This window comes from Doryrhamphus excisus, chromosome 16 (genome assembly GCF_030265055.1).
Source record: "Doryrhamphus excisus isolate RoL2022-K1 chromosome 16, RoL_Dexc_1.0, whole genome shotgun sequence".
NCBI classification, from domain to species: Eukaryota; Metazoa; Chordata; class Actinopteri; order Syngnathiformes; family Syngnathidae; genus Doryrhamphus; species Doryrhamphus excisus.
In genome coordinates, this window is record NC_080481.1 from 8,802,396 (window position 1) to 9,090,753 (window position 288,358).

General features: G+C 42.2%; 11 protein-coding genes and 5 long non-coding RNA genes across 25 annotated transcripts; 7 read left to right on the forward strand and 9 right to left on the reverse strand.

Annotated features, from left to right (window-relative positions):
- Positions 1-21,367: 21,367 nt before the first annotated feature.
- LOC131104378 (zona pellucida sperm-binding protein 3-like) lies at positions 21,368-26,919 on the forward strand. Its single transcript, XM_058051479.1, has 11 exons — positions 21,368-21,825; positions 21,894-21,996; positions 22,285-22,403; positions 23,356-23,474; positions 23,543-23,646; positions 24,290-24,467; positions 24,679-24,796; positions 25,258-25,349; positions 25,428-25,522; positions 26,558-26,680; positions 26,765-26,919. Exons 1-11 carry the CDS (start codon positions 21,454-21,456, stop codon positions 26,887-26,889), a joined length of 1,548 nt encoding a protein of 515 aa, XP_057907462.1. The 5' UTR covers positions 21,368-21,453; the 3' UTR covers positions 26,890-26,919.
- A 17,208-nt stretch (positions 26,920-44,127) lies between these two features.
- On the forward strand, positions 44,128-81,925 carry LOC131104938 (muscleblind-like protein 2a). Of its 7 annotated transcripts, none has more exons than XM_058052645.1 (10): positions 44,133-44,393; positions 51,590-52,258; positions 68,665-68,829; positions 68,938-69,138; positions 70,497-70,757; positions 73,581-73,634; positions 73,978-74,128; positions 75,599-75,634; positions 76,258-76,352; positions 76,876-81,257. In XM_058052645.1, exons 2-10 carry the CDS (start codon positions 52,085-52,087, stop codon positions 76,936-76,938), a joined length of 1,200 nt encoding a protein of 399 aa, XP_057908628.1. In that variant the 5' UTR covers positions 44,133-44,393; positions 51,590-52,084; the 3' UTR covers positions 76,939-81,257. The 7 variants fall into 7 exon arrangements, with proteins under 7 accessions (XP_057908634.1, XP_057908628.1, XP_057908627.1 ...); XM_058052644.1 differs by having other exon boundaries at positions 44,135-44,393; positions 68,935-69,138; positions 76,876-81,256; XM_058052651.1 differs by lacking the exon at positions 51,590-52,258 and having other exon boundaries at positions 44,128-44,393; positions 68,935-69,138; positions 76,876-81,262.
- A 3,252-nt stretch (positions 81,926-85,177) lies between these two features.
- LOC131104941 (ras-related protein Rap-2a-like) lies at positions 85,178-93,772 on the forward strand. Of its 2 annotated transcripts, XM_058052655.1 has the most exons (3): positions 85,178-85,913; positions 92,763-93,044; positions 93,133-93,772. In XM_058052655.1, the coding sequence occupies exons 1-2, from the start codon at positions 85,600-85,602 to the stop codon at positions 92,998-93,000; spliced, it is 552 nt and encodes a 183-aa protein (XP_057908638.1). In that variant the 5' UTR covers positions 85,178-85,599; the 3' UTR covers positions 93,001-93,044; positions 93,133-93,772. The 2 variants fall into 2 exon arrangements, with proteins under 2 accessions (XP_057908638.1, XP_057908637.1); XM_058052654.1 differs by having other exon boundaries at positions 85,181-85,913; positions 92,763-93,771.
- Positions 92,834-94,406, reverse strand: LOC131104943 (uncharacterized). Its single transcript, XR_009119851.1, has 3 exons — positions 94,332-94,406; positions 94,122-94,169; positions 92,834-94,052 (listed from the first exon to the last, which is right to left on the reverse strand). It is a non-coding gene; the product is annotated as an uncharacterized LOC131104943 (long non-coding RNA).
- On the forward strand, positions 94,389-98,818 carry mrpl39 (mitochondrial ribosomal protein L39). Its single transcript, XM_058052652.1, has 10 exons — positions 94,389-94,558; positions 95,372-95,578; positions 95,667-95,806; positions 96,000-96,099; positions 96,186-96,253; positions 96,326-96,438; positions 96,528-96,593; positions 97,289-97,442; positions 97,606-97,653; positions 98,672-98,818. The coding sequence occupies exons 1-10, from the start codon at positions 94,519-94,521 to the stop codon at positions 98,744-98,746; spliced, it is 1,011 nt and encodes a 336-aa protein (XP_057908635.1). The 5' UTR covers positions 94,389-94,518; the 3' UTR covers positions 98,747-98,818.
- LOC131104944 (uncharacterized) lies at positions 96,736-105,342 on the reverse strand. Its single transcript, XR_009119852.1, has 3 exons — positions 105,260-105,342; positions 99,917-100,015; positions 96,736-97,466 (listed from the first exon to the last, which is right to left on the reverse strand). It is a non-coding gene; the product is annotated as an uncharacterized LOC131104944 (long non-coding RNA).
- Positions 101,241-110,667, forward strand: jam2a (junctional adhesion molecule 2a). The gene is made up of 10 exons (XM_058052653.1): positions 101,241-101,694; positions 104,539-104,604; positions 104,764-104,874; positions 105,276-105,425; positions 105,494-105,681; positions 106,279-106,381; positions 106,625-106,732; positions 106,895-106,907; positions 108,394-108,427; positions 109,815-110,667. The coding sequence occupies exons 1-10, from the start codon at positions 101,646-101,648 to the stop codon at positions 109,845-109,847; spliced, it is 855 nt and encodes a 284-aa protein (XP_057908636.1). The 5' UTR covers positions 101,241-101,645; the 3' UTR covers positions 109,848-110,667.
- Positions 110,668-113,150: 2,483 nt separating this feature from the next.
- On the reverse strand, positions 113,151-114,806 carry atp5pf (ATP synthase peripheral stalk subunit F6). The gene is made up of 4 exons (XM_058051806.1): positions 114,670-114,806; positions 113,979-114,148; positions 113,649-113,773; positions 113,151-113,247 (listed from the first exon to the last, which is right to left on the reverse strand). The coding sequence occupies exons 1-4, from the start codon at positions 114,742-114,744 to the stop codon at positions 113,219-113,221; spliced, it is 399 nt and encodes a 132-aa protein (XP_057907789.1). The 5' UTR covers positions 114,745-114,806; the 3' UTR covers positions 113,151-113,218.
- A 796-nt stretch (positions 114,807-115,602) lies between these two features.
- Positions 115,603-138,847, reverse strand: appa (amyloid beta (A4) precursor protein a). Of its 2 annotated transcripts, XM_058051283.1 has the most exons (17): positions 138,636-138,847; positions 127,011-127,178; positions 125,345-125,474; positions 125,078-125,190; positions 124,794-124,987; positions 124,105-124,394; positions 123,805-123,972; positions 122,298-122,431; positions 121,586-121,660; positions 121,337-121,495; positions 120,501-120,629; positions 120,298-120,397; positions 119,182-119,394; positions 119,042-119,095; positions 118,691-118,782; positions 117,876-118,022; positions 115,603-117,789 (listed from the first exon to the last, which is right to left on the reverse strand). In XM_058051283.1, exons 1-17 carry the CDS (start codon positions 138,693-138,695, stop codon positions 117,688-117,690), a joined length of 2,328 nt encoding a protein of 775 aa, XP_057907266.1. In that variant the 5' UTR covers positions 138,696-138,847; the 3' UTR covers positions 115,603-117,687. The 2 variants fall into 2 exon arrangements, with proteins under 2 accessions (XP_057907266.1, XP_057907267.1); XM_058051284.1 differs by lacking the exon at positions 123,805-123,972 and having other exon boundaries at positions 138,636-138,845.
- Positions 138,848-139,011: 164 nt separating this feature from the next.
- cyyr1 (cysteine/tyrosine-rich 1) lies at positions 139,012-143,572 on the reverse strand. Of its 2 annotated transcripts, XM_058051286.1 has the most exons (5): positions 143,515-143,572; positions 143,225-143,411; positions 142,624-142,723; positions 141,781-141,941; positions 139,012-139,621 (listed from the first exon to the last, which is right to left on the reverse strand). In XM_058051286.1, exons 2-5 carry the CDS (start codon positions 143,301-143,303, stop codon positions 139,488-139,490), a joined length of 474 nt encoding a protein of 157 aa, XP_057907269.1. In that variant the 5' UTR covers positions 143,304-143,411; positions 143,515-143,572; the 3' UTR covers positions 139,012-139,487. The 2 variants fall into 2 exon arrangements, with proteins under 2 accessions (XP_057907269.1, XP_057907268.1); XM_058051285.1 differs by lacking the exon at positions 143,515-143,572 and having other exon boundaries at positions 143,225-143,508.
- A 2,192-nt stretch (positions 143,573-145,764) lies between these two features.
- Positions 145,765-151,254, reverse strand: adamts1 (ADAM metallopeptidase with thrombospondin type 1 motif, 1). The gene is made up of 8 exons (XM_058051173.1): positions 150,424-151,254; positions 149,225-149,565; positions 149,021-149,153; positions 148,485-148,942; positions 148,214-148,400; positions 147,958-148,136; positions 147,372-147,547; positions 145,765-147,294 (listed from the first exon to the last, which is right to left on the reverse strand). The coding sequence occupies exons 1-8, from the start codon at positions 150,968-150,970 to the stop codon at positions 146,556-146,558; spliced, it is 2,760 nt and encodes a 919-aa protein (XP_057907156.1). The 5' UTR covers positions 150,971-151,254; the 3' UTR covers positions 145,765-146,555.
- Positions 151,255-153,011: 1,757 nt separating this feature from the next.
- LOC131104196 (A disintegrin and metalloproteinase with thrombospondin motifs 5) lies at positions 153,012-164,687 on the reverse strand. Its single transcript, XM_058051128.1, has 8 exons — positions 163,024-164,687; positions 158,044-158,176; positions 157,660-157,827; positions 157,037-157,320; positions 156,757-156,940; positions 156,506-156,681; positions 156,252-156,427; positions 153,012-154,744 (listed from the first exon to the last, which is right to left on the reverse strand). The coding sequence occupies exons 1-8, from the start codon at positions 164,071-164,073 to the stop codon at positions 154,063-154,065; spliced, it is 2,853 nt and encodes a 950-aa protein (XP_057907111.1). The 5' UTR covers positions 164,074-164,687; the 3' UTR covers positions 153,012-154,062.
- LOC131104199 (uncharacterized) lies at positions 164,614-165,918 on the forward strand. The gene is made up of 3 exons (XR_009119744.1): positions 164,614-164,687; positions 165,235-165,332; positions 165,824-165,918. It is a non-coding gene; the product is annotated as an uncharacterized LOC131104199 (long non-coding RNA).
- Positions 165,919-167,299: 1,381 nt separating this feature from the next.
- LOC131104197 (sodium- and chloride-dependent GABA transporter 2-like) lies at positions 167,300-179,209 on the reverse strand. Its single transcript, XM_058051129.1, has 15 exons — positions 178,996-179,209; positions 176,729-176,908; positions 176,431-176,565; positions 175,493-175,633; positions 175,330-175,420; positions 175,122-175,254; positions 174,510-174,644; positions 174,022-174,125; positions 172,540-172,664; positions 172,215-172,327; positions 171,968-172,105; positions 171,721-171,823; positions 170,754-170,854; positions 170,240-170,410; positions 167,300-170,150 (listed from the first exon to the last, which is right to left on the reverse strand). The coding sequence occupies exons 1-15, from the start codon at positions 179,057-179,059 to the stop codon at positions 170,001-170,003; spliced, it is 1,884 nt and encodes a 627-aa protein (XP_057907112.1). The 5' UTR covers positions 179,060-179,209; the 3' UTR covers positions 167,300-170,000.
- A 24,704-nt stretch (positions 179,210-203,913) lies between these two features.
- On the reverse strand, positions 203,914-209,434 carry LOC131104470 (uncharacterized). The gene is made up of 3 exons (XR_009119780.1): positions 209,303-209,434; positions 205,557-205,677; positions 203,914-205,347 (listed from the first exon to the last, which is right to left on the reverse strand). It is a non-coding gene; the product is annotated as an uncharacterized LOC131104470 (long non-coding RNA).
- A 20,401-nt stretch (positions 209,435-229,835) lies between these two features.
- Positions 229,836-248,288, forward strand: LOC131104628 (uncharacterized). The gene is made up of 3 exons (XR_009119810.1): positions 229,836-229,924; positions 242,431-242,545; positions 247,782-248,288. It is a non-coding gene; the product is annotated as an uncharacterized LOC131104628 (long non-coding RNA).
- Positions 248,289-288,358: the final 40,070 nt, after the last annotated feature.

Here is a 288,358-nt window from a genome sequence, read left to right on the forward strand (position 1 = left end):
TTTACAGTTACAGCATAGAAAACCTGCATACCTGCTTATTAGAGCTCTCTAGACGTGAAATAACACACCTATAATGACTTTTGCACTTGTATTACCCAATATAGTGGACATAATAGGAGAAAATAAGCAGTTTTAAGACATAAATAAAACTTGCGCTTGTGTGTGTTGCTTGGCATAGATTATGGCCGCAAAGGTAGCTTGAGCCTGTTATGAGATACAAAGCCGGAGATCTTGTGTGTCCCACCGAACATTACAGTAAAATTGCTCACACATAGTGACCAGTGTAAAATATAACAATATAATAGTCATCATAAGCTCTTTGAAAGCGTCCTCTGAGTGCCTTGTTATGTGTTACTTCCTGTAGACATTTTTATTCTTGAAGATGCCTAATTTGGGTCACAAAACACATACAATTTTGCACAATTCATATTTCATATTTAAAAAAAACATGATTGCTCCAAAAGCTGCTGCTGTTCATTTTTAGTTTATATGAGGAAAAAAAGCTTCCTTGTGATCCCAACGTTTGCAGACAAAACATGAAGCAAGTTTGCGAGGAAGGAATCTGTCTGAGGGTGTCAGTTCGCACCAACACACTCGCACATATTTCCACATGCGAGTCAGAAACACATTCCCACATTCATCAGGGTGAAAGCCGCAAAGGGGCTCGTCAAGTGTCACACACTCACCTCATTAAACATTTGATTCTTCTGCTCTTCGTTACATCCAAGCATGCAGGTTACACATACATATACTGTATCACGCAGCCAATGGAAGTACTCAATACTCTTGAAATAAATCTAACAGTGTTTCTTGTGTGCTTTAACATCTACATACAGAACAAAAGTTGCTTTAATTTATGTTCATTATTCTGCGTCAATCAAAGGCTTGGCAGGAGATTTGTTTTAGAAATGGCTGTTTCCTGGAAACCATGGCAACCGGCGGCATAGCCTGACGTCTTGCCTAATCACAGCGAGGTAGGCCCGCTGCGCATTGATTCATTCGGGGCTACATTTGAAAGGAAGAAAGGTTTGGTGCAGGGAGCAGGGTTCAGAGAAAGAATTAAGTACAAGAGAGCGGCGCAGATGAGGCAGGCTACATTTCTAACACGTTTAATGGCTCTCAAATGGTCATTTTTTATCTGTCTACGGCTTATAATTGTCTGACAAATTGTTGCTGCTTTTACTCAAGAACACCTCTCTCTTTTATATTTTGTTTTTCAATGATTTTTTTTAATGGGAGGGGCCATACTGCAGGGACAGGAGGTTTTCAGTCTATGTGTAAGCAACTCTTGCCAAGTCCTCAGTGGCAAAAAGTAGCTTTTGGCTACCTCGCTTGAAAAATAACAAACAAGGCAAGATAGGAGATATGAGGAGAATAAGAAAATAGAAGAAGGGGAAATGAATAAATAAATGCGGAACAGATACATAATAAGTATGCCTGTCTCGATCCACATTTTTTGGCTTCTGATTGGACCCAATTTTTTTGCAGTCTTGCCCATCAGATGGCATTTGTAACAAACCTCTGCGAGTCAGATCTGTCATCCATTCATTCATTTTCTACTGCTTATCCTCACAAGGGTCGCGGGTGGTGCTGGAGCCTATCCCAGCTGTCTTCCAGGGAGAGGTGGGGTCCACCCTGGACTGGTCGCCAGCCAATCACAGGGCACATATAGACAAACAACCATTCACACTCACATTCATACCTATGGACAATTTGGAGTCACCAATTAATCTAGCATGTTTTTTGGAATGTGGGAGGAAACCGGAGTACCCGGAGAAAACCCACGCATGCACAGGGAGAACATGCAAACTCCACACAGAGATGGAGGGTCGAATCGAACTTGGGTCGCCTGTGCGCTATTCACTCGTCCGCAGTGCAGCCGTCCGTCCCCCAGTAAATGGTTAAAAAAAATAGGTGTGCAAAATTTTACCCAGGCACGCCCATATAACTCCTTCATTTAAGAGTCTAGTTTGGAGGGTTTTTTTCCCTCCCCTCTCCTAGTGTTGCCCCCCCCCCATCACCCAATCATCCCGTCCTGTCACCCCTTGTCTCACTGAATAGTATGTTGTATATGTATGGAGGGATGATTGCACTATTTCGCTTGTACTCCTGCTGTATAAGTGACAAGAATAAAGGGCTACATCATATAAGGGAGCCCGGCTCACTGTGATGTCACAGCAAACCGTAATTCCTGATATGGGATGTTAGAAAAAACTCACCGAAACCAAGCGTTATATTTGATTACGTGCAGGTTGGCCTTTTCAAAGGTTACGTCATCGAGGTCAAAGAGTTGAGAAAGGAGTCTTGGCATCACACTACATCAGTTTCGTCTGACCTGACTCCGACTCTCTAGTCCTGCCGCATCCATACCCACCGCTAGTCGGCCTCCCCTCTCAAGGAACGCTAGCTGAGAGCTGAGAGGGGAGAAAGACAAAGCAATTCATAAGATGATAAACACTCAATCAAATTATGCAAATGTACTAATTGCAAATGCATTGGAGATCCCATTGCGTCACTCACCCTTCTAAAAGGTCTCCATACCAGCTTAGGGTTTAGCATGAGATAAATTTGTCTCTGGTGAATAGAGGGCGAATGAGAAGAGAGTGTCTGCCACTCAAAAAAACCCAATTATCGTTCACAATCAGCAGAGAGACACAAAGAGACATATACAATGGATCTGTGGTCTAGACCGGAACAATTACCGCATAATTAGTTCATCAGAAGATTGCAGATTGATCCTACTTTGATTTGCATGCCTGAGTTCTCATACTCTCATGTTCCAGAGAGCAGCAGCTCAAGAAGCCAAAACTGATGCATTGACCATCTTTTATCAAGGTTGCTTTGTAATGTATTCGTCTTTCTACTTCCCTTTTCACCTGAAGTCCTGAAGCAGACTCACTGCAGTGTATGATTGCAAGACAGAGTGTTATCCACTTGACCAGTCCGGACCTGATTTTGTCACAGGCAGGCACACTGGCAGCGGTGACAAGAGGCCTGATCGATGACAATGAGGAGGTGGGAGGAGAGGGAAGTGGGCTCAGCTTGTGAAAGGAGAAGCATCACGCTGGGTTCCATTCAAACTTATGATTCGATCACTTTGGGAGAAATGGCATATTGCGTTTTACAGCCTGTGAATAGCTGGTGATTACTTGCTGTTCTATATCAGCGTGTGTGTGTCTGTCTGTGAATGTGTGTGTGTGTGTGTGTGTGTGTGTGTCGGGTGGGTATAGAGAAGGGGTTTCCAAAGTGTGGTACGTGTACCCCCAGGGTTACGTCAATTGCCATAGAGGGTGCAGAAAAACAGGCAAATAGTTTTCCACACCATTGTCTACTTTTTTTGTTTCACTTCTGTCATGTTAACAGTTGAGGTCAAACTATTGTCGTTGTATGAATATGGCCAGTGGTAAAATCGTATTATCCTACAGCAATCGTATTATCGTATTTGTACAATAATTCCACCTGATGTACAATGAATAACTCCAAATACAATCATTTTAGGATACAATTTTTAATCTCATTAATCATGGTTCTCAAATTAATTCATTGTGATTCCTCTGCGATTAGTATAGTGTATGTATGTATGTAACAGAACTGAATATTGAACTCTAAAACAGCAAATAAAAATTTTTCAGAAATCCCCGGCCTATCAAGTTTATTTATTCATTATTGCACAACTTTGTAGTATCACACGTGCACCTATTTCTTATCGTGACGAAATCCAAACTGAAGCCTTCCCATAGTGACAAAGAAATGAGGATGGAGTGCAGCTGGAACTTGGAAATAAAGTCTTGGCTAGCAGGTCGATGGCAAGGCTAAGTCCGGGCTTACAGCAGCCCCGTCTATGGCGGAGGATAAAAGAAGAAAAGGCTATTTCAGTACAGCTCTCCTTTGTAATTAGAGAGGAATCTATACAGTGCAGATTCTCAAGCAAGTCTCCAGTTCTTCCAAGCCATAATTTACCTAATTACTTGGAGACGCCTCTTTGATTTAGTCAATATCAAAAAGGGCTGGAAAGGAGAGAAGATAGGTTGAAAATGGGCAATTTAGTGGCTGTTTGGAACCCACTGACTGCTGCTGACGGCTTTTCTAGTAGTGAGCTGCACTTTCGGATGAGAGGGTGTCAGAAATATCTATTTGCTGTTTTTACCCACGGCCACAGAGATTTTAGTACAGGGGAACTTGGGTATATTTTATTAACTGCATGAAGCTGTCTTGATAAATCCCCGGAGTAGTGATCCAGTTTAGATGCAAAATTTCTAAATCCCAAAAATCACTTTCTGTTGTACATGAAGCAGAAGTGCCATATCACATCAGTCAGAGAACTTCACAAGTTTTCTATGAGATTCCAACTTCAGGAAGTTGATGTATGGAGCCAATAAACTGCGATAAACAAGGGATGACAGGACACACATCAGCCCTGCGGGACTGGAAAGACTTCCCTTGGGTCCAACCAAGGGCAGGATGCCACTTACCTGCCTTGCAAACTGCCAGGTCTTACTTAAAAGCCCCCCTCTCTCTCTCTGCAGGCTGGAGATTAGAGGACATTCCTCTCTGTTTCCGCTCATGTGGAGAACACGTCAGTGGTCACCGCAGCCCTGATGTAATGTGCCATCTCCAGCGTCTTTGAAGTGGCGGGATAAGCCGGCCTCAGACGTTGCCAAGTTCAAAAGGCCCAGAGAGGGATTTGGAAACAGAGGAAGGGATCCTATTCTCCCTCAGATCATTTCCAGCCTCTCTCAGCAAACACTGAGGGTGGAAAAGGAGAAAAAGTCATGGAAGCTTTCCAGCTGACAGATGAATTCAGACTCGTGGCTTGCTGCATTCTAGTGGGCCGGTGGGGTCACAATGGAGACAAATCTCTGCCCTTGAAGGTTACATGGTCCATATATTGTAGGACTTACCTTTCCACTGTGTTGGCAACTTGCTGTTTCTGTTGAAGCTATTGCACTTTTTAACAGTGTTGGGCAAGTTACTTTAAAGAAGTAATTATTTATAGTTACTAGTTATTTCTCAAAACAACTAACTGAGTTACTAACTGAGTTACTCCACTACAAAAGTAACTAGTTACCAGTAATAGTAACTATTGTCAACCCACCCCTTGGCCCCACACACTCACACACACAGCAAAGACGGGTACCATTACAGAGGTTTGTATATATTGTAGTCGACAGGTGTTTCTATGGGTTTGAGTTGCTCACACAAGACTGGGGAGAGACATAATGTACATTTTACTTTTGACCTCAACGAGGTTAAAGTTGTGTCTGTACTTCCATTTGGCAAACGCTGTTTTCTCACTAGAATCCTCCTCACTCGCCATCTCTCGATATTCTGTATCGCACCTTGGACTTGCTCTAAACACCCGCCCACTCAATTTCTCTGATTGGCTGAAGACGCAATTTTATTAAAACCTGAGCCAATCCTCATTTCTTATGTGCTCTAAACACCTGCCCACTCAAGTTCTCTGATTGGCTGAAGACGCAATTTTACTAAACCTTGGCCAATCCTCATTGCTTATGTGGTTATCTCACACACCCCCCCCCCCCCCCCCCGTCACTCTGCAACACTCTCACTGCGTTGCAGATTAGTTATGAAGTCGGTGATATATTTTTTTAGGCCTCTTCAGTAACGTGCAGTCGAAAATGGTGACGCCGTTAAGCTGACAGTAAAAGTAATTCGTTAGATTACCCGTTAGTGAAAAAAGTACTACCGCCGTTATTTTAAACACTGTTATTCCCATCATTGCTTTTAAACCACTAAAACATTCATCTTCCAGATTCAAACTAACAGAAATAGGCACAGAAGAACGATGGCCTGCGTGCAGGGTGTTGCTCCATTGCCATCTCACTGTGAACGGAGCAGGGTGGCGGCTCGGAAACATTATGATAATCACAGGTGCATTGTTGGGAAGCGTGAGCAGAATGAATAATACAGACTTGAAGCCAGAAGGAAGGCGGCGATCATATCTGTGATGAAGAATGGGGTTGCTCCAGTAGCTTAGCTGTACAAAAGTAAGGCTGCTATTATATCAAGGATTCGTCTTAGACAAAAGAGAATTGGAAAGCTGGAGCTCTTTTGTTCTCATTTATGCACAAATGATTCCCCAGGGTGATGACACAGTGCTGTGATTTTCCAACATTCAGTGACTCAAACTTGTCACATTCATGCATGTTGCTTTGTCCGTTTAAGGCAAAGTGATGCAGCTTGGTCATTGGTCAGTTGTAGAAGTGCTGGAGGTTTTTTGTGACACTAACTCACACCAGAATGTCAAACGACTGTGGAACCTCAGTTTTCCCAACTCCCAGTTTTTGTAGGATTTTGTATTTGGTGCAATTATGTCTCCGTTTATGTACACAGTCTTGGTTATCGTAGAACCAAATAGTGGACCAAACAAAACATCCATGCATTGGTGTATCAGACTCTGTAAAGAATGGTTGTTTTAGAGTTGGGACACTATAGACCAGGGGTGGGCAAACTTTTTGACTCGCGGGCCGCATTGATATAACAAAATTTCCAGGGGGGGCAGACTATATATTTTACACGTAACAGTCCACCTGGTATTATTGTATCTGTAAAATTGTCATGCAATCTGCTATTATTATTTATTATTTTATATTTATATTTTAATATTTTAAAAATAATAAAATATTATAATAATTAAAATAAAATTAAAAAAATAATTATTATATTATTATTATGTAAAATATGCAAATATAACAATATTATTATATATAATTAATATAATAATTAGCATTAATATAATAAATATAGTAATCGTAATAATATAATAATGATTATTTTAATTTGTATTATTATTATGTGCTTGTGTCTCTTTTTTCAGGAGCACTTTGTAAACAACAGACCATGTCAAACAACGAAATTGATACAACCATCAAAAGGTTGGCTCAGGCTATGATGCCAGCTTGTATGTTGACTTTAAATGAAATACTTTGGAAAGATTGGGCGGGCCGTATTCAAACACTTGGCGGGCCGGATGTGGCCCCCGGGCCGTAGTTTGCCCACCCCTGCTATAGACAGATTCCAGGCCAGTGAATCATTTCATAATCTTTGTTACATGTATGTATGTGGTTTATTCATTCATAGAATAGACACAAAATGACGAACAACTTGCATCTGTCTCCTCAGAGTTTTGATAAAGAAAATGAGAAACCGTTGAATGTAAGTAAAAACTTGGAGCAAAGTCCTAAGGTAGTTAGTTAAGTCTGGCTTAACATTGACACAACTCAGTGTGATACAACTCAGAACAAGATCTGGTCAAAATATTGTTTATATGAGCTGCACATATTTATCAAAGGAGTCAGAGAACTGAGAGGTGTAAAGCCTGAGGAAAGGGACGTCACGTTCCCGTTCAAGCTACAAATTCAAGCTCTGATCCCTCACTGTCGCTGTAACATGTCAGCATGACACACAAAGATGCACCTGCATCAGTGGAGCTGGAAAGCTATCCATTGCTTTTAAGACATCGCATCGCCTCTCTTGTGTTCATGACCAAAAAAGAAACCAAGAAAGAATATGCCTGAAAAATGCACATTGGACTGCTTGGACCACGGCAGATGTTGAATTGAATTGTCACATTTCTGATTATGGAAGCAAGGGAACATTGAGTGGAGGTGGGCTCTAATGTGAGTAGATTTATAGTGTGTCTTTCTTTATAGTTCATTCATTCATTTTCTACCGCTTTTCCTCACGAGGGTCGTGGGGGGTGCTGGAGCCTATCCCAGCTGTCTTCGGGCGAGAGGTGGGGTACACCCTTGACTGGTCGCCAGCCAATCACAGGGCAAATATAGACAAACAACCATTCACACTCACATTCATACCTATGGACAATTAACCTTGCATGTTTTTGGAATGTGGGAGGAAACCGGAGTACCCTGAGAAAACCCACGCATGCACAGGGAGAACATGCAAACTCCACACAGAGATGGCCGAGGGTGGAATTGAACCCTGGTCTCCTAGCTGTGATGTTTGCGCGCTAACCACTCATCCGCCGTGCAGCCTCCTTCTTTATAGTGTACCAGAAAAGACTGGACTACTGGACAGAGATAATGAAAGACAGAAAGAGAGGGAGACTGACAACGTGTGTGACAAAGGAATTGATGCTAAAAAAGACAACTTTAGTGTTTTTAGTTCCCAGGAGGGGGATGAAGACAGCGATCCCGTGTCAAACTGTGAGGAGTGAGGAGCAGTAGGTCTTTAGCTCCCCATAAAACCGAAAAATCTTCACATTGCTGCTTTACTTCAGTTCAGGTACACAATTCATACATCCGTAAAGACACTTTCTGCCTGCCAGTTCAAGAAAACGCGATAAACTGTACTGAGAAGCAGTCGGCGGTTACCGCTGGGCACCCAGCTAGTTGCCATACTTCTTCCTAAAGTTGTGACGTGAGAACTATTAGAACAAAGCTCAGGGATGAATGCTCCGCCTTCTTTTTGATCCTACTCTCTGCTGCTCTGTCTGGTCTATACTGTCCTCTTCAGCTCCTTTACCACCACTATGTCTGTCAGGTTTGTTGGCGTGACAGGTGTCCAGGCCACAGTGTGTGTGTGTGTGTGTGTGTGTGTGTGTGTGTGCTTGTGTGTGTCACACAACAGATCCTGCAAATCCTGTCCATCCCTGAAGACAGGCAGTGAGAGTGGGTAATTGGCCACTGACTGTGCAAGACCACTCTGGAGGCAGTGCTTATTGAACCTCTGTCACAGAGAGACACATGGTGAAAGCGGGGCGGCTGAGGTATAATCAGACAAAAACAGGAATGGACAAGAAAGACAAAATCAAAAAGAAAGACGAGGAATGAAACAGAAGAGGGACAAAGCCAGTTGAAATAAAAGAGCAGGAATTGGGCAAGGAGGATAAAGAGATGCAGGGCAGGTTCGGAAGGGGGAACAGGTGGCAGATGGGAGGAGTGAGAGTGAAGAGGAGAGAATTTTAGAGTGACCCTGAAGGCAACATTTCCTCTTCTCTCAGCTCAAATGTGACACTTTCATGATTACACTGCACCTCTTTTGGGAGAAAACAGCTTAATCGTACAAAGGATGATCTGGGTCATGGAGCAGAGGTGTGTGTGTGTGGGTGCATATGTGTGTGTGTGTGAGAGAGCGAGAGAGAGAGAGAAAGGGAGGGGAGGGTAAGGGAAGGTATGGTAATGGCATTGTCGGTTCTTACTCTCTGTGACTACCAAACACATTTCCTTGTAAAAGCTGAGGCAATTGATAAATAAAGGGAAAAAAGTATATCCCTCCAGCAAATTGGCTATTGGATTATCCCCAGTAACACCTGATGTGTCTGTGTGCGGGTCTATGTGTACAGATGTATCGCCAGCCAGACAGGGTGGGAGGGCAGAAGGCAGTGGATGAGCGATCATTGCTTCATCGGCTCCATTAAACACACCACTGGCCTGTAAATCAGGCTGTCACACAAGCATCCATTCTACAGCAACATACACATAAGGCGTATTGAAACATAAATAGCACACAAAGATACAACTGGATATTACGGGGATGTGAAAAGTGTTAGCCCGCTTCCTGATTGCATACACACATATCATCCATCCATCCATTTTCTATGCCGCTTGTCCTCATTAGTTTCACAGGGGTATGCTGGAGCCTACGACAAAAACCACTGCTGAACAAAAAGAACATTAAAATAAGATAAGATATGCCTTTATTCGTCCCTCAGTGGGGAAATATGTATTGCACAGCAGCAAGAGAACAGACTCAGTCAAGCAGTCCAGCATACACAATATGAAAATAAACAATATAAACAACCCAAGTATTAACAAATTAACAATTTTACCCAGAGTTATATACAAATACAGTTTGCAAGATAATGAAATATGAGATGAAACATATGACCAGTCTATACACTATGAGATCTTGCTAGTGAGTTAAATATGAGGCATTATAAAAATACTGCACTTAGAACTTAATATATTGCACTTAGAGCTTGATATTGCACATGGAGCTTGATCAGACATTTTTTTTCCTTCTTTATTTCGAACATCATCCAAAGCACAACAAACCAAACATAAATCAACACAAATAAAAATACCCATGTATATATAAATGTACACATGTTCGAAAAGGAATGGGAAAAAGTCAAGACTTATCTAGTCCCACCCCCCTAACCACCCAGATTCCAACCTCATCCCAACAAAACATATATTATTCCTTGTCTACAAGAATGAAAACCACACATCCAACCACCCTCACCCACCTTGAGGCACCCAACTACGTGCTAAGAGCAACCAGTTCATTACTAGTCATTGTATCGTACGTAGTCCAGTAGTCCAGTATGAAACCACTCCAACTTTACAGTCACCACACCAGTCAACACAAGCTAACATGAATATAAAAAACATCAATGTTATAGTATTGTTTCAGTGAGATTAAAAAATAAATGTGAGAGAAAAAACTAAAATATTCTTTAAAATACCTCAAATTAAATCACATTTGAGTCTTACTACTTCCCTTTTGTCACTGCATTAATGCTCATCTCAATTTTGCCAGAAAACATCTTGATGATCCCCAACACATTTGGGAAAATCCTCTGCGGTCTGACAAGAAGTTGTGTCCAATTTCTGAAAAATCACACCAGCAGTAAAATATGGTGGCGGTAGTGTGATGGTCTGGGGCTGTTTTGCTGCTTCAGGACCTGGAAGACGTGCGGTGATAAATGGAAGCATGAATTCTGCTGTCTATCAAAAAATCCTGAAGGAGAATGTCCGGCCATCTATTGGTGACCTCAAGCTGAAAAAAAGCAGCAGCACAATGAACCAAAACACACCAGCAAGTCCACCTCTAGTGGCCTAGTTAAAGTCCTGACCTGAATCCCGTTGAGATGCTGTGGCATGACCTTAAAAGGAGCTTCATGCTCCAACATGGCTGAATGAAAACAATTCTGCAAAAGCTAAAATTCCTCCATGCAAACGCTTGATTGCAGTTGTTGCTGCTAAGGGTGGCCCAACCACTTTTTCACACCACTGTACATTTGCTGACCATAGAGTCACCCACGACACACTCATTCAAAGCTTTATAAAGTTTTGAAAGTTTTACACAATACGTAATGTAAAAACATAGAGGAGGAATACATAAAACGACTGAAAGGTCATTTGAGTGGGCGGAGGATGCGCATCTTGTTCATGACAAGAGACCAATGAGTGTGAGTCAACAGCGCGTGGGTGAAGCAGTGCCAGAATTCAAGCTCATTAGCACAGCTTGACTGCAACATTTAACCTTCTATCCAGCCTTCCCACTCCCACCTTGTGTTAGACGGCATGCCACAACTTATGGGACCTGTTCATCAACTCTGCAATAACTTGAAAATGCTTCCAGGATAGGAGTCATTACTCAGATGTATTATTATTTACTTCAGAGAAGAAATCTACTTTGTTTTCGCTAGCTGCATTCCAAACTCATTCGGATGTAAACCAATTACGTGTCAAAAAGAAATGTCATTTTTCCATCCAACCTTGGAGGCACTTGAAATCGAATCTAAATAATGGATGGTAAGCAGTCATGGTGTGATGCTCCATAGTGAAGCACGGATTCAGCAGCAGCCTGCAATGAGACATTTATCTTATTTTAAAAAACAATCCCAGGCAGTTACCTCAAAGTGCTTTTTAAGTTACCCCGCGCTGACACTGGATCCGTGTCGGCTGCGGTCCGGATCCAGAGGCTGTAGAAACTGCGCTCACAAGAGCAGATGTTCACGCGATAACTCACCTTGCATACAGGAGGTTCTTGTAAACCAGGGGTCTCAAACACGCAGTCCGCGGGCCAAATGTGGCCCGCAGGACACTAGTTTGAGGCCCCCACCTTGATATGAAAGTTTAATGTTAGTGCGGCCCGCGCAAGTTTTATATGGATGCTGTATGGTATCATGTACTCAGAAAAAATTATTACGTTTGATTAATGTTCATGTTAAAGGTTAAATAACTGTTAATAGTTATCCTCCCTATCCGTGTGGAAGTGGTAAGTTTTTGGCTTTTTTAAGTTTAAAGGAAATAACTTGAAGGCTACCGTTTAGGTCGCTAGCTCTCTAGTTTTCGAGTTAGCATGTGTCTCAAGACCCTGCAGTTGTGCAATATGTTGTAAATAAAAAGAGTATAAATGTGACTATAGTCGTGTTTTGTCATGTCTACAGGGCTCTAATAATGCTTTGTTCATTTTAATGAGAAAAAAAATAATTTGTCTACCCACCAACTATATGTGGTTTCTTAAGTTTTTATTATTTGCTGTTTTATTATTATTATTATTATATTTATTTATTACTGATTACTGATCTTTATTCGTGATTTGTTTATTTATTTTTCATCTTATTTTGTGTAGAAAAATAAAAATTAAGATATTTGAGAACAGTGGAATGTTTTATCAGAGCTTTTCTGGTAGAAAATCGGAACCAAAGCAAAGTTTATTCACTTTTCTGCTTTTAATAAATGCTTTTTTTTTGGAAAACCTGATGCGGCCCAGTCTCACCCAGACCCTAGCTCCAGTGGCCCCCAAGTAAATTGAGTTTGAGACCCTTGTTGTAAACAATAGCTGGATTTGTTTTCTATTTGACTCATTCATTCATTTTCTACCGCTTCTCCTCACGAGGGTCACGGGGGGCGCTGGAGCCTATCCCAGCTGTCTTTGGGTAAGAGGCGGGGTAGACCCTGGACTGGTCGCCAGCCACTTCCTGTAACTATCGCTCAAGAACAGAGGCCTCTTGCCTCCAACACAGGTCCTGATCACCTGATTTAGTCTTGGGTGTCTCGGCATGCCAGTCTGACCTTCAATGTCTCCTTCCATCACCCCTGCTCTGGAAAAGCCAGCTTTTCAGGTTGTATTGATTTGTCATTTATCTCAAAGAACTTGCCCTGGCATTTGGCATCACACGTGCAAAAAGTCAAGCATACACTTTCTTTCCAACCACAGCTGCCATGATGGGGACACAGTACTGCTTTTAGGGGGCAAGAAAGATCCTTTGACAGGGTTAAGAGCAAAGAGTGGCCCCCTGTGGCCTGTTGCTTGTCCTCCCTCTACCGTGTCATTCAATACATAGCTCTTCTCCGCTCGCTCCTCTCTACATTCATATTCCAGGACGTTATTAGATCGTGCACTGAAATGTCAAGATCTTTACAAGGTAAATATCACGGCGATAGGTGAGCCGGGGGAAACTACTTTTCCTCCCTGCTCTGGTCTTGGCGGTAAGAACGGCAGGCAAAAATGATTACATTGCTAGGGGCTATTTCTCTGCGTCATTTGTTTCTGCCATGTTTTCAATGATCATATTGGCACCATCACATCAGATGGCTAATGACTGGCTGCAGAGGAAGGGGGTTGCTTGTTCTAACGTGAAAGGCGCCTCTGAGGGGAAAAAATATCAAAAACGAGCTGGTCCGGAAAGCCGTGTGAAATGTGTAACGGAGGTTGCCGCCGCCTGAGGACATTTTCCCTACTTGAGCGGCAGCAGCAAGACAACAATGACACAAGGCTTGCACGGTGCTCTCATGCACGCTCTCTCTCATCTCCACGGCTGGTGAATCAAGTGCAAGGCAGTCATGCCTGGAAAAATATGAATGAGATCAAAGGAGTGCGATTATTATGGTCCACAGGCAGGTAGCAAGCATTCATCGCCGGGTCAGGAGGTCTGTTAGTTCTCATTTCATGTGTGAGATGTGGGTTCTATTTTTGTGTTGCTTGTTTCCCCCCCGCGTCTGATGCTCCGACTGACAGCCCTGCCTGCCGTGATAGGCAAAGCAGAAGAAGTGTTTCGGGTGATAACAACAATGGAATCATGGGTAATGAGGATCTCATGGGAAAGTGGAACTCGGTGATGTCACGCATCAAGAAGAACACGCAGAATCAAAGACTCTCTCGCCGTGCACTTTTTCTTGCATATTCTTCTTGCTGATGATAGAGTGCTGACGGCTCCCGACTGACCTCATTCATTGTCGCCTCTTTAGGCAAGATGTCTGTTTCCCTCATCTGACAATCACCTGTCTTCACCTCACATTCACCAGCTGCTTTCTCCTCTCACTTTCCGCTACACAGCCTTCTGGGTAATTACAAGGTATGCCTTTTTTTTCTTTCCTAGCAGCACTCCACATGCTGACAGTCCATACAAGTTCTCAGTCCTCTTCCTCTCACATAAATGCATGTCTTTTATTGCAGTTGCACTCACTAGTGAGTCAAGGCAATCATTGTCATTATTGCATCAATTTGACATTGTGCTACAGCGCCAACTCTTCTGGCTCGGAACTAAAAAAAAAAAAAAAAAAAAAAGCAAAAAGCAGAAATAAGGGTTTTAAGAATCCCAGCAACACACCTCATTTTTGTAATGTTCCACTTAGGTGGCTTGATAAATGATTTGCCTCTTGCACAGCTTCCTACAGCACAGTTAACTACTGGTCAAACAGTGCCACCTACTGACGGAGCAGTCTGCAAACAGCCATTCATTATCCTGCTTATCCTGCAGGGTCAACCAAGCATGAAATCAGCCGCTCCATTTTCACAAGCCTCTTTTACCATGATCATTTAAAATAGTTCATCGAAATAGTTGAATGAAATTAATATTTCATCTGCCCCCAGCCATATATTTTTTGGAGAATATGTTCAAATGTTGGGAATTGAAGCCGGCTACAACACAGCAGAAGAGATCTGTTAAATTTTTCATCATTTCCCACTCTCCTGTAACCTTGTTGCACTGCTGGAGCCAGGATCTAGACACTGGCGAAAGGCAACAGGCATCCATCACGTCCGATTATGTCATTTAGATGTAATTGCCAAGCCTTCAGGGTTGCTCATCCCTGCACGACACACACGTGCACACACGTGCACACACCTGCAGGGGCTGTAGAGAAGGGAGGAGCGCTTGCACACAAACTGAGACACATTTTACACACAATCAAATCAGAGCCGGCGTTCAGTGCATCACTGACAAATTGATTATGAAACTAAATGGCAGCACGGCTGAGATGAATTCAGAGTTCTACAAACGTGAGCCTAGCATAAGCTGATTATTATAACGTATTATGTTATTATATATTATATAAAGGCCGCATTGGGGAAAAAAATCTGAGATTTTGAGAATAAAGCCGTAAATTTACAGGTAAAAGGTTGTAATATTACCTTTGCAAAAGGCCAAAGGTCACATAAGTCGCCCTATTTCATAGCTGTCTCAGGCTTTAATTTTACTCTTGAATATTTCCCACTCTATTCTCGTAATATTCCAACTTTTTCTCTCAAAAATTTCAGACTCACAACTTTATTCTCAAAATCTCCCATTTTTTTTTCCACTGTGACCCCGAAGTTTGGACTCCTCTGGTTTAGAGGACATGTAAACGCAAACCGAACAGAGACCCGAACCCAACAGTGCTAACCACTCTCATGCTATGGCACTAAGAAATACACGGCAAATGTTCAAGTATGGCAACTAAACTTATCTTATGATATAACTTTCACAGATGAGATCACATGACTGCAGAAAGAGTTGTCCCCTTGAGAGAAAGTTTGAAGGCCAGGATTCCGAGCAAAAGCTAAAGGTTGATTCTATTGTGACATTGTTCCTCTTCACAAGGTGGTGACACCTGTCAATCATCCACCGCTGAAGACCTTTACAACGTGACAAAGGGCGACTGCATGAGATGGTGCTTTCTCTCACTCATCCTTTCATTAGAAATGTCATGGATGATGTGATAAAAAAAGAGGTTGTGTTTGCAAAGCAATTGAATAGTATTTCAGGCTCCGCCCATGTCAAGTGTGGGAGAGTTACCTTGCCATGTCACTGTCTGCTCAGGAAGGTGATTGTTTTCATTTTATCCGGTGCCAAAACAGTGCTTGTGCTTAAACGCTGCCCAAACGGAAAAATATATATATTTTGGACAAAAACATTGTTTTTTCTGATATACAAGTTAAACAAAATAGTGACTCAAACCCTTCAATAACACAAGGAAAACTAGAAAAGCACTCCTTTGCCAAGCGCCATAGTTCCCCCCATATTGGGATTTACACCAGAGATATTAGTCCTACATTTACATTATCTACATATTTAGAGTCCTTGACCTTGAAAACATGACTCTTTAAAGACTCAAAGAATGCTAACAATGCTAATGTTAACATGCCAACACCTAGTATAAGTTTGTATAAGTAGCTACCACTGAAAATGCAAAAAGTATTAGTATAATTATGTTAGCATATTATCATGCTAACATAAACTTGGTAATACCTAGCATAATAGCGCCAAGTGTCTGCTCAATTTCATATTGATAAAAATCGCCAAAAATGCGAGCATGCGCATATTAGCATGCTAACAATGCTAACATGCTAACATTACAATGCTATGAAAATTGATAAAAATGCAAATATGCTATTGTTAGCATGATGACATTGCATGTTAGCATGGTAACAGCTAGCATGATAGTGCTAAGTATGCATTTAAGTGTTGCCCCATGAAAACAGCTAAAATGCTACTATACTAATATTAACATGCTAGCATTGTAACATGCTAACATTAGCATGCTAACACCTAACATGATTGTGAGAAGCATTTATACAGTAGGTGTGTGCCCATTAAAACACCAAAAATGCTAATATGCTAATGTTAGCATGCTAATCCGCTAAATGTCTCAAACAAGTACTCTGAATTTTTTTTTTCTTTTATATGCACAAATGCCAAAAATGCAATGTTAAAAAAATCCTTTTTAAAATTCCGGGTTCCAGACGGATCACCCCTGAAATGTAATCAGTTCTTCACAATTCCTGAAAGTTAATCCAAATCCATCCTCTTAGATGTTACAATATCACTATCAATAAACGGGTTGTAGTTGGATGAGTTTGCAGTGATTTATCTGTATTTTTTGGACTGGTCATTAATTTCAGTAGGGAAACAAGTTTTGGGGCTGCACGGCGGGAAAGTGGTTAGCGCGCAGACCTCACAGCTGGGAGACCCGAGTTCAATCCTACCCTCGGCCATCTCTGCGTGGAGTTTGCATGTTCTCCCCGTGCTCCCACATTCCAAAAACATGCTCGGTTAATTGGCAATTCAAAGTTAATTCATAGGCATGAATGTGAGTGTGAATGGTTGTTTGTCTATATGTGCCTTGTGATTTGCTGGCGACCAGTCCAGGGTGTACCCCGCCTCTCGCTCGTGGACAGCTGGGATAGGCTCCAGCACCCCCGTGAGGATAAGCGGTAGAAAATGAATGAATGAATGAAACAAGTTTTGGTACCCTTCCCCGCTGTCTGCTCATGCACAGTTCCCATTAGTATACGTACGTGTGCGTCTGTAAGCAAGGCATAGCGTGGCTTTGTGTGCGGTCGGTGGGTGACATGGTGTGATGCATGTCTTTAATAACAGTCCATTAATGTCGATGTGTGGCTTTGTGTAATGCACATTGCCTATGTGAGTGCATGTTTGAGAGTGTGTGTGTGTGTCCCTGCGAGAGTGAGGAAACAACATTTGCGACCTTGTGTGGAAACGGTTGCTGATGGGCCGTGAATCAGAGGCCGGCACGCTGTTATTCCACACGACTCCCACCGGGCCAAGCTGCCGGCTGTTATCCCTCACCCTGAGGTTCACTGACCTCGACCATATTTTTCTTCTTTCCCTCCTTTGTTTTCACGTTCTCTCCCCCCTTCCCCCACTCTCTCACAACAGTGAATTATTTCTTCTTTCAGGCTTTCTCACTTTCTCTTCTCACCATCTCGCTCTGCATACTATTTTTGCTCTGAACACATATTCCATCTTTGACTTCTGGCAGATGAGTTGCCAAAACAATCAGACGGCACCACAGTGGCTGCCAGCATCTCATGAAAAAAGGCACAGGCTCCCTCACAGATATCGTTGTGCACATCTATTCAATGCAAACACGCCCACCGCAGCAGCAGGCTACAACTAATCCTTCTCCCACTACATGCTTTTAATGAGCCTCCATAACTGTAGTCCGTATGGTGCGCAGCTTGCCAAAGCGACTTGCTTTTATGACTTTGTGGTTGCGTCTGCACAGAGCATCTGTGTCCTCAGCACGCCACTTTGCTGGAGAATCGGCTGGAACCTGTTCTTATCGTTCTTGCGTTAGGAGTATTGAGAGCGGACAGGATTGTGTGAGTGTGTGGAATCGGTGGCTCCCCCTCCAGGGACACATTAGAGGCTGCTAACCGAGTTAGTTATGTGCCTGACCAGCAGAGACGGCCTAGACTCAATCCATACATGCACACACACCTCATTTCTTTGTCTGCCACTTCCTGACATCAGCAGCCTCTCTGTTTGGGAGATTGGCGAAAGTCAACCCATATTCAGTTGGATTCTCTGGTAAAATTTATACAGTAATGCGTCGCCACTCTCTACAGTTTTTTTTTTTAAATACAGTACATTACTTAATAAATCATCGTTCATCTTTTATGGATATCTGAAATGGATGAATTCGATTTACATAATTTCCTATGGGAAAACTTGCCTTGGTTTTCATAGGTTTCTGGTATTGTCTGACCCACTGGATTAAGTTAACCCTTAGATGCACGAGTGACTGGACCCTACATTCTTCCATAAGTGGGTCAAAAATGACCCATACTAGAATCAATTTTGCCATTTTGGTTAGGAATAATCACTTGTATGATATTTAGTATTATATTTAGGACCACACAAGAATGATTTCACTTTAGAAACATCTTAATTTTTCACTTTTTTCCATCTTTGAAAAAGAAAATGACCCCGTACAACAATAGAAAATGTGAGGATCCATTGTGTGTTGCATAAAGGTAAGTTAAAAATGTGAATGGCATGATATCAATATGCTATGTATGTATGTATGTAACAAATATGTTTTTTGAGGAATACCTGGAATATGAAATGATAACTTTTTTTCATTACAAAGATTTTTTAAGAAAACAACCTAACCGGGTCATTTTTGACCCACTTATGGAAGGTTGGGGAAGTATCACAAAAACAAAACATTCTTAAAATGTATAAAAGATAAGTTAAAAATGTGAACGGCATGACATCAAAAACATGCTTTTTGAGGAATACCTGGAATATGAAATGATAACATTTCTTCATTATGAAGATATTTCAAGAAAACAACCTGACCGCGTCATTTTTGACCCCACAGGGTTCATTCATTCATTCATTCATTTTCTACCGCTTTTTCCTCACGATTAACCTAGCATGTTTTTGGAATGTGGGATGAAACCGGAGTACCCGGAGAAAACCCACGCGTGCACAGGGAGAACATGCAAACTCCACACATGCTGGCCGAGGGTGGAATTGAACCCTGGTCTCCTAGCTGTGAGGTCTGCACGACAACCACTCGACCGCCGTGCCACCGCATCTAAGGGTTAATAACACTTATTTAAATACAGTACTGAGCACTACCATGCTAGTACTAAGACTACTAATGGATTGAATCCAACCGCTGATGGATGAAGTGATTTACGCTGGAGAGGTGTGTCCCAACACTTTTGTGTCACAACTGGACAATTAATTTTACTGTGATCCAAGGAATGGCCCTGATCTATGAGAGCGACTGGGGCATATACTTAAACTAATGCACGGCATAGGCATCGTATATCTTATTTTAAATAGATGGAAAGATATTCTACGGAACATTTCAGCAGTTTGTGATTGGTGACAGGCATTGTTTTTCATTCCCAAATGTGTGCTTGCGGTGCAAGTTCAAAACATATCCTCTGCTTCCTGTCACATGTCACACAGACAAAGGCTTTTAATGGTGACATCTGTGATCCCTCGTAGAGGATGACCATGAATTTTACGAGGGACTGAAAACTGATGATGAAGAGCCAGGTTCAACCTTCCGGAAAGTGTTGATAGATTTAAGGCGAGCTCAGTGTCGTTTCTGTTGAGAAAAGTCTCTAATTATGAACCACTTGTAACAGTTTAAACTAGAAATATAGGCCGATATTGGAGTGAAAATGACAATATTGGTTCTTATGGGTTGTTTTTTCCTATCGGCACACAAGGGATGATGTACTTCACATCGCTAAAAAGCTTCTGTGGAGTTATTTCCAAGTTTTGCCTTTAGATTGGAAATATGCAGAGCCACTATGAAGCATTTAGCGCTAATTTGCAAGGTGTTAGCAAGATGAACATGCTAACTTTTCCTTTTTTTAAGTATTTTAATACTTAAGCATTAAAAGTATAGTACTAAGTATTTTAACTTCCATAGACCCCTTACTGCTATTATGCTAGGTGTCAACAGCATGCTTACAGTTATCATGTTAGCATTGGGATTTTTATAAATAAAATATGTGTTAGCATGTTAACAGTGCTAATAGTGTTAACATGTAAGCAATGCTACTGTGTTTAGTCTGTATAGTGTCATGTTTGTATACCTTACCATCAACCTGCCAGGGGGTCCACAGATGAAAATTAGCCCAAGGCTATAATCTGGCATATTTACATTTGTAAAAATGTTAATTAATATGTGCTGTTCCCTCTTTAAATCAATACATAAATTAAAAAAATAATAATAAAACAAATGCTAACATACTAACATTAGCATGTTGGTATTTTAAAATGCTCTTTAGCATTTTAGCCATTTTCAAAGGTCTAAACTTCCATAGATACTTTCTGCTATTATGCTATATGTAAACAGCATGCTAACAGTTATTGTGTTAGCGTTGCTAACATGCTAATGATAGCATGTTAGCTATTTTCTAAATAAAAACTTACATAGACACTATGTTGTTATGTAATGTGTTAGCTTTGCTAGCATGCTAATATTAGCATTGACAACACTGGGTTGTCATGAAGTGTGTTGAATGATAACAGTTAGCATGTTAACATTAACATGCTAGCATTTTAATAATTTTCATAGACTTACATTTACTATGTGGGCATGCTAATGTTAGCACATCGGTATTTCAGTCATTTTCAAAGGTATAATCTTACATTTTTCAAATTTCCTCAAGTACAAACGTATGTACATATTTAGCGTCATTGTTCTAGGTAGCAGTTCGTATTTTAGCTTTTTTCATACATATAAACTTGCATACAGACTTAGCACCTGCAGGTACAACCATACATAGATCTATTATCCTGGTCGGTGCTAGAGTTGATATCGGTATTGGTAATGGTAATGCCGGACAATATACATGAAAAGCTAATATTGAGCATCCTATGAGTTTAAACATGTAAAGGACTTGCATTTTCCCCTTTAAGAGGGAACGTGAAAAATAGCTTTTGGAGCAGCCTGTGAGATTCCAGTCCAAGTTTAGATGTGACCTTCCGAGCGCACAGCCAAGCAGCTGATTTGCAATTCTATTTCATAAAGAGGAAGATGGGACAGAAAGCCTCAAAGTGTGAGCCCTCCAGGCTGGAATCCAATCAAGTCATTAAGAATGGGTGGAGTCTGAGCCAAGACGTCATATCTTTCATTTGATCCAAGGAGAACAGCAGTGCTGCTCCTTAAAACACCCTGCTGTTGGGTGATTGTTCTAATGGGGATGCAGGGACTGGTTTTGCTCAGTTTTCTCTTGTCAGGTGGAAGTCTTTGTGTCGCTTCGCAAAGCTTTAACATCAGCACCACTCAAATTCCAAACAAAACAGTGCAAACACGCCAAGAGCCGTCCACATTGCCGCAAACAACAGATCATCATTCAAAGAGGACGGAGCAGAGCGATCCAGGAGGTTTCCCTGCCAGACAGCGGCTCTGGATCCACCAGCTACGAAGGCCTGTTGTTGAGGAGCATGTGCAAGACCCGCAGGGACCGGAGGCAACCGGGCTTCTGCAGCCAAGACTCCAAAATGATATGTTTGAGACTATAATACTAGGTCCAGATCTCAACCCGCCTGCTGAGCCTGATCCAAAGGTATTTGAAGTCCTACTGCTAGACTAGCTATCACAGTGCCGCTTCAATCACTTGGACTGTTGTTGTAGCTGCTGGTTGACTTGGAGGAGCGGGTGCCTGTGCCAGCTGACAGCGTGGCGGTGCACTGTGGCGAGGGAGAGGTCGTCGTAGAGGTCAAGCAGAACTTCTTGGGTAATGTTTTTGAGTGGAATGCGGGAGCATTTAGCATCCTCACTGGAAGAGGCTGAAATTGGAAGTGTGATGACGGGACAAACTGTGCTGATTACGGCAAATGGCACGGACATCAAGCTTGCCAATCAATAAAACCTTTCCTCCTTTTCCTCACTCTGAGAAATGGCACTGCCTTTGCACGCATTAAGAAACCTGCACTTGCTGGGAGTGTTATTGACTGGCGTAGGAGCAGAAATGGGCTCAGGTAATGGTGCCCCATTTAGGTCTTTTTGCTCTTTGTTCTTATAGGAAACAATCAGCTGATACGTCCAAGTGATCTGACCTTAGGAGGCTGCGGCCTGCTGCACGTCGCTGACCACATGCTGCGCTTCCGGGCAGAGCTGCAGGAATGTGGCAGCACCATGAAGGTGGACTTTCATTTTCAGCCACCAGGCTATTTCTCGAGGCTATTTGTAGCCTTGGACAAGATTGTGGCCTGCCAAATGACCCACGCTGCTGCAACTAAGCTACTAAGCAATCACAGTGTTTCCCACAGGACTTCAATCTATGTGTGGTGCCTCAAATTTTCTCTTTTCACCCTTCAGTGCCACTTTTAAATTGTCCTTTAGACCCCATTTAATATCAGCAGGGATCAATTTAGAAAGCTTATATATACAAACTGAAAAAATGGGACGGGTGAAACAAAGTTGATATTTATAGGTTATCACATGGTTTGTCTGGTATCAGTCCAGGTATCATGCTCCCAAGTGTCAGTATCAGCCCACTGGCACGCGGGGACATGATACTGGGCCTGATACCAGACAAACCATGTGATGATCTTATTATCTATTTAATCATGAGCTTATTATCATGTACTATTTAATCAAAAGACCATTTTGTTTCCAGAAAATGTTCAGTTTATTACATGCATTATATCTAAACAGTGTAAACGCAATAATTGCAAAAATATTTCAACAATAATATTTTATCAACAGTCTTATCTTATCAATGTCTGACAATTAAAGTTCCATTAATCAAGTTTGGGTTTTTTGGTGACTGGAGAAGCACTAGGCACTCGTGTGCTGTTCTCTGATTGGTTGTTTCACGGGCACGATACCCGAGCAGCGCGCTCTGAGTGGACAGCTACGGGAGCTGATACTGGACATGGTTAAACTCTATATTTTATCAGTATCACTGCCCTGGGCTTTGACACAGTATCATTTCGGTCTTTTCCCGTATCATTCATGGGCGGTTTCTAGGGTACAGGGCCAATTAATACTGTAGTATGTGATAATGTTTTCCCCCTTGTATCACAAAGGTGATATTTTATATTTTTCCCCATCTTAAAGCTGCACTAACCGCTTGTCCTATCCTCCAAAGATGACAGACGAAGCCCTCATCTACGCCTTCTCCCTGGTCTACTCTCCAGCACCGGTTGGCAGCACCTCCATTTTTAAGACTAACCCCGTGGAGGTGCTAATTGAATGCCACTACACAAGGTAAGTCCTGATGATTTTTCACCACCACCATCTTTACATCATATGTGACGTTGCTGTATTCATCCAAGGAGGCACTACGTGAGCAGTGACGCCGTGGTGCCTCATTGGCAGACGTTTGCCTCCAGCGTGTTAACAGAGTGGCAGCTCCACTTCTCCCTGCGGCTCATGACGGGTGAGCAAAACGAAAAAACCTGACAAGAAAAAAAACTGGTGTTGATTCACAGCAGGGGGTATGGCTAATATTCACTTGGATGAGCTGCCACTCAAAGCCACAGGAAACATTGGCGATATGAAATCTATCATGCAGGAGGTTGTACTACACCTGCACTGCATACAGTACTACTGACCGTTCTTTGTAATAGTTTTGGTTACCTTAATATCTTAATACCTTAATACCTTTATTTATTTATATATATACATATATATATATATATATATATTATATTACACACAGTACTGTAGAGCTAATTAAGGTAACCATATATATATACGAACATGCTAACTTTTCCTTTTTTTAAGCATTTTAACCATTTTTAAACATGTAAATTTCCATAGACCCTTACTGCTATTATGCTAGGTGTCAACAGCATTGTTAGTTATCATGTTAGCATTGCTAGTATGGTAATGATAGCATTCTAGGGATTTTTATAAATAAAATATGTTAGCATGGCTAATATAACAGTGTATGTGTGTATATGTGTGTGTGTGTGTGTGTGTGTGTGTATGTATGTGTGTATATATATATATTTATTTATTTTTATTTACTTCTTTTTTTTGTGACTGTTCTTAGTGTTGTGTTTGTGTATTGTGATTAGAGGACTGGCAGTCCCACAGGCCCACCAGTGTTTACTTCCTGGGTGATGTAATGCACATTGAGGCCTCAGTCCTCCAAGGCCATCATATTCCACTGAGGGTCTATGTAGACAGCTGTGTGGCTACCTTGGACCCTGACCCCAATTCTCAACCGGGGTACACCTTTATCAACAATCACGGGTGAGAAATGCCAGCACCGGTGATAATAAGTTGCTTGTTTTTAATAGTGGTGCCTCGGTTATTGTTAATTATACAAAAACTGTGGTGTCAAAACGGGGATTGAAATGTAGTTGCGTACATTTGATACTTTTGAAGAGCAAGCATCGCCTGTGAATAATTGGAGAGTATGGTGTGTTTTTGTGAATCCTGCGCCTGCTCATTGCCTTATAAGGTGTCTCGGAGACGCTAAGCTGACGGGAGCCAAGTCCTACTTCATGCAGAGAAGCCGCGAGGATAAACTCGCTTTCCAGCTGAAAGCCTTCAAGTTCCACAGAGATCACAGGAATTCTGTAAGTGCCGCTTGTGTAAAATGTGCAGATTGAAACCCGAGACCATCCGAGCCAGACTTTTAGGTCCATTTTCCATTTGGGCGATCTGAGTGGCGTGTTTTGATGGGAGCGGTTAGGCCTTTTATTATCTTTTTGTCTTTCATGAGGCCAACAATGTTTGGGTTGGAGCCCCGAATGCCCCCAAGGGAACTTCTTTAGTGCATGAATGCACTGTTGGGTAATGTTATGGGAGAATTCAATCAATATACGCAGACCAGGCACAACTTTATGAACACTAGCACAAGCTAAGAGCATGAAAATGATCAGTGTTGGACTATCCACCAATATCATGTTGACGCTTCCCACTGCATCTCTACACCACATAGTATTAGGTGACACATTCATCAATCAATCTCATTCAAACGCGGCAATTTGTCAGGCAGGAGCATCTTCATGTTCCAAGTCTCAATTTACTCCCTCAGATTTACATCACATGTCAGCTGACAGCGACCGCAATCTCTGCTCCCATCAACGCGCAGCACAAAGCCTGTTCCTTCTTAACTGAAGCTAACAGGTGAGAAACGACTCAGTAAAACAAATGACAAGCCGCTTGAGTGTAGCCCCTCTAATGTGCGTTTTTGCATGGGGACAGATGGGTGGCATCGGGTGGCGACAACGAGGTGTGTAGATGCTGTGAAAGCAGCTGCAGGCAGCAGAGGCGGAAAAGGAACCTTGCAGAAGATGCTGGTATGTTGAAAGAACCTCAACTATTAGTGCAGGGGTGTCCAAACGCCAAAAAGTGGATGTTACCCTGATTTCCCGTTCCCTAGCCCCCTCTTGTTCTACAGAGAGATAATCCCTCCAGCATATCCTAGCTCTGCCATGGGCGGGCGGGCGGGGGGGGGGCTTCTCCCGCCATCTAATGATGGCCAGGTTGTGATCTTCTCCTTTGAGTACCCATCCCTAATAATTATTCATTCATTCATTTTCTACCGCTTTTTCCTCACGAGGTTCGCGGGGGTGCTGGAGCCTATCCCAGCTGTCTTCAGGCCAGAGGCGGGGTACACCCTGGACTGGTTGCCAGCCAATCACAGGGCACATATAGACAAACAACCATTCACACTCACATTCATACCTATGGACAATTTGGAGTTGCCAATTAACCTAGCATGTTTTTGGAATGTGGGAGGAAACCAGAGTACCCGGAGAAAACCCACGCATGCACGGGGAGAACATGCAAACTCCACACAGAGATGGCCGAGGGTGGCGGCATGGCGGTCTAGTGGTTAGCGCGCAGACCTCACAGCTCTGAGACCAGGGTTCATTTCCACCCTTGGCCTTCTCTTTGTGGAGTTTGCATGTTCTCCCCGTGCATGCGTGGGTTTTCTCCGGGTACTCCGGTTTCCTCCTACATTCCAAAAACATGCTAGGTTAATTGGCGACTCCAAATTGTCCATAGGTATGAATGTGAGTGTGAATGGTTGTTTGTCTATATGTGCCCTGTGATTGGCTGGCCACCAGTCCAGGGTGTACACCGCCTCTCGCCCGAAGACAGTTGGGATAGGCTCCAGCAGCCCTCATGAGGAAAACGCGGTAGAAAATGAATGAATGAATGAAAATGCAGAAGGCAAATAAAAACAAAGACCTGAAAATGACAACAGAGACACAGTTTGGACACCAATGTACTGGGGAATCTCCAGTACCATTTTGAAATGTGGACTATTTTGGGGCAAAATGCTCTGACATGTCATGTCGCTGACTCCCTCCATTTTCCCCTGTAAGGTCTCGTTCAGTGGACTGGGAGAGCTGCTCTGGGCCCCATTTGGGTGGAACGGCCCCTCCACACACGCGTGTCACAGCCACAATCAAACCCCTCACTTCCGACACAAGAAGTGACAGAACCAGGTATGAAGGCACAGCATGGGCTAATATTGTTTACATTCTAACCTGTACTGCTCTTCATCCTCTCCCCTCCCCCCTCCCCCTCAGCCTCCTCCCCATCTTTTGTCATGCTGTGTGCCGTGGGTGCAGCCATGGCGGCGGTGCTGCTTGCTGTCATGGCTGCTGCCATTTGCAGCAGAGTGCACAAACCCACTGTGAAGTTTTGTACCTGACTGGGAAGAATAAAAGATTTATGCTCCGGCCTCGTGCTCCTTATTTTCTCGTTCCCTTAAGACGAGCTAACCATTATCTTTAGACGAGTCCACTATTTGAAACGAAGCATCTGCTAAACAAATGCAGTACACAGGTGGATGCTCGGGTGCTTTTGCACTTTGAAAAGCTTGGCAGAGTTAAAAGGGGTTAAGCTGTTGTTTCCAACCTTACAGAAAATAATTTGACCGTAAAAGGAAGTATATTGCTTCATCAATCTACATATATAGGTGCTGGGTACCTCCAGGAGGGTTCCGGACTAATGAAAGATCAGAGATAAAGTCTGCACATTGTGCTCACTTACAGTAAATCTCACACAGGGAAAAAAAAAAGCCTCACGAGCAAAATAGAATTGTAGCAATACTGGTTCCATACTGCGAGACAAAACACAAAATGTCATCTTGGTAACAACAGTCATATTTTAGCCTCTCCCTCCCTGTAACCCCCCTCCTCCAGCTTTCCGCCAGTGGATGAGTCCTCGGAAAATGGGGATCATCATGAACTGTTGCTCACGTTCCCGGGAAGACGAATAGACATAATTAAAAAGCCCATAAAGGCGAGAGCGAGGCTTTTATTACAGTAAAACGTGGAGGCCTGATTTAATGGGGTGTTTGCTCCCTTGTGCAGAGCTGATGGCTGCGTTAGTTTACTGCCACCGGCAACGCTGACCCCCTCCCATGGCCGACACACCCGAGGCTAATAAAAAGCAATATCTAATGATGCACCAGCATGGAAGCATGACAGTGACACTGACGCACATCTGTGAGCCTTCCCCTAAAAACAATCAACCGTGAGGTAGCGTTTTTATGATTAAAGAGATAATACAAGAAAACATGTTTTTTCGGTGTAATCTTCCTGGGTGTCGCCACATATGCTACATTTTAATGTTTCTTTCCCTCTCCAGCTTTATGAGGAATCAGCCCAGCATAGAAAAGCAGTAATGTCTTTGTTCTTTAGTGCTGTGGATGCGAGCTGGTGAAGTTGGGAAAGGCTACTGGATCCGCCTTTTCTCCCCGCCCCCAGACAGTCTGTATGACCCTCCAAGGCAAGAGCAAGTACATTCATACGAGGACGCTTGAGCAGGCACCAGCAACGCTAATGGAGTGTGTGAGACCAGTGGGGAGCAGGGAGTATACGTGTGGAGCTTATTGTTCCTCGAGAACATGAGCTTGAAATGAAGTGCCGACATCTTGGAGGTTTCGAACACAACCGAGTCATTTTGCAAAATTCCTGTAATTTTGTTATACGTTTTGACTACAATGTGTGTAGAATCCAAGTTAATACTGCCATGCTTTTATGTTGAAGCTTATTTTGCACTGAACAGGAAGTCAGTGTGCAAATGTCAAATCCTCGTTTAGCGTGTTTTGTGGAAAAGTTTGGACAAAATGTCACCTTGGTTTGCGGACAATTTTCATTTGTCATACTATATGGTGTCTTGTTATTAAGGGGGCCCTATTATGGTTGTTTGACTTTCCTGACATATACAATAGTGGTTTCCCACTACAATGCCAAAATACTAAAGCTACTTCCCATTGAGCGACATCTTGAAGTAACCTCTTTTCTTGAGAAACTTGGGACTGTCCAGACTCGGATTCGGGACCCAACACATATGGCTCTATGTTAAAAGCAGACATTTTATTATCAACTTCTATAAAGTTGGGTTCGCAGCTAGCGGCACAAACCAGGGCCCCGTTTCAAGAAGCAGGTTCAACCAACTCTGGAGTCTAACCCTGAACTCTGAGTTGATCTACTCTGAGACAGGAAACTCTGACTTACGGGTTTCAGAACAGGTGATTTCAATTGGTTCAATCAACACAGAGTTTGTTCACTCTGAGTTAAGCGCGTGCACCACGACTTTAAAAAGCCCTGATCAATGGAGCCCCGTTCCCTCGATTCACCATGGCAACGAGTGATAAGAAAAGATCGTCGTATTTCAGTCCTCTGGAACTGGATATATTAATGCGGTCATACGGCAAATTTGAAAGCGTTTTTAAAAAGAAAAGCAACATTGAAAGCGTTTTTAAAAAGAAAAGCAACACGGCTGCAGCAGCGAAAGAACGCGAGTCGGCGTGGGAGAAGATTAGTGCTCGAGTCAATGCGTAAGTTTAAATTTATTATATACATTTATGCAATCACAATAATATTAGGCTACAGATGCAAACAAGTAGAATGGTGTTACAGCTACAATTTATGTCACTTAGATGTAATCCCACCGGCGAAAAAAGAACGTGGAAGCAGCTGAAGATGAAATATAAAAACATTGTTCAAACAGGTAAACCCTCAGCATAACAGTCAGGGTGCCTTTTTTTAATCATGTTTACCACTAAATATCATTCAGCAGCTGTTTCAGTGTGCATTATCTCCAACATAATATTGTTTTCACACACATAAATGTCCTCGCCTGTATACAGTTAAATCAGACATATGAAAAGCAACATCTAACTTCTACTCAGCCAACAGAAAGCGGGCATCTGCCCGCAAAACTGGCGGAGGACCACCCCCACCACGTCTGACCGAGGCAGAGGAGCTGGCCATGAGTCAGACTGTCGGGAGGCCAGTCGCAGAGGGGATCCCTGGAGGAACCTCATCCTCGGACATGATTACACAGGAGCCACCAGCCTTGATAAGACGCAATAGGCCTAGGCCTCAAACTTCTTTTCGGCCTATAATTCAATGTTAATTTCCCTTTCATGTGTTTTTCTTTTGTCTCAACAGATTCTGAAGACGTACTTGATCTAGTGGATCCATGTGCCACTTTAACTGTAAGTAGCCAATAGTCCAGAGATTATGCCATATTTAAAGTATAGCATAGTGAAACACAACACTCTAAACAGGATGATGAAGATGATGGGACCACAATGTCTGCTGCCTTCTCTGTGGTGTCTGAGAGGGAGCCTGAGAGGCCTACAGAGGTAAAATCTTGATGTTACTGATTCCCTCTCCATTCACATGTGTTTACATGCTTTTGTGGATTATAGTGACTTTTAGCCTACACTGAAGTATTAACGGATTCTTATCCATTTTAGCAGAGCATGGCTGGGCAGCAGGAAGAGGGTCCCTCAACCTCCACAGCACAGATTGACACAGTGAGATACGTATTCAGTAAATTCCAGAGGTTAATTCAGTGGAATTCATGTGCAACTGTATAATGTCATCCTTATGTGTTCCCAGCCACCACTAAAAGAAATCTACAAAGTGCATTTATTAAAAACAGTACAAAAAACAGAAAAAGAAATGGTGCTGCTGGACCGCCAGATAACTAAAACGGATCTGGAAATTGAATTATTAAAACACAAGTTAGAGGTGGGTGCATGGTCATAGGTGAATTGTGTTGATGATTGTAACAATTAAAAAGTAAGAAACCATTTTTTTTTCTTATTTGTAGGAAATAAAGAAGACCAAATAATTTTTTTTTTGTCTTTCTGTTTATTTTACTGCTGTTGGTGATGGTGATTATGAAAAACGACCAAACTGGCTTTAAACACGCGCGACAATGAATGAATCACACCGGAGACAGAAAGAAACTCGAGGTTCATTGAAGAAAACCTGGTCCCGACCAGGTTATGTTCACAGAGTCTGTTGCCATAGTAACTGACACCGAGGTTAAGTTACCTCTCTCTGTGAAACAGGCTGGAGTTACTCCTCTGTCTCTGGTTTGACTTACCTCCCTTTTTGAAACGGAAAACTCAGAGTTTCCCTCATTTCAGGGTTAACATACTCCGAGTTTTCACAAAACCTGCTTTGTGAAACGGGGCCCTGAAGTCCTTCTAAGCACTCTGGAGTATGACCAACCACAGCACATTGGGCGTGCCTGAAGGCGGGCCATGGGTGGAACACATTACAACAGACTGTTTGGTGGGAAGCATGAAATCCAGCCAAATAGGTGCAGATTCTGGAAGAACTAGAAAGCTTTTCCGTATTATTCATTCATTCATTCATTTTCTACCGCTTTTCCTCACAAGGGTCGCGGGGGTGCTGGAGCCTATCCCAGTTGTCTTCGGGCGGGAGGCGGGGTACACCCTGGACTGATCGCCAGCCAATCACAGGGCACATATAGACAAACAACCATTCACACTCACATTCATACCTATGGACAATTTGGACTCGCCAATTAACTTAGCATGTTTTTGGAATGTGGGAGGAAACCAGAGTACCCGGAGAAATTCCGTAATATTAAATAATGAAAAAATAATTTTAAAAAAAGTCAAATAAAAGTGAATGAATAAAAATTAGGGCTGTGAAATTATTTTTAAAAATTAATCAGATTAATCATCTTTTAAAATTAATCATGATTAATCACCATTAACAATGTCTGAAATGTCTGTTTTTGCTGTATTTAATGAATAGGAAGACAAATGACAGGATAGGATTTTATATATATGTATATATATATATATATATAAAAGTATGTATGACTAATATGTTATCAGCCTTAATGACACCAAAAAATGTAATGTAATTAATGAAATAAAGTAGTTACCGTCTCTAACGCGTTATTTTTTTGACAGCCCTATAAAAATACTAAATAAATAAAAATGAATACAAATGATTCATACGTGCAAACATAAAAAAATACAAATAAACCAAATCAGGTGTTATGTAATGCGTCTGTACACACCTCAGAAAGTAGCTAATTAGGTAGTCTCGTCACGCGTTCCAATTTCCAACCACAGAAATAATAAAACAATATCAAACATGTCCACTCCGAGAACGGATTTCTAATGCTTTCAGGCTCCAAGATGCAGTTGTCATGCCAACATGACAGCCCCGCGTAAAGAAAGCCAAGGCTGACTATCATTGACAAATGGACTTGAGAAATGCACCCCTTTATTTGGCTCTTCTGGCAAATATCAGAAGCTGTTGAATTGAAGCCATGTAAGCATACAGAATTCTTTCATCAATTCTTTTCCAACGCTATGGCGTCCTGCTCGAATGTGGGGCACACGCTCTTAGCACACAGCCACGAGTGTGACCTCTGCTCAGGCCCATAATTAACCCTCTTAATTAAGAGAGGGGGGGAGGGAAAGTTGCTAACGAAGGAAGTGGATTTAATTAGCTCGGCCCTTGCATGGGAAGGCATGCACGACACTCAACAAGCACACCCGACACACACACACAAAACAATTAAGCCTCTTTTATGGTGGCTAATGGCTTCTGTGACTTGGAGTCTTTCTCATTAAGACTATCAATAATGTGCTGATTATATGCATCCACCAGTCTCCTTAATCAGTGTACAAAGGGACTATGGGGTGTCTCCCGGGTTCCACAGCTTTCTCACCTTATCTGCTAAAAAGATGTTTGAATTGTTTGGCCGAAGCTGCTACATGTGCCCGTCCTGGGAGGAAGTTGCACCGCAGAGGACTTTATGGGCCGTGACGATAAAATGACTGCAGTTCAGTGTCTGCCTGCGTCCCTCCGTGCTGTGCTCAGGTGTGTGTTTTAAACAGACGGGGGAAGTTCCAACAGACAGACGTCTGTCACACACAGGAAAACAATAAGTCTGTGCTTTGACCTTCAGTCTTTTCCTGTTGAAACTGACACTGGGGTCCCTCCCAGAGGAGGGGAGAGGAAAGCGGTGGCTTGACCTGCAGAGGCACACCTTAAGCACCCCTACTGCTGAGAGCATCTCCAAACATCCCTGATGTGGGCCACAATGCCCCGTCTGATCTTTAGACTCTTCCAGTTGACTCCATTGTTGGGATTTGTTTTTCATCCTGTGGATGGAGTCTGACGTGCCAGGACCAAGTCGAACATGTTACTATGGAGCAAATAAAATGCAATGCAATATGAATAAAATATCATAACATTAAAAAGAATATAAGATAAAGATTTGCATATTTATAGTAATACTTTGTAGAAATACAAAAAAGTTAATGTACACTTTACAAAAGGGACGGCAGACTGTACAACAGACAAGTGAGGTAGCGCAGAGCTGGATGGCGTCCTGATTGAAGTCCTGTAGTGTTCATTGTGGGAATGGAACTGGAGGAGTCTGCCCTCTATCTATGCCCCTCTGTCAATACATTTGGATAATATTGGGTAATAGCCCAAAGTACATGTCTTTCACAGAGGTAATGGTAATGGTTTAATTTCATTTGAACATGCATCAGATTACAATTGAGTGCATCACATAATCAGTTCACAGTTCCACATGTCCAAAAGGAGTAGGAAGAAGCAAAGCTTATTAAATCCTACCCCTCCATCTGGTACTTTTACAATCAGTAACTGTTACATTTGTTCACTTCCTGCTTTCCTATCATAGTTTAATTTTTTTTTATTAATTTTAAAATTAATTAATTTTTAAATTAATTTTAAAATTAATTTTAATTTTAATTTTAAAATTTTAAAATTTAAAATTTAAAATTTAAAATTTAAAATTTAAAATTTAAAATTTAAAATTTAAAATTTAAAATTTAAAATTTAAAATTTAAAATTTAAAATAATTTTAATTTTAATTTTTTTGTCACGTACCAAAGTACGAGGTGATATGACCATACAATGACATAATGGGTACCATAGTAAGTGTCAATATAGTGATATATGTAGCACATCATGACTGGTTCAAGACTCTTCATCCTTGTATTTCGCAAACATTAACTGCTTGTATTGTGTCTTGAATTAGCTCATCGCATTGCATTGTTTGTTACCTTCCAGAGAATGAAGAAACTCTGCGCGTATATAACCACATTCACACCGCAGGGTATGATGCACAATTTGAAATCTTTAATGTGGTCATTCACATTCCCAATGCAGACGCAAAGCGTCCAGGAAGTGCCGAGGATGCACAAAAGGCGCTCCACTGTGTTTGTGTTTGGCCATCTGTTACTTAGTTAGCGGGTTACTTCCCGGTCTACAGTATAATGACAGGCACAACGCTTCCATTGATGCAGTCTGTTATCATGGTATCTCCAAATCAGCAACTCTTTTGTTAAAATGCCACTTCATAAGCTCCTGTTTGTAGAGTTTGTCCAAGATCCAACCCTTCCCGTTCAGCATTATTCTGCAGCCAAATGCAACCGCTCCCATGTAAAAATAAAGCACATCTTTGGAGGCCTTCGCTCCCGTGGCGCCACATCAGCTGTGCCAACAGCACCATGCGGTGCCTCGCTGACCCAAACACCAAACATACGAGGGAAATAAATCACCATGCTGGGGAGCATCTGCACCGGGCAAGTTAGCAGCGATGTAATGGACTACAGAACAGATGTCACATCGACACTAAATGCTTCCCATTATGAACCAAACCACAACAAAAGGTCCCGCTTCCGTTTATTCCTGCCTTGGATGTATTTTTTCGGCAAACAATGGATGAAAATCATCCATTTGATGTGGAACGTGTTGACTGATGTTTGATCTTCGCTGCCAGGTGCACGAGTCTGTGTGAAAGAGGAAGAAGTCCACAAACAAAACTTCTCCGATATGGAGGCCGCATTTTTAACCTCCAGGTTGCAACCTTTAATCCTGACTGGCATGTTGAAAGTGGATGCGCACACCACACACAAACACGCTCCTTTATCATTCAAAGTGTGCCAGCGCTATCAGCCTGAATAAATAAATCTCCCCCTTATCTCACAACACAAAAGTGAGTAAGCGCTCCCACTGGGTCTGGATAGAGGAAGCTGTCAGCACCTCTATTTTGGTTTGCATTTGCCTCATAGAGAGACAAAATCCTGTTTTTCCCCACAATCCATCCTCTTGGTTTTCAATCCCCGGAGAGTGCATGAGACCCACATTATGTGTCCAGCCACAACATCCATACCCCTCCCCACTTCCCTGCTAATATTCCACACGGGCCCCTGATCTCGCAAATCGACAACGCTGCAGATGTGTGCCCGTCAGGAAGAAAGGAGAAGGGATTTTCACCATCATCTGCCATTAAACCTATTCATGGGATTTATTTGCCATTAGTTCTCCTGTCACCCTCGCCCAATCACATCGGTGTGCCTTTGTCAGCTGCTTTAAATCTAGTAAATATAGAACTTGGATTAGTTTGGATTTAGCGCGGAAAGCTGCAAGGGATACCATCTATCCATTTTCTATATCTCTTATCCTTAACTCGGAGATAGACAACCATTCAAACCCACGTTTGAAACCGAACATTTCCACTGAACCTGACTTATATGCAGAGCATAAGAAACATGCAAACTCCACACACATAAAATGGCGCCAACAAAGATTCAAAGACAGGACCTTGACACTGTGAGACAATGCGTTGCGTAATTGAATTGTGTTTAGAAGTGATAGAAGTGAATATAAATAATTAGAGATTAAACAATGTAACTTGTGCCTTTTATGACATTCATGAGTAAGATCCTTCATAAAGTCTCTTTTTGCTCCTCCCTGTTGTAGACGAAAAGGTAACCCCTGGACGTTCCGGCAGAGCAACGTTGCCCCCTGCAGCCAACACAAGTAACTACACCTTCAGCCGTGAACAATGCAAAACAGAGCTGATGAAGGAGACTACTTGACATTGATCTGATCCCCCACCCCCAATCAGTACATAGAGCTTGTGCAATGAGGTTTTAAGTAGAGCTACAATAAGCAAGAAGGGGGCAGTGGGACTAAAAACGGTTCTTTTTCACCAATTCAAAAGTTTAAGACCAGAGGCTATTAATGCCAAAATTCTCATTTTCTGTCAGGCATTCACACGGTCATGCCCTCCTGACGGCTAAGCATAAGCAAGGCCTCTCACACAGTGCCACTGCTGGCTTTACCATGGGAAAATGGCAAAAGAACGTGAACATAAAAATCGTTTAATGATCCCCCCCTGCATTAAACGATTTTTATGTTCACGTTCTTTTCCTTGAATAAATTAAAATTAATTAATTTTTCCTATTTGACCTATTTATTCACTAGAACTGTGCATAACATTTAATGTAACCTTCCTGTGCACATTTTGCTATACAAACTTTAACCACTAGATGACGCCATAAAACCACTATTACGTTTGACGGACTTGTTTATTTATATATTTATTTCAGATCCCAAATGGAATGTCATGATTGTCGATATATATCAATATATGAACAATATATATATGAATATATGAACACCATATACAGGGTGACCTCAACAAAGAATCTAATTAAACTACTTTATTGAAAATATTGCTTGTTGCATCACGCAGGTGTGACAGTGTCCTCAATGAGTGAGTGTGTACACTTGCCCGAAATATAATTGACTTAGGCCCCGGCACACTTGTCTGTATACACACGCATACACACACACACTGAAGTGATCTTCCACCCACACACTCCTCCACAAATACATTTCCACTGGAAATCATGCAGCAAATAAATCACCATGGTTACTGTAATGTAATAATCACAGCAGTTGGATGGGGCTTGCATGGCCACTTACAAATCCACAATGAGAGTGAAACTGTGCCATGTGAAATTTATTTACCAGCAGAGACGACATCTGACAAGGTCAATAGTGGGAACATTCGTATTCGCTTCAGCATCTCAGGTCAAATACAATCTACCCGAACTGCTTGAACAGTAAAAAGCACATAAAACAGATAAAGCACAAAAAGCATACATTCTAAATTATTCGAACTAAAGTCAGAGGCACATACATTGTTGAGGTGTCAAATTGACCAGGTGTTTTTCCCAGAAGAGACAAATTGGGGACAGCCAATCACACGTTAGGACGAAACCGACTCTCTACAGGGAAACAGGCTTCAGTTTGAGCGGCCGGTTTCCACTTGGTCCTAGTGCTAGACGTTTTCAAGATACTATAGCAAAGCATACAACACGATCCGCCGTTATGGGCCGCTGTTTTTCAGTGTGTGTGTGTGTGTGTTCGTGTTGTGAACCCCCCCCACCCCCCTGCAACGTAATGTCCCCTTCCCACACTGTACAGATTTCAAGAGAGTCGGGCAAAAAGCAGACAAGAAAGAAAAAGAAAGAGAGAGAGAAATAGAGAAAGAGAGAAAGAAAGAGAGCAAGAGAAAGCGAGAAAGAGAGAGACAGCGAAAGAAAGAGAGAGAAAGAAAGAAAGAGAGAAAGAAAGAAAGAGAGAAAGGACGAGAGAAAGAAAGAAAAAGAAAGAAAGAGAGAAGGAAAGAAAAAGAAAGAACGAAAGAAAGAAAGAACGAGAGAAAGAGAGAGAAAGAGAAAGAAAGACAGAAAGAAAGAGAGGAAGAAAAAGAAAGAAAGAAATTGAAATCTATCAGTCTGGAAAATTTTAGAGCCATTTTATAGCCATTTCTAAAGCCATGGGACTTTAGCAAACCACAGTGAGAGCCATTATCTGCACATGGCAAAAACATAAAACAGTTGTGATGTTCATAACATGACCAGCAGACTAGAGGAACAAGGCGGTACAATCTGGCACAGGTGTGTCAGGGGATGCATTTAAGTACCAATCACTGATTGGCAACAAGTGTGTGAGGAAGGTTCCTCCAGGGCTCAGTGTGCTTCAACGAGGGAGAGACAGGTGGCAGCAAAGCAGCACATACAAACACAGACATGACAGGGGAACCTTCCCAGGAGGGGCAGCCAACCAAAATGACCCCAAGAGCCCAGCGACGACTCATCCAAGAGGTCACAAAAGAACTGCAGGCCTCACTTGCCTCAGTTAAGGTCAGTGTTCATGACTCCACCATAAGAAAGACACTGGGCAAAAACAGCCTTCATGGCACAGTTCCAAGACTAAAACCACTGCTGAACAAAAAGAACATTAAGGATTGTCTCAGTTTTGCCAGAAATCTTTTATTTAGGAAAATACTCTGATGAGACAAAAGTTGAACTTTTTATAAGGTGTGTCCCACTACATCTGGTGTAAAGACAGAGGCGTCACTAGGTTCTGAGGACGGGGGGGGGGGGGGGGGGGGGGGGGGCTTAGTCCCCTGGAGATGCACAGGATATGAATGAATGTAGTAGACATTAAAAAAAATATATATATATACAGTGAAGAAAATAAGTATTTGAACACCCTGCTATTTTGCTATTTCTCCCACTTAGAAATCATGGAGGGGTCTGAAATTTTCATCGTAGGTGCATGTCCACTGTGAGAGAGATAAACTAAAAAGAAAAATCCAGAAATCACAATGCATGATTTTTTTAACAATTTATTTGTGTGATACAGCTGCTAATAAGTATTTGAACACCTGAGAAAATGAATGTTAATATTTGGTACAGTAGCCTTTGTTTGCTATTACAGAGGTCAAACGTTTCCTGTAGTTTTTCACCAGGTTTGCACACACTGCAGGAGGGATCTTGGCCCACTCCTCCACACAGATCTTCTCTAGATCAGTCAGGTTTCTGGGCTGTCGCTGAGAAACACGGAGTTTGAGCTCCCTCCAAAGATTTTCGATTGGGTTCAGGTCTGGAGACTGGCTGGGCCATGCTAGAACCTTGATATGCTTCTTACGGAGCCACTCCTTGGTTTTCCTGGCTGTGTGCTTCGGGTCGTTGTCGTGTTGGAAGACCCAGCCACGACCCATCTTCAATGCTCTGACAGAGGGAAGGAGGTTGTTCCCCAAAATCTCACAATACACGGCCCCAGTCATCCTCTCTTTAATGCAGTGCACTCGTCCTGTCCCATGTGCAGAAAAACACCCCCAAAGCATGATGCTACCACCCCCATGCTTCACAGTAGGGATGGTGTTCTTCGGATTGTACTCTTCATTCTTCTTCCTCCAAACACGCTTATTGGAATTATGACCAAAAAGTTCTATTTTGGTCTCATCTGACCATAAAACTTTCTCCCATGACTCCTCTGTATCATCCAAATGGTCATATGCAAACTTAAGACGGGCCTTGACATGTGCTGGTTTAAGCAGGGGAACCTTTCGTGCCATGCATGATTTCACATCATGACGTCTTAGTGTATTACCTACAGTAACCTTGGAAACGGTGGTCCCAGCTCTTTTCAGGTCATTGACCAAGTCCTGTCGTGTAGTTCTGGGCTGATTCCTCACCTTTCTTAGAATCATTGAGACCCCACGAGGTGATATCTTGCATGGGGCTCCACTCCGATTGAGATTGACCGTCATGTTTAGCTTCTTCCATTTTCTAATGATAGCTCCAACAGTGGACCTTTTTTCACCAAGCTGCTTGGTAATTGCTCCGTAGCCCTTTCCAGCCTTGTGGAGGTGTACAATTTTGTCTCTGGTGTCTTTGGACAGCTCTTTGGTCTTCGCCATGTTACAAGTTAAAGTCTTACTGATTGTATGGGGTGGACAGGTGTCTTTATGCAGCTAACGACCTCAAACAGGTGCATCTGATTCAGGATGATACATGGAGTGCAGGTGGACTTCTAATGGGCAGACTAACAGGTCTTTCAGGGTCAGAATTCTAGATGATACACAGGTGTTCAAATACTTATTTGCAGCTGTATCACACAAATAAATTGTTAAAAAATCATGCATTGTGATTTCTGGATTTTTCTTTTTAGTTTATCTCTCTCACAGTGGACATGCACCTACGATGAAAATTTCAGACCCCTCCATGATTTCTAAGTGGGAGAAATAGCAAAATAGCAGGGTGTTCAAATACTTATTTTCTTCACTGTATATATATATATATATATTTTAAATCCCTAAAGAAAATAAGGAACAAGAACCAGGATATAACTTTCCCACTTTTGGACAGATTTAGTAGAGATACTCAATTGTTTTAGGCCACCATTAAATTTACAAAAGTATGCACAATCTATACTGCAAAACCGCTGCTCAAGCTCTGCAACCATTCTGTCCAGTGGACAGTCATCAATTATATAATAATAATTATTATATTATTAATTAGCCTATTATTAATGCTATCATCATTACTCTTCTTCTGATTATTAAAACTACTACTAGTAGTAGTAGGCTAGTATCAGCCTGCTTATTAGCTTGCTTTTGCCTTATTATATGAAATTTGTCAGATATTTTTTTGTAAAAATAAAAATAAAAATAAAAATATATTAAAAATATCAAATTATTTAGGGGGGCTTAAGAACATTATACAAAATAGGCCTAATGGCGCCACTGTGTAAAGATAATGCTGCATTTCAGAATATAACCACAGTAAAATATGGTGGCGGTAGTGTGATGGTCTGGGTCTGTTTTGCTGCGACTTGCTGTGATAAATGGCACCATAAATTCTCCTGTCTACCAAAAAATGCCCGGCCATCTGTTAAAACCAACGTGGGTTCAGCAGGACAATGATCCAAAACACACCAGCAAGTCCACCCCTGGAGACTTTGGAGTGGCGTAGTCCTGACCTGAATGCTGTGGCATGACCTTAAAAAGCCACGCTTGATTGCAGTTGGTGCTGCTAAGGGTGGCCCAACCAGTTATTTTTTTTTTCCACACACGGCCGTGTAGGTTTGGGTTTTTTTCTCCCTTCAAAATAAAATATTTCTTTGAAAAACTGCATTCCAGTAGTTACAAGCCAAATTACGGTAGTTAATAGTTAATGAGGAACGAACCTACCTAAGCTTCACCACTACTCATTAGTTTCTAAGTAACTGCTTAAATGGATGTGCTTTAATTCCTTAGTAACTACTCCTTCGTTCATTAGTTCGTCAGTAACTACTGTATTTTTGTGTGCCTTATTGTAAAGACAGACAGTAGATTGCAATTTAAGCTGTAAGCTTCACTTTAAAAGTAATTTTCTAAAAAGAGAAAAAAATAGTTGTTACATTAAATATATATTACATAAAAACACCGTACCTCAACGTTGGTAGCATGCACGGTGAGACTGAAGTCTTCCTGCTCAGAGGTCATATAAGTTCAGATGTACAGTACATTCTTCTTCTTTCAGTTTGGAAGTGTCCTTCCAACCTGCAGCCTTGCAGCAGAGCCATCAATATTTCAAGCTGATGGGTGGCTGAGAGATAAAAACGCTTGGTAACATCTACACAAGGATAAAATGCGATGCAAAGCAAACACCAGCAAAATTACAGCTTGTCAATGTAGACAGTACTTTACTACACACTTTAAGCTTGCTGTGTTTATATTTGCAGTTGTGTGTGTGTATGAGAGAGCGCAAAGAAAAACAAATAAAACATAATGAGCTGACTTCTGAAAGATCCTGAGGTATTATTGAATATTCCTGAAGTATTTATCCTTTGGAGAAGTCAGGTTGGACTGTGTTGACGGAAGGTTAAGACATCAGGGAATCCAGGCTGAGTTGTCGGCCTTGCAACGGCCTGGAGCTCATGAATAATACACATTCCTATACTCTATTTGGAAGCACTTTGTAGTGTAGAGGGGCAGCTGATGAAGGAACATTGATTTTCTTTTTTTTGTCCGGCAATTTCAGGGAACAAGTCATTTGAAGTGTAATAAAAAAAAAGGATATTTTTAGCAAAGATTCCCGGCTGTGTGCAATCATCACTGTTTGGTTTTACTGCAACCTTGACAAGCCGAGAGACATGTTGTCATGGCGATATACTCTTTTGTCTATGTTGATTTGGGACAAGAATTACATTTTTCTTACACTGCATTGCATACTATAAATAGTCTGGGCAGTATGGAACCATAATCTTAACAAACACCACCTCTTACCCTAAGTCAGCTGGGATAGGCTTCAGCATGCTTGTGACCAGAGTGAGGATAAGCGGCATAGAAGATGGATGGACTTCATGCACAGTACATGGCTTTAGTTAGTATTCTGTCAAAAGCCAGCAAGACGTTTGATTAAGGACTCTGGGAGTGGCAAAAAGATTTACCACAGATGATTGATGAAGACAAGTCTGTTGTTGAGGATATATATGAGACTGTCCAATACGCGGCATGCACACATTGGGATCTGCTTATTCCATGCTTGCAGTAGAAGGGATTGTGTGCAGGCCGCTGCTCATCAAAGGTACTGTAAGCTCAGTTCTCAGGTGATCACCTAACAGTCCATCAAATGCATGAAAACACACACACACACACACACATACAGAGCTTTGAGGCTGCAGTAAGCTCCTTCCATTAAACATTTGCTGCAATAAGCATTTGGGTTAAAAGCTTTCATAATCAGGTATACACTCTCAATTGGTGGTCCAAGATCAATATTGTCCTTGACGTAAAAGCCCACCGTGCACATATTCATATATTTGCATGTCTGAGTGCTCATCATGGGAATACTATCCCTGCTACCTCAACAGATGACTCCGAGGTCCACTTAGCACAGTGGTACAATTCCTCTTGTGTGTCAAATATATATTTTGTTACCAGTATCTGGAATCTAACAGGTCATTAGTGTTTTTTTGGTTTTTAATTATATTGTCTTCTGAACATTTCATGCCAAATAAAAGGGAAAGGATGTCATGAAAATGAGGTTGTTATTATTCCCTATGCTGTACAGCCTGAACTGTGCAGGCGCTCTTCACTTGATGAGGCATTCACTGAAACTATAAATGTTGTTAGAATGTTGCACTCTCGTGCTTAATGATGCCAAAGTTTCAGACGATGACGTTTCCGCACATGGAATGTTTTGAGCGTGAAAGAAGTTTGGGATGACTTTGAATGTTCTGTTTCAGAGAGTTTTTTTTTTGTCAATGTGATCTTTTCTGTGCGTTCCTGATATTAGCTGCAGATTTCCAGCACTCAGTGAACACAGACTTACATATCTGGAAGTACTCGGGAGCGCTTGGAAGTGTGACCAATCACAGCAGAGCACAGCATCAATGGAAATGCTGCAGAAGGAGGTGCAGAATGTGGAAGATCTAGAGAGCTTTATGTGCAGGCTATTGTGTGTTGCTGCTCTATAGGAGTCGACAACTCAATACAAAGGGCCAAAAATGAGCATAATAGGTCCCATAACATTTTTATCCACGTACGCTGTATGACAATTTGTAGGAACTTGGGCTGTTGTGTATCAACTCATTTTCTTTGCTGCACATGGAAGTAATATTGATAGCTTTCCAGCAGGAAAAGCATAATGCAAGCCCCCAGGTTTGCTTCTGTGTGTGGGTGTGCTAGAATGCTTGAGAAGTGCAGTATACCAGGTTTTTTAATTTATTTTTTTTTCACAAATACCACCACTATGTTCAGATCAATACATTCATCCTCAGGAAATGAGCTCAACGTATGGGAGCTGCTATCTGTAATAATAATGTCTTTAATGTTGGTTGTCTCATTAAACAGTTAGGTTTGTATGAACCCTGCTTTACTTTTCATAGTTGCTTTTCATCATAGTTAGAGATGGTCGATATGCCGATATTGTCCAACGTTTTCGATGCCGATATGTGTAACATGACATATCTCCTGTGGTGGAATGAAGACATATGTGTTGTATACAGCATCTTTAAAATATCGGTTTTCATGATCGAGAAAAACTCTGATACCAACATCAATCGACATTGCATTGTTATGCTGATAATAACGATGCACCGATAATAAAAATCGCTACACAACATTTAAAATCATGTATTCATGTAATAAATTATTAATTAATATATAAGAATGAGAAAACAACAAAATACAATAATAATAAAAACATACAATAACACTGCAAACATGGCAACGTATGACCCCAGACACTTAAACAATCCAATGTTCAAATGCAAAGATAACGGCAGACCATTAGAGGAGTACATACCAAGACAAAAATATTATTCATAATACATCAATTATAATAACTATTTTAAAATCAAGAGTTAAATTTTGATCACTCTTTATAGATCAATGATGGATGTCCCTTCACTCGCTCAGGCCTCAGGCCAAATCACATGACCCATCTCTCAATGGCACACGCCCACTACAAAGCAAAACATTAATTTTTTTGTAAAAGTAACTCCTAATAATAAGTAATTTTATCAACACCTCTGATAACAGTATTATTGCAATGATGGTGAGTTTGCTGTCTATAGCAGACATTATGTTTTCCATTACATTTTTTTATTTTTACTGTATTTAATATGCAATGTTGTCATGTCATGGCAGGCTTGATAGGCAGACGGTGACTTGATCAGAAATCATCAGCCACATCTTATTCCTCAGGAAGATTCAATGTTGTTTCCTTGGCAACAAGCACCCCCTCCCTTTACTCTTGCTGCTGCTGGACTGTTCCATAATTACTCTGGGGTGGGGAGTATGTCTTTCCTAGCTTGTAAGATGCATTACTGCCCTCTAGAAACACATGTGTAAATTAGCCAAATTTAAATGACTTAATAGTCCAAGTATATAGCCATACATTTTTAACTACCTATTACTAATGTGTTATTACAGTTTTCACGCGTGTCACACCACCCCCTCTTGCACAATGCATTCACACGCGTCCATGAACTGTCAAAATCGCTTGTTGCTTCCTCCCAAGCCTTAAAAGTAGTTAGCAAGCTAGCGTGTGGAGAGTAACTGCAAGTCCGGCAGTCACTATTAAAACACTATTAGGAATTCGAAAAAAAAGTTATCTACCGTAAAGAAGTGGGATGCCGCTGATTGTTCATCTTTCCTGGATGTCTCTTGACAGGCTGCGGCTCTCGCTCCTCCGACCGACCGAGTAGCGCTGTCACGCGCAGCTGGATGTGACAGGTTCGCCATCAGGTAAGTGAGCAGCAAGTTAGCTTAGCTTTTAGCATCTTTTGCTACACTGCTCCAAATCCCTGTTACTTCACGTACTGCCAGACGTAGTATACGTATTAAACGTATGTTTTCCTCTTCCCGCTGCTATAAGGTAATGGAAACAAGTGGAAGCACAGATGTCATAAACTCGTGTGACGTCCCTCTGGACTCTTAAATCCAATTCACTTTAGTTTAAACTGTATAAACTAATCGTCAATAGCAAGCAATGGTGTTGCATGATGCAATTCATAATGAAAATGTCTTCCATGGAATGTAATGACACCTTCAAAGTGTATCGTTAACTAATATCGTTAACTTTAATTGCTGCTAAGAGCAAAAATAAATTTACAAGTGGACTAATGAGTTACAAGTGGAGGGACAGGGTTGGCTATGTAGAACTGAAACGACTTTCTGAAAATGTCTAGATGGTTCCTGTTAAACATGTAACTGTATGCACATGCAGTACATAAAGCACAGTTAAATCTAGCGAGACAAATAATGGTGGTGTTAAATTGGCCAGCACTGACAGTAATCTGCTATGTACTGTGCAGTTTTGGGAGGGATTGTTCAAAAGGAGGAGCAAGATACAGGCAGACAAGGTTAAGTTAATGCATTCACACTTGTCATTTTTGGTCCGGTTAAAACAAACAAACATTTTTTTTCATTTTTGAGTATATAGACAATAACGTAGTTGGCCTCCATCATTATTCTCATGCATCGCTTTGACTGTTGTGTGACAGAATGGCTTCCAAGCGGAAGGAAACACGACTTAATGCTGCACGATATTTGATTACGGCTAATAATAGACAAGACAGCTGCCTTTTTATTGATCTTTCTTTAGTGCCCTAATTCTGTGCTACCAATGCTTACCCATTCATTTGTGAGTTCCTCCACAAAATAACCAAGGACATTTTCAGCAACATCAATCAGCCATTGTGTCAGAATAACCCTTTTCTAATTTGGAAATGAAACCGCTGCAGGCCACAGAAATCCTAAATCAAGTAACGTGTGTGTGAGCCAGACTGGTCGGGGTCAAACAGGACAGCCGTGCTAGGCGGGGAGGGGATACTGTGAGGGAAGGAAGTGGCTCGGCTTGTTTGTCTGCGAGGCCTTTGTTTGTTTTCCTGCTGGAAAAATCTGTTTTGGAGGGACGCGGTCATAAGCTGCAATTGTTATTTGAGTAATGAGATCATTGAGTCGTGTCGTCAAATGAAATAAATTGATGCTACACAATTGACGTTGGTCCAATCAAATACAAATAGTAGCTTGCAGGTTTTTCAGTTTTTGTGGAATTTTGCCCCTCATCCATAATCTGGATGTGAAACATGACCACACGTTTTTCCCTTTTCTGCTCATTCTAAAGAAAGGAAAAACAGCTAAGAAAATAGTTAGCATGTGGGAGCTAACAGAACACACCTATTCCGAGTGTGGGAATACTGTTGGAATATTTCGGTTTTAAACAGAATTAACAAGGTGAACACATGAACACCGAAGTTTTTTCAACCCAGACAAATTAAAGATGGTGGTGCCTCGTGCAGCGGAGCATTTGGTCGGCAAGGTAAATATAAACTAAACACTGCAAAATGGTGCACGCTCACAGACAGTGTTGCTCGCTACATTGCAAAAGAAATAGAACCATTCAGTACGGTTATATGGCATGATTTTTATGCTGTATCATTGTAATGTTTCTGCACCTGTTACTGCATGGTTGCATCAAAGGATACGTTGTTGTAGTTTTTTTTAGAGGGCTTTATGATCGAAATAGATATGTCCCATGATGTGCATTGTTAGCTCCCTTGTGCTAACTGTTTATTTGTCTTTAGAACGCACAGAAAAGAAAAAGACATGTGTGCTCATACTAAACCACCATTGCTATGACCTCGGAAAGAGCATACAGCATACAGCATATTCACAATGATCTCTGAGAGTGCAAAAATCCATGTTGTTATGTCTTGGAAGGTAGTAGTCCAGAAGGTGACAGGAGCTGGAAAATCTTGCCTCTCCCTTGTGCCACATATAGCAGAGTGCCAGACAATGTCTTCTCACAAGATGACGTCAACCAGTATAGATATAGGAAGAATCTACGAAAGCATTGTGAGACGGTTAATGTTGTTTGCTTAGCACATAATTGTAAAGCATGTTTAGCCCACAGATATCAACGAAACACCCAGGCTGCCGCGTCATTCAGAGCCTTTGTTTTAGACTTTGTTTGACACTGAGACAGACAGAGCGGGAGGCACAGACGGTACAGCTGTTCGATTGAATCTGGATCTCTGACTCATCACTTCTGTGACGCCCAGCTTCACCGCTCACATGATGCCAACCAGCATGTCATCAGCTGGATGGAAGGGCAGAGGAGAGGTGATGGCAGGATTGGTTGGACAGCCCCGCCGCCACTAACAGAAATGTTCTCTATACTGTGACTGTAACCCATCAAACTGGGTAACATGATTACAATTGCGCGTGAAAGAGCTTAGAGCATGGAAGAGAGCGATGTGAATGATTGGAGTGTCTGCCTGGATGATGGAGGGAGGAGGTGCGGTGCTCTTGTTTCCTGGGGGGATGGTGTGACATATCAATAGAATGCAGACAGATAGGACGAACCGATAGGATCATCCACTTACAGTAAAGATGTGTGGAGTTTCTACATATACATCCTTGCAACATCAAGCAGCGTTACATAAAAGGTCTAAACGAAGATGAAAGTGAATGACCTAACAATTTGCCTGGGCATAACATTTGGGAAATACCTTGACAGGTTAGCATTCATAGGATGTCACTAAGTGCAGTGTTCATCCCATTGCCTGCACTGTTCCAATAGGGAAGCATAGGCTGCATTGATATATAGCTGCTGTTCTCCCATTGGCTGAAGCCATAATGGGGCAGGCCTTTATCACAGGCTGGTGGGCAGGAAGGGGTTGGCTTTATGTACGTGTGTGGGCGGGGGGATGGCTGGAAATGTTTGAGCCACATAGTTGGAGTCGGCACACTTCTGCTTCCTGCTTGCTCGTCCGGCTGCCTGCCCGCCCGCCCGCCTGCCTGCCTGCCTGCCTGTCTACCTCACTCGCTGGCTTGCTTGCTGCGTGGCTGAGAGTGAGAGAGACATCGAGAGAGGACCTGTCTCGGCGTGGACCTCTGGTTGCGGCACTGAGCAGCGTGCGAGGAATGACAACAGTTCACATGCTCATTAACTCCAGTTGCTGAGGCAGACAGCCGTGCTGTATCTGTCAGCACAGTGCCGTGCAAGGTGCCTCTTATGTTGGGGACAACGAACGTCCAAGCTCGGGGACCCGCTAAAACAAGGTGGGAAAGAAACATCATTTTTCAAATAGTTTGCTGCATTGTGCTGCATTCCAGACTGGGTGATAAGACAGGGAATGTTTTATCTGTGTGAAAGCATGAGGGTGAAAATGAGAGAATGTGGAGAACCTCCCAGTAAGGACCATTATTGCAGTTTCCAGTGCTGTAATGGTCTTGCTGCACCCACTCCCGAGAGGGAGTGAGGTATTATCACAGCAGTGGACTCACTCCCCCGACAGTGCAAATGTCAGGAGCCACATGAGTTACATATTTTTTACTTAAGCATGTCGGCCATGTCACTGCCTGTTACAGGTTCTAAAGTTTGCTTGTATGGCCAGACTTGAAAGTGTTCAGCTACATGTAAGCTTTATACAAATAAGGACATTCTGGTGGATTACGGCCGCAAATAGGCAGAGACTTTTGAAATAAAACATGCACTTTGATCATCAATCTTTCCATATTTCCATACTGACATAACTGCCAACAGGCTAGGGTGGCGTCGCACCTCTAAATCAAACAGAAGTAGGTGCTTTTTTAAAATTGAACATCAGTGTTCCCCCTATCAACAAAATAATGGGATGGTTTGAACATTTTGGTAACAGTATTGGAAGAATTCTGAGGTTGCTCTTTTTTTTTGTTGACAATATGAAAGCGAGTATGCTGAGTCATTGAACAACCATGCGCTTTGAGGGCACCGGACCTTTTTTATGTGATATTTCTCATTGTATTTGGTTCTTGTAATGACCAACATATTTAATATGTGTCAGTGTTGTCTTGCGGTAAGAAAACAGCACCTATAACGGCACTCGGTAGAGCGCACACCTTTGCTAAGGTCAGCAAATCATAATTTGGATCAGCACCAAATTGTGCACATTCATAATCTCCTGTAAATGCCTGCATTTTGTCAGTAAGATTCATTTACTGAGAAATTCTGTGAAAAAGTATATCACAATGCGACAGGGAAGACTAGGGCAGACTCTACTCTACTGTAGATGAACACGATGGAAATAGGAAAGAGTTAAGTAATCTCATCTAACAAGGAGGAGAAAGACCCGGCCTATATCATGAACAAGGCCATTCGGGTCATGAGCTAAGGCTATTATGATTTGCAGCACACCAATCTGCTGACTCTGTGAAAGGCTTCTTGTTTTGCGTCCGAACATCAGCTTAGTCCTGGTGGAGTCTCACTGACTCATCCTTATGTCTAATGGTACTTTTTATTCAACTCCAGGAACCCAGGCTTGTGTCAAATACAATTTCATAAGCACTGTATTACATCCAAGCAATAGACCTGCTCTGTTTCGCTCCAGGAGGAAGGAACATTTCTCACACGAACCAGCCACTGATGTCACCCAGAAAGCTACGTTAGGCTTGCTCGAAACAAAGGGACATTTTAGAAACCGTGTGTTACAAGGCACCTTCATTTTCCATTACACACAGGAAATGGAATATTTTCCTATTTCTCCTTGACAATGCGGTTCACTCTTCACAGCCTTGAATAACATTGAACACGTGTTCCTCTTGGCCATGCAAATGGCTCCATCATAGTGGTTTTCCAGCATAAAATGGCAATAAGTGTAAATGCAGTCTCAAGGCAAGCTGTTTTTTCACAGTAATTTGATGTAACTGTGCAGGTAACGCCAGGGCTCAGCTATAGTAAACATCACAAAGCTCACAACCAGCAAAAGCAGCTAACATAAAGTGCCTCACACATCATGGAGTGCACAGATACCAAACTTATGGGTTACGTACACGGTATTCAGAGGTCAGGCCAATGACTTTCACTTGAGACACCCCAGTCCCGCTGACTCTCATACAATTAAGCAGACTAGTAAGATAATGCCCTTGCCAGCTGGCTTTAGTAAGCATCAGTAATCCATAATGTCCAGTACTATCCAGTACTGTGGTGCTTTTCTTTACCTCCCCATCCTGTTTTACAGGTCACCCTGTCATCAATTTTGCTTATGACACAGAGGGGAGGGGGGACTCATGCTGATGCCAAGCATAAAATACTTTAGAATAGTTTGGGCTTTGAAAAGTCGTCCTATACAGGTAAAACATCATCACATCAATTTTAATGCATTCCATATTCCATATTCCATATTGAGTAATCACACCCCCCCCCCCCCCCCCCCCCCCCCCAACACAAGTATGCCTCTCATTGCATCAACATTGCATTCCCCACATGAGTGTGTTAATCTCTGAGATCAAAACAGGGTGTTGGACCATCTGTCCTTTCCTACCTTTATTGTTGCTTAGTGCCTGAAGAACGCCTGCTAAGCTCCGCATAAACTAAGACAGGCTGCACGAGTGCAAGCTAAGCTAGGCTAAGCCAAGAGACGTTCATACTGTCCAAGGCCCTGGACCAGAATTGCCAGACTAAACCAAAGCTATGTATACTGGAGCAGCAAGTAGCTCTGCCCAAGACAGTTTTGTTTGGGCAGTCATACAAAGTTTCCATCTAGAATGACATTTTTTTCCCTTTTATGATCCTCAAAGTTCTCCCTCAAACAAACAAAAAATGTGTGATGGCTGTGGTTCAAGACCACAACTCTATCATTTTAGGAATTATCACCATGAGAAAGAGGCCCTCTCATACGTTTTGACAAAGTAGGCTAGCTTGATCACAGACTTCTTATGACTTCTAAAAATAAGATGGGTTTAATTGTTAAAGGTCAGATCTGGCATGATTTTCACCTGACTGTCTCTTCCAACGTGATTGGCTCCCTCCATGGGGAAATGCTGTGAAATTAAATCCTGCTGTGGAGAGTGGAACCACTGTTCTTTACAGACTTGTTAGCCATGACAACAACTAAAGTGGGACAGGGGTTTCTTAGACAAAGATCTGGATTCAAGAAGATCCGAGCAGTGTACGGTTGACCAGAGGAAATATATACTATCATTTCTGGCGATTGAGTGATAAAATGATGCGTCTAGTTTGTGGTTTGTACGTGTGCACGCTCCCATCACGGAGAACCTTTGGAGAGGTGCATGTGATGCAGATTTCAGGTTTTAGTTCCCAGCAGGAGGACGACAAGGACAGAGATGAATGACTTTTCTGGCAGGCTACTGTTTTACTAGCCGTGCTACACGCACTGTTTGGAAAAGGTTATTTTTAAATTGAACGCATGCGACTTATATCCCGGTTCGCGTAATACCGTGGACTGTAATACAGTGCTACATATGTCTACAGTAAACTATCTATTGAAATGTTTATAAGGGGTTGGGCCAAAGCTTTAGGTTTTCTGTTAAAAGGGCCTGTGTGCTATCCCCAGCCTTTGTTTCTCTGTTCCCTCTTTAGACAGAAACATTTCAGATGTGCCAACCAAGTTTTCTTGCACAGTAGCTTAGTATTACATTACAGTACATTCGTATTACATTACAGTACATAAGCTCAACAGAAAGGTCACTTTCTTGAATTGTTGCTTCAGCAATCGTCCCTCATCTCTCCCCAGACAACCAATGATGGTCTGCTGTGCGTTATCCGACATCTAGTTTAGACTGTAGAGAATCAGTGAATATAGTAGGACACTGTCCTGTGTGGAAAGGATGTGCGACACTGGCATATGCATCTGCCTCGGTCACTCTCTGACTTCTGGACCATGGCCCAGAATAGTGCTGCGCTGTGCAGTTTTGTATTGGCCAGGCCATGGTGTCGACCATGGTTCTGCTAGGTGGGCTGGACCCCAATGGTCTTGTCTTGTCTGTGGACTCACATTTCTGAGGTTTTTACCATTCATTTTTCTATGTTGGAGAGTAATTACATTGCTTATTGACTGCATTATCTCTTTATTCTAGCCAAAATAGATAAAAACCTGAAATCAGATCACTCCATCAACACAATCATTGAATTTATATTGTTCTCTTCTCCACTCCAGATTGCTGACAGGAAGTGCCTTGTGAGACAGCATCCCTACTTTTTAAAGGAATTTCTAAATCCATCTGCAGCCGAGACAGGACGTTCAGACACTTGCTGTAGTCCTCTCTAAGCTCGTAACTTCAGAATCTTCTTCTGGCTCTCCAACAACATTTTGGGACACCACATTGGTAAAACCAACTGAACTCATCTGTGAGAATGCTTCCTCTGCTTTGTCAGAGGTTTGCACTTGATTCTTGATGAGTGATGAACAATCCACTGTTTAAGTGACAAATTGCTCGACAGCAGCTCCATGCTCTGCTCACACGCAAGACTTTGCCAGTTCATTACCTCCACTTTCCTGTCTGCAGCGACAAATCTTATCCACTGAGCAGAAAGGGGTTGTTTTCAGCGGCAACTTCAGTTTTTATCCCTGGAATCTGGCAACAGCTCCTCAGAGGCCGTGCATCCTCCCGAAACCAAGTGGCTCGACTCCAAACCAGCCAGTGACGCTGACATGGCTCTGAACATTGCTTCCATACGTGACACAAAATGGCTGACCCTGGAAGTGTGTCGGCAGTTTCAGAGGGGGACTTGCTCACGCAGTGATGAAGAGTGCAAATTTGCCCACCCACCTAAAAGCTGCCAGGTGGAAAATGGGAGAGTGATCGCCTGTTTTGACTCTTTAAAGGTAAGGACTTTTATTTTTAGTATTTAGTAATGTGATATGTAACAAACCCAAAAGAGAAAACAAATTTAGTATTCAATGTAAAGCATTACAGTTTTGAGGTTCCAAATGCTGAGGCTTGGTGTTCACTGTTGGACACTCAAATTAGCTCAATGCTGTGCAGTCAGCATATCATTCTGACCTATGAAAGTAAAGGTCACAGTGGTCTGTTGTCATGTTCACTGTCACCACAGGTATGCATGTGGGACTTTCTACGGTAAGTTGCTTCAATGTTACTGTGCCCTGTCACCATCATATGTGTTGGAGGGTGCACATTTGATCTCCTCAGGTAGTTCTAGTCCTCCTATTCTTGGATGCTTGTCAGCAGTCACACAACGCTCAAACAGCATGAACTGACATCAACCTATTTTTTAATATTTGATATTCTCAAATGCAAGGAGTGCACTTATGTACGGTATGTTATGCACAGTATGTTGTGGGTAACATGCTTGAGCCCCGACGAGGTGCAAGTAAGATGACCCTCCAGGAGAATCCCATTCATATCAAACTATATGAAGAAATAAACAAAAGAAATAGCCTTGACAGTAATAAAGATCCAAAGTGACACTTGGAGCTGCAAGTTACTGTATGTATACAGTTGTGCTATGTATTGCAAGTTCAGCCTTGTGAAGTGTTTACTGAAAAAGTCTTCATATTTTAATTGAGCAAATCCCATATTGAACATATTGAATCTGCAGAAAAATCGATACGGGAAATCACAAAAGTGAGTACACCCCTTCATATTTCAGTAACAATGTTACCTTCTCAATTTTGTCTATCTTCAAGAAACAACACTGTAGAAGTACAACTTCAATACAACTTTGCTCACACTCACCCTAACATGTCCAAATTTGCGGCCAAAGTGTCAGTATCTTGTGTGAGCACCATCTAACACTGCGTTACTCCTCTTGGACGTTGACTTTACCACAGGGTACACAGGTTGAATCCTCTTCCACTACCTACCTATACCTATACTATAGCATATACTGGAAGCAGCACTCACACAGCCCCAGATCCATCTACAGTACCTGTAGGCAAGACTTGGCAAGACTTAACTGTACATGGACCATTTTTGTCGACATATAATTTGGGAATTTCATCATTATCACTACACGGCGTGAAAAAAAAATAACTACCGTCTGTCTGATTGCACAGGAAAACGATGAAAAACAGCCATTTGTGTTGTGTCTCTGGCAGAAGTTATAAGTAAAGTGCAAGCAATGGATATTTCCGTTTTTCTTTGGTGATGTCAACAGCTGCTTATAATTACATTTCGACAGCAGTAGTAAAAGCAGGTGCTGAAATGTGAGGAATGTACTCGCTTTTGTGAGATATTGTATCAATTATGGTTGATCTCCAGTTTAACAAACATCGATGAAAACAGCTGACTTCATTCGGTATTGATTAACTTGAGCAAGGCTGGATTTATCTTCTCTTCACATGACACAAATTTGCTTTCCCTGCAGGCAGCCAGCAAAAAAAACAAAATGCCTAGAGCTCACAGACTCAGGACTCGTGCTACCTTTTCATTCAGTCACGACTCCTAACCCCACTTGAGAGCAGTGTGTCGTTTGAGTGACAGAGTACAATTGGTCTTCTGACTTCAGTCACTCAGTTGTAATGTTCTTTTTGTTACCCAGCAACCCATTGCAACTCTACACTGCTGGAGATTTTTATGTCTGAAATTCTATCTGATCAAATTGTTACAGTTTTTCTTTCATTTCCTTGGCCCCTTTTTCACAAGTGAGGTTCAGAATACAGGATTTTTAAGGCACTTTTGTGTTATCTTTCACTGTCCCACCAAATCTTTATTGATGACACCTGAGAGAATGGAAGCTTTATTATCCATTAGGAGATGTGTGTTCTAGGCAAGAGTGATTTCAGCGCCATTATGCCTGTATCATCTTCCTGGTACCACTTACTAGATGGTATAAAATGCTAGGAGTGTGTGCCCTCAGGGATGACTTTGTCACTTGACCACACACACAAGCACTGTGTGATGACTGTTTTTCATCAAAACCATCTCAGTCCTGGAGAGGGTCTGGTCTTCAGAGCCAGTTCAGTGGAGGTTCAACTGCGAACTGACTTTGAACCAATTTGACTTTCCATGGGCAGACGTGTGACAAGGAGGGACCCCTCCTCAACTTGCAGCATCCCGTCATGTAACGTGTAGAGGTTCATTTTGCCACCCGGATCTGCACCGTTTAGTACTGTCATGCAGTCCCTCCATGCTACATTTGTCATATCTTAAAATAGGACACGCTGCTTCATGTCTGTCCAACCAAAGCCTTGTTCACAATCAGCTGCGACGGGTGACCAAGTATGATTACATTTCCATTGAGACACGCCTCAAAAATGTGACACAGGGATGGCAATGGCCGCACAAGCTGTCTCTAACATGGTTGTGATACCTGTCACAGTAACACAAAGCCAACTTTACACAGAGCTCTGCATCATCTGGAGACTCATGGATAGTTTTTTCTTGCGAGCAAGACAACTTGTGGTGAACACAAGAAAAGGGGTCTGGGTTGGATGGAATATATAATTAATAGAACAAATGTTTTTGTTGATATATACTTCACTGCTTTTCCAGTCTGTCTCTGGTACTACCCCTGTTCATAGATACTGGATTATATTACTTCTGTCTGCAGTAAAAACTATTTATATCCAGGACATCTGTCTCAGTTTAAGTTTTTTGACTGCTTGTCATTGCACAATAAATACTCTGATGTTCTCACCTATACGTATGTCAGAGATACGTATGTATATGTATGTTCTAAGAGAAGCCGTGTTCAGTTCAGTGGACATGTTTGGGTTTTTTTGAGGTAGTCAAAAAGATAGTGCTGAAGTAAGAGAAACCATAGACGCCTCCTCCAGGTATGTGGAGTGCTTTTTCATTTGGAGCAAATACTCGTTACAGCTCCCTTGGGGGTGAGGTGCCCTGGTTTCCTCCAATTTGTTAGAGCATTTTAACCCTGCTCGGGCTTCGGGAGAGTGTTTTTGGGGTTGTGGGACGTCTCAAACTTGTAAATAGAGAGGTACGGGATCATGGGAAGTTACGGGTAGGGCAACCTATAAGTGAAGTGAATTATGCACAACAAGGATGTTGTGTTGTCCTCACTACTGTATTTGGTAGTGAATGGGGTAACTCCAAACTCAGGAGTATGGATCAGGAAAAATCTTGGTCCTGGAAATGTTCCTCAAATTTTAAGCTAAACGGTCATGGAGCTTAATGCTGATCCAAATCAGAATGATTCAGATTCAACGTACATTTGTGTTATAATGGCATTTTAGTTGTATTATTTTACAGTAACTAAAATGTCTGCTCTTAGCCCCTTTTTCCTATTTTGTCTAAAAAGATGGGCTGGGCTGCATTCCTCTGTGTAATCCCCTTGAACTGGGCCACACCCTGGGCAGAGCAAACATGTGGAGGGAATGTCTGTGGTGTAGGATCAGCCGATGCTCCCCCGAGGTCATTCGCGCAGACATATTGAGGCACTGGCTGGGGTGGACACGGGAAGCTTTGATGTGAGCCCCACTTCATCCTCAAACAAGGCTCATATCAATCAGACATCAGATCAAAGAAGGAGCAAAGAAGTTGTCCAACATCACCCAGACATTAGTTGTCTGGAATCAGCCCAATTACAATGTCAATGTTTTGTGGAAATTCACTTATCGTGATCGGGAAAACGAGGGGTTACTATACAGTATAGCTCATAGCCTTTTGCTATGCTGGATAGATTGTGTGGTAAAAATCTGCCCATCTGCTGTACCAGTGTCTCACCTGGTCTCAGTCCACCCACTACCTCTGAGTCATCCTCTTTTTTCCATCACTCTGCAACCCACGATGCTGACAAAATACTTGGTTTGTAAAATATTTCAATTGAAATCAGCTCTGCGGAATGCACGCCATCCTCACGTTTGCTGTTAAGCAGCTAGACAGAACTCTTCCACTGCAGTGTGCATGCACCTTTGCAGATCTCAGGAGTCACACTGTGTGTTCGACCTTTAGTAGCGCTTTGATTAATTATTGATGCATAGTTTCATCAGCAGCAGTGACATTCTCAGGTGGTGCTAATTCAATGTACTGTATGTCTCTCTATATGTCTGCTTTTCATACTCTGAATCTATTTGATGATGGCAACTTCAATATTATGCATGAAAAAAATAGCTTTCACCTTATATTTTTTGCAAACAAACACCTGGTTCGGATCAATGCACTGTATCAGTACAATTAATCTTTGCTTTGCAAATATGTTGACCTATTATGTTTTTTTCATTTTTCTTCTAATAGTTAAACATTTATAAATTTGCAAAGACAGAATTCCCACCCCCAGAGTGCACATGCACACACATTGCTAGGTTACTACAAACAATTCAACAGACAAGTAACTGTCCCCTTGGGGCTATCACTTATAATGAGACAGAAATCCTCTTAATTGGCTCTGATGAAGTAACAGAAGCAATCTTTTGGGGCCTTATACCAAAATAGTTTCCAATCCCTTTTTGGCCTAAATGTGTGTTGGTCTGGAACAGGTTGGAGTGAAACTGGCCTAGCATGGCATCCTATTCCAGTGCGCTTGTGAAAATGTGAGAATGTGTCATAATATGAACGTTACATTTTTTTATGATGCAGTTTTCATTCAAAGAAGTATGACAGAGTAAATTGTATCCGTGAGTTAAAGGATAAAACAATGGTGAGGATGCATTGCTAGCAAGATGACCTGTCCTTTATAGGGAGGGAGTGTTTTTAGAACATTGCAACGTTGGCAGCACTCATACGTCCAGAATGTTCAAAGCTTTTTCTCTCTGCCAGGTCATCTCAAGGCTAGAGACTCATAGTGCACATGAAATGCAATAGCATAAGATCAAGGATGATGTGATTAAGTTGGTGTGCAGAAAACACAACAAAACACTGAATACATTTGGACTTGTTTAGCAACCAAATACATTCATGAGATTACAAATCAGAAGCTCATAAATGATAGTCAGACACACAAGCACTTTGAATTACCTTGTTTGCGAACAATGCTTTATAAATAAACTTGCCTTGCCTTACGAATGGCCCAGGGATCAGCAACTTTTTATAAAAACCGCCACAAAAAAAATTGTCTGGGATGCAAATCATAACACAGCTTTGGAACATTTCCTATTTTTACTTGTTGCAACTGTTGCAACATACAACAACGGATACAAACTCGCAGGGTTGTGATCGGGCATTGGTTGACCCTCACTACGCCTTAAGAAAGGTGCTAGACTTAACTATCGATAGTAATCAGTTACTATTAATCTTAATTTTTTGCCACATGTCAAGCACACAGGTAAACCAGCACCGGTTTGCCAACCCCTCGTATGGGCATTTATAGGGCGACAGTTAGTGTCTTCCTCAAGAAAACTTTAACAGGGCAGTAGGGCAACGAGCCTTTGAGTGGAGAGATGACAGCACTACCATGTGATTTATATGCAGACTAATTTAAACTGCTCTAGGATTATTTAGGATTTTTTTTATACCCACCTCAAGATGGAGGTATTGCATCACACACCCGGGGTGTCCATACCATAAAGGTCAACCACAGGTCATCATTGGCTACATTTAGGCCCACACAGGGTGACTGGGGGCGACATGCAAAGTTCATGGACGAAAGTGAGACGGTCAAATTCACACCCAGCAGATGCCTATAGCAGTGACCCACGGTGACAGGTGGAGGGATACTAATTGGCTGCATGCACAGCCCCTGAATCCTGTGAACCCACAGTGGGTGAGGCAGGGTAGAAAGGAGATTGGGTTGACGGCAGGCGGGACGTGATACCAGTGGAAACCACGAATTGGCTGAATTTTAAAACACTTTTTGAGCAAACTGAATTTTTAAACAAACCTTTATTCAATGAAATCTAATATAATATTATATAAAAAATTTAATGCAAAAAATTCCATTAAGAAGCTTTGGTAACAAAGAAACAAATTAACCTTCATAGCCTTATTAACTTGACAGCCAGGCTAAGGGCTAGACTGTGACTCATATTCCATCTGTTCTATCGATCATCATCAATAATCTTTCAATAGTTTATCATTCAATTTTGGAGTGCATATTTAGCTTGTTATCTTGGTTTGTCGCGAGTGAACAATGGCAATTGTGGCGCTTCAAAGCAGCAGTATAATCCAGGCTTTATTAAGTGTCAAAAATTGACATTTTTATGGGTGTCTCTATTACTCAAGTTTATGAGTGTTAAGAGTGTAACGCCCCACCCAGAGGTAACATTAGCTAGCATATGCTGGTTTTTATCCATGGAGAGTAATTGGCCAACAATAATTTGGATTTTCCGATGGGAAAAAGACCAATACTGTTCGATGGAACGATCAATCACTCCAACCGAGTTATCACTCCATTTCATACTAAATACATTATGTGCACATATAAACACACGCTTCCAACACATGCATTGGTTGTGTTTACTATAAAGGTTTACTATAAATGTGCTCAAAGCTTTGCTTTACTTTGACAAACCAGGAAAAAGAGAAGGGTGATGACATGGCTGAAGAGTGAGATCAATATGTTTTCTTGCATGCTGTGATTTTCAAATAAAACCCAGCCTGTAGCTCAAAGGCTGTTTGAGTGAATGGTGTATTGATCGTGTCTCTTTCACTAAAGGGCACTTTAGGGCAATCTTTACATTGCATTGAAAACCTTATACCCCCCTCTTTGGGTGCAAATAATGACAATGACCAACATGTCATTTCTCAATCACCAGCTGGCTGTGGGGTCTGTTTAACTCATCGTCCAATTTGGTTTCGGTCGCCAATTGTCAGAGTAAAGTATTGTGTTGATTCTGAAAATACATTACTTCCCTTTTTGTCTGGTTTATTGTTTATTGTTAAGGACTACCACATTGTTCCATTGCTTCTAGAGGCGGTCGCAGTTGTTCCAGATCGCAAGTGTCCCAGTTGCCGGTCTCTCAACCCACGAGGGGCTCATGCGCCATCATCATAATATGTAGAATGTTACATCAAGATGGACATCAGATTCCAGGCCAGCAAGAGATAAATATGGGACAGTTTTGTGTACATGGACGAAGCTGGACAATGCCTTACTAACGTTACTTGGTAATGTTGAAAAGTCAGAAGAGCAACCTGGAAGTAACAATTTATCAGTGTCCTAACTGTGTTTATTTAGTGTAAGTAAGGGGTTGTGTAGCATTATACAGGTAGAGTGTGCATACAAGGTCTTACTTGCATGCATGCAAATTACAGGCTCATTGATGTCTCTGAGTTGCTAATAGCACCACAATTGGTAGGTCAACAAAAGTTTTTTAAAACACAGGTAGTCTCACAAAAAATGTATAATTTCCACTACCAACATTGTGCCGAGATTACGTTGTGCACACAGTAAACGCACACCTACATTACCACTTTGTGAGTTCATACATGCTAAGTCAGGGTTCTCCAGCCGTAGCGCATGAGCTAACAGTAGTCCCTAACCACTTTTCAAGTAGCTCTCCAAAGGGTGTATTCTTTCATTATCTACTCCTATACCGACAAAATTAGGCAGCGGGGTTCGGTAGTAGTCCAGAAGTCTCCAGAAACACTTGGGAGTGGGACCAATCACAGCGGAGTGGGCGTGCCTGCAGGCAACAAATAAATCAACATAATTGGTCCCCTTTAACTATGATTCTGTAGTGGTTCCACCATACAGTTTTTAAGTGTATAAAATAACCTAAACGAAAGGCACTGCAGCCTAAAAATGATCTAAGTGATAGGGTTTGCTACTGTGCTTCTGGTTTACTTTCAATATTGGATAAATTATGAAACAATACATCTTAACTTTCTTCTGTCAGCAACTGAAGCTTTAATCTTTAAAATAGGGGAGTAAGCAGCCGTGCGATGGTTTGGCCCCTATCTGCTGAGTGTGTTCGAAAGAGGCTTTGATGCACAGATCTGCTTCCTTCCATCTCATTATCTTCCTTTATCTGTCCTATGGATTTACGCAAATTCTCAACGTGCCCTGACATGCGCTCGATTGAGGCAACCAGATCTTAATGTTCTGTGTTGATTTTTTGTCCCCTTCATTTGCATTTGTAGTAGATTTTATTTTCAGAACACTCCAGAGTACTTGCTGCCTTGAATGCCAGGAGTGATTGAAACTGTTGTAAAATTAGCAGAAGGCCTGCTGTTTTCTCAAGGGATTGTGGCACAGTTCTTTCAAAGTAGGACATAAAAAGTATGTAACCCATTTCTATGAAATCTTTCACAGATATGGCTAGTTAGAGTTGCTGTTGGATGCAGGATCTCTCTTTCCCAGTATCAGGCCACCAGTGGAGACCTATAACTGGGACTGTTGTGTATTTGTGGAAGAACACTCCATGTGTTGTGTGCATATTTGACTGTGTGAATGTAGATTACAGGAGCTCGAGTGGTGGGTTTCATGTCTCAGCAGGTCACAGATGATCAGATTAGCTAAAGCAGAGCGCTATCCCCCAGATAGATTAGAGATGGGGACCAGGGCTCTGTAGGGACATTGCATTATTCCCGCCGTGGCACATTGACCAACCCTTCAAAAAAGACATTCACTCAGATCAGCATGTTATTTCCATCGTAATATTGTATTGTATTCACCCACGCTTTGATCTGGTGCTTTTGTGGAGAGAAAGGTGATAATGGGACTTTTGGATTGTTATATTGGTTTTTTTTCTGCTACACGATTATTATCCTTTGTCATATGTAGCCCACGACCGCTGTGACAGAAAGTCTTCATAACCTGAAAATTATTACTGCTCTCAAACTGGAACACCAACTGAGTATATGGCCTGTTCTGATAATCACAATGAAGATGTTCACAAACAGGATTTGGGGGGCTGATTAGTAAGTTTTACTAAACTGTTTAAATAAAGTAATTCGATCATGTGAGCAATATGGCTATTTACTGAATATTTTATACTTACGATGTACTGTATGTTATACTGTATGTTGTACTGTATGTACGGTCTGCTGAGTTCGGGTTATAGCCCTCTCTTGCCCAAAGTCAGCTGCAATAGACTCGTAAAATGTTCAGAAAGAAATTGTTTGTAAACGTGGAGGTACCTCGTTTGGTTTTGTTAGTGCAGATTTAGGACAGACGTGGAGCAGCTGAGCAATATATTAGCATCACGGTCCACTACATGTGGCTTGCTTTGGACTCTCTTTACACAGATACATCACAAAAATATCTGGATACATGCTAAGGTCTATATGGCGCAACCTAACGTGTTGCAGCGGCATCGTCCCAGTGTCTTGGTTCACTCATAAAGCTCGACACAATTGTAAATGGCTTGTGTTTTAGCAGTCTCATTCACTCTGGAAAAGCTCCAAATCATCGACACATTTCAGTTTTATTCATATAATTTGTCAATCAGCGTCCGATTCCTCATTTATGACAATTGATCGGATATGTGAATTGGACATTGTATGGAGTTTCACTGATTGCATTTATGCTAATTATTGGCTGGTCAGCACCAGATGAAACCTAATCACCACTGCAGTCGACTTTCCACTGAAATTCCACAGTCTCTCACTTATTCATTCCAAATACTGACCATCCATTCTGAATGGAACAAATTGAATCTGAAGGGGACAAAACATTCCATAAACACATATTTGGCATCTCTCAGAATGCAGTCATTTGTAGTAGAAGCGTCCAGGTCAGTGGCTACTGCCACACCAGCATGTGGCCAACTTCTCTGGAATATCACTGTGTATCTATCAGTGTCTCTTAAATAAGATGGAGTGGGGGGGGGGGGGGGGGGTGACTGCTTTCTGCACAGTTTTCATCCCCTATCCAACTTGGTTCATATCTCTTTTACATCCAAGTTCGTCCATCTGTGGGATCATATCTACAAAAGCACTTCATTACTGCTGAGCCAATACTGTATTATGACTGTGTGTGTGTTCTATCATTCAACAAAATGGGAATTATATGTGATGAAAATACATTATTTATTCATTGAGCTCCACTCTGCTAATTCATGTTCTACATGAAAATAAGACACAAGAAGTGGCGCTGTCTTTACTGCCTTGTTGTCACCCACTGATTTTTCTCAGGCATTCTCCATTACAAGCTCAAATGTAAGCGAAAAGCATTTGCCAATCATCTCATAATGGATTTTCAGTGTTTCCTGCTGCTCGACAGTCCTTGCTTCTTGAAAGCTGCAGTTTTCTTAAAAGTAAATACGATCCTTAAGACAAAGCCTTTTTATGCCAGGCTGTGAGAATCAAGGAAAGCGCTGTCCATGTGATCCAGTGTATCACTACTAAAACTTTTTTTTTAACTATTGGCATCCCAGAGTAAAATTACTTCACAGCAATGTCTGTCAGTACGATCCACAATATTTGGATAGCACCCCCAGATAGAGACACAGATAAAGGTACAGATGCTTAAAACTTGTCCAACCCTTCCTCTCCAGTCTGTGGGGGTGCAACAGGTTCTCCTGTTTTGCTGTAAAGTGCATCAGACATATCGCAAGCTTCATGTCAGAAACATCAGAGTCAGCAGTTCTCTTCTTTACCCTAATCGACAATAGGATAAATGCAGTCAACTATGTGCAATCTTTGGCATCTGTGATCCCATCCACTTCCAGGCCTGTTTGAGTCGGTTTCCTTTCACAGAACTGATTGCACACTGGGCTCACTTTTATGTGCTGAGCCATTAGCTTGTTAAGCCCCTGTGATCTTCCTTCCTGATTTCTGTTTTAACACAGCCTGTCAATACCACCAGTCACAACAACATTGATCACAGGACCGAGTGCTGCTTCAGCATCAGAGAGATGTGCAGACACTTTAATAGCCACCCCAAGGATATGGACCAAAGATTAGGACATTTGGCCATTACATGCGCTGAAACTGAAGTGGTGGAAAGTGTGCACTTTGTGGGATTTATTCGTATTTATGTAGAAGTCATTGGGCCTCGTGTTTAGCATGTTGTTCTCACAGTCAGGGGATTGTGGAGTTTGCATGTTCTCCCATTTCAAAAATATGTACGTATGTTAGGTTCATTGAAGACTCTAAATTGTCCATTGGTGTGAATGTGAGTTTGAATGATTTGTCTATACTGTATGTTTGTCTGCATGTGCTCTGTGATAGGCTGGTGACCAGTCCAGAGTGTACCCCACCTCTCGCCTGAAGACAGCTGGGTTGGGCACCAGTATACCCAGGACCCTAGTGAGTAGTATAGAAAAACAATGAATGGATGGAAGTAATTTGATTCACCTAAAAAGGTGTTGGATGCACAACTCCATCGGTCAAGCGCCAGATCAAGTACTTTCGCATACAACTCCACCATGCGGATCGAACTTGGCACAGTCATACAGCTAGAATAGACCAAATCCAGAAAAAAAGCCAGACCCTTCTCAATTCAAGATTGTGCAAGGTTTTTTGTTTCTATTTGTATGAAAAACCTACACTGCATGTGCAACAGGCAAAAAGGAAAGATGAAAATTGGTGAATCAATGAACCAAGCTCCTTCCTCAGTGCAGTTTGCTCCTCCATTAATGCCGACGAGAACCTTGATGGTGTTGTATGAAGACTAATTTCCAGTTGCCTTTACAAGGCCATTTCCAGCCTATTGCCAAGCAAGCACCCTGTGTGTCGCAGACCAGAGGATAGAGCAGCCTTTGAGGGCAAAATGCAAATGTTACAGTGGTGAAGGGAGGAGCAAACTGAAGCGCTATTCTGCAGACTTGGTAGAAGACAAGCCCTCTGTGTCTGTGCCACCCACAGATACACACCACTCTGACCATTCACGCAGACTGATGGAGGAGGTGGGGAGGGGTTTTTGCCGCTGATGAAGATGTCAGGATGAAGTCCAGACTGGGGAAGCCAACTCTGCACGGTCCATTTGGCATGCATCTCAGGAGAAACCCAAAACATGTTCTCCCCCACAATGGTTATGCCTGCTTCCAAGGGCAACGGTAGCTAGGTAGTTATTTTTTGCAGGTGAAAGGTCATGTCCTTTTTAGCATCACGCATCCATGTAATGCTTGGAGACATCTTCTCTTGTTCTCTCCTTTTATATTGTACCCAAGGTCATGTCACTAAATCAACTAAATAGACAGATGCAAGGATGATTAATAGACACCGATTACAAGAACTACAACAAGGAGAAAGTGGTGTCATCTGTTAATTAATTTACTGTTGCTACCTTTTGTCAGGGTTTGACCTCACTGGTGGTTCCCTGTCACGCAAGGATATAATTATTCATTCTGATTGAAAGCACCCCCGTATTAGAGGATCCTCACCAATACCAAAGGATCACAGCTGTTGGCACGCGCTGGGCATGGCACAGCCAACAATGAGAGGTTGCCATGTGAGCAGGCCTACCGAAATGTACAATTTTACCATGTAGCTATGGCTACACACTGGCGGCTGGTGCACGAATCACAGAGGAGCCTTGGTGATTTCAAAGATCCTTTTCATAGACGGCAGCAATGAATAGATTCTGCTCTGCTCCGAGTGGGTGGCTCAGACAGAAGTGTGTGTATGTGTGGGCATCTGTGTGTGTCCCCCACCCTCTGAAATAAATACATGTCTGCAGTCACTGTGATCCGATCCCCAATGTGTGACATTAACATTGAGCGCACACTTTTTTGTACGTGATGCAGCAATATCTTACCTCATATTATGTGCTTTGAATCTTCAAGCGTTGCAGCCTGAAAATAGAGCCCTCTGCTGCTGACCGACAGTATTAATCACACACATCCAAAAGTAAAGCTGTTGTTGTTTCCATTACCACTTCTATTACCCGTCCTTTCATTCTTGTCAAAGATGTTTTTCCACTTTGCATGCTAAATAGGCGAGATGTGGATGATGACTGTCTCCTTACAATGTACAATAGTGATTAACACCTCCCTCACTTGGATGAATGCATCATTTTGCACACGTGGGTGCATAGTATTGTTACTTGATGGCAGCTTTGACAATGTCTGCCAGAAGCGCACAATTTAAACAGACCACCTGACTTTCAATGGCAAGTGGGGTGTCTAAGTTTTTTAAGACTGTAATGTGGTACTCGGTTCCATCGTAGGTACCTGCTCCCACAAACACAAGGCTGGTTCAAAGACTAGTTACAAGTTACAATACACTAAGTGCTCAATATTGGCTGCTTGACTCGTGCAATCATCACTAAGGATGAAACTGGAAATGAAACATCTATATAGAAGTTGTCATTATGACCAGGAGTTGATTGATCTTGCAAAAATAACACAGGCTACTGTGTCATATAAGGAAGTTCAGATCACAAGAATAACTCTGTAAAACTGAGCGTGCACAGCCATCCAAAACTTGTTTCAGTGCTCACTTCCAAATGCACAAACTTCATTATCTGATGCTTGGGCATTGTCTACGATGACAATACAACATAGTAGCAACATTTAAGGGTCAGAAAAGTGGGAAAAGCATGTAGCTAAGCGTGTTTTCAAAGAGCAGCTGTTGAACAACCAACAACAATTTGTTCACTGACACTCGTAAATCATAAAACTCTTTAGCGTTACATAACTGCCAGGTCCTGATCCTCTGAAAACGATAAAGACAGTAATAATTCAAGCATTGTAGTGGTCATATTTTGGAGAAGGTGAAGGTTGCTACAGCTTTTACTTTTTATTACTTCATTGTATTTTTGTACTTAGAGTTTTATTACTGTGTTTTATATCCTTTGTGTTTTCTGTGTGCAATGTGAGTGATTTAGGAATTCATTGAGCTCAGGTCGAAGCACACTTGAGTTCTGTAGCAGGACAAAGACACACCAACAAGTCTGGCACTGAATGGCTCTTAAAAAAAACAAAAAGAAGGTTTTGGAGTGGCCTAGTCAAAGTCCAAACTTGAATCTCATTGAGGCATGACCTTAAAAAGGTCAGCTTCTTCAATGTGGCTGAATAAAAACACTTATTTTTCACGTTGGGCTATGTGGGTTTTGGATAGTTTCTTTTGGTTATTGGTACTGGCCATTTTTCATAATTTTGACAGATTTTTCAATGTACACAGAATATTGTGTTCTTGAGCTAAATAGACACGGTATATACCAAAAGAAAGCTTAGCCTCTCATCTTTCTTCATCTGTTCTTTAGTAATCAGCAGTAGAGCATAGAGCATATAGGTAAGTTACAGCAAAATCACTTCTCCACAAAAAGGGAGGAAAAAATACTTTTTGTGATCCATTTCTAGCATAACCTTCATTTTGATGCAAATTTAGCCATGTACTGTATATTTTGCCACAACATAAACAACACAAAAAATGGTTGTTTCACATGAAAATAACATTTTGTTTACAAATACCATGAACTATTTAAAATTTTCACATTTTCCACAGAACTGTGTTAATACATAATATACTTTACGCTAAACGGCAAGATGCCTTTTCACTTCAAACGTGCTCTCTTCTATTGGACAGTTGTCTCTTTGTGCCTCTCGCAGAAAAATACGTATAATTACGTCTTTGGAAGCGAGTGGTCGGGTTGAAAAAAAAGATAAAAATACATATTTGGTAATCATCACTGAAAAACTAGTTTAGTTTACTTGGATTATCTTTGTCTAAGTGTTTGAGTATGCTTAAAAAACAAGCTAAAAGTAAGAATTCAGGAATCACTGTGTAAACACAAAACCCACAAATGAATTAAGTCAAATTCATGCAAAGGTCAAGAACAATGCACACAAAAAAATCTTGAGTGCTTAAGTGAGAAAGACTCACATAGTTTGACAAGATAAAAGCAACAAAGGTCCAAGGGCGGCACTTAGCTTGACTAGGTTGTGCATTATAAAACTTTGCTCAGGGATCTTCGCCACCATTTACCTCATCATTTTCAAGCGAATGATGATGAGCGGTGAAAAGAAGCATATGCCACTCACACGCACCAGAGAAAATTATTCCACTTAAATCGACAAAATGAACACTGTGAGGAGTGTGAGTCTTCAGGTTTGAGTGTACATGTACGATTTTTATGACCTCTGTAGGTAGTGATGCTGATGCTGATGCTGCGCTACCCTTGCAGATTTCATTTTGGATGCTGTCCAGACCTTCGCATGTATACTATTGTGCATTATTGCAGCTGCCTACACATGCCTCTGGTTCCAGAAAACTCCCAAACACACACAAGTGTCTGTGGTGGCTACAATTAGTGTTGACACCTGGTTGCGAGGTCCAGCACAAACATTATTCCCCCAGGCTAGACATGGCATCGCCGTGTTTATGTGCACGTCCTCAAGCATGGCAGTGTTGGTGTGTGTGGGCGATGCTTGTTGTGATCCAGGGATTTAATATGCATATGTGTGGGCAGGTGTGAGTTGGCTCATGTGAAGCATAAAGGAGGAGATTTGAGTACCTCGCTGCAGGGCATAGAGGTCAGTCAGCCCGAGTCGGTCATCATTACGGAAACGTTGCAGCCCTCGCTTCGTGTTGCACTTGCCGTGTGGAATAACTAGTCTTAACATGCAAAGAAAAACATTCATTTTCTTCGTCTTTTCTCTTATTCGTGGTGACCTCCAAATCAGTCGGAATAACAACCATGCCAATTGAGAGTTTGATGTTCTACGGAATATTTTTAATATTAGACATGAATAGGCCGGTTTTATTGGTTTAATCATTAAGGAAGATTATTTGTTATTTACACTGGCAGCCATAAGATTAGAACTGGAGTCCTGTTTGTTTTAAATTATACTGTTCAGCCGCCCACCAAGCAGCATAGCTGAAAGCATGTATGTAAACAGGCTGAGGCTGGAAAACAATCCGTCAGGCATTCATTATTATGGATCCCTTGGGATGTGTGCTTTTTACTTCACTGACAGTTTCACCACATTAGGTTTTTCTTGTTCCATTAATTTAGCCATTTAAAAATTATTATTGTTATTTTTTAGCCACACTGCATCGCTCAACTTATTATTCATAACAAGATTTTTGTATGAATCATTTTCAAGAACCACGCAGTGATGAGTTTTACTTGGGATTTTCCTGCAATGACAGGGAATAAAGCAGGAGCATTGTCTTAGCAACCACAGTCTGTGTTGTTTATAATTCTAATCACACTTCTCTTGGCTCCACCCTCGGCACAATGTGCCATGTCATGGTCAGCATGTTACGATTTTGCTTCTCTGCTCTGTTGTGTCCGTCTGCCGTCCTCTCTGCTCCCTTTCACTTTCCATTTACTCCCTCCTCTCTGCCCACAGTTAACTGCCATTAAGCTTGGGGCTCCAGTTAAATTTCCTTAATCCAACAAGGTCCCTGTCATCATGACCACACCCATGCTGTATTTGCATCTTCTAGATGGAACGTGATCAACCAGTTCATAAAAACGCTGAAGTCCACTTTTCCAAGCAATAGTATGTCACCTCCTTTGTCTGTTTGCCATCCCGCTCAGGGCCGCTGCACACGGGAGAACTGCAAGTACCTACACCCGCCCGCCCACCTGAAGACCCAACTCGAGATCAACGGGCGTAATAACCTGATCCAACAGAAGACCGCAGCCGCCATGTTGGCTCACCAGATGCAGTTTATGATTCCTGGCACCACCATGCAACCTGTGGTCAGTGCTGCTTGTATGAAATTTATACCAAGAATGACGTTGTAACTCATTACAGTGTCTATAAGGACGTGTAAATACTGTAGTTAAAGTGTTTTTCCTCTGCAGCAGACCTTTCCAGTTAGTCAAGGCCTGGGCTCTACCACAGGTTTGAGCTACACACCATACCTGACCCCCATGTCGCACAGCATGGGCCTGGTGCCCACAGACATCTTGCCCAGCACCCCAGTGATCGTCCCAGGCAGTCCTCCTGTGTCGGTATCTGCAGGTTCCTCCACCAACCAGAAACTACTGCGAACAGACAAGCTGGAGGTGACCCATCCCGACATTCCTTTTCTCTCAAAGCATGATCACATTTGAGATTGTACATTTATGTGAATGTGGCTTCTAGCAAGATAGAGGTTTTACAGGATGATGAACAATGGCAATGCAGTCACACTGCATTACGACCGAGGTGGGAACAATAACATACATCATACATACTGTATTCTAGTCATACTGTACGTAGTCTGCATGGTACTTCCCTTCTGTACGTGTTCATCTTTGTTTTATCAACTTGCATAACATTATGACTAATATGGAAGAAAGGTAGCAAAGGCCGCACATGAAACACATGAGTGTAGGTACAGAATTGGAACAGGGCCCGAATAAACCTGATATTTATCTATACTACCCCTTACTATCTTTCTAAAGGATAAATGTTTGATGGAGCATTTGTAAATGATATCATTAGATTAGCAGGTTTGAATATTGTGACTGATGGCATATGGGGATTTTTGCGCAAATATTGGTAATAATCCAGTCTCTGTATATTTGATTTAATATCAACGGTGAATTAAAAAAGTGGAAAATGAAGTTGAAATTTAAACACAGTCAGCCAGTAGAAACGCCACGCCCGTCAGGCAAATGTTAAAGACCCCCAGTTTGTTGTCTTTCTTCTATAATTATTTGATCTTATCTAAAATATAACGCATCTAGTAGTAGTATCTAAAATATAATGCATTCAAAAAAAGGTGAGGCCTATGAGATCACACCAGCCCCCCCTGGCATACATACAACACTGAATGAGAGGACCTTGACGAAGGAGAGTGTTTACACCCCCCCCCCCCCCACACACACACACACACACCCACACCCCCAACAAACACACACACATCTATAAAGATGAACAATTGTTATCTCCATAATACTGTAGCTGGAGGTGATGCGTAGGTGTGTGCCTCAACGTGTTTGTCTTCACGAGTGCTATCACTTAGCAACTGAATGAAGCTCACTAATGAAACAGCATCCCTCAGAGACATGTATGCCCTCCCACACAAAGCGTGTGTGAACATGCTGCACGTGGACCTGTGCAAATGGCCTGCATGTACAGCATGTGTATAAGAGTTTGCGTGTAGCGGACCCTAAAGTCCGCATGAAAAGCATATCCCCTGCGATTACAGTCAGGCAGCCATCAACACTGGCTGCTTTCGTGCTTTCGGGATTCTTTGGGTTTGATACAGTGTGTTGTCGTTTTGTTACGACTACGAGAAAATTGTTAATTCCAGAGGCCAGCAATCATACATTGTGTGTATTATATGTTCTCATCTTTGCATTTCAAATCATGTCAAGTACATTTAAATTGCATAATGATGGATCCCCGGTCAGTTCTCATCTGTGTGCCGTTTCAGGTTTGTCGTGAATTCCAGCGGGGCAACTGTGCCCGTGGTGAGACCGACTGCCGCTTTGCCCATCCAAGCGACAGCCCCATGATTGACACCAGTGACAACACAGTCACTGTCTGCATGGACTACATCAAGAGTCGTTGCTCTCGTGAGAAGTGCAAGTACTTCCACCCTCCGGCACACTTGCAGGCCAAGATCAAGGCCGCCCAACACCAGGCCAACCAGACAGCAGTAGCCGCACAAGCCGCCGCCACGACTGCAGCCATGGTGAGAGCACACCACTACATTGGCCTAGCCTACCATTTTTAGCACTTATAATAAAATATATGTTATCATTTGGAAGATTGAAATATATCATATACAGTACTGTGTAAAAGTCCAACGCTGTTAATGAACTTTTTCACAGCAGTCTTTTTATATAATTATATTAAATCAGAACAGAGAACATACATTTAACATTACAGTAATCCCTCGTTTATCATGTGAGAAGTGAATTTCCACAAAGTGTGATTATAAATGCAATATTTTCAGAGTTAGAGAATAGAAACCCTGCTTACAACCTTCTAATTATGTTTTTTAACATGATTAGAGCCCCCAGACATGAAGTAACACCCCTATAGTCACCATTATACTCAGATTACTCAATGTAGTAGACATAATAAGAGAAAACAAGCCATTTAAGACATACATTCTTTTTGATCCGCAAAAGTGATATTTATATTTAGAAAATATTGCAGTTGCACTTCTTTATCTGTCAAGAAATAAACAAGAAATATCTTAAGACACCAGGCGATTGAATACCTTATTGAAAACATAAGGTTGACCTTATATTGTATTGACCCAATACTGTATCTTGGAAACTATAGCCAATCTGCACTTGTGACTTACTTTCTTTATTAGTGACCTAAACCAAAAACATTTCACTACTATTGTTCCGGAAGCATTTCCTTGTCCTCATCAACGAAACAATATATTAATTTTAAAGTATGAATTTTACACAAATATAAAATAACTGAACTCTGATAACCGTAAGTGAAGCTGCAAAATTGAAAACACAAAGTGGTGAGGGATTACTGCATAACAAAATATAAAAACACAAATAATGCTCCTTATAGAATAATAATGCGGCTGACCATCTGTTTGTATTTTTATTTTACTTTTGTCAGCAAATCAGCCTCAACTGAGGACGGTATTTGTAATTAAAGTACTGCTAAACCAACAAATCAAAAACTTTTGCACAGTGTTGCATATGATAACATTCACACAAAGATGCACTACTTCAATTAAACACACACACGCATATGCTGCTTGTTATGACACCCCCACAGTAACATTAAATGTGGAGCCCTGCTTTATTATTACGGTATCAAGCAGCCCCCCCCACCTCCCCCACCCCACTTGCCGGTTCATTCCAGTTGGTTCCAGTGTGCAGTTCACTAACAATGCTCCTCCCAAAGTGCGGCCTTTTTACAATGATACTTCACGAACAATCTCTTATGATCTGAGCACGCTCATTGTGCCACGCCCTGAGTTCAGACAGACACATAGTGCTCCCGAGCCTTGCTGTCTGTGAGTGGCCAGTACAGCTCTGGACAGATCGGTGCTAATTAAATCAAGGATGGATGAGAAAGTCACATCACATCCCCCAACAGGCCAAGAGACAGGTGGAAATTCAGACAGGATGCCGGATGAACGCTCCTGTTAGCTGCTGCCTTTACCCACCTTGCACCGCACGGATGTTTTGCACAGAGCTCAGTGGCCATTACCGCTTTCTTCTCCCTGTTTGTCCTCCAAAAGTGGCAAGCGTCCTGGCCAAGCGTAACAGCTGGGACATGGCAAGGAATCCAAATATATATGAGGCCGCTTGGGGCAAGTGATGACCCCCTCGGTGCCATCTTCTGATGGTCACACTGTCCCCTAGCTCATTAACCTCCCCATTTGCCACACGTTAACTTGTCAAACAAGATTCGGTTCATCCTTCTTGTGCATTCTCCTCCCACTGCGTGGTCTTCATGCATCTCATCCTATTGACTTTATGACCTAATTTTATATTTACCAGCAGCAGTTACAAGCGCTGCCGGGGGTGAGGCGGTTAACCTTGGGAGAATGACTTGTTTAGTCAGCACCTTTAATCCAGTTTGCCCAAGCTAAAGCAGAGACCCATAAAACCATTATTGCTTTCTTGTTGTTAATATCATTTTCCATAATTCACGTTAGTAATCTAAAGCAGGGGAAGTGAACTGGAGACTGTCTGTTAGTGGTGTTACATGTTGCTTTGCCAACACAGAACGGCAAGCTCCCTTGCCGTTCTGTGAGCTCCCTCCTTAGCAGTGGTGTGCTGCCACCTTTGCTTCTCATCTCACTGCAGCGCGTCATCCCCATCTTGAACTAACCGCAGTGTTTGCTCATGTCGTACTGTTGCTCTGTCATGCAATTTCCACACACCACGCATCGGAAGTCCACATGCGTGAAGCAAGAAGCCTGCATGTCCCCCACGGGAACTTTGAGTTACTAAATCCCCTTTCAACCATGTCATCATTGCATGGACGACACTGTGTGTTACTACTTTATGGAGCTGTGAAACATGGTGATACTGCAGCCCGGATATTTATTGTATCTTGGAGAATAAACAGCGCTCCACATTGAGTTATTGAACCTGACCACACAGTCACGTACCTGCTGCAGGATGACTTGAACAAACCACCACCTCACACACAATTTTTATCGCTGTTTATCCTGATGCATTTTGTTGGTGTTAAAAGTTGTAGTTGTAGTCAGCCTTTGCTACTGCCCAGTAGTTATGACATACAAGTCACGCTTGTTTAACTTTAATGTAGATGCTTATTTTTATTACTAATTCCAAAAGTAGCAAATGTAATGTAAACAAAAGAGGTTTTTGTTTATGTGCATGCCTATTGTTTTGTATGTGGTATACTTGCATTCAGATTATTTTTGTTTTTTTCCTTCTCACCTATCCACAATGCAATGCTGTCCCCCATGATGCACCTCTGCTTGCTGTTACCTGTATGTTAATACGCTTGAATCCCATTGGCCCACTGCCATCATGTGCTCGCTGCCTGCTAATTAAAGACTCAGTCGACTGCCAAAGCAATGAAGCGACCCCTCGAGGCAACTGTAGACCTGGTACTTTGACCTTTCACCTTTTGCTTTGCATGTAGCTTCTTTAATTGTACTGTAGCCACTCACAAAGTTTAAGTTGGCTCTTTTGCTTTTGTGAAATGCTGTAATGCACTTTGAAGTTTCATAGTTTACATTGGCAACTGCCAGACTGTATTATACATTTTTGAAATGTAATTGTAGAATAATTCCAGTGTTTTGCTAGGATGTAGTTTGTCATTCTTCATTTTGGACTTTTTTGTGCTGAGCATAGTCAAATAGTAGATGTCCAAATACTGTATGGGTGTGACTTGCCCAAGTGTAAATCCACTGTGCTTCTCTTTTGTGTGCATGTGTTTTCGCTGAGCAGGCGTTTCCTCACAGCGTCCTTCAGCCGCTACCAAAGAGACCGGCATTGGAGAAGAGCAACGGTGCGAGCTCCCTGTTCAACCCCAGTGTCTTGCATTACCAGCAGGCACTGACCAGCGCTCAGCTCCAGCAGCCAGCTTTCTTTCCCACAGGTAGGAGGCACACTGCTGAAGCAACCCACCATGACCAGTTACGTTATATGGTCAAAAGTATTGGGACACGTGGCACAGAAGGTGACAAGAAAAAAACAGACATTTGGGCCACAAGATTTTGGAGTGTGTCCATCTACCAAAAAGAACATTTGTCACTGGTATTGGACAAGAGGGCCTACAGGCTCACAATGTTCTTATGGAACAGTTAGCAGCATAAATAGTCATAATAGTGTCTTGGTAACATGGTTTAAGATTGATGGGTACTGATCAATTCATGGGTTTTGCGTGTCCCGAGACTTTATTCCATATGGTGTATGTCTGTTTTCCTGTGAAAGTTAAATACAGTGGTACCTCGGCTTTCATACACTCTGCTTGTCATAGGATTCAGTTTTGACACAAATTACCGCCAATAATATGTCTCAGTTATTGTACAGTCTAACATTCCACGGACTTGAGTGCCCAAACGAATCCCACACATTGATGACGCAGCCTTGTCACGGTATTAATACACACTGCAGGAGTACAACTGTGTACCAGTGAACAATGAAATGTGTAAATGTTCAAAATGTCTGGCACACATACGTAATCTTCATGCCACTTGCATGAACTCATCATTAATGCGACACGACTTATTCACCATCGATTTTCTTTTTCACCACTTCTTGGAACAAGTCGGGGGGGATTCTTAAGTATTTTTGTTTTTTACTTTTAACTTAATAAAACTTTTCAAGAAAAAAACATTGAGGAAAGACGTCATAGCAAAACCTCATCCTTCGCTGCTCTTTGCCGTCTTTGCCTCCAACAAGAGTCTTCAATAAAGGTTAAGTGATATCCATTCCATATGGGAAACTTTTTGAAATGTTTTGTAAAATTTGGTTTTCGACTGTTTGGAACGGATTAGTATCAAAAAGCGAGGTACCACTGTATATGATAGTGTCATCATCTCAAATATTTAGAGGACCAGCCTTAACTTTAGAAGTTTGGTTGTGTCTTTCAAACACCACCCTCTTTCAGATGGGCTAAACTGTGGCTAATACATTAGCTTGTAGCCACACTCATCTGCCATCGTGTTTACCTTTAAATGCCAGATGGGTGGGGTTTGTCCCACAGGACTATATCAAGTTTCATGTCATATTTTGGTTAGGGGAAGGGCATGTCTGTAAAACACATCACTTGCCTGTTTGGATAAAAAGCATGCTTTCCTCCCAGACAGATGAGGATGAATTTAGCAACGCTACAAAAAATATATGCAAACATATTGCCTCACTAAAAATAATCCAATAAGTGATGAACGTAGCTTAGTAAAGTGCGAGGCCTAGCTAATGTTTGTCTCTAATACATCTGGTCAAGGGGGACTTCCCTGCTTGCATCCATCAATGCTGTAACTTGTCTAACCTTGTGGCTCACCCCCTCTCTCAATTAACCCATGTGCTCCCCCCTCCTTTTTCTCTTTCTGCATGAACACAACAGGGTCAGTCTTGTGCATGACGCCTTCTAGCAGTCTTGGTAGGTCCTGACCCTCCCTTTTTTGCTCTTTTGCTCTCTGACACACACATACACCATGACACGTAGAAGAACTGGTGATGATGTTTCATGAGGGTGAAAGCTCATCAAGCTCAAGACCAACCAAGATGGCACCCAACACATATTCAATGTCCTAAACACCAAAGTGTGGCCTGTGTATGAAGCTAGACGTTGTTTGCTGTGTGCTGTTGATCAGAGCAATCATTACAACCAACTTAGCTTTCTCAATGCTGGATGGGGATCATAAAAAGCCCCAGTCAAACAGTCAGTAGGTCTTACTCTTTGGGGAAGCAACAAACTGATTTTCTGTCAAAATGTCCTAACTTGTGATTGTAATCTGCTTCTCTCCTCTTTTTTTTCCTCCCGTCATCTTTTCTTCCTCCTTCCTCTTGCTTTGCGTTGTGAATGGTTGCATGCCATCCGCCGGTGTGATCCTAACGATGGCTTGCTGGCGCTCTGTAAAACCCGCCACCATCTGCAACAACACCCACAAACAACACGCGCCGACATGCACATGCCACGCCTGTTGCCATGGTTGCCATACCGCACCACCTACGTGTCCATTGCTGCCACCCCCCCTCCCCTTTCTCACCCTCCAAACCAAGTCCCAATGATGTACAGTGCTACGCCTGCTACTGTCTCTGCAGCAACAACTCCCGCCACAAGTGTCCCCTACGCAGCAACAGCACCAGCCAATCAGGTTTGCTCCTTTTAAAGCTTTCTTTCATCAGTCCCTGGAGCTCTGAAGAAGTCGCTGTAACCTGCGGCAGAGACCCCGCCCCATCCCTCCTTTCCACCTGCACGGCACTAAGGCCTGCAAATAGAGGGGCAACGGGGGTCCTTCTGGGTGGCCTATCGGGTTTCCTGAGAATTTTTGCCCCTTGGAGGCGATCTCATCCAGCACTTCTTCAGAGCTCCCCCATTTGCAACAGTATACTTGTGTTGTGTTGCGCCACTTTCTGGTTCTGTTTTGCATGTTCTGTTTTTTTCACGTTTCTACATCACCTGTGCTTGTGTTGGGCAAACAAATCCATACTTTGCAGCACATGCATGTACACTCAGAGCATCCAGGGCTTTAATTTCACTTCTTCATGTCCTTGTTGTATGTAGGAAAATGGCTATAGGCTACACTTGTGAGGGTGAGACAGACAGGAAAGATGATCACACGAGGTGTCTAAAAATGGCCTCTGATCACCGCCTCTCCTGTTGCTGTGTGTCAGCAGGAGCCAAGGCTGGATGGCGTGCATGTGTGGACCGTTTTAAACCTGGAAATTTCAGCACAATGAATGCACAGCAGCTGGCAGTCAGTCAGTGATAGCTGCCTTCAGGACACAGACATGTACTGAGCAATCTTGCGTGAAAATGCTACAAAAAGCCTGGAACTGGAAAGGCTGGGTCATAGAAAACCACGGCGTATACCCGTAGGTCGCCCTGCAGTTGCCACCACATAGAGTACACTTCTAGATCACCATTTGAGAAGGTGTTTTCTAGGGATGTTCGATATTGACTTTTTTGCTGAAAACCCATATGCCGATATTGTTCAACTCTCAATTTCAATGACATATCTCCCGTGGTGGAATGAACAGATTTTTACATACAGGTTTTTATGATCGGGAAAACAAATCTGATACTGATATCAACCGATATTGCAAAATCGACATACAGTATTTGGAAAATTAAAAAATACATTGAGCTGACTTAAACCACTTGTGACTTATTTGGTCAAGAGAGTCATGTTTGTGAAGCAAAGCCTTTGGAAGCGCCTTCCCAGGCTGTGTACTCTGAAGGGAAACTCCCCATTTGACCGTGTCACATGGCGGCCATGCGCCCGCACTTCCTGTAATTGCCATGCAGAACCCACAGCAGGAGGCGGTGTCGCTCTTTAAAGATGCATATGGGACAAGGAGAAGCGGTGACGTCAGCTCTCTGCCGTCTGCCTCCGTCTGTCCCTCTGACCACCGGCCCCTCCCTGCCAGCCAGGGATACAGTTTCCCTGGCAACATTGAATTAACAATTATTTTTAGCTATTGCTAAGATACACTAACCCGTCACAACATCCCCGCTCATGTAACGTAAACAACTTAGCCTAATTCAGTCATATGCTCCTATAATGAATATACTCTTCAATTAATACCTCTCTGTGTCCATCAAAACATCAGAAATGGTCATGGATCTTATGAGATGGTGCATATGTAGCTATGATAGCCTGCATAGCACAGTGAAGTGAAGGCAACTAATGTTGTACCTGTAGTCCCATGGTTTCGTCATTCCAAAAATAACACAACAACAGCATTCAAATACACACCTGGGCCCCGTTTCAAGAAGCAGGTTTAGTGAAAACTCGGAGTATGTTAACCCTGAAATGAGGGAAACTCTGAGTTTTCCGTTTCAAAAAGGGAGGTAAGTCAAACCAGAGACAGAGGAGTAACTCCAGCCTGTTTCACAGAGAGAGGTAACTTAACCTCGGTGTCAGTTACTATGGCAACAGACTCTGTGAACATAACCTGGTCGGGACCAGGTTTTCTTCAATGAACCTCGAGTTTCTTTCTGTCTCCGGTGTGATTCATTCATTGTCGCGCCTGTTTAAAGCCAGTTTGGTCGTTTTTCATAATCACCATCACCAACAGCAGTAAAATAAACAGAAAGACAAAAAAAATTTTATTTGGTCTTCTTTATTTCCTACAAATAAGAAAAAAAATGGTTTCTTACTTTTTAATTGTTACAATCATCAACACAATTCACCTATGACCATGCACCCACCTCTAACTTGTGTTTTAATAATTCAATTTCCAGATCCGTTTTAGTTATCTGGCGGTCCAGCAGCACCATTTCTTTTTCTGTTTTTTGTACTGTTTTTAATAAATGCACTTTGTAGATTTCTTTTAGTGGTAGCTGGGAACACATAAGGATGACATTATACAGTTGCACATGAATTCCACTGAATTAACCTCTGGAATTTACTGAATACGTATCTCACTGTGTCAGTCTGTGCTGTGGAGGTTGAGGGACCCTCTTCCTGCTGCCCAGCCATGCTCTGCTAAAATGGATAAGAATCCGTTGATACTTCAGTGTAGGCTAAAAGTCACTATAATCCACAAAAGCATGTAAACACATGTGAATGGAGAGGAAATCAGTAACATCAAGATTTTACCTCTGTAGGCCTCTCAGGCTCCCTCTCAGACACCACAGAGAAGGCAGCAGACATTGTGGTCCCATCATCTTCATCATCCTGTTTAGAGTGTTGTGTTTCACTATGCTATACTTTAAATATGGCATAATCTCTGGACTATTGGCTACTTACAGTTAAAGTGGCACATGGATCCACTAGACCAAGTACGTCTTCAGAATCTGTTGAGACAAAAGAAAAACACATGAAAGGGAAATTAACATTGAACTATAGGCCCCAAAAGAAGTTTGAGGCCTAGGCCTATTGCATCTTATCAAGGCTGGTGGCTCCTGTGTAATCATGTCCGAGGATGAGGTTCCTCCAGGGATCCTCTCTGCGACTGGCCTCCCGACAGTCTGACTCATGGCCAGCTCCTCTGCCTCGGTCAGACGTGGTGGGGGTGGTCCTCCGCCAGTTTTGCGGGCAGATGCCCGCTTTCTGTTGGCTGAGTAGAAGTTAGATGTTGCTTTTCATATGTCTGATTTAACTGTATACAGGCGATGACATTTATGTGTGTGAAAACAATATTATGTTGGAGATAATGCACACTGAAACAGCTGTTGAATGATATTTAGTGGTAAACATGATTAAAAAAAGGCACCCTGACTGTTATGCTGAGGGTTTACCTGTTTGAACAATGTTTTTATATTTCATCTTCAGCTGCTTCCACGTTCTTTTTTCGCCGGTGGGATTACATCTAAGTGACATAAATTGTAGCTGTAACACCATTCTACTTGTTTGCATCTGTAGCCTAATATTATTGTGATTGCATAAATGTATATAATAAATTTAAACTTACGCATTGACTCGAGCAGTAATCTTCTCCCACGCCGACTCGCGTTCTTTCGCTGCTGCAGCCGTGTTGCTTTTCTTTTTAAAAACTCTTTCAATGTTGCTTTTCTTTTTAAAAACGCTTTCAAATTTACCGTATGACCGCATTAATATATCCAGTTCCAGAGGACTGAAATACGACGATCTTTTCTTCTCACTCGTTGCCATGGTGAATCGAGGGAACAGGGCTCCATTGATCAGGGCTTTTTAAAGTCGTGGTGCACGCGCTTAACTCAGAGTGAACAAACTCTGTGTTGATTGAACCAATTGAAATCACCTGTTCTGAAACCCGTAAGTCAGAGTTTCCTGTCTCAGAGTAGATCAACTCAGAGTTCAGGGTTAGACTCCAGAGTTGGTTGAACCTGCTTCTTGAAACGGGGCCCTGACAGCTACCTGTTGCCACCTGGCTTAGATACTTAGGTCTGCAGCGCCATCTACTGCACAAACAGGACATTCAAACACACATAAAGGCCCATGGTTATGGACACATGTGTGATATGGGATAGAGCACAAAGCCATATCTCAACCTCAAGCATTGTGTCACCATGCTGCCCCCCCCAGCTTGAATGGTGCTGGATGGGTCACAAATTAAGATGCAGCACCCTCGTCTGTCAGGATGTGGTATTACATGGAAACAAACATTTTTCTAGTTAGAGCAACCTCCTAAATGTGTTTTCACAACATTATTAGAGTCCGGTAGACATGAAATAACACCCCTATAGTCACCTTTACATGTGTAGATAATTCATATGGTAGACAAAATAAGCGGATACAAGACTTAGAGTACATAAAATGTTGTTTTTTATTTAAATGTTTTGCCTTCATGAGGCATTCCCAAGCATACAAATGGCTAAATTAACTAAAATACAAACACAAGGCTTTCAAAAGACACACGTGATGTACGCTGTGTAGTATTCCACACTTGCCACTCGGTGTCACTGATGTTACTGTAATGTTCGGTGAGACACATAAGCACCAGACTTGATCAGCGGAACAACAGGCTTTTATTGCAGGTTTGAATGATCTCATGACAGGCAAAATAATCTCTAATTATTTATGTCTGATATGGCTTATTGTATGTACTCTATTGGGTAATATAATTGTAAAGGTGATTATAGGGGTGTTATAGAGGGCTCTAATAATGTTAAAACTTGTACTTAGAGGTTCCTGAACTGTTTTTTTATGGTCTTAAATACAAAAACATTTCATTCATAAATAAGGAATGCTACTTCAATGAAAATTCCCCGTGTAGAACCAAGTAACCGCAATGTACATTGGTGTGTATAATAAAAACGTTGGGCACACAAAGAAAAAACTGTAAATGAGACTGGAAATAGTCCACTCATCAGAAAAAGGCCTGGATGAAACTAGAAGTGATGGGCGGATGCAGGCCAGGCAGACCTCACCTCAGCATCTCACCCCTGTGGTCACCTTGTGTCATGTGACCTCATGCGGCTGGCTTTTGTCCACTAATAAGCATCATGCACCCCCACCTTACCCCCCATCCTGCGGCTGCACTCTTTCTATCCACATTTTCGCAGGGGAAAAAAAACCCATCAGAGATGACGGAATGGAGGATGCCGGGTGTTATCGCTTCCTCACTCTTTTTGTGTGTCTCCCCTGCAGATCATCCTGAAGTAAGCTACCCGAAGGGACGGGTGTGTGAAGGAGCTGCAAGTACTCTACCATGTAAATACTACCTTACCTCTCCATTAGAGGTCCAGCAACCTGCATGCTAAGATTGTAACACAGCTTATCTCACACACACACACACATATACATATACATATACACATACAGTATAGCATATGTATTTCTAGGAAAAAGTCCAAAGTATTGCTATTGTGTAGTTGTTCACACAACAGAAACACCACAGTGGTCGTTGAAACCCTTTTTCATATTTATTTGACACATTTCTGCACACTTTTGGTCCTCAGTTTGTATCAAATGGACGTTTGATTGCACTACACGATGCGTACAGTGCATTCTACCAAGTGGAGAACAAAGACGTCACGCACACACACACGCTCTCTCTCTCTCTCGATGGCCTCGAGTGCTTTTGTCTCATGGACATGAGCATGGAAGATGCCTGAAACGGAGCAGAACGGACCTCCGAGCATTTTGCCAAAGTGGCCACCTGGAGAAGATATGGAGATTGTTCTTGCCGTTTCCCAAAGCTGCTTGGAAGAACACAACACAGCGTCCGCTTCTCCGCTGAGGACCAGCTATCACATAGACATTGGAGGCTGGGGTCAGTGCCAAGGGCTTAGGGGGGGGGGGGGGGGGGGGGGGGGGTTAGTCCCAGACATACCAAGCCATGTGTGTGTGTGTGTGTGTGTGTGTGTGCATGTGTGTATCTGAGGACCGTCTGCCGGCAGACAAGGACGCGAGTGGTTGCTAGGTCGGCGATGATGAAGCTTTCAAGTGCTAAAGAAAAACATTTGGTGCATTTGGCAACGCCCGACGACTTGAACTCGGACTCGGAGGGCTACCTGCGTCTGACACCTGCCTGTTTCATCCTAGAAACCCGTAGAAGTGCCTAAACATGCTCACCTACCAACAGCATCCCGCACACATGCAGGCCGTAATGCCAACCACTGACGGAAAAAAAACAACAACAAAAAAAATGTTTTTTTTCTCTACCAACTGTCCATGGACATCACAAGTGTCTTTCTGGAAGGAGCTTTGTAGAATGTCTGCTGACTTTCACCACCGACCGTCATTTCTTATCAGTACTTTACAGGAGAAATAGGAATGGGAAAAAAATATGTATTGTAAAGCGTGTAATGGATGGAAGTGTCTCTTTCTTTTCAGACCTCTGGTTAGAGACTCGTGCTGTTTTGGTTTGTTTTTTATGTATGTTTGAAACTCCTCCCATAAATCATAACTTTTTTTTAAGCCCCAAATATTTTAAATATTGTTAAAAAATACTTGTATTTTTTAAATATATTTTAAATATTTAAAAAATATTTAAAATATATAAAATATTCAACAAATGTACTATTTTTGATTGCCTTTGTCATGTATATTTTCTATGTTTTTCCCCTCGAAAGATATGTAATTTCATTTTTTAATTCTTTTTCAATCCCCCAAAATATTTAAAATATTCTAAAAGAAAATACTTGTATTTTTATATATATTTTAAATATTTAAAAATATTTAAAATATATAAAAACATTACTCATTACACTCATCATACTCATTACATTACATTAAACATTACTTATTCTAGAAAAGTATGTATAAAATGTATTACTTTTAGTTCATTTTTTTAAATTTCTACATTTTCAAAACTTTGTTTTTAAATATTGTTTTAAATATTCAAAATATTGTGTATTTTTCAATATTATATATACACTATATATATATATACACACACACACTATATATAGATTTAAATAAATATTTAACACATAGACAGATACAATATTCTAGAAATGTACGTATGAAATCTATGCATTATTTTTTGTTGCATTTTTATCTATATAATTTAAATATTTTTTCCCACAAGGGATGTAATTTCATTAAAAAATCCAATTCCAAAGAAATATTTAAAATGGTCTAAAAAAATACTTGTATTTTCGTCTATATTTTAAATATTTTCAAAAACATTTAAAATACATAAAATATTCTAAAAATGTATGTATGAAATGTGTGATTTTCAGTTGTATTTTTTCTGTATATTTTAAATGTTTTCCCCCCAAGATGGAATTTCATTTTTTTTTTTATTTTAACCCCCCCCCCAAAAAAAAATATTTAAAATATTCAATAAAAATACTTGTATTTCTTTTTAAATATTTTTAACTGTTAAAAATATTTGGAAAAAATACTTGTATTTTTGAATATATTTTAAATATTAAAAAAAACATAATATATGAACTATTGTAGAAATGTATTATTTTATTTTTGTCCCACATGAGATGTAATTTCATGGTGCTTGACATTTGACCATCGACAATCCACAATCAAACCTGATGGGTTTCATTCTCTGCATTGTGATGTGTGTGTGTGTGTGTGTGTGTGTGTGTGTAATATTTGTGATCTGGGTGGGGCATTGGGGGGGGGCTTTAAAAGTTCCATTTTGTTGTAATTCATTTTGTTCCTCTTGAGGTTAACTTCTATGTTGTAAACAACTTTTGAAATGAATGTAACTTATTGTGCATGGTTGGCGGTCATGTGACAAGCTGCACATGCGCCGCCACGCTTTTCGGGGGCTTCAAAAGTCCATCCTTGAATAGAAAGCTACTGGACCTTTATGGCCTTCTCGTTGGAAAGATAGCCGTGTTGCATTGCTGGGAGATAGAAAAAAAATGTATTGTATAGATGTGATATTAGGAACACACAAAAAAAGATGTACTTTTCACTCTAGTATGCTAGTATTTCATAATAATATAAGTTGTTGCCGTGGCAACCAAATGTTGCAGTTACTAAAGTTTGGTATTTTTGTAAAAGACTTTTTTTTTGCTAGAGCACTGTACACACGTTAGATTGTTAAGAAGATATTAACATTTCTTATTCTTCACTAATATTTTCACAGCCCCTATTGTGCTGTCACATTCAATCAATATCACAGACTGTATGAATATAGAAATATATAAGAACAAAATCATTTCCAAATGTTTGTTACTTTTATTCAAGGATTGCACTTATAATTTCCTGTTATGGTTTTATGTTTGCGGAACCCTCCAGCAACCAAAGGGAGCATCATGCTTTTCTTCTAAGTCAATGTTTGTTGTGGGACACGTCTGTGCCCTCGACGTGTTTTTCAGGCGTCACCATGGACTGATGGTTAAAAAAAAAACTAAACAAAAAAAGACATTTCTGAGCAGACTCGGCGTATCCAAACACATTGCCTTAAATTTGTTAGCGGTACAAGAGACGTGTGTCTTCTTCTCCAGCTCCCTGATTTGTATTTCAAATAAGAACTTTACTTACTAAAGCCATTCGAAGTCAATGGAGGCCAAAGGGGGCAAAGATGAGGAACATTCTGTGACCCACAGACGTCAGGACTTGTAATTCGAAGCTTTCGCCAGCAGAGGGCGCCAGACGGGATACATGTGACGTACTGTGATTGTGTGTTGCTGTGAGCCTCCACAACCAAACAGGACAAACACACACACACACACATTCAACTGATAGTGTCATCATTTATGAAAAATGTATTCTTTTGAATATATTTTGTGCTATATTATGTTTATTTAGTCAATTGTTTGTTCTTTGGTTCCAGCGAGACAGTGTAAAATCTATTGAAAGAAAGAAATAAAGAAAAGTAAAGAGTTATTTTTTTGTTGGCCATCTCTTTATCGTCTCACCGCCATACAAAAGTTACCAGCCGAAAGACAAAAGATGGGGGATACTACAAATGTTGGTATCGATGTGATTTAACGCAACCAATACAAAAGTAGAAATATACAAATAGTGTGTCAAAATAAATTAAAATATTATTTAAATTAACAAAAATACCAATATGCTCAATCATTACATTTGAGCAACAATAATACCAATAGTGCTAATTAACACGTACGAGTATATGAAGAATACAGCCGATAATGTAATTATACTAGTAGGGATCCGACATTGATGCTATCTTGGCTCAGTGGCATTAATCGTCCCTCATACAGCCGGAAACGTCCGGTGGATGCACCGAATCCAGAGGCGTGGATTCCCTACACTTTTGTCCTCATAAGGACGAACCCTTAGCCCTAAAATCTGCGCTGCTCCGCGTCGAGCAGAGGGGCAAATGTCCTTTTAGCACACGAAGAAGCCGTGCAGTCTTGTGTCTGCCTACTGCATTATGGATGGAAGACGGGGGTTCCGTCCGGATAGCGTGGGAACATCTCATTAGGAGCCTGAACGCAACATCGTCTCCGCCTGCGCCGCAGTACGCGTGTCGTGGCCGTGGCGTGAGCGCACGACGGCGGGGATGTGCCGGATGTGAACGCGGGGCACGATGCGGGAGTACAAGGTGGTGGTGCTCGGCAGCGGCGGGGTGGGCAAGTCGGCCCTGACGGTGCAGTTCGTCACCGGGACGTTCATCGAGAAGTACGACCCCACCATTGAAGATTTCTACCGGAAGGAGATCGAGGTGGACTCGTCCCCGTCGGTGCTGGAGATCCTGGACACCGCCGGCACCGAACAGTTCGCCTCCATGCGGGACCTTTACATCAGGAACGGCCAGGGCTTCATCCTGGTCTACAGTCTGGTCAACCAGCAGAGCTTCCAGGACATCAAGCCCATGAGAGACCAGATCATCAGGGTCAAGAGGTGAGACACTGCCAGTATCCCACCCTATTACATGACGTCATTATACATCTATTGCACTACAGGATCCGTTCCGTTTTTACACGTATGACATGGCATGTAGCCATTGTGAGAAGCAGCACATCATATGTTCTCCACAAGAGGAACCCGCAGAACCCCTCCCGGCTGATACGCTCACAGATGACTAACTCGGGATGTGCATCTGATCACTCCAGGCCATTACTCAACAAATCCACTGAGATCATCCCACAGCTGGGGGGTGGGGGTTGATCTATTTGGGCACCTCTCTGCTGGATTGGGAGAGTAAAAAAAGTGGTTTTATGTGACGGAGGCCTGTTAGGACCTGGGAGGTTCATGTCCAGGTGTGGATGCAGGAGCAGAGCGCATCTACTCAATTGTTCACACTTTTTCTGCCTTCACAATTTTTCCTTTTGGCTATCATATCATTGCAAAATGCTTATAGAAGCTTCATGGAAGCAATGTGTTTACGCTAGTCAAAGATCCTCTATACCAGGGGTGGGCAAACTACGGCCCGGGGGCCACATGCGGCCCACCAAGCGTTTGAATCCGGCCCGCCAGTTGCTTTTTAAGTATTTCAACTTTTAACATACAAACTGGCAACATGACTTGCAAGACGGATGTCTTATTTAGTAAAAAAATATGTATAAAATAATTAAATTAAATTAAATGACATAGTTTGATGTGGTCTGATATTTAAAATATGTCATTTTACAGATGAAATTAGACAAATAATTCAAGGAAAATTATAAGCATGAAATAGTGTGTGTGTGTTAAATATATGTTCTGGCCCCCCCCCGACAATTTTGTTAACTCAATGCTGCCCACCAGTCAAAATATTTGCCCGCCCCTAAACTACGGTGTGGGTCGAGGGTCAAACAGGACATGCAGACGTTCATCACACTTCCAAAAAAATTAAAGGAAATTCCCGCTGACAGCCCTAATTATTGAATTATATAAGAATTATGTAAAAGTACCTTTACCCAAACTAATTGCTCTAGCACAGAGGGTGGGCAAACTGCAGCCCGGGGGCCAAATACGGCCCACCAAGTGTTTGAATCCGGTCCGCCAGTTGCTTTTTAAGTATTTCAACTTTTAACATACAAACTGGCAACATGACTTGCAAGTCGGATGTCTTATTTAGTAAAAATAAATAAATTAAATTAAATTAAATGACATAGTTTGATGTGGTCTGATATTTAAAATGCTCCTGAAAAAATGAGAACATACACCTAATAGTACAACACTTTTACAGATAAAATTAGACAAATAATAAAATTAGACAAATAAAATTATAAGCATAAAATAGCGTGTGTGTGCATGTGTTAAATATATGTTCTGGCCCCCCGAACAATTTTGTTAACTCAATGCGGCCCACCAGTCAAAATATTTGCCCACCCCTGCTCTATACGATAGTAACGCTGCTGCTTTTGAGGATGTACTACAAAAATGCTCACCAAAGATCCTCTATACACCAAGAGCGGTATTTTTAAAAGGACCCGCTGCAGAAACGCTAGTCAAAGAGCCACAACATCACAAGGACCTCATGCAAAAATATTGGTCAAAGATCCTCTACATGATAGTAACACTGCTGCTTTTGCGGATGTACTGCAAAAATGCTCACCATCCTCTATACACCAAGACCGGTATTTTTGAAGGACCCGCTGCAGAAACGCTAGTCAAAGATCCACAATATCACAAGGACCTCATGCAAAAATGCTGGTCAAAGATCTTCTATGATAGGAACGCTACTGCTTTTGAGAATGTACTGCAAAAATACTCATCAAAGATCCTCTATATACCAACAGCGGTATTTTTGAAGGACCCGCTGCAGAAACGCTAGTCAAAGATCCACAACATCACAAGGACCTCATGCAAAAATGCTGGCCAAAGATCCTCTATATGATAGGATCGCTGCTGCTTTTGAGGATGTATTGCAAAAATGCTCATCAAAGATCCTCTGTACACCAAGAGCGGTATTTTTGAAGGACCCGCTGCAGAAACGCTAGTCAAAGATCCACAACATCACAAGGACCTCATGCAAAAATGCTGGTCAAAGATCCTCTATATGATAAGAACGCTGCTGCTTTTGAGGATGTACTGCAAAAATGCTCATCAAAGATCCTCTATATACCAAGAGAGGTATTTTTGAAGGACCCGCCACAGATACGCTAGTCAAAGATCCACAACATCACAAGGACCTCATGCAAAAATGATGGTCAAAGATCCTCTATATGACAGGAGGACTCTGCTGGTTTTAAGGACCTACTGTAAAAATGTTGGTCAAGGATGTTTGTAGTATTGTCCGTCCAGATGTTTCATAATACCACAAAGATCGTACGTACCAAAGGGTAAAAAAGCGCGGTTCTGGGGCCACTTGTGGGCAACAGCTAATTTTTTTTAATTGGCCCTCAGCACATTTTAAAAATAACATTCAACAAGAATCCCGATCCTCTCCTCTACATGGTAAGTATTTTAAGTGTGGACGTAAGTCGGACGTCATCGCCAGGGGACGGCGCTGCAAATGAATAATAGCAAAGCGGAAGGGAGGAGATGCGGGCAGCGCATGCTGGATGTGTGGCCCATAAATACTTGATGCTTTTATTTCACACCGCTCTGCCTCTGAAGTGGCTTTTTCTTGCGTATGAGAAGCACGCTTATATAATCACAACATCTGTCTGTTTAGACACAACATGCAGGGTTTGGCTAAACATGGCTAAAGAGCTATGCGCTAGACCAAACGTGTCCAAAGTCCGGCCTGGGGGTCATTTTCCTCTCTCTATTTTTTAAATTGGTCTTTGGCAAATTCTTGACACAACATGGTTATTAATGAGATGTAAAGTCTTTTTAGATATTACACCTATTTGCTTTGTCGCCTATAAGACAAAAATGCTAGTCAAAGATCCTCTATATGACAGAAGCAATGTGCTTTTTAAAGCAGCTACTACCTAAAACAAAACATTAGTCAAAGATCCTCTACAAGACAGGACTATTCTGTCGTTTTTCAGGATGTACTGAAAAAATGCTAGTCAAAGATCTTCTAGATATTGTAGTACAGTTTTTCAGCATCAACAACAAAACAAAGATCCTCTATTAGACAGGGCTACTCCACTGTTTTTAAGAATGTACCGCAGAAACCTGAGGCAAATATCCTTTCTATAAGACAGGAACACTTCTGCAAAAGTGATCCTCTTTAAGACAGGATCGCTCTGATGTTTTTAAAAACACAATGCCAGAATGTCAAAGATCCTCTATATCAGTGGTTGTCAAATTCTGTGCTAGCAAACAAGAATATCCGCAAACCAATCACCAAAGGAGAACAAAGCTGACACGCACACAAGCCTTCCGCCTGATGCGTTTGTGGTCACTCTTTTGGACTCCAGCAAACCACAGTGAGAGCCATTATCCACAAATGGCGAAAACATGGAACAGTGGAACAGCCCAGGAGTGGCCAGCTTACAACAAAGACTCCCAAGAGTGCAGCGATGACTCATCCAAGAGGTCACAAAAGACCCCACAACAACATTGAAAGAACTGCAGGCCTCATTGCCTTAGTTAAGGTCAGTGGTCATGACTCCACTATACCAAAAGAACATCATACCAACAGTAAAATATGGTGGTGGTAGTGTGATGGTCTAGGACTGTGATAAAAGGAAGCGTGAATTCTGCTGTCTACCAAAAAAATCCATCCACCAGATGCCGTTGACTAACGGCCCACAAAAGACGTTTAACAAGCCCCCCCCCCCGCCTCCAGGTTGTCGTCAGCGTTTGAGGAGATCTTGCTCCCTGCTGAGTATTTGTGCTGAGCCGGCAGCAGCAACATGCAGCGAAGTTGCATGAAGCCACTCAGCGGAACATAATGGAACGGAGTTGGGTCGGAAGCCAAGAAGACATCAGGCGTCCATTAGGGAGCCGTGTAAAGTGGAATGGAGAGCTCTTATGTGGGAAAGAATGTGCGCTGCAAACCTCCTCCTTCTTCTTCTCCTTCCACGTTGTTGTGGTCCGTATGTGCTAGCATGCTAACACACAATCTCATCATCTCCTTGCGTGCAATGGGAGGGTGAACGCTTCTCAAGGGGAAGCGACTTCAAAGCGGCCTTTTCACGCCGCACTGATGCTGTGTCTAATAGCCGGGGGGGCGGGAACAGGGTGGAGACCAAAACTACATCTCAGGGGGCTTCAGGACCTCGGGCTTTGAAGCCAGAGCAGCATGTTAGTGGACACTTAGACGGCTAACCAGTTAACTCATACCAGTAAGTGGAATGTGGTGAGGAACATCTGCCCGAATTTGGGTGTGTTTATGATGCTCGTGTTGATTGGCTCAGCAGCACAGAGAAGCTTTGCCGAGCTTTGCCCTCGGAGACATCACACACGGCTCTGGAGCTTCTTCTATTGTGTTTTTCCTATGCGGCCCAGCAGCGAGCTCATGCTGCAGCTTCTAATTAAGAGCAGATGCAGCGTGCTGGCTGGCTGCAGGGTTGAAGGCCTTCATGTTGGATGCTGCCTCCCAACCAACCCCCCCACCCCCCCATTCCTACGTGTGCATGTGAAAACGCTTTTTAGCACAGCAGGTATCCTTAATAAGGTGGCTGTGCCTTGAGGGTACGTGGAAATTGTCCAACTTTTGTATTCTTTTGCAACTTTTAAACACTGCTTCTCTCTTCTCTGCTCCAACATCCCTCAGAAGGGGGGGGGGGGATGCAGCATTCTTGTAGCTTTTATAGTCACATAAAAAAACTAATATGAACATTGGTATGCTCTCGCTCAATTGCAATGATAAACAAATGAAGCCTTTGAAAGGAAGGCATTTCAGTGATGGCATATTGATTAGCTTAGTCACTTGGTACAAGTGGACACATTGCTGTCGTCCAAAATCCCTTTTTTATCACAGGTATAAATGATATTCCGGCACGACGGTCGAGTGGTTAGCGCTCAGACCTCACAGCTAGGAGACCGGGGTTCAATTCCACCCTCGGGCATCTCTGTGTGGAGTTTGCATGTTCTCCCTGTGCATGCGTGGGTTTTCTCCGGTTTCCTCCAGTTTCCTTCCAAAAACATGCTAGGTTAATTGGCGACTCCAAATTGTCCATAGGTATGAATGTGAGTGTGAATGGTTGTTTGTCTATATGTGCCCTGTGATTGGCTGGCGACCAGTCCAGCGTGTACCCCGCCTCTTGCCCGAAGACAGCTGGGATAGGCTCCAGCACCCCCCGCGACCCTCGTGAGGAAAAGCGGTAGAAAATGAATGAATTAATTTAGAAATGGAATATACATTCAACCTTACAGCCTTCTAAATACATTTTAGAGCCTTGTAGACATTAAATAACACCCCTATAGTCACCTTTACACTTTGTATTAGCCCGTATAGTACATTTTGGGAGTCACATGATCACCCCAATGGCTAATGTCTCATCAATGTAACCTTACTGACACCTAGTGACCAGTGTGGTCACATAACAATGTGTCTTATGTGCGACTTCTGAATGCCTTATATTTGTGTTTTGGTTAGCATGGGCATTTTTATGGTTGGAAATGCTTAGTTTAGGCCATTTTTAGACAATTTTCTTAAATGGGAATATATTTGGAATACTAACAGTTTTAGTAGTCAACACCTAGACATCGATAAGATGCTAGAGGAGCTGAGTGACAGACAGGAAGGAAGCATTGGGAGTTTAGAGTTGAGTTTAAGCTAGGCCTCAACTGATACTTGAGTTCTTCAACTTGGGAGTTGTCAACATTAGTGGGACCAACTTTAGCGAGTTCCACTGTACTTGACTTATTTTGATCCTTTTTATGACTGTTTAAATAAAAATGTTTTATATTGGACGAATTTGGACATGATTTCCGATGCTGAGAATGATACTATTCTTACTGGTACTTCTAACCATTCCTATGCATTTACAGTACTCCACTACTCTGATTTCATGTTTTACTGTGGAGCTAACTGGACGAAGGCGCCATGTACTGCCCATGAGGATCCTACGTTAGACTTTCCCAGCTCAGCCAGGCGGTGTTGTGCTTCCAGCCTCTCCAAGTCCATAGCGAGGAGAGAACATGCAAGCGGGCGCTCCCTGTGTCTTTGTAGATATATATAGTTTCTCCTGCGAGGCTGTCATATTGCATTTGCCCGTGCGGTGTTCTCTGTGTTCACACCCTCTCGAGTCTTGCTTTCCAAACACACTCAGGACACGTCAAGCAGGTCCACGCCACTCTTTCTTCTTTTGGAAGCTCACTCCCTCCTTTGTCAGGTTTCCTTCTGTTTGTCTTTTTCCGAACCCCAGCAGCGAGTGGTGGATTAACAGTGGACCCCACGGTCATTGACAACCATCTGACTGTCTTTTTACTGTTAAACATGGTTTCTTGGAATGTATTGCGTCTGCATTAGCTTTATTCAATTATTCACCAACCTCCCTCCAGCTTGATCTCCTTGTATCGACGGCCCGAGGAGGAGGAGGAGGAGGATTCACATGCTTGGAAAATGTGGTATGCACGTCGCATGACAGCGATGATTTTCAGCTACTATTGTTGGCTGTAAGACGTGCAGCCTGCATGCATGCTAAGCACAGGAAGTATTCCAAGAGGTATTCTTTGTCATGACAGTTCTCTAATGATATTAGGCTCGGTGGCCTCCAGGGAAGCTTAAGCATCGCTGCGTTTATTTCTTCCCTCTTGCTCCACTGTGAGTCGTTCTTGTGGTTTGAGCGTCTGACGATATGTAGGCCAACACATTTCGAGTTTCCCACAGCGGCATCAGGAGGTTCCTGCAGCAAAATACACCCACCGGGGGGGGGGGGGGCAACAGATTTCACATATGGCTTCCTCTTTTATTTCCAGGTACCAGCAGGTGCCGGTGGTGCTGGTGGGAAACAAGGTGGATCTGGAGGATGAGAGGGAGGTGTCCCCAAGCGAGGGCCAAGCACTGGCGGAGGACTGGGGCTGCCCCTTCATGGAGACCTCTGCCAAGAGCAAGACCATGGTGGATGAGCTGTTCACCGAGATCGTACGGCAGATGGACTTTTGCCCACTGCCGGACCGCAGAGAGGTGTGCTGTCCCGCCTGTAGCGTGCAGTAGCAGTCTATATCGGCAGAGGGCTTATGGATGGGACGACTTAAAAGGTTAGAAAATCAAGGCATGCTGGGAAATGTAGGAAAGCATCCAGCAAAGCAGACAAATAAGGGTAACGTAAAAATTCCTTCGACACAGGGTGGATTTTCTTTGGAAGTCCCCCATCCATCAAGCCCCTCCTGGTACCACAGCCAATTTCAGGGGGTTTCCACGGGCAGAACTGTGCCAAACAAAAGCCATCAACACAGAGGATAAGAGCGCTACATCAATTTGGGAAGCCAAAAAAAAAAAAAGATGGCCGTAAACGTATCGCCCAGTGTTGTCCTTTTGCACTCTTGTGACTTCTTGACAGCGCCAAGACCAAACACCAGGTTTCTACACGGATGTCAAGCAGCACCACTGTGAAGGTGTCACACCAGAAGTCGGCCCAGCAGCCGGCCTGCCTAACTATGAATGAATGCATAGATGAACGAATGTCTACAACAACAACAAAAAAAATGCGCCTTTTGGGGAGATTCATTCAGACTATCCCAAATGTGGATGATGTGTGCATGAAGTCGTACTCTCACGCCGACCTGGAGTACGATCTCACCCAAAGAGACGACGTTAGTCAATCATTGTTGAAATGTGCAGACACTTTACACTTTACAAATCGATACCAATGCCTTGTATGCTGAACATTATAGTGACAGTTGCATCAGTTAGTGGTTCAGTCTCATCAACACTTATTTTCAACAAGAAAAATAAATCGTTAAGCACCAGTGTGTCATTATTGTTTACTGTTTTTGTGGGTAATCTAAAAAAGTTATTATTTGTGAACATCAATATGTGGATGATTGTCTGTCTTTGATATGTCTACATATTTTTCGCCTTCTGAATATGATCTAGGAAACACTGACCTTCCACCCCAGGATGTCAAGTGCTTCACAGTGATGATGAAGATAGGGCTTCCATAGATGATTTATGATGTTTTGTTCCTGCAGCTGATGTCTTGGCTCTGCTTTTTCCATTAGCATTTTGGACCCGTTAAGTCCAGTATTTGATTCCAGCATTCCATTCTACTGCCATTAATGTCCATTAGAGAATGAAACTGGAGGGCACATGAGACATAAGGGCCAAGATCATACCTTTTTGGATTCAGTCCAATTTGCACCACTGCAACAGTTCATCAAGGTCTGTCAGGGAGAGATAAGGTAAGAAGCGTTTTAAATGTGAACTCGTTACGTGGCAATGTATTACGCAAAAGTTGGTTGACGCCCTGATTTGTTAAGTGAAAAGACAGTGGATGTTTTTTTTTTTACATAACAATGGGAGTCAATGCAAACAGTGACACTCACTGGGCAGAATTGGAACTGAGGCCTCCTTCCGCGGACACACGGAACTGAAGCGTCTGACTTTAGTTCCTCACCGGACCTAAAGCAGGGGTGCAGAGAAACGGGCATGGCGTCCTTCAATTTTAGTCAACTGTTATTGACACTGTGGCGTTAGCTTACCTGTATTTATGCTGTCATCGAACAATTCGTCATGATGGTGATTAGAGCTGCGTGTCAGGTTCTCCAACGCCGTAAGTAGTTAATTGTTAGCGACGACAAGCTAACAAGTTAGCATAATATGAAATGCCGTCCACATCGCTACTGCGAAATGCTAACTTGTGCCCAGTGAAATGTAAAGCAATGGTTAGCTAAACGCTAAATGCTAGTGGTCAGCATATTGGCCACACAAGTGCTCTAGAAGATGTGGGTTCGAATCTCCGTTTAGTAATATATGCGTGGAGTGAGTTGTCTCTGGGTACTCCGGTTTCTGCCCACATTCCACATGTTGGGTTAAGTAGCGAGTCTAAATTGGCCATAGGTATGAATGTGAGTGTGATATAGGTGCCCTGTGATTGGCTGGTGGCTCTTGCCCAAAGTCAGCTAGGATAGGCTCCAGAACACCTCCGTGACCTAATGAGGACAAGGGGCATATAAAGTGGATGGATAGATATGTGAAACAAAGTTGTGTAAATTATTACAGTTATGGATGTCCACAGGTCATTTAGAGTTCTACAGAGACCCAATGGCAACTACATAGAACTCAAACTACAAAAATGTTTACTCCCTTGCTTATTTACTCAGTTGAAATCTAAAAACATTCTTTGAAAGAATGGTTGTGACCTAAGCATATATATATATATATATATATATATATATATATATATATATATATATATATATATATATATATATATATATATATATATATATATATATATATATATATATATATATATATATATATATATATATATATATATATATATATATAAGTAAAGAAATGGAGGATACAATCTGTTTTTTAACCTAACATAAACAAGAAATGTTTCTTCCCATCTACCCAGGCTTGACGTCGACCGCAGCGGCTGCACGTCTGTCAACAGCAGAGGCCCTCAGCCATCGCAATGCAGTCTTCTCCAGAGAGCAGGCCAGGCAGCGAGGTCTGTACCCCCGTGTGGAGAAGATTGAGGTGTCCATGCAGGGCCAAGGGTTGGATGGTACTCTGCTCGTCATGAACCGAGGGATGTCCACGCCGCTGAGTTGCGCCAGGCGTGAGTGAGAAGAACCAGTTTTAATTCTGCTCAGCTTGTCCTGAAAACAGTTTTCTTTTGAATGCATTAAGCAAACTGCTTTCCGCAGACTTGACAGAGTATCATGTGACCAACTCCGTTTTGGCCCTGGTGGATGGAGAGCTGTGGCCTCTCCATCAGCCGCTTACTCACTCCTGCACTCTCACGCTACTCACGTTTAAAGACAGCGACCCCACTTTGGTCAACGAGGTAACTTGTGAACACAATACATACACCCAGCATGGTCTTGAGGTCTTATTACCATAATGATGTTGCATAATCATACCATCCTTAAAAAAGATGGCCATGATGAATGTATGAGATTTCTGACTACACTGATTTGTAGCATCCCAAAGGTAAATATCATTTTTTGTCGTTTGTGTACCTTTGTTGTCCTTCATAGGCTTATTGGCGGTCCTGCACTGCCCTCCTTGGTCAGGTGCTAGAAACGGCATTTAAGGACGAGTTCTCTGTGCAGTTGCTCAGCACACCAGAGGTGCCAGGTAGATGCTTCTTTCTGGTTTTAGGGTTCAGCAACGAACTTTGTCGACGTAGCAGAAGTCACTGATAAATGAATAACTCTCTCCAGTCACTTCCGGGGCTTTCCTTTGTGATGTGGTGCTGGACCCTCATCTGGACTCCTGGACTCCCTCCGAGGTTTGATGCTCAAATTAAACCATTTGCTTTCATTGGGAGCTCATATACTTGTGGCTGTCATGCATGCTCCAGGAGTCATTGCAGTCTCTGACGAAAGGGGCCCAGCAGCTCATCATGCAGGATCTGGCTTGGGAGCCTTTGGAGGTCTTTCCCTCTGTGGCACAGGAAGTCTTCTTACACAGCAGGTAGACACTGTCCATTGTCGACTATACCTCCTTCCGCATTTCACATAGGCTGTATCTCTCCAAAGTCACCTCTTCTCTCTGTGTCTCAGGTACAAACAGGAAGAGGTGCAGCAGAAGGCAGCGCAGAATCCCAAAGGGACCGTGATGCTTTATAGGTAACATTGTATGCACACCAGAGGATAAGTATCAACAGCGGTCATTGTGTTGTTCATTATTCACATAGCCAGGATTTTTTTAATTGTCCTGTGAGTAGATTAGTGTGTACCAGGCTTCAGGGGGTAAAACACACTTTTGACCTTACTTTGCAGCAGGAAACACTACAGTTTGCTTCATATGCCATATATGCCATTGACAAGTAAAAAAACATAGCATAGACAGACACTAAGATTTGTTTTCATTTCCATAGTAGATTTCAAAAGGTGAAGCAAAGCCATCAAAACAGCTGCCTTTTTTTCTACATAAGCCGCTACAAATGAATGGATAACTTTTGTTATAGATTTAGGCATCTTACCACGGAGTTATCGGAATGATAAAGAGGAAAGTTGCATCTGTGTGATCTGATCAACCCATGATTAAATCCGAGGGCTGTGAATGTTGACATAGTTGTTTGTGTAGTATTAGTTTAAGCAGACTGTTTATTATTGTGATTTCAATGATCAGACTACATTTTATCACCAATTTACACAGACATTAAAGGAATTCCAAAGGGTTCACATACTTTTTCTTCCCAGTGTATATTGGCAAATAGAAGGCTAATTATCCGTACCCAAAGAATAGCCGGGCCAGACACACTCAACCCAAAATGTCAGTCATCAGCCTAATATGTTACCTCTGTATTCCTGTTCCTTAGATGCGGGGACCATGTCGTATTGAGTGGGGGCCCCCTGGTGGCCAGAACAGGTCTGTGCTCCCAGTATGAGGTGACGGCTCTCCACAATTTGGGCTCAGGGCCTTGGGGCCTGCACCGCCGAGCACAGGGCCTCTCACTGCCAGTGCAGCTGCAGGTAAAGGAGTATGTTTCTTTCATTCTGCAAAGTAATGTAAAAAGAGGAAACAAACACTTCATTTGAAGTAGAATGGGTAGAACACCCTTGTGCTATTCAACTGTCACGTGTGTCAGAATTGCATCTCCATGTGCCTGTTAGTCACGTTGTCTCCTCCCTGCAGGCCCACCACACAGTCTGGAGGAAACTGAGGCAGCGGGCAGAGAAACTGGTGAGAACAAACATCACTGTTTCACACACTCGTCCAACAGAGAAAACATCAAAGGTAAAGCGAGTCTGCCAGCTCAGGCAATGCCGTTACTGGCGAGGCGTCGCTCGGGTCTCCATGCTGGATGCTCATCCAAATTACCGCTTGTTCTAAATCCAGCCAGCCCCTCGCCCTGGAAGCCCCCGTCACTCCAGATTTCACAAGGTAGCCAGAGGTTAGGTCTTAACGTCGTTATTTTTATGGCCTTTGGTTTTATGTATCTGGCAAAAAACTGAGCGACTCTCATCCTTCTCATGAAGGACAAACTGCTCCTTTCTGAAGTCAACATCAAACACACCAAGGATCCAAAGCACTATTTTTAAATCTCTCCAGACTCTCCACGAAGTGCATCGCGACACATTCTGACTGAAGCACCAAAGATGCATAAATTCTTGCAATTCAAACTAGGCTGAGTTAATTTTGGATGGAGCCATCTAGGCAAAATATATTCTGCTGCAGCCTTTCTGGCATTCACTGTGCATCACTGACTGTGTGAAAGGGGGGAGTGGGGGGGACCTACTCATTAATAGGCACACTTGATTTGGCAGATGATGACATACGATGCTACGTGGCCTACATTTCCTTTTCACAGTGCCACTGCTATTTGGGGAATTGAAACTGCACTTTGTTAAAGACAAACGTATGGACTGGACTTGGACGTGTGTCAAAAGTGAATGATATCTGGATCAGCTCTTGGTGGAGTTCCTACACGTGCTGGATTAGCATGCAGAGCCGCTGCTCTCCGTTTTATGGTTTCGAAGGACGTCATATTATCACCCGGTATACTGTGTGCGATCATGTCGTGTCCTTTTTGTCCCAGAGCATCACTCTCACAATCGGTAGAGGAGCCATAAACTGAAACAACCCCTCTGAAGGATGCTGATGCTGTGTGTTTAAGTGGAAACTATAAACATACCTATAAATTCAAGCTAAGATATTATATTAAATAAAATGAAATAAATCACCCTTTTTCCTGACACAGGTGGAGGTGCAGCCGCCTGAGGATCCGACCCCGCCCCCTGCTGCTGCCCCTTCTCCATCTTCACCCAACCAGTAACACCGTATCTGTAACTACACACACACAGTGACATGTATCATTTGTTCAATAAAAGTGTCAAAACAATTCTTGGTTCCTGAATCAAAACAAGTAGCTCTTTTTGTGTAGCACTTTTTTTCTGCACGTGTTTCAGTCATTTGCAACAACAAACAGTGTGTTGGCTGGAGGTCGGCCTGTTGGCAGCTGTCGTGATTGTGTGTGTGTGTCACTTGTCAGACAGGTGGCTCTGGATCAAGTGTGTTCTGAGGCCACTGCAGGACTGTGTGAGCCTGTGTTTACACCCCCCCAACCCCCGTTGACACCCAACACTCCTGCTTTCTGTCAGCTTAATACACGTTTCCACGTCAAGGACGATTATGTCAAATGCCAATACTGATGGACGATCACTCGTTAGTTTTTTGATTGGAAGATGTATAGCTATTTTTAATTTTCATCCCGCCCGACAGACTTTTTATTTTCTTCATCCAGCCACCCACTTTCTTGTAAAAGCAAAATCTCAGGCAGTTTTATTGCATCTGGCAACCGCACAGAGCCATGTAAGAAGTGATTAGATTGGTAGTCAAGGTCGCTGTGACCTCACAAAACACATTTTGGCCATAACTCAATTATTAATAAGCTGAATTTGGGGAAAAAAACATTTCAATCAAATACCCAAGAGGACAATTTATGTGCCCATTGCGATGACGTAATAATCTGCAAAAACTCTGGCTTTCATATGGCGCTATAACTGAGCAGAAGGGTACCACGGCAAATCCTTCACTGTAGTAAGCTTTGGTTACAAACTCATTAGAAAGTGAAACAGGAGTCTGTAGCGTTAATGTTTCTTCAAGTCCACCCCATGTGTGCCGGTGCAGCTGCTATCAGAGAAAATGTATTGGTTCTTGTCCAATTCCAAATGTTTCATCACTTCCCAAACCCCCTCTTGATATTTGAGCTGCATGGAAAGGAGAAAAAGTGCAGCTGTAAGTCGCAGTTCAGGTTGTCCAAACGTCTTCAACTTGTGCATCTTCCTGGGGGTCTGTTCCCAGCCTTGAAGCACAAAACCATCAGGGGAGCTTAGCCTCGGGCCAGAAAACTTGCCCGCTTTGCAGCTGTTGCCCCAACTCAACATTCAACCCCCCAAAAGTAGCAGATTCGGTTGGTACACTGTAGCTTTAACAAGATTCTTACCTTGTTCTGTTTCCTTTAGTGGTCGTTCTTTGAACGCTGGTCCAGTCAAGCCGACTCTTGTACAGTTAATTCACCGCTGCATCATTGAGTTGCTTCAATCTGTAACAGATTCACACACATCATCACCAGCGAGCTCGGGGAATATACACACACTATTGAGACTGAAAGAGAAGTGGATGAAAATACTGCAGGGAGAGATGAAGCTAATAAAAGAATTATCCTGAAATATCCAACACCTCCTTCGCTGTCAACCCACGAGTCTCGAAATATGACTGAGAAGAAAATGGAATTGAAGCTGCTGGTTGATGATACCCACACAATTTAGATCAGAAACAAAATGTCTGCCTTATACCAAAGTCAATGACTGAAGTATACAGATGGAACTTATATAGCTTATATATATATCTTATATAGCTTTTATAGCTGCACTGCATCATGCATGGAAAAGTTGCTGATATACTGACCCTCATTCATTCATTCATTTTCTACCGCTTTTCCTCACGAGGGTCACGGGGGTGCTGGAGCCTATCCCAGCTGTCTTCGGGCGAGAGGCGGGGTACACCCTGGACTGGTCGCCAGCCAATCACAGGGCACATATAGACAAACAACCACTCACACTTGGAGTCGCCAATTAACCTAGCATGTTTTGGGAATGTGGGAGGAAACCGGAGAAAACCCACGCATGCATGGGGAGAACATGCAAACTCCACACAGAGATGCCCGAGGGTGGAATTGAACCCTGGTCTCCTAGCTGTGAGGTCTGCGCTCTAACCACTCAACCGCCGTGCAGCCTACTACTATTCAGCTCAATTATAGCTAAATAAGCTAACATGAGACCAGGGGTGTCTGAACTTTTCACTGAGGGCTCCATACTGAAACACTGCAGATGAACTGAAGGATGTGAATTTAAAATATGTTTTTTTTTTCCAAGATATACCAATAAATATAAAAAAAACATGTTATTAAAATGTAAAAAAATAAGCTACCACTAAATGAGTCCCGGGGGCTACACTTTGGACACCACTGCCTTAGCCTCAGTGTGGTGCAGTGCAAACTACAAGCACAATAATAAACATATATCAAAAGTCATGAGCATTATTCATTACATTCAAATGCCTAGTGCTGTGACTGAGGGCGTTTAGCACGATGCTAATTAAACAAGATGCACACATTTGGTTTCCTATCAGTGAAAGACTTCAAGAAAGGGAGAAAAGTGCTGGCAAATAAAAATGAAATGCGCTGTCAAGTGTGAGACGAGAATGAACCATGTGTCCGTGTTCGATTGCCCTATACAGGATGAGTCCACTTGGCGTTGCAGTGCGCGTCTTGGACACGGCGCTGCGCTCTCAGCTCTGTACTCGTTGAGCAAGCACCACCCCGCCCGTCCCTCCACCTCCATCTCCATCTCCACCTCAACCAGAGAGACTAGAGAGGACATTTACCCGCGTCTTTGCTTTCTTATCCGCGGCTCGCCCTTTTTTTCCTCCCGTCCCTCCTCGAGGCTCGGACACCGGCACCGAGTCACCGGCATCCCCGCGAGGCGGGCTGCGCTCATCCCCGCCGTGTGACGCTCGGCGCCGGGTCGGTCCCGTCGCACCAAACCGGGACAAGAGTGTCGCCCCTGGAAGCTGGATGAATTATCGGAGAGTTGTGAACAAGTGCGAGAAGAAAGCTGAGGCTCCGGATCCGCCTCGTCGACAAGACTCTCAAACCGGAGTTGCGAGCGACAATGGAGGGGACGTCTCTGTGTGTTCCGATTGTTATTTTACTCATGCAATGTAAGTGTCTCCACCGAAACTATTTATTCACAACTTAACCGTTTGGATCTGTGCTTGAATGTGTATGTGTGTGTGTGCGTGTGTGTGTGTGAGACAACACACACAAACGCGTCATGATTTATTCAGATGAACTGTGTTGTGAAGTTGTTTGCAACAACAAACGTCCAGTTGGTGCCTCAGTGGAGGACGCAGACCAGGCAGGCTTCCTACAAGTTGTACTTGGCCTGACGCCACCCAAGGGTGTGGGCGGCTTGGCGGTGCATGAGTGCATATGTGCATGAGTCCAATGACTGGATCACCACCAAGGGCTTCAAGCTGATACTGGAACATATTGCAAAATGTGTGTGTGGAGGGGCGGGGGTGACAAAACATGAACACAAGAGGAGGCAGTGTGAGCGCTGGCACTGCAGGGGGAGAAGTGGCAGCTTGACATGGATGTGATGAGACAGTGCGAGTGAGTGACGCACGTTTTACTCGGGTCCTCATTTTGCCACCTGTCAGGTCAAGGGTTCGCAGGAGGTGTGTGTGTATGTGTGTGTGTATGTGTGTGTACAACCTGCCAAACATCACTCACCATCAGGCGCTGATGTTGTCCAGGGATACTGACGCAAGGTTGCATTGTTGATAAGTCCAGCAGGAAGCGTTTTAGGGTGGGTCTGTGTGTCTCACCCCCTGTGACTGACACACACATCTACACACTGGGACAGCTGTTGCTCTCTGGGATACAGAAGGGCTTTGTTCAATTGGAGACACACACTCCCCTTGCTCTGTTTGCCCTCTGACCCCATGTGCCGTTATCTCTATCACACAGCCAGACAGGATGCTTCCTGTGGGTCCACCTCCCTCCTGTTTCCCTGCTAGGTGAATGAGTGCCATAGTGATTACTGCACCATGTTTTTGACCCAGCAACACCGTTGGTCTGTTTCTAACACTCTTGTAATGAGGCTGGAGAGCTGCGTGCCAAGCAGCGAGAGTGCCATTTTTCTATTTTTTCGCTCAGGCAGGAGGGTGGTTGTCCCTGTGTGAGTCGGAGCTGTCGCAGTGCTTGGTAGATGTTAACGTCATGCATGAGATACGCATATCCGTGTTAACGCCTTCAGTGACGCAACAGGCCCGTTGGTCGGTGCTGCTGCTCTAGAGTGCGACAGAAAACTTTTCAAGAACCTAGCCTCCTGTGTAAATGTGTCAGCTGCCTTTGAAGCGCTGTGTTAGCATCACGCACCACGCGCTGCTAACTGTAGAGGCCATGTGTTGGTTGTCCGCCTCAACACCTTGGTGGCTAATTGACAGCACTGAAGCCGACAGTGTTTGTCATTGTTCAAAGTGAGGGCGACACAGAGGACTTCACACGCACAAACTCTTTGCTCATTTCTCTGCACGCGTGCAACACGACCCGGGCGTGTTGTCAGCTCGGCTGCCTTCTCTCAAAGAGACACCCTTCAAGGTGGCGGGCAGGCCGGGTCTCGTTGTGCGACAAGGGCTGCTCCCATTCACTGTCTCCCTGTCTGAGAGGATCTCCCTGGCCTTCAATCCAGCTTTTTATTCATGCTTCTCCGGATCCCTGAAACCCCCCCCTCACTTGCACCCTTAAGTCGTTTCATCTCCTCTCAGGGCCGCTCGTCTCTTCTTTGTCATTCATTCTCGTCCTGGTTTAATCTCATTGTATTGCCCTCCCTCCCTTCGGTTCATCCTTCAGCGAGACAATGCTCCTCTGAGGGCATCGGGGTGCGTGAGTCGTGGCTACAATCCTAATCCTTTTACACTTCCGCTGGTTGTACAGCGAGGGGAGGCGGTAGCGTCCAGGAGGGAGAGTGTGCAGTTTTAATTCACTTAATTGAAAGTTTGACAAGTAAGGCTGGTGCAAATTGAGCCTTGTAGCAAAGTGTTTTACACACATGCGGCGGCATTGAGCGGGGTGCTATTCCAGCTGCATGTTTGCCACGCTAATATGAAAAACAATTCTTATGTCTGTCTTCCTGTTACTTTGCATCCACACTTCCTGCCCTTTGTGCTCAGCCCTTACAGCCAAACCCAAACAATAGGCCGCTGCACAGGAAGTAGCTCAACAAACTATAGGAAACATGCAGGCCAGTTTGAAAAGAGTACGTGTGTGACGTCCTCCTGAAAAATTGACACATCCTTGGATTTTTTCAGAGGCCCCGAGAAACCTTAATGCTCAGTAGGTTCTCTTGAGGCTCATTTCATATTGATGTACTTCTAAAAAAACACTTGGCATATCCTTAATTTGCTGACCTACGGGAGACCAGCTTTCACGCGGCAGCACTTTAATGTCCTCGGGGTGCGCACGAAACTCCAATCAGTTTCTCCCTCAGGCGACCTTCACCCACATTCACCTGTGAAAGTGACCATAATCAGGCTGATAAGCCAATCGGCATGCGGGGGAGTGACCGCCTGCTTCCTTTTCCTGTTTGGACGCGAGGTATCAGTGACACACAGGCGGCAGAGGAAGCAAACACAGACATGTTGGTGGCCAAGCTCAAGCTAAAGGCCTTGCTTGGTACATCGACTTAATCTGGTCAAGCTGCTGCAGAGAGCTTTGTGAGGTGTTTGGTGCCCTTATCCTAACCTGCGCTTAAGGAGACATAAGGCTGCCTGCTCCTTAACCCAGCAGGATTAAAGTGGACGAGAAAATAATCCTACCTTCACATCTCGGTCGAGCGACAGAGACAGTGGCATTAAGTATTCTCCTCTTGCAGTTGGCGGGCAACGTGGCACACATTACCTAATTCACCTTGCCCTCTAATGGATGACGAGCAATATTGCTCCCACCTCTCCTTTTGTCTCCTTGTTAACTCTCCTTGTTGTCCTCTCCACCACCTCCAGGTTGCCCCTCCCTTTCTGTCACCGTATCGACCAACAAACCCCGAGTGGAGGTGCACGAGTTCTCAGGTGAGGCCAAAAATACAAAAAATAAACAGACCATCTTGAGTCCATTTCATGAGTTGAAGCTTCCTTGACAGAATAAAGCTATAAATAGAACCAGACGGGTTTTTTCAAGTGCAACTGACGCCATAAATATCCCATTGCTTGTTTTTTTTTTTTTTCCAGATGCAGAGCTGTCCTGCATGTTCCGCACAGAGAGGGACCAGAACCCACGCATCGAGTGGAAGAAGAAGGGGAAAGATGTTTCCTTTGTTTACTTTGATGGACACTTCCGAGGTGAGAAGGCACCCCTGGTGGCTCTTTATCGCTGGTGTTGACACACGGGACATTTGTTTTAATCAGCTTGCCGTGCCTGCTGGGAGGAGTTCAGCACTCTGGTAATGGCAGTGATGGTTCAAGCCGTGTCCGTGTGTCAGTGGTGCCAAGGTGTAAAATCTCCTACCCGGATCTATCTTCATTAAAGGTTTAAGGATGTGGATTTAATGGGTGACATAAATAATGAAGCATCGCCTTCACCTGCCCACGGTCTAATGTAGTTAACCGGAGAGTTCTGCTGCTTTTTACGCTGCCGGGCCTGCTAATTCACCGACATCAAGTTCATGCCACTGGAACGTGCTTCATTTGCTTGTGATAGTGTGTGACACATGTTCAGTGCTCTTACCTTTCCTTGCTCTCAGGTCCGTACGAGGGGCGGGCCAGCATCGAGGGAGCCACAGTCACGTTGCACAAGGTGACGCAGGAGGACGCGGGCGAGTACCGCTGTGAGATCACCGCTCCTCTCGATTCTATAAATTTGGGCGAGACCAACGTCACACTCAGAGTCTTAGGTAGGACCCGGATCACAAGGAACTGTACATCGGAATGGCTTTTACAGTGTTCATGTACTCTCCCACAGTGCCCCCTAACACGCCCACCTGTGAAATCCCGAGTGCAGCAGTGACGGGCTCTGCGGTGCTGCTGCACTGTCACGACCAGCAGAGTATCCCGCCTGCTACGTACTCCTGGTACAAGGACAACCAGCTGATGAGCCCGCCGCGCCATGCCAACGCCACCTATCTAATCAACTCTCGGACAGGAGTACTGGTGATTATCACATACTACAGTATTAATTGGCCCTGTACCCTAGAAACCGCCCATGAATGATACGGGAAAAGGCCGAAATGATACTGTGTCAAAGCCCAGGGCAGTGATACTGATAAAATGTAGAGTTTTACCATGTCCAGTATCAGCCCCTGTAGCTGTCCACTCAGAGCGCGCTGCTCTGGTATCATGCCCGTGAAACAACCAATCAGAGAACAGCACATGAGCGTGAACACACACTATAAATATTCCTAGTGCTTCTCCAGTCACCAAAAAACCCAAACTTGATTAATGGAACTTTAATTGTCAGACATTGATAAGATAAGACATTATTGTTGAAATATTTTTGCTATTATTGTGTTTACACTGTTTAGATATAATACATGTAATAAACCTGATAATAATACATGTAATACAATAATAATACATATAATAGACCTTCGGTCTAGGGCTGATACTGACACTTGGGGGCATGATACCTGGCCTGATACCAGACAAACCATGTGATAACCTATAAGTATTACCAGTCTTACACACCACACCACTAAAGTACTGGAGGACATTTATGAGTCTTAAGTCTCTTCTCTGGCTGCTCCACAGGAGTTCAAAGCGGTGGCAAAAGAGGACAGTGGTCGCTACAGCTGCCTGGCTTCCAACGGGGTGGGAAAGCCTATGATGTGCGAGGGCAAGCACATGACGATAGGTGTGTTTAAGTGTGTGCGCGTTTGCACTCACACCTTTCAGCACTGGACAAAATCAGCGGAGCAGTGGAGAGGAAAAGCCCGGCAACGTTTTCGCCCCCTGCTTCTAAAATATGAACGAGTCTTCACCTTTACCAGCTAGCGGATACCATGAAGGACTCCTTTGTGTACTTTGGTCCAAATGAAAGCGTACTCATTTGGGAACTCTTGCATGTATGCATCTAGTGATCGTGTTGTCATTCTAGAGGACATGAACGTCACAGCTGTGGTGGTGGCAGTGGTTGTGGTGTGCCTGGTGGTGGTGGTCTGCAGCTGCGGGGGGTTCCTGCTTCACCGCAATGGCTTCTTCAGCCGTGAGTTTGTCTCATTGCTTCTGCTTGTTCCACTTACTGTGTTTTTTTGTGTTTTTTTTTTTACCAGCACATTAATTAATTGCGGGACTATTACTACTGAATATAAAGTGATTCCCACTCTTGTTCTCCCTTCCATGGCTGTGTTGAATCATCTGCCAGCAGGACACAGAGGAAGGTAAGAGCTCTGTGATTGCATTAACATTGACGTGAGCAAACACGGCCTAATATCGTAAACACAGAGGATTGGAGGGAATGGGAAGGGAGGGGGTTGTTGTTGCACTTAGACGCGTGTCTGCGTGCTGAGTCAGTGACAGTGAGTGGAGTGACAGCTGTGCCTGAGCGTGTGTCTATATGTGTGTATTTATGAGCCACAGCAGTGCCGGGCTTTCTGCTGGACGATTGGCGCCGACACATGTAAATAACACTTGTGTGGTACATCTGTCCAAACTGTGTCCAAACTTCGTGCGACAGATGAGCTGACCCAGCACATAAGCAACAATCAGCATGACTTAATTGTGCAGTAATTAGCGGCTGTTAATCAGCTAGGAGATGTCAGATAATTGCAGACTATTAAACTGATTGGACGGATCACTTGAAAAGAATTATTGCGAGACGGAGGAGTTGCCATGACAACACAGAGTGGCAGGACAGCCTTCAGCCCGGATGACCGTAGAGGCATAAATGCACGTCCGATTCTGGTGTGACTGGCCTCTCTCGTCTGACTTTATTTGATTACTCGCTCGTTACCGTGCAACGTTTGAGGGAGAAGCAGGACAGAGCCTCTTCGTGAAGCTGATGGGAACGCTCTTTGTCTAAGTTAAAGTCTGATGCTTATCCCATTGAGTTAACTGGAGCTGTCAGTGTCAACTTCCTATTTATAGAACCCACTTCTTCACAAAGGCTCAAAGACAATGCGACATGATTTCCAATGCACAATTTGCAAGCACGATTTAACAGGGCACGGAAGGACATCAAGGCTGTATCTTTACTTTGCAAATAAATTAAGATGGTCAAGGCTGGCTTGGAGGGATGCTGGGTCCAGTTCTAACAACCCAGCACGCAATGAACAAAACAACCAGTGGGCCTAAACTGAAGCCTTGTGTAACACCCAATGAAAGAAGGAGACAGGAGCAGTAAAAATCAATCAATTGGATTGCTGCATGTGAATGGCTCATCACTCGATCACCTCACCAATGCATTCCCATTGGCTTTACCCCATCATGACTGGCTGCATGTGTGTACATGTGCGGCTAATAATGTCATCTCCGCAAAAAAAAGCATGGTGTGCAGTGGCAGTCTTCAATCAGGCCCTCTTTTTGAAGTCATTTAAAGCCACCGATCTGACCCTCCTCATCCACACACCCACCCAACAGGTCATTTTGGATCTCTGAGTGTCATGGTGCCGCTCACATCAGCAGCCAAAACCTGAACAGAACTGAAGACATGTGAGTGGAACACTTGAACAACATGACGGAAAGTTAGAACAATAAGTTAGACATAAGCTTTTAGCCTTTCCTTTTACACCTCAAGTGGGGGTAGAATGTGCAGGTCGGGATACGAGTTACAATATGACCGCATTATATGACATTTATATATATACATATACATATATACATATGACAATATGACATTAATGTGGTTATCATTGCTTTGTCTTTCAGGTCCAATGTCAACTATATCCCTCCACCCCAAGAAGTAAGCATTTTTCTATTCATTCATTCATCGTCCTAGCTTGACATTTCCTTCAAATCCCCTCAGATTTCAGATCAACATTTGGAATAAAAAATTGTTGTAATTACTACATTCTCTTCAGCTCCAGAATTCTCATCTTATCTCTTCAATCGTTAAGTCCGAACACAATCCTATTAAGTATTACACTTATGGTAATGGTTTTATTTCATTTGAACATGCATCAGATTACAATTGAGTGCATCACTTAATCAGTTCACAGTTCCACATGTCCAAAAGGAGTAGGAAGAAGCAAAGCTTATTAAATCCTACCCCTCCATCTGGTACTTTTACAATCAGTAACTGTTACATTTGTTCACTTCCTGCTTTCCATAATACAGTTTAAGGTTTTTTTTATTGTTTATTTGTTTTTAATAATGCACCTCGTACCGAAGTACAAGGTGATATGACCATCCAATGACATAATGGGTACCATAGTAAGTGTCAATATAGTGATATATATAGCACATCATGACTGGTTCAATACTCTTCATCCTTGTATTTAGCAAACATCAACTGCTTGTATTGTTTCTTGAATTGGCTCATCGTTGTGCATTGTTTGAGGTCCTTACTCAATCCATTCCATAGTTTGATTCCACATACTGAAATGCTATGGCTTTTTAACGTAGTCCTAGCATATAAGTGTTTCAAATTTAGTTCTTCCCTGAGATCATATTTCTCCTCTCTTGTAGAGAAGTACTGGATGACATATTTAGGTAATTGGTTATTTTTAGCCGTATGCATTATTTTAGCTGTTTGAAAATTAACTATATCAGCAAGTTTAAGTATTTGTGATTTTAGAAATAAGGAATTAGTATGTTCTCTGTAGGCGGCATTATGAATTATCCTTACTGACCTTTTTTGCAGTACATTTAGCGAGTGAAGATTGCTTTTATAGTTATTACCCCATATTTCCACACAATAAGTAAGACATGGTAGAACCATACATTTAAATATATTTAAAGTAAAGTATGAGTATTGTTGGTAAAATGTATTTTATTTTTTTGTGTTAATATTTGTGAGTCTGAAACAGATTAATTCGATTTTTGAATTAATCAAGACAACTGGGATACCACTGTACATTTAACTGAACTCTCGTTTATTTCTAAATTATTACCAACTAGGGGTGAATGAGAACAAAATGGCGGAGGGGGAAAAAAGGGTTGTGAATGCTGAATCACACCTCAAAGGAGACCATAACAGCTCATACTTGTACAGTATGTAACCAAACGAGCACAAAACGGGAAGAGCTGATGCAGATAGTGTAGTGAGGAGACTAAACAATTGTGCAGGTCACATTATTGAACAGCGAGCATATGTATGTGACATATTGTTCTGTCTGCTTCGGCCACAGGATTTCAAACACACGCAGTCATTCATGCTCTGAGAAGATGGCGTCCCTTTTGGGGAATACATCAAAAAGGTGCCAATACTGGATTTTGGATTTCTTTTCCCCGAGCAGAATCATAATGAACTTCTGATCTTCCAATTATATGCTCATTTCTATCCTTTACTGCTCTCTTTTTGTGGAGGCGACGAAGGGCCCATTGGACTTTGCAATGCTGCATACATTCTTGCTTTGTGTGTGGGTAGCCTCTGTTGACTTATGCTTATGTGGAATTAAATATAGTTTGATGTCACTCTGCTCCCCCCTGGTGGTCAACGTTGGAACAGAAGCTTCTAATAATATGGGATTTTTTTTTCCCATCCCCAAACTGGCCAATTATTTTAACTACCTAGAGTATGTTTTCTTTTACCAAAGACTTTAAGGAATTCTGTTGCATTGAAACAATCCTCTTTTCATTATACTGCATTGTTGTTTTCAATCTGTTGAACAAAAAAATGCAGTTTACCTCAGTATTGCTCCACTTGCCATTCTATACAACACTGGGGCCCCAGTGTTCCAAGGGCCTCATGTCCACTGTGTTAAAACACAAAACCCTGCCCAGGAAATACAACAATTATGAAGACCAACCCATTCCATCCTAATGTGCCTGCATGGTCTTTTTGATATACTGTATACAATATATATACCTTGTGCCTTTTTAATTTGTCTGTCATATTTATCAATGGATCGTTTTTTGTAAAGAACTTGCCTTACTTTTATCTGTCTATATATTTTTGTGCCACTGTTAATCAAAAGGTGTGTCTGTTTTTGGACAGTGTGAATGGGTTGTTCAGAGTTTTATTTGAATGGTGTACCAATAATAAAAAGGTTTTGTATTTAAAATATTTATCAGTCATGTTCTTGTTTGTACAGCAGCAGGTTCAGACTAATAAGCGCTCATAAGGTCATTATTTTCCAGGAAATAATTCATTAATAATTCAAACATTACAACACTGTTACTGTGTTTTTATGCAGTATAGTATAGCAACAATCTGGATGTCTCGTCACTCGCCATTGTTCACTACTATGGCACAGGAAGCTAAATAGCTAGTCAAGGAAAACTGGTTGCTCACTCAGGACAACACTGCCACCTAGCATTGTGGTGGATAACTGCATGTCATAGGCTCAGACAAACGCTAATCTCATGAAACATCTCTCAATGGCACAAAGCTAAATCCAAATTTTGTTACATATTTTATTGTTTTTAAAAAATAACAAAACAATTACTTTATGAGGTAATTATATTTATAGAGCAGTACTTCAGTTCCTAATTCAATTACTTTTTTGGAAAACTAACTAGTAATTACAATGGTCTGTAGTCCGGGCCAGCAAAGTCTTCTCTGCGGGCCTAAGCATACAGACCTACATTGCTACATGAAATTGCAATAATTTATTCCCCACAGTTATGTTTTGTCCAATCAGATTTCAGACTTGCTATATAATTTTTTGGTTTTGTCATGTTATTACGGTAAATATTGTTTCTAAACTGTTGAATCATGCTGTAGTGTAGAGATTTAGTGTTACTGAGGGACAACATAGTCAAAGATAAAGTCTCCATCTCCGATCCTGTAATGCTACAAATTGCTTAGTTGTATTTTTGGATATTATTGATGGTTTAATTATTATGTTGCTGAAGTCCCCACTGAAGGCCCAGGTACAAACTGCTACATTCCCGGAGAGATAGAGAAAAATGCAAAGCTAGAGTCACTGGCTGGCAGCTTGATGTGTCACAGTTCAAAGTAGCTTACATTCCACTTGAAAATTTCATCAAGCGACTCTATTTTTGTCCATTCTCTACATCTGGATCTCAATTTCGTCAGATCACAGTAAGCCATTGTTTGTTGCCTTTCCAGAGCTTGACATTAAAGCTTGACTCCACAAAAAGGTAAGGGGTCAGATGGAAACGTGCCCTGCATGACATAACTTTGGGTCTTGAAATATTTATCCTGGAGAAGATAAAACACGTCTCTGATCTTTACCCTGAAGCACCGTCACTTCAGCACAATTCAAAGTGACAGCAGAGCCTCAACTAGGTCAGTTGACATTTGGTTCACTTGCAGTTATCAGCAAATTCCAGATAAAGCACTTCCATGTATAACATCACTAGCACCTGTAGTGTAGGGGAAGCTGCACTGCTACTACAAACCATCATTTATTACATTTAAATAAAAAATCTGGCATATTCAAGTGGTTTTTCTAACAGGATTCACCTCTTACTTGGAAAGCATGCAAAAGCTTCTATGATATGTGGATTTCCATTGAAGTTATGTCTGCACTAATCCTGGATTATATGCAGAACTGTGCTAGTTTCACACCACTTTTACATTTGTTCTTCTGTCATTTTCTACATAATAACAATTAATTGAAGGGCTGCAAGTTGCAATCATTTTGTCGATTAATCTAAGCTAGGTTTTTTTTCAATTAAGTCATTTTTTAAGCCCTAAATGGGCCAAATCAATGAACCAAACACAAACAGTAGCTATGATAAAAAGTGTGTGTGTGTGTGTGTGTGTGTATATATATATATATATATATATATATATATATATATATATATATATATATATATATATATATATTCAAGAAAAAAATTATCTCAGCTTGTGATATAGGTGAAAAGCATTTTTTATACCAATTTTTGCAGTTTTCTCCAAATACTTAATCTTCCTTATTAAATAATCTTTGTAAATTTTCTTATCAGAATAATATGACTTTATTCCAGCCCGTATTACAGCTTTTTTCCAACCTATTTTTTTTTTTTAATGACAACTTGTGAGGATAAGCGGTAGAAAATGAATGAATGAACTTCATTTTGTTTTGTTTGTCATACTACAGTATTATGACTTCAATATTTCAACAGTCTGCTACTAACTAGCCCTGCACAATGTTAGTGAGGTTTAGGCCTTTTTTATTTGGTCTGTATTTTAGCAGTCTAACCAAATACTTTAACATTTTGCAAACCCTATGCAGTCACCCCTTGCAATATCACGGCCCAATTATCGGCCCCTCACTATATTGTGTTTTTTCATAAATTAATGACTGCTGTTTCATGGTAGACTATAGTCCATTAGTCACTGCATCAGGTTGTCTATGCTCTACCTACAAAAAAAATTATTTATTAAAATTGAATCCTATACCATACCATGGTTGGGTCTGGGCCCAAGTAACCACTATGATACATAATATAGCTGAAGTGATAATATTCTCTACAACAGGGCATCTCAAAAACTGGCCAATCTCATGTTCATGGAGTGACTTCTCCCATTATTCATTAAGCATTACAGACAATGACAAAGATTCAACCATCTTTAGATCTATTTTTTATTAAATATAATACACACTGATTATATGTGGAGCAAGATGAACAGCACTCACTTGGCCACTTCATCAAGCTTGGGCTCTATAGAAAAAAAAATGGAGAAATACAGTAAGCATTATGGCCTGCAACTTCAAAACAATACTGTGACATGCAGAGATAAAATGTTCCCAAAACAACTTCAAACAGAATATAAAAGTGAAAGCCTTGAATGGCGTCACCACTGCAGACTATTCTTAGACAGAGATACATCACACAGGATACTGTGTCATTAAAACAGTTGAGGGATTTTTGCTTAATCTTTATCATGGATTCGATCAGTAAGTATGTCAACATGTCATATGATCCACAATAAGACTGACCGTGTTGTTATATATTAAATTAGTGGCCGAAAAAGCACACTCGTGTAATACACATTTCTCAAAGTTCATTAAAAATGACAAAGAAAAAACAGGGGAAACGACTGCTTGAGAGTTGAATCTTACCTTGGAATTTTAATTCTGGGAATTTAGTGAGGTCTCCTCCACCGTATAGCCTCTCTAGTTTGGATATTTCCTCGGACATGTTCTTCTGATAAGAGGGGCCTGCATCCACAATGCCGCCAGAAGTCCTGGGAGAGCCAAGGCATTAAATAAATGTTGAAAGGAGATGAGCAGCGCAGTGATGGGGAGGATGGAATTCCTGCTGGCAGCCACTATTAACTTTTGCATTATCATTCCACTAATAGTGCCAACTTTTATACATACAGTATCTGGCTGCAGGGTGTTTTTATGTGCGTGTGTATTTCTGACAGGAATTGTGTATAGTTGACTGACTTGCTCTTGGTGTTGTAGTCACGGATCTTGTCCAAGAACAGTTTCTGCACTGGGTCCAGCTCCTTAGCCCGGTTGAACAGGACCGCAGACATGCCGATATTCCTGCGCAGAGTCTGGTTGACCGCAGAGCGCAGCACAGAGGGCAACTGGAGGAAGCGGTGGAGCGCCATCTGGAGGGACACACACGTAATTACTAAGATGAAATTGGCCTGTGAAACAATGGGATAATTCACATATATCAGTAGACTCAAAAAATACACACTCTCAAAATCTTATTGCAATACCTCTTTGAAGCTTTACGCACATATACAGCGTTACATAGGCGAATTAATCTACCGGTTAGCATAGCGTTAGCATGTCCATTAGGTTACATCGTTTGCTATTTGTGGGGAAAGAAGCCCAACGCGTTAGTCTTTAGATGTGTTGGGTGTTGAATTGATAAAGTTTATATTATTATACAACTACAGTGATTCGCAATCACACAACACAAGGTCGTTGGCGTACAGCTAACAGCTAGCTAGCTCCATCTACATTTATAAGCTAACAAGCTAGCTTTAGCTCGAAGGACAAATAGCAGTATTGATTTACACAAGTCAGGCATATCTAACTAGATAGACCAACGTTCGCTTGCACAAATGAGCAATTCATAATGGTAGTTGAAAATGTTCTGCCATTAATACACACAACTCACCTTGGATTTTGACACTTCGGACACAACAACCCAATGTGGAGGACCGCGATGTATTGTGGGAAATGTGTAGCTCATGGGCTGGGCACGTTGGCGAGCGTCAAAGTCTGCAGGTTTGCGCGGCGCTGCGTTTTAAATATTCATGTGGAAGCCTGCAACAAATGACCTTTTCCTTGTAAACAGTTTATTACATTGGAGCTGTTGTCAGGTATGATCTAATTAATACACTGCGACAGTATATATCCCATAAATACACCACTATATAGTTCACATATCCGGAAAATTAATACACAACCATATAGCCCATTAACCACGAATATATTAATGAATGCACGACAATATATCGTGAATAGATTAATTCATGCACTTTACTGCCTATATATCATGAAGATATATTAATACACTGTATAGCTCATATTTCACGAGGATATGAATACACTATTGTAGCCCATATTGTGAAGATATCAAATGAATACACCACTAAACAGCCCATTTATAAAGATTAAATTAATACAGCACTATATAACTCATATGTCATGAAGATATTGCACTGATTTTTAGCCTATATATATCGTGAAGATATTAACTACTGTACATAGCTTATATAACTTTAAGGTAGTAAGTACAATATATATTACCATATATATATATTGATACATTGTAGTTTCTTATATCACGAAGACATTTAATATTTTCCTATCTTGTCCATATATTATGATTATATATATACATATATATATATATATATATATTATGATTATATATATATATATATATATATATATATATTTACACTATTTCATAGCAAATGTATATTAAATACACAACATAGCCCAGTCCTGAAGTTAGTAAATTAACAAATGAATATATTCATAATTAAAATTACTACATAATTACTATATCATTATAGGGGGAAACACACAAACACACCATGTATCTATTGGTACATTCAAAACTTTATTATGGAATACAGTGTAGAAAGCGTTTCCCAGTCAATGCAAATGGTCTGCAGAATATTACACAATTGACAACAAAACCAATGCAACCAACAGAAAGAAACCCCTGATTCCATTGCTCTACTGCCACCTGCTGGGCTTCTTGTGAGCACTTCGGCAAAACCTTGCTGCCAAATGTTTGAACACTCACAGATACTGTACTGTAGATGTTTAACAGAGCGAGAGGTCACGCTGTGCTTCTTTCATTGTGATGTTGATATGCAACAATGCTTTAGAAAGAGCTGGCTACTTTACTTACAAGGTGACTGTTGCCAGTTATGGAAATCAATGTTTGATACTCGCCCTCAAGAGCTCATCCTAATGATGCATTTACAGACAGCAGTGCTCATCCTCTGAGAGGAGAATGTGCATGGGTGGCATAGAGGTGAGCAGCATGCCTGAAGAGAAACAAAAGCGATGGAGGGAGGTGAGCGGATGAGCAGGGGGGCTGGATGGATGGTTGATGGGTGGTGTAAAAGCCATTATAAATACAGACTGCCTGCCAGCCTGGCTATCCATCCAGAACTGCAAGTCATTTCCTCTCTACCACGCTCTCCGTCTTCTCCTACTCCCTCTATCAGAGCTCCACCTGTTCTATCAATGGACAGGAAAATAATTGCAGAACCAAAATTGGATACAATGTTAGCTTAAAGCTCGGGAGGGGCGGGGGGACACCAGACTGAAAATGACAAAACACACACACATTTCTAATCCATCCCTTTCTAGATTCCTGCAACCATCGCCCACACAAGATACCCTTTACACTCTGGGAAACAAAATGAGCCCCTAATCATAATCTTTAACACAATATATTTTATTAAATGAAAATGTACAAATGAAGCCAGCCCCTGCCTGCCTAAAAAGAATGGTTCTAAAAAAAGAAAATAACACACTTTAAAAAAAAAATCACAGATCTCTTTTGAAGTGTGTATTTAAAGATATCAAAGCAGAGCCCGTTCATCTAGATTTGATATATTTTTCATTCGTTGAAGTCACGTGATCACGAGAAGATATTAAATGTACAATCTTGCTAAAATGACAATCTAAGTGAGAGGGGTTTTCGAGAGAGCAGCGTTAAGATCTTTTGTTTTTTTTCTTCTTTCAAAATCCTGTGGTCATGCACTACATAGGAACGACTACGACTTCAGCATTACTTCAGTACATTACACGCAAGTTTAAAAAAAGGACTTTACATTGTTTTTTATAGTGTTTTCAATCTTTTTTGAAAAACAAAACTGGAAACCATAGAGAAACTCTAAAATAAAAACAGCTCATTCAGAATACATAATTACTAGCATCGCCATCAATGTGTTCATTATCATCTCCAGATAGCCTCGTGTGACATAATGCAGCCCAGCTGTCATAAGAATGCACAAAAAGAAAAGAGGATGGAGGAATGGAGAGCGGGATCATTATTCTCCAGTGTAGAGAGAGCAGCGGTGGTGCAAAAACAGAAGAAAACTGGGCTTCATTTCTGACAAGTGCCGCTCAACTTAAATCTCAAATGTTAAAAAAAATGCAATTAAAAATTGTGAACATGAGGCATAGGGAGCCATGCAACCACAGCCCTACTGATCAGAAACCGAGTGACGCTCCTAAAATTGTCACAAGCCAAGAAAAAAAAACACAGCGCACCGGGTCCTGGATCAGTAAAGAGAGCGCAAGCTTCTTTCATTCATGGGGGGGTTTGTTTTTTGGCACTGGGCGGGGCCATTCCAATACATCAGCAGGCCCAGACGGAGCAACATATAAAAACGCTCTCTAATCAAAAAGGTGTCTCGCTCCAATAAAGTAAACAAATGGTGCAAACTGGCTCTGCCACAGTGTCCGCCCAAGCATGAATGAAAGAAACCCCGACTGCTCTTGCTCCGTATGCTCGGTTGCTGGTTGGTTTATGCCACACTGCGCTCTGGAGATGTCAAGCCTACTCTGGGAGGGGGACGGGGGAAGGAAGGTGCTTGATGTGTGGAATGAGATGTTAGTTTGTGTTGCGTGTATGCGTGTTTGCATGTCGATGACATTCCCCTCAGTTCTGCATCTGTTCAAAGAACTTGTAGGTTGGATTCTCATAGCCGTTCTGCTGCATCTTCGACAGGTGGCGCTCTTCCGGGGTGACGGCAGCGTCCACCTGGAGTTGAGCCAGAAGAAAACAAGAGGATCACACACACACACACACGCCTGTCACCCAAAACGCACAAGTCATCTGCTTCTCACCTCAATGACTCCATGGTGGATGGACGTATACTGCTTCTTCCTAAGCATCACCAAGGTGATGACGATAACCGTCGCTATGACAACACCGCCGACCATCAAGCCAATGATGGCGCCCTTGTTGGAGCCTACATCCTCTGCAAAGAAGACCTGAGGCAGAGAAACTTTTCAGGTTATGTGCACGTATCAGCAAGGACAGCGGGTGGGATACAGCAGGAATTCCGGCAAATTCCATCCTGACACGGCAGCCCTGTCTTTTTTTTAAGTTGTTATGGGTTTCAAATTAAAAAGATGAGTGACACCCTGACACTAGACTGCTCATGGTGAATGCAAAAATGTGATATGCTATAAAATGCAGGGATTAACGGATTAAAGACCTTCGGTGAGAAGAATGGGGTATGCGGATTTACTATAGATTGGGGCATTTGTACTGGAATTACAATATCGAGAGGATTACTGGAGGCGGACTAAAAAGTGGGTTGCAGCCTCATGGTAAGTCCGCTAATGTGACTCGTCAGTGGAATATTTACCGCTACAGACGTCTGGATCTGAGGGTGGAGGATTTTAAGAGTCCACACAAGCGAGTCGCATGCATTATCACGGTTGTCTCTATGGACACCCGTCTCCATGGCGACAACCTTGGCGATTTTACAGGGGGCACAGTATGAATGTATCGCGAAGGGGGCAGAAGGTGATCTTGAATGTGTCAGTGAATGCATCTTTCATGAGCATGCCTCCGCCCGGTCCACTATATTTACCAGCTCGTTTGCATGTACAAGCACATTGGTGCATTTTACATGCTGTGTGTCTTTATTTACCAGTTTCTGGTGATGAACTTCATACTCGGTACTCTGTCTGTCTGCTTTCTCCATTCGAAGTTCAGGAATAGCCTCCATCTTCATTCCTGTCACTGACAAGGGAAGGAGAAGTAACATCTATTATGGATGGTGACACTCATGCTCCCTCATACAAATGTACGGAAGCCACTCAGGCAGGTCTAACATGAGAGCATTGAACATCTATACTGACATGGCGGTCAGGCTGTAACGTGTCATCTATTTCGAACCGTCTGTGTGACTATTTATACTTGTGTATTTAACTGTTCACGTAAATACATCCAAGTCTGAATGACAAATCTCTAAATGAACATTTGTTTCATCCAGACTTACCTGGTCGTGTGGGGACGCCTCTATCCAGACTGGGGCGGGAGTCAACTGGTTCAACTGGGGGGAAGAAAATAGCACATCAAATATTTAGCGAGCTGCCACTCATTGTCTCGATACCAATGGCAAAATGTGGCAACACTCACCTTGGTTGTCCGTGTTGGGCTGGTTGAAGCTCTCAGGATGGACAAAGCCAACTCCTCCCAGGCCCAACGTGTCCTCCTGAGTCAGCAGGTCGGTTTGGCCATCTCCAAACTCCTGGTCGGGCATGAGGGCATCATTGCCGTAGCTCACCCTCACGTCTGTCTGCAGGTTGGCCAGTTGTTGGGCCATCTCAGCCTGCTCCCTCTGCAGAAGCTCTGATTAGAGGATAAATCACAAGGAGAATGAGTACCAATATCATCCAGTATTTCATGATGTATCGTTAGATGTTCACGTTCAGAGTTCTGCGTTATCTGACACTCTGTGAGGCTGTGAATGCATCAGGCTGAGCGCTTTGTGTGTGTGCGGAGACAGCAATGTACACTGATATTCCTCCAGCTATATTTGCTGATATTCTTTTGGAGTGGTCACATATTAAAGTAAACAGAGCTCTGCTATCAGGATTGGATCAAAAAAAATGAAGATCGGTGTACCCCGATTTCAAACTACAAGGAAATAATCCAACATAACCTGTCCTACACTAATGATTTGAAGCCTCTCCAACAGTGCTCCAACATCTTCAATAGAGCAGCAGCGATTACTGCTTTTTCTCCCAGCCAGCCAAGGTAGTGTGCGTGCACGTGTGCGTGTCTCATTCGCAGTGCAGTACAAAATGTCAGTTTCAGAGACACAGATGGCTGTGTGACGCACACAACACCAATAACCCAAAAAAACTGCAGAAACCGAGCACAAGGAAGGGTGGATGGGAAGGCGTTAGAGAGGAAGATAGATGTATCTTCCCAGCAAACAGTTTAATTTGAATCTGTGCTGAAGAATTAGGTCAAATAGCTCTAATGCCCTTATCAGTCAAAGAGACAAGGGAAAAAAATGCATGGAATTTAGAGCCTTCAATCCCCCTGTTATATGCAACACAATCAGTGTCCTTTGGCACATCTGTCTCTCAAGGTTAGGAATTGGACAAGACAAACAGCTGAACGATTCCTCCCAAAGGTTACCTAAAAGATGCCATTGTAAATACTTCAGATATCACTGCCCATTCGTTTTTTAATTTTCCACATTTCCAGAGAACAGTAACCAGAAAAATGTGCTGTGAAACTCACCGACTTGGTCCTGGATATCGTCAGCCACACCGGGCACCTTGTAGAGAAGTCCCAATGACTGGTTCATGCGCTCTTCAATGACACGCAGGTGTGTCAGCACCTAATAAACATGCACACGAACACACAAAGTGCATGAGAGGTGAGTGTGGATTGAGTCCCCCCTGCCCCCAACATGAAAGAACATTTGTTCTAGTGTGGGGTACCTGAGGCCTGATTTGTGCTGCCTTCTTGGGGTCCACCATACGGACATGTTCAAAGTGTTTAAGAGTGTGTTGTCTGTCCTTTTGCTCAGCACGCACGTACTTCTTCAAAAGGCTGAAGACATGACGAGGCTGCATCACACAGAGTGAGAGAGGCGGTGAGACACAGAGACAGGACACTATGATTGGAAACAAGCCAGCTAAAATTCATGAAATGGATTCATTACAGCTTCTCAGTGTGTCACATTTTTTTAGCACTTTAGCCTTGAAATAGCTCTTCCCAGAGTTCAGACACGTTGAGAGGGAACAGCAAGAAAGGACAAAACGCATACAGTCGACAATTTGATCAAGATGCTGAGCAGGTACTCAAAATATCTCACTTATGAATACACAATACCAAAAAAGACCTAATTGAGATGGTTACAGGAAACAAAAGACGGTGGAGGTCAGCAGAAGATAAAGTGCCCAGCTAAAACTGAATCGTACAAAAAGTGCATTTTTTTTTTTTACAGGAAACAATAATCCAGTTACCTAAGGGAGGTAGGAGGGGAAGTGAGAGCCACGTGGACAGCACCTTTGTGTTTTGCTCCAACTTAAATTCTATATTGTTAGCAATGCTGGATGTACGATGTCCACATCTTTATTAATACCACAAGATTCAATGTACTAAAGGGTAAAATATAACAGTTTTGTTGGGTGCTATATTGCACAATAACGGAGGCAAAATCTGGGCAAAGATTTCATCAAAACACGTTCGAAATATTGAGGTTCCATTGTGCATTAAAACACACATTCAGTCAGTTATTCATATTAAAAACAAAAGAATGTGTGTTTTGTACCCTGGGGGGGTCTTGCTGCAGAGCTGTTAGGTAGCTCTCCAGAGCCAGGCGGCGGCGGTCATTGAGCAGAGCTTCTACTCGGGCCATGTGGGTCTCCACTAGCTGCTGTCGCTCACTGGCTGCTTCCTGTTCCAGTGTCTCTACCTTCTCTTGGAAACGCTTCATATAAAATGGCAACATTGATACGTTAAAACAGAAAAAGAAACAACCTAGTTAGCCATTTCAATGTTCATAATATGGATAGGTTACCTGGATGACCACCTTCTTATCAGCACGTGGAAGATTCTTAGCTTCCCTCTCAGCTTCTTCCCACTCTCTCATCACCTGTGCCAAAATAGAGTGGGACGTACTTTACATCAACGACACTTTTTCTACAATGTCCCCTGAAAAACTACGAGATTTACGGCTGTCGCGCCGAAATGCCACACTCCAAGCACGGAGACAGAGCAAGGATTGACAAAAAAAACAAACGGCATCTGTTGGCTTAAGCTCCCTCTTCTGTTGCATACTCTCCTCAAGCTGAGCTCAGGCCTGTAGCAGATGCACAGCCGTGTCTGGAAGAGGGGAGTCCACTGCGCAAAACGTGATGATGCAGTGCTGATCTCCAACACAACGAAATGTAATTTTAAGTTCTGCACAAGGTGTCCTCGTCTGCATCGAGCCAACAGTGGCTATGGACCATCTGGCTCTCCACTGGAGAGCCAACCACTTCATTAAGGAAAGCAATTAAAACAGAATCCGTTCAAGCGGCCCACCCGGAGAGGATTAAAAGATGCACTTATCTTCTTTTTGCTACAACTTTTCCACTCTCAATTTCCTATTTCACAAGCAAAATTGCTTGTGAAATCACAATTTATTATAATTTTAAATCACAATTTAATTATATATTTCACTTAGTATTTTCATGTAAGTACAGTCTAAAGATTGAACCACTGAAAAAACTACTCCATTACTCCAATACCTGGGACATCCTTTCACGGTGCTTGGCTTCCAGGCTCTCTTTAGCCTTCTGGAAATGGGCATGCTCGTTTTCATCAGCAGGCGTTTCCAAGTAGTGGTCCACAGCATCAGGAGAGCCGGGAGTGGCAGTGGGGACTACATCAGCCAGACAAAAGACAAAGACAAGACAAAAGTTGTGAGGAATAAAAGCAAAGCCTTTTTTTATTATGTGGTTAGTTGAAGACAAAACACAGAGCTCAGAAAAGGTCAACAGAGGCAGAACAGTACAAAAGCAAACCCCTCCGATGACCCACAAATGTCTGTATAAAGACTCAAGCTTGTCCTGTGGCCTTGAAAGTTAACTTCTTGCTAAGACACATGGCATGAACCTCAATTTAATCAGCAGAGTTGATTATCTTTAGTAGGAGCAATCAAAAAGTGTCTAGTGTTGTGTGTCTAGTGTGTCTTGTGTTGTGTGTGTGTGTGCGTGTGTGTGTGCAGGCGTGAAGGTCACACGTCACTGGAAATCAGTCTGCTGAGAGCGCATGACTGCACAGGACACCAAAAATCATGGGATGTTATTCACTTGGAAGAAGACTACTTCTCAAGTGGGCATAAGGCCATCAAAACATAGCCGCCCACCTGCACATTCACTACAAGCCACAGCGGTTTAACATGTTTAAGACATGGGCGAGCCAGAGGTGCACCCATGAGTATAGAGTGGTGTGAAAAAGTGTCCCCCTTTCTGATTACTTTTTTAGTTCCTGGACTAAAGACTAAAACCACCGCTGAATGAAAATAACATTAAGGCTTGTCTCACCTTTGCCAGGAAATAACTTAGTGATCCCCAAGACCCAAGGGGAAAAAACCTTTTCAAAGGCCCCATTACACCAGGCATACAAATAACACCGCCTTTCAGAAAAAATAACATTATACCAACAGTAAAATATGGTGGTGGCAGTGAAGAACTTGCTGTGCTAAACAATATTCTGTGTGCCTTGAAAAACCGTCCAAAATAGAAAAAAATGGATTGAATTAGTTATTAACACGTTTCATTTAAAAATGTGTTCAGTTGTGTTGTCATTGAAAAATCAAACATTTAAGTGTGGGAAGGGGCAAAGATTTTCACACCACTGTACATCCACTCTGCTAGAGCTGCATGCTCTCAGCTTGACTACATTCACATCAGAGAAGAAATGAAATGCATTAATTCATTCTATCACAATTACTAAAACATAGAGAGAGACAAATCATGCAAACACTGGAATAAGCAACTCGTTCAATTGCAACATCCTGGTAAGAGTGAGTAATGTTTTCAAATCTTCACACTGTGCAATAATGCTTCAAGTTCAACAATTACCAGGTGGGGAACTGTTAAAGGATTAGCCAAGAAAGGAGGCTATGGACGGTAAGGAAAGTCCACAAGAGACCAAGGAGAAGTTAGCATCTGACAGGAGGTTAAAGACAAACAGAAGGCATTTCAACCCAAGGGCGGCTGGTCTGGGTCCTCTGCCGGTGGCAGAACTTACTGACGCTTCTGCAGACAGACAGGCAATATTCCTTGGACTCAAAGTTATTCCTGTTGCCTCCGCATCCGCCGTAGATAAATTGAACACATCGGCCCTCCTGACGGTCAAAGTACCAGCGGGGCAGCATGGCCCGGCATGGACCAGTTTCTGCACTGGCCCAGCACACATCTTGGAGAACACATACACAAACCTGTCATCGTCAATAGCCAGTAAACATAAGGAATTGCCACAATGTTCTCCTTGTTCTCCATATACATTAGCCAGAACTGAATTCAAAATTCCTACAATGTTCCTACTCACCCCTGACTACTTCCTCAACCGACTCAGTGGTTGTGGTGGTCGTCGTTGTCATGGCAACATTGGTGGCAGGCTCATCATCGCTGTCATCGAGTGTGTCCTCGTCGTCGTCCTCCTCCTCCTCGTCCTCTTCCTCCAAGCCCTCTTCGTCCTCCTCCCCGTCTCCATCCTGGTCATTATCCAGCACGTCCTCTTCCTCATCATCTTCCTCGACTGCCACCGCCGCCTCCTCCTCTACCACAGATGGCTTGGTTTCCTCTTGCTGCTCTGCTGGCTCTGGTTCCCGCACCATACTGAGAAGGACGGGAAAACGAGGAAGGAAAAATTATAGAAAATAAAAGATAATGAAACAGAAGAAACAAATTCAGCATTGTCGTCCATCATCACAATGAATGCTGAGGCGTCTGCCATTATGTGTGTATTATGCTCATTCACATGTGGGCTATTATCTTTTATAGGCTCAACACTTGATGATACCAAAATATTTTCATTTAAAAGTAAGACAATGAACAGAAAAGCAATAGTGGGACAGTTTTATGTGATAACATCCCAGAAACATCATACAGATTGCTCTGATGATATTAATAAAGCTTTACAGAGCTCAGGTAATTTCTTTTATTGGCATTTCAGCACGGTGTTCAAACACGATTTCTGAGGGAATGTCCCTGGAATTTCATTCAATCATCACATACCTATTGTCTGAGTAGTCGGTTTCTGCTCCACCCCACCAAACATCTGAATCATCATCGCCATCCAGCTCGGCGCTGTCGGTGTCGCGCTCAGCCTCCGTTGGGCAGCAGACAAACTCAACCCCTCGGAAACGGTCGATACGACACGGCAGAAGCATCCCATAGTCATGGAGATTCATGGAGCGGTCTGTGCAGGACTATAGAATGTTTTCAAGATGAGAAAGGAGGACTATTTCTGCTACCCTGTGTGTGTGTGTGTGTGTGTGTGTGTGTGTGTACACACTCACTTCTTTTGCCACAGTATGCCAGTGCAGGTGGGTCTCACACTGGTCCATACGCTCCTGATGTAAGAACTTACACTTGTCAGGAACCAGCAAAGCGTCGCTCACAAATTCTCCCACTGCAGCACAGATAACATCACCATTTACTTATTTATTTATTGATATTATACAAGCTTTTTTTTTTTTTTTTTTTGGAACATGTTTATTTTCCTAACCATCCCCATCATTGGGGGGAAAAAGCAGGGCGTTCTGCAAGTGACATCCTGGACTCACCCAGGCAGCGGTAGGGCACTACGATGTGCGTATGACTGCGACACTGCTTGCGACCCTTCTTGCACCAGTTCTGGATGCTGACAGGCTGGTTGGCTTCCACCACATTAGTAATCTGGAGCTCTGGATACACCTGCACGCACGAGGAATTCATCTGAGCTTCTATTTCAGAAAGAGATTTTAAGGCTGTTGACCTACAACCTCCCTCTTGATCCGCTCTGGAAAGGAAGGCTAATCTTAGGCTTCCTAAATGTGGTACTTTTGGAATGTTGTAGCTTGTTAGCGCCTGCTGGCAAGATTCAGTGTTACCTCCCAAGTTATGAGCTTTCACCGTTGTTTCACCACATGGCAGTTCATAGTGCATTCACATGGTGCTTAACTATTCCGCTTAATGTTTAAAGCATGAAAAGGAGTTTCGTTATTGGCTCGTTAAAAATGTTAGCTCCAGTCTTTTACATTGGATTCACACAATCAGTATTTTGAGGGACAGTCAGAGATTTGTGAGTTTGACCACACCAATAACAATTTGATCCTGTGAGGGAACATACTGTATTTTATATACTATTTACTATAGGCTATACCAGACAAAAATGCGCAATGAAGCGGAAAAAAAAACATGTCGCACTGGACTAAAGTACAATTTTGGGGGGGAATTTATTTTATAAAATCAGAGACTTGTACGGCAAGTTATAGTAATAATAATAAAGTGGAGAACAACAGGCTAAATAGGCATCTGTTAATGTAACTAATACAGTTATTCAGATAACTATAGCCTAAAGAACATAAATAGTTCACTTCCAGCCTGCATTTGCAGGAATTGAGTTGATATTTACATTGTAAATTTTCCAGTGGTACATTACTGCTAGGAGTAGCAGATACTGGCACAGCCTAGTGCGTTCTCTTTAGTATTATTTTCTGCATGTTTTTTATTAATATTTTTGGTGTCAGGAATGGGTGACGTGGTTTTACTTTTCTTTGGGTTTCGTACGTTTTGGTTTTTGTCTGGCCTTTAGGATCAAATTAATAACAACAACAAAAGTAGTACCACCATAATTGTAATGGACTGGGTTATGTTAGCAGTGACAGCTATGGGTAAGTTATTCATGTTGCCGTTTCTAAAGTCAGCCGGTGAAGGCACTTTAGGCATGACTGGACGCGACAGTGACATAGGACGGTGGGTGAATCTGCTTGTTACAGGTTAAAAGCGTATGTTGCTGTTGAGGAAAATAACCTGTTACTGTTTGTCAGCAGTTGTAGTATAAATGCGTAGCTTGCACTCCATTAAAGATTAATTGAAATTGACATGTTTTTGTTTCATTCAATATACTGGAATGTCACATGTTTGATGCCAGATCTGTAAATTATATTTCAAAGGCATCATATTTCACCAATTGCATATTACCAATTATGAGCCCATCAAATCAACGGCAAGCCAAATATGTCTATAATGTGGATATACTGTATTATGTAGACTAAAATAATATTACCACAAATAGGAATTGGCTAAATGCAGAGATAGAGTTGAATACATCAGAGGCAGAGGAGATAAAAATGCCCTGGGAGGAAATTACTTTCATGACTGCTTCTAGATATCATTATGTGCGTTTTTTTTTTCAAGCTCTCCAATGATTCTCCACATAAATGCAAAAATACATTTACAGTCTGTTACCTCCTGGCAGTACTGCAGGATGCCCTCCTTGGTGCCGACGCACCTCTTGGTACCCGAGGGGTCTGGTTCCCACTTGCCAGTCTGCACGTTGACGTGCATGTTGAGTTTACCGCAGAACATGGCCACTTGGGGCTCAGCCAGCAGGCCCGTCGAACCATCTGTGGGCACCTATAGGTCAGAGTGACACAAACGGGCCATTTAATGAGATGCCACACTCTTAAGATATGCAAGTGAATGCATTGACATTGAGAGAGTGTTGAGGTGGGACAGAAAGGGAGAACAATATAACTGGAAATTATTTGGGCTTGCTCATCTCTGTTGCACACATTCTCAACCCACAACAGTGAATTAGTCATCCAAGACTCAAATTTTGATATTGTTAGCTCACTGAATCACTGGAGGAAATCAAGCAACAACATCAATGGCAATCCTGCACTCTCTGCGCCCTTGCAGACTTTTTTTTATGCATCAGGTTATTTATACAACCTTTCAGTTAAGTAATTTCTAGGTCGTTTCTCTCCATTTGCTCACGACACAGTGCACCACAATCAGTTGGCAGGTTAGTTAAAGGTAAGAAGAATGTTCAAGCATGCGTGACCAGTACGACGCCTGAATTTAATCTTTTTTCATTATTTCAGCTTGTGTGTGCATTTATTGCTGAAGTTCCCTTCAGAGGGGAAGTGCAGACAAACACTGTCTGCATTGTACTGCCAAATGAGCCTGAACAAAATCAGAGGGAATACTGAGGGCTGGGAGGGCGGAGGGAGGGAGGGAGAAGGACCAGTGCCATTGTGCTTTCCCTAATCTTGTTAATGGTTTTGAAGTCCCTGGCAGGCAAACAAATGCTGTTTTATGAGATGGATATAGCCTCCCATTCCCCCCCGCAGACAGATTTAGTCCAAGCAGCCTGAGGCATGAAGTCCTCTTCCAAAGGACGTCTATCTGACAGGGAAGTAAGTGTGAATCTTATTATGTGCAGGATGCAACTATAAAATTACTTCCCAGTGGTTTTCGATGTGAACAATCAAATGTGCCCTCTGCACCAACGCAGCTAGTTAATCCTGCACGGACAAAGGGTGTCAAATCACCACCTGTCCCGAGTTGGCCTCAGCTGCACCACATGGCAACTTAACACCACTAGCAGTCAAAGAGCCATCTGCACCATATACCATGTTCTTTAAGGGTCTGCAGTTTGATTCCTGTGCTGCCGACTGGGAGTGAGTCGAGCAAAAGACTTTGCATATAAGCAGCATAACCTCAGGCAAACAGAGGTGGAAGTTTTCAACTAATCTTTAAAATGTCATATGCATGTGACATAGCTTTTAAATGAATTTTCAGTTTTTACGGTGACCTTCAAAAAATGATTAAATAATTTCCTAGCTTTGAAATCAGAGTCCTAGAACAGAGACCGAGGCAGGCCTCGGAGGAGAAAGAACAATGAGCATGATGACAGCAAATCACGAGAGATTGGAGAACAGCCTGTCCACACGTTTGAGCAGAAGGCCACACACTTTGGAAAACGGAATAAATTCAAGAAAATTGTAGGTCATTTACAGATAGTGAATGTCTATTGTCCATGTACAACCCAGATGCAACAACATCACTGTGCAAACTTGCACAATGCAGACTGCCAATGCAACAATGCACGTGCTCTGCATCCCGAGTGACATTGGATATTATGTGCATTTTACAAATAAACACCGCAATCAAATAAAAGTACTCAGTGAGAGCAGGTCTTGGTGAGCTACAATCCAAATATGAGCCAAAAAACAGGCAAAGCGTTAAATGTGTATTATTGAAAGGCTGTGTTGTTCTCTGACTTTATGTTCTCAGCCCCGCCATCCTGTGGCAATGGAAGGAGGAGGTGGGGGCGGTAATCTGGGCATTGAGGATTAGGACAGCAGCCCAGTTGAGAGAAATATCTCCCGCTAGCCTCAATCTGGCATGATAGATATCACCATATCCTCAGGGAATGAGCCAGGGGAGCTGGGGCTGATGTTATATGAGCTTGACCCCGAGAAGATAGTTCCATTTAAGTCAGCAGAAACTCCAGTCACATAACTGCAAGGCGTGCAACTTCTACAGCAGAAATTATACATGATGGCACAGTAGCAGCAATTTACCAAAAATGCTTTCCAACCTATTTCTAAATTAGCTGATGAAAAACGTCAATGAGAGCCAAAGATGTCAAGTGGTGCAGTGAAGCAAGCTAGAAAACACTGAAAATATGCAATTAGGATATTTGTACCACTGGAGGAAGCTGCATTTGTTTCCTGCATTCTATTTTCAGACAAGTCTTTATGAAAAATACATTTCAGGCAGAAACTACTGAACCAAATGGAATCTTGGAATTACACTGCATCTTCAATTTTCATGTTGCTAAAGCTTGGCATGCAATGCTTTAAATAAAACGCTGTAATTAAAACATGACAAACACCATCATAATAATTTTACAATGAAATGAATTCATGAAAACAATGAAATAAAAACACAAAAAGCCACAGCTACAATCTCATCATGCAAAGCGATTAAAGTGAGATTATTGGTTGCTCCAATTTGACAAAGTGGTTTGCGGAAGAAAGAATGTTTTCCACGACAATAAACCTTTGTGTGTGACAGACTTTTTTCAGAAGATGAGAAGCAAAGCTGAAAAGACAAGCATGCAACAGAAAATTTAACTTGTTTATGGAGAAAAGATATAATCAGCAAATAGTAACGAGGGTGCATGTAAACAAGCACATACATGACGCATCTTCCCCGTCACGCACAGGTCGTGAAAGGTTTTTATGTATTTGTGGGCATGTTAAGTACACACTAAGTGAGCACTAAATCTTTGAAGTGTGCCCGCATGGGCGTCGGTCTTGTCGTGCTATTAATTGCACAGTCTTATCAGTGTGGCTCAGGCCTGCCGAAGGGAGCTGGGTGGCGGTGGTGGGGGGGCTGTTAGATCAGCTCCCATCCTAAGGGGACATCTCTTTCCAAGCGTATGCACACGCACACACACACTGTGGTATTTTTTTTAACTTATTCATACCAAATAAGATCTGCTGTAAAAGGTGGTTAAGAATGGCTGAGATGCTGCATCAGAGCATTGACAAGACCTACAGTATACTTCTATTGTAGTGTATTTGTATTATGCATTTTCACTGGTGCATGGCAACAAAGCATGCGCCCAATGCATGTGAACACGCATGCGCGCACACGCATGGACACGCACACACAATCTTGCCAAATACGCCCCAAAAACAATAGTTGACTGGGCAATAGATGTGAAAACAGTTAATTCGGAAACATCTCTCTCCAGTCCTGCTCAGATTTCATCACAGACAAACGTGTGAAATCTGATTAGAAGCGTGGAAGACAAACATTTCCAAGTGAATTTGCCTCCATATGATGGTGGTGCCCCTGGTTCCCTTAGTCATTATTGCCATGGAGACTGAGGCTGCACTCGCCCAGCCCCCAGGGGAAACTGACAGCTCGGCCCCGTCTCTGCCATCATTGCTGTGGCAACCGAGGCCAACACCTTCATTTGTGTCATCTGGGAGCAGGAATTTCATTGTCGTGTGTGATCAGGTTGATGCATGCATTACATCACCACTTTGATTGCTGTGTCTGTGTGTTTAAAATAAAAACTGCATCCTTAGGAGAGACATGAACACATGTCTGTCTTTTCTGGGGATTCTAAAGATATAAAAACAGATAAAAAGAGACACGTAATGGGACACACCTATGCTGACTGAAAAGACTGTTATTAAAACAAAATTGGATGGTTATATATACACAGTACATGTTGTAACCATGTAGTAACAGGTACATTTGTGATAACATGTAATACAGTACTGTGCCATATTTTGGTCCTTTTAAGCATTCTCAAAACTTTCTTCCTGGGTGCATTGATTTCACATAGCAACATTGATAGTTAGCCAATTTAATGCTCTGGCTAAGCTAAAAACAATTCAATAATTTTTCCGGCCTCGATAAATTGATTGTATCATCCTGGTTCACTCTGTGCCTCCGTCTCAACCCCCGGGCACGTTGGTTCTATAGTGGAATGAATGAAGTAAACTTGGGCCAATGCACTTGACTGGTGCACCATATTCAGGGCCTCCCCGCAAAAAGTTGACTTCCCAGAAAGAAACTCAATTCTACTGAATTGGATTAACTGCAAAATGGCATCAAACCCCCCCTCCTCCACAGACACACAGCTTTTCACTCGAAAGCTACATAAACACAGGAAGTGCAACTCTGTACAGGGAAACAGGAAAAAGACCCACACAGGCTGATGGGATTTGATTAATTCATTTAGAACCGAACATAAAAGTATACAAACAAAAGTATTGGTACACTTACGACATGACCATAGACTGGTATGACTAAGGATTTTCATAGTCAAATCTGACTCGTGAGATTTTGTCCATATTTCAATGTTTTTTTGTTCCTTGTGTGATGCTGTCATCACAGAAACAATCCTACGTGTCTGGCTAATTGTCCTTGCTTTATTGCCTCCATGACGATATCTATGTACTGCATATGCAGGCCTTCCATGTGTGGGCAATGTAGCTCGGTCAAACATGTTAACAATGTCCTTCACATACAAACATTCTCACAGCATTTTTCCCAAATAATGAGTTGCTTGTCAAAGTTGTCCCATCAGCTAGAGGTCCATCAATTCTTGGCCAAAATTGCAGTCATTGGCGCGAGTGTGGTAGCAGTATTAGAAAGTAAAGCAGTGGCAGCTTTTTAAACCCATAATGGCACCTTTGTTTGTCAAGAGTTTTCTAAAGTCTTCGCCCTGGCTGGAATATTCATTTTTTTATTAAAAAAAGTCAAACGAAAGAAGCACAAAGAATAATATCTGTTTTTTAAAAACCTGTAATCTTGTGGGCATAGCGTGATTGTGCCGGTCTTTCATCCATTAGGAGAAACATTTGTGAACTCAGAAGGCCATGATGTTCAAAGAATGCACCTGGCTCGCCTGGCTCACAAATCTGTTGTAGTTCAACCCAAAGGTGTTGGATAAGATTGAGGTCAGCGCTCTGAAATCTTAGCTCCTCAAACTAATCCATGCATGCCTTTATGGACCTTTACTTGGATACCACTGGTTTGTGGTGTATTTGAAGAATTGGGAAGTAATCTTGGGCAAAACAGCAACAGACCATGATGCTATCATGCCATGCTTGCCAGCTGTGAGCATTGTTAGGCTCACCTTGACTCCTCCAAACATACAGTACGTCTTGTCATTGTGACCAAATAGTTCAATCTTTTTCAAATCGGACCATAATAGTTTTATCCAGAAGGCATCTGGCTTGTCCGTGTGGGCGACTACAAATTTCAAATCAAGCTGGCCTCTAAGGGCAAGGCGGCACCATCATCTTGACATGAAATGGCAGATACACGCATGAGTGTGCACAGCCGTCGTGCAGACGCGGAGTGAAGAGGCGGGTCAGCGTGACTCGCTTCTAAACGCATTAATAAAATCCGGCACATACAGCTGCTTACTCGCCAGCTGTGAAATGAAGGGTGCGCTCTGGCAGCACCACTGCCGATATTTACAGACGGGTGTCACACCCTGACGGTGATGAATGACGCTGCTGTTTCAGAGATATGCACAGAACAAGTGGAAACTAGTGTACATTTTGGAACTAATAGCGCACATTAGCACTTATATTCCAGTGAGTCACTGGGCAGTTCCCACTCAGTGACGATGTGAATGCGAGTGGTCAATAATACCGGTCACCAGTTTCAGAGTTTAGGACTTGGAATGTTACAAAATATTGACAGATCAAAACAACGCAATATTTAACCCTATGATGAACCATCAATACACTCTCACGGTGTATCTTTTTTCATTATGATTAAAATACAGAACGGAAAGATCTACTAGCATCGTGTGGACTTACCTTGGCTTTTATAACGTGGATGAGACAACATTGACTTTGTATGATGTAGGGAGTGTCTCACGTAAATACAACATGGGGCGGCACGACAAAGTCACCTCGTTCGTCACCACACTCCAAAACAAAACTGTGCCTACTATGAGAAAACAATATTTTTTTTCTATTCAAATACTAATTGTTCTGCTTTTCGACCAAGAAACATGTGTTTCATTTACCTTAGTAAAGCTACCTACTGAAGCTGGTATTGTGTTAGTTTTGAAAAGTTAATGCTAGCTTATAAATCATGCCTCACACCTGCTCAACTTTGAGATTCCACAAGCTACCAACAAAACAGGACAGACTGAAGGATAACAACTCTCAACTGACACCCAACAACATTGTTACAGAGACTCAGCAAATTGCTTGTTTGTTCTGACCATTTGTTGTTGTTTTTTTTTAACCTCAGGATTATTTTGAACTTACCAGCTCAACAGGGAACACAAATCTTGTGCTGAAGGATACTATTGATGCTATTTCACCAGTCAGCATCCCAATGAGAGCGGACATTGTAAGTAAGTTGTGTGTGTGTGTGTGTGTTTCACTACAGCCTAGCACACAGTAACATGACTCCATGTATTGCAAATCGTAGCGTACTGTGAGGTACCCAGAGATTCCCAGCCCTATTTAATTGTCAACACTATCACACACAAAGCCATCACATTGGTAATTGCGGTGGACCGGCGGGTTAACTAATACGAGCAAAGCGTTGAATCAAAGCTGTTTGTGTTTCATGTTTGGGGACAGTCAGCACATAGCACTGTCTCGCTTCTTTTGAAATCACTAGTGGGTTACATTGTGTCCCACTCTTACCATGTCAGGCAGGTAACTGAGCCAGAGCTCGCTTAAAGTGGAAATGGAAATTGGATCAGGAGCTACCGTTCCGAGCTGCTGCAAGCTTAACTACTGTAAATGTGGTTAGGAAATTCTCATTCAGTTTGAAAAAACTAACATCCATGTCATCCCTAGTTACCGGGACAATGACAACAGAAACAACAGCATGAAAAGGTCAGGAATTCTTTAGGCCAGTACAGAGAAAGGAGGTGGATGAGGGGGAAACGGTTAGCACGATGATGAGTCAGAGCACCCATCATGTGCCCCTTTTACCATTATTACCATTTCACAAAGTTTAATACAGTATTTACCTGGTGCTGGGATTTTGAATAACCACCCAAATGAACAGAGTTAAAAAAAACACAAAACAACACTTTCTCCAGAACCAAACTGTCCCCTCCAAGTGTTCCTCTGAGCCAACAGTGTCTTTTCCAGAAGACCAGGAATTTTTGAGGGTGTGTGCGAAAAAACACTGACTGGTCCAACACACTTCACATATTTCGCCACATTCACCATATTATTTGTATATTTCATTCTGGCATGCTTGGTTTCAGTCTTTTAGGAAATAGAGCAAAAGAGGAGAAGCTGCAAGAAGTGGACAGACAACTACTTTGAGCATATTTATGGATGTAGGTGTTCACTGGGAGTTCAAAACAGCAACACAAGACGATTGAGTCGGTGGGAAAAATAGTGGACAAGCTGGCAAATCCAAATGTAGGGCACACACAGATACAAATTGTTGAAAAGTTGAAGTAAATTAAGCAAGATAATAATAAAAAGCTGAAGGACAGTCGTTATACCAACCTGCTTAGCATGGACTGTAAGCTACACTCAAAAAAGAAAAGGTAATACCTCATATTTACCTTTATCTGTATGTACACAAAAGGCCCATCTCTCAAATATGTTTCAGTAATCTGTCTAAATCAGTGTCAAGCCAAGGTCACAACCTGTCATATGTCGGTCAAACACGGCGTAGATTGGCTGCAGAAGTCAAACAAACTCTATAGGCACTTGCGTTTTTTTCCAAGTTGCAAGACTAGCACACTTTGCATGTTTTTGTGCAGAGTCCAAGTGGGCTAAATGTGTCTTTTCCTACAATTTGCTGATGTCAGGTTTGGGCAAAATGTGAATTTTTTTTTAAGTACGTCGCACTAGCTGACTCCTCTGTGTCATGTGGCGAACACGAGTTCAGATATTTTGTAGCTCTTCTGTGCATGTCGAGATCTTACTCCTTCCTGTTCCACATTCTCTACGAACAAAAAAAGAAAAAAAACACATGGCCAAAACAAAATCTGATGTCCAGTTGTGACCCAGGCTTTCGTGCCTTAGGTGGCCACAATATAAGGCTACTTAAAAATGTACAGTTTAACTGTACACTTGCAATCCTTTTACCTGGCTACATTCTTTGTATTGCAAGTTCCAGAGATTTTGGTGGAGGGCTAAGGAGAACTGGGAATTTGTGCAACTTCCTGTATGAAATCAATCCATAATCAGCAACATCACTACAGATAATGTACACTATTCTTATTCAATAACAGTAGATATTGTGTCTGCGCAATAGCCAGCTAGCAACACAGAGGCCATTCAAGTATAACAAGAATCAAGACAAGACGAGTACAAGAGAACTTGGTGCTTTCAAAGTGTGAGCAGCATAGAAGGTGCCAGCGTTAAGACGCAGTGTGTGCCAGACATAATGGTATTAGGCCTCGCTAATAGGGGGAGTGGGCTGGTCCGCCCCTAGTTCTACACTGCAGTATACAAGTAGGCAATCCGAGAGCCATTTCCCCAGGACTTTGTGACACACAAAGGATGGCATCCAACTCTCACAATCAACATGAACATGCTGTGTATTGGGTGGGCCCACCGGGAAATGCGCCTTCCTGGAGCTGTGTGTTTTTGTCAGTACACAAACAAGCCTAACAAGGTTTTTTTTTTTTAGAAAAAAACAAGAGGTTTAATCGTGATCATCTCGACCCTTGAGGTTTTCAAGGCCCAAAGGGGTAAAGATCACTGTGAGTCATTTAAAGCAAAGGATTAGGCACAAAGACACTGCTCTGCTTAAGGTGCTGCCCAAATGACTCATTCTGTGTGCACCTACAGTATTACAAGGGGGAGTGAGTGCAAGCAGGGACGTGAAAGAGGAACAGAAAAGACCAAAACAAGAAAAGCAATAGACTATGCCAATATTCTGTGCAATCACACACACGGCCCGGCCTCTCTCTTGCCTTCATAATAAATTGATGTCATAAGCCTGAAAAAAAAAAACGAAACAAGAACTGCAGCCAAGGGATAATACAGCTTTTATTATTATCATTATCTGCTTTTATTACTGTCACAAACCATGTGGAATGGGTGATGAACGTGCATGACCCCAAAACCAAAACCAGCTTTTACCCACAGTTGAGGTTGCAGTGATACCCACAGGACTGTTTTCTGTATGTGGCTATGTTGGCTTATGGGGGGTGATGTAATGACATAATAATCTCATTTGCATATTTGGTCATGATGCAAAAAGCGAGTTAAGCCCAAAATTCGCTTTCTTACAGATATCCGATAAATCGATATTGTCCTGCCAATGCAGCAGTTCTTCCATGGAATGAATGAACATTATACTTTAAAAATTGTTACAATTACTGTAGCTTTAAATTATATCTAACATCATGTAATAGAATAACTGAATACCACAGCTAAAATTAAACTCTGAGTCCCCAATGTCATTGCCTGTCCACATTTCCCGCAATATATTGATTGCAACACACACAAGCATGAGTCTTATGTCCCATTTTCTCTGATTATATCTACTACACTGGGTAACATGAGTGTAAAGGTGACTGTAGGGGTGTTATTGTATGTCAAGAGGGCTCTAGTAATTTTAAAAGCCATATGTAAAAGGTCGTAAACAGGTACTGTATTCTATGCTCCAACTCCGAAAATATTCATTTTCTATGCTACTTAATACTCACTGGCGTCACGAGGGTAATACACCCTGAACAGGTCACCAGCCAATCGCAGGGCACATATAGACAAACAACCATTCACATTCATACCTATAGACAATTCACCATACATGCACGTAAACCCGCACATGCAAACTCCACACAGACATGCCTATATTCAAACCCAGATTGTCCGAGCTCCTGATATCAGTCCGTCGATATTATCAGACGTCCATGGAAAAAACATGACAAGCAAATATATTTCCTGTTTATGAAATCAGGCAAACAGGTAGCGAAATCTATTTGTGGTGATCTGCCACATATAAATGAATGCAGGGGAATAACTGGGGTTACTACCTCTAGCTAGAGGTTACCCTTTGAGCATTTGTTTTTTTTAAGTTCCTCTTACTTAATACATAAATGTATTACAAAATTGACTCATATGCTGCGGGTGGTTAGCTATTAGGGTGTTGAACTTGATTGCCCATCCTTAGCATAGGTCCTCCACTTGTCTTTCGACTGGTGGGTCACTGCATGTGAAAGGAGAAAATACATTCCAACATCCACACCTGTATCCAGATCTGCACCAAAGTTTCATTGCTCCCTCCATGGCCAGTTTGCAAACACCTGATTACTCACTAACCGGGAATTTAATAGCTTGCTGGAGGCAAAGGGAATAAAAGGGGGAGGGTTAACCTATTTAACACTTGTTATATGATACAACATGTTATTGTGTTTCTGATGTCCGTGGTTATATGATGCTTAAACAAGGGGGCATCTTGCATGGAATTATGTACAGACATTTTGTAGGAGCATTAAACGCAACTGGACAAAAAATGGATGAGCAGTGATTTGTTTCAAGAGATTCTGCTTCGCAATAGACAGAAATTACTGTGTGTGAACTAGGCGAATGCTAACACGTATTTGGGTGTAGTTTTATAAAAGGAATGGAAGAAGGTAACAATAGAGCCCGCAGTTCCTCACTGCTTCCCAGTTTCCTCGACCCTCGTCAATGCTGCAGTGCACCGCCGCCATCTTACTTCCCTTTCCCCGTCAAACGACCGAAAACGTTTGCTTTGTCCGTCACATTGCTCTTTTTTGTCGGGTCTACACGGCTCGCTTGACTTCATGGGTTTACGTAATCTATCTGGGTCCTTAACATAAAGATACACGAATACCATGTCGCATCTTTTTTCAACCCCAAACACGCCCACTCAACTAAAATTAGCCACTGGCTCCTGGACAACCAGACAAAAAAAGATGTTTGCTTCACCAGTCGTTTCGAACATAAACGGCCCAGTGTTTATCCACGTCCATTCTGATAGAAATAATAGGGTATGTGAATTAATTTACAACACTGATAAATGTAAGTTGCCTCGAAGCTTAAAATAAAAACAGCTCACATTCATCAGACGAGCCTCAATAAATCAGCTGCCATTGGTTTGACCTGAGGATATCACCAGAAAAAACGGTATTACGTCGAGATAACTGGACTCTTCACCAACGTTTGTCTATAATGCATGGTTACATGGAATTACCACTGGCAGGTATATCACAAATCTCACATTTAAAATGGGTATGTTTCGCTTGGTCTGGGTTCTGAGACAAACCAATGCTAAACCAACACTTCCGGTTCCTTCATATTAAAAATTGAGCGAGCTCTAAATGTTATAGGTCAGCCAACAATGCTTTTCGAAATACATCCCTAGAGGTCAAATATACATAAATGTAGGTTAAACTATTTGGTATTCAATTACAGGTTGACTTTTGTATAACTTCATGTCATTAATTATGAAAAGGCATATTCGTTTAGCTTCCGGTCTTCTTCAGGCTAACGTTCGCCAGCTTCGTTCCAATGACAGCCGCATTGGAGCGGACCACAGCATTTTAACACACAAACTCAACAAAAAATAATTTCCTACCTCGGCAGCCAGAGCCGACACCACAAAAGCCAGCAGCAGTGAAGCCACTCGATCCCCCATGCTGTTTCGCGGACACAACGCTCCTGTATGTAGCGTTTTACCGAGCAGATAAACGTGTGCGAGACTGCGTGTTTTCAGCGCCTGCGACTCCCGTTGTCTGACTCCGAGCGAGAGACCGAGAGGGCTCACAGCTGCTCGGTGCCAAATCACGTGACCAAGAAGGAGTGGGATTAACGCGCTCGCCCCCGATATCGGCGCCTGCGCGCGCACCCCTTCAATGCATGTTGGCGATGAATGCCAATACTGTACACACAGCAATGTGATGTAGTGTCTTTCATTCACAACACCAGTGAAAACAGCAAGGAGACATGTCATTTATTCGTTAAAAACAGTAAAGTCTCATCCACTATTCACAGCCATCAACTCAGTTCACCTACATAGTTTCAAGTAAAATATATCCCAGCCCTGCCCTGCCACTTCCACACCATACACCATAATGAAGGAATAAAAAAACTGAACTGAAATATTCCCTCATATCCTTAAAAAGTAGCCTGCACCTTCAAAAAAGCAGCTCAGTACCTTTGAAGTGCACAGCCAGAAACTGATAAAGCGTTTTGGTTTGGTGGCTGCAGGCTCGCAGTGCCTCAATGTCCTCTCGTACATCGTGTTCAATTATTATTCATTTTCCCAACACTGTCTGTAAAGCGACTCAACTCTGCTTGATTTTGCTCAGATGACCTGCTTGCTGAATCATTATTGCACATGGCCCTGCTCCCTGAGGTTCTTTTCCGGCCTGCAAAATCAGCCTGGGAGAGCTTCATTTCAGCTGGTCAGTGGATGATACGTTGCAAATTATTTGCTCATGCACCCCGGGTAAGGAGGTGGGGGGGAATAGTTGGCCGGCTCAGACTGAGTTGGTGTGTAAGGCGGAGGGTGGAGAGGTGGAGGGTACAGCTCACAGTCGTAGGTGTATGGAGGTGGAGGACCTGTGGACAAGGAAGAAGAAGAAACATTATTATGGTTCCACCATGGAGCATCACCATTATCAACATGTCTGAAAAGAAGTAGGAAGAAGCAGTTTTATTTAATCCTGTAACAATTACTATCACTTATCTTCCTGTGTCACATCGGGATGTCTGATTGTTATCGGTACTGATAGTTATCGGCCCGATATCAGCAGAACAATGCAAGATTTCCTAGGGCGCATTGATACGCATATTTATGCTAGTTCCGTCAACAGCAACAACACTTACAATGTCCGCTCACATTGGGATGGCTGTGTCTTCCAGCTCCAGTCTTTGTAGCGAAATGGAGCGATGGGTATCCACTGAGACTAGCGATTAGCAATGCATCGTGCTAAACCGCCAGATAAAAATAGTCTTTCATGTTAGCGGCTACACTAATAATATAGCTGTCGCTTGGTTAATATACAAGTCTGTATGTTATTAATTATGTAAATGGAACACTGTTGCCGTTTTTTTGTGAGGGCTTTAGCATCAAAATAGGTAATTCCCATGCCGTTGTTGTTAGCTAGCTCATACTATCTAATTTTCTTGCGCTAGAATGCACAGAAAAGGGAAAGAAATGTGTTTATGTTTCATTGGGAAGATGGGCAAATCCCCCCTAAAAAGTGCAGTTCCCCTTTAAGACCAGAAAAATTAAACAGCAGTAAAAACCTCTGTTGGCTTTTCTACAGCTCTGAATTATTCCTGAAGCAACCCGTCACAGTTTGGTGGGGGTATTCTGTCATCTAGCGGCCAGACTGAGGTACTACATATAATTCACATGGTCACAGCAGGGGGTCGATTCATTTTTATCCACTGAAACTTCAAAGCAGCAGAGGAGACAGATACATTAACTATGTAAGTGTTGCATCAGCAAAAATATCCTGTTTGGCATTTCCCCATGAAAAAAAACACTGAAAATATGAACTACGAGTTGAGAGAAACCCAACCCAACTGAAATCTTACCAACATGCACACAAAGCAACATTATTCCCTTCATCTGCTGCTGAGGCACGGCAGGCAAAAATAATGAAAGGATTCCCAACACTCTAATGTGAATGTGTGTGAAATGTGATCGTCAGCTGCAAGGCAGAGCTAAGATGGCCAGTCCAGTCTTGCATGAAGATGAGAATATAGAGAATGAAAGGTGATAAATAAATGATGAAAGAGTTCGGGGGGTGCTACCTTTAAATGTGAAGACAACGTACCGGCAAGCGTAATGAGCAGTCTGTTTTTTTCCACTTCGACAAAACACGCGGGTAAAGCAGGGGAGCAGTAAGTATTTTTAGCATTTTAAAGATCGTCTTTGTTCTTCCTCGCGTGGAGAGAGATCACATTTAACTGGAAAAGGGTGAATCTTTTTGAAAACAGCAGCTCGAATATCAGAGCCTGAAGCCAAGGTGGATGGATCTCTTTGGTGCAGGGTGTTTAAACTTTTTCCACAAAAAAAAAAATGGTTGGATCACTGTATACATTTTGAAGATGCTAAAACCAACTCGGAGTAGGTCACAATATGCTAAGACATCTGAGCAAAACATTGACATCTTAGCTTTGTGTCATAGTGGACAACATGAATTAATAACTAATAATTAATTGGTTCCAGACTCAATTGTGGTAAGTGAATGTCTGCAAAACTCCTCATATATAGTAGACGTAACAGAACATAAGCCATTTAAGATATATATAAGACTCGTGCTCTGATGCTGAGTGGGGGCGGACAGGAAGTGACGTCACGGGGTGAAAGTTGAGTTTAGGGATTATTGTGCCAGTTGAGAGATCATTCAAATTTGCAAAAAAAGTCTGTTGTCCCTTATATTAACATTACTGACACCTAGTGACCAGTGTAGAATACTACATATCATCATGTATGAATAGGTCTTCTGAATGTCTTATATGTATGTTTTGGTTTATTTAGCAATTTGTTTGAAATGCTTAATTTAGGCCAAAATATGTAACATTTGCATTTATTTGATTAATAATCGGCAATATTCAACCACAAAAAGCATAATAGTCAGTTTTCTCCTTTGGTGGTGTTCCTTTTATCCAACAGGAGACTGAGGGCCATAAATATAGGACTATGTAGACCATGGAGTAATAATACAGCAGCATCCACGTGAAGCGGTACACAAGTGTGGTCTCACCTGGGTAGCCCTCAGTCACAGTGTTGATGTATGAGGTGTTGAACACGCCCACCCTGGCACCGTGTCCATTTTTCACACACATACAGACACACAGGAACAAGGCCGCCATCGCTCCCATCAGAAACACCACGCCGAACACGATCCCAGAGATGGCAGTGCCCCTGGAACACACAAGCAGTCACTAATGATTTAGGTTGTTGCCATGGAGACGCGGCGCAGCATCTCATGTGACTCAGCGTTGTGAGTTGTGTAGACAGCATGTCCGGCTTTATAAATGTGATCATTTCGGGGCGCAATAGCCGTAAAATATACACAGTACACACATCAATACACGTGTATCTAAACAGAGGACAACTCGGCAAAGCGATAAAGCAGCTGTGATGAACCAAGTCAAGCATCGGTCAAAGGTCAGATGCTTTTGGTAAGTTAAAGGACAGCTGGTGGGTGAGTCGCCAAGCATTGCCATCTTGGCGACGCAGCAGAAAGGAAGGGACTAACACGAGTGGTTGCAATTCACAATTAAAAAGGAGAGAAGAAGATTTTTTGTTGTTGCGGCAGTAATCCATTCCAACTCTAAACACCCGATGTCACTTCCTGTGTGCCTGCTACTCTGCTCTCCGAGCACCACGACACATTTACAGCAACACAAGCACACGTCTTATGGACTTATATCTACTTTATTGGCTAATATGAGCGTAAAGGTGAATATAGGGGTGTTATTTCATATCAAGAGGGCTCTGACAATGTCTGCAAATGCATTTGATAGAGAATAATTATAGCTACAAAACAATGATACAGTTTTATCCTGCATTAAAAGTAGATGGGAGATAGTTGATAACTCACGAAAGGACATCCCCAACATAGGCGTAGTAGGAGCAGCAGAATGGTGGCGAGCCTTCACAGCAGTACTCCAGACAGCCATGACACTGGGCCTCACTGACACCTGCAACACATGCACCCATGGTTTAGATAGAAGACTTAAACATGATGTTAATACTAGTATAGTAGTCATAGTAGAGTCACCATTTTTTCCATTTAGAGTCCATCAATTGAAATAGAAAGGAAAACAAACTTCAAGCTTGTCTGCTTTCCACATGCACCGGAGGGCAACATAATTATGCAAATTTCCCATTTTGGAAATTAAGACGTTATGGAAGGGGACACAAGCAACCTGACTTTTAAATTCAGTATACTAAAGCTGCTATCTTTCCATGTAAATACCAACAGGAGGTCCTGGATGGCTCTTCATGGGTGGTCCTTGGAAGTCCTGGCTCATGTCTCTCCACACAGACAATCCCTTTACACCCCCCACCCCTTTACACTCGCGCGCGCGCGCACCACACACACACACACACACAACTCTAATTGGAACTTTCATGAGGTTTGTTTAAAAAGGTTAGTTCCCAACAAAAAGCACACAAATTCTGACACAAAAAAACCTTACCAGAGAAAGCACAAAACAGCAACGAGCTTCTTAGCAGTTCCCATCTCACCGCCTGCGTCCCCCTCCAGAGGTTCTCCATGACCCTCCTTCCTGTGCCTCCTTATCCGTGAACACAGTCGAAAAATATCTTCGGGCCCATCACACAGTGAGACCCCGAGGCAGCATTTACCCGAGCTATACGGTCTCACTAAAATCGAGAAACATAAACAAAGTTGTCTATCTGTTCTTTCCCCAAAAAAAGTTGAAGCTCCGTTTGTCCACTCCACGTGTGAGAGTGGCTTTTAACACACCTCAAAGCGTCTGTTGAAGTTTCCATTCTCCTCCTCCCATCCGCCAATTGCACGAGAGAGACGGAGAGAGAGAGAGAGGGCGAGATCAAGTCGCCAAAGCGTCCGGAAAAATAACTTCTGGGAAACGCTTTCAAAATAAAACCAGTATATTTTTGTATGTAAGGATTTTGTGCTGAAATGTAATTTACGATTTTATTCTGAAGAAATAACTGCTATTAAGTGTTGTGCGTTTTGATTATGACTTACAAAGTATGGGTGGGCGGTGCTGCAAATGCCTGTATTACCTTATCAAGTAATACTGTGATTGTGATTTTGCCTTTGACAAAGATATTAGGCCCCCCAAAAATATATATGTATATATTTAAAAAATAAAATAAAATTATATATAAATTTATATATATATATATATATATATATATATATATATATATATATATATATATATATATATATATATATATATATATATATATATATATATATATATATATATATATATATATTTCAAGACAAGTACGTTTATTTCAAGACAAGTACGTTTAAACAGAGTCATAATGACTACTGGCTGCATCAACGGTTCTGCTTTTCGTCTACTATATTCATTTAGCAACTTTCGTTGTGGTTTACTCTCTTCCTACCTTCACTGAATGTTTCATAGACCTACATGAACTTTAGTAACATCCTGATCATATTACTTGTCTTTTAGTATTAAACCATATAACAATACTACAAGGTGACACAATACAGTCATAGCCAAAGTTGGTACTACTTTTATTGAAATATAATCAGAATATAATTGCCGATTGGCCAGGGGTGTGGTCTGGAATCATACGAATTTGGACCCCAATCAGACTCGGATCACAATTATGATGACTTTGGACTTGACTCGGACTTGAGTCTGATGATTTGAAAATACCGGAGATTTTCAGTGAGTATGTTGAGTTAAATATGACCCCATTCATTCATTCAGTATTCAACTAAACGTCATTATGTAATTTCATGAAAGACACCACATTTTCCCACAGAATCGGCCTAATTGAATGCATCAATTAACATCCAATCAAGTTTAAGAACAAACAACCAAGTGTCAGCATTAAAATTGTACCGATAAATATCGGCCGATAGTATAAAAATGCAATATCGGTTGATATCGGTATCAGATTTTTTTTTCCCCGATCATGAAAACCGATATTAGAAAAATGGTGTATACAACACATATGTGTTCATGTTGTGTATCGGCTGATATAGGTATTGTAAATTGAGAGTTAGATAATATCAGCATATTGGTTTTTTTGGCAAAAAAGCCAATAGCGGACATCCCAATCCCTAACAGAGTGAAGCCGGGAAATTCGAAGCTCAAAGGGATTATTGTACAACATAAAGTGGAAAGAAATATCTTAATGTTGCATAAGGTACAACATGTTCTGGCTATAAATCACTGAGTTATCCACTGTTCTCTGGCGTCACCGTATCTGTGTTATTGTGTGGAGATAAGGGAAAATAAGCACAAAAGCACACTTGACTCACTACTGCAAAAAAGGACATCCATTATGTTGGTTCCAAAGAGCACCCAAATCCACAAGATGCTTTTTTCTCTCCTTTTTGGACATGGTATGAATGATTAATTATCTAAGTATTAAATTGTGTGACATGTACTTGTAAATATTTTAACAAATTGAGATAAAATTCCCAAAATCCATCCATTGCAAGTTCTAACGCCTTGTTGAGTCCTTTAATTTGCAGTCACTGCCAACATATTCAAAAGTTCTGCCCTTTTCATTTGAACAGAATGACAAAGTCCATAATTCAAACAAGCAAGGAACCCAGTGAGGGGAAGGATAATTTAGCTCTGCCACCCACATGGAGCAGCAATGATTCATAATGCCTTCCAGATGTTTCTTCCAAACTGCAATGATGCTGAGGCATGAAAAAGCAAGCAGGTAAAAAAAAAGTAGACTGATATATTAGGAACAAATCTGTGGTTAGAAAATGTGCTCATTTACAGCATACGATGTGTCTTTTATGTATTGTACTCATATGTCTAATTTTCTTTTTAACCGTCCGTAATTGCGGGATAATGACCTGCTTTTTGCTGCAGAGTCAGATGACAAGGCGGGAGGTCATCTTTCAGCGCCCGCAGGGCCACTTTTGGTGGTCCTAACATTGTGTGTCAAATCCATTTAACTTCCAAAAGAGGAAAAGAGGAGACAACAGTTGCATGAGTCAATGTGATATTTTATTCATGAACCTTTGACCATAAACACTGTATAAATACTCTATATATCCTACTTCCTTCTGTGATCTCAATAACAAATAAAAAATAATATTAAAAAGGCCACATGATTATATATAACAGGCTGTACAAAAATAAATAATGTTTGGATATTCTGTACAATAGAGACAACTGCAAAAAACAAATTGCCTTCGCAGAAGGCAGGAGAGACTTACTTATGAAGTAGTAGCAGGAGACAAGTCCCTCTTTAGGTCTCCAAACACACACACACACATACACACACATACATTACACGTACACACAAAACTCTTTGGTTTTCAAAATATGGCTAAATGACAAAATACGAGGCATTCAGAGAGAAAAAAATGAGCGTTACAATGTGCCACTGGTAAAAACAAAAACAAAAAAAAAAAGTGAAGTGCTACAGGTTTGTGATAAATAAATGTGGACTGACAGTTCAGAATAAATCTTATTTTCCATACCTGATGGGAGGAGTTAGTAGAACACTATTTTTCTCCATATATATACGCCCCAATAATCTCCACACCCTTTGAATCTGTCCAGCCCAGCTTGGACAAACATGCATCAAATCTCTGCACACGCTCACACACACAAGCATGACATCGGGATGGTAAACAGCATGCTGAGATTCATTCATTTGGGAGACAAGGTGTGCCGCCGCTACGCTATGGCAGACTTTGTTGACACAGTCAGTGTGGTTCCCAACAGGAGGGGAACGACAGACGCAGTCACTGACATGTAGATTTCATGAATTTGGGAACTAGAGGTCAGATTGTCGAAGCAGTCCTTAGCAGGCGCTCTGATAGCACAGTTCCAGCAGGGGTCGTGGACGATCTTTGCTGTCGCAGCTGTCGTGCGTCAGTGTGCGGCCGTCGTGGCCAATGCAGCGAAGTTGCCGTTTGCGGAAACCCCGGCCGCAGGTCTTGGAGCAAAGAGACCACTCCCCGAGCAGCCAGGTAGGGCAAGGCTGAGAGGCACAAGAGCGGGAAGCCAAAGGACGCAGCTCCTCAGGGCAATCTTTGGACGGGCGGCCTTGGGGGTCCAGACACACCACCTCTCTTTGCTGCATGCCTCCTCCGCAGGTCTGGGAACAGGGACCCCACTCCATCAGAGTCCATTCAGCTACGCCCAGTTCTCGGATGGCGTTGATGGAATGCCGCCGACCGCCGTTGTTGTTGGGGGAAGCAGCGTTGTTGGGTCTCGGGGCAAAGTAACTGTACTTCACTCGGGGCCTCGGGGCCTCCCCCACAGACAATACCTGAATGGTTAGAGGCTCAGGGAGAGGAGAAAAGCTGCGGAGTCGCTCAAGACTGGCGGAAGAACCACTGTACCGCAACAGTGCCCCTCGCAGGGTGATGTCTGACTCCATGGTCATTAGCTTATAATCGCCATTCAACAGGTAGGTGCCATCCTGGCGGCGCACTGCCAAGTAACTGTTGTCATGGCGGCCATTTCCAGGGGAACGCTGCTTGACATCCACATGGGTAGCACCTGTGGGTATTGTCACCACGTCTTGGTACCCGGGCCTGCATCGACGACAACCAATTGAATCAAATCATGTACACATTCATGAAAAAACTGTAAAAATGGTCTGGGTTCTTACCTGGCACGTTCCAGTGACCCTGACACTTTCTTGCAGGTGGTTCCGTCGCCGCCGCACACGCCGCACTTATCATAGCGTTGGTTGGAGCCAATAACACGATCACATCCCGCCTTGACACATTGACCTTGGACGCAAACTGAAGTGGAATCAGGACTGCAGGGTGTTCCATCTGCCACCTGTGGGAAACCGAGAGACAATTGGAACTTAGTCATTCATAGGACTCAACTGTTCAGCGTGCTCCACATCACGTGGAAAGGCACGTGGAAAGGCATGTGCGCCATAATTGGTGGCGTGGCATGATGACACGGCCACACAGACACTTGAAAGTACAGACTTTAGAGTCTTTAAATGTAGTAAAACCAGATGTTCTCCATGATTTTGTCATTGTCACAGCGGAGGAAGGCAGCTGCTTTTAAAGCAAAACTAAACATGCAATGGAATAGGACACCACCTTCCCGTTGGTGGAAAAAAATCTCCCTCAGTCACAGTCATGGGTGTAGGTGAGTAAATAGTGCCATCAAGTGGCTTGCATGTAATTATGCGCCAGTATGACCCCAAACTTTCACATACAATCATGAATTCTTACCTTAGATTTGAGGACAAAGAAGTATCCCGTTCCTTTGGCCCGGCACACAAGCTTGCAACGGTCTTTGGGCGAAACTCCAGCATATTTGGGAACCCATTCAACACCCTCTCCTGATCCGAGAGACACTTGGGCTGACATGTCATTGTGCGCAAGACACTGTTCCTCCCGGAAAGACAAGCCTAAGAAAATGACACAACGGTGAGGTTTATGTTGATCGAATACAATGTGGGTTTTAGGTCCACCAGCACTGGCTTACCGTTGGTGTCAGGGCAGGTCTCGGTGTTACAGGAGCGGTACTGGATCCTCTTGCCCTCACAGTATTTGCCTCCATTTTTAGGCAAAGGATTGTCGCAAGATCGGAAGGAGTATTGCACCCCTCCACCGCAGGTTCGAGAGCAATCACCCCAGGGCCCCCACGCTCCCCAGCCACCGTTGACAGGAGTCTAGAAACACCAAATTCACAAGTTTATACCTTCAGACTTCAGGATTTGAATTGAAACTGGTTTAAATCAAGTCAGGTTTCTTACCTGATGTTTCGCAGCTTGGCTCTTTGTGAGACACTGTCCAGCCAGGCAGTAACTGTCGTGTCCACAAGGGGTCCCGTCAGCCCACGGAGAGTTCTTGGTCTGGCACACTAGCAAACCATTGGATGTTGTCACTGTGCACCACAAAGCTGCGCAGGTGGTGCTCAGGTCCGGACAATGTTGGGAGTCGTCACCGAAGGTCAGGCGACACTGATGGTCGGCGTCGTAGACTGTCCCGGGAAGAGGCTGTGGGAGCGGTTGGGGCTTGACGGGCTTATCAAGCAGACACTGACCGTGGCCGTTATCCAGGAAGGTGGTGACCATGAGCGCGGAACAAGGGGACCATGGCTGCTGCTGGTCAAGATTGGACAGAGTGGAGGCCATCATGTGGGAGCCCCAGTGGGGACCGTTAACCCCAGAGCAAAGCTGAGCATCATCATGAGGCATGTTGAAGACATGGCCTGCAGGACACATGTACAAACGTTCAGCAGTGCACACAATGTGTCCATCTCATCAGAACATCATCCTTATCTACTCACCAAGTTCATGTGCTACTGTGAAGGCAGCTTGTAGTCCATCGTCTTCGATGATTGAGCAGCTTCTGTCGGGGTCACACACTGTGCCAACGTCGGCCATTCCGAGAGTGTCACAGGAGTGAGCGCCGCACAGATCCTACAGGAGAAAAGGGAAAAGTCAATAAACAGTTTTCAGTCTTGCTTTTCTTCCGTATCTCACCAACTTACCGTCCTCGTGAAGAGCATGGCGGTGTCATAGTGCTCAGGGTGGCGGTCACTGGGAGGGTTGTGCTGCCGCTGCCACTGGCAAAAGTTGCGGAGGGTCATAGCGGCATTGGACGACACCTGGGGGCCTCGCTCTTCCTCATAGACCACCAGTAGCTTGACCACGGCCAAGCTGATGGAGTTATGGATGCTGGGGTGACGGTAGAGACGGGAGGCCACCGCCATGATGGTGAGGAGGTAGGCTTTGAGCCCGGCGCCGTGGAACTCGGCCATGGACTGGTCGGCCACCAGCATGATCTCCAGGTAGCGAGGAGTGGAAACAAAACGTCTGGTCCTGCGGTTGGCTGAAGAGACGGGGATTTGATTTAGTTATTTCGACTGAAGTCGTCCACATTTCTATGCACTTTGGACGTCCAGGACGTTAACAGATTAAAAGTCGTTGTGACGTTGCAAACACAACTTGGTATTTTCCTTGGCATAAACTTCATGTCTTTTATGTTTTGACTCTGCTTTTTGATGGGAATTGCAGACTGTCGTGACTCAACGTCACGCCACCCATGACTCCTCCTCCTCCACATTATTAAAATGACCTTTTCGGGTGGAAACTTACAAATTTGCAGGGAAGAAAATCCTCTCTAGAGGGACACATTTCTGTACCAGGAGGTGAGCTTGCACGGCTCCGTCTGGCTCTGCTTCCACCCCCACACCCGCCCCCATTCGTACTTCCCTGAATCGATACAAATATCGATTGTGTCGATATCAAGAGTCACGGGTGTATTGAGCCGATACTGGAGCAATGAGCACCATATTATAAGTTGTGTTGTTACAGTATTTTCAATTGTTCTTTCAATTTTCAACTGTATTGCTACAGTATTGATGTTATGTTTATATGTTACTATACGATTGGAATGATCTGAATGATATTTTTTTATGTTACTGACATTTTCATAAAATAAAAAAAATAACTATAATTTACTGACGTTACATTATCTTAAATATATATTAGAGAGTTTGGATTGTGTGGATTTACTTAGTATCGAATCGATACCTAACCTTGCAGTATCGCCCTGCCCATTACATCCCACCCACTTTGACCCCTCACTCCGCCTCTTCTGGCTTGGAGTGTACGGCCGTCAAAATTGGTTTTACAGTACATTTAGACTTTTAGGCAACGATATAAAATATAAATATGATTTCCTTACCTGTCTGCTCTGAGTTTCCAGACTCTTCCTGCAGATTTTTCGGCACCCTCTCCTCGTCCTCATTGACCCCACACTTGGAACTCTCCTCTCCAGCAGCTGCGCGACCCCTCCGGCGAATGACGTGCACATCCTCCCGGTTCTCCTCCTCGCTTGCATTGAGAGGTTGGATGAAGAACTCTTGGCCGTGAAAGTAAAATCCACCTCTGAGTCCCTGGCACAGGTTGAGCGCCGCGGCGGAGTGCTCGTCCGCGTTCACCGTGCCGGAATAGAAACACCCAGTCTCGTCGTCGCGGTTCGGTTCGGAGTCGGGAGTCCCCACAACGTGGAAGACAAACCCCGGGGCGAGAAACGTCTGATCGGGCTCCAGCTCTAAAGTCATCTCTTCACCGAACACGTCAAGCCTGTACACCCTCGTCTGCGTTTCGCCTGGGGTGAGGGTTCCCCCCGGTTCGGCGTCTAACCGGACTGGAACTACGGTGCTCTCTTCCCAGGCGCCGACGCACAGCGCGGCCACAAAACCGATGGAAACACAGAAGAGCCACATCATATGAATATATAATGGAATCCAACCAGCAGAAGAAAGTCAAGTGAAGTTGGTGTAACTTTAAATGCTACCAACTCAAACTAACACAAAACCCAAATTACGCACTACGTAATTTACGTTAAAAAATGTCTAAATGGGGACAACATCCAGTGAAAAATTCCATTTAAAGTTAAAAGTCAGTGAAATGAAAATAAAATCTGGATCTCAGTAGTAAATCCGACAGGTCTTCCTCTCAAGTGTCAGCAACTGTCTTTAGTCTTTAGAAAGTTTTGCTGACTCTTTCTGATGTGTTCTCTCCTTTTTTGCGCTGCAGTCACAACTCTCCCTCCTTATATACGCCCCTGGCCCCCCGGGTGCCACCCCTTTTGAGGGCCCTTTGATGTGAGAGGGGCCAAACCCTGGAGACTTGCCATAATAATCATTGTAGAGGACAGTGAGCTTTCCCCTCGACATGACGTTTTAACCCTTTCATATAGCTTTGTGAATATGCCATAAACAAACTCTCATTTTCGCCGTTATTCTTATTTATCAGTTTCTGAAGAACTGAAAGAGGCAAGCAGGTCAGGACCATACCGAGGCAGCTGTGATGAACCGAAGACCCGCAATGCAACGCAGAAATGGGCCGATGAGGTCTTAAGGTGGAACGGCACTTTTACGCAGCAGAACTCCTCCATTGAAACCAAGGCAGATACAGCCCCCGTCCTCCGGCTCCTCGCCCCACCCGCCCGGACCTATTCTCCTCTGCTCAAAAGTTTCACCTAATGATGCACGCCATTCTCCGACCAGACACTTCACATCTTTATTCTACTTTTGTATATTTTAAGTGGATTTTTAGAAATAATACTAAAAATAAACTTAATACAACGTATATATACATATATACAACGTTTGCGTCAAGTCGCAACACGACTTTAATCAAAAAAGCCACATTTGGGCCACTCAAGTCCTATTTACTGGTCCACCTTAAAAGAATCAGCGCTTTCAAAAAGGCAGCCGCGCTTTTATCTTTCCCCGCTAGATGTCAGGCTTGAGCCAAAGTCGAGTACCGCTTTGCTGCAACAAAGTCCTCAATTTAACCAGAAGATGGCGATGTTGTATCACATTGTGTTATATTAAGGCCACATTTATTTTTTTATGTCGCTTGTTGGGGACAATCGCTACTATATTGTGCTTTGTTCTAAAGACAGCTAAAAATGCATACAACTATTCCGCCTATAAAAAAAACTAAAAAAAGCCCCAACAATGCCTCCATTTACATAATCTGACCTAATATTGACCAAGCTACAGCTATATTGTTATTATTGTTGTGATTAACATTGTTACGATGAAGAACTACTTTAAATAGCGTAGTGACACCTTGCCACAGCACACGGGCTAGCAACGAGCTACTAGCTTCACCACATACTCGTCTACAGCAAGTCCCGCACGGTAATGCTACATATTGGAGTTGCAGCCGCCACTGCTGTGTTTTTAAGTGCGTAGAAGGACCAAAGTATAATGGATGCGCCTGTTGCTACATGGTTACAGCATGGTAATTAAATGATTAAACTTTGTTTTAATAGCAGGCATTCTAGGCGGAATAGGTGTGTCCCAGTCATGAACTGCCTCTTTTTATCTGTTTTTACTAGGGATGTCTGATAATCAGTATAAAAATGCAATATTGGTTGATATCGGTATCAAATTGTATGAAATTGAACACTGTCATTTTTGGGTTTGGTCATCTGCGACAGAGCAAATTAGTGTAATAAGGAATAATCCATATATCCATCCATTTTCTTCTGCTAATCCAGCCACATTTTACAGACCCACCCAAGGGTCATCAAGAGGCTCCAGGCCAGCTGCAGACATAATACCTCCAGTCTGCCATAAGTCAGCACTGGGGCCTCCTCCCAGCTGGGCATGCCTGGATCACCTCACCAGGAAGGCGTCCAGGAGGCAAGTATGGCTGTATCAAAAAAACATACCTGACTACTACTCAATTGATTTGATTTTCAGAATATTCCCAGGGGCAAATAAAGAGACAGAGACGCCAGCATATTTAAATATAGATATTTTATGTACATCATTTCAGGACTAAAAAAGAAACACTATATTCTTACACTGCGGGTTCTGCACAGTCCTAAGTTAAATAGTAATTTGATACAAAATTACTACAATAAATAAACCTCATCTCAATATTTTGTTATTCACACATAGCAGTTGTACAAACAATAAATTACAAGCTCAGTGCTGTGTCTTTGCTGTCCGGCGAGAGGGCTTTCCACATGGGAATGTGTGTTTCAGTGAGGTGTGCGGATGTGCACGCGGCTCTGTAATGATGGTGGAACAATCACACATACTTTGAAATCATTCACCGTCCCAGAATGTATACAATGACTCTGTCAATTGGAATATAATGGAGTGCACATATGGAAAAAGTTGACTCTGCCAGTGGAATGTCTTTGCATTGTCACTATGCTCAATGCATGTCAGAAAACACACACACACACACACTCACACACACAGACACTTCAAAAATGAAGCAATGCACCATGAATGGTAAGGAGGGTTGTGGTTACTTTGCCCCTCCGGCAGTTGACTGTGCGTTCCTCTCCACTGTGCAGGGGAATACTAAATGAAGTCAACACTTGTGTCATAAGGAAGAACGTTCTTCCTGAGTTGTTGCAGTGAAAAGGAACTTCCCGGGAACCTGAGCGTGTCACCATCTCGGTCGTTATCCCAAGTCGTTTCCCCGACTTTTTGTACAATATTATTGTGCTGCATGGACAAAGTGTGAAGCACCATTTCAACACCGAATGTCAGGGTTTCCCCATCCATTGTTGGTCGTCATCTGCCGCCTTCTCTTGGAACTCTGGGAAGTCAGCTGGAGGTTGAACGATGTGTGCCCCTTCCATTCAGGACACACACGCGCACACACACACACACATACATACAAAAGACATTTGGATGCTGGAACAGAGTCCTTGGCTAGAAACCAAATTGTCCCTTGATTAGCTTGAGTGTGAGACTTGGTTCAACATCCCCAGTCCTGATCAGGGTTCTCGAGAATGTCATGAATTCATTGGTCCATAGTGCCCCCCCCTCCTCCTGCCTGTTCAACATTTCTTCACAAGACAGTGTTTGAAGGCAGAGGGGCGGGAACTCAGCAAGCAGCCTTTGGACAGTTTCCCACCCTGGTCCTTGCACTGCACCGTCCTGCTCTGCCAACCAGTGTCACAAGTCCTGGAGCAGGCCATCCAACCTCCTGTCACCCACTGGGGCCCGGGTGGTAATGTGGAGAGAACAATAGCTGTTGTCGGTGTTGGAACTAGGACAGTGGGAGTGGAAGGGGACGTAGTAGTGCGAACGGTGGTGATTCTACTTGTGACGGTTGTCGTGCCCTGTAAATGGGCTACATTCAGGTTAGGTACTAGCAGGGGCGGTGGCTGCTGTGGAGTGGTCCTGCGTGGCATGAAGAAGCTGTAACGGACATCCAGGGGCTTTTTAGCGTCTGTCGCAAGGATCTGGACCACCAAGGCTTCTTGCATGGCCCCGGGGCCCATGCTGTGAAGCCACTCATCCTTTTGACTCCAGCCACTGTAGTTGAGTACGGAGCCGTTGAGTGGAATGATGGTCTCGGAGGTGGAGATCATGAACTTGCCATTGAGGAGGTAATCTCCATTGGGTCTTCGGAGGGCGAGGTAGGCGGTGTATCGGGTCTGGTCTTTGGCTTTGTGCTGACGAACCTTGATGTGGGTGGAGCCGGCAGGTATCTTCACTACATCAGTGTAGCCCTTACTGTTTGTCAGGGTGAAAGACAAGATAGAGTTAACATAAATGGGAAGTCACATGTAGCTTACAGACGAGGAAAATGACCATGCAAACAATAAAAGCCATAGTCAGGTGTACTATCGGAAGCTATTATTAGCTTTAGCATTAGCTCTTAATGTAGTGCGCAGACCTCACAGCTAGGAGACGAGGGTTCAATTACACCCTCGGCCATCTCTGTGTGGAGTTTGCATGTTCTCCCAGTGCATGCGTGGGTATTCTCCAGGTACTCCGGTGTCCTCCCAGATTCCAAAAACATGCTAGGTTAATTGGCGACTCCAAATTGTCCATAGGTATGAATGTGAGTGTGAATGGTTGTTTGTCTATATGTGCCCTGTGATTGGCTGGCCACCAGTCTAGGGTGTACCTCCCCCGCCCGAAGGCAGCTGGGATAGGCTCCAGCACCCCCGCGACCCTCGTGAGGATAAGCGGTAGAAAATGAATGAATGAATGAATTAGCTCTTAATGGACTACTGAAGCTAAGCATTCTCCTGTGGCCCACTTCAGCCTTGACCCCCACTTCTGCTCTGGACCACGTACGCCTTTTGAGATCCACTGATAACCAGAGATGACTGTGAGTGAATGTTGTGTTTATGTACTCTCGGAAGCATTCAAAGTAATAGTTTTACTTGTACATTCAAATACTGTATTTTTGACCTGCGCTATTCAGACTTCGAAGCCTTTACAGACACTTTTTGTTGAAATAATATATAGTTTGTAAATAGGTTTTTATTAAACTTGGCACACCGTCTTGGCTCACCTCTCTTTTAATTAAATTCCATTGGAGTAGAAAACCCTCCGCTTGTTATTAAAGGGTGATGGTGGGTCCTGCATCCAAACCAGTAGAGAAGCATCGTCTTAGACGACCATTGTGGACATGCACGGTTACATCAGATTCATGAATTAAAGAACAGCATCTGTCCTTTCTGATGCTTTTCTAATTAAGTATGCATGCGCATCGTGGTTTCATTGCTTTTTTTTTTTAAGTCGCTCTTTTACTAAATTGTTGCTATTCTCGTCATCTTGTCACACATAACGGGTGAGGTCCATTCATTGCTTAAAGGGGGTCCTATCCTCCTCATTTCACGGGCTTACGAAATGATATGGGGTCCCAGTGGAGTAAGTATTTTTTGATAAAATGCTCTAAAAGTACAAGTAAATATCAAGTTATCATACATGGACTTGACATGATGTGATATAAACCACGATATGGTACTTCCACATCATGTGTATCAAAAGTACAAACATATAAAGTGGAATGTCCGTTATAGTTTTTTGGAGGACTCAGTTTTCAATGGAAACTGTTACAAGTATGTCTTGGTTTTTGTACACTCAGTTATCAAATGACTAAACAGTACACCTAACAAAGTAAGCAAGTGCTCTCTCCTACCTTGGTTGAACTACAGGTTGAACTACTTCGGAACCATGCTGCCGCCGTTAACCTTAAAAACATGTTCACCAGTGTAGGTGACCTTACCTCTTCTTGGTAAAGTTGCCCACAACTCGTATGCATCCCGTGCTGTCGCCTCCACATATGCCGCACTTGTCAAACTGAAGCTTGGAGCCGATGATGCCGTCACAGCCTGTTCGAACACATTTCCCTTTCACGCACACCGAGCTGCTGTAAGGACGGCACTCGGTCCCATCTATCACCTGAAATCAAAGTTTGTTTAACCTCTCTGCGCTTTATTTTGCTCAAATGTCCCAGCAACATTTGTTCCAGTAGCTCACCCTATGTGAGAACACCACATAGTAGCCGGTTCCTTTTGCTCTGCAGGTTAGCTTGCACACATCTTTCGGGAGAACCCCAGCATATTTGGGCACCCACTCAACATAAGTCTTCACCCCTTTCGGATCTGTTTGTGGGCCGTTGCGCACCTCACATTGCTCATGCCGGAAACTCTTATCTAGAGAGTACATTTTAAAAAATTGAGTATTTCATTCTAGATGCCGCCTACACAAATACATTGTGCAGCACTCACTTGATGGTGGACATGGTGTAACATTGCAGGACCGGTAGATGGCTCTCTTCCCTGTACAGTAGCGGCCGTTGTTCCGTGGTGGCGGGTTGTTGCACAACCGCTGGGCAAATTGCACTCCACCACCGCATGTTCTGGTGCATGCACCCCAGGGACCCCAGGAGCTCCAGCTGCCATGGTTGGATGACTGCGGCACAGAGGAGAGTGGAAAGGGTTGTCACATCAAGCTTTCCACGCTCGCCTAGAAAGGAAGCAAGCGTTGAAGTCATTTTTCACCTCTTACCGAGTAGTGCCTTTTGCGCGTTTTATCCACGCACTTCCCCTGTAGGCAGATGCGTCCCTTCCCGCAGGGTGTCCCCTCCACAGCTGGTAGCTTCTTGGTCAGACACACCATCTGTCCCTGGCGAATCACTGCACACCACAGCCGAGAGCACACGTCCATCCCAGGGCACACCGTGTACTCTGGACCGAAGGCCAGGCGACACTGGCGCACGGCATCGTAGCTCTGCCCTGGGAGCTCTTCGGGGCCCAGCAGAGGCTGGTGGGGAGAGTCTAGGAGACACTCAGCTGCAGCAGGGACACAACAGTATATAATGAGTCATTTAATGCAATACAAATTGTGCGTGTATGGTTTCAATCACTTGCGAAGAATGCGATAAATGGTATTTTTGCATCCTTCTCACTATGCTTTATGGCCATTGCAAAGTAGGAAACATGATCACTGGCTGAAATACAATAACATTCCCCGCTCAGTGATAGACACTGTGGGAAACAAATCAAGCTCACATGGATGCAATTTGCCGAAAGAGTATAAATCTTTTACAGGCTCCTAAGAGCTCTCACTTTTAAAATAATTCCAGATGTTTGCTTCTGTTCGCTCAATAATATGCTTGAAAAGAAACTCACCATTGCCATCGTCAAAGAAGTCTGTGATGGTGGCCGAGGTGCAGCGGCTCCAGGGTTTGGAGGCATCAATGGAGGTGAGGATGGAGGACATGAGCCTCTTGTCGCTGTTCACGCCGAAGCGCTCCTCGCAGAATTTGGAGTCATCATGGGACAAACCAAGCAAATGGCCTGAGGCAGTGTTGGAAAGACATTGAAATGTTATGGCGACGTGGCGTCAATAAAATGATGCCACAGGTTTGCACACGCAATGAGAATGAGTAAAGAAAACACAGAGAGCACGCAAGACGCTCGTGCTCTTCAACAACCACAGAAGTGCTGACAGATGAGCAAGTCCGAACGCATCTGCGTCTCTGTTTGCGTCTTCCTGTGCGTATCCATGCTTACCTATCTCGTGTGCCACGGTGAATGCGGCGTGAAGCCCGTCATCCTCGATGACAGCACAGCTTCTCTCTGGAGAGCAGATGGTGCCAACGTCCGCCATTCCGAGGGTGTCGCAGGAGTGGTGGCCGCAGAGGTCCTGCACAGAGCCAACACAACAAAATCAAAACACTTCATGTGCACAGTGTCCTTTAACGTTTCCTCCACCATTTGTCCACCCCACAGTGGGGACATGGAATCGATTGTTTTGACTCGCACTCATCCATGCCGATGAGGCCTCAGGGCGGCCTGCCTCAGCTTGCCAAGCACCGCAATCAATCGGTTAATCTCGTTGTCACATCAGAGTGCAGACACAAACGGACGTGTGCACACAAACATCCATGCCTTGGGAAACACACACAAACATGTCCCACGGGGAAGGTGAATCGTCACGTTAAGTGGTGCTGACAGGCCTGCCGGGTCGCGGGGGAGAGGCTCTACGGGGAGGGTGTTTACTCGTTCCAGGAACAAACTGCCTTGTGTTCTGCACTCACACTTGACTAACTGGGTGGAAACACTCCACACACACACAGATATACCAATAGAGTCAACTTGCAAAAAATACATGGAGTTAAAGAAAATACACAGGATGCACATGCACAATGCAACAAGAGAGAGGCTCTCTGCCAATTAACTGATGAATACTTTCAGGGCCAGCAAGGGCCAACTCAGACCCGCTGAGTGCCCTCTCCTTTCTGATGCGCGGACAAGCACAATGTTTGTTTTTCATCTAACAGTTGGAGTGTATAGAAAGTTTCCCAGTCTTTCACCCCAACATCTTTGTATTTATTTCTTCACCAAACCCATCCAAGGCCATGCTGTAAAAGCTCATGTTTTTACAGCAGAACCTGGATAAAAAGAACAAAAAATGAGAATTATGCTCACTTTTACTCCTAACATTGTTTTGCCTCTCACAGACAACATGGGAAAGGAGACAGAAAGAGAAACAAACTCAAGGAAATGGGCCCAGGACTATAGAGGGTTGCCGGAAATTAAAGAGCAGAACAGGGAGAGCATGGAGTTCCAGGGGTATTGGCAGAAATAACACAGGAACAGGTGGCAAGATGGATGCCCAGGCCAGGTGACAATCTGGGGGGTCATGTGCCGCCTGAGAGACCGATCGGTCTTCGCCAAGATTTGAGTAAAACAAACAGCCAGCCAGACGCACGTGTTAAATGTCTGCAAGTTTCGCTTGCAGTGAATACACCTGATGTCACTGCACAAATCCATAACAACAATATCAACACTCTGCCAGGGTAATATAAGATAATAATAATTTACATCAGCAGCAAAATGCACACTTTGACATCCACATCAATTTTGCCACACGTCATTTGAGGAAAATGTTGCAAATGAGCTATATCAACTAGATAGAGACATAGAAAGTCGAGGGTGAGGTCCATGTGGTGTGCCCGCCAGCCAGGTTCGAGGCTTAGGGGCTCCAGGGACTGTCTACAGGTCGTCAACAGATGCCAGACGGAGTACAACATGTGTGAAATATCAAGAACAGCTAAAACAAATAGAGGGGCTGACTGTGATGGCGGCGAGAGCTGGGAAATGTACACTGTGATGTACACAAAAATTCACGGAGGTGCTGGTGGTTTGTCAAGTGCACAGGAAAGGGAGGAGCCGGCGCCACACACGTGCAAATTCCATGTAAGAGGTTAAATGACATAACTGTGTGGATAAAGTCAGTGTACATGTGCAAAGTGGGGGCTTTCTTTGTTGACTAAAGGATTACTATGCCTTAGGGATTGTCCCATCAGGGTTTTATGGTGCTGATTAGGGGAACCATACAATCACCTTCATTTAGACAAAAACATATCTGACTTACTTTTTCAAGAGAACAGTGAAACTAGTGAAACTTTGAGGATGAGACATTTCCTTGTGAGAATACATATGTGGCAAGCTCCAAGTGAGACAGCAAGCTGGCCATATAGTCTAGAATGCAATTATTTTTCTCTGGGTTAATTACTTCAGATTGCTGACTGTCACACATAGAGCGTTTTGGATACATTGGCTGCCGTTCCACTGATAACAACATCATGAGCCTCGAAAACTCACCACACATCAAGTATCTTCGTATGGAAACTTTTTAACATGCTACCGTAGTGAGGTATTTTCCTGGCATGTTTTCAAGGGTGCAAAATTTGTATCTCTGTCACAAACGGCAGGTAACAGACATGTTTGTTTTTGGTTTGGCACGTATGCGCAATGTGAAGGAAAGTGGGTGGGGGACTGGTGTTGACAAGCCTTTATTCGCATATGCCAAGCTCATGATTTTTCATGGAAATCGTCCAATATTGATTGGTGTCCGATTGCTCAGAGCATCCCTACTATGCACCAAGGACATCTCACCAGGCAGTCATTTAGCATTCAATGCCATGGCACGGTTCAGCCCAAATGTATCAGTTTGTTTCTGACTCCCGAGAGAACATCCCAAAAGTGACTGACTTTGACCTGTCTCTGCATCAGCAGCATTGCAAGCACATGCTGGGAATGTCCATACAAATATTTGAGTGATGTGTGAAAGAAAACAGGAGCACACACATCGTATGTCTGTCAACATCTCCACCTGGCTCCCGAATCTTTGTCTACTGTCCGACACATAAACACACACTCGTTGTGGCTTTGCAGCCTGACATTTACAGTATATGTGACACCCAGTGAGTCGAACGGGCTCTGCTACTGCACCAATCCTAACATGTAAAGGTGGACTGAATGGACTTCCCAGTCACATTTTAAATAAGGGTGCATTTCAGATGTGTTGTGTTTCAGTTTGTCAGGTAAACACCTCCTGAATATTAGAAAATCACCAACTTGAATACAGTCAAACCTCAGTTTTTGAATGCACCTGTTTTCATATGGTTTTGAAAATTGTACATTTTCGGGGAGCGATGTTTACCAACGTACATCCGCACACACACTGCATATTGAGTTATATGTAGTATTCTGGTCACTTGGCATCAGTAGTATTAGGCATTAGGTAGATTAGACTACCTTCACACCGCATGGAGTCTGCCATGGCTTGTCCAACATGACATAGTGAAAAGAAGGTCTCCCATTTTGTGTGGAAGTGGTAGGTTTTTGGCTACTTCCTCTGTCCTTCTTCCTCACTCTCAAGTTTCTTTGCGCTACTGCTCAGGATTTTATTAACATCAACATGTACCGTAGGTCACATTTCTGCAGTATAATTAATCTCTACCCATTTATACATTAAATAACACTAATCAATTTTAATCAACATGAATGCGCAGCATAAGCCTGGCCGATAATCGGTTGACCAAAAATATCAACCAAACAATATCATAAAACAGTCAGATGGAGACAATTGGGAAATAGCTCACATATCCTTGTGTTTTGTTTTTCCCCATAATGCAGCTGCACAAGACACCTGAGCCAAATGCAGTTATTTCCAGGCAGCGCTATTTCAAGGGAAACAGTAACCTTAGCCGTCACATGACTGGATTCCACACAAAAATGTGGCTTGTGCATTCCCGTTTCACTGACTGCTTCCCTGCAGTGTTTTGATGTGCATGTCTGCCCATCACATTGACTGACAGGTTAAAGTGTCGGTAATTTAAATGCTCAGTCGCAGCTGAGAATCCAAATGATAGGCTTTCAGAGACAAATAGGTCAGAGGTCATTGTTAAAGTATACCGGTGACTGCCTTTGTGAGCCTTTTAAGGCCATGACCCAAAAGTGGGGTCACAAAAGAGCAGCAATTAGGCTAATTTGCCCAAAAGACATGCAGAAAACTTTGTTTTCTGTGTTACAGGGTGACGAGTAGGTGGTTCACCTGCTTCCTCAGATTCAAATATGAAGAAATGGAAAAGTTTTCAGGAACATGTGTGCAGCATTAGGTGTGAATATACACAATATACACACACGACCTGGCCAACAAAACACCTTTTGCATGGATAATAATAAGGATAATATTTGGTCCACCCCAGTGGATGCCTTAGCTGTATCATTTTATCTTTTTCCACAGCTACTCTGCCAAAACCAGCCACCTGCAGATGCCGCTCGCCTCTGCGGGCTTGCCCGAGCAGGTGTAGTGTCAACAGGGTTCGTAGGTGGTTGGCACGCAGGGACTGGAACTCTCTGCCAACTACATCCGACACCCCAGCCAAAGAATGACGGCACGGACCTGGCACGTGCACCGTGGAGATTCAAAGTAATACCCTGGATGCTTGCTTCAAGAGCGGCTGTGGTGCAGACGAAGGCTAAAGCAAGGCTGGGTGAAAGACGGGATAAATTAGTGCGGTCTCCATACAGCTTACGTTTGTTTTTCTGACAGCCTTAGCTGACAGATGCTGTAGAAGTAACTGGGAAAAAATGTGCAGACTGGAGTGATGAGAGGGAGAGGATAATGCAAGGCGGAGGAGACCGCCTTATTATGTTGCAGTTGAGTTTGCTGGGGACCCCTGCAGCTAATTTTAAAATTCCTGGGAAGTATTTGCGTACGTATTCGCGAGCACGCGCCTCAGGTCACACAGGCTTGAACGCTGTCAGCGGACTGGAAGGGGAGGCTGGAGACAGAGGAGTCTGCCTAGAAAAACACCAGGCGCAGGAAATACAGTTTTTATGGATGTTTCACAGACGCTGAGCGGCGTTAAGCACACAAGATTCAGCAAACAGAGGAAGACAGAGAGGCATGGGGGGACATGTGGGAAGCAGGTTCGGCAGAATAACGTGAACACATCTGACAGCTCAAAGCCAAAATTAGCACTCACTTTGGTCTCCATATGTGTCCGTTACGCACTGAGTCAAGGGGAAACTAATGTGACGTGTCAGCAACTTTCATGTGCGTTTAAATGCCACCCACTGAGCCAAGAGCTCACAGCCAAGCAGCTGCCCACCATCAAAATAAAAACAAGCGATGGCGTCACTCTGTTGCCTTAGCAGCGCACCTGGCCGCAATGCAAGCGAGTGAAGATCGTTTACCTGCCTAGTGAAGAGGATGGCGGCGTCGTGGTGGTGCAGGTGGTCGTCGTCCAGTGGGTTTTGCTGGTTCTGCCACTTGCAGAAGCTCTTCAGGGTCGCCGCCGCGTTCTTGGTCACATCCAGCCCTTTATCTTTTTCGCTGACCGTCGTTACTTTCACCACGGACAGCCGAATAGGATTCTCGATGCTGGCGTGGCCGTACAGCTTGGACGCGATGGAAGCCAGCGTGAGAAGATAGTGGTTCAAGTCCTTCCCGTACTTCTTGGTCATGGTCTCATCCGCCACCAGGAGAAGCTCCACCTGTCTGGCGCGGGAGACGGACCTCTTTCGTCGCATGAGGCTGTCCGGAGGTGGGGTTCGGGCGAACTGGCTCCACCATCTCCTTCCGTTCGAAAGCCCCTCTTTCTCCCGCCACGTCCTCTCGCGACCCTTGACCCGACGTTTCCGCGCCGCGTCCCTGCGCCCCCTGCGTGTGTCGCGCGTGCCACAGCTCTCACGGCCGTCGCGCGCCGCTTCAAACGTGAAGCTCTCGCGCGTGAACGCGTGGAGTGTGCGTTCCGCGTCCCTGTCCTGTAGAGCGCGCGAGTCGTGCTCGTGTCCTCTGGCCCGGATGATCGGCGTGACAGCGTAGCGTAAATTGTGCACGGCAAAGAAGCCTTCCAGACCGCCGCCGCAGAGGTTGAAAACGGCCAGGGACTCTTGTTTGGAGTCCACAGTCCCTCTGTACATACACCCCCGCTGCAAAGACGAGCTGCCCCCCATCATGGCGAGCACATACTGGGGGGTCATCGACTCATCGCGCTCCATGTCCAGCTGGAAGCGACTCCCGTCCAGGTAGACCAAGTACCCAGCCTTCCCACCTCCGTTATAAATCCGATCAATAGTCCGTACGACCCCATCTGTCCTCCTGGCAGGTGTGACCAGCGATCCGTTCGCAGGTGGGAGATAGAAACCCTGGAAAATAGGCACCCCACCGCCGAGCTCCAACTCCAGCAGCACGCACAGCAACGAGAGCAAGCCCCTGACCGCGGCACCAAGGAGCAGCACCATTGTTCATTCACCACAGTCCAGCATCTACACGCTTATGTCCGGATCACAAAAGCCACTCTGGACGAGCTGAGAGGCAACTCACAAAAGTGCATCCTGTTATGTCCCGCATAAGAAAAACCATGGAGAGGAGCAGGAATGAAAGAAAAGAGCAGAAGCAGAGAGAAACTGTGTGCAGTCAGGGCTGAAGTTGGAGAACTAAATGAGAAAGTTTGCTCTTAATAGGACCAGGAGAGTAAAAGTCCTGCCCCCTTTGCGCTCAATCACCACTCCTCCATCCCGCTTCGCTCTAGCTCTCTTTCTCTCCTCGAAGCAGTCAAGTGCTGGAGGAGAGGATAGAAGAGGAACCTGAACAATACTTCCATGCTTTGTTATGCTCGAACAACCTCTCAGTCCTCCAACACGGCTTCAAGTCGAGAAAAAAAATAAAGCTCCTGTCTAACACCGTTTTGACTGTTTTCGTTGACCAGGAAAACATACAATGGAAGGGTTTGAATGACTTAAAAATGCTAACATTATCATGCTAACACCTAGCATGAAAATCGCAAAAAATGTTAAGATTAGCATGCAAACACCTTGCATTAGAGCAGTGTTGACAGAGGGCTGAAGCACAGCAGGTAATTTAATTGACAAGCTCCTTCCCTCAAACCAAAGGAGGTTTAATCATTAAAATCACCTGCTTTAGTCACCAGCTGGAAAGAAAACCTGTAGTGTCTCGGCCCTCCATGGCACGAGTTTGACACCCCTGCATTAGAGCGTCTATCTATGAAAAAAATGCTACTATACTATTGTTCGCAAGCTAGCATGCAAGTGTTATGTTAACACCTAGCATGATAGTGTAAATTGCTCATATGTGTTTAACCATGAAAACAACTAAAAATTCTACTATGACAATATTAGCATGCTAGCAATGCTAACATGCACATTTTAGCATGTTAGCATGATAGTGGTAAGTGCTCATATATGTGTCCACCCCATGATAATGTTAACATGTTAGCGCAATGTACCGGGGAGGCTAAATGTCCCCAACAAGTGTTAATTATCCCCTTGTTTAATTTTTCAGTTTGTACACATTGATTTAAAAAATTGACATTGTACCAATAGGGTTTAAATAATGAGTTTTTGCAAACAGGACTAGATAATTTATGATTGTTCCCTGAATAGGAAGTTACTGTTCCCGTGGGAAACGGAAATGGTGCCTATCAAGGATGGAAACCTCTGAGTGCATTCATCCCGATGCGCTTGAGCAAGTTACAAAACAGGTGTGTGTATGTGTGTGACTTGTGCAGGTGTGTGACGGCGCTTAGAAATGGCATGGATTAGGGAAATGTCCGAGGCGGCGCCAGTGGGACACCCATGCGTTTGTGTGCTGAGGGTTTCAGCTGCACACGCCTCACTGGCGCTGGCGTCTGGGAATTACAAGAACTTGAGAGTGGCTTTTCTTTAAGAGACTTAAGAGTCTCCATGCCGCCACTTGTGTGCTGAGTCACCAACAGAAGCCATTACCGCTGGAGGCCTCCCTCAGAACTTCCCAACCTGCAGTGCACATATTGTCTTACCACTCTGTTGTGTCAAGTAATGAGGGCCCATGTCAGCGCTCTAAACCGAAGCCCCTGGTGCAGGTCTGGCTGTGAGGTGGAGGGCCAAGCTGTGGGCATAAGAGCTGGGGAGGATGTGAAGAGTCCAGCCAAACGTGGAATGAAATGAAATCAATGAAAATTCTTGCCAAAATTGTACATTTTGACATTTACAGGCATGGGGCAACATGCAGATTCTCAATACACAGTTGAGTTCGGGGCTCATTAGCTTTATTGAGCTGGGGGCCACCGCAGTGGCTCCAGTATCGAGGTAAACCGCATGTCCAATTCACTGAGCTGTTATGCAATATATCCCCCACCGCCTCCTCCTCACCCCATCTTTATTTTCTGTCTGTCCTCCAGTCTGGTGTCCGGACCCCCACCGCCGGCTGCTTCGCCCTCACACCAAACTGTCAAGTGTATTCGCCGCAGTAAAAGACGCCTGTAAAGGCAGAGCAAATACGAGCTGTGTGTGTGACAGAGGATGTTTGGTCAGGTCGCTGTGATGTCAGGCAGACGTCGACTGCTTGTTTGTTTGTGTGCGTGCACTGACACACACAACACACAATGTTCTCTCCCTCCCTCTTTGAATCTCTCACACTCATTCATTGGATGATTTTTAATCCTTATCATCTGAGACCATGTATGCCAAAACAACCATATGGACATAAACCACCCACGTTATCCACACACACACACACACAATTGCATAGAAACCCGCAGGCTGCATACAGCATTGCACGACACCAGAACAACTAGCGAAGGCCTCTGCGTGCCTTGCCACGTGTGTGGAAGCAGCCCACTTCCACCCGTGGCTGGGAAAGGAGAGAATCCAATACGGCTCATTGACAAGCCAATCCGTTTACATAACCACCAAGCTCTGCCTATAAGTGATGGTGTCAGGATCCCCTCCGCTCCTCTGCACGCACACACACATACACACACACACACACACACTCCATACTGCTTTCATGCTCAGTAAAACCATTAATTCCCATCAGGATGAAAATCAGCTTTCAATGTAAGAGCTTCGAAATTGTCATGGATCCGGAGTTTGTGCATCAAGCAAACGAAACATGAATTTCTCTTGCAGATTAATAAAATATCTATCCAGGTAATTGTTAAAAAGACGAAGGCCGCATGAGTGACGGAAGGATGGAACGCAACTGAACGCAGTAATGTGGCCTCTGCATTGATCCGTTGTGGTGAAGATGGAACCCAAAGGCAAAGCTCTCAATTTACCGGTCGATCTGTGTTCCTACCACCTATGACCATGAGCTTTGGGTAGTGACCAAAAGGACAAGATGGCGGGTACAAGCGGCCAAAAACAGTTTTCTCTGTAGGGTGGCTGGGCTCTCTCTTGGAGATAAGGTGAGAACCTTAATCTCGGAGGAGAACCTCAGCATTGATAGGAACCAGAAGAGGTGGCTCGGGCATCTGGCAAGGAAGAGAATTCCTGGGGCATCCCTGCTAATGACCGAGCCACGATTCAGCATTCACGGCCCCACTTTTAGTAATGGTAGTTCCTTCAGATTTCTATCAGAAATAAGTAATTTTACAAGAATAAAATCAAAACCATATTGCCGTTAATATGTTATATAATATACTATTCTTCAATAGGGAACACAGCACAGCACACCTTCTGTCCACACTGTATATATTTATTTAAAAAGTTGATGATACAAACTGAAAAAGAGGCCCGTTATAAGATCAGAACAAAGAAAATACACCAACTAAAAGTATGTTCAGACACACACGAACATGACTCGATAGAAATCATTACAAAAAACCTCACCCTGATTTGGGTTGTAAAATGTCACCGTGTTGGTCTTAATCACAATGGCTCAAGAAAAATGACCTGTTCATCGAGATTCACATGAACCTTTCACATTCTGACATTTCAAGTCACAGAGTACTGCAATGTCAAGGCGATTTTAACATACTTGTTGAAGCAGCAATTGAGCAGTGTCAAAAGTACAAGAAAACAGCAGTATACTGCAGAAGAACAATTGAGTTGAAGAACCTTTTTTTGAAATACAGCAAAAAATGAGATGACAAAAAGTGAAAATGGAGTGTTTTTTGTTCGGGATCCACTACTTCTGCACTATTTCAGATATTGATTCAGCTATATTGATGGTTGGCTTTTGTGCTTGATATCTAAAAACAAACTTATTTGGTAACAAGGCAAACGTCTCTAACCTTTGCAGAAACTGCATATAGGAACTTGTGCATTTACAACAGTAACTAAAAAAAAGATATTGATAAATGAAGCACTTGATACATTGGCAAAAAAAACTTGCATACGCTCAATTTGTTCTGTGTAAGGCATGTAAAGCACCCTGTGTAGGAAAAAAGTTGAACTACCGCTAAATCAAATTACAAAGCACGTTGCATGGTGTCAAAGAGGACAACATAAGTTAGGTTTCTCAGAGGTAAAAATGCTGGCTGACATGCTGAGCCCAAAAGAACGGTTTGATGAAGTCATTAACTGTCCTATCTATCCTGTGTCTTCAATGAAATTACACGGAAAGGAGTGTTAGCTGCTCACAGGGTGGTTGGGCACTTAAAGCTGTAATGGAGTCCCAAATCAAGGTTTTCCCTTCTGACCTTGAGGATAATGCAGTGACCTCACAGAAGGAAGCAGTAACGGCACATTCATTTGTTGGCAGTGTAATGACATTCTTCACGCCTCAAGTTGTACAAAAAATAAGCCACATAACTAATACATTTACGCATATCTTCACATTTTCTATAAATATATAATCATATTTTATTGGTCTATTTTTTTCAATCATATAGAGGTATACATAGAGGTGATCTTACATCCCTTAATCATCAGGGACCTTTGTGCAAAGTCTTCAGCCAAGTTTCCACCAACTCACCCTGGAAAAACCTGGTCTGGTTGTGGTAAGCGGCATGGTGATTACTCCGTCTGGTTCTGTACAGCAGAACAACACAACACTAAGCGGCATGGTGATTACTCCGTCTGGTTCTGTACAGCAGAACAACACAACACACGGTACAGCAGTACGTGTTGACAATATCCTGACACACTTTAAATGGCCTCTCCATTGTAATCCCATGTATTTCTTGTAGGGATGCTCCGATCAATTGCACCAGAAGTCAATCCTCGCCTGTATGCTCGTGACAGTCAGAAGGCTAAAGAAATAATGAAAATGACTGAATGCACCAGACTTAAAGGGGACCGATTATGCTGTTTTCATTTTTATGGCCTATAAATGTAGTTAGAATGATGTATTTTCATGTTAAACGATGCCAAAGTTTCAGATAATGAGGGCATTGAGACCTGAAAGATGGCTCAAAACGCTCGTTTTCAAAAGCATGATAAAACTGCCCATTTGTGATGTCACAAAGGATTGGACCTCCTTATACGTTGCTAGCAATGGCTCATACGGGAAAGGCACATTGTGACCAACCACAGTAGAGTGGGCGGGCCTGGAGGCGGGCACTGGGTGGAAAACATTAAAAACAGACCGTTTTCACGGGAACCACAAAATCCAAAGAAATCCAGCTGAATAGGTGCAGATTCTGGAAGAACTGGAAAGCTTTCTGCGCTGGTTATCGTGTGTAGCTGCGCTATAGGAGCCCACAACAATACAAAGGGCTGAAAAATGAGCAAAATAGCCTTTTTCGGAAGTCAACACCGGTTTCCCCCAACTGCTCTCTCACTTGGAGCCCAGCTATGCGCTACCTGGAAGCCCCGTCATGAAGTGCTCCATCACAAAATGTATTCTCACATTAGAAGCCCCGTCTCATCCTTCTCCCAAAGTTTCACGAGTGATGTTTTTGTCAATATTAGAGTGATATTATGGTTGCTTTTTCCAGATCAAATATTCAACAGTGGTGGTGCAGGCAGGATTTCTGGGCCCCATGAGACAAACAAAACAAAAAATTAATAAATAAAAATAACTTATTGTTTTAATTTTATTATTTCAACAATTACCTATATTTTGGGGGGCCCTGACTTGCAATTTTCCCAACTCATATCATGTCCCATATCATGCACACGGCCAATAGCACTCATTATAAATAAATTGTAGTTAATCCAAGTGATCAGTATCGGTTATCTAACTCATGGCAACATAAAACTCTGATCGGAGCATCCCCAATTTTATGAAATGGATACTTTTGTTGTTTCCCCACATTGTATGTGGTATAATTAACAGACAGCGCATGACTGTACCATCAAGTATGTTGGTACCCTAAGTGAACGCATCATGACGATCAAACAATTGTGATTGTACAATTCCAAATGGAAGCTAACTGTACTGCTTGGTGGACGCGAGCCAACCGCCTCTTTCATCACACCTGCATGTTCATCCTGGAACGCCACTAAGCCACGATGTCCTGGGTGATGTCGCTGATTGCGTCCTTTGGCTTTTCGGTGAGCTGCATTGCAGGGCTGTAGGCGGTTGAGATGTTGGAGAAGTTGTGGAACGCCTGTGGTGAGGTCATGGTGGGGTTGCACAGATGCTGAAAGCGCTGTGGAGGTGCAAAGGACACACATACGTAAAGTTGAACATGAGATGAAAAAGTGTGAATCATCGCGGTCAAGTAGCACAATAAAGAACCTGCGCGAGTGTGCCGGGCGTCACGGCGAGAGCGTAGACGGCCCAGATGGGGAGCAGAGACACGGAGGAGAGTGTGAGGAGCCAGCCTAGCGCCGTTGCCCAACCTGGAGCAACAAGGCCGTTCGCGAAGCTCAGTGGAGACCAACAGACCAGAGAGAACAGGAAGGTCGCCTACAGGTGACAGGAAGGCCAATTTCATAAATACACATGGCAATTCCATATATTAAATACAGTCAAACCTTTTTTTATTTAGGCCATGGTTTTTGTGGGATTTGTTTCTGTCAAAAATTGTTGATAAAATTATGCCTTGCTTTTCCTATGGCCAAACAGTGCCCAAAGAAAGCATCTCAGGTTTGCTGCGTATTTCTGAGTCAAAAAAGTGTAAAAAAGTTGCAATTGCCAAATCTGGAGTTGCATTATTTCTTGTGTGTTTTGGTTTTGGAATGGACTGATGACCACGATCGAGGTTCCCTTGTACTGTATACGTATGTATAATTAATAACAGGTCACTCACAGTGCACACGGTTGGCGTCAGGTATTTCCAGCACAGCTTGAAGAGAAGCAGGGGGTTGTGGCCTGTCATGTCCTTGATGTTGGAACTGAAGCTGTCAGCACCTTTGGGCAAAAAGAAAGAAGGAGTGGTTGTGGTTAGCTAAAATGATTCAGAATATTTTTTACCACCATAATGAGAGGAAAAAGTCACACATACATAGGACATACTGTATATTTTTCTTTAACGAGTTATCATAATTTTACAAAAGCGGCCATGCTCACGCAAGCTCTGATTTACCTGACAAGTTACCTGCAAGTGTTTCTTTCCATAGGCTTAAATAGCCAATAAATATCAAAAAGTGAAGGGCAGTATTCGCTGCAGTCCCCTCTTCAAAACCCCTCCTTAGTTCGCTGATTGCTGGGACAGCCATAAAAACCGGCTCCTTTGTTTTTCAGTGGCACCACCACACACTCACACCGACCTCTTAATCATTATCACCTGGAAGGGGACTTCTCTTTTACTACTTTTCTGAGCCCAAATGACAAGATCAATGTTGTTGTACCATTTGTGTCTGAATCTATTTTTATAAAGAAAAAAAACCAGTGACCCCAGGTCGGGCAGGAATTGTGGCTCCCTGGGGCCACCAGACTGAGAGGCTAGGGCGGTCCAGGGACAGATTGAGAGCAAAGAGGAGACAGAAAAGGGCCTGGCTTTGAGCCAGTCTCCTTGCAACAGGGAGTAGCTGCAGCCGTGTTCGGTCTACTGACTCCGAGTGGAATGCACATGGAAGAAGGAAGTGGAAAGCTTGAATGTGTGACTAATTTAATCACAAAAACTATTTTTACGTCATTTTGCTCCCTATATTAGATTTTCTGTTTCATTTGCAAAGACCTGTACTTATATGTGATGCAAGGATGCTTTCTCCTATTTAAACATGAGGATGAGGTGGAAAAAAAGGGCAGGAGAGAAAGAAGCCTGGGATGCTTACCATAAACCCAGCCAATTGCAATAGACTGGAAGATGGAGAGAAGCAGCAGGCTGGCTCCACTGCAGGAGAACTGATCATATATCTGGAACACATACAGACCACCCTGCATTGCCGGGCGGACATGTGCGCACACACACACACACACACACACACACACACACACACAAAATATGGTTGACTATTCAACATGATAAACTCCAAAAGTACTGGTTAGATGATCAACAAATCTATGCAGCGTGCATCTTACCGGCGTGACCATGACCAGTCCAATCAGGAAGCAGACGATGCAGACAAACAGCAGCAGCAGCTCTCGCCGGTGTCCACGTCTGATCAGATGGGGGTACAAGTCGGTCACCGATGTCATCAACGCCTCCAGACTTACAAACTGGACCGCAGTGAGGAGACATGTCCGCACATGATTTTTGGTTACACAGGGACATGGAAAGTTACCCGGTATGTGCGTGTGTGTGTGTGTGTGTGTGTGTCAGACCCACTTGTGTGTCCAGTCCCAGCATGATGATCATGAGGAAGAAGCAGACAGCCCAGAGTTGCGGAAGAGGCATCATTGCTACAGCTCTGGGGAAGGCGATAAAGGCAAGGCCAGGACCTGTGAGGACACACAACCACAAATATCTAACATTGAAATAAATATGCATGTAAACGTGTGTGGTCATAGACAACTACAATGTATCCCAATGTTCACAAAGTTCTGCATTCAATGGTTGGAAATGGTTGTAATCACACCTGGACTGTTTTGTGTACATAACTGTATGGTCACGTACCATACAAAACCAGAGTAACTGAATAGTGTGGTTTTACCTGATTGAGCCACAGTGGCGATATCCACGCCTTGTTCTTTTGCCATGAAGCCCAGCACTGAGAAGATGGCAAACCCTGCCAGGAAACTGGTGCTACTGTTCAAGAGGCACAGAAGGAAAGAGTCCCTGCACACACACAAAGTAAAATGATTTGGGATGGCAACATAGTCCGAGTACTAAGAATATACAAACAGTAAGTGTAGCTGGAACAATATGGAATTAATTGATGGGCTTGCATTGTTGCTTTCCTTTAAAAAGAAGCCAACAGTTAAGTACTTTGCTATTTCCCGGCACAACTCATGTTGAGTGTGGGAAAACGTGGCTGCGGAGGCTTTTCTTTAAAGGTGTGGCTGTGTCAGATTGTGTTTTTTTGGGCAATTCCAATCATTCCTTCTGGAAGCCATCCGAGCAGCCACTTCTACCATTTCATAGAGGAAGGTCAGCCCCCAAAGTCTAAGTCTTACTTGAACTGAAACTTGTGTGGCTAAATGTAATTCTATATACTGTACATACGGTGGTGTGAGAAAAGTGTTTGCCCCCTCGCTGATTTTGTTTTTGCATGTTTGCCACACGCAAATGTTTCATCATCAAACAAATGTCAATATTAGTCAATGACAACACAACTGAAGACAAAATGCAGTGAAACTTTGGAAAAGGTTACCAAGTGAGAGTCATTGTCCACAAGTGGCCAAAAAGGGACAGTGGAGTGGCCAGCCAACCAAAATTAAACCAAGAGTTCAGCAACGACTCATGCAAGAGGTCACAAAAGACCCCACAGCAACATCCAAAGACCTGCAGGCCTCAGTTAAGGTCAGTGTTTATGACTCCACCATAAGAAAGACACTAGGCAAAAACGGCATGTATGGCAGATTTCCAAGATGAAAACCACCACTGAACAAAAAGAATATTAACACTTGCCTCAATTTTCCCAGAAAAATCTTGACGACCCCCATGACCTTTGGGAAAAAGCTCTGTAGTCTGATGAGAAAAACTCTGAACCTTTTACAAGGTGCGCATCCCATTACATCCGGCGTAAATGTAATGCTGCATTTCAGAAAAAGAACATCATATCCACAGTAAAATATGGTGGTGGTAGTGTGATGGTCTGGGTCTGTTTTGCTGCTTCAGCTGCTGGAAAACCCTCCATTGTGGCTGAATTATAACAATTCTGCTAAGATGAGTAGGCCAAAATTCCTCCAGAGCTTGATTGCAGTTGCTGTTGCTAAGGGTGGCCAAACCAGTTGTTAGGTTTGGGGGGCAATCACGTTTTCACACAGGGCCATTCAGGTTAGGATTTGTTTCTCCCTTAAAAATAAAAAGTTTCATTGAAAAAATGCATTTTATGTTCAGTTGTGTTGTCACTACTGACTGGCGTTTATTATTTTCATGATGTGAAACATTTAATCAGGAAGGAGCATACACTTTTTCACACCACTGTATATACCGTACACTATGTATAGGACTGTATGATAAAGTGTCTCACTTATAACAATCATTGTTGTATTTGTTGTAACTGCCAAGCGCTGTGAGACTCCCCAAACAGATTCCATAAGAGAAAAATATCTGGGTACCTGCATCCATCCATACCTAGAGAGGGACGAGAAAATAAAAGAAAAAGGTACATGTTAGCAGCTGTTAAAGAATATCCAACATGGGGAGTGTTTGCACGGCTGCACCAGCTGGCAACCATTAGACTTGCTTTGTCAGAGGTTGCGCACGACAAATGTAAATAATATAAACTGGCTGCTAGTACAAAAATTCAGAAAAACATTTAACTCAATTATTCCGTATCTAAAAAATTTACAAATCCAAACAAAGTCCCCAGAAGTGTGTCTTCCACTATACTTTGTTACTTTTGTTAGTACAACTGCCCTGCTGCGGTGATGCTTGGTGTCCATTCTGTAATATAAGACAATACCTGACTTCCACTGACTGCAAAAGTGATACAAAACATAAAGTCTGTTTTTGTACCTCTGGGTCTGCCAAGCGAGTGTGGTTGGGTTTGAGGTAGTAGATGATGCCCTGAGCTGCTCCAGGGAGGGTGGCACCCCGTACCAGAAGCACAAACAGCATCACATATGGAAAGGTGGCTGTGAGGTACACCACCTAGAAAGTAAACAGTATTCAGGGAGGCACAAAGAATGAGAAGTAAAAGCAGGATGGTGGGATCCTACAAACACAGTATTTCACATACACATCCCTTACATTTCAGCAACCAGTTTATTATATCTTCCAAAGGGGTAAAACAACAGACACAAAACTTGGATATAACTTTGAGTAGTCAGACTACAATCATATGCAATCATATACAATCAGAGTCCTCTGGAAATAATCAATAAGTGGCAACATAGATGTCCAAAGTCCAATATTTTGGGTGAGCACCATTGCTTCATAATGCAGCCCCAGACCATTACTCTACCACCACCATGCTTGACAAGAGCAAGCAAAAACTAACCTTGTTTCATACTTGTGTTGTGTCAATTCTGCTGTACACTGCTATAGAGGTCTGATACTGACTACTGTAAAGCATATGCAAGCTTTATTTCTACTCAATTTATTATTATTGGTGGTTATCTGATTCACCTTTCCTGTGGATTTGACACCCTTCCACACACAGAAGTAACAGATGAGCCAGACAACAGCGAGACACACCGCAAGCTTCCAATTAATTGGACCAAGTTGGTCTAGGTTATTGGACAGGTGGAGCACCTCTCTCCTACAACAAACACACAACTGTTACAAAAATTAAAATAAAAAATACAACCAATGACATCATCGAGGATACACTCACTCCCAAAATTCTGTCACAGGGGAAGTGGTATTCTCAGGCAGGCTGCTCACATTGCTGGTCTGGTTGCGATAGTCAAATAGGAAACAGGCCTCTGGAAGGAGAAATCCATGTTACTGCGCTTAACTCTTCTACCTAACTAATCTAAAGTTTCCTGCTGACCAACCAGTGTTCCACGAGTTGTTACAGTGCGACCAGGGCAGCTCTGCATGAAAGCTGTACGACAGGTAGAAGAGAGCCCATGCCAGAATAACAATGTAGTACACACATCCATGCAGGATCATCACCTGACTGGCATAGCCGAGACCTGCAGGCAGATAAAGATGATGGATCAGGCTGGTTTTATTGTCACATGGTGAGCAATGGCAATGCATTAGCTAGTCAGCATACACCCGGGTGCAAAAAATACCAATAAATTTGATAAAGCCCTATTTCAGTTTCCTTGACCATGAAAACACACAATGGTAGGGTTTGAATGACTTGAAAAATGCTAACATTAGAATGCTAACACCTAGCATAATAGTGTTTGTACAAATGCCTACCTCTGAAAATGCTAAAAATGTTAGTATGTTGGCATGCTAACATTTTTAAGAAACGCAGAAAATGCTAGTATGCTCATGTTAGCATGCTAGTAATGCTAATATGGGGACATATGGGGACCTATTATTTTTTGTCCACTTTTCTGACCCATGAATGTTGCTACAATGTTGTGGGCATAATTAGAGGAGGGCCGGGGGTGGAATAAATTAAACAGACTCTTATATTTCCTAGCTACATTTTGGGTATTAAGTTGCTGTGTGATGAGTTTATATTTATGTTATATTATACTGAATAATGAGCTCCTGCAATTTTCAATGGGCCCAGAAGCTCATTTTGACTCATTGTCACGTGACAGTTGTTTGTAGTCGAAGAATTGCCTTTTTATACTTGAAGGATGTTTTTGCCTTTGAAAAATGTTAGTTTGCAAATCTTTGGCCGAGAGTAAAACGTGTTTTGCGTGTTGACTGACTCCTGACTTTTCACTGTTACCGTAACAGCATTATTTACTCATTTTTTGATATTACATGACCTTTAAATATACAGTATAGTACAACACACTTGTACCTCCAAACAATGGGCACACAGCTCTCCAGGCGCTGACCCCTCCCAGGCTAGTGTACTGGCCCAATGAAGTCTCCAGGAGGAACAGGGGGATGCCACATAGCACCAGGAACAAAAGGTAAGGTACAAAGAACACACCTGGACAGAGAAACAAGGTACTTTTCAATGCCGTCTATGAATGACATACAAGGAGGATGTGATTATTAGATAACAGTGATGCACAAAGATGGGTGCAATAAAGACTCGGTACAAAGTTGATTTATGTTGCGCCACACCTGCACTGCTTTCCCTCATGCTTTACCTCCTCCGTTCTTGTAGCACAAGTAGGGGAACCTCCACACATTGCCCAGGCCAATGATCTGCCCCGCCACGGCCAGAAGAAACTCAGCCTTGCTTGCCCACTGCCCCCTGGCATGTAGGCCACCTTTGTCGATTGTCTGCTTCAGTGCACCTCCTTGTTGGACCGTGCTGTCAGTCATCACTGTTTCAGGCAGAAACGCAAACGTTCAGCCTTGAAAGAGACAAAATAATACAAGTGAAATGACCAACCTTGATGCGTGCAAAGAAACATTTTATATTATTTTGGTTTAAGTCTGTGTCTTTTCTACTCCCCTTCCTGCTTCTGTGTGACGTCTGTGTACACCAGAATGTTTGACTGCTCCTCTCATAATTTGACAAATTGCAAAATATAAAACAACAATAATGCCTTGGTCCACCTACTGCTCTGTGAGATTATACCACAGAGATAAACAAAAAGAACATTAAGGCTTGTTTCAATTTTGCCAGAATACGTCTTAAGATCCCCAAGACCGTTGGGAAAGTTCAACTTTTGTGAGATAGACAAAAGTTTAACTTTTTGAAAGGTGTGTGTGCCCCATTAAATCTGGTGTATAAGTAATGCTGGATTTCAGAAAAACAATATCATAGCAACAGTAAAATATGGCGGTGGTAGTGTGATGGTCTGGGGCTGTTGTGCGGCTTCAGGACCTGGATGAATTGCTATGATAACTGCAACCATGAATTCTGCTGTCCTGAAGGAGAATGTCCGGCCATCTGTTGGTGACCTCAAGCTGAAACCAACTTGGGTTCTGCAGTAGGACAATGATCCAAAACATACCAGAAAAACAAAACACGTTTTCACACCATTGTATTTGCAAATCTAGGTGGGAACAATATTAAGTTTTCAACACCTTGCATGCCAAAAACAACAACCCCAAATCATCATCAGTCGGCAGTACCCTCGGTCAACACTGGTTGTCAGTTGTGCAAGATATCAATGTAACCCCAAAATCCCTTAATCCAGCTACTCACATCACACTGTTAAAACCTGTGGCCTTTAACCCTTCTCACATGGAAGCCTTAAAGTTGACCCCATTCCATGCCACTAATATCTCATTAACATGAGTACAGTATAGGTATATCTGTACGAAAACCAAGGCAAAATTTTTGCAAACATTTTTGACACAAATCACAAAATCATATGAAAACTGGGGCATAACTGCATTACGTTTTGTTTGTAAAAAAAAAAAAGTATTGTCATACCTCAAGTGTACATCCAGCTTCCTTCAGCCGTCAACATTTGCTAGAATGTCATGTCAAGTCAAAACCCAACATATACAAGTCAATGATAAGAATGACTAATTCCTGACCATGACTTTGGCTACCTCATCTCCGCTTATCTATAACGTGGTCCCCCTGTGGGTGTGTGGCCTTTATCTATACTGTGCAGTGGAGCCTGCGTTGGGTAGTTTAGCCTTGAGCATCTTTTTGCAGTGTGGTCACATCATTTAGAACAGGCATACCTCAAAAAAAAAGGAAGGCACTTTGATATTTTGTTACTCAAAATACTTAGATGTGCTTAGAAGTTATATATACTGTGTGTGATATCGGTATCAGATTTTTTTCCCGATCATGAAAACCGATATTTAAATATATATTCTCATAAATTTATGATATTTATAATTAGATTAAAACTGTATTCTTGGAAATTACTGTTAATCTTTCAATTTCCTCAGTTGTTTTTCTTGATTATTTGTGTGCGCCAAGCCACACTTTGAACCTAACAGCTCTGTCCTCTGTACTACAAATGTCATAGATAACAAAACCTAAACACAGTACTATTTTGCACATCAGACAGTCCCTTCAGGGTAAACTAGGGGTTAAGCATTATACTTTAGGATGGAACATGGTTATTAAACAAGCTTAGTGTACTTTATGCTATGTAATGATTGAAATGTTCAAGCTAAAACAGCATCTACTAAAAATCTATTTTGATTTACAGTGAAATATAATATTGTGAAAATACAGTGAAATATAATATAAATATAATTCTCCGTTTGTCTATCAGAGAAGGGAACCTAAAACAGTAGACCCAAATGACAGGGGTTGTGCTACTTGCTATTAGCACTGTTGACAGCCTCAGCAGATGGAGAACTTCATTGGTGAAGCTTTTTGGCTAAATGTTGCGAGTTATCACCCCGCTCTCTCCCACCCACAAGGACATTTGATAGCATAACCCTGATATTAGCACTCACTAGCAAATAAAACCAAGCTCAAACATTGAATTACCGCCACAGCAGCCAAGATAGTCAATTATAGTCACGCTTGTTCCCATGTAACAGTCCACCATCATTGTCGAAACCAAATACACACATTAAGCCTAAATGGAGTCATGGCTAATTTAATCGGTTTTACATTAATTAATGTTTAATTATAAATTCATAGGGCAACATTACTGTGGTGCTTCGTTTGAAATAAATAAATATCCGACAATTCTACATGACTATGCCTACCTGCGTGCGTCCTGTAGCTCTGTACACAGCCTCTCCCCCCCTACTCCTAGCAACCAAATGGTTTGTTCCAGTGACGCCTGCACTCTCCCACAGAGACCTGGCTCCCAGGGGCGCGCATGTCTGTAGGTCACTTTATGATACACTATCTCCCTAAAGTCAGCACATCATCAATATTTTCAAATCAAAGTATATCATATATATACCTTAATATACCTTAATATATATATTAAGGGCAATGCTGTATTATTATGCTGTATTATTTCAGCCTGAAAGCTACTTTTAACTCCTAATAAGTCATAAAGATCTACCTTCTACTATATATATATATATTGTATTTGTAAATGATTATCTATGTACATTATACATGTATATGTATATCAGTCTCTTTGAGAAAGTACTCCTAAAATGATCCTGTTACATCACAGAAACAATCTCTTTTATTCAAAACCGTCCACCACCATAAACCTGCACAAAGCACTTGAAAAACAACACAAAGAACACATTGATTATCAATAGCAATACTAAAAAAACAATTATACAACTTCGTAATGAATATCAAGCAAAATTAACCCAACTACTGTAGAGTGGTTTGTGAGAGAATAGAGTTTCTTTGTATAGATTTAGTGTACTTTTTTTAAAAAAAGTCTCCCTCATTAGTGTCAGACATTCTCTGGAGAAATTGAAAAGATCAAGGGTCAAGAGTAATTGGACAGTCCCTAAAATATGCCTGTGCTCTGGGTACAGACGCTCCATGAGACTTCCCCGGGAGCCATATAAAAGCCCAAAGTTAGGGGCCTTTCGATACAGTCGCCATTGTTCTGTGCTGACAAACGCGTAGCTCTTGTAAATGCGGTGTCACAGCATGTGTCGCAGGCCAGGCAAAGACCGAAACACAACCTCTGCTCGCTTTATAGTCCTTGTAATTGCCGTCTGGTATCCAGGGAAAGGGGTCATTGACATACAGTGGCAGGCATTGTGAGGATAAAACTGACTCACGCACGGGGATAAACAACTACTAGAGTCAAGACACAACTCTATAAACGTCGCTTTAGTTTAGACTAAATATGTCTGTGATGAAGCCAAAAATAACACACATGGCCTTGTGTTGTTTTGCAATTCAGCTGAAAGATGTCCTGACAAAAAACACCCACTTAAAAAAGATCAGAGGTCAGAGATCAGTGGCTTAGTTGATCATCAACATATTTCTTTATAATTGCATTCAATATAACTTCTTCATGCCCAGAGCTAAACGACGCTGTGGTTCCAGCTACTTCCTCTTAAATCTATGAGAAACACATAACCGTTATTTATTGAAGAGCTTTTTAAACAGCCACACTGTATAGAAATACCCCGAGGCTTGTGGTGCACCAGGTATTTGTTGCCGACGCTCCTTCCTGTACTTTTTTAATGAGAGATTCTCTACAGGCCCTTTTGGTTTTGTTTTTAGTTCTGAACCACAGCGGGCTTCCTGTCCTGCTTTAAGCCATAAACCGAGGTGGTTTATGTTACATTTAATCTTCATAAGCGTCAAAATACAAGTTTAACAATTGAAATGGGCAATCCATTCAAAGACAACATGAATAGTATTGCACATTGGTCACTAAGTGTCCGTAATGATACTGTTATGTTTAGTGACACGTAATCACCAGATTGGATCGCCGGAGTGACGGTTTTATTGCAGGTGTGAATGATCTGAATGATCTCACAACAACAGGCACAATCATCGCTGATAAAAACACAGGTTTCTGAATCCTGGACATCACTTCCTGTCTGCCACTCACTCTGCTCCTCTCAGGAACACATTCTTAGCAACACACACACAAGCACCGGTCTTATTTATGTCTTAATTGGCTTATGTACTCTTATTGTGTCTGCTATATGGGGTATTACAAGTGTAAAGGTAAATATAGGGGTGTTAGTTCATGTTTATAGGGCTCCAATCATTTAAAACCCCATATTTAGAAAGTCTTAAACAGGTTTTCTAGGCTGTAATTATGAAAATATTACATTTATAAATAGTGAGTCCTTCTTTGATGATTCAATACATCACAGTCATGTCTGGAACCAATTAACCATGATAAACAAGGGATTACTGGAGTTATATTTTGTTAATTATAGTAGCCTCTTATCGCCATTCTCATTTTACTATTTTTTGTCAATGGTTGACTTTCACATAATACTGTGAAATACTGTCACATACTCTGAAAGAAAAGGTTCAAAGGTTACATGCAGTGCCACATTAACAGAAACAAGCAGATATTGTGCTGAGTCAATCATTTCCGCGATAAATGTTATACAATAAAGCGTCTGCCACTCGTTGTATAAAACCTACGTACCTCTGTTTGTGTGGCTGATGACTTCCACTCAGCCTTCAAGGTTGCACTTTAATGAAATGGATTAATTGATACCCAGTTTGTCTGAATCCTTTCATAAGAAAGCGACCCTGCTGGTCCCTTGGTCATTCGGCTTTTACATGTGATAAAGACAAATTATCTCTGAGGAAAAGCCAGACAAGCCCATCCCGGCTAAACATACATAAAAGATTCCTGTTGTTCAGTGATGTGAAGCTCGAGGCAACGAGTCCAATATGAAACACTTCTTTGGACGAGAACTGATGAATACGTACTGATATAAGTTTGACAAACATCCATTCAGCAGGCATTATATATCCCATATATAATACTTCTATATAGGCTATGTGAACTCTGTAGTTAAGATCAAGAAAATGGCAGACTGCAAATGAGAATGGGTGTGGATGTTGAGTCTACATGGTTTGATACTGATGAAGGCGGCTCCTATACATTTGCCCTGAGGGCTGAGCTTGCACCAAGAGGGACCGCATGCAGGGCTGAGATTATCTCAGAACACTGAATAATAAGCCACATTGTCCTACTGGGGATTTGTGAATGCCTATGTGGTCAGAGAGGAAATTGTACAACTACTTTTGTCCAACTTTATGACCATCTCGAGAAAAATATTGAGTTACACCCCAAAGATATTTTGCTATTTTAAATGTTTAGCCATTTTTGAGACTTCAAAGTTAATAGAACAAGGTCCTCAATGGGTGGCCATTCAGTCTCACAGAGAACCACTCATTCCTGTCAGGGTGAATGAAAATAAATATATACAGTGGAATCTTGTGTAGTGTCATTAATCCCATCCAGAAGGTCCAACTCTAACCTAAAAGTATTCTCCCAGAATCGCTTTTTCCTGTAAGAAATAATATAAATCCAATTAATCTGTTCCAGTGGTTATATTATAGTTATAGCTATAGAGCAGCTACACACGATAACACACAGAAAACTTTGCAGATTTTCCAGATTCTGCACATCTTTATGCAGTGTTTCTATGGACTTCCTGCTTTTGACCCAAATGGTCTGTCGGAGCTCATAATGACATCACCACCCACATCCAAATCGCGGGCGGGTTAATATTCTACCAACCATTCTTACTCACGGCGTCTTAAAGAAACTACAGACAAGACACTACCAGCAAATAATGCATAATAAGCAACAACTTTAAACATGTAATTTATTTAACAGTACAGCAAAGCACACTGTATACATGTACATATATATGTGTGTGTCATTTGTGAAATCATTTTACATAGCTTCCATGAATTCACAAACAAAGGACAGCTCGTATCTAGTTGCCACTGGCGAAAGTATGCCATTTTGACATATCAATCACAAAAAAAAAATTCATAGAGACTGTGGACATACCTGTGGAAAGTAGACACTTGTCTTTCTGAAGTTTGCTCAGCATAAAAACAAAGGATAATCTTCAAACATTCAGGATTTTCCAGGCTCTTTTCCTACTATGGCTTTGAGATGTGTCCTGAACTACATACAAAGTATAACAGCTACCCAAAGTACACCCTGGAACACAATACTCAAGTGACAAGTTAGCTGCTGTCCTGAAAGAAAGTTGAGGATGCCAATGACCTCTCAGGTGTTTGGATGAACAGGAGGAGCTAACCGTTGTCAGTCATGGGGAGTGGTTATGACAACAAAATGACTGAGAAAAAGATTTTATTGCGCCTCTTAAGTCATGTAAACATAAAACGAACTGCGATAAGTTAATTTTTGTTTTGTTCGTGACAAAACAATTTGGCTGTGAGCAATACTGACAGCAAACCTGATCTTTGTTCAGCCTTGATCTTGATTAAAAATACATGGCAATACATGCCATGCCTTTCAAAGAGGTTGTGTACCACAGATATGTACATTAGCGCTCAATAAGGTAATTAAATCTTACCTTTATGCATTCCGACATAGTATCAGCATTTGGGATTAAATATGAGGGTAAAAAAAGGGTAAAAATACAGTATAGTAGTCTATCTGTACTGTGTGGGAGAAAATTAAAAGGTGCGTTCAAGGATCATCAAACTAAGTGGGACAAAACTACGCTATTGCGGCATTTCTAAAAAAACACATTTCAATCTGTGATTGTGAGTTAATTATGGCCAAAATGTGATTAATCATGATGAAATATTTTATGGATTGACATCCATATTTATAATATATTTGTGCATGTCTATGTGATGTCAGATCATTGTATAGCAGTCCCGCAAGTTGACAATAAAGAATTTGAATTACTGCTTTAATGCACTTTTTGTAACTTGAAGGTCTGGACATTCCAGTCCACAGGAATGCAACATTTGCCATGATAATGCCAAATAGACAGAAGTGGAACAAGGCCAGAAACTAATAGTTCTAACATTAGACATTTGCCTCATTCATTGTAGAAATAAATGTAATTGAATAATGAAACCCTAAATGATAATGTCTAGTTTGTCTGAAATTGGGTCACAGATCTGTAATGTGGGAGATAGACAGTGATACAGAACCTATTTGGCACAAGACAGTGGATGAAGGGGCAGAAAGGATGGAAAGTATGCAGAGCAATTGCGTCAGACGATTAAAAAAAACATAATTCTGTGAGCAAACACCATTTTGCTGGTGTTTCATTTGTATTTGGCCAAATGTCTTGATAGGCTCAACTTGCTCATTTAGTTTGAAGCTGAAATATTCCCATGGCATTTGTCTTTGCAAGCATCTTTTTCTCTCCTGCTATTACCTTGCATTGCTCCTCACAAGGCTACACGCTTCTGCTGTGTGTATGCTCGTGGCGCCGCCTCCCCTCGTAGGCTCAATTTGTTCAAGCTGTTGTTTAATGTGCCCAGGGCTTGAAAACAAGCAAGTGAACACACTTCCTGGCAGTTTGAATGCATGCAAAGAGGAAAATCATGCAGAACACTGATGGACATGTTAGCATCTTCATTGAGTCTGCGGAAATAAGTTCCAGTTGTGTCCCTGACAAAAAAAAAACATATAAACATCTGATGTTTTACTGATGGAGGCTAACAAGGCTTGTGTTTTGATGTGTTTCTAGCTGGCTAAATAATTAACAGTCTAATCATTTGAAACAGACTCACTGCCAAATGACTTGTGATCCACCCAAATTACTGATTTACTAAAGCTGGATTTTCTACACCGACGTCTTATAATAACTGGTACAATATAATTGAAAACTGTGTGTTCTTCTCTACTTGACAGTATGTTTAACTTGTACTTGTGTACTCTTCAACAAATGAATTTCTTCAGGTCTGCTAAGGCCATGTTTACAAAAAAAAAGAAGAAAAAAAAATATATATATCATAGCTACACCCCCAAACCACAGTAAAAGCAGGCATCCAGTGGAGTCTTTTGAACCTTGGAGACCTGGAGTCAGTCCAGTCAGCAATGTAATGGTAATATGTTTACTTATGTTTTTGTTTGTGTATCGTTTTTTTTTTACCTGCCTGTTGGGTGTGTGCACTGGTGTTTAGTAAATACTTGTCCCTCCATCCATAAACCTTGCCCCCCCATATATTTTTGGCACTTATTAAACATTTCCAAATCATCTTCATCAATAAGGTACTGAAGGTTCAATAATATCTTTGAACTTAGCAATGCCAAGCAGCTCTACAAACATCTTGTTAGGTATAGGCTTCTAACTTAAAACCTTCTAACTACATTGACAAGCCAGATGCCGCATTGACAAGCAGTGTGTTTGGAAGAGTCAAGGTGAGGCTTTCAAACTGAAGGACACTGTACTGGCTGTTAAGTTATGATGGTCATGATGATCATCATGTTCTGGGACTGTTTTGAAGCTAGCGGTAATGCGGAAGTGGATGGAATCATAACATTGTCAAACTTTTTCACTTGTTTATCACAAATTAACAGCTAAATGGATGAAAGCTAGTGTGAGACAATGATCAATGATCAGAATTGGTTTTGGAATGAATAAGGCAGGCAAACAAGCTTCTGGAATGGCCTTGCGAATGTCCTGACTTCAAGCCAATACAACATTTGTGGAAAGTGCTGCAAAGCCAGATCCATATCAGGAAACCAACCAGTTTAAATGGCCTGAAAATGGTCTTGATGGCAATAAAAAGCATTTGAACCATCTGAAACCTGACATAAAGGACATTTAATATGTATATTTGTAATAGGAGAACATTTGAAATTCTACCTGCACCCAGTTTAAAAAAAAAAAAAACAATGGAAAATTCCACCCCATGATGAGTAAGGGTTCATTCCAACAATTCCAACAGTATGTAACGTTCTGAGTGCTATATATAACTGTATATGTGTGTGGCTTCTCTGCCCAAATCAAAAACCTGAATATTTTTTCATCTCCAGGTCCAGACCATGAAGTCCAAAACAGTCTGCAGCTGCACAGCAGGTAGCCGGCAGCACACATCACCTGACAAGTCATGTGAACAGTCATCCCCTATGGTAAACACTGCCAGTGCGCACACTCAGTCCGCATGCATGCACCCATCACTCGTCAGCTCTGTTATCAAAAGACGGGACGCTCAATGGGGAAGATTTGTTTAAAACCAGTGGGGAATTTGCCCTGCTTGGCTAGTCCGGGTTGTTGTGATAGATCAAAAGTGCATGTGTGTGTGCTTGACCCTTTGCCTTGGTCTGTCTTTGAGTTGACAAAATAGCGTACTGTGGGGTTTATATGATTTATAGATGGACGGAAAGTGGGTTATGACTTTATGACTTAAGCTGTCACAGATGTACTTATGTACTCTAATTGTTCAAGCCTTGGTAATAATATTTTGTATGACCTCACATGGTTCTCGTAGGGATTGATGTTTGCCTCCTGGCGACACATAGTATGTTAAAAAAACAGTTGTTTATTATTTATTAATTCATAAAATTGGGATGTGTGTCATGCAAAATTGACTTTTCGATGATGTTATAACAGTAATATATGTCCCTAGAGCCTGTTTATGAGCACAAAAATGAGAAAGACTTGCTCGCTCCACTGCAAGCATGCATTGCTGGAACGTTGAATTCAGCAATTACACATTAACACAGAATCAGCTCATGTAAACCAATTCATATTTTTTTTTATTTTGAAAGACAACAATATTTGAAGCTAGATCATAGGAAGGGCAATAGGTTAATAAATGTGCACACTAAGAGACAAAGATGAGGGCCATTTCCTTGCTTCCTTCCTGCCAGTGGGCACCAGTGGGAGTTAACACCCTCATCGCCGCAGAAGTCAAAACACTCGCCATTGATACATGCCGTGCAATGCTTGCTTTGGCCAGGCTCTTAAGAGGAAGAACCGTGACAAAGCAACACAGGGGAACAATCAGGGAAGTGCCTGTCCCTCTCCAAAAGAACGCTGGGTGGAAATCCAAAAGGGTGTGGGGGCAAAGGAAATGGAAAGTTTGGATGGGAGGTTCCTTCACCTCTTGCTGGAGCCAGACCGCTCCTCCTGCGCTCACACACATGGAAAGACACTTAAGGAGCAACTTCATTGTCCATCATACAAACACCCTTTTGAATATATTTAATCATTATAAACCCTGTTACAATAAACATGACATTTACTGGCGAATTTGAATTATGGATGTAATTATTGGATAGCAGTAAAAAATGTTTTGAATTTGCTTGCTTTGGGTAGTTTTTTCAAAAAAGAAGTGTGAATTTGTTTTTTACTTCGCTGACTGACTGCAGAACCCTTTTTGGGTACCAAACAACAGACTTCAATGGAGATAATGGTCGTGTAGAGTTGTAATTGAATGCAAGAGTGGTTGCAGTGTTTGGTCATAGAAGTAGAGGAATCCACCATGGCGTGATGAGGAACAGCTTGTGGATGAAAAGAATGTTAAAAGACTGAGGCAAAAATATTTAAGTCATATGTAGCATTCTGGTCACTGGGCATCAGTAATGACATAAATCATTGGTGAGATGAAACAACTTCTCCTCTCATTTCATGTGGAAGTGGAAAGTTTTTGACTTCTTCTTTTGTCCTTCTTCGCCCACTCAGTTTGAAACCCTTTCTTAAGAATTCTCGAGAATGAATACATCGGAGAATAACTAATTTGGTGGCTACGGTGCAAGCGTACAAACAAACCAAGCTTATGCTCGTTGCAATAGCAGCAGCACCACCTGGTGTCAATAAAACGGGGATTAGCGGGGGGTCCATGCTCTGGAGTGCCACAAAAACCACTCTCAGTTCTCACAAGCCTGATCTTCACTTCTCTCCAAGAAAAGAAATAACGATACATCCTGTCATATGTGAATGCTGTCTATCCTCTCTTTCTTTTCTTGCTCCTTTTATCCTCCCTCCACCATATCTGGTCACTTTCATCACCTCCTCCACCATCCTCCACTAGCCACATTAGAGTCACATACTGCACCACATCCGTCATGTCCAATGTAAAGCGTGCTCCAGATGATGTTCAGCTGGTGCTTCTCTCACATCTCTGGATTTGTTTCAAGGAGTCGGGTCTTGAACTGTGCTCAGTGCCTGCCATAAAACATCCTGCTCCCATTACCCACATGCTTTTGCTTTATTCCATCCATTTTTCTTCCACATGGCTGTCACTCCTGTTGTCTCATTTATACCAGCACCAAAGGAGCAAACACATGAAATGCTTCATTTATTGGCCTAAAAAGATGGTGCTAATCATTTATGATGGGGTAAACTAGGATCATATGATGTAATGACATGCTTGCAACGCTGTGACATGCTCAGCTGACTTGTTGAAATCCTGCATATTGCTTTTATAAAAATGTGAACATCGGGGCATCAAGGTCTTTGGAAAGTGATTTTTAAAAGCGCCAAAACATAAAGCCATTTTCTCACAAGGAGTTTGCCATGAGAGAGTACATGCAGATTTTAATGGGTAGCTTTGAGTTCAACGTCTGCCCCTGTGATAAGATCCGTGGGAACAATCTCCCCCGCAAGATACTGCATGTACCTCAGGCACTGGATACAATAGGGAAGTCTTCAGGCCAGGAATGACACTAGGCAGGTGTGGTGACAGATTCTGGTCAGTAAGGGAGTACATGTTGCCAATGATCTGAGCAGCCATCTTACGAGTGTCAGTGGAACCATCCTGGAAGGCTCTCTGGACAATTGGTATAAACACGGAGAAGGGAAGGAGGTCAATTGTTAAATGTACAAACTTAGTGTCCAGAAGAATTTGAGGAATTGCCCTTGGATGTCAGGTCAGAATTCACCAAGTATTGGAATGTTCACGCACTAATAGGGGACGTGAGCTGGGTTAGACATCATGAGACAGGTTAGTTTTACACTACTTACGACTATTTGTTGCATGGGACTGCATTTTTCAATGTTCCTTTTGATAATTAGTCTTCATTACTGGAAGTAGACCTGACATCATACTTGCCTTTAAGACTTAGATTAGTCGCGAGTTCCGGGACTGATCAGGAACTGAAGTCCGCATATGGGCATGCTTATGTGTTTGTGCAGGCCTTTCATGTGATGCGTGTTTCATGTGATTCAGTTCACCCCCCTTTACATTGGACCCACTTCGCTCCAGTTCAACATCTGGAGATGATCTTTAGCCTGGCATCATGGAGCTGCCTGATGCGACTGAACAAACATATAACCAAGCAGAGCAAAAAAATGACAAGTATAAATGTACAGTACATGTTGACTGGCATTAGATAGTACTTTCTGCTGTTAAAACTGATAGCAGATTCAACTCTCAGGTTGGATGGAAAGCTGTCTGAACAGGAGGGGGTCCAGACCCATCTGTGAGAGCAAATAAACAAAAGCTCATTGCTCGATCTGGTTTCAAGGATAGATGGCCTGCAGCATCAGGTCCAAATGCTGACTGAGGTGTTTTTGGTTGGAGTTGAACACTAGGACAGGGAATGAGTTTTGCTTTGGATCAGGACAATTGCTTTGAATGTGGCATCTGTTTGTGCTCTTACTCCCAAATTGCTTTCGCGTGTGGTGAAGTCGGCATCGGGTGCCAAAACAAAGTCCTCACAAACATTAGATCGGGGAAGTGTCAGCTGGATGCATGTTCTCATCTTGGATGGGACCGTGACTTCACCATACTTTGCCTCGCTTCATGTAAGAAATCTGAACTTTGCAGTTTAACTCTAAGCAGTCCTTAGAGATCTTTAAAGAGAGTTATTTAAAAAAAAAATCCAGATTCTTATTCTGTTGGAAATTTTATTCCTTTCTTACAGTGGTGCCAATGAATTGAAACACTTAATGTCTTGGTGGTCTTGCACTGCCGGATGGGTGGTTCCACTCATCCAGATGTCAAACTGACTTCAAAATATTATTCATATTTTTTCTGAACCAATAGTCCAACACATTTTTCTTTCTTTTGAAGTCTCCTGAACTGCCAAATCTGCTGAAGTTGTGGATGTAAGATGTCCCTTTCCCTGTAGCCTATCTTTGTCTCTTTGCCCTCTTTCCTCTCCTGCCCCCTGCACCAACACTGATACTGTCCAGAGGCTGCACTTTGTTTTTCCTCACCTCTCTTTAATGGCTTCTGATGCTCTGCAGCTGTCAGTATTTTGTTCTGGTAATGCCCTCCAGAAGAATTGCGGAATTAACTTTTTCTGAGTTTCACCATGAAAGCATCAGATAAAGCCTTGTGTGGACTTAGCGTATTTACTCCTTACTCCTGTCTATCAATGTGTCAACCTTTGACACCACCTGTTTATTGTGCTATAAGAGGGAGTTCCTATATGGACTCTTCAAAATGTTAGTGGACTAGCAGGTCAAAAGTTGATCCAGCTTAGAGGTTTGTCGTCTCTGGCAAAGCTCTGCCGAGGCTTTGGCTGTATTTATTTAAGCATTCTTTGCATTTTTAAAGGGCAAAAATATGAAAGGCGGCACACAGATGTGGATCCTCTGACTAAGTTGTGTGTGAAATGATGTCGTGCCAAAATGAATTGCAAGCTGTGCTTCTTGTATAGGATAGAGTGGAGCATCAGCATCTGTTGACTTCATTTAGCTGAGGAAATAAGTGCACTTCCTGTTGCTGTGTGTCTGGGTCTCATGGGCAATGACCTCAAGTCCAAAGGTTAACTTCCTGTGGGAGTGCTGTCTGGCTGAGTACAGTCGACGGCGGTTTAGCGAGTACTCTTGAAACAAGCCCTTGACCAGACAGACAGCCTCAGTGACCTCTGCAAAAACGCTCTCCGATTGTATCTGTGTTTGTCATCAAAAGATTGATGGCAGGAAGTGTTGTCCAACTGTGTCATGCACTCATCCGAAAAGAAGTGGCCTGGTGCACTCTGACACACTGACATACTGACATACAGCCGTGAAAACTCACAAAACCAAAAGTGCTGCACACTCAGACTAATCACAGAGAATTGACAGCAAACCTTTGGGGATGCAGCTCACTGCTTGAAGGCTGAAGGCCGGCCTGCCAGCATTGCAGCACAACCACCAGAAGAGCCACATTGTCGTGTTAATAATAATCATGGATTTGATTTTATAATGTTATAATGTTGAGGACGCGGCATGGCGGTCGAGTGGTTAGCGCACAGACCTCACAGCTAGGAGACCAGGGTTCAATTCCACCCTCGGCCATCTCTGTGTGGAGTTTGCATGTTCTCCCCGTGCATGCATGGGTTTCTTCTCTTCTTCCTCCCACATTCCAAAAACATGCTAAGTTAATTGTCGACTCCAAATTGTCCATAGGTATGAATGTGAGTGTGAATGGTTGTTTGTCTATATGTGCCCTGTGATTGGCTGGCGACCAGTCCGGGGTGTACCCCGCCTCTCGCCCAAAGACAGCTGGGATAGGCTCCAGCACCCCCGCGACCCTCGTGAGGAAAAGCGGAAGGAAATGAATGAATGAATAAATGAATAATGTTGAGGACGGGAAAGGGAATAGAGGTGCCACACGTACGATGCTGTTGTACTTTTCTGCTAGTTTTTTTTTTATTCAATAGTGTTTGTGAAAGTGCAGCACTTGCAACTTTGTCTGGCCCCATAAGTTATTTTCCAGTAACTGTGTTAAATAGCAAACAACTACAGAGTTAACCAGTGATGATGTCACAAAGTGGTCTTCCACCTGTTTTTTTGTATTCATTTGCCAGACTTACCTGTGTTAAAATGTAATAGGACAGCCTCTGTAGGACACACAGACCAGTTGGCGTTACGTCCCGCCTTTGCTGCCACATGGGTTCGGGTCTGTTCCAACTTGCTTGCATCATACCGTGCTTCACCGGCACCCTAACCCCCAAAGCGGCTGACCGTTTTACGCAGACAAAGTGCACCTGGAGACCTTTTCTCGATGTCACCTCCAAATCCCCTGCTGCTACCACCTTCCTTTTCCCTCCATCTACCTTGCCTTTCCTATTTCCATTCGACCTAGACTTAGCCTCTCAGATTTCCCATGCAGGAATTCTAATCAAGTGTCTATGATCAGTGACTGAAGAACTAATGGTAAATGGTTCAAGCGGTGGTATTGTTGTGGTTCACCATTGTCACCATGGTGTCACAATTGCCTATTTTCAGAGAGAGAGAGCACACCAAGAATGGGCAGGTTTTCCCATAAATAATTCAGCAAATGCTGAATTACGAGTAGGTTACTTGCATAAATGAATTTGTATGTGCAAAAACTTTCTACTTGTGTGGGTGTTTTTGTCTGCATCAGGCCCTGACAGAAATTCCTCCCCATCTGTCAGCAAAAGCCCCAATAATTCCAATGAAACACTCAAACACACTCACATATGCTGCTCTGTCAGCACCTTTGATGAGGGCCCACACTGGAAATAACTAGTAGACCAATGCAAGCAAGCATCAACTTCTTTTCTGATAGCAAATACAGGGAAGGGATGGAAAAGATGATCACCAGCTGAGCTCAGTTTTACACATTTCAGCTCCATGTTATATGTTCTGTGTCTATATGATTGGCTCAACCTAAACAAAGCACTAAGCCAGCAAGACAGAATTGTTTGTATCTGCAGAATAAGTCATTTAGAAAGCAGGCCCTGCACAATACATAATGCGTACATACTTTATACATACTTTATATACGGTGTGTTGGAAGACTAATTGAGCAGGAAAATCTCCAGGAAAATCCCTCTGTGAGTAACTTGAGCAATGTCAGGCCAATGCTGTTTCTCACTAAAGTCAGGGGAAAATGTGTGTTTTGTGTGTTTAGAAAACCTCACAGCAGACTGTCTGGTGGTGTTTAACGTCATAGGGATCTTCAGGGTGCAACATTTGTTCGAAGTAGTTCTGTTGTAGTATGTTGCTATAGTTACAGTTGCAAGAAAATATGCATTTAAAATGCATCTGACTCTAGCCTGCTAATTGTTTGGTGATAAAACAGCATGGATATCCCAATTGCAAGCATAGAAGAAGGACATTATTGTTTTAATTAGTTTTAAAACACTTTGTAAAAAGTGTTTGGTGGAGGACTTTTGGGAATTCCACTGGAGTATCTGGTTTTAGTTCCCGCTTGCTGCTCTTCTACTCAATGTTGCTTGGCCTTCCTTTGTATAAGAACTGAGGTCTCTCTATTATGAGTTCACTCAGAACAGGGGTCGGCAACCCACGGGTCCGGAGACACATGTGGCTTTACTAGTGGACAACTGTCCCAAAGGATGTTTTACTTTACTTTATACCTTTTTCAAATAAAGAAGCAATGTTTACAGAGCAGAAGTTTGCTTTAGCGCACCAGCTTGAACCCAAGTGATTAGGTTCAACATGCAGTTATGGGATTGTCTCATCCGATGCACCTCATCTGCTGACTTTAACAGCCTATTTACAGCTGGACCCCTGCTGCAGAGAGCCATTGGACTCCTGAGCGGAATTCTCCATGTAACCAGACAGCATACAGTCCAGGAATGTTTATAAAATGCTCTGAAATCCAAAGCTTGATGGTTGGAAAGCACTATTATTGCGCCTGTTAGTGAGTATATGCTATTTGAGGGCATTACATGGCCTCACACAGCGTGGCCTTTCATAAACAAGCACAAGTTGAAGGGCACTACTTGCAGTTTCCATTCCCTCACCTTGATCTTGACTAAAGGCAGTGAGGCCATAGTGCAACTTAAGAGAGCAAGGTATGCAATAAATGTGACGCTCAGCGATCTATTTTCCCATCATGTTAACCACACAGTGATCATGCACTAAATGAGGTAAAGAAAGGACTTATGGAATACCGTATATCCATTCAAGTATTATACAATATCTGATCAACCTCCATGTGCAATATTAAGGGTTCTAAATGCAATATACTAAGTTCTACGTGAGGTATTTCCATGATGCCTCATATTAACTCACTTTAAACTCATTTTAACTCAAAATCCCAGTGTATAAACTGGTCATATATCTCATCTCGTTTCATATTATCTGCATACTGTATTTGTATATAACTCTGGAAAAAACTGTTGATTTTGTTAATACTTGGGGTGTTTATATTGTTTATTTTTCTATATTGTGTATTTTGTACTGCTTAACTGATTCTGTACTCTTGCTGCTGTGCAATGCAAATTTCCCCACTGAGGGACGAATAAAGGCATATCTTAATCTTAATGGGACATGTAAAGATTTCCTTGCCATTTAGGAGACTGGTGTGTACAGTATTTGTAACTTTTGCCCACTTGCTCCCCTGGGCTCATGACTCTCTTACGCTATGTCCGCTAAGACAGGATTTCCACTGTGCACAGGAAACGACCCTCATTGACGGTTCCCTATTAACTACGAGTGGAAGTTGTCACTGAAAACTAGGCATTTAGAATGTGTGTGTGAGTTTGACACAAGCAGTTTCAGTGCAACTCTTGCACAGTTTCAAGAACTGTGTTGCAGGTTATAAAGCGTTTTGCAATACACGTACGTATGTTGCAGTCTAGTAGGTCTTTCACACATAAACCAGAGGGTGCTTCTTTGTCCTCTCACACACGGTTCAGTCCTGTCTGGAATCAATCTTACAACTGAAAGTGATACCACACTAGCTACTGACAGAAATTTTCAAGTGTGTGTCCATAAGAGCGTAATCTAATCTGGTCTAACGGGCCGCTTCCCACAGGACAAAGCCAAAACCAGCAGGTGCACAAGTTGAAAAACAGAAATGTTATCCCATTAGACCCTGATGGCTGACTGACTTGAAATGATAACAGGAAGCAATTCATGCTTGATTTTCTTGACCTCATTGTTCATGCATCTTCACGTCTAAACACTGGGAGTGTCTTAATTGTGAGACAAACAAATGTTCTTCATGCCCATCCGGCCCACCCCTTCAAACCAGCTGGTACTTGATCTTGACATTGACATTCAACCTTTGAACTTTACTGTTTGGCCTGAGTTGGCTGGAGACCACCACTTTGATTTTCAAAGCCTACGTTGACAGGATTGGCGTTTAACAACAGGAAGTCCACTTCCCATGACCACAACATTCATTGTGGTCCACATGTGTTTTTTGCATTACTTCAACCTATAGCCAAAATCCACTATATAGTGATGTGGAAAAAAAGCATGTTTTTCCTGACACCAAATAAATGTCAGTGAAATGGACTCAACTTATTTGGACTGGATTGACACGGGATTATGATGATTATGACGTACATAAATACATTACATCAGATTATATTTTTGTATATCCCACCTTGAATTGGACTCACAGATTACAGGTCACCGTGATAAGTAGAACATGTTGACAGGTTGTGTTTATAATAACATCCCTAATCTCAACAAAGTGGTTTTAGGTTTGCCCTCAGGACAAGCTTCAAAAGCAGCACAACAATTTGTGAACATGTCCATAAAACCCACGGCCCAAAACAGAACAGGATGTCAGCCATTCATGTATAATTTCCGGAACATGTTAATGGCTTCCCTAATTTGTAATTTTAGTAACTCCCCAATGGTGTACAACTCTCATCGCAAGTGATGATGTGAGTTTTACTTCTTTAAATACAAATCTGCTAATCTCCATATAGGAATATGTCCCAATTTTTTTGGTCCATACTATTTGTTTTCCAGGAAATGGTTGTTACTTTCGAGGCTCCACTGTATATTTACCAATTGTACAGTATGTATGTTTGGATCATGCCGTGTCCACTTTACCGTCATTTCACTCTTCTTTTCTCCTATCCTACTGACGTCACACAGCTCTCACCTGTGTCACTGGCCGGGCTTGTTTTATTTCAAAAGTCTGTGTCTGACACTCACAGGACATTCCCTGGCAGTGAGAAGCTGGCTCATCTGCGGGGAAATTACACCCAGCGGTTTGTTGTGTTAATAGACTGTGGAGCCAAATTTCTCAGGGTACAAACTGTGTGGTCCAGCGTTTCAGTTTCACAGTCAGGTGTCGGCCCTAACATTATTTGTTAACTCTCCCTAAAACGTTTTGAACTAAAGTTCCCCCATGAGCAACAACAGAGAGCTCACCACACTTTTACATGCATCACTGACTTAACACTACCACTGTCACTGATGAGTACTCCGTCTTTATAAAGGTCCGGTATGGTATGGTTTATATCCTTCTGCTGCAAGATGAATGTTACATCAATATTTCTGAGGTTGAGTGGACCAGCTGTGCCGCTCTGGCTGTTGGAAGATTTTCTTTTCTCATGTACCCTAAGTTAAAAAAATACAGGAACAGGAGGATGCTGGGAAAGAATGGTAAAATAGGGGTGTTTCCAGGGGAAAACAGGAGGGTTTTTCAATTTCTTGGGTTGCATAGAAGCTTGTTCCTAAACTGTGATCTAAGTCGAGTTTTGGGGTACCCTGGATCTTACACCCACATTAATGATGCACGTGGAATACAAAAACACAAAAACACTGAATACAATAATGAAATGAAATACAAAAAAATTCAAAGCCATCTCAATGATAAGACCACTACACTGCTTAGTTATTACTGTCACTTTCAGAGGATCTGAAACCCAGCAGTTTTGTGTACTGTTAAAGAGTTTTGTGATTTGGTGCAGAAAGGTGGCAACAACTTGGCATAAAAATGTACAGACTTGTACAGACCTTAAAAAGGTGTTTCCATGTACCCCTGTGGTTTGACAGCTTGTCTGTGTGAATACGGGAGGGGTCACACGGAAGTACCAGGGGGTACAATTAAGACTTTTATGAGAGGAACTGAATTTGTTGGGCATCTCATGGGAGCAGAATAATAAACAGCCAAATAAGAGAGAGAAACAATGGGTGAGAGAATGCTTTTACTCCCATGTAGCTAACCCGCAAATAGGACAAGCCCTCCCATGATTTAATACATGGTTTGGACATACAGTACATGGTGCCTTAATTATCGTCATTAACAAACATTTTGGATGTTAACCAAAAGCGTGCTAACCAGGGCGGATGTTAACTGAGGTACCATGGTACTGTTTATGTTTTTGCTCCTAAAGCATGGTATATACGTGGACTTCTTGTTGATACTCCATTATCTGATAAGGCTCACCTGAGTGCTAGTTCATAGTGAAGACAAGAATCTAGTTTCTTCATGAAATATTAAACCATGTAAAGGATCATGCGAGCCACATCCAAACACCTTATTGTTTTCTCTGAGCTCTATGACAATGTCAAACTGAGGACAGCTAATCCAAGTCAGGTCATCTGGTTTCATAGTGAGGTGGGGGTATGGGGGACATCTGCTGAGCGTACAGAAAAGCAGCAGGTCCAGAGTTCAGTGTTACAGTGGGCGAAACCTTTTCCTCATTCCTCGCCAGACGGCCTTTTTCAGCCAATTCAGGTCTTTGTTTGAACTTGTATTTTCACGATTATGATCTGAAGCTGCGTTCATAAACATACCTCCCCAAAGTGTTTTCCTACACTTTGTTTTATCTACTCCCTGCTTTTTATTCTGTCTTTCTTTCCCCAGTGCTCAGTGGATTTCTTTTGCAGAAGTACAAATACAGAGCTTTTTGGCTGATGTTTATTTGCAAGCTCTCGCTCAGAGTAAATAGCAGGATGCTTAATTTTGGTCCCTGTTGGAACCTGCTTTAGACACCGTCTTTTGCTAAAACTGCAAGATTCCAATGGCTTGTAAGCACAATCATGCAAACAAGTGGACAGTGGGTTTTACACCATAATCTAGATTCTCTAAATAAAAAGCCATACACACTATAAATGTCCTTAAGGGACTAATTTGCATCCTTTCCATGTTTTCTCTTCTCTTTTTATAGCTGAATGTAGTCAACAGAAATGGGCCAGGCTCTTCTTGTAGCATCTTGTACCACAACTTTGTGGTAAAGCGAAATGAAAACTGCATTATAAACAACCTACGACTCAACAAAAATATAAACGCAATACTTGTTTTTCATGAGCTGAACTCAAAGATGTTAAAGGTTTCCTCTGTACAAAAACTGCATATAGCTCCACAAAAGCCTTCCCAGGTACATTACGCTATTATACTCTGTGTTAACATCTAGTATGATAGAAATGCTAACATGCTAACATTAGTACAGCATTTTTTTTGTTTTTTTCAGTGATAGGTATCATTGATAGATAAACACAATAGCACTATCATGCTAGGTGTTAGCATGCTAACATTATTATAGCATGTTAGCATTGCTATCATGTCAATATTGGCATAGTAGCATTGTTAGCTGTTTTCACGAGTAAACACTTAGCAGTATCATGGTAGATGTTAGCATGCTAGTGTTAGTATGTTAGCATTGCTAGCTTGTTAACATTAGCATAATGGCATTTTAGCTGTTTTCATTTGTAGACATGCATTTGAAAACAGCACTATTATGCTAGGTGTTAGCATGCTAACATTATTATAGCATGTTAGCATTGCTATCATGTTAATATTGGCATAGTAGCATTGTTAGCTGTTTTCACGAGTAAACACTTAGCAGTATCATGGTAGATGTTAGCATGCTAGTGTTAGTATGTTAGCATTGCTAGCTTGTTAACATTAGCATAATGGCATTTTAGCTGTTTTCATTTGTAGACATGCATTTGAAAACAGCACTATTATGCTAGGTGTTAGCATGTTAACATTATTATAGCATGTTAGCATTGCTATCATGTCAATATTGGCATAGTAGCATTGTTAGCTGTTTTCACGAGTAAACACTTAGCAGTATCATGGTAGATGTTAGCATGCTAGTGTTAGTATGTTAGCATTGCTAGCTTGTTAACATTAGCATAATGGCATTTTAGCTGTTTTCATTTGTAGACATGCATTTGAAAACAGCACTATTATGCTAGGTGTTAGCATGCTAACATTATTATAGCATGTTAGCATTGCTATCATGTCAATATTGGCATAGTAGCATTTTAGCTGTTTTCATGGGTAAACGCTTATATAAACACTTAGCAGTATCATGGTAGGTGTTAGCATGCTAATGTTAGGATGTTAGCATTGCTAGCTTGTTAACATTAGCATAATGACATTTTAGCTGTTTTCATTTGTAGACATGCATTTGAAAACAGCACTATTATGCTAGGTGTGCTAGCATGAGCGCACTTGCATTTTTGCAATTTTCATAAATATAAACTTAAGCAGACACTTAGCGCAATCATGCTAGGTGTCAGCAGACCAAATACTAACCACCACTGTTTTTTTCGGACCAACCCCAATACAGTCAGACTGCACAGTTTGGAGTGGCCTTTTGTTGTGGCCAACCCAAGGCACACTTGTGAAATAATCATACTGTCAAATCATCTCTTGCCATGCTTGTGAGGTGCATGGATTATAATGTATAATGTTCATTTATACATTTACATAGATTTGTCAACAATAAATAGGCCTTTTGTGTACAAAGAAAAAAGGTTTATATATATGAATTCAGTTCATAAAAAACTCAGAAACGCAAAACGCACAACGTGTACTGGTTTGAAATTATCTGCAATTAATCTACCTACATTTTAAGAAACATTTTGCAAATGATTAAATGTAACCCAGTTTTTGCGGCGTGTGATGTTTTAATTCCTGCGGCTGTATGCTGCTGTATGCAGTGAAGTGTAAAAGTGAGCACATAACGAGAGTACAGCGAGGGGTTAGATGATGTAATTTCCTCACCACAGCAAATACTTGTCACATTCACCCCACAGCTGCATAGAAAAGGTCTATTTACAGTAAAACGCTGTGTAAAACAGACAGCGGTGACTGCCTGTGAGCTGTCTATCCTCACTTGTCTACATCCATCATTGAACATTTGGATAGTCAGACTCAACTTTCATTTGAAGCATTCACCGGATGAATAGACAAGATTAGAAGAACAATGCTTTTTGGAGGGGAAAGCCAGACCTGTAGCAGACCACCATTGCTTGTGAACTGAGGCCAAGGCCAGGTCCCAGATCTTGCCAGATGTGGGTGTGTGCATTTAAGACTGTGGCGAGCTGCACCAGATGACCCTACCACTGAATATATCAACCTTTTTTGCCTCTTTTCTGATATGTTGCAGACCAAACCATGAGCGGGACCATGTAGCGCCTAACTGATTAATCAATCGAAACAACAAGTTTCAGATTAATCAACGTTATCATTATTATCGGTCACAGGCATCATTTCTCTGCCAACACAGCACAAATGAGACATGGGGACACCCCCATGGAGACCTTCTGTATCTAACCTGCAAGTCATCACAAATAAGAACACAACTGTACCACAATTGTGGGTATCAAAATAATGCTTACGCACTAACATACATGCAAACTATAGCCGTCACGTAGAACCTGCAAGGCATACAACTACCAACTCCCCTCATACAACCAGACTGTGTTTTTGCAGCTGTGAATGGCTCTCCTCTTCATCCGTCCCTGACTCACACTTCAGGTGCTTTCCAGCCTCCTTTACCTCATCCTCCCCCAGCCCTAGTTTGCTGTAATTCCTCACGTTGTGTTTCTCAGAATGTCCACCACAGGTTTAGCTTGCATTCTTTGAATTCAGGCCAATAAAATGACTGACGTGCCCTTGCGGCCACCTTCTGACCCCCTCATTAACCCTCCACTCCCACTGCCATGACAACAGCCAGACTGAGTGGGCTCACATACTTTGTGCCTGCTAAGCCAAACAGTAATTTGAGGGTGTGTTGTCGGTTTGACCTTGATGCATGGCTGTGGGGGTGTAAGCTAACCAACCAAGATAGGCAACTGTGTCTTGTTACTCCTCTAATGTGTAACAGTTTGGCGTTCTTGGATTTTGTTGTGAACCTCTACAGTTCACAAACTTTATGATAATCTCAGTAGGTTTGAGTTGAGGGTGGGAGTCTTCCACTGGACGTGCACATTTTTCTGTCCATAGGCCCTCGACATGTCTCACATCAAGGCAGCCAAAACCCACATGATAATTATTGACTAAACCCGAAGAACTTTAAAACTATTTACAAAATTGGGCCAAGTACTGCATTGCACCACAAATGTAATCACTGTCTGGGACATGCTCCCTCGTGCTTCCCTGCCAGAGGTGAAACATCAAGACTGGTCTGGCACCAGTCCCTGGTCTATTCCAGTATGGCAGCGAAAAGACACTTACCCAAACAAACACATTCAATTAGTTTAATTTCACTATTTCCCCCTCAAGTACCTCGGGGCTGAAACGCTCTTCTTTTTTAAAATAAACACAGTAAACAAGAGATTTTTCCTTGTCATTAACAGGTCCAAGAAAAAACTCACAAATCCTCTCGGGTGGATCACTTTAGTCTGAAGGAAGAAATTGAGTTCTTAAAACATGGAACTGAATGCAAATATCTCACCCTATTATGTTCTTATTTTAGTATTCTAACGAATGACAATCTCAGGAGTCAACTCTCAAGCTGCTTTTCCACGCTTGGGTGGACCTGTTAAAGTCCTTGACCTGGGTCTGGGGCTGTGCCTGACCTCCTGGTGACCAGCATCAGTGGTGAGGAGCTCCAGGGAGGGCTAGCCCCAGGTTTACCTTCCCTGGGTGGGGGCTTGGCTTCACACTAGGGGCAGGTGGGATATTGGATTTTGCCAGAAGTCTGAAAGAAAGCAAAGTTTTAGAAACAAGCGGCTTTTAGAAATTGCGGTGAGGACAGACTGTCATCTGAACCAGTCGCTTGTGGTTTAAACATCCTTGTGTGTTAGTATAAAATGCAAATGGACGTGGGAAATCAACACTACTTGAAAAGATGGTTTTATTTAATTTGGCGGAGGGATGAAAATGGAGACTGGATGACGATTATTTTAAACAAGGTACCTTGAAGAGAGACCTCAGATTGTGTGATTTCACACATTACACAAGTTGACATAAAAGACTATGAGCATTGCACATGCAAGTGTACTAAAGTGTACTTCCTGTTTACTGGAAAGGACGTTCATGACAAGAGCGCCGCTTTTGCTAACGGGCTTTTGAACTATTTTGGAGCCTTCTTGACCCCACTTGGTGATCACAAGGCTGGAATAGCTAGCAACAATGTCATGCAAAAACCCACTACAACCACAGAAATTAAGAAATTATGAAAAATCAAGCCAACGTTCAACATTAGGCATAGACACAGTTTAATCATGGGCTTTGTAGGTGGAATGGGTGCGTCCCATTACGTGCATTAATGAGTTGCCTCTTTTTGGCTGTGGAAAATCTGTGCTGTAATTTAAAACACCAACAAGCACTCTAAGGAAGCATCCCTCGGAAGTTTCAGTTTACGAACCAATTTAAAACTGGGATATCCAGTGACAAGAAAGAAGGCTTGGCATTGCCCGATGGGGGACATATCACACCCGCGAACCTCTTTGGGTTACAGGCCATATAAAGTAGATACATAATAGATACACAATACATACAGTATACATTATATAAAACAAATCATTTCTTTTATTTATACTATTTTTTTCCATGACTGCATATTTGAAGCCAAAGCTTTGTGTTATTATTACTTTTTTCTCTCTTGGGCTGGCTCCAATTAGCAGGCAACGCCACTGACCCTCATCAACCCTATCCGAAAGAGGTATGTTGCTCTGGGTGCAACAAGTGGTCATCACACTAAATACTGACCCAGATCCTGCCAATACAGTTCAACTGCACATTTTCAAGTGGCCTTTTATTGTGGCCAGCCTAAGATACACTTGTGCCAAAAATGTGAGGTGGATGGATTAGCTAGGCAATGGAGAAGTGCTCGCTAACACAGTTATCGAAAGATTTATGAACCATAGTTGAGAGAGATAGGCCTTTTGTGTTTAGTTCCTTGGGTTCAACTCATGAAAGATGGGAGCAAAAACATTTGTGTTGCGTTTCTATTTTTGCTGAGTGTGTAAATATATAGTTATTTTACCAGATTTCCGCACCTGCATATGAGATCATCAGTGAAGCTATATGTATAGCCAAATAAAACAGACACCCAGACGAATATACTGTATTGTCCCACTGACCTAGTGTGCATGTGTGTGTGTGTGTGTGTGTGTGTTTGTGCACTCTGGAATGTGACTGTTAGGTCAAATCTGAACAGCCAGCTCCAAGCTGCGAGGCCACAATCGACAGACAAAAGCCAGACAAGCTCTGCGTGAGTCTGAGCTTAACCACAACTTTAGACAATGTGCATCACATTATGAAAATGATTCCCTTTTTCCTAGCTGTCATGATGAGGTCACGTTACAGTAAAGCCAAACTTATCTGGAGCATTTTTTAATCAAAACAAAGCAGTCCCACACAGCTTGACTTCATTGTTTAAACGCAGGTATCCGCTAAACAAAGCAGGCATGCGTTTCTCATTAGCTGAGATATATGTGCATGTGAAGGCATTTCTACTGTTTCCTTGAAGCCATCCAAATTTCACATGCACCCATCTAGCAATGCATTGTGAGAACCAGGTCAGTCTGCGAGATGGCAAATATTAGACATGGCATATTTACTTGTTTGTGCGCCGACCAAAACAAATGGGAGACAAAGGGCAAATCAGGGGTTGACAGAATGTGGTTTTCTCATTGGCCTGGTTTTGGTTTATAAACATTGCCTCACGTGTCTTTGTGGTGCCGCGCAGTATGTGTTAGGTTGGCTTGGTCAGGGAATTGTTGGTCAATGACGCAGCACAGCTTGGGTTTATGTTGGTGCCACAGATGTGAATATTAACAAAAAGGACTTTTTGTGTTGTTGGTGTCATGGACCTTGCCTTCATGCTGTGCTGCACCATCACACAGGACCTCTCCATCCATTTGAATGAACAAACTTTTCGGCTTTGCTCATATCTTTGGTATCCTTTGATATTAAATGCTTGTAGGCTGACTGTGTGGTTTTTATGAGGATCTTTTGAAGTGGTGATTTATTAGTGTTGAACTCCAAACTGTAAGCATATGCCTCTTGTCATTTTAGTCGCTCCAATTTTGCAACCTACACTGCATGGACATGTGCTGTTATAAAATCATTTTTGGCATTCAATATGCAGTATAACTACGCACAACAGCTTTCAATTCCGGTCCAGTGGAACTGTCAAGGTTTAAGGTTTGACCCCAGGATGCAGAGAACAGGACCAAATGCAGGTAAACAATATTTATTTTAGCTATAATCGCAGCAGAAGTAAAAGCAACTCAAGTAGCAGACAGACAAACAACAATGATCCCACACAGGGAGAAGCACACACCTGAACTAAATAGATGGGACAAATTAGGGACAGGTGTGGGTGGCTATGGCAACGAAGGCAGACGAGGCAAAACAAGAGCCTGTGAGAAATAGTCAGCTTTTCATTTGACAGGCGCCAATCACGTGCTATGTAAAAAGTCACTATGATCTTGTCACCCCTTTGAAATTGCAGGAGGTCATTACTCAATATAACAGTTTAACTCACGATTTCATCTTATAAAGAACATTAAACTCATCACACAGCAACTAACACTACGTCAGAAATATAGAATCATGAACCAATAAGAGTTTTATATGAAAAAAACTAAATTTTAAAATGTTGCCATCATGCATTTCATTTGAGGAGCATACGTATACTATGCAAATTTCACTGCTGTGTTATTGTGCAATGACAATAAAGGAAGTCTATCTATCTGTTTATCTTATGTCCAAACACTAAATGTTTGGTTTAGTTTACTTCAAACCTATATTGGTACATGTTTGCATATTTGTGTATACACCTTTAGTGTATTAAGTTACTGTGTGATGAATTTAATGCTGTTTTTTTGAAAGATGACGCTGTGGGTGACCTCCACTGACTTCCAAACGGTTGACAGGCTTGTTGTAAGTGCCCTAACAGCACTAAAAGCTCCTGATTGGCTAATGCCAAAAATAAAGCTATCGTTTTCACACTGACACGCAACAGTCCTTTCCTGATATTGCTTTTGGCAGATCCATCCTCCTCAAAGTAGAAGTAGAAGAACTTTTTATATTTTGTGTTGCAGGGGTTATTTCACTTCAATTTTCCCAATAATACACAGCATAGGTGTGTCCCGGCTTTTCCACACCAATAATAATGGCTAAAGTAGGTGATATGGCGTTAATAAGACAGCAATTGTCCGTATTACTAGTCAACATAATGTGGATATGGATGGGTCGGTTATATTAAAGGATTCCCCAGACAAAATCTGTCTATATTGTCCCAACTCTAAAAGAACCATTTTCCACCCTTTACAGAGATTCAGTCATCAACGTGTGGATGCTTTGTTTGGGCACTGTTTGGCTGTCCTATAACCCAGACAGTGTAAGGAAACGGACTGTAAGAACATTGAGATTAAACTGTGCAGATGTTCATCATTATATTTTGAACTTGTCCCCAACAGTTTGTCATTACAATGTACAATTTCAATGTTCTGCAGAGACAAAAGGTGACGAATTTGTGAGGAGAAATGTCCGTCATCACACTGTAGACTATTAACATTCTTTCAGTGGCCTCTCATTGTTCCACAACCAATTGCCTGCAGCGTCCTCCCAAGTCTTTCCATTGAGAAGAAATGACAGAACATGTCACTGTGGCGAGAAAACACACCCACATCTTTGTATGCAGACATCTTTAAATTTTTACATTTTTACATTTTATCTGCGCTATCAGTCCACAAAAAAGGATTTAAACTTGTTCTGAGTAATCTTACTGTTTGCTTCAGTAAGACAACTGAATCATACATTCATCACCTTTTATTGTTGATTTAAGATTTAAGTGAAGCGATGTGTTCTCTTACCAAATCTCAGGAATGTAGTCATGCTGCGGTGGCCGAATAAGTGTCTTATTATCCCACTTGTGTCCCGTCCAAGGCAGCATTGCTCGAAAACATTTAGTCACTGCACCATTTGGGAGTCAATCTGGGAAAGTAAACAGAGCAATTAAGAATGGGGGTGAGGAGTCGTGTGGGATTTTCCCCGTATGGTCGCATCAAAGCAGCTCTGGCCCTGACGCTGACCCGTGAGTAATGAGTCTGTCCAGTGTTGAAGGTGAATATGCTTGTTTTCCTGCATTGGTACATGTGGGAACAGCCACAGGTAAAGTGGTGACAAAGTGCAGACTGTCGGATATCGGCTGGGATCAAAGGAGGCTGTTTTATCACCACTCGTTGCTGTAATGTGCAGTTTACTAACAATGGTAGCATCTTATATTGCATGGTTAGCAATGTACTCTTTTAATGATGAGATTTCCTGGATAATGTACTCTTTGCTTTCAGCAGCTTGACAAGTCACTTCACAACAGCTGCAGCATTTGAAATAAATCCAACTTGGCCCTCACACTTGACAAATTGATGTCGGAGCCAAATGAAAAAAAAAAAAACATTCGGATATAGGGAATGATTTGTGGTTCCGTGTGTCTGATGAATGACTCCACACCATTATGTAGAAAAATGTTGGCACGCGTCAGCCTCTCGGCTTTCATTTTTTCTGCTTTCGCAGCAGTATTATTTCCAAGAGCGAAGGCATTCAGGCTGATTGAAGCTTGCAGCAGATTGCGCATGACTTCCCCACCATCTGCAGCAATGAGATACCTCTGCATGGCGGCGGGGGCCATTCCCATGGGGAAAGAAACCCCACTGTAAAACTTCCAACACATTCAGAAATAATAATGTCTAAACTTAGCCTCCACTGCACATCTACTTGACAATTTCAAATGTTAATGTTCACCATACAGTATGTAGCACAAGTTCATGAGTACCAGGGTGTTTTCCCAATCCACAATGGAAGGGCCCGACAATTAGGATTTGGTTTTTGCCTCCTCAGCTGTGACATTTTAACCTGATTGATGGTCCTGCTTGATGGTTTTCCAAGCAGCTGCCAGCGGAAGAGAAAGTCCCCCTTCTTCTCAGATGTCCAAACATGACATCAGGACATTCGTCAGCCATACGACACATTGACAAACACACACGCATGTCTCATCACCTTTTACAAAGCTAAAAGCTGTATTTACAGGATATATTAATGCAAAGAAATCCACATTAAGTGTATTGTTTGGATTAGTGTGAGTGGCCACATTCCAACAGATCGGGCTGCTCTTTGCGTCAATTCTGGTCACAAAGACAGCCAATATATCCAAAATATTACCTAAAAACAAAGGCACAAATTCCAAAGAAAGGCAGCATAAACACAGGAACCTGAGGTCACATGCTTGTTTGAAATATAAGCAATGTTTCGGGGAATAATGTGACTTCTAAAGCCGCAACAACTTGGCAATTTGAACCGCCATTGTACATGATGTCCCCAGTTTTATGAGACTTTTTTTTCTCTCTGTTGTTGTTGACAAGAAAGAATGCTCATAGCAGGATCTCTGCTGTTGCTACTTGAGTTTTCAACCATTTTGGCGCTCTCCTGACCCCATATCGGGACCACAGGTTCAGAACACTTTGAGTTGAACTTGGACCGGTGAGACTTACGTATTCCTTGAAATAAACAAGTTACAAGTGCAGGAAGCCGTTAGCAAGTCAAGTTAAGGGCTAAAGTTCAAAGTGGTTGCCTAGCAACAAACAACACAGACTGACAGCTGCAGGAGGAGCTTCTTGATGAAGTCAATGAAAAAAAATAGATATTTGGGTAATACAGAATGATACCGAGGTTCTTGGGTTGTTGTCTTGAATAATAATAGTATTCATCTCCAATTCTGTAATGCCAGGCCATGTTATAATGGGTTTCGGCATTTTGTATTACTGATGGTTTGTATAATTTGACATGGTAGTGGTGGTATTAAGAGGTAGTTTAAGTCCCCATTGAAGCAATCACTGCTTTACATCCAAGAAGGTCCAATTAGGAATGACTTTAATCAGGGGAGGAATTGAAGGACCTGGCTGGGAAGAGATCAAACATAGTCAAGTCAAATTTTTTCAGTCTAATAGGGCTAACAGCATCAATTAGCCTTTGCTATAACTTAGTGGCTTAAACATGTCCTGTTATTATGATGACAATTGATTCATTTTCTACTTGTAATCCACACATAAAACATGTCTGTGCTGTCTGTGGTGCTGTAAACCACAGTAGTATTGGATCGCCTTGAATATTGTTTACCTCTGGAATATTGTTATTATTCTGGGATATTTAGTGTCTGCATCAATCGCAACTGGCCTTTAGGTCACAGGAGTGAAAAAACAGAACACAAACAATCCAGAAGGGGAAACATTTTCGGCTGTCATGCAGAGTTAAAAGTCGATGATTGGCATTGAGGTTTATTGATGGCCTCCAGGGGAAGGAACGAGACGACTCATTGGTTGTATTTCTGTCAGCATGATGGAAAAGGTCCGACTACTTTCTAGAAAACATTTGGGAGATCTGCAGCTAGTGTGAAAATGAGCACTAACTCCTTATCCATATATCAGACAATTGTCAGACACATGCCTGCCAATCAAGGATCATCATCACATCAATAATCATAAAGAGTTAAATCACACTTTGGCCTACTGACCTACTTACTAGTACAAACAGACTAGCATGTATGACTCAGCATGCCTTGGTGTTGCTTACTCAAAGTTTCTTACTATTCTGCACATTTTTTTCCAGTTTATTTGAACGTCTCACACCTTTTAAATTTCACTTGAGGTGACATCACCAGTTTACAGACGCATTTCATACCACCCAGCTCAGTCAGCAGCCTCAAACATCTCATAACAGCCTCAAAAGACAGTGTGGAATAATCCAACGTTGAAGGGGACTTATTACGACTTGTGGACTATTGTAGATAGAGAGAATACAACATTTAACAACATTTATAGGTCCTCTTTAAAATCGAATGCAAACTTTTTCCAGTGGGGGGAGAGAGTGTCATATAATAAAAAATAAATACATTAAATATAATAATAATACTACTAATAATAAAAATAACAACAACAACAACAACAATGATAATAATAATAATAATAAATACAGGAGACATAAATAAAGGACACAAGGGCCACTTTGATATTTAGTAAAGCATATGCTAAGCAGTTACCTACTGTGTATGATTATATTATATTATTTATTTTATTTTATTTTATTATTTTAGTTTTTGTAAGATTATTACTTATTTGACTCCCATAATATGATAACTTTTAACCAAACTTCAAACTTCAAAGAGTACAACTTGAGCACTAAGACCCATCGGCTGTACAGAGGCCCTATTGTATTGTTTTCCGATTGTTTTCTTTGTTTCTCATAATATCATGACTAAAAAAATATATCATTAATATTTCAGTCTCATAATATGTGTTTATTCTCTATTCTACAATTTTTTTTCTTAACATTTTGTCATTATTACTTGGAAAATCTCCAAATCCCTTTTTGCACCTGTCAGAATATTATGACTTTAAAGCCATAATATTTTGACTTTTTGTTGGTCTAGCATCGCCCATCAGGTGTCGCTGCCTGTTTTTCCTCCTCAAGGAGGGCAGCAATGGGAAAGGAGGGTTGTAACTCTGCACCTGCAGCACTCTGGAGTTGTCTGGACGCCAAACTGAGACTTGCAATGTAGGGAATTTACCTGAAAATAGTTTCCTTCACACCCTCCTCTCGTTTTATCACTGTGTCTTTTTCTGCTCTGGACCGGCACGTTCGTCATGTTGGCATTTCACTTATTTGCATGTGACTCACTCGCTCAGGACTGCTGTTAAACACTTCAAAGTGACCTGGCTACCCAGAGTACCTTGCTGCTCTGACATCACTACTGCCTATTTTCACAGCTGCTGCTCTCAGTGCCAAGGCGGCCCACTCCTCACCGCTTCTCTCTTCCGCTTTGGTGTGTGTGTGTGTATGTGTGTGTATGTGTGTGTGTGTGTGGGGCTATGGGTGTTTATGTCTGAGGGTCAGGTCTTGTGAATTTGAAGGTGTGTTTGTTGGCACTATAACAGACAGACTTCACATGCCAGGGTGTTTTACATGCTCCTCATCATAAACTGCTGTTTGTGTATGTTGGGGGGGAGGGGGTCTTTTGAATTCTGAGCATGTTTTTCCCTCAAATCAAAAGTGCTTCTTCCGCTACTTCCTGGAAGGCTGACGGTTCGTAAATATGTGTGACTTGACACGGCAATGTTATTTTTTTTCTACCCTATAATGGCGAGCTAACTTTGAATGGAGGCATGTCTAATGCAGGAATCCTTGGCTGCATCATCTAAGACTTCAGAGTCATTCATGGGCTCCACATTCACTCTGAAAAAAAAAATTATTCATGACTGTCAAGTTTGAATGCCACCGACTGCATCAAACCACTCTTAATGCTGCCAAATGACAATTTTCTGATTTCCAAGCACGGAATATTCCATCTGAGGTCCAATGCCCAGTTCTCACACATGCACCACTTACGTAATTGCGGCTGGCACGTATGTGCCCCTTGAAACATGGCCATACTGACTGTAACCATCATTAAATTTTCATGTAAAAGTATCATGTGCAGCTCGCGTCATATCGCTGCATGCGTATCTGCTGGGGAAATGAACAGTGGTATGCACATTTGCCCGAATGCCACGTGCACGTCCTGAACTAGTGTAAAGTGAAGGGATGTCTCCAGATACTTAACTCAACGCGAGGAGACAAGATTTTAATATAACTTTAAAAAAGTACAAAACACTTTTGGACACATCAAATCTGAGTCAAAAAGCAATGCAGGTGCTTTTTGAAATGTTTATTGTCCAATATTGTCCAAATAAATCACTTTATGATAACATGTAGAATAATAATAACAATAATAATTTCCAGGACACTGTCTACTTGACTTGTCTATTTACCGTGCCTACTTCAGAGCTGTTCAGCTGTCCTTTGATAGTTAAAATAAAAACAAATATATACATAATAAACAAGATATTCAATTACAAATTTCGTGTTTAGAAAATTTGGACTGTCCAGTCTACTTCCGGATCGGATTCGGGATCCAAAACACATGGCTGCATGTTAAAAGCAGACATTTAAAGAAAGACACATCGCTGTTTATTATAAACTCCTATACCGTGTATCAACTCCTATACAGTTAGCAGCACAAACCAAAACTCTTTCTATGCACTACGAAATCCAAAGAAATCCATCTGAATAGGTGCAGATTCTGGAAGAACTGGAAAGCTTTCTGTGCTTGTTATCGTGTGAAGCTGTTCTATAGGAGTCCATGAGTCCCCTTTTAGAAATTTTAGCTGAAAACGTTCTCAGTATAGTCATTGAACGGTGATGGTGGGTCCCATGGTCGAACCAGTTGAAAACCACTGGTCTACAGTGTCCCAACAATTAGTAAAGTGAATATTAGAACTTTTTTCTCTGTTCAAATAAATATGGTTCTCAATAGTATTGCAATTCAGAGTGTGAAAAAACATTCTGTCCCCATGGGGGGCATAAAGGATAACCCCTGCCACAGTGCTCCGTAAAGCAGCCACCCTTGACCCGAGTCAGGTCCTCACCAACTCAGCAGAGAAAAGGTCCACTGTCTTACAGGGAATTTATAATTCACTTCATCCATTTGAGTTGTCATTGTGTCATTGAATTGTCATTGTGCTTGATTATGTCACCACTGCAACACTGGGACGCTACATCATTGTGATGGACTGTGAAATGATTACAACACACAGTTGTGTTGCACTTCCTGACAGTCCTGACAACCACACAGCACAATGGTGAGTAGTCATGTCTCCCGAGGCCACCGCAGGCACCAAACAAAGTGATACTGTATGACAACCTCTATGGGCCAGCTGTCGCCAAGCTGAGTGCTTCATGACTTCAGCTGATGCATTGTTGATTGTATTTTCATCCATCTTCCTTCTATTTTACTTGTAAATGTGCCAAATTGTTAGGAGCCACATTTGAAGGTCACTTGTGGGGAAATTCAGTTTTTCTTTTTCTTCATCATTACTCAGGATATTGTTGCTTTTATATGAGAAAATTGTGGTGCAAAATTGACTGGATTGGGTATCATATAATGTCATTAGAGTTTCATTTGTTTTGTCTCTTTTGTTTTAAGTGTCACTCTATTCAACTTTAATTCAGTTTTATTTTGAATCCTTGGAAGGTTCTCGTGGGTCTGGTGTGCAATCGGACATTCTATTAAAAGCTGTGTGCATTTAAAGTTTAAACAGTATTACATAACTTGAGTCATGTAGTGAGCTTTTTTTTTCTTGGTCGCTGGAATAGGTTCATTTTGTCTTCTTGTTGAGTACAGCCATCCCTTGCCACTTCGGGCTTCAAATTTAGTGGCTTCATTCTATCATGCATCAATTGTCTGTTATTATGACGACTAAGGTGACTATAGGGTGTTATTTCATGTTTAGAGGGCTAAAATAATGTTACAAACCATACTTGAATGATAATGCTAAATGATGGAGCCAAAGTGAGATATTCAGCTCAATCACTGAGAATGTTCAAACAGGAATTTTCATGATCTTTTCGTCCTTTAAGCTTTTCCTCAGCAGCACCCAAAAACTGTGGAAAATGCCGAAGTAAATGTGTAGCGTCCGTCTGTCATTAGGCCAGTGAGGCATCAGTCGCAGGAAGTCCAAAGTGTTGACTCACAGCTGAGATGAAACCCTCCTCCTCCGCTTACATGACTCTTTGGAGAGATCAATGACCGTTTTTTTTCCTCCTCGGTTCGCATTTCTCAATTTTCATCTTCTCTTCCCAGGAATGTCCCTATAATAACTTTACTCAGCAGTGTGAAATCTGAATTGATAAATGATGGAAAATAACACAACCCAGAGCTTTCAAAGAAGTAACCACCTTCACCGAATCGGAAAACAATAGGAGTGGATCCATGGAGAAACATGAGGAACTGGGCTGGAAATGGAATGCACTGCCAAGATAGCCTCACATGACTCGCCCAACAGGTCACACCAGGACATTGACAGACAGATGCTGCAATTAAAAAACTATTTTATTGAGTTTTGCAACACAGGAATTCCAAAGAATCATGAGGACAACAGACAGTCTCGCATGGAGGAAGGAGGAAAGACTGCAGATAAAAGAGTTCATGCAGTCTCTGGTCCTCCTTTGATGCAATGGAAGGAAGGATGATTACACAGCTAACAAAAGCCAGAGTGAGAAAGACCAGGAATTATACGGATAAAAAGAAACAGCAAAACACAGAGTGAAGGGATCTTGATTAAAAGGAATGGGAATAGGATTGGAAGCGTACATTTCTAACACTTGGAATGTGCATAATCAACACCAGAGTTTCATTTGTTAGAAACCCCAGTTGAGTGCACAGCAGCCTATTGGGTAAACGTGCTGACGCACTCAGAATCAGTGATTGACAGGTGATCATTGCAGGGTGTACCCCACCCCTCACCCATGTTACATTTTATAAGGTGCAGTGGTTTATAAACTAATATTAGTCCGATGTTATGTCAATAATTATAGGGCTATTCCTTTGCACATTTGCGCTAAAGCATTTGGCGCCATCTGCTGTGTATACTCCAAACTGTCATTACAAACCAGAAATTATATTTTATAGCTTCTGCTGCCCTCTAACGGTCAACCGCGCTACTGCAAGATGGCGGCCTGTATTAAGAGTGTAAACACAAGGGGGCACAAGTGAGCTCAGTGTTTGAAAGTAGGCCAGTTGACTTGAATTCCTCCTCCTCGCCATCATCTACTTTCACACAAATATTGACTAATCTTAGCTCACAAATGGAGTTTAAAATCCATATTGGGAAGTGTTTATGAGGAATCAACATTCATCTCAAGGGCTGTTCTGTCATATCAGCAAAAACTCCACACTCTCTTCTCAGAACTCCAGCTTTGTTGACAGAGTGCCTGGCTAATGTCCGTCACGTGAGTGGAAGCGCCAAGGATTGATGTATCAGCTTAGGTGGTTGTGGCTGTGCAGCATCTGTTTCGACTTGGCCCTCCTTCGCCTTTGAGCAAAGTTCCGCAAGATGCAGTGTGATCAGTGTGCAAATGAGCACATTTCCGTCCGTGGTGTGCAAATAAGACAACAAACGGGCTACTCTACATGCGCCATCGACATCTGACTCCAAGGTAGCTGTTTGTCCGTCTTCAAAGGGACATTTATTCACTTCTATCTCTCAGAAGTACCGCTACCTGTTTATTTCAGACTTTTTGGCAAGAAGCTGAGGTTCTCATGCCTTTTTTCTCTGAGGTGCCCCCAACGTACCTTCTCACTCATATTCGAACGAGATAAAATTTTAATAGCCCTTCTGGGAAATTCGGGCACATTTTCCCATGCATGGCGCCAAAGCACACAGAAATCCTGCTACTCTAACACAGCGACGGCAGGTGGATGTTTGAGATCAAATAAAGTGATCTGCAGCAGAGTCTAGGTGAGGCTGTAATGACTAAAGCAGGTCACCTTGGAAAACTTGACCCGGCGGGGACAACATGGAAGCAAAAGCGTCTCTAATGAAAGAAACAGGTGCAGGATTCTTTTTGTTCAAGGTAATGATTGGCTTGAGCAATACTCACTCACAGAGGCAAGATGCAAATAGACAATTGGGGGGACAGGAGATTCAGTAGTTTTTAATATTTAAATATTAATATTTTAACAGTCCTACAAAGGTCCACTTCTAATTTGTTTGGATTGATCAGAATTATTGGGAACAGGCTAGGGATGTCCGATTAGTTCAGGACGGATCATAGCAAATCATTCTTGCTAATAATGATAATGACTTCATCAAACTGCGCCATCCTCCACACATTTCCACAAAGTTCAGTATATCTAGAATTACTATTTGGATTGTAAATATGCAATTTGCAATGACGGTACAACTTACAATCATAAATGAACAATACTGCACTACTAAAACACACATCTCACTGTTATGTACAATAAGTTTCAAAATGTGCAATACGGGACTTATGAGAAATAGATTCATTCATTCAAATGAAATTCAGGTACAATATGTGCAATATTACCTTTTGTTTACTGCAATTCCACATTTTGGTTACTGCAATTCTACATTTTGTTTACTGTATAGGTTATTGTTTTTGATGTACATACGTATATTTACATTTATTCTGAACAGCACCTGCCACTTTTTACATTTATATTAATATTCCTTATTTTATTATTATTATTATTTCCTCATTTTTTTATTTTTACTTTCTACAAAATGCACCGTGCAGTTGCACTCAAATTTTGTTGTATGCAATACAATGACAATAAAGGCAATTCTGATTCTGCATTGAATATTGCTGTAGTATTTTGCACCATGAAAAGTATCATGTGTTTAATGCCTCTCATTGAATTCCTTCTTGAGTTGCACAACACTTAGATAGGACTCTGCGGACATTACTGGAAGAGGCGGACACAAAATAGATGCATTGTTGTCACTCACACTAGCTTAACTCTCACTTCTACACAAGCTTAACTTTCACTTCCACTTAGTACATAGAATTGCTATGTATACAAAAACTACTGAAAAATTAGAGAGAGCCAAATTAAGGTTTATCCTGAAAATTCAAGCTGAAGGTGAATGTCCCTAACTTTTGGTGGGTAGAGTATTTTGATACCTTGCCTTCATGTGGGCCAAACGCACACACACACACACATGCATGTGTCGGGTCACTCAAAACATGCTATCAAAGGCCTTATTGTTTCCCGGCTTATCACCTCACTCTGTTTTTTTTTTCGTTTCCTGCACTCTTACCTACGCTTATCTTTCCCTCTTTCATCTGAGAAGAGTCCTCAAAGCGTCACACAAAGAGAGCAGCTGAGAAGGAGAGGAAGAGCAGCAACAAGAGGCCATGACAGGAGACAAAGAGTAGGCCGCCTTGTTATCTGAGGTAGACGCACGCACACACTGGGGGCTTTGTGGGGAGCATTTGCCGCCAGGCCCCAGTGATCATAAGAGGTAGAGTTTGAGCCCGGCCAACGTGTGGCCTCTTCTGTTTCTTCCTCACACCACCTTTCATCTCCTCGTCAAGGGAGATCCCGTCTTCCTTGTCTTTCTGGGATTCTCTCAAACAGGAGGCTTCTACTCAACAAAACAAAAGTAGTGAGTAGTAATAGATTTTCCTCAGCGTCACACCGTCCTATAAATGTAGTTGGTGCGGTTGTATATGTGTGTTGGCAGTAGCTGATGGCGCCAGGCATCCCTCCATCCAACTCAGGTTCTTTAAGTTTGCACACATGTGGAGGAGTGAGTTATTGAGGTTTTAAATATCAAGGACATGATTATTTGGTTGGTCGTCCACTGAGAAGAACGATCACCATTTGGATGCATATGGAAACTTTGTATAAAGGAGAGGTAGTCATGGTAGTAACTAGACTGAAAAATAGAATCGAAGCCTCATTTTGTTGCTATAGTAACAAGTGCTTGAAGGCGATATATTGTCTCTCCCGAGTTACAGTCTGAGTTTTTAAGGCACACAGAATGTTGTGTTTTTGGGCTATAACAAAATATATAAACAGGTCGAGAAGATGCTTGAAACCAGCCAAATGTCATTTTGGCAAGTCAACGTTTTGTACTTCTGTATATATTTTTGCATACATAAATTGGTCTAACTCAGTAAGAAAAATGAATTATTGCACCTTGAGCTCTGGTATGAGTTTCTGCAGGTCTGCCAGTCGGACGGTATGCATGTGAGGAACACATCTGTTATTCAGATAGCCCATTTCTTGATGGCTCATTTGTGACAAACACTAATTGACACAATGTGTTTTTGTCTCAATTTGAAAATGTGCTGTCCAGCGCTTTAGTGTTTTGACATCAGGTTGCAACTGTTGCTAAGGAGACGGCAGCACCTCCCCTGCTCTACATTCCTGGCATCTATCGTGATGGACAGGAAGTGGTACGGGAGGAATGTGCGGTAGTAGAGGCTGAGGCGTCCAACAGCAGTATGGCCAATTCCATTTCCCAGCAGGCCAAGACCCCCAGGTCTACAAGCCCTTAACCTTTTGACTGCTCTCTAATGTATTAGTTCAGAGTGGTTGCTTTAATATTTCAAGGTTATCTCTTGTGTTTAATTCTGTGTATAGTCAACCATTCCATGTTGGAAGAACTGTGTTCTCCATCATCAAGCCCATTGCTCACATGCTGCTATCTGTAGCTCCTGTTTTATTGGAAGGAGGAATGTGTCAGGAATCTCGGCACACTTTGGAGAATCGACAGTGGAGTACCATTGTCCATGGAACAGGTTAGCGCTGTGTCTTTAACAAGCGACTTGGAAAGTATGTGCAATGTGAATACTGTGTGCAAAGACACACGGTCACCATGGAGACGACAGAATGTTGCAGGCTGGAGATGTAATCAAGGTGTTGGACCTATGCCCTTTGACCTAAGTACACTGGACCTATTTTTGGGTCAATGGGGCCACATTGTTAGCCCTCTAGACTCCGGGAAGTCCTGCTTGACACTCGGACCCCAGACAGTTTGTATACACAATGGCACACTGAGCGTGTGATGTCATCTCACCAGGTGAAGCTCTGTGAAATGTCAGCGTTACGTAGCAGACAGTGATAAGCTTCCTGTTCTTCACTGGGATGAGTCTGTGCATGTGTTTAAGTGTACATATATCTTTGTGTGTGTCAATGCACCAGATAATTGGACTGCAGGATTTTAAGCATGGTGCCCTGCTTCATCTGAGGTCAAACAGGAACGACTGGACTGGCTCAGCCAAGCCGGAGAGTAATGGTTTTGCTTTTTAACAAGTAAAGATATGATGGACCTTTGACACTAAGTTTATTCATTCATTTTCTACCGCTTTTCCTCACGAGGGTCGCGGGGGGTGCTGGAGCCTATCCCAGCTGTCTTCGGGCGGGGTACTGGACTGGTCGACAGCCAATCACAGGGCACATATAGACAAACAACCATTCACACTCACATTCATACCTATGGACAATTTGGAGTCGCCAATTAACCTAGCATGTTTTTGGAATGTGGGAGGAAACCGGAAAACCCTCGCATGCACGGAAAGAACATGCAAACTCCACACAGAGATGGCCGAGGGTAGAATTGAACGCTGGTCTCCTAGCTGTGAGGTCTGCGCGCTAACCACTAGACCGCTAGGTCCTGGTGAAGTTGGTACAACAACTTCCCAAAGGGGTCCCAATGTGATATTTTTCATGAAGCTCAAGGATCAATCTGGTGGCCAGTCCAGATCCACCCCTTCCCAGAATCTGCTGTGCATTGACCAGCAGGCCTGTCAACGGCTCAAACACAAGCACCCACCAGCATTAAGACTCTCTCTCGCACACACACATACACACACATACACACGCACACAACAATGTCGCTTCTTGTATTCTTTTGGAGCCATGTTGACAATTCTCGTGACAAAGTGCGAAAGTTGGCGCTGCTCAAACAGCTGCTGTCCAAGGTCAATTAGAATGTGAACGGGCCGCTGTGTTTACGTTCCACGGGACATCAAAACACGCTTGATTTTGCGGTGTTGAGACACATACTTGTGTCAGCAGAGTCTTCCACATCGGCATACGCGTGTGTACGTGAACGGGTGCACATAAGTGAGAATATCATATGTGGCTATTTGCGAAGGATGAAGCAGTTCTCTGTAACAAGCGTGACTACATGAAATCATCCTGTAACAGAAGGACCTCCCCCTTACTGACACTTTTTACTTTGGTGTTACCTGGATACCGAACCACTGTTTGTCTAACAACACCGCTGTACTCCCATCTTCCCAGCTTCACGCTGATTGGCTTGAGAGCTTTAAAGTTCACTTTCACTACCTAAACACAAAGTTCACAGCCTCTTCCTGCAAATAACAAGACTACAATATACAGTAGACGGCAACTGGGCTGGATACCATTCTAATCAGAGTGAGGATTATGAGGATGTGATTCCAAGAACTTGGTTTGAGGGTGAAGGTTGCTGACTTGAGACTCACTGCAATAACATTGGAAGTTCTATCAAGCTGGGAACAAGGCAAAAGTTTGTGTCACACATTTGGATAAAGTTGGGGCCGATTGGACAATGTATAAACCAGGGGTGCCCCAAAGTCGATCACGACTTTGGATCGACTTACGAAAGTGAAAAAATCACAGCAACAAGTGACTCAAATGAGTTCTCTGCATTGAGAGGAGCCAGATGAGTTGTCCTCCCTGGGGAAGTGTTCCGGGCACATCCAACCGGAAGGAGGCCTAGGGGAAGACCCAGGACATGTTGGAGAGTCTCTCAACTGGTGGGGGAATGCCTCAGAGTCTTCTAGCTGAATGAAGCAGGTTAAAGGTTAAAGGTAAATCTGGTCTTCTGGTCTCAGGCTGCTGCCCCTGTGATCCAACCTTGGATAAGGGGAAGCGATGGATAGATATTTAGAAATCTTTAAAAAGTTCTCTCTCGAGGCTCTTTACACATGAAGCGTGTCTGGAAGTAGTAGCAGTAATGGTCTCATAATCACAGCAATGACGGCACCCTTGCAAACATGCCAGACAAAGCTCTGTGTTTTATACAGGGAACAGCGGAAATAGAGTTTCATATTATATTACATAAACAATCACTTTTGAAGGAATACTTAAAAGGTGGGAATATGAGTAATAAAAAATGCCATCCAGTTGTGATGCCTGAACCCTGGATGTGCCATCTGGTTCCAAACCACTTCTGATCCCACATCTTGGTGCACCTGGTAGCACTATCACTATGTCTGGCACCAACCCCAGGCCACTGTGGTGTCAAACCGACCCGCCCACACAGGCTGGACCGGCTATTTTTACTCAGAGAAACGTACACACACACACACACACACAAACTTCAAACGAACTCACCTCGCCCGCCAAACATTCCACATCAACAAGCGAGCACTTTGAACGTGGCGCCACACTGCCTCTTCCAGTGCTGGGAAGTCTATATGGACATCATCACAACGCTCTCTGCCACCTGGACCACAATTCGAGGATGACCTTGTCAAATTGCTGTCAAATGGGACGGGGAAATGGCAGAAGCTGGATGACTAAAGCCGTGAGGTGTGAGCATCAGATTAGACTGCCAGTTCTCCGTTTATTGTTGTTTCCATGATTGCAAACATGCAATGTGGATTTTAGGTATGATAATCCCTCCTAAGTAATAGTCACTGTCCTCCCTCCCTAAATATTGTTTATCTTATGAAAAAATATCAAATTCTGTTGTTATTGTTCACATGTGCTTTGATTTAAAAAGAAAGAATGCAAACTTTGTATCAACAGATCAAATGACATAAAATGAATCATCATCATTTTCAACACCTTCATCTTCTCTGACTGTAACCCTCGTCCACCCGGAGGTGGTCTCTCATGGGATGTGTAATGTGTTCACTTTGGCATTAGCGGTTCGGCACCTTTAAGTGATTAGACCCGTGCGTGCCCTGGCTCACTGTTCCACCAGTGTCTTCTTCTCGCACGTAAGACGCCTGCTGTTTCAGATCATGTACATGACGCAAGCCTGTTGACGATGAGCAGAAACCTGAGTGCTGATGTGCCGTCGCTGCATGTTCTTGTGGTTCCATTATTATGGGAAACCCGGTTTGAGCCCCAAGATCCACATTGCGCCTCCAGTCACACTTTTATCAGAGTTATGGCTCCAGTCTTACTTTGCAGACTTTGTCAGCGGGCACACATGATGGCTCTGGTTGTGTTGTAAGTAGAAGAATACAGTATATGAGCTTTCTTTTGTTTCCTTAAACAATGATTGAGTCTGAGGAACTAATGATTAAGGCACATAAATTTAGAAACTAATTATTTTAAAAATTTAATATTTTCATGTGGTTGCTGTTCCGGACTGTTGTGGTGAAAAGAGACCTATGGTCATGAGCTTTGGGTCGTAACCGAAATTGCGGAAATTGCGAGATTGCGCATACAATGAGTTTCTTCCGTAGGGTAACTGGACTTACCCGAGGAGATCCAGGAGCGGCGCCACTTTTCCTTCACATCTAGAGGAGCCAGTTGAGGTGGCTCGGATATCTAGTCCGGACGCCCCCTGGTGAGATGTTCTGGGAATGCGAACCAGGACAAGGGAAAAAGACCTAGATCATGCCAGAGGGAATATGTCTCACAGCTGGCCTGGGAACGCCTTGGTGTCCTCATGGTGGAACTGAAGGAGGTGGCTGGGGACGGGAAGTCTGGACTTCCCGATCAGGTTAAGAGAAAAATGGATGGATGGAATATTTTCATACTTAGAGCCTAGAAAACGTGTTTCCGACCTTCTAAATACAGATTTTAACATTATTAGGGCCCTCTAGACATAAAATAACACCCCTGTAACCGGTAAGGGGTTCCACCGCCCATACTGCAGCCTCTCTGGGATGACACCACATGGAGCAGAGTGCTCCGATGCCGGTCATTTTAATGACTCAAAAATACAAGGAACGCCAGGACAGGATGTAAAAACAGTACGTGCTCTAGGAAAACGGGACGTTTGGTCACCATACAAAAGAAAGCACACACTGACGAGTCTACTCCCTGCTTGGAAGGGATTAAATTACTCATCCAAGACCGCAGTGGAGACACACACAGTCAAAAAGCATGACAATAAAAGCTTGATTTTCACTCACGATTACAAACTTCTTGTTTTAATTAGCCTTAGCTTTGAAAGAAAACAGCAATAAAAGTTTTCCATTGAGCACCAACTGGCTAAGTCAAGACAAGAACATGTACAGTACATCACCTACTCACACATTTGACGTCACCTCATTGTACACAAATCATCTACATGCGCATGTAAGGATGAGTAAGAAAAGAAGAAAAAGAAAAAAAACATAAAAGCTGACTTTGACCTTGTAAGTCAGCCGACCCCCACTAAATACTCCAGCTTGTGGCGAGAGGCCCATTGTTTCCCAACCCGTCTGATTCCAGCATGTGGCTGTGTACATGTGTCAGTGCGTTTTCTTTGGCATCGTAGCTGACATCCAGCTGTTGTTTAGTCTCGGATGTGCTTGTATTTCAGGCATTTTCAAGGAGGTTGCTGGATGGCTTTTGCGCAACAGCGACCGCACACTCCTGTTCTTCTTCAGGCACAGCTTGATCTTGTTCTCTGTCCTGTTTGCAGTAATCAAGTTATCACGCCCGCCCACCCCTCTTTGCACCCCGGCTCACTATACTATCCACGTCAAAGAAGTGAGAGGGAGATTATGAAATGTGGAGGCGGCTACACTGTTTGTGAATCGGAGTTTATTGATGAGAAACAGGTCAGTTACTCGTTTTTCTGACATCTAAATCAAAAAGTCCTCTCCTCTGCAGACTGTATGTATGCTCCTCATAAAACACAGGTGAGTCATTACTTATGGGCATCCAGCCAGCTAGCAGAGATGTTTGGGTTTTGATAAAGCATCCGAACATGCCCAAAAAGGACAAGCTGACTTTATGCTGGACTCTCTTGGTAAGTTTAAGGGGATGATATCGTAGAGCATCTTTCAAGAGCACCTCTAGTCCATGCTTCAGCAAATACATTGTTATCCTAAAAGTTAATTGTACAATTGGGAATTTGTGCAACATTTCTTTGGGGGAAAAAAGAGTTGTCTTGCAGGGCATTTCATTGCTGGGCCTTCAGTGGGGATTTAATAGACCCATTCCACCTCTTAATACCTTAACACAATGATACAAACCTTCAATAATACAGAAAAACAATTTAAAAATGTGTTTGGGGTGAATACCATTATTACATCTATCTATATCTATCTATATCTCTGGTGGATATTAATAAAGTATCTAGTTATCAATCCAACATGGCAAGTTAAAGAATGCTTTAAACATGGCTAGTTCAACAGAAAAGTCATTCAAACCACTCAAGTCATCTTCCTCATCATCAGAATTGAACAGCCTCATAATTCATTCATCACACACTTTGTCAGCCTCCCTTTTCATCATGCAGTAGCGCAGCCTTTCGAAACCCTTTGGTAATAGTGGAAAGTTGGCAGTCTGAGTAGTCCAAACAGGAGCTGTAGTAATTCTACACTTGATCAAACTTACTTACGATATGTCAAAGATTGTTGCATAATACAACATGTGATATTAGCTTCCACTTCACTATAGTCCACTATATTCCACGCCAAGCAGCCGAGAGATGTGACAAAAGGATAATAGTCTGTTGGGAATAAATTAATACCATTTCTTGGACCAAATACTAGACTTTAAGTTATAAATACAGGTAAACAAGTAAGTTTGTTGTGCATTTGATCATTTGATGTACATTGATCATGATAAAACAATAAAAAAAACAGTATGCATGACAAAAAGTCAACCATTTGACTGGAAAAAGAGGTTTTTAATATAGCAAACGAGAGGTCAACCTGCATCCTGGAATGGACTGCGTTCCACTATAGCACTCCAGCTTTATTCTATTTTGTTCTATTCAGCTATTTAGTTGCAGACAGAAAGATCCTGTGATGTTCATCTTCCATGAGTGTCATACTCGAATGAGAACGATGCCTTTCATTAAGTCTTTTGAGCACAGTTTAGTTTGTATTTCTTGGAGGAGATTTTGGAAAGATAACTGGAACAGACAACGTGCCTCCCCTCCAACAAACCTCTGTCTTTATCCTTTTTTAAATGGTGCACATCAGCCTTGTGGAGACACCCTTGGAGAGAGGACAGGTCAGGCTGTCACCATTCAGTGATTGTCAAGGCCCATGTGCAAAAAGAGTTTTGCAGGCTTTATTTCAAGGTTTCGGAATAGAACGTTTTCTTTCAGTGTTTTAAATGTAATCGGTAACTCGGTGTAATTCACAGTAAACTTTTCCACTGATGTGTTTTTTTTTTCCACAGTCATGAATAACATTACTGTCAGTTAATTTAATATTCCACATCCTAACCATTCCCCTCATGGACTATATTGAATAATATTACCCTTCCAGTGTAAAGTGTCCATGAACCTGTGAATCTGGGGGTCAGTTGTGTTTGCAGGGGGGGGCGGTGGAATAAATATTTCCCGTACACACTGCAGGCCATACAGGTGTGAGGCACCTGTCTTCTAAGACAACATTCCTCCCTGGAGCCTGCAATCCTGCTGACGCACCACAATATTATTCCAGTAGCAAACTGAACACATGGGTTGTGTATATTTTCGGGGAGTGAATGGTAAGGTGGGCAGCAGGTTGTTCGTGGTTGTAGGGCTTTCTGATCTTGGAGGAATCCCATCACCAAGGCAACGAGGGACAACATCAACACATACCAAGAAACGCTAGCGGAGCCAATCTCAAGGTTCCTGCTGTCACCTCTTAATTCTACCCCAAGTCAGTCACCCCAAGTCAGCCACCAGTTACCCGTGACCACCCTTCACATTGTTACATCATGGTTCATAAAGGACGTGAACTCCTGGTGTTATTGTTTACAAATTTCTCTGGAAAGCTGTCGGCCAATGGGAAGATGGTCGCTATACCTTGTTGTGGTTCTGGTTACCCTGGTAACCCGGCCCGAGGAGGCCCGTAGTGTTTGTACTGCACACAGCTGTGTGACTGGGAGGGGCAGATGGGAGGTAGAAGGGACGGTTAGCGGGGGAGATGGGTCCGTATGTCAACAACTTCACACAAGCTACCCCTTCTTAGGAAAGTTCCACAGATAAAGCAACGGGGGAAAATCAACTGCTCAGAAGGTTGCCACAGTACATCACAAACATCAACTAAAAATACTGGTGATTTTCCACTTCCTACTGGTTTAGCATGTGCCCAGGAATGTAACGGAAGCCCATTGATAAAGGTCTACTCTACAATCTTCTTGAGTATGAGACAGGTGCACCATCTGCTCCAATTGTCTTAGCCAGCTCACTGTGACAGGACGTCAAAGATGATGTCTTCCAGTGGATTCAGTATGGGGAACTCCTCCAACACGTTGTGCAGTCTGGTCAGTCATGCCGCGGATCCAGGCTGCATGTTGTGGTTGAAGTGCTCCAAGTATTTTGTATCTTCCCCTGCTTCCTCAAGACATACTTTCCTGGTGATGTCAGAATTAAGTTTTGACCAGATATTCATGTTGACGTTGAACTTTTCAGCTTCTTTCCCTGTTTCAGCAGTGCAGTTTGGAAGTCCCATTGGTGAACTTAACGATAATGATGGGTGTGGCCTTCTTTCTGCCATACAGTGTGATGCAAGTATCAATGGTGTCGATATCTACATCCACCTCCTTTGAGTGTAGGAAACAGACAATCAATTTAATCTGGTTGTCTTCTGTTTTGGACCGCTCTGTTACAGTATCCGACCTAGGTGTGATTCGCATCCCTCGTTCATTGATGCATTGTGATATTAAATTTTTAATTTTTTAATTTTATTTTCCTTTGCTTCTTTCTCTTCCTCAGGAATAGCATGGCAACCTTATCATCCAGTAGTGCTTTTATATCATCCTGTAGTACCTTGATATGATAGTGTAGTGCTCTATTTTTCTTTGTGGGGGGTTTAAATCCTTAAGAGCAGCACGCAACAGCATCATCATCTTGTAGTACCTTGATATCATCTCGTAGTTCCTTGGTATGACTTATCAGAGGAGCTCTATTTCTGCGATTGTACATTTCCAATCTGTGTTAGCAGGTCTCTTAGATCTAGCCTTATTTGTACTATTGTTGTTATTTTCTCAATATTATTACATTGTCTTATTTTTCAAATTAAATATTAATAAATTGTTCACATAGTAATGTGTTTGTTCCCTTAAAATCCTTGCCCTTTGTTTTCTGATTATAATCAACCAATTAAAGGCAAAATTAAAAAAAACTATGAAATTATCTTGAAAAAAATTATTAGTGGTGGTTTTGGCGATACTGGCCATGTACTCAATACAAAATAAGTTGTATTGCCCTATAATCACTGCATGGCAATACTATCAATTGTTGTCAATCAAATTCATTTCAAATGCTGTAAATCAGCTAACCTACTGACATAGATTTAGGGAAAAGCAAAGGCTAATGGGAATATATTCTTACGCATTGGAAATAATAATTTTGTCACAGATTTTTGACATGAGGCACACGATATGTTAGCAGTACAAAGCTGAGCTCATCACTTTGCAGAAACTTCATCCACTAAAACAATTTATGGTTTTCTGCTGATGTACAGCTGGCAGGCTGGTCGCTAATGGTTTAAAAATGTGCCGCCCCGTGCCAAGACGGGCAGAGAGATCGGTGGAGCGAGGGAGAGGAAAATAGAGCAGAATTTACTGAGGTGTGAGAGAATTTGAATTTATGATCACACCTCTAGCTCTACACATTTAGCAGGACTTGTATTCTTTCAAGGCTCCGAGGAGCCGGCTTTTACTTTGCATCCAGAAATCTTGACATCATTGCTTTCTTTGTGTAACCGAGCCTGTAAAGCTCTGGCTCCCAAAGTGCAAGCCCATGGAACACCGGCTGCCTTTTGGAAAAAGATGATGTTAGCCTAGCAAAGCACTGAACACATTCAGAATGATGATTACTAAACGAGCAACAGGCCATTAAGCATCGATGGCAAAGCAAATTTTGTAGCTGATTGTCTGTGCTTTCACACGGTGGATCACAAAGCAGTTGCCTTTCTTCTCTATCGACATGCTGGCAGTTTGCCAGACCTTACTTCAGATAGGCCTTATTAACAGGCCTCTATATCTGCCCGTTCCCACTCCAGATCTTCAAAAGTCCTTCTGAGAGCATCCTTGTGAAACGATGATACGGCGAGTTAAAAAGCAATTTGTCAATCTTGAGCAGGACAGTCATAATTGGTTCTTTGCAGACCAGGGTGGTCGTGGATGTATGTGTCATTGCTTTTACAAGAAGTTGTCCAGACACATAACCAATGCACACCTCATCGTGACCTCTGGCCTCTTTAAAGTGATGTCATCCTGCTCTATTTTATTCCCAAGGCTCCTTCAGACCTAATTTGGGCATGCAAACTCACGATAAAATATATTTCAGATAGAAAAGTGTGACTGAATTAATACAAGGATGAATAATCTTGAACCAGTCATGATGTGCTATATATATTGTGCTATATATATCACTATATTGACACTTACTATGGTACACATTATGCCATTGTATGATCGCCTCGTACTTCGGTACATGACAAAAAATAAAAAAATAAAACAAATAATTAAAAAAAATTTATAAAATAAATTAAAAATAAGGGTCTAGTGGTTAGCGCGCAGACCTCACAGCTAGGAGACCAGGGTTCAATTCTACCCTCGGGCATCTCTGTGTGGAGTTTGCATGTTCTCCCCTTGCATGCGTGGGTTTTCTCCGGGTACTCCGGTTTCCTCCCACATTCCAAAAACATGCTAGGTTAATTGGCGACTCCAAATTGTCCATAGGTATGAATGTGAGTGTGAATGGTTGTTTGTCAATATGTGCCCTGTGATTGGCTGGCGAACAGTCCAGGGTGTACCCCGCCTCTCGCCCGAAGACAGCTGGGATAGGGTCCAGCACCCCCGCGACCCTCGTAAGGAAAAAGCGGTAGAAAATGAATGAATGAATGAATGAATTTAAAATAAAAAATACTTAAATTATATTAGGAAAGCAGGAAGTGAACAAATGTAACAGTTACTGATTGTAAAAGTACCAGATGGAGGGGTAGGATTTAATAAGCTTTGCTTCTTCCTACTCCTTTTGGACATGTGGAACTGTGAACTGATTATGTGATGCATTCAATTGTAATCTGATGCATGTTCAAATGGAATTAAACCATTACCATTACATGTGGCGCCCCATACGAAGAGGTGTAAATAGCCTTCATAAAGTAAAGATCTACCACTTTTCTTGAAGCTCCATGGTGAAGTGACAAGAAAAACAAGAAATGTTGAGATTAATTTTGCTCCCAACACAAATCCAAACCATCGCTTAGTGGTTCCAGTTAATAAATAGTATCTTTTTAAGTGGTGTTCCCTGCAGCCAGTTGAGTTCTCAGCGCAGGGGTCTGCCTGGTCTGTGCACCATTAAGATGTCGCCACTCTGCCCCACAAAGCCGCTAATAGCAGAGTCCTGAAGAGGGCTGCTTTCCGCAAGGGGAATCTGTGGCCACAACAAGGTCATACTCGCTTTTTGGATGAGCGTAAATGTGCCAATTGAAAACATTTCAGCATATGACCCACATGTGTGGCGAATGCTTGTTTCACAGGTGAGGCGTTTGGGTTGTGTATGTGCACTCGACAATGGAGACGGCCTCGCATCTGGCGGGCTGGCTGTCTGCCCACCGTGGCGATGGGCTCCAGTTGGGGCAGTAGGCAACCGTTGTTAAGCAGAAGGGCCAACTGGAGCAGAACCAGCTGGTCGTGGACCATCCCAGTGTGCTGTGCATCACGTGGTCTTGCGTTAAAGACAGCGTCTCTTAAAGGGCTCGCTGGGAATTGTATTGCAATTGTAGGTAATAGAAGCGATTAATTGAAGCCAGTTTTAATGCAGGCCACTGTAGGGAATGACTTTATGCGGAGCAGTATCCCTTTCCTTGGTGACAGCTTGACTCTTAACCCCAAAATATTCAACTCTCAGACCTAAGGCTGCTGATGTTTCGGTGAGTGTGAGTAGCCATGTGTGTTATCTTGGCTGGAAATAACAATGGAACACTGTGCTCTTCTGTCTGGCACCATAAACCTACCTGGATTGGGGGCGGGGGGCAAAGAACACAAAGACTAGATGGCATGTTGAAGTAAAAAAAAAAAGGTGAAATTGAGAGAGAGAAGAAAAATCAAGTCAGCACATGCTGGGAGATAGCAGACAGTCTGGCTAGGAGAGATTCTTGTCTCATAAAAAAGTGAAAAAGAAGGAAACTGGGGAGGGACAAAAGGCCATTGAAGTGCTATAAAGGCCTTGTGGCGGTGTTCTTTATAAAATGGATTTGGGCACAGAACACAGGACTGGAACTGGTCATGCACAGTTAAGACAACGGGCTGCCATCCGTCAATTTGTAATGGTTTATACCGTTCAGGGTTACAGGAAAGCTGGAACCAAGTCCAGGTGGGCTGCACCCTGGACTGGTGGTCAGTCAATCACATTTTAAGTGATTCCTCATTGTCAGTGCATTGAATCGATTGCAACTGGACTAGTCAGGTTGTCTCACCATTAGGTCATGTTGGCCAATAATAAGCTCAGAAGGCCGATTGCCTTATTCCATTGCTTTAATGTTGTTGTTTGATGCTTTTGTACATATTTACTGTATTGATATTTGTAATTTTATATAATGTAGTTCTTATTTTCCGCACTCCCCTCTCCCGTCAAAGTGCTTTTGCTCTTTGTTCAGGCTGCATTTGTAAATAAGAATTTGTTCTTAAATTGCTTGCCTGGGTAAATAATGGTATAATAAAAAGATTAGACAGCTATAGTCGATTCAATGCCCTGAGAATATAATGACCCGGATGAGTCCAAGCAGCCTTCATCAGTCGATGCTGGTCAGACTAGGTAGGACAGCCCTAGTCTGAAGAGTTGTGCAGGATCTAAAGGGTTGAGTCTCCAAAGCAGGGTTCGCCAAACCATTGATCACGATCGTCCAGTCCATCTATGGGACTTTATCGATCGTGGTTGTAAATTCCCTGATTTTACGTTTATATTTAGTTCAGGCACTGTTGGAGGCAGATGTCATGTTTCATATGCCAGGCACCTTGCAGGGTAAGTAGGGGTCCTTGGACCTAAGCACCAATGGCACATTCAAGCTGCTGTTAAAATGTGCATATACGTATGTTCAGCTGGCTGAATGAAAATCTGCAGAGATTCACGGCTAAGACTAGCGTCTCCTGGCCTCAAAAAGGTTGGCGACCACTGCTGAATGTACAGGCCTGTCCAGCGAAGGGTGGTTTCGCTCTTCTGCGGTGTCACATGACACCAATGAAGATAAAATGGAGTCAGGCCCCTGCCAGAAAACAACAGTCGTTTGGGTGGCATCATGGACACTCCCGAGACCAAAGTTACTGTGCCTTGTTTGCCTCTTTCTATGAAAAAATGCTCTGTTTATGCTGATGTGTGCCATGTTCTTGCAAAAGCAGATACTGTAAGTCAAAATAAATCAAACAAAGAAGAGAAAGGGTGTAACTGCCTCTCAGTCAGTGTGTGCTGTCAGTTTTAAGTTCCTCCCTATTTTCATTTTGGTTCCTACCGAGGTGTATACAAGTCAATAAGGCGGAAATAATTTTCCGTAGAATCGTTGTTTCCACATGTGCATGTTTAATTGTTACACCAATAGAAATTAAGATCAGTTGTTGCCATTAGAGCTCAAAGGCGAATAGGTGCTAAAGGATTGAAGATCTTATATTTCTATCTCTATAATTTCGATCTCTATAATTCCCTCCTAAGGCATGTGTGCAGCCATTAAGGTACAGTATATGTGTTTTGTATTGTTTTGCTTTCAGTCTCTTAGTGTCTTAGTTTAGTTATTAGCCTTATTAGTCTAATTAGTTATTAGTCTTAGTTATTGTATATTTGTATTATATGACCTGTAATTTATTGTATTTTGTATCCTTTGCACCCTTTTAGTTCTCACGTTGGTTTTGTAAGAAATCCATCAGTAAAAGACAAGAACTAGTAGCTGTCTGATCGTTGCACATCCGAGGGAGTTACAAAGGGCATACAAAGACAGCTGGGATAGTCTCCAGCCTATTTGTTACCCTGAACAGTGTCAGAGGTAGAAGAGTGTGATTGGAGAGTGACCTCACGTGTACGCTTTTGAGAATACCTTATGTTTGCAAATTAGCATGCGTTAGCATACTACTTTGCTGTAAAATCCTCAAAGTGCTGTACACGTGTTTGCCTCAAAATATCCCCTTTCATTGTTTTCAGTTACTTGTACTATTCACTTTATTCGCTACACATGCAGCTGTTGCATAACTGAAGAGTCGTATTGATAGTTGGCGGAGGACACAGCTTTAGCGTTACGTAACGTCCAAGAGCAGAGAGTTCTTTGGAGCTTTTTATGCTTGCTAGTCACTTATCAGCAAATTGTCTTTACACTGATTCCATACAATCAGCCACTAGTTTTTCAAGCATATCGAAGGGAAGAGCACCTTTTCTCTTTAGCGTGTTGGTTTATATGTAGTAAAACCCGTCAATTTCTGATTCATCGTCCTGAGATTTATTTTATAGTGTGATTGATTGAGCGTCTCTTCAAGACAGAACATTCTGGCTGCTCTCAAAACGTAGACGCGGGGGGGGGTTCTTCTTTGATGTACCCATTTGGCTCAGGTTACCATCAGCCGATTGGGTAAGCACATCTTATCTAGTGTATTAGTGTGGTGATTGACTGTATGTGATTCTATAAAGCTGCTCACTTGTATCCTATGATAAAAATAAATGACTCATGACAAAATAGAAAGATGGTGTCTGATGGTGGCTCCTACATCGTGTTTTGTGGAATACTCTTATCAAGAGTCGCATCTTCAAGTTAGCTGTTACCACCAACATGTTAGCATCTTTCAAAGCCAACCCCGGATAACATCATGTATGGGCTACATATGGGACCTCTGGTTCCGGTTGCTATTTTGTCAGCAGGCTAGCTTCTCTGTTAAAAGCTAAGCATGATTTGTGATAAAATTGCACTTGGACCCACACAGTGTTTTAATAACACAACCAGACACTATACGTTGATATTAACTGTGGACGCTAACCAAGGTTCCACTGTACATGCAAGTTAGATGGAAGAAAATCTCATGGCGAAACACAATTTGTTTCTGCATGTAAAACTGCAAAAATGTGTCATGTGATAAGATTTTTGGCTTTCTGGAATGTATTTTTTGGATTTACATGATTTTTCATGGGATTAATTGAGTTAGTGTATGTTTTGGTTTGAGTCGGACCTTCTGATACGGATTAATAACGCTAACCAAGGTACCACTGTACTGCAAAGCAGCTGAATATGCATTTTATTGTCAATTGATGTCAGTTTCTAGACCACAGCATCTCTAGTATAGTCTCATCCCTTGTTTTCACCATCACTACCTTCAGAGGACCCTCAGGGTCAGCAGTGGACACACGACTCCACTGTGTGTCCCAGTCCACCTGTAATATCAAACACCCCCGAATGCCTCCAGTCCAATGTTGAGTGAGATATCAATTTCATCGCTCCTTCCGCCATAGCTTTAAATCATTTCCTGGCCCAAGTGGCTCCACTGTTTGTCTCTGGAATTGGCTGCACCTGTAGACTTGTGTGCGTGTGTGTATGTGAGGTCAAGTCATGTTTCAGGTGGTGTGATGTGATTCAGTCAACGTATGTGCTTCTACATTCACCGGGGGTGGGGGGGCAAACAGGCAGAAAATGTTCAGAATTCCTTTTCAGCCTTCATTGTTATTAATGTTCAATCTATCAATATTACTCAAACCACATGGTCCAAGTCAAATGTCTCATGTGATTCCTGGTCATAAACGTCAGTGTGAAGCAATTAATCCATTCCAGACACCCAGAAATATGACTAAAAACTATTTTACAGAGGAAATTTGTAGTTTTACATGCAAAAATCAATGCAACATATGATGAATTAACCAGATAAATGTACATTGAACATGACTGTTACCTTTATTGAAGACCGCCGTAAATGGAGAGTGGACGGTTAGAGTTATTTGCTCACTTGAACTTCATCTGCAGGCACAATCATCATTACACGCACCGGCCTGGCTCACTTGTAATGTGTCTCCCTTAAACCATTCCCCCTGCAAACGGCGTTAAAGGTTCCTAGCAATCCCATTGTAACGGACACTACATCTTCAATATTGTTTCTCATCTTCTTTGTCAAAGTTCTGGCACATGCAAAAGTAAAAGAAAAGAAAAGCACAGTTTGCTTGAAAAGATACAAGAAAGATACATAATTCTTTATGTTTGCTAAAAACGAAGCATTTCAGGGTGTCAGATGTAACATTAACATGCTTTGTAAGCAAACTGGATTTGATTACGACACCGCATACATACGTACATACATGCAGAAGAAGCGAAACAGTGTAGAAGCCAATTAAACCCTGATGTTGCTTTGCCGTATGCTTCTTGTTAAAGCCTTGTTTTATATATTGTGGTTTTGTGGGGAGGGAGACACCAAAGTGACTCCTCTACTTGGTTTTTATGTAGTGTTGCTGGTTCTTTATAGGTGCCACTTTACGCAGGTTTCATGCTATTATGTTGACTGTTGAATCTGTGTGGGTTGGTCAACAAGAACTGGATGCTTCGTAGTACTTCACTGCTGTATTTTTCAATGATGTGTTTTATTATGCACCCTTAAAGCTACCTTTTTAGGTAAGTGACAACAAAGACTCTATTTGTTCAACACAACTATCATCTTTCGCGAAACCCAATCCAATGTTCCTCATGCTGAAACAAACAAAACTGGTTCTGAAGACATTTCTAATAGGAACCCGTCACTGTTGACAGATGAAGTAGAAATGAGGTGTTTTGCATGTTTTGAATGTCTCCATTGTTAATTGGCAGTACGTGACCCATAGCATGTACAAGAAATGATGTTTTCTGCTTGGCTGCTACTGAGATTTGCATCTATTGAACAGCCAAGGAGCTGAGCAGAATGAGTTGCTCTCTGAGCTCCATCTGACAGTTCACCATGCTGTTTTTATTAGGAAATGCATCTCACCATCCCATATGGCAGTCGGCTGCCTTTTTTTGTTCTCCTGCAGCATGAAATATAGCAATGTATGGAAAACTGAATGTACTGTTCAGCTAAAATGTTCGATGCCTAAACATAAATAATGGCAGAGATGTGCGTCACAAGTTATATCATAATGTTGCAAAAAAAAGAACAAATTTGATGGCTGAAAAACGAGGGCGAAGAACACAACTTTTCCATCCATTTTCGAAACCACTTGTCCCAGTGATATGCACAAGTAATATATAGTAATAATAATGAATAATATATAATAAGTAATAAATAATATCAATATTTGTCCACTTAACTGCATTCTGTATGTATTTTCTGTATGATTCCAAACATTTCAAACATTTTCAGAAGTAAAAATCGCCCAAAGAGGGCGTTCCCGACGTATGTGTTACCACACGCACAATGTGTGCAATTTTGGTGAAATACAACAAACTAAAATTCAGCTCTGATGGCTGCACTGATCTTTTGCACCTCTTCTTGAATCATGCAACTGCACCACCTGAATAAGTCCACTGTATGAACATGTGATGTGTCTAATGCTCGACTGATGTCATTACTGGAATAAAAGGCATTGTTATCAATCTTGCCCCAGGAAAGACAACATGTTTCTGCTTTTGCTGTTGTGACCAACAAACCTGGTTGCTATGGAAACACAACAACAGTCATTATACCGAATGTTTACTCTGCCTGAGGGTTTTTGACAGTGCATGAGCACAGCTTGAGCGGAGATTTCTATGAATGTCAACCCGTGGCGAGCCAAGAGAAGCACTCACATGAGCCCAGTGACACCATGTGGTTTTGTGTCATATTCAGCTGCGCCGATCTTACCGTCCGGTACATCAACGGAGTGAACACGAGTCGAGAGTTGCTCAAGAACGTGACACAGGCTCACAGAATGACATAGTCAGCAGTTTCATCATCCGTCAGTACACTGTGACCGTGCTCCTTTCCTTAGCCCCCGGGCATCATCATCATCATGCACATCTGACGCCGTCATACTCTGCTTAACAGACTGAATATTCCCTCCAAAAGTGCATGCAGAAAGTGCAAAGGCTTGCACAAAATGTGATGGAATTGTTTTCAAAGTGTCAGCCAAGCATATTAAATGATGTGACTGATGATGTGCAGACTGATGTTGCTCCAGGCAGCAGAGATAACCAATACTCTATGCTCCCAGGAGCTGGTGCTGTGTCTCCTTGCTGTTCATTAGGAAGTTTACAATACTTAAACCGCTTGGGTATCTGGCTTAGCACTACTATAAAATAATGGAACTTTGTATAAATCCACCACAAATGGGACAAATGGGAAATGACTTTATTCTTTATTATGTAAGCACAGGCCTCAAGCAAACCATATCATTGAATTTGATTTATTGTCATCCGTTTTCTGCATCATTTGTTTTGCTGACTTATTTCTTGATTCCAATAGTATTTCTAATTGTTAGTTAACAAAGAACTGGGGAGCAATGACTCACGCAATACAAAAAGCCAGCCGAAAAATATATGCGAGTACAAGCAAAAGTTGTTTGTACATTTTTGCTTTAAACCGAGAAATATGCTAACCAGGGTGTACGTACACTAACCAAGGTTGAATTGCATTGTTATCTTCAATTTTCACAATTTGAGGAGGACAACGTTTTTCTGAGTAAGTAAGTAAAAACCAATTCAAACAAAAACATAGATTTAGGATGTAACTGATGGTGGAAATGGTATATTCATCCATCAGTGTGCACCACACCAGTCATGTTTGCAGCAACTCCTTGAAGTCAGACGGCAAAGGGTTAAATGTCAAATAGCCATACCCCCTCTTGAGACATCCACTGATAACCTTGTCCATTTCACAAATGTTCGCTGCAAAGCTGGAACATTCCATCAAATAAAACATTTCAACATCTCTTATATAACCCGCCGTCCCTAGTTTACACCAACATAAAGTGATGTACAGCATAGATATAAGCTACATGTGTATGTGTATATGAGTTCCTACCTTTGAAGCCTTGGTTTACAAGGCGCTCTTCACTACAAACGTGCATTTATGACTTCCGCATACATATTTATATACTGTGGATTTCCTGAGCTGAAGGTACTTTAGTTCTAAAGCAAATAAGAGTTGCCATCATGTCTATATAAGGAGATGCTCCGCTTCCCTAAGCATTTACAGCGCTGGCAGGTTAATTGCATATGAAGATTAAGGGCCTTCTTTTGCGGTCCCTTCTCAGAAACAAGATTCAACCCATTCTTTAAGATATTTTTATAACTTTCAAAAAATAACACTGGCTCTGTGCCTACGAATACAGGTATGGATCTAATTAGGGTTAATCCAGACTGAGGAAACATGTCCTGTTTTAAATTTGTTGTCCTCTTGAACCCTCTTTTTAAAGTATAAGTACATGGAGACCAGTTGTTTTTGCAGCTTTAACGCATTGCCTGCATTGTATAATTCATGGTTCCACAGCCTTGAGCACGAACGCATACACGCATGCACACACACTTGTCATGATACTACACATTTGAACATGAGAACATTGTTCTGACACCATCATCAGTAATGGGAGGGCTGTGTGTAATACATTTGGCCACCATGTTAACCAGGTTCAAAGTGTGGCCAAACCTTGGATTTATGTCCTATAGAAATTACTGTATATTACTGCAAAGAAATAACATGCCATGGGGTTGAACTGTCATTAGAAAGGCTTTATTATCTGTATTTAATGGATTTAATGGTCTCATTCTAGACTGGGCTTTGTTGTCATCTTGTGGACTGAGGCACCGAGATGGTGCACTAGACAGATCAATGTCTCCAGGCCAACACGCACACGCAACCAAGGATACATCCCCAACCCACCCCCCGGTGCGAACAAATAGATCATAACACCTTCAGCACCTTTCCCCCTCCCCTGGCGCAAGTCTTTTAGTTGTTATGTTGTAAGGTGTGCTTATTTGTTCCTATGTTGACAAGGTTCTACATTGTACTCCCCTTAGGAGCATAGTTTGAAATTGTAGAAAGCCCAACTTTATTTAATTAGTGATGCGCTACACTGTGTCTCCATTATTTGTATATAATTTCCTTTGCATAAAATTAAATAGCATAGTCGGACATCAGCTGTAGAGATTCCACTGCAAGGCTTAGAATCAAGTTTTGCTCTAGTATAATGGCCGGTGTCACGTTCGGGCATGGTCGTGTAGTGTAGCGACCCCAGGATGCAGAAATGAGGACCCAATTGCAGGTTAAAAATGTATTTAATGAAGATGCTATGCAGCAGAACAACTCACTAGCATGTCCAACAGAAAAACCACAATGACCCAACAACCAAAGGAGTGCACACCTGAACTAAATAGGCGTCACTGAAAATAGGAAACAAGTGTGGGAGATAATGTAAAGCAATGGAAAACAGAACAGAGCAACACAGGAAGTTAATACAAGATAAGTGCATGAACCAGGAACTAAAGCAGGAAAGGAAACTAAAAGAGCTGTCACAAGGGGGTAATGCCCACATCGTGACAGCCGGTCCTCAAATGTCTCATCTCATCTCTCATCTCATCTCATCTGTTTGCATTAAATGTGTCCTTATAAGTACTTTGGTAAATGAGCTCCAACATGTGCCACATAGTTTGTCACAGAGAGCGCAACAGTACCTCCCTCATTCGGTGTGAAAACAATGCACAATAACGTCTGTGTGTATGTGTCAAGCCATTATAGCGCATACACACTATAACATACACACGCACTCAAGTGCCATGATGAGACAGGTACCCAAAGCCCAGATTGCCCCCCCCCCACCAAGGACATAGACATGTATGTACTGCATGTGCAACTTAAAAGACATGGATGTCCTCCAGGTATTTCCTCTGTTTAATTTGCAAAGTGATGAGCTGTCAAAGACTGATGGTTTGAGCGTTGATCACACAGGCAAGCAGTGAGGGAATGAAAGTAGCTGTGTTTTTTTTTCTGCTAATCTGCTGTCCTGTGTGGTCCATCGCACACACACACACACACACACACAAACTCACAATGAGGCTATTGTTTTTGAGGACAAGTCTGAGGTGGTATGAAGAAGGGCGGAGCGAGAAAGAAGTGAGAGAAAGGGTGTGGGAATAAGAAACAAAAATGAAGTCTTAATGTATTTGAAAGGCACAACTAGAAAATGTGTAGAAATAGGATTGACTGAATAAATCAATAATAAATCACTTTTAGTACACATACAGACATGGTTTGGTTGTTTATACTGTACTTTCTTTACACAAAGATGTATTGTCTGAATGCTTATTCGCAGAGTCTATACCAAAACATAATATTTTCTGTAGAAATACTTCTGACAAAACTCAAAACAAAACAAAATACTTCAGCTGGAGTGGCGACAGAACTAGCAACAAAGACTTGTGCTCGTAACTCGAAGATAAAATTGAATGCTGTCAAGTGACTCTGTAATTAAGTTACTTAAAATGTCAATACACTTCATTCCTATAGTATACAATGATAGTGTAACACACCTTAATGACTGCACCGCCTCTGGCAAAGCCAAACAATAGTTATTGAAACCAAATTGTGCAACATTATAGGTAACCACCTCCTGTATATAAGTGAATTGTGTCATTACGATGCATAAATACTGACTGACAAACTCAATACATCAAAAATACAATTATGTTATTTTGAAGTTATTTAAAAAATAAAGCATAAGAGTTAAAGAGGACCTGCACCATTTTGGAATTTTTGCCCATCTTTCACAATCCTCATGTGAAACATAAAGACATATTTATTTCCCTTTTCTGTGCATTATAACGAGTTATTACGTATCATCTTGCCTGGTTTCCACCAGCATTCCTGCTCTATATCGCCAACTAGGAGAACTTTTGATGGTATACTTGCGGTATCTCCTCCCTCGTCTTCCTTGAGAAAAAATGAACAGTAAAAAAAATAAAATAAAATATATATATATATATCCTACAGCCAGATTTTAACAACCAACTTTATATCGTTGTTTTTAATTATTATTCATTCATTCATTTTCTACCGCTTTTTCCTCACGAGGGTCTCGGGGGGCTGGAGCCTATCCCAGCTGTTTTTGGGCGAGAGGCGGAGTACACCCTGGACTGGTCGCCAGCCAATCACAGGGCACATATAGACAAACAACCATTCACACTCACATTCATACCTATGGACAATTTCATTCATTCATTCATTTTCTACCGCTTTTTCCTCACGAGGGTCGCGGGGGGTGCTGGAGCCTATCCCAGCTGTCTTCGGGCGAGAGGCGGGGTACACCCTGGACTGGTCGCCAGCCAATCACAGGGCACATATAGACAAACAACCATTCACACTCGCATTCATACCTATGGACAATTTGGAGTGGCCAATTAACCTAGCATGTTTTTGGAATGTGGGAGGAAACCGGAGTACCCGGGGAAAACCCACGCATGCACGGGGAGAACATGCAAACTCCACACAGAGATGGCCGAGGGCGGGGACCGAACCCTGGTCTCCTAGCTGTGAGGTCTGCGCACTAACCACCAGACCGCCGTGCCGTATGGACAATTTGGAGTGGCTAATTAACCTAGCATGTTTTTGGAATGTGGGAGGAAACCGGAGTACCCGGAGAAAACCCACGCATGCATGGGGAGAACATGCAAACTCCACACAGAGACCTTAATTATATAATTAATTCTTAATTATAACCACTCGACCTTAATTATTATTATTATTATTAATTATTTATTGGGTCACTTTCTAGTCTGTGCTCTGTGGGTTATTTGCATACCAACAGGGATTGGATGGTTACCGATGGGAGCGGAGCGAGAGGCAATCTGGCACAGCCAAGGAGATGAGCGATGAGTGGATCTGTCTTGTGCTTTTTCTGGCAGAGTTTTCACTTCTAAAATGTTGATTTTGGCGGGGGCATTCTGAAAAATCTGCACTGTGCGCCTGTCAGCCAATTTACGCTGCGCTTCGCCTGCGCCAAGAATAGACCAGGTCGGAGCTGACGTGCTTTCTCCGCACCTCTGGCAAGCCATGAGATGAAATTAATGAAATTGAGATGAAATTGCCATGAAATTGCCATGAAATTGCCACTGTGCCAAAATGTAAATGTGGACACCTCCCCTGGTGCGCCACCACGCCCATCTCGGCACAGTCCAGTACCAAATGACCAAATTACAGTTTCGTCTTTGCGGGGATTCTTTTTGTCATTTCTGGCATTAAATACTTTTTTCTTTTTACACTTTTGTTACATCCCATCTTACCCTAGACACCTATGGGACGTAAGTGGAAAAAGTTCTCATATATTGTAAATAAAGTCAAAATATTATGGCAATTAAGTCAATTTTTTTAAACATTCACAAAATACCTGCATAACACTTACCTCATACCTACAAAAGGTGCAGTTTTAGCTGACTGACGTTTCATAAAAGTGGACCGTCTGTGCGGTTCAAAAGGCACTAATGATTCAGATTTAATACACTAGTAAACTCCAGAGTGCACAAGCAGAAATGCTTGTTTATTTCGACCGGCCAGCACTCAGTGTTGTGTCAAATGGACCGATCCAACATCACACAAGTCGAGTGCTACAAAACAGCACAATCGCACCTGAGAGTGAAAGCCACACACGCATGAGCACACGGACAAAAACACAGACATGGACGTAAATACACACACACACACGGACCATAAAGCAAACACACAGAAATACACATGCAACACAAATACCCACATAGAGGTAACTACAGTATATGTACAGAAAAAAACAGGCACCGCTCTCAAAGTATCTACTGCAATTTTCCCTGGCTGGCCCACACCAGGTATCTGGCAAGTATCAGTGTGGCTACGGTCAGATGTGGGCACCCAACAACCAGCAGCCTATTGTGACACTGAGGCGTTTGACACGAGCAAAAGGAGCTGTCAGTCAGACAGGCCAGTTTAGACATGCACCGCTCGTATGCAGGCATAAATCAAGCTTAAGTAAACAGAGTCGAGAGTTAAAGATTTTCAGGCTGTCTTTGTGCAAGCCAATGCAGGACACAAACCTTCAGGCCTGACCTATTTGTTAATGTTGTTGGAGCGCAGGCGTAAATGTTTCAGCTCACAGTTGTTTAGGTGGGCTCGAAGGAAATGACAAACTGGCTGAAAGTTAATAACAAGTCAGCCACTAATTAAACACCTAGTTTAAATGTGTGCCATGTGCATGCAGCTAAAAGCCGTCTGTTATGGGATTGGTCAAAGTAGTTCCAAACACTTTGGGAATTATGGGAGAATCCAGTCAAAACTATGTAATTCATTGTGCACTTTCCTGGCGCTTCTCCGACTTTATGCCTCAGAGTGCAGATGAGGCACGTTGAACAAAAACTGCAGAGCTACATGTACAATAGCATTTACAGCCTTCTAAATGCAGTTTTGAATCAATGTTAGAGCTCTCTAGGCAGGCAATAACACCCCTACAGTCAACTTTACACTCTCACTGGAAGACATCAAAGAAAACGATACATTTAAAACACAGTAAGACTCTTGCTCATGCGAGTTTCTGTAAATGTGTTCCAGTGGCATGGACAGGAAGTAACGTTGGGGGTTCAGAGGTGAGTCTTTGCGTGGGATTAGCTTGTTGCTATTGTGCCTGTCGTGAGAGAATTCAAACCTGCAATAGGAGCCTGTTGTTCCTGCAATCAAATCTGGGCTTGTGTTTCTTATCGAACATTACTGACACCTAGTGACCAGTGTAGAATACTACATATCACAGCATCTTACTCCGAATGCCTTCCATTTGTTTTTACTTCATTCAACCATTGAAAATTCTTGTGAATTCTCTATGATTTCTCTATGAAGAAAATATGTAAACGTTCGGGATGAGACATATCTGGACCGATCACCTGTCAATCAAAAGGATGTTTGATCTGGATGTGAAAAAAACGCTTTTTTCTTCGACCTCAGTAACTGTTGCTGTTTGGGACCACCGGCACAGACAGAAAACCTCTGGCCTCTGGGCATCACACGGTGTCTGGAGACGGCCAACATGTAAATTACCGATGCATTTAACAGTGGGATCTTTTAGGATCTTTCCCATTGCGTTTCATGAGCCAATATTGTGACCATGTGCGCATACCGTGCATGCATTGCTGTGTATGGCTGCAGGCAGGGACCCTGATGAAATCGCCGTAATCCTCTGCGGGTGATAAAGCCCTGTTGGTGGCAGCCCGGGAGGCCCCCAGGCGCTCGCCTCCAGGGACCGGGAACTCTAATCTGCTTTCCAGTGTCAGCCGCCACACGCCGCACCAAGACACAGCCGCACCAAGACCCTCTGCGGCAACCGAGGTTCGGGTTCACATGGAGGATAGCATAAAGTCATGTAGAAAGCTACAGCATGCACACAAATTGCATGATAAAAGAATCTTGACACTGATACTGGCCTACACTCAGTCCTTAACCCTCATGAACCACCTTAAAAGCATGACTCTCCTCTTGGTTCAGGAGGCCAAGGCGGATATTTGATATATGACACAATACTGACATCATTAGGCGTAAAGGTGGTACTGCATGCAGACATCTCTTAAGGTGGACTGGTAGAATTCTTCTCATATGTATTGTGTAACAGGGCCCGTGTGTTTTAACTGATGCTATACAAAGGGAGCATTTTGATTAAAAGGAAGTTATGGGGGGTCAGAGAGGAAATGATTTAAGGAATTCTGCTTCAACTAAAAAGCTGGCCCATTTTGGGAGTTTGGGCAGTGTATAAGGTCAGGTTCCTCCATCCACCCACCATCATCATCATGTTCCTCGCCCAGTGTGAATCAGCATTCTCAAATATGGCTTGCATCCTTTCTGTGGACAAATGAACCTACCAAAACAGAAACATGTTCATCAAACTGACTCCCACCTTGTTTTTCCAGCTTACTGTGATGAATCGAGTGTTTCCAATGATGAAAGAGCTGGATGAGATTGAGACACAATAGCCAGATAAGCTAATCACAGACACACTGCAAAACCTCCACGGTGACATGAGAGGGGACCTGCAGGGTACTTTGGGGCTCACACACCACTCCAGCATGTAGAAATAAAAAAGTGTTCACGTGAGCCATCACGTCACGTCTGCTGTGTACCATTTTCTATCTTTACGTGACATTAAAAGGTAATTGCGAGACAGGGAATTGGCTCTTCAGGGGTTGGAAGCAAAACAAGTCCATCCAGGGACTCTGTTGCTGGTGCCAGCTATAATGCATTAACTTTGTCCTCACTTGTGTTTGACACAGATTAGTGCACTTTGGCCATGAAGAATGCTCTCTTTCCATCAGGGGGGACGTGGCCTTAATGAGAACAGATTGCAGAAGTGGAAATAAGACGACTGCGCCAAGTTTTAAATCTGAGGTAAATCTTTGAAAAACAAACTGAAATCTGGGATCACGTGGCTTCCAGTCATCTTCTCCCTCAAAAGATAGAACGTTTAAAACTCGTAGGTAACAGTAAGAGCGTGACGTAGGATGATTCCCTTCATTAAAAGTTGAGTAATGTAGTGACAAACCATCCCCTCAACACTCCTGTACAGTACGTCAAAGGTCTTCCTCCTGGACCTCCGGGGATTCCAGTATGCCTTCAACCAGCGTAAAAACAGCATCTTGCTCACGTCATAACAGATTTCAGCTGCTGAGAGTTTCTCGGAGCGAAGCTGCAGCCAAACGCAAAGATAAACAGCAATGGGAATTGCCATGTTTCAACACAAGGGAGGGCATACCTAGAAAAGCCTGACCTCTTTTTGCTGGTTGTTTGGGTTTGGGTATTTTCCGAGACTTTGCTGTGTTTTATTTGTAAGCTCCTTTATTTTTCAGGATGCATCAAGCTGTCAGATAATTGTGTCTCTCGTAGCAGAAGATGAGGTCCAAATCAAATTCCAGTCATAAAGTAGCACCAGCTGTCCTTGCCAGTGTCAACAGAAGGGATTTCTTAATGCGTATCCCTTTACAAACAACAGCCTGCAATAATTGGGCAGCACATTTAAATTATATTTACAAGTGAAGCTTTCTCCAGAGTTGAAAACAATGAAAATCTATTCATCTAGCTTTTGTAAGTGTTTTTTATGTTGCATGCATGCTGAGAGGCCACCCAATGACTCAGAATGAGGTTAAAACATAACAGTTTATGTTCTTCTACTCACTTCCTGTTATCGTCATTAGATGTCCCAAGTCACTCATAGTGTACACACAACACAATACAGACATACACAACAGTAATAAAACACTAAATGCAAGAATTCAATGAAACGGTCATTAAAAAAAATAAAAGCCAATGCACAAACAGCCTTTCCACGCACTTTGAATTTGGCTTCACTCTCTTGTGGTTTAGTTTTGTGGTTGAACCCGGGCTAGTTTCAAAATATGCACATTTAAGCAATTTTTGGATATTTTTTCTTGAAATTAACTAATTTGATCCCAGCCATTTTTCAAAAGACAACCCCTTCAGTACTGGCCATTTGAGACAATTTCTACTGATTTTTCAAGGCACACAGAATATCAAGTTCTATGACTATATAAACATGGAACCTACCAAAAGAAAGAGCAGACTGGGATCTTTCATCAGAAAAAATAAGTCTGTTTCTATCTTTTTCCGTTCTTTTGAAATCAACAGAAGAACATAGGTACGTTTCAGGAAAATATCAGTTCCTGACTAAAAATATAAATTTCAACTTTCACTTTGACCTGAAATATCTAAGCAACTATACCAACATAAAAACACAAAAATTGGTTGTTTTACATCAAAATAATTTATTTATTGAACTATTTACAATTCTCACATTTGGAACTGACTGTGTGGGGGGAAGAAACATGCGTTTCCCTACAATGCGTAACCTTCTGTACACTACACTCCTCCACACACTCATGTGATTCTTATTTTTATTTCTTTTTTCTTCACTGTAAAGCGGCTTTGAGTACTTTGAAAAGCGCTATACAAATAAAATGTACTATTATTATTATTATTATTATTCAAATGAAATGACCCTGCCCAGCTCATCAGATGCACTTCTGCAACTTTGTGGCTGTTTTATAGACGTTTTTTTTAATAGTTCACTGAACGCACAATGAACCTACAATATATGAAGGTTTGAAATATTGAATAATACGACAGAAAAAAATGAACTTTTACACAATATTCAAATTTTTTGACACAGCTCTGTGTACAGAGCAGGATGATCAATTAAGACAGAAGTAGGAAATGAAACATTGTACATTTTAGCCTGTAGGAACAAAAGTGGAGAGAAGAAGTGGAGATACAGAAGGTGTGCATGCGTGTGGATGTGTGTGTGTGTGCACATTCATTCATGAGCTCTTCATCGTGTGCTCAGCTGAGTGTGTCCTCTCCCTCGGGTCTATTATGGCGATAAGGACTCAACTGAAGCGCTGCCAGTACTAAGATAACGAGCCACAGAGAAGCTTTCTGTGAACATGCCGCTCTCGCAGACCCTGTGCCAGGCTCCCATCAACATCCCTTTTCCCAAAACAGTCCTGTCTCTCTCCAAGTATCTAATCTACTCTTTGTTCTCCTTTATGAAGCCCATGTTGCTCACATCAGGTTTTACTGGAGGTTTTAGAGTGTGTTGACTCTCTTGGTTTGTATTATTTGTATTCCAACATGTTTAAGCTTTTCAGACACTATTCATTTAAATGGTCTTTTTAATTGTCACCTCTTTGTGTGAGTAACAGGCCGGAGTGTTCTAACATTTGTACACAGTACAACAGCCAACTCAGAGGGGGCGGCTTTGTATTAAATACAATCAATCCCAAAGTTATTTCTCCCCTGCAGGGTTTTGATCTACTCTTTTAATTGTTTGGCCAGTTACTCGCCATGACTAATGAATTCCATTTGTTGCTTTCATTTTTTTATACACCCGTAAACACGTTGCTGCTGCCACCTCCTGTGAGGATTATATGTTAATATACGTATTTGCTCCTGATTGAGTTCAAGCCAAAACTCGGAATGTCATCTGACCCATTTTAGTTGCAGCATTATCGTCAGTAGACCTGTGACACTGAGATTATTAAAATATATATACTTTTAGGGCCGCACGGTGAACGAGTGGCCACACAGAGATCGGGAAGACCTGGGTTCGATTCATTCCAAAAACATGCATATTAGGTTAATTGGTAGATCAAAATTGTCCATAGGAATGAATGTGAGGGTGAATGGTTGCTGGAGACCAGTTCAGGGTGTACCCAAAGACACCTGGGATAGGCTCCAGCATACTCCCGTGACCCTAATGAGGATAAGCGGCATTGAAAATGGATGGATGGATCCTAACCCCTTTTTTTAGCATCTCTCTGAAGGGTTTCTTCAGCGCTAACAAGAAATTCCTCACACAGCAACTGAAAAGGTGTACCTTATAACTATAAAAACATGTATAACTATGAGTTTGAAATTAAAAAAACAACTCTTAAAGTTTTCACATAATCCATTATGTCTGATTAACCAATTCATTGGGGTGCTGCAATAACATCAGCCTCACTCTAGGCTCTGGGTCCTGTGGCTTCCTCTTGTGAATAGAGGCATAAAATAGTAGAATAGTTGTGCTTTGTTATTTTAAACTTGTATTGGTACTGTAATGTATATTTGAGTGTTAAATTGCTGTGTGATGAGTTTAGTATTCTTTGTAACATGACACCAGACTGTTAGTCAGACTGTTATACTGAGTAATGAATGACCACCTGCAAATTCCAATGGCTTAGCGAGGTCATCATGAGTTTTTTTCGTAGGTCATGATTGGCTCCTGTCAAAGAGCTGCTGGTCCTCACGCACTCGTGCGCACCACAATATGTCATTTTATGTCAAATTAAGAGGGTATTGTTAATACACAGGAATTTACTGTACATCTGAAAAGCAGCATTATTTTGCTGTGGAAATCTTGCATCTTACACGCTGCAAACATGAGTGGCACTAATAATGAGAGTGGCTTGCAATTTCTCGAATGTGAGCTCAAGTTTCGATTGGCCAGCTACAACATAAAATCGAGCCGAATTCTACAGTTTAACAGGAAACCCATGATTGAATGCATCCATCGCTCAGGTTTACATTGGGGCCGATCCATTTCAAAGGAAGGCTCGGTCATTCATTTAGGGAAATGTAGGAAACCATATGGAAGGTGAAAACAAACATGGTTGGCTGTGAGAAAATGTCTTGTTTTAAAAACTGGATGAAAATGGTATAAAACATTCCCATTTGCACACCATTTCAAAGCAAAACTACCCCACTTCTTTCCATACTGTCAAAATGGAACACTTCCAATGACAAAATCCTCCAGTTAATCAAATTAGTCAAATACAAATCACGTCCCCTTTTATTTAGATTAACCAAGTACAGTAAAGCTAGTGTGATTGCAGGAAAAGCAAGGCTTATTTTTCCATGACTCCCAAATGTACTCGTTCCAAAAGGTGGACGGCAGTGTGACCGTGCTCTGAATACTTCCAAAAGTAGAAGTATTCCTGTAAATTATACCTGGTGCTCGGCCAGAGAGCATGGCTGCCTGTTATAATATGTCCTTGGAAAAGACCTTGGGTCAAATAATTTAAGCCTTGGCTCTATTTTAATCTGGACAGCGCCAAGGAATTTGCAGAATTCACATGACTAGACTCTGGTGGCCCCATTAAACCTCACACTTGTATTTAAACAAGATGTTTCTATTTGAAATGAACAGAAATACTATCTATATTCTGCATATTACAGCTTTAGGGTAGCGCGGGCTGCACGGCGGAGGAGTGGTTAGCATGCAGGCCTCACAGCTAGGAGACCCACGTTCAATTCCACCCTCGCCCATTTCTGTGTGGAGTTTGCATGTTGTCCCCGTGCATGCATGGGTTATCTCCGGGTACTTCGGTTTCCTCCCACATTCCTCCCAAAAACATGCTAGGTTGATTGGAGACTCCAAATTGCCCATAGGCATGAATGTGAGTGTGAATGGTTGTTTGTCTATATGTGCCCTGTGATTGGCTGGCGACCAGTCCAGGGTGTACCCCGCCTCTCGCCCGAAGACAGCTGGGATAGGCTCCAGCACCCCCCGGGACCCTCGTGAGGAAAAGCGGTAGAAAATGAATGAATGAATGAATGAATGTCGCACACTGTGGTATTAATAAATATGTGGAGCATTGTTTGTTTATTCAGCCATTTTGGATTACACACCCAACACCACATCTTAGCATCTTAGCTTACTTACGACGAGGCAGCATTTTCATTTTCCAAAAATACTGTTGCAGGGCACCTAGAATGCCATTTCCGTGTGGATGAGAGGCAAAAACGATAAAATACTGTGCTGTTTTGACATGAAAACATCCCTGTGTGGGTAGCTTCTTAATCGCAGTCTGGAGCCCTGATTATGTGCATTCTTTGCTGTCTCTTTTTAGCTGTAGTAGCTGTAGTTTTTGTATCAATAGAAGGCACAGCAAAAAGAAAGTAGAGTGTTCAAGTCTCTCCCAAGTCCAGTTTTCCTTTAAGAACAGCATGTTAGGATTCAAAGACTAGTTATGGAGTTAGAGCTGGAAGGAATTTGGAATCGTCAATCTTATGGGGAATCTGGAACCGATATGTTCTCAATTAACTCTCCTCTTTTTCTTTCCTGTTCTAGATTTGTAGGTCTACAGCAGAGTGAGGCTCCAGATTAAGCGAGATATGGAGAAGCTGCTACTGCCCTTCATTACTTTAATGCCTGTCCTGTATTTTTCCACTTCATTTCCCGATCTTCAACCTCATCGTTTGACACCTTAAGACCTCCAGAGATTGATATCTGTCTGCCTGGATTTTCTTTTTTGGACAATTCTTCTTTGGCATCACAAGAGTGGCTGCATAGAGCATCAGTATTACATCAGCATGTGTGCTTGTGCCAAATCTTCAGAATGTGCCGTTTTAACTCACCAAATAAGGCCAAGACGCCTGGAGTGTAAACAAATGTAGAAAAGAGCATATTCAACTCATTTATATGGCAACGTAGCAGCTAACAGCCAAATGCTCATAAAAATTGATGAAGTTCACGAGTATGGAAAAAGTGATGGATGCTTTGCTTTGTTGCATTTGTGTCTCGGGATCCCGGCCAACGTTGGAATCGGCAACCTTTCAGCACAGTTTGTTTATGAGCAGATGTTTTATAGCGATTAAAAACCAAGCTGACCCCTTAACACAAATTGTGCTGCCTCTCTTCTGAATAAAGAACAAACACTTAGGATGGATTTATTTTGCCTCTATGTTCAACTTAGAACCACATGTGGTTAAAAGCGGGGAAAATCAGACGTATGGCTATGAAGTCAGATGGTGAGGACTAGCAAAGTCATGGCAGCGAGCCCGTTTTCCACCTTTTGATGAGAAGCATGTATCTGGTGCAGCACGTGCGGAGGAAGGTGTGGTGTCAGAGGAGAGCGACACTGCTTTGTGCTTCATCCTCTTTTCATCATTTTTTGGTTTCTTGACTTTTTTCTTAGCTTCTGGTGCATCAGCATCATCGTCTGGCAGCCTTTGTGAGTCCATATGTGATGCTAAAGGGGGTCAGGGGGGAGTCTGGCTGGGCTTTGTTTTTGCATGGAGGTGAGCATGTCACAACAGGATTGAATACTTCCCGTGGTCCTTGACACTCCATAGGGCCCCCTGTTCCCCCCTCAGCCCTCTGTTTGGATAGGGGGGCCCCAGCTCCCAGGCACGGGGATGCAGGTTGAAGTGATTATTTGGATGGAGAGACGTGCACGTGCAAAACCCTTCTACCCCCCCCTCAAATGTTATGCGCTTAAACTCACCAGCTCAGCAGTGTGTGTGTGTCCTTTGCCACCCCTTTTGCTCTTTTGACCCAACAAACAAGTTATTGTTGATTTACCACTTTGCTTTATTGCAACATAAATCCTTAATGAAGCTGTTTGTAGACTTGTTGAGGACGAGTGGCGTTACTTAGGGGGCTGTAAATATCCAGAGCCAAGTGAGTTGAAAGCCCCCACAAGTCGTCAGTGCACACAATTCTTACCTTTTTAACATTATTTATGCTACATAAAGCAGTTCAAATCACTTGGGGGTTAACACTTGCCTCACAGTACCTGAGACTGAGTCCAATATTAAAACAAAAGTGTGTTGATATGGGACATCTTCACATCAACCTTTGATTGTTTAAAGGGGATCTATGGTATTATGCTCATCTCATTTTGACCCTTTGTATTGATTTGTGGACTCCTATAGAACAGCTACATGCAATAACCAGCACAGAAAGCTTTCTAGTTCTTCCAGAATCTGCACCTATTCAGCTGTATTTCTTTGGATTTCGTGCTTCCCGCGAAATTGGTCTGTTTTAATGTATTCCACCCTCGGCCCGCCTCCAGGCACGCCCACTCCGCTGTGGTTAGTCACACTACAAAGTGCTTAGAAGGACTTGTTGTCTGTTGTGCTGCTAACTGCCAACCCAACTTTATAGCAGTTGATAAACTGCATCAGTGATGATAATAAATGGCGAGCTATCTTTTTCAGGCTGCAGACTGTACAGGTGGTACATTTTTTTTATATTTATAAGGTACACATTTTCATTTCCTGTGCGAGGAATTTCTTGTTGTTAGCATTGAAGAAACCCTTTGGAGAGATGCTAAAAAAGTGGTTGGGATCCATGCATCCATTTTCAATGCCGCTTATCCTCATCAGGGTCATGGGAGTATGCTGGAGCCAATCCCGGATGTCTTTGGGTACACTCTGAACTGGTCGCCAGCAACCATTCACCTTCACATTCATTCCTATGGACAATTTTGAACTACCAATTAACCTAATATGCAGGCTGCAACCACGTTCTGATATCAGTGATACAGTCCCTGTATTTATTTTGTATTGAACATTTTCAGCATCGCCCACCTGTATCGTTTCTGTGTTTGATTTGCAAATGCAGAAGCAGCCACTATGAGCATTATGCATATGGTCATAATTAAAACACATTGTTCTTGTTGGAATATAGACGATCCATTATGCAGATGATAATAACCACTGTGTCCACGTTGCCACTTTCAGAAATTTTTGCACAGTTGGAGATGCTTTCTTTGTTTGTTTTGTGGGTCTTCACTTTGCAATCACTTTGTCTTTAGAAAGTGAAAAGCATGCTCTATTGGCTTGAGATCAGGCAACTGACTTGGATGTTGAAGGATGTTGCATTTATTTGTCTGGCAATGCATCTCCAGGGAGGAACCTCCAGTACATGGGCTCCAGATTTCACACAAACATTAAACACTAAGCATTTCCATGCAATTAATACAATTTAGATTATATTTACAATAATGTCAATCGGCCAGATGACAACCGTGCATATAATGACAGTCATCCCTTGTTTATCGTGGTTAATTGGTTCCAGACCCAAATGGTTGAAAGACTGCAAAGTAGGATTCCTTATGTGAAAATTGAACATTATCATAGTTACAGCATATAGAAAACCTGTTCTCAACCTTGTGAAAGTGTTCCAGAGGGGACCTGAACGAGAGGTGGACAGGAAGTGATGTTGGGTATTAGCTCTGCATATTTAATGGCCACAAAAGTATGGGGGGATTTTTGTTTTGTTTTGCTGTATTCATCACCAAGAGACTAATCAATGTTTACTACTGTGCCCTTTTGACAATAAAGTCTATCTATCTGTGCATTGTCTTTGAAAGGATTTGTTTGGTGCTTGACAGCGCTTTGAATCCAGCAGACTTGGGGGTGGGGGGGGGGGCATACCTGCGCCTTTTATCCCCATTAGCACACAGCACGTTAATACATTTCACACTGCATCATCAGCCTGTGTTGATTCCAGCCAGGCCCTTTTTACACTCTTATGCCTGAAAGTAATATGAGCTGCATTTTATGAGTGACCCTGAATGCCACGGAGTGTTATTAAAAAGAGACAGCAAAAAACAACAGTCCGCGTGAGCTGCTGCGGAGAGCCAGCACGTTCCACAGATTCTTGCCTGAATGGGGTAAAAAAAAAAAAGAGAAAGTAAAAGACATTTTTTGGATAATTGCAACCATATTTTAAAGAAATACTCACATTCCGGGGGACAACGAGCAAAACATGTGATCATGTGATTTACACCCACCGAGTAGACTAGTGTAATTTTACATTCAAAGTTTATCATGTCCTGATGTTTATCACAATGTATATTTATATATATATACTAGTTTTTTGAGCTAGGTAGTGAGATCCGGACCTGGGACCAAAAACTGCCCTGCCCACTAGGTCGCGTCGCATGGGTAAAGGCAGGTAGGAAGTGGGTGGGTTTAAAACTTCATTGTTGATTGGCCCATGACACCGCCAGAGAGCTCATCGGCAACACCTGGCGGCCCCTCTGCTTTGGCCCAGCAAGGGTCCTTGCACTTGTTCCATAGCCAATGGCTGTTTCTTTCTGATCTTATTGTCTGCCTCAGAACCCGTCCATGAATGCCAAGGTCGGATGGCAGAGGAAACCACAAAACCTCTGCATCCAACTTCAGCTGGACAGATGTTTGCCTTCCATCCCTGTTGTTGTGCAACTGCTGCTAGATCTGTGTAGCGTTGGCATCTTCCTTGGAATCCTCCCATGGGACTGTGTTTTATCATGTCGACCATAGCACCAAGTCTGGTCTGAGGGTGGTGGTTGCAACCTCTGGGGGAAGGATTAGTTACTTGCCAATATCAACTGGCATCTTCCAATCCTGGGTCATAGTTCCTGGTTTGGGAGCGGGATGTTTCATTCTCTTTCTGTCCCTGCCAAATGAATCTTGTTTGGCTTATTTTCCTCACAAATTGTGAATGAAATTAGGATTGTATTTCCCCAAATGCATTTTAGAGATACATACGTGGGCCTGCCTGGAGTGAAAGAAATGCATAGGCTGCACAGAGCAGTCCTTGTTGCTATAAGTTTTTTTCTCCTTTCAAAACTCATATTCCTGTCAGGGGCCTCCCATCTGTGCAGTGCAATGTGTGCGCTGTCAAGGAGGACAGAGGCTAAAAATAAGGAATGGCTATTAAGGGAAGGTGCAAGCTTTCATCTATTTTCACTGTCATACCTTTTAATGACGAGTCCTAACATCTCCAGCTTTCTCCTTTGGCCTGTAATGTAAATCAGCGCAAAGGCTGCAATAGAAACATAATTGGGACAAATGTGACACATGTTAACTGGATAATGCAATACAGACAAGCACTTTTTTGTGCGTATACGTTATGCTTACCATCTCACCTTAGCAGCATTATGCCTGCCTATCATGACTTTTCAGAAATGTACGCTGGAGAAGCCAATGAAATGATCTGCCAACTTCCATTTCAAATTACATTCCACAGTCTCAGCAGCACCGTCGATCATCCAGGAACCAGCGCTGAAAACGTGATCCGAAGAAGCCCTTTCTACAGTTTTTTTGGGGGGGGCTTTCATTCCCCAGCGTCTTTCTCGTGTGGCTGAACCAAATGGCTGGTTAATTTGTCTGTCAGTCACAGCCACACCAACGCTGCTTCGTATCTGAATGGCTCCAAGGCTGCTCTGCACATCGTCACAATTTTCTGGAAACGTTGACACACTTGAGATGTTTTCAGGAAGCTCTCAACTTACTAACTACGTGACACTAACTTGTTGAGGTTTCAAATGAGGCCTCAATTTGGAGTGAAAATTGCTGCTTGACTCGTCGCAGTCGCACGTGGTTTCATGTGGTCAGTGTCAGCACATCGTATGAAATGTCTCAGCCAAATGTTTTGCTCCGGAGAATTATGAACCTACTGGGAGCATCTGGGAGAGTTTTAACACGTGTGATTATTGATCTTTGTATAACCTTTGATATCAGTTTAAAATAACTTAAAGGATCAAGTCTTCACTCAGGACAGGTGGCAGTTGCGCCGATGTGATGAAAGTTTATGACATGTCATTTTATCTATGCTGCAATGCTGTCACAGCCAGCAAAATCTTCTCTGCTGGACTGAACGCGATCAGAAGCACTGACCTACATTTACAACTTCAATTCTCGTATTTGTTCAATAAAATTTGATTTATTTTATTCTTAATTTTATAGCGTGTCTCTTGGCCACACTGCACACAGGGCTTTCAGAACCAGGAGTGCAGGCGGATGGCAGAAAAAAAACGTTTCTACCTTTTCCGTTCTTGAGTCATCAACAGTAGAAATTCAGCAAAATATCAGTTCTCAACAAAAAAATTGAGAGAAAAGGCTTTTTGTGGGGAAATTTCAAGCATAACTTTCACTTTGACACAAATGTAGACATATATATAATATATATATATATATATATATATATATATATATATATATATATATATATATATATATATATATATATATATATATATATATATATATATATATATATATATATATATATATATATATAATTTTATAAGAATAAACAACACATAAAATGCTTGCTTTGCATGAAAATAACAAATATAACATCATGAACGATTTACAATTTTCACATTTGCAACTGAACTGTGCGTAAAATTTTTTTCAATGCCTAGCGTCCTATGCGCTACACAGCGAGATGCCTTTTGAGTTCCTGGTTGTTGAAACCAGGAGTTGAAACTAGAATCTTCTGATCCGCAGTCAGACGTGCATGGATTTCAATGGGAGAGATGCATACTAAGCTCTTATAAAATCCCCTTCTGACACCTTGGGGCTGTTTTTTTTTTTTTTTGTTTAAAATGGCATCGAACATGATCTCTTCTATTGTGGAGTTGCATTATCACTTTCTTGTGTCTTTTGTGCTCGAGCTGGCATAAGTCTTTTACGCTGTACTCGATTCAATTCATAGTAGCAGCAGTAGTCATAGTAATGGTTGCTGGGTATTATGTAAAATTCAGTGACTCATGCTCCAAAACACACATGCCCATTTAAGTCCAGTTATGCGGCTATGAAAAGAGAACTTATTGTTTCACATTCTCAAACGTGGCTTTATTTCACCAGGACACTCAAAGGAAAATATACAGAGAAAAGCATTGCATACTTGGTGGGCATCTGGACCCCCATGTGTTTTAACATGTGACTGCATGCTGAAATAACTCAGGAATGCTTTACCTTTTATAAGCAAGGCTCACGGTTTACATTCACACATAAGAAAGGGCAGTAACAATGTAGAGATGAAATTTTTTATTAGCAATGATTCATCCATCAATGCATCCATTTTGTTACCACTTATCCTCATTAGGGTCGCAGGGGTATAATGAGGCCAAGCCCAGTTTGAACTAACGTGTGTTAGAGTTAGAGTGTGGTAAGAGTGGACGAGAAGCCAGGGAGTTGGCCATCCTCTATTGTTTCTTTTTGTTTCCCAGTGAACTATTGCGTCAAGCCAAATTTATCCAAAAAATGACTCTTTCCTGTCACTTAGATTCCCATTCTAACCCCACCCATAAGAAAAAAAGAACATTGTATTTGCTGCTGGTGAGAGGAACATTTTGCTGGGTTGAAAAAAAACCCAAAACCTTAAACTGTATTATGGAAAGCAGGAAGTGAACAAATGTAACAGTTACTGATTGTAAAAGTACCAGATGGAGGGGTTGGATTTAATAAGCTTTGCTTCTTCCTACTCCTTTTGGACATGTGGAACTGTGAACTGATTATGTGATGCATTCAATGGTAATCTGATGCATGTTCAAATGAAATAAAACCATTACCATTACCAACCTTGTTAATGTTTTAAGGCCACAGATCTGCATTAGCAAACAAAATGATCAACCCATGTAGACCTGTCCACACCCTTAATCACAGAGCGCTTCCATTGATGCTCATCGCATTTGGCACTCAACACCAACCGGCGATCAGTTCTGTTCCATAACACACCTCATCCATAGAAGAGATCAGTGTTAACAATTTGGTTAATAACATGCTTGATATTTTGCAAGTAATGGTGCACATTCAAGCATTCAGAGCTTGAACACACTCGCCTTCCGGACCAAATCAATATCAACCAAACACAAAAACAGTGACAGATACTCATTAGCAGCAGGAACGTAAAGGTAATCCAAAGTAAGAGTACCAAACTGGTAATATAAAACCCTTTCCTCCTTGAAGCTGGTCCAAAAAAAAAAAAGAAACCACACAAAGCCAAACTAAAGGCACAACACATGCACCCGTGTTTGTGAGACGTCTTGTAACAGTGTGACCTCATGCAGAGTACTTTTCCTCTCCATGTTCCCGTGTATTTCACTTCGTACTCAGTTTGCACCCTCCATCACCCTCGCAGGGACGTGTTGTACTCAGCTCCTCTTTCAACGCGTGACAGCTCCAAGACCTTAGCTTAGGTATGTTCTAATGTTCATGTTCTATAGTCTTTGCATTCCTCTCCACTCCCTGCCTTCTCAAAGTGGCACCTGCCTCAGGGTTGATCCCCGACTGGTTGCGTAACCTGAGTTAGTGTTAACTGCAGAATATGGCGACAAATCTACCTGTTTGACCTCCACTCGGTAATGACAAACTGTATTTTGCAAGAAAATTCCGGAAATATACCCCACTTAGTGCACTTTTGAAGCGGATACAGCTGTAATACGAGTTGTGATTTCATTTATACAACAAGTAATCATATTGCAGAGGTTTGTTTATTCAGCTTTTCTGCCCTCTAGCACCCGCGGAGGCCCAAAATGCAACACTACATTTCATTGTTGGAGAACAAAATAAGCCGGGGGGTAGAATTTGGACTTTCTCATTGTTCCAGCAAACCCTTGACAAGTGAAAGGAATTTCATCATTTTTGATTGTGTGTATGATTTCCAATGATTTTCATAGAAACAACCAAACATTAAGAAAGCATGTCTTATGGAATGTCAATAAAATAGCATGCTGCTTTACACCAGTTCCATCAACTATAGGGATGTTATTTCATGTCGGCAGGGCTCTAATAATGTCAGAAACGTCCTGTATTTAGAATGTGTATTTATGCAAAGGTAACATTAACATAAAACTAAGAAGAATACAAAAAAATAATAATGGATGTGCAAGCCTAAACTCCAACGGGGTTTTAAAATCCGAGACAGACGCATGCAAGGGAAATAATGTATGAGTTATTATGGCAGGTTGAGGCAGTTAGCTGGCTCCACTTTTCCCATATTGAGTCTCTTTTCATCAGCACCATTTGCTCTGTCAGTGGCGCACACGTTAGCAAAACACGGGACAGCCCAGAGAAAGTATGCCTGGATAATTATCGAGTAAATCATGCCAATCAAGTAAGAGCAAAACATTCATTCTGATGGAATCCACGGTGGAAAACGCATCCCAAGGCACACACATCTGTGCTTTTCACACACGCACAAAACACAAAAACATTGTCTTGTCCTTGTTCCACACATACATCAGCAGGGCCAAGTCCATGTGCAGACATGGGAGCCGATCACTCATGATTAGGGTTGTCAGACGTGTGTACTTGAACATTAGGATGCTCATTTTAACGGCATTATAAATGGGGGTCAAGCTTTGGGACACCAGGCTGTGTGAGGTAGGTTCAAAGGCTGTAATTTTGAGTACTTTTCAATGTGACATTTATTCATGTGAGTTAAAGACGTGTGTTAGAGCATTTTTTGGAAATATCCAGCATTTAATTGTCATTTTTGTTGCGCAACGTATGGTTATGTAACAGTCCAGCGGTAAATGATGGATAGGTAGAGGTAGCAATGGGAACATCAATGTGGCCAATATCAATCCGGTACATAAATAATCTCATCATTTTGTGTGTGTGATGTTCTAGTGGAGGGAAAGAAAACAGGAATGAGAAATGCCTCAACCAAGGAAGACCAGGCAAGATGAAGAAAATGTGAAAATTAATGAGGCGTAACGAGACTGGGAATTGACGTGTGCGTGCGTACAAACGTAGTCAGTGACGAAACTATCAGTTGAGAATCGGGATTTTCCGTATTCTATTATCCTGTGATTCATTCCCCACGACATACACCTTTCTGGCAACAGTTATCTTGTGGTTGGTTTCTTCCCTTTTCTGCTGCTGATAATAAATCTCCCAAAGAATGTAACGACTGGAAAACTTTGGCTGACACCAGTCTGTGCTGTCTATAAAGTTGCCACTGTTACAGTTTAGGCAACCAAGGTCTGATCTTTGAACTAGGCTTCCTCAAGCATCATGGAAGGCCGTAATAAAGGAAGGGCATCCGCTGTAAAAATTAAGCTAAAAATACCAGACAAGTGACTTGCTGTGGCAAGAAGCCGAACGACAGACAAATTTAAGGAACTCATAATGTCATAAATGTCTTAAAATCTGACAAAATGTACCAACAGAAAGCACAAGACTGTAGATCATAGCTATTTGTGAATGCATTCACATTCATTCATTTGCCTTCACTAGCAATGAGTCCCTGTGGAAACTATGGAATGGATTGAGTAAGGACCTCAAACAATGCACAACGATGAGCCAATTCAAGAAACATACAAAGCAGTTGATGTTTGCTAAATACAAGGATGAAGAGTCTTGAACCGGTCATGATGTGCTACATATATCACTATATTGACACTTACTATGGTACCCATTATGGCATTGTATGGCCATATCACCTCACCGGGACATAAAATTACAAAATTCAAAAGAAAAAAAACCCGAAAAACCTTAAACTGTATTATGGAAAGCAGGAAGTGAACAAATGTAACAGTTACTGATTGTAAAAGTACCAGATGGAAGGGTAGGATTTCATAAGCTTTGCTTCTTCCTACTCCTTTTGGACATGTGGAACTGTGAACTGATTATGGGATGCACTCAATTGTAATCTGATGCATGTTCAAATGAAATAAAACCATTACCATTACCATTACAATGCTGTGGAGGAATTTTGGCACCCTCATCTTTGCAGAATTGTTGTCATTCGGCCACAGTGGAGGCTCTTCCAGGATGAAACCTTTTGAAGGTCATGCCACAGCATCTCAATAGGATTCAAGTCAGGATTTTAACTAGGCCACAACAAAGTCTTCATTTTGTTTTTCTTCTGTCATTCAGAGGTGGACTTGCTGGTGTGTTTAGGATCATTGTACTGCTGCACAACCCAAGTTGGTTTCAGCTTGAGGTCATCAACAGATGGCCGGACATTCTCCTTCAGGATGTTTTGGTAGACATCAGAATTCATGGTTCCATTTATCACAGAAAGTCTTCATCGTCACAGCAAGACCATCACACTACCACCACCATATTTTACTGTTGGTGTGATGTTCTTTTTTTGAATGCGGAGTTACTTTTGCTCCAGACGTAATGGGACACACACCCCTTTTTGGTCTTGGAACATCTTGTGGTGGAGTCATGAACGCTGACCATAACTGAGGAAAGTGAAGCCTGTAGTTCTTTGAATGTTATTGTGGGGTCTTTTGTGACCTCTTGGATGAGCTGTCGCTGCGGTTCACCGGTTAACCACTGTTCCAAGTTTTTGCCATTTGTGGATAATGGCTCTCACTGTGGTTCGCTGGAGTCCCAAAGTTTCAGAAATGTCTTCATAACCTTTTCCAGACTGATAGACTTCATATAATCTCACTTTCACACTACTGTAGACTCTATGACAAATGTTTCTTTTTGCAATTTATTCTGCAAAGACAGTTCACAAGAAACGAAACGGTAGTCTGAGAGAAGTGTCTCTTCCAAGGGTGCAGAGAAAGCAGTTTCCAAACTCTTGCTGCAAGGATATTAGCCTAAAAAACACCAGCAACTCACTTATGAAGGCTGAAGGCTTTGTTTTGAGAGTGCGAAACATGATCACTCCACAGATTGCAGACAGATTGTTAATTTGGAATGCTAACGGTTAGCGCTGAACTCATTTGTATGCCTGAAAGTTTTTTTTTCTTTGATATATTCCAACTTGTTTGTTACTTTCCGATCAAAATGATCAACAACAGTCTTCAATGATGAGAGCAGATATCAAATAAATCATCTCCCCTGATAATTCCCCCGCTGACTCTGCACGCGTTCCCTTTCAGAGCAATATCTGCTTATCTGAAATTTCCAGACCTCACGCCACTTGGCCGAGCAGCAGTGATCTTTGTCAAGCTTCCCAAAGCAGCAGCGAGGTTCAAGAATGTAAGGTGCAAGACGCACAGTTTCCCCCCTTTTAACACGCTACTCACAGAGGCCATGGTTATGACTGGACCCCCCTCCGGGGGTCTGCTTGGGCGCAGGTGAAGCTGCATTACAGCGCTGAAGAATATCTTGAATGTTGACATTTTAATTATCTACGCTTAGCAGCCAGACCTTGAGCGAGTAGCTGAAGAATGTATTTTTAAAAATCTATATTTTTGTGTTTGTCCAGGTGCGTGGCAGCGCTCTGCTGAGCGCTAGCGAGATGCTGATGGGGATCATAGCAGGGTTTTGTTCCTAACATAACACCTAAACACAATTAACCCCCCACGACACATGAGAAGCACTTCCTGAGCCTCAGCCGTACCGGCAGTCACCCTGGCAGCCAGCATCCCTAAGAGAGGCTATTGTAAAAATGTCTGTTTACTTTGGCGTGTGCTCACTTTTTTTGCTATGACTTAACCCACCCCCACCCCCGCCCCCACTCTCACGCCACACAATCACACACACAGCATATCTGTGGCATGAAATCCAAGCCTCATTGCAAATTACCTTTGTCGCCTCACCTTGCCCCGATCATCTCCTTCAGTCAAAAGTTATTTTGCGCTGAATTCTACTGGTTAATGTGCAGTGTGCCCCCCGCCACATTCCTGCCAAAGTGTTGTAAAATAAACGGCGGTCCACGAGATTTCAACGAGCCGAGATGGAGCAGGTGAGAGAGAGAAAACAAGCACATGTCAGCAGGAGAACGGGCAACTGGTAGGACGCGGGGTTGTGCCGATTGTTGATACAGATGGCCACACTCGGAGCAGACCGTGGCCATGCAGAAATGTGAGAAGAATTAAAGAGTCACACATTTCAATTGAACTGAATGAAGATCCAGGAAAGGGTTTTTGTTTTTCTATGAAAACCAAATGATGATGCACTTCAACATCCAATAATTTGATCCATGTTTCTGTCAAAACTGTCAGTCCTCCAGTCGTCAGTGGAGGACCAGAGTAGAATGTTGCCCCCCCCCTTCCACCCCCCTCCAGACACTATATATGTCTTGGACTCATATCACAATTTTTAGAAATACAACATAAGTAAAAGGGGACCCATTGTGCTTTTTCCACTTTTCTGACCAATAAATGTTGTATTCTCATGTTAAAGGATGCCAACGTTTCAGATAATGAGGTTTGTGCATTTGGAAGTGATCCCTGAAAGAAGTTTGGGGTGGTTATGAATGATCCCTGGACAGGACGAGTCCCCGTCCAATCGCAGGGCATTCACACTATGAACAATTTAGAGTCGAACGTGGGAGAAAACCCACTCACGCTCAGGGAGAACATGTAAACAACATGCCCAAGCCAAGAACCCAGGTCTTCCCGATCCCGTGACTGTGTGGCCAACATTGTAACCACTCGTCCACCATGCGGCCCCTGAAGCGGGGACTTTAGTTTAAATACTATACTCTGTGGCTTTTCTGACAGCTGCGGTCGCCTACAAACTGTAATCAAACATTTGCACAGCGGAAGTCAGAAATTGCACACAAAACACGTGCACGTGTGTATAAACGGTGTAAGTAGTCGTGTGTATGCGTGTGTCTTTGCTAACAGGCACTTGGCCACAGCATCACAGCCTCCGCCAACAGCTGGAGTTGTCACCATTTGGATCCAGCGCCTCCAGCATGTGGCCACCCGGAGGGGAAGCCAGGAGAGGAGGAGGAAAAGGGAAGAGGTGGGGGGTGGGGGGAAGGGGGGGGGGGGGTACATCCAAGTTGAATGAGTCACATGAAATTCATGTCAAAGGCTTTTTGCAAAGCAGGCCAGTAGACGAAGCTTGAGCAGACAGAAAAGGATGCGTGCACAAGAAACGAGCTCCACTCTGATGAAGACTTTCAAGTTCCTCTCCTTCCCACTGTGGTTGCAATTTCCCCTCCTTGACTGTAACTCAAACCCTTCCGGCTCGTATGAAAATACTCTGTGGGCGAAGATTGCTCAGAGACGTCAAACGCCAAAGGGACCCTTCTCAACTGTGCATCTTGACCGATGCCAAATGACTGGTACGCTCCCAAAGCCCTCTTCCCGTCATTTCCTGTGTGTTCTGTGAAGATTCCCTGACATCGGTTGGCTGGTTTGTCATATCCAAGGCAAACATTGACGTTGCTGAAGCGAATATGGCGTGTTTTTTTTTTTTTTATCACCAGCAGAGAACCAATCTAGAATGACAAAGCTCTTGGTTTCTTTTCCTATAAGCTTCCCAAAAATGACTTCTAATTTTTCATGATCCTGCACATTTTTCATTGCAATTCAATTATGGTATGTCATACCGATACCAATAACACATTTGCCCGCAATGAGCCTGGCGAGCTGCATTCAGACTGTTGATGATCAGCTGCTCTCTACCATTCATTCATTGAATGTTGAAAGTCAAGTGGAATTCAATGTTGAAGGTGCCTTAGCTAACGTTCTGTATCGTACTCTAGGTTGACTCCTTCTTTTAGAATAAATGCTTAATAAGTATAAAAATACAGTAGCTAATTCCATTAGGTCTCGGATCAGGAGTCTGGCCTGGGGGCCATTTTATTGGCCTGCATAATAGTCTAAAATTATAATCGAACAAAAAAAAATTTAAGTCAAACTATCAAAACAAAAATGTTGTCATTTTATGAAAATAAAAAATAACATGATTTTAGAAACAGAAAGCTGAAATATTAAAGAAAAAGTCCTAATAGTAGAAAAAACACACAAAACAACAAATAAACCAAAATTAGGTTGCGGAAATGTATATAATGTTACTAAAATAGTTAGAGTTAATAAAAGCTAAAGTTATAATTATGGGAAGTAAATTCACAAGAAGAAATTTGAAATCACTGTCAAATAAAAAATAGCAAAAGTGAAAAAAGATTGCTGTAATTTTACATGTACAAGGTCAAGATATTAAAAGAAAAAAAGGCACATTACAGCAAGAAAAACATTTTACTACAAACCACATTATTATGTCATACAAGGAGGAGTCAGTAGAAGTCATTTTAGTGGCAAAGAGTTGAAATATTAAAGACAAAAATATGTTTTATGAGAAAAATATGAGAAACAAATTAAAATTGTAATATTTGGAAAATTAGCTTGGAGAAAAAGCTTCAAAATGATGAGAGAAAAGTCATAATACAACAACAAGAAAATTCACCAAGATTATCTGAGAAGAAAATTGAAATATTTGGAAAAAAATCTGCAAAAAACGGGAAACGGAGCAAAGTTATTTTAGTTGTATGCTCTTTGACTTATATCACAGAACTCCAATTTAGCTTTTTTAATACAGGATTGTACTACCACTAGGGTAGTACTACTGTACTAGGGTTGTGAACGATAAACCGATGCAGTCGAATATCCGTTTTGACAAGTGAATGGTTGGGCTATGCCGGAATCAGCCTCCCGTATTGATAAGAATCAGCCATAAATCTTTAGATGAACCAGTTGTGGAGACATGAAGAGGGTATCATAAGTGAGGCAATCGGTTGACAAGGCAAGAGCCCGGGCGACAACATGGTCGTGCACGCTAATACACTTAGAGCGAGCGGTAACACCTGTTAACAGGCCAGAAGTCGGAGTCCAAAAAGCAACAACATCAGCAAAACAACAAGGATGGAGGCCTCTCATCTCTTGTTCATTTGGCCACCTTGAAAAGCGTGTTGGTCCCTGCTAGCGAAGGTTGCTCTGTAATCATGTCTTCCCCTCCAAACAGACAGCTGTGTAACCAGGTGAGTCGAACCGCCTCCATCCTAATGACAACCCCTGGCTGACTGCTGTCAGCGAGGCCAAAGGCTTAAGGCTAGCTGCAGGGAGGATTAGCAACATGACAGGGAACAGCAGTAGCTTTTCCGTGCTGCTCTTGGCTTTCTTATGTAACCAATCCTAGCCTTTTTGGACGGCAGAAGAGTGCTCAAGGGATAATTCACGACTGCCTACTGCCAGTGAGGAGAAAGAAAGTGTAAAAGGAGTAATAATCCGCTCGTCTCTGTATTTTTGCAGGGACCTTGGGCCGACTGAATGACACGGAACCAGGTGCTTTTAGTGAAAACACAACAGCATTGTGATTGACATTGGAAAACACACACGCATGAATGTCAATATACCTGGCCACGTGCGTTAGCACATATAGATCCCTCACATGGCGAAAGCTAATAAACATCTGTGCATGAGTGCACAAGTGTAAAAGTGTTCATCTCACATCAACAACTTTCAGGTGGAAATTTAATGCCGAGAGGCTGAAGGGTTATTCAGCACACCACACACACCACATGTGTTCGTCCCGATATTCATTCCAAATTTAATCTGTGCCGGTGCTACACGTTGGTTGTTTTGCAGTCTCAGCAAAATACAAAATAAGCATACATGACATTACATTACATTACATTGAGGATTGAATCTTTGTTTTGTCCATTGTGTGAGTCATAAAGCTGGTCTGCAGTTTGAAAAATTATACACAAGGACTTGGTAGGGGGTCATCAGGGCCAGCAATGCCTTCTCTGCTGGCCTAAACACAACATCTATCCATCCAACCATATATTTTCTAAACCACTTATCCTCATTAGGGTCGCGTGGGCATGCTGGAGCCTATCCCAGCTGCCTTCGGGTGAGAGGTGTGTTACACCCTGGACTGGTCGCCAGCCAATCACAGGGCACATAAAGACAAACAACCATTCACACTTACCTGTGCTTCATAAGCTGGACCCCGGCACATATCGGTTGCCAGATTGTTTCATGCTTGCCTTGCACGCCTAAGTACTTCTCTGTTCCCTGCTTGGCTTCTCCTATTCAGCACCACATGCCACGGTTAGTTCCTGTTCAGTTTTCAGCAGTTTTGGCTTATTCTTAATAAGCTTTAATTTAGTAATATAATAAAATAAAATAATGACACAGGAGTTCTTTATAACTGTATAGTACACAGTGGAAAACTATGGTAAATTTTCCACTTTATAGCTTTAAACATCTGTATCTACAGCCAAGATAAATGTTCATTCAGGAAGCCAAACAATGGTTAGAGATCACTACAATCACTTTCGGTGATTATGCTTTCATTGCTAGTTTTTATTGACCCAACGTTGCACGCATGTGTAGCGGGTTACAGCTTGCACATCTTGACATCGTCCATTTGTCAGCTTAAACTCCCTCCAACACACACACACACACACACACATCCCTTTTTCTGTCCTTTCTCGGAAGAGGCCCTGGAAAAGTCTGCGAACCAAATATCTCTCAAATGGCTCCCGGACACTTGCTATGCTATCTGCACTTGTTTACACAGAAATATCTTGTCCCAAAAAAATGCACTTCAAATTCTCCTACAGTGTCCAGAATCCATCCCACCAAAGACACAGCTAGTGTAGCAACTCTTGAGGGGAAAAAAAAACATATTAAATCAGAAAATCAAGATTATTCACACAAAATTGACCATAATTTGACATCTTACTCTGGATGTTTTACTTTTGATTTGTATGAAATTGGTTAGTTGGTTAATTATGCATTTTGTTTAAGCTCTTAAAGATGCTATCATCACTTTCCTATGTCAGTGGTGGGTCCACGCTGCCCCCTAGGGATGGAGGAGAGAACTATGGCTCTATTGAAAATCTTGAAATGCATCGGTATTGATATAAATGTTCTTCCATAATTGTAATAATAATTTCAAAATGAGTAGATCAAATACACACCTGATCAAAGCATTACATGTTTTGTTTTGCTAATATGGACTAAATATGTTTTTTGCACATAAGCCTGAAGTTTTGGTCACCACTTCCTGTATTGCAGCTGCCACTGAAGGTGAAACCGAATGAGATTATTAAAGCTCAAAATCTTTATTTGAAAAGGATAGTTTTGGTTCAAAAGCCCTTTTTGCCTCAAACCCATCAGTCTCATCTCTCATGAACACTTTGAAGGGTCATTCTGCTCCAAATACGCCACAATTCTTTTTTTAAATAACCAGCTCCCTTTTTTTTTTTAAAGCCAAACCTCGAAATCTGCTTTTTTGCAGTCTTTCTCTCTACATATCCCCCAAAGGGGTGAGTGGGTAGGATGTGACTGTTACAGTCATAACAAGTCGGTGGAAACAGTCGGACATGGGAGCTGGACCCGAGGAGCCCCGCTGCTTCGCCCACCCACTGATGACTTTACAATGAGATGTAAGCTCTTGGTTTCTCGGAGAGCACCCGAGATTGGTTGCAATATGGCGGCAGGTTTGAACTGTGTGTTTAAATGCACATTAAAAGTGTATCCATGGAGCTATTACTCCCACACTGCAGGTCAGAAGCCTAATGGGATCTCAAGCTTCCTTCCTTTGGGAATACGAAAAAGCCTACTGACGAGCTCAGCAGGCTGTAGGAGCCTCCGCCATCCTCCATTGTATCCTGGTTACCTCGTTGGGACCGTCTGACCATCTGTTGACTATTTTATGACTTAAAGAAGCGTCCACGGCAGTATACAAAGGCAAAGTTCAGCAAATGAAAATGTCATTTTGGAAAAGAATGGAAATAACATGGATGTGTAGGATTTTTCCATCCGGTGTTCACTGAGCGATCAGTGGATGTGATGTTGCCTACAATTACATATTCACAGTATATCTTTACACCAGGAAGTCCAAAGTCAAATGCTCTGGAGGTCGTACAATTTGATATTAGACAAATAAAAATTTTGAAGTGCCATAAATTTGTAAATTTCCCCAACTGAAGGACAAATAAAGGTAGATCTAATCTAAGGTCTATCTAATCTAATCTAATTGCAGACCACCAAGTCCTTCTCATCGTGGTTGTGAAGGTCGGTTAATTTGGTTTTATGATGACCCATTTTGACCTTGGAATGACTTATTTATTTTTCCATCCATCCATCTATACTAGTGTTTCAACCTTTTTTGAGCCACGGCACGTTTTTTATGTTGGAAAAATTTTGCGGCACACCAATAACCAACATTATTTGCTTCTTTCAGCTTTTTCCTGATTACGGACTCGCCACAGCAGATCCTTTTGATCCGCATACTAATTTAACCAACAATGTTACAAAATGTCACCACTACCTCTCACGTGCATCACTAAGTCTATTAGAGGAACGAGGCAATCAGCTACGTGTTGCCACACAGACGAATATTACATTGCTCTGCCAGTCTTGACAATGACACGCGACAATGACATAATATTTGCAGAGAATTATTAATACATGTTAATTAAAAGAGTGATATTTAATAATTCCTCACGGCACACCTGACGATTTCTCACGGCACACTTGTATACCGCGGCACAGTTGTTGAAAATCACTGATCTATACCACTTAGGGTGGTATAGGGTCACAGGTAAACCGGAGCCTATCCCAGCTGACTTCTCTCCCCTACCCGTCTTTCTTGGAGCGGTCATAAAACAGCACAGCTCTTCAATTAGGTCCTTTATGGTTGAACTTCTCCCAACATGTGCTGCGGTCTGCAGCTATGTTAAGACAATCCAAACATCGAGGTGATGCTGCGGAGGCCCTCATGGGTTTAGCCGGGACTTTGCTGGGAAATTGCCAGTTGACCCACTTTCCGCTTTCTCTCCGTGAACTCCAGCAACTTCACAAACAGATGTGTGGCGGCGCGTGATGCAACAGCTGATGCAGCTCAGACTTTTGTTTTCATTTCAATTCATGATAGCCAATCAGCTTGATACCCAAAAGTCCATGATTGGGATGCAGCACATCCAGGCAGGCTCCAGGAGTGTGCTTTGGGGTACCCCCTTTCTTTCACTGAGGCACCTTTGGCCTATATCCCAAGCCGACTGATAGTCAGTCACTCACAGGCTTCTGACCTACTGCCTGAGAGCCCGGTTAGGCCCTCTTTCATCCACGTCAATGACAGAATGAGGTTGTGACCTTCACACCCAGCCAAAAGAATGCAGATGTTGAGATCCACCTCAGAGGTTTTGTCCTCAGTGTCATCCTGTCAGCCTCCGGTTCTCCCATAAATCTTATCTAGAGTATCTTGCTATCTCTAGCTGTGTAATACTTGCTTTTATAGTCAATATAGGTACTCCAGACCCCATTCACTGTGCAATATCTGATCAACCTCCATGTGCAATATTAAGGGCTTTAAATGCAATATACTAAGTTCTATGTGAAGTATTTCCATAATGCCTCATATTAACTCTCTAACAAGATCTCAGTGTATAGACTGGTCATATATCTCATCTCATTTCATATTATCTACATACTGTATTGTATATAACTCTGGGAAAAACTGTTGATTTTGTTAATACTTGGGTTGTTTATATTGTTTATTTTTCTATATTGTGTATTTCGTAATGCTTAACTGACTCTGTACTCTTGCTGCTCTGCAATGCAAATTTCCCCACTGAGGGATGAATAAAGGCATATCTTATCTTATCTCTTAGCTACCATTAAGAATCGATGAAGTGTCTCCTGGGTAACAGATCATTGGATGAAAACGGCCTCATACAAAAGGCCCTGAAAAAAATAACAGAGGTTCCACTGTGCCTCAGTTCACGTCTTTGTTCGTACATATTTCTATCACTAAGTATCCCCGTTACTGTAAAACTATTTTTAAGTTAACATTTTAAGTACTTTGTGTAAACATTACTGTATTCGGTTTGAGTTTGTTTTGGTTTGAGTCGTACCTACCAGAATGGATAAATGATGCTAGCCAAGTTTCTACTGTACTTGCATGAAAAGAAATAAAATTTTGAATATTCAAAAATGAACTGCCCTGAAACGTTCTGGGAAAAAGGCCTGCACTGTAATCTGGAAAGGCCTCATATCCTGGCTGACTATTTTACATGACGTTTTCCTCAATAACTTCTGCTGATGTTGCTGACTCACATAGTTACCGGGCCCATGTTTCCCCTTAATAGCTTCAACTATTGTAATGGCTTTCCTGAACTTGCAACCTAACCTAATTGACGCCCAAAACCATTAAATTACCCTTTGCTGCTTCTGTGTCCACGCCTTTGTCCACAGTTGGTCACGGCAACACTGGGAATAATCAAGGTCAGCGTATCCCACATCTGCAACCATATTCATGCCAGAACGACAACTTTCTGTTAGTCATTCTTCTGTGAGCTAATTCAGGAAGGCAGGGCGGGTCACATGGAAGCAGCACTTCCTCACATTGGGAAGCAGGGTGACATGTTGCCAGACATGGTGAGGTAAGGGCTCTTTGACGAGTTAATTGTCATGATGTACATGGTCAGGCAAAATGATCTGACACATTTGTAGGTTAAATAAAAGACAAAGTAAAGAAACAAAAAAGTGTACATATAATGCCATTTGTTTCTCATATAATGCTATGTTGCTTTGTTTCTTCATAATGCCATTGTTTTTCATTTCTTTTCCAGTTGCTGCCATGAATTGGACTGGTGAGCATCGCGCTTTTATTGTGGAAACGTTTTATTTGTAACTGCAACAAAGCGTTTCGTTTGCACCTTAGTCTTGGTAGACATGATCCCGTGCTAGCTTGAAACACAACCTTGTTATGGGTTACCAACTTCAGAGCTACTGGATCTCCATTGAAACGAAAATCAACCAGCTGACCTGGCACCGCCAGAACTGATTTAATTTTTAAAACATAATCAAACAGAATGGCATTATATGTACTTTTCAAAAATAAAAAACACTTTTTTGTTTCTTTACTTTATTTGCCTTTTATTTAACCTACAAATGTGTCAGATCATTTTGCCTGAGCCTGTATATACGTATCTGTGTATATGTAGTGTGAATGACAAGAGGCCAGATATGAGATGTCAACAACATCCAGCGCGTTTAGCAGCCTCTCTGATATTCAACTCAGCTGCTTCAGAGAACAACCACCCCCCCCCCCACCCCCCACCCACACTCCCTCCCAAAAAGAGGTCAAACTTCTGTTTGGATTTATGCTGCCTCCAGCTGATCAGGGTACTTTGTGTAAGATGTCCTCAGAAAAGGGTTCCTCTTGAAAAATGTTTGTCTTGTGTCGCCGTCGGGGTGATAACTCTTCTTTAAAAAGCATGGATATCAAAGTCGAAGGAATGGCAGAACTTTTGGGAGCTTTTAAACACGTGATGAATCCATTCCACATATGTAAGCAAAACCTGAGCAGAACTCCTACATGCATGATGTTTTCAACTTTGTTCACTTTAAGTTTCACAATTGATGGCCAATAAAATAACAACACCAAACATACCGAGTTATCACTTCATGTTTACCATGTTGACCATGACAACTTCAATTCTGCGTACATAAAGTACATCCACCCTATCCTTCTCCAGGTAAATCTCTGTTACTTTGTTGTAAAGGTCTGATCACCTCCTGATGAACTTCCTCCATTTTGGCAGTCAAATTCATTCATTCATTCATTCAGCAGAGCATAAACATATTTGCTTAATATGTTTATGTAGGGGCTGCATGGTGAGTGGTTCGCGCGCAGGCCTCACAGCAAGGAGACCCGAGTTTGATTCCACCCTCGGCCATCTCTGTGTGGAGTTTGCATGTTCTATTCCAAAAACATGCTAGGTTAATTGGCGACTCCAAATTGTCCATAGGTATGAATGTGAGTGTGAATGGTTGTTTGTCTATATGTGCCCTGTGATTGGCTGGCGACCAGTCCAGGGTGTACCCCGCCTCTCGCCTGAAGACAGCTGGGATAGGATCCAGCACCCTTGTGAGGATAAGCGGTAAAAAATGAATGAATGAATGTTTATGTAGCTCAATAAATTAAGTTGAGTACAATTTCACATGGTAGGGATGCACTTAAGCCATGAGGAGAGACTCGCCACAGCTTCATCTTTGCATTCTGCCCAGATTTTGATGTGAAAATGTGCAAATCCAGCATTTTTTTATGAAAGCAATGTCCAAAAGGATTGGAATCATACATAAACAGGATACTTCGGGTTACGTTTATACCTCCTGGCAGCTGAAAAACCATCTCCTGTGTTTTTGGCATCAATCAACAGGAACTCTACACCCAGGCCAGTAAATGATGTCATAGAAAGTGGCACAAGCAGGAAACAGACACAGGGTTGCTCACCCACTTCCTTGTCACAGGAGCATCCTAAAATGGCAACTAGGAGTATCAAGTGATTTTCCATCCTGCTGAAGTGCTGCAAGTCAATAAAAAAAACTAAATTAAAAAAATGCTATAATATTTAAGCAAATGGACTAAAATACAAATATAAAGCATTCAGAAGAAGCATCCAAATACGTTGTGAGGATATGTAGCATTCTACACTGGTCACTAGGTGTCAGTAATGTTACTGTAATGTCCACTAAGACACACAAGCACCAGACTTGATCACCGTCAAACAGGTTTTTAGGTCACAGGAACGATAATCCCCAACAGGCTACTGTTGGACGAACTCAACTCTGAACCCCGACGCCACTTCCTGGCCATCCCCCTATGGAACACATTTACAGTCACACAGATGAGCACGGGTCTTATTTATGTTCTAAATGATTTATATTGTCTTATACTATATTATGTAATATAAGTGTAAATGTGACTATAGGGGTGTTATTTAATGTCTGGAGGGCTCTAAGAATTGAAAAAAATACGTATTTAAAGGTCGAAAACAGGTTTTTCTATGCTCTAACTACGGAAATATTGGATTCATAAATAAGGAATCCTACTTTGCTGAACGGTTTGATCTGAAACTAAAATTGTGTGAATATATACAGTCGTCATTTCTCACTGCAGGGTTTAATGACGATGATCCACACCTTGATGCTTTGCGTAAATAAGCACTATGTCTGAGTCTTGGTTCTGTTTAAGTGTTCTGCTGTCCCTTGACTGTTTTGACTAGGTGGGGCCGAATTGCTGTTTCTGGGTGGGGGCTGTTGATGGATGCTGATCACCTAAAATCCCCCAACCTGACTGTCCTTTCTTCCTTTTAAGTACACACCACCCAGCACAATACAACAGCACTGACGAGTGACTTGGTGTCACGTGACCTCCCAGGGCGGATGCATGTGGAGAGGAGGTGGGTGTATTTTCGGCAAAGGATACCTAGGCCCTTCCTCTTTTCTCCCTCTTCCTGTGGTTTTATGGCCTACTTACTGGTAGCAGACTTTCATCTGGCTAAGAGAGGAGATCTCTGGCAGATCTGTTGCTGAGACAGCTCGGGGCTCCGGTTGGGAAAGTATCTCCAGCAGGGCTACTGTGCTGGACCGGATGGCCAAGAGGGGCGATTTAACACCCCTAGGTGGCCCATTAGGTGGGTCTGGTACCAACCTCTGCAGGAGGACATGGAAACAATACACGTTTATGATTTGTTCTGCATCAGAAAGCGTGATTAAATTAAGTTATAGGCATGACAACAAGAAATCCTGGATTTGATCACGTTTGTTAAACCTTTGGCCGTAAACTGGGTGCACAGATACATTTTATGCAAGATGCTGGACATTCACTTTGCATGTTTTGCATCTCCTATTGGTGTTCACGCTCACCAAAGTGTAAGCGGACCCAGGTACAGCACACCTGATTGTAATTATTATGTAATTAGACTAGCGGAGAATGGCAAAGGCATCACACACATTGAACTGCTTTCCTCCTATACATTCTCTTCTCATCCAACGCACGTGTTCCTCCTGTATTCTCCTCCTATACATTCTCTTCTCATCCAACACACGTGCTCCAACTGTATTTCCAAACAAAGAGTTGCCAACGATGATACGACAATCCTGTGGGAAAAACCTCCTCGCGTGACACGCTAAGTAAGCACTGCTGGGATCTGAATCACCTGAGTGAGTGAGTGTGTGAAGGAGAGACAGGAGGGGGGAAAAAAAGAAAATGGGGCAAAAGTCTGCATCGCGCCCTGGATGTCATGCTGAGTTTGTTGTCAAGTCAAACACCGCCAGGGGATGTGTGTGCATGAGAAAGAGATCTGTGCTTGTGGGTCAAAGTGTGGGTGGCAGCTCTCTGCCGCTCCAGCCAATTTCTCTTTTGTTTCCCTTGCATCAGTGAGATTTATCATTTTGCAGATGCTCGGCTTGACTTTGATTAGCTGCTTCGTTTGGACGGAATGGGGTCAGCGTTAGTTTGTGCAACGATCTGGTATCCCTCTGACCCACACTCCAAGATAACATTCGCAGCGGAACCTCGGGTTTTGTCATTAATTCGTTCCAAAAGCCGAATCTATAATTTCCACAAGAATGGATATCAATCCAATAAATACAAAATTACATTTTACAGAGAATATTTATGGAATGAAGACAAAATCCTTGTAAATAACAAATGGACATGGAAAAATAATAATAATAATACATTTTATTTGTATGGTGCTTTTCAGAGTACTCTGGGGGATCTCTGGGGATCACAATAGATGAAAATAGATGAAAATATGAGCTGGAAACCTCATATTACAAATATACAACATAAGGTGGCCAGAAATATTTCAGTATTTGACAAAGCAAAATTTGTTCTCAATCAGAAATCACTACACACTCTTTATTGTTACATACTAACTCCTTATTTCTAAAATTACAAATACTTAAACTTGCTGATATAGTTAATCTTCAAACAGCTAAAATAATGCATAAGGCTAAAAATAACCAATTACCTAAAAATGTCATCTAATACTTCTCTACAAGATGTGAGAAATATGATATCAGGGAAGAACTAAATTTGAAACACTTATATGCTAGGACTACGTTAAAAAGCCATAGCATTTCAGTATGTGGAATCAAACTATGGAATGGATTGAGTAAGGACCTCAAACAATGCACAACGATGAGCCAATTCAAGAAACAATACAAGCAGTTGATGTTTGCTAAATACAAGGATGAAGAGTCTTGAACCAGTCATGATGTGCTACATATATCACTATATTGACACTTACTATGGTACCCATTATGTCATTGTATGGTCATATCACCTTGTACTTCGGTACGAGGTGCATTATTAAAAAGAAAGCAGGAAGTGAACAAATGTAACAGTTACTGATTGTAAAAGTACCAGATGGAGGGGTAGGATTTAATAAGCTTTGCTTCTTCCTACTCCTTTTGGACATGTGGAACTGTGAACTGATTATGTGATGCACTCAATTGTAATCTGATGCATGTTCAAATGAAATAAAACCATTACCATTACCATTACCAAAGACGCTTTACACTGAAGAAAAAATAAATAAAAAAATAGAGTTGAGTAAACGATGCATTAAAATACAATAACCATAAATTAATTCAGAGCTAAAAACAAGGCTAAGAGCAGTGGGCACAGCAGTCAGGTATAAAAAGTTAGACATTAAAAACTGATTTAAACAGGTGGGTTTTTAGTTGTTTTTTGAAAGTGGGAAGGTCGGGGCAAGCACGGAGTGAATGGGGCAAAGAGTTCCAGAGGGTGGGGGCAGCGATGCCGAAGGCTCTGTCTCCCCAGGTTCAATGAACATTTGCTATTTAACACAGTGATGAGTGCAAGGAGGCACACTGCTATGTCTCTCCCTTAAACCGTTCCTCCTGCAAGCTGTGTTAACTAGGAACCTTGACATTATAATCCTAATCTAACAGATGCTACTGTCGTACTTTGCTACGACTTCTTTCTTGAATTCAATAGTGTTTGTCACTATTTTTTATCAAAGGTCTGACTTATGCTCTAATATTATAGCATACGTATTTTTCTGCCTACTCTTGCTGTCAGGACTATTGTGCATCTCCTTCCCACTTTCCTCCGCCTTAGTCACAGAAGTGAGTCTGCAGAAATGAAGTCCAATCAAAATCAGATCACTTTTGTTTTTCTCAGTTTTTCTCTATTTTGGGAGTGGAGGGATTAGATTTCACCTTTTTTCCTTTCTTTTTTCTATTAACCACCCATCTTTCCAAATTGCCGTATTGGAAAAAATCCTCCACGTGTAGCAGGAGCCAGGAAAGTTGCTGAAGGCCCGGTCTGTTTTTATGGTATGCAGAGAGGCTAATTGGCTTTGCAGACAGCTTTTCCCCACACTGACCCACACTGCAAACAAACCCATCCAGGCTGTGACAGCTTCACTTAGCTTGGGAAAAACAGCGGGGTCAAAATAACTTCATCGACACACACGCCCCATGCTTAAAGTGTTTTATGTGATCATAAGTTGGTGTGATGGAGTGGGTAGACAGGTGGGAGGCCTCTGAAGACAGTCACACAGACACACTTAGAGACAAAAATTTGCCTCGGCAGCTTCTGGAAAAACCAAGGCTCACATTTCAATATGTTGCGCTTCCAAATTAAAGATGAAGTGGGTCGACATTCTATGCAAATCTGCCGCTTGTCATTTTTGTCGGTCGTTGTGTTATTGCACGATATGGAAATGCTTCAAACCCTTGAGACAAGGGAAGACATTTCCAAACCTCCCACGTGAAATGAAATCACTCCTGATGGGAGACACCGAACATCAGGCTACGCTTATTTCTTTCGGAACTAACATCTTAACTTCCCCGAGAAGATTTATTGTGGTATATTCCGAGTGTGTAAGTGCGGTCGGAGATGTGAGCATGAGTGGCTGCAGCAAACTGGGCCAACCGGGATCATGTGGGGATCTGTCTGTAGACCAAAAGCTACGTTCACGCTTGCATTTATCAGTGTGAACAGTAGAGCTATTATTATAGAATGCAATGATAGAAATGTTAGTAAAAACCTGGCCTGCACAGTTAATTAAGTACTTGACTGCAGTTTGAGCCTAACTGATCATTTATTACAATAATACCTTGGTTTTTGTTATTCATTCTCTGATTAACTCCAATGAGTCTGTAACGATACAGTACAGGGAAAATGGACTACTTGGTTATGGGCCATATTGTACAAAATTGAGACAAAGTAAGACTACATTTTGGCAAAACAAAAACTAGGGCATAGGAAACCCAATATTAGATTGTATTTCCTCCTATTTCCAAATCTGTACAAATTAGAGGTTGACCATCAAGAACTGTGCTAGCTTTGAATTTAGCACATCCACACACAAGGTTGCTTGTTGTTGCAACTTCTTAGCTGGTATTGATTAAGCAATAGGCCACAGAAGGCCCAAGGCGACATCGGATCTTGTTGATCAATTGTTTTTGGGATTTTGTCATCTCAAAATGGTTTCAATCCAATCCAACCGAGCACATAATCGGATCTGAAAGATTGTTCACTGCAAGAACGCTTATGTGATTATTCTCACTCACCCTCTAATTTTTCTGTTACCACAATTGTTTCACTGAAGCTGTAGCTCAGAACTGTAGGCCATGTTCATACCGTATTCGCAGAGATGTTTCATTTTTACAACCAAATCTGTCAACACTGTGAGAGTGAAACCTGAGTGAGTTGCCAGATTATTGTATAATCCCAGAAGCGGAGGTGTGGACTCGAGTCACAATTTTGTTGCCTTTGGACTCGACTTCACAATATTATCAAAGATGAAACAGCATATTGTGGCACGCATGGGTCTGGGATGAACAGGCAGGTCTTTATTTGACAGGAACCAATCGTGAGCTATGAAAAAACTATTTTAGTTTTCAGATATTGCAGGAGGTAATCACTAAATGGAACTGTCTTGTTCATGGTGTCATCTTACAAATGCCATTAAACTCATCACACATCAACTTAAAAAAAAATCAAAACATTAACATTAAAAAACAACCAATGAAATATACATGTACCAATACATGTCTAAAATGAATAACATAAAAAAAACATTTTGAAGTTTTCCCAAAATACATTTTGTTTGAGCAACACATTTAATTGGAGGACAAGCAGCATGGAAAAGAACGGAGGGAGGCCAATGAATTTGCTCAGACACAATGGTTGATGGGATATTTAAAAGAGTTGTTTCTTTTTAAATGTAAAACTGGTATTGGTAAATGCTTGTATATTTGTCAGATATACCTTTAAAGTGTTGAGTTGCTGCGTGATGAGTTTTTAAATATAATGACATCCTGTGATAAAAAAGTGCTTGTGACTTGTAAGGACTCAAAAATTTAGAATCTATGACTTTGGTCTTGACTCGACCTGTCTTGTCTTTACTTGAGACTTGGGATGAAAGACTTGGGACTTGCAAAACACTGACACTGCTGATTAGTTTAGGAGGCTATGAAACCGTAACGCCATCATGGCTCCACATTCTAAATGCAAAACACATCTTTAATGTGACTGCTTGTCCATCCAGTTTGCTGATCTGGCCCTGACCACCAGCTGTTCGATGCTCCTTCACATATGGGACAAGTCTGTCAGAGGTGAGGGCTCGTGTGCACGTGCATGAGCTTGCAGACACGCAGTAAATCGCGTTACACATCCACGCACCCTGGATACATTTCCACTTAGACACAGCAGCGGATTGCCGACCTCAGCTCTACACAGTTGTTTTTGTGCGGCGGCCTCGTTGTGGCCCGTGACCTCCTTTTTGTTTCTAATTTGCAAAACGTGAACATATTTTCAAGGAAAAAGCGGAGGACCTTCTCTCCAGAAAGAGGGTGAATAAACACATCTGAAACGCCCACTGGCTTCTCCTTGCCTGTGTTTGTGTTTGATTCCCATTCCTATACTGTATACCGTGGCTCAACGTGCACGTTTGGCTTCTGGAGACTGACCCACTTGGCAGAGGATCAACAGTGCGGTTGTGGTGGAATAAAGACAGTATTCCTTGCCCACAGGATTGCACACCTCACACTCTGCCAGCAGGAACAACTTATAGGAAAACTGCAGCATTGTTCACCCTTTTTGGATTTTCACTGATTTTTGCTCTCTGAACACAAAGATCCTCCACGTTTCATTCAAAAGTAGTCACATGCTACAAATGTCTGTCCGAAACCACCCAAATATTGTGCCTCGTCCTCATTCCCCTTGTTTCCTGTCCTTGTACAAGATGACTAGTAGACGTTATAACCCATCATTTACATTTCAGGAAGAAAATGTTGCGCAAACCACTCGTCCACCGTGCAGCCCATAATGGCAACCCAATTAAATTCATTCATTCATCCATTCATTTTCTACCCCTTTTCCTCACAAGGGTCGCGGGGGTTACTGGAGCCTATCGCAGCTGTCTTCGGGCAAGAGGCGGGGTACACCCTGGACTGGTCGCCAGCCAATCACAGGGCACATATAGACAAACAACCATTCACACTCACATTCATACCTATGGACAATTTGGAGTCGCCAATTAACCTAGCATGTTTTTGGAATGTGGGAGGAAACCGGAGTACCCGGAGAAAACCCACGCATGCACGGGGAGAACATGCAAACATGCAGAGATGGCCGAGGGTGGAATTGAACCCTGGTCTCCTAGCTGTGAGGTCTGCGCGCTAACCACTCGACCGCCGTGCCGCCCCCCCCAATTAAATTCAACCGTGTTAAATAGATTGTCCTGTAAATGTGTGGTTCAGGAGAATTCATATGAAGCAAATGTTATGCATTACTTTTGCAGGATTTCAAACTCATGTTAATCGGGTGATGATGTGAAAAAGTGCAGCGCAGACGGGCTGACTCAAATACACGCATGCCCGCATAGTCTAGACACCCTGTTGCACCGGCAGACTCTGAGACATGTGGTAAAAAATGCACACTGCTTTCCGCCACCACACTTGCTCACAACCCCCACCAGCAAAAACTCAAAGTTGAATTTAACATCTACCAAAATGCTGCCCAACAAATCTTCCCTGGAGGAATGCAAACACAGTTAAAAATGATCAATGTGGGTCTTCTTGGAGACTCATAGATTTCCCTCCTGGCGAGAGCGGGTTTTGGCTCAATGTTGGAGGATGAGCACGCACTTGGAGTCAGGAAAATGATATATCAACATTAGGCATAAGCACATAAACAGTCAGATGCACGTGCAGGGAGATTGGGTTTACAAGGCACTCAGCCATGCTCTGTTATGATATCAACACAGTCCTCTCACTTCTCATCACTTAGAGCAAATACTGTATGCATGTGGAGTAGCTGGGCATAAGGTCGGATCCATTAAAGAGCAATATGTAACAAGGGGAGATTTACTGAAGCTGTGATACATTCAGATGTAGTGATTACATAGTCGTCCACCACCGAGCCCACTTTGAATTGTAAATGGAAAGAGGCAGTAGGCCGCATGCACGTGTACATTTGTAGGTCACTAGTGCGGGCTCCGCTGGAGGAAAAGAAAAAAAAAACGACAGCCGTTTGTTGCAGTCGCATGTGCCAAGTTTGTATTCAAGCCACCGTGTCCTCATTGGAAATTCCCATTGTGAACTTTCCACGGCATTAGTGGGACTGTTCCTGTGATTCACTCCACGACATGCAGAAATGGGGCCACGGTTGAAAGAGTTTGGAAACAGCTTCCAGCCAACGTTGGCTCAAAGCGAAACATGCTATATATCCTTGTCATTGTTCACATATCTCAGAGAAAAAACACAAGATACACACCAGTTTTATTGAACTGACATTTGGACTATTTTTTGAATGAATGGTGGCACCAAGGGTGGACCGGCCATCGGGAGTTTTCCTGGTAGGCAGATCAATAATGGGCCATTTTTTTTGTTGTTGTTGTGGCTTGTCTTGGATCACGACAGTACCTCACCTCTTTTTAACTTGGCTGGGCGGTGACTTGCAATATTCGCCCTATTTTTTAATTTTTATTGCAGGTTCCCAATGTTATTGTCTCACTCCCCTTTATTTTGCATATTGTAGTTCTACTTAAAGACTCATTCCGGTCCAAATGTGCAAAATGCATACTCTAGCAATTTTTCAACCGTTCTTAAGATTTTGATCAGGTCTGTATTTGTACATCAACTGCTTGTATTCAAGAAACAATACAAGCAGTTGATGTTTGCTAAATACAATGATGAAGAATCTTGAACCAGTTATGATGTGCTATATATATCACTATATTGACACTTACTATGGTACCCATTATGTCATTGTATGGTCATATCACTTTGTACTTCAGTACGTGAAAAAAGAAAAAAAAACTTAAACTATATTAGGAAAGCAGGAAGTGAACAAATGTAACAACTACTGATTGTAAAAGTACCAGATGGAGGGGTAGGATTTAATAAGCTTTGCTTCTTCCTACTCCTTTTGGACATGTGGAACTGTGAACTGATTATGTGATGCATTCAATTGTAATCTGATGCATGTTCAAATTAAATAAAACCATTACCATTACCATACATTTTTATCAACCCGACCGCACACTCAAAGACGAATTGATTCGTCTTTTATGTTTTTTTGTTTGCCTGGGAGGCACAAAGAGGTGATGATGCAACACCACAATATAAAAGAGTATGTTTGGTGCAGTTTAACACTCCCAAAAATGGCTACAAGGTAGCAGAAGTGCAGCTTTGCCATGTAAAAGAGTTGTGCAGTGTACTAACACCAGGGAAGGACTTGGGCGCCGTGTTGCGCAAATGAGGTTATGTATTGATTTTATTATTTTTGCTGTGCCCTGCCCCGCTTTTAGCCTTGTTTTTAGCTCTGAATGAATGTATGGCTGTTGTATTTTAATGCAATGTTTTGATTTAATGTTTTTTACTCAACTCATTTTACTCAACTTCATTTTTTTTCTTCACTGTAAAGTGTCTTTGAGTACTCTGAAAACCGCTACACCAATATAATGTATAAATGAATGAATTATTATTATTATTATTATTTTAACGCATACACATGTGTGATCACGCGTGCACGCAAATTGTAAATAGTTTATGGTGTTATATATATTTTTTAATTGTTATTTTCATGTAAAACAATCTGTTTTGTGTTGTTTATGTTGTGGCATCATTGTTTTGGCATTTTGGCTAAACATATATGGCTAAATGTGTGTCAGAGTGAAAGTTATGTTTGTTACAAAAAGCCTTTTTTTGTTGAGAAGTGTTCTACAGCTAATTACAAAAGAAATGAAAACAGTAGAAACAAACTGTGTTTCTGTGATAAAAAAAAATGAGAGACTGCTTCTGGTATATACCATGTCTATAAAGCCCAGCAGTTCTCAATTATTTTCTGTCACGCCCCCCTGATTTGAAATACTTGAGAAACTGAAAATATGTTTTCATTTATCTGTACTGTACAGACTGAACTTGAAACTGAAACAGGAAAATGCAACAAGTAGAGCATACGAGCGTATTCAACAATCAAATTGCTTGTTGAGTACTATAAATTTGTACAGGTTGGCAGGTCTTCACAAAAATGACAGTTCACCCCCCCAATCCCACTATTTGAGAAGCACTGAGGTAGCCCAAGAGAATAATATTCCATGTGCCTTGAAAAATCTATCAAACTCATCAAAAATGTCCGGTACCGAGAGGGTCAGCTTTTGAAAAATGGCTGGAATTGAAAAAGAGTTAAAAAACAATATCACTGCTCGAAAATGTGCTCAATATCATTTTTATTTCCCCACTGGCGTGAGAACAGTCACTCATAAAGATGCCACTTTCAAAGAGACGCCGTTTAAAAAAAAAATAGATGAACATCATTCTGTATTTACAATTTTCAATTTGGAAGACCTCCGCAGTGGAGCATCCTGCTGGCCTGCAGGCTCACGCATGTCTGGTGTGAATTAGCAGGGCTGTCGGTGTGTAAATCAGCACTTGACACACTCACTGTGAATCGTGCATCAGCCAAAATTACAGAATGTTCTTTATTGGACCTATTCTAAAGGGCAGGATGCAAAATTGTCCAAAACATTCATGAAGGGCTATTTGATGACTCTAAATTGTCCACAGGTGTGAATGTGAGCGTGAATGCTTAAATGTCTGATGATTGGCTGGTGAGCAGGCCTGGGAGCATATGAAAAATGCAGGGATGGATGGATGGATGGATCCATGCATGCATGCATGCATGGAATTTGTGCTATATTAAAGGAGCGTACTGTTCTATGAAGTACGCTACTCTTGGCATTCTAGTGAAGGGCTCCACTCCTAAAGGTCAAATCCTGGATTCGCCCCTAGGACATTCTGATATGACAAATGAAGTCATGAAAACGTTGTAAGAGTAGAAGGGAAAGGGCAATGGCGCTCTAAAGACGTATACTGCCCTCGAGTGGTCAAAAATGGTTTTGCATCATTACATGGGAAATGACAGTTAACTTGTTAATGTCCAAAACTTGTCAAATTATCTTTTCTAAGGTAAACATCCTATTTTCATCACTTTAACTTACTCCAGATGACGACATTTAAATCAACGTACAACCAAAGTGAAGTAAATGACGCGCAGGTGGCGACAATCACACATTATTTCCCAGTCTTGATTAATGTCATCAGCAACACCCGCGGCTGCTGTGGAAAAGGCCATATGCTAATTTTAAGACCAAACTCGATTTTATTTCATGATTTCTTACCTGTATCGCTGAGACTCTGTCAAATAGGACAAAAACACAAGTCAAGAAGGGCAACGTAAGCCTTTGGTGCCGTGAACATGCATTCTTTCTTATGACCACTAGAGGGCAACGCCTCCACTTGGGAAAACGTCAGTCACTTCCTGGGATTGGGTGATACGTCACCTTTATGTATCGATTCGATACGAGCAAAGTCAATACATGGCCGGTATCAAACTTTTTACTTGAAGAATATTGAGTGGTTTTGTGACTTTGTGATACCTTTTAATTTATGAATCATGCTGAAATCAAAATAAAACATAGTAGAATGATATTAGACAAACCAAATGTTGCTGCAAATATATGAGACAGACATATACAGTAAGGGTCAGAGCATCATAATATGCTTAGTTTTTATCATCTCATTAATAGTGCGATTTTCATTACTATAAACACAATCTGGTGTTGTTTGTCACATACTTTGCTAAGTAAAACCTTTTCCACATAAACTGTTGATTAGTCAGTGAGCCCACATTCCCTTTGTGTTCACGTGGGCAGCACAGAACACTGATTGCATCTGTGCTGTCAACCACGCTAGTTTGGGTAATTCAATGTAATCAACGCTATGTTTGTTATTTCACTTTAAATCATTCCATCACAAAAATTGCAGGTGAACACTTTACACTAATAACAATAACATTAGCATATTGTTTTCTTCCGCCTTTATTGATTTTATTTATTTAATTATCCTGCATGGAGCCCTGATACAAAGTGTTTTCCCTTGCCGGCCTGTGTGGGATGGCATGGCGGGGGGTGAGTGTTAAACCCCTATCTATTTGCTTTCCCCTCAAAGGGACTATTCGAGGAATGCCAGGAATTTAACTGATCCTGTTGTGTCCCAGTGTGGCTCACATCTTTCCTGGCTGCTCACGTTCTGGGAACAACTGAGCTACCTGAAACTGAACACCGTCCGACCACCCTGCCATGGGAAGTCGGACGGAAAAACCCTCAAGCTTCCCTCTGGGTGGAGGTTTAGCAAATATCACCACTCACCTGGGAATTCACTCGGGTTACGAGAGTGCGTAAAGACTTTTATCTCCTGGTATCTTATCACAGAAATAATAGATTTTAAAACCGCACTTCCATGATTATCTGCTGTTAAGTCACAAGAACGGCTTGGGGCACTTTGCAGCCCGTGGCTGTTTTTTTTTTTTTTTTTAGCCCTTCCCACATACTAAAAATGCAATTAAATAATAGAAAAAAAATTTAAAATGTTTGTGGTTGCTGACCCGACTATTATAAGTGAATACCATATTTAACATTTTAATCGTTAAAGCATATAAAACCTTCTAAATATGTTTTTTTTTAACATTATCAGAGCTCTCTAGACATGGAATTACACCCCACGCACAAGTTTGTGAGGCAGACCTTTATTTGACAGGAGCCAATCATGAGCTATGAAAAAAAACAATCTTGTCAAACAATTGGAAATCACAGGTGATTACTCAATATAAAAATCTGACTCCCCGTGTCATCCTACAAACAACATTAAACTCATCACACAGCAACTTAACATCGAAAAGGTATACCTAATAAATATACAACCATGTACCAATATGAGTTTAAAATGAATTTTAAAAAAAACATGGTGGCGGTGGGTGTATGTTATGGACGATGAACACAGGTACATTTTATTGATGACATTTTGAATGCACAGTGATATTGTGAATATATCCTGATTTGTGTCATTCATCCATAACCATCCCATGTCACAAGGATCAGTGGTGTTGTCCAAAAATGTCAAAGTGGCTTTTGACATTTCAGTAAAAAGTCAGCTCAGAATTCACACAAATTTCAGAAATAAACGATTCCACCTTGGTTTAATGGTGAACCAGTTGGGATGAAGAGGTGTCGGGTTAGACAGAAAGACAGCAAGGTATTGTGGGTAGCCGTGGTGAGGCCAATGAGAGCCCTTTTAAGTAATTGCTGCTGGGCACCACCACCCACCATGGCTGTTCCTCCACCATCACCGTGGCAACAGTGGCTCTTGATAGTTGAAGATCCCGTGCTGTAAAGTGAGAGAGTATGTGTGAGTGTGTGTGTGGGTGTTTGAGTCTTGAAAGCCAAACCCCACAATGGTGACCTTGGCACTTAGCTAAAGAGGAGAGGAACATTTCAAGATACGCTGGAATTAGATACGGCTATAAGGGGAAACATTCAAGTCATCATGTGTGTTGATTCCCATTTCTCAAGGGTTGGATTTTAAAATAGATTTGATGTAAACAGACATGGTGTATAAGTCATGTAACAGGTTTTGCTACCTTTTTTTTTTTTTTCAAATAAACACAACTAGATCATGTCTGTAGATCTCCAAAAAGGTCAAAATGCTGTCTTAACCTTTTGACCCCAAAAGCCCCAAGTACAGGGACAGCATAGTTGCATCTGTACATCCATCTAACCAGAGTGATGATGTTTGGTATGTCAATTTCTTTAGTTTTAGCCTTCGGAATGTAAACATGCACTTTGCAGTGACTGTAATGTGTTAAGTTCTGCTGTTTGTGCTTAATGCTGCTCCACTTCGAGTAAATGGCAACTGAGTTTATATGTGGCCATACTACATTTCTGTCTGCCCAAGTTCATGCAGCCTGCCTCTGTAGCAGGGGTCTCAAACTCAATTTACCTGGGGGCCACTGGAGCTAGGATCTGGGTGAGACTGGGTCGCATCAGGTTTTCAAAAAAAAAAAACGCATTTATTAAAAACAGAAAAATGAATAAACTTTGCTTTGGTTCCGATTTTCTACAAGAAAAGCTGGGATAAAACATTCCACTGTTCTCAAATATCTTGATTTTTATTTTTCTACACAAAATAAGATGAAAAATAAATAAACAAATCAAAAATAAAGAAAATCAATCAATCAGTAATAAATAAATATAATAATAATAAAACGGCAAATCATAAAAACTCAAGAAACCACATATAGTTGGTGGGTAGACAAATTATTTTTTTTCTGATTAAAATGAACAAAGGCTTATTAGAGCCCTGTAGACATGACAAAACACGACTATAGTCACATTTATACTCTTTTTATTTACAACATATTGCGCAACTGCAGGGTCTTGAGACACATGCTAACTCGCAAGCTAGAGAGCTAGCGACCTAAACGGTAGCCTTCAAGTTATTTCCTTTAAACTTAAATAGCCAAAAACTTACCACTTCCACATGGATAGGGAGGATAACTATTAACAGTTATTTAACCTTTAACATGAACATTAATCAAACGTAATAATTTTTTTCTGGGTACATGATACCATACAGCATCCATATCAAACTTGCGCGGGCAGGGCCACACTAACATTAAACTTTCAAACTAGTGTCCTGTGGGCCACATTTGGCCCGCGGGCCACGTGTTTGAGACACCCGCTCTATAGCTTACGTAACCCAGCGACAACTTGTATTGCAGCCAATATTGAGCATCTCTAGTTAAAATAAGATGGATAGCTCCTTGCCAAAGATGCCTTCCGTGTAAAGATGCAGCTGGAAGAAAGATATGATGCATGCATGTTTAGTGTTTACTCATATACCTCCTGAGCGTTTCCTAGGTCACGTGTTTCTGCTAAAATTATAGCGAGCTAACCTGGCTTCCGAAGCTCATTTCTTCCTCCGCTCTTATTTGTATTCAGGCATGAACTCTCAAATGATGCGACTTGCAGAAGTACCCGATGATTCCACCAATTTCACCAACAGCTTTCATCTGGCAATTTGTTCCATAATGTGCCACCGCCTCAAACCCTGAAAACCATCAAGCCGCCTTTTCCTTTTCATCACCTGCCGCCTCCTCTTTCCCCTCCCCCTCCATCGTCCTCCTACCCACTTCCGCCCACACTCCACTTTTATTTACTCTTGGCCTGAGAGTGGGTGCTCATGTGCATGTTTTTGTGTCACCTTTACGTACATTTTCACTTTCTTGCATGCTTTCTTTGTACTGCTACCTTACGGCAATAATGTTTTGGGGTCAGATGTTGGAATTTCTATATTTATGGCTCAGGGGAGCCATTATGACTTCAGCTTCCTACCAGCATCCAAAAACGTGTTGTGCCTCACTGAAAACTCCAGTTGTGTGATTGACTGGCACTCTGTCCAGGGTGTACCCCGCCTCTCACAGCTTGAATAGGCAGTGAAGGAAATGAAATGATAATTTGACATTGATATTAACCCCTGTCGAGCCGACTATTATGCTCAAATCAAGCACATTTAATCATGGTTTCATTGGGAATGCTTTGTGCAAACCAATTGTTCATCATTGGAAATACATTTCTCCCCTCGTTCATAATATTTCAAGTAATTGTCGTTGTGCAAGAATTTTTGCACAGTACAAAAACAGTCTTCTCATCAGCAGGATTGGCAATTGACTGTTGCCATGGCTCTTGCAAATCTGCCGACGCCTGCTCGTCAATGCCGTGGTGTTTGACAAAGATATTGTCTGGAACGATGATTCACTTCGCACTCAATACAAAGTGTGTATGTGTGACTGTGTGTGTGTGTATGTGTATGTGTGTGCAGGAATGCAGACTATTTGCTCACCCTATCAAGGGAAACAAGCATATGAAAGTTCAACAAAAATGTCTTTCTTGCAATAAAAGAGGATTAGCGGATTTGGCCGTCATAGTTCTGAGAGCCACGCACGTTCTGGTCCAACCGATTGTTATGAACATCCAAAGTCATGTTGGGAATTCAAACAGAACAGGTGCCGCTCTGTGACGGACTTCTGACGTTCTCAGGATCTTGATATGAAATGTTTTTGTGCTGCAAAGGAGGCAGTGTGGCTATGCTGTGCCAGATTGCGCCCACGCGCCCCATGTGTTCCTCTCTGCTTCTCTACAACACAAGCTGCACACAGAAACACTTCATATCAAACCAAATTCATCCACAGACCACAGCTGATTCTCCATAATGGAGTAACAGCACAGATATTTCATTTTTGTATGTGCATTACGGTATTCTGTTGGTATATTAGTGTGAGAGGAAGAGGGAACAAAGTAAAAATTGGAGCCATGCAGTGCCCCCCAGATCTACTTTGCTGTAGACTGAAAACAATCGCAAAAAAAACGTATAATGACCACATTTCTTCTAACGACGATGTGCACAGAGATTGTCTGCACACAATAAAGTGAACCTACAGTACCACTCTTTCAGTTCATACACGCTGAGTCAGGGGTCCCCGGCCAGTAGCCCCTAACCACTTTTCAAGTCGCTTTCCAAAGCATTTATTCATTTATTAATAACTCCTATACCAACAAAATTGGAAAGTGAGGTTCGGTGGTACTCCGGAAGTCCTTAGGCCCGCTTGGGAGTGTGAATCACGGGAGAGTGGGCATGCCCTGAAGCAGGGGTGCAAGGCCGTGGGTGGATTAAGTTAAACAGCCCATTTGGGAAATCCAAAGAAATACAGCTGAAATAGGCACAGATTCTGGAAGCTCTAAAATACTTTGTAGCTGCTCTATAGAGTCCACAACTCAATACAAAGGGCTAAAAATGAGCATAATATCATAATCCCGTCTAAGAAAGTGAATGAAAGTGTTTTTATTGGGCCCTTGAATTCTGCTGCATGTGATATGACGTGAATTTTTGTTGCCATAAAGCCAAAGAAAAAGCTACTGTTGTGGCCGTAACCCAAAAGAGTCTGCATGTCACTTCACCGGACAAGTCTTAGTATTTATGTCTTATTTTCTGTTATTGTCTATCTGTTATCTGTCTACTATATTGTGTTATATAAAGGTGATTATAGGGGTGTAATTTTATGTCTAGAGGGCTCTAATAATGTTAAAAGCCATATTTAAAAGATTGTAAACAGATTTTCTGTGCTCTAACTACAACTACTACTTTGTGAAAGTACGTTTACCACAGTCAATTGTGGAACTAATGAAATGGGACGTATGAGGTGTTACTGTGTAATGAAACACATTTGTCCTGATAAAAAGGAGAAATACAGTTGATTTTTTGAAGAAGCGGTTGTGAAAACATCGCTTTATTGTAACTTTATGCTCAAGTAGCTCTTCTCAGTCAGATTTCTTCAGTTGCATTGCTAGAAGCCAGAATAATTCTAAAAGTCCTCCTTCCGAGAGGAATGATAATTATGCGGTAAAATAAGAAGCAGCATCACTCGTATGTGATTGCACTGCTTGTTGTCCAATAGTAAACATACAACTGTCGAACCTTCATTGATTTTGTTTCATTTGGGATGAAACGCTTCCAGGAGATATTTTTGTCAGGATAGAATTTATTGATTTATTTGAGAGCACATTTTTACAATGTGAGTCAACTGCCTGAAGCATTAATTCTTTCAAAGCATGAACTCATGTTCAAATGAATGTTACCGTGCTCAACCCCCTACAATCCTGCTGCCCACATACAAGCACACACACACACACACACAGCATGTGCGAGTGTGTACACAACTCCAGCACTGGCATGCTCACACACCTACACGAGCTGTGTGTGGAAGCAAATGCTGTTCATGCATGTCTCGCAGAGTGGAAATATGTAGAGAGGATCTTTGATCTCAGTCAGGCACACAAGCAGCTCCTCTGCTATTTGCATTTGGCCTCCTGAGTGTGTTGGCTTCTTGGCCTCTCATCAGTCACTCACAGGTTAAAGACGCACAGGTTCCCGTGCAATTTCTGATTTGTAGCGTGGTTGTTTTTTTGCACATGCACAAGCCTGTAGCGTTGCAGGCTAAATTATAATTATCTGTGCATATATGCTTTTAGGGGTAGGCTTAATGCTTTATGTTCATGTGCAAGCTTGTATTGTTGTAGGCAAAACATGTATACTTTGAGAGTACCTGCAGCGCAAGAGAGAGAGCGAAAAATGAGAGAGTACGGAGGCAAAACAAAGTTGTGCAAGAGAAAAACGTGGGGATGTGGAGGCGAATGAGTGTGGACAACTACAGAGAGAAGGGGGGAGTGAGGCCTCTCTAGGAGGTCACTGAGTT

Coding starts and splice junctions, on each gene's coding strand:
- LOC131104378 (XM_058051479.1), top strand. CDS start 21,454: ATGGGGATGCAGGGACTGGTTTTGCTCAGTTTTCTCTTGTCAGGTGGA. Junction 21,997..22,284: donor GGTCAAGCAGAACTTCTTGG/GTAATGTTTTTG, acceptor TTGTTCTTATAG/GAAACAATCAGCTGATACGT. Junction 23,647..24,289: donor CTCCCTGCGGCTCATGACGG/GTGAGCAAAACG, acceptor TATTGTGATTAG/AGGACTGGCAGTCCCACAGG.
- LOC131104938 (XM_058052644.1), top strand. CDS start 52,085: ATGGCTCTGAACATTGCTTCCATACGTGACACAAAATGGCTGACCCTG. Junction 52,259..68,664: donor CCTGTTTTGACTCTTTAAAG/GTAAGGACTTTT, acceptor CATCCCGCTCAG/GGCCGCTGCACACGGGAGAA. Junction 76,353..76,875: donor CAACAGCACCAGCCAATCAG/GTTTGCTCCTTT, acceptor GTGTGTCAGCAG/GAGCCAAGGCTGGATGGCGT.
- LOC131104941 (XM_058052655.1), top strand. CDS start 85,600: ATGCGGGAGTACAAGGTGGTGGTGCTCGGCAGCGGCGGGGTGGGCAAG. Junction 85,914..92,762: donor CAGATCATCAGGGTCAAGAG/GTGAGACACTGC, acceptor TTTTATTTCCAG/GTACCAGCAGGTGCCGGTGG.
- mrpl39 (XM_058052652.1), top strand. CDS start 94,519: ATGATGGTGATTAGAGCTGCGTGTCAGGTTCTCCAACGCC. Junction 97,443..97,605: donor CACTGCCAGTGCAGCTGCAG/GTAAAGGAGTAT, acceptor TCCTCCCTGCAG/GCCCACCACACAGTCTGGAG. Junction 97,654..98,671: donor GGCAGCGGGCAGAGAAACTG/GTGAGAACAAAC, acceptor TTCCTGACACAG/GTGGAGGTGCAGCCGCCTGA.
- jam2a (XM_058052653.1), top strand. CDS start 101,646: ATGGAGGGGACGTCTCTGTGTGTTCCGATTGTTATTTTACTCATGCAA. Junction 101,695..104,538: donor TGTTATTTTACTCATGCAAT/GTAAGTGTCTCC, acceptor CACCACCTCCAG/GTTGCCCCTCCCTTTCTGTC. Junction 106,382..106,624: donor GGGCAAGCACATGACGATAG/GTGTGTTTAAGT, acceptor TTGTCATTCTAG/AGGACATGAACGTCACAGCT.
- atp5pf (XM_058051806.1), bottom strand. CDS start 114,744: ATGAGCTACACATTTCCCACAATACATCGCGGTCCTCCACATTGGGTT. Junction 114,149..114,669: donor CCGAAGTGTCAAAATCCAAG/GTGAGTTGTGTG, acceptor GTGTCCCTCCAG/ATGGCGCTCCACCGCTTCCT. Junction 113,248..113,648: donor CCCAGAATTAAAATTCCAAG/GTAAGATTCAAC, acceptor TTTTTTCTATAG/AGCCCAAGCTTGATGAAGTG.
- appa (XM_058051283.1), bottom strand. CDS start 138,695: ATGGGGGATCGAGTGGCTTCACTGCTGCTGGCTTTTGTGGTGTCGGCT. Junction 125,475..127,010: donor TCCTGCAGTACTGCCAGGAG/GTAACAGACTGT, acceptor TCGTGCGTGCAG/GTGTATCCAGAGCTCCAGAT. Junction 120,398..120,500: donor CAGCACAAATCAGGCCTCAG/GTACCCCACACT, acceptor CATGTTTATTAG/GTGCTGACACACCTGCGTGT.
- cyyr1 (XM_058051286.1), bottom strand. CDS start 143,303: ATGGAGAACCTCTGGAGGGGGACGCAGGCGGTGAGATGGGAACTGCTA. Junction 142,724..143,224: donor GCTGTTTTGTGCTTTCTCTG/GTAAGGTTTTTT, acceptor CATGTGTTGCAG/GTGTCAGTGAGGCCCAGTGT. Junction 141,942..142,623: donor TATGTTGGGGATGTCCTTTC/GTGAGTTATCAA, acceptor TGTGTGTTCCAG/GGGCACTGCCATCTCTGGGA.
- adamts1 (XM_058051173.1), bottom strand. CDS start 150,970: ATGATGTGGCTCTTCTGTGTTTCCATCGGTTTTGTGGCCGCGCTGTGC. Junction 148,137..148,213: donor GACCTGCCCTGACACCAACG/GTAAGCCAGTGC, acceptor TCATTTTCTTAG/GCTTGTCTTTCCGGGAGGAA. Junction 147,548..147,957: donor TCTTTGTCCTCAAATCTAAG/GTAAGAATTCAT, acceptor GGTTTCCCACAG/GTGGCAGATGGAACACCCTG.
- LOC131104196 (XM_058051128.1), bottom strand. CDS start 164,073: ATGGTGCTGCTCCTTGGTGCCGCGGTCAGGGGCTTGCTCTCGTTGCTG. Junction 157,321..157,659: donor CTTCTTTGACGATGGCAATG/GTGAGTTTCTTT, acceptor TCCCTGCTGCAG/CTGAGTGTCTCCTAGACTCT. Junction 156,941..157,036: donor CGCGCAAAAGGCACTACTCG/GTAAGAGGTGAA, acceptor TCTGTGCCGCAG/TCATCCAACCATGGCAGCTG.
- LOC131104197 (XM_058051129.1), bottom strand. CDS start 179,059: ATGATGGTGGACTGTTACATGGGAACAAGCGTGACTATAATTGACTAT. Junction 174,645..175,121: donor GTGTCAAATCCACAGGAAAG/GTGAATCAGATA, acceptor TTTACTTTCTAG/GTGGTGTACCTCACAGCCAC. Junction 172,106..172,214: donor TGCTGGGACTGGACACACAA/GTGGGTCTGACA, acceptor ACTGCGGTCCAG/TTTGTAAGTCTGGAGGCGTT.